This window comes from Aphis gossypii, chromosome 1 (genome assembly GCF_020184175.1).
Source record: "Aphis gossypii isolate Hap1 chromosome 1, ASM2018417v2, whole genome shotgun sequence".
NCBI classification, from domain to species: domain Eukaryota; kingdom Metazoa; phylum Arthropoda; class Insecta; order Hemiptera; family Aphididae; genus Aphis; species Aphis gossypii.
This window is the reverse complement of record NC_065530.1, coordinates 51,355,643-51,591,462: the sequence shown is the minus strand read 5'-3', so window position 1 is coordinate 51,591,462 and position 235,820 is coordinate 51,355,643. Positions and strand designations below refer to the sequence as shown.

At 27.5% G+C, this 235,820-nt stretch overlaps 13 protein-coding genes and 4 long non-coding RNA genes across 27 annotated transcripts; 7 read left to right on the top strand and 10 right to left on the bottom strand.

Moving 5' to 3' along the window:
- The first annotated feature begins 5,773 nt into the window (after window positions 1-5,773).
- On the top strand, window positions 5,774-9,852 carry LOC114131912 (uncharacterized). The gene is made up of 4 exons (XM_027997254.2): window positions 5,774-5,960; window positions 8,957-9,060; window positions 9,138-9,302; window positions 9,375-9,852. The coding sequence occupies exons 2-4, from the start codon at window positions 8,998-9,000 to the stop codon at window positions 9,483-9,485; spliced, it is 339 nt and encodes a 112-aa protein (XP_027853055.1). The 5' UTR covers window positions 5,774-5,960; window positions 8,957-8,997; the 3' UTR covers window positions 9,486-9,852.
- Window positions 9,853-10,969: 1,117 nt separating this feature from the next.
- On the bottom strand, window positions 10,970-14,751 carry LOC114131909 (small integral membrane protein 29-like). Of its 5 annotated transcripts, none has more exons than XR_007605488.1 (6): window positions 14,198-14,751; window positions 13,984-14,139; window positions 13,774-13,914; window positions 12,994-13,064; window positions 12,784-12,882; window positions 10,970-11,954 (listed from the first exon to the last, which is right to left on the bottom strand). XR_007605488.1 is itself a non-coding variant. In XM_027997250.2 (5 exons), exons 2-5 carry the CDS (start codon window positions 14,137-14,139, stop codon window positions 11,933-11,935), a joined length of 390 nt encoding a protein of 129 aa, XP_027853051.1. In that variant the 5' UTR covers window positions 14,198-14,748; the 3' UTR covers window positions 10,970-11,932. The 5 variants fall into 5 exon arrangements, 3 of the variants coding, with proteins under 3 accessions (XP_027853051.1, XP_027853052.1, XP_027853053.1); XR_007605489.1 differs by having other exon boundaries at window positions 12,994-13,061; window positions 14,198-14,749; XM_027997250.2 differs by lacking the exon at window positions 12,784-12,882 and having other exon boundaries at window positions 14,198-14,748.
- Window positions 14,752-24,772: 10,021 nt separating this feature from the next.
- Window positions 24,773-64,186, top strand: LOC114131765 (serine/threonine-protein kinase NIM1-like). Of its 2 annotated transcripts, none has more exons than XM_027997075.2 (8): window positions 24,773-25,209; window positions 56,278-56,353; window positions 56,501-56,653; window positions 57,571-57,682; window positions 57,913-58,069; window positions 58,169-58,274; window positions 59,716-59,955; window positions 62,679-64,186. In XM_027997075.2, exons 2-8 carry the CDS (start codon window positions 56,302-56,304, stop codon window positions 63,095-63,097), a joined length of 1,239 nt encoding a protein of 412 aa, XP_027852876.1. In that variant the 5' UTR covers window positions 24,773-25,209; window positions 56,278-56,301; the 3' UTR covers window positions 63,098-64,186. The 2 variants fall into 2 exon arrangements, with proteins under 2 accessions (XP_027852876.1, XP_027852870.1); XM_027997069.2 differs by lacking the exon at window positions 24,773-25,209 and adding an exon at window positions 50,980-51,423.
- LOC126549471 (uncharacterized) lies at window positions 51,363-51,764 on the bottom strand. The gene is made up of 3 exons (XR_007603583.1): window positions 51,668-51,764; window positions 51,509-51,581; window positions 51,363-51,452 (listed from the first exon to the last, which is right to left on the bottom strand). It is a non-coding gene; the product is annotated as an uncharacterized LOC126549471 (long non-coding RNA).
- LOC126549470 (uncharacterized) lies at window positions 59,949-73,555 on the bottom strand. The gene is made up of 4 exons (XR_007603582.1): window positions 72,875-73,555; window positions 70,067-70,357; window positions 65,273-65,372; window positions 59,949-60,225 (listed from the first exon to the last, which is right to left on the bottom strand). It is a non-coding gene; the product is annotated as an uncharacterized LOC126549470 (long non-coding RNA).
- Window positions 73,556-81,223: 7,668 nt separating this feature from the next.
- Window positions 81,224-83,413, bottom strand: LOC126549469 (uncharacterized). Its single transcript, XR_007603581.1, has 3 exons — window positions 83,279-83,413; window positions 81,679-81,853; window positions 81,224-81,392 (listed from the first exon to the last, which is right to left on the bottom strand). It is a non-coding gene; the product is annotated as an uncharacterized LOC126549469 (long non-coding RNA).
- Window positions 83,414-89,603: 6,190 nt separating this feature from the next.
- Window positions 89,604-116,833, top strand: LOC114131918 (uncharacterized). The gene is made up of 9 exons (XM_027997262.2): window positions 89,604-89,716; window positions 90,316-90,925; window positions 98,881-99,005; window positions 100,949-101,248; window positions 108,177-108,512; window positions 115,210-115,311; window positions 115,509-115,628; window positions 116,126-116,203; window positions 116,280-116,833. The coding sequence occupies exons 3-9, from the start codon at window positions 98,898-98,900 to the stop codon at window positions 116,472-116,474; spliced, it is 1,239 nt and encodes a 412-aa protein (XP_027853063.1). The 5' UTR covers window positions 89,604-89,716; window positions 90,316-90,925; window positions 98,881-98,897; the 3' UTR covers window positions 116,475-116,833.
- A 143-nt stretch (window positions 116,834-116,976) lies between these two features.
- On the bottom strand, window positions 116,977-149,522 carry LOC114131905 (FERM, ARHGEF and pleckstrin domain-containing protein 2). 2 transcript variants are annotated; one of them, XM_050198721.1, is made up of 23 exons: window positions 149,026-149,522; window positions 134,097-134,457; window positions 133,930-134,031; window positions 133,639-133,861; window positions 133,439-133,562; window positions 133,293-133,380; window positions 133,075-133,230; window positions 132,829-132,989; window positions 132,690-132,764; window positions 131,743-131,831; window positions 130,397-130,573; window positions 124,173-124,326; window positions 124,013-124,103; window positions 123,779-123,865; window positions 123,516-123,707; window positions 123,256-123,442; window positions 123,091-123,200; window positions 122,885-123,028; window positions 120,383-120,522; window positions 120,103-120,239; window positions 119,224-119,390; window positions 118,781-119,040; window positions 116,977-117,612 (listed from the first exon to the last, which is right to left on the bottom strand). In XM_050198721.1, exons 2-23 carry the CDS (start codon window positions 134,289-134,291, stop codon window positions 117,516-117,518), a joined length of 3,156 nt encoding a protein of 1,051 aa, XP_050054678.1. In that variant the 5' UTR covers window positions 134,292-134,457; window positions 149,026-149,522; the 3' UTR covers window positions 116,977-117,515. The 2 variants fall into 2 exon arrangements, 1 of the variants encoding a protein (XP_050054678.1); XR_007603579.1 differs by lacking the exons at window positions 116,977-117,612; window positions 118,781-119,040; window positions 119,224-119,390; ... (17 more) ...; window positions 134,097-134,457; window positions 149,026-149,522 and adding an exon at window positions 124,698-130,390 and having other exon boundaries at window positions 124,184-124,326.
- An 11,575-nt stretch (window positions 149,523-161,097) lies between these two features.
- Window positions 161,098-171,884, bottom strand: LOC114131804 (programmed cell death 6-interacting protein). Its single transcript, XM_027997111.2, has 16 exons — window positions 171,345-171,884; window positions 171,145-171,269; window positions 170,921-171,048; window positions 170,026-170,179; window positions 165,908-166,032; window positions 165,736-165,837; window positions 165,445-165,664; window positions 165,254-165,377; window positions 165,010-165,187; window positions 164,779-164,940; window positions 164,560-164,715; window positions 164,274-164,489; window positions 164,066-164,212; window positions 163,396-163,534; window positions 163,145-163,312; window positions 161,098-162,367 (listed from the first exon to the last, which is right to left on the bottom strand). Exons 1-16 carry the CDS (start codon window positions 171,554-171,556, stop codon window positions 162,273-162,275), a joined length of 2,451 nt encoding a protein of 816 aa, XP_027852912.2. The 5' UTR covers window positions 171,557-171,884; the 3' UTR covers window positions 161,098-162,272.
- Window positions 171,885-173,536: 1,652 nt separating this feature from the next.
- Window positions 173,537-175,382, top strand: LOC114131921 (poly(A) RNA polymerase, mitochondrial). The gene has a single exon (XM_027997265.2). The coding sequence runs from the start codon at window positions 173,660-173,662 to the stop codon at window positions 175,307-175,309; it is 1,650 nt and encodes a 549-aa protein (XP_027853066.2). The 5' UTR covers window positions 173,537-173,659; the 3' UTR covers window positions 175,310-175,382.
- Window positions 175,383-176,560: 1,178 nt separating this feature from the next.
- On the bottom strand, window positions 176,561-187,138 carry LOC114131865 (F-box only protein 28-like). 3 transcript variants are annotated; one of them, XM_027997194.2, is made up of 8 exons: window positions 186,860-187,133; window positions 184,695-184,969; window positions 184,382-184,630; window positions 184,128-184,320; window positions 183,873-184,041; window positions 180,643-180,699; window positions 179,219-179,375; window positions 176,561-178,177 (listed from the first exon to the last, which is right to left on the bottom strand). In XM_027997194.2, the coding sequence occupies exons 2-8, from the start codon at window positions 184,896-184,898 to the stop codon at window positions 177,803-177,805; spliced, it is 1,404 nt and encodes a 467-aa protein (XP_027852995.1). In that variant the 5' UTR covers window positions 184,899-184,969; window positions 186,860-187,133; the 3' UTR covers window positions 176,561-177,802. The 3 variants fall into 3 exon arrangements, with proteins under 3 accessions (XP_027852995.1, XP_027852999.1, XP_027853003.1); XM_027997198.2 differs by lacking the exon at window positions 186,860-187,133 and adding an exon at window positions 186,214-186,840; XM_027997202.2 differs by lacking the exon at window positions 180,643-180,699 and having other exon boundaries at window positions 186,860-187,138.
- Window positions 187,139-187,316: 178 nt separating this feature from the next.
- On the top strand, window positions 187,317-197,301 carry LOC126549472 (uncharacterized). The gene is made up of 3 exons (XR_007603584.1): window positions 187,317-187,922; window positions 190,700-190,875; window positions 196,974-197,301. It is a non-coding gene; the product is annotated as an uncharacterized LOC126549472 (long non-coding RNA).
- A 6,637-nt stretch (window positions 197,302-203,938) lies between these two features.
- Window positions 203,939-206,645, bottom strand: LOC126549468 (small nuclear ribonucleoprotein-associated protein B-like). 2 transcript variants are annotated; one of them, XR_007603580.1, is made up of 7 exons: window positions 206,455-206,645; window positions 205,781-205,874; window positions 205,426-205,710; window positions 204,899-205,024; window positions 204,706-204,795; window positions 204,390-204,642; window positions 203,939-204,156 (listed from the first exon to the last, which is right to left on the bottom strand). XR_007603580.1 is itself a non-coding variant. In XM_050198724.1 (6 exons), the coding sequence occupies exons 1-6, from the start codon at window positions 206,455-206,457 to the stop codon at window positions 204,614-204,616; spliced, it is 627 nt and encodes a 208-aa protein (XP_050054681.1). In that variant the 5' UTR covers window positions 206,458-206,645; the 3' UTR covers window positions 204,174-204,613. The 2 variants fall into 2 exon arrangements, 1 of the variants encoding a protein (XP_050054681.1); XM_050198724.1 differs by lacking the exon at window positions 203,939-204,156 and having other exon boundaries at window positions 204,174-204,642.
- Window positions 206,646-209,068: 2,423 nt separating this feature from the next.
- Window positions 209,069-210,083, top strand: LOC114121086 (signal peptidase complex subunit 2). The gene has a single exon (XM_027983250.2). The coding sequence runs from the start codon at window positions 209,321-209,323 to the stop codon at window positions 209,900-209,902; it is 582 nt and encodes a 193-aa protein (XP_027839051.1). The 5' UTR covers window positions 209,069-209,320; the 3' UTR covers window positions 209,903-210,083.
- Window positions 210,084-212,564: 2,481 nt separating this feature from the next.
- Window positions 212,565-218,536, bottom strand: LOC114126335 (ribulose-phosphate 3-epimerase). 2 transcript variants are annotated; one of them, XM_050198722.1, is made up of 4 exons: window positions 217,954-218,536; window positions 216,201-216,440; window positions 215,786-216,115; window positions 212,565-212,755 (listed from the first exon to the last, which is right to left on the bottom strand). In XM_050198722.1, exons 1-4 carry the CDS (start codon window positions 218,044-218,046, stop codon window positions 212,645-212,647), a joined length of 774 nt encoding a protein of 257 aa, XP_050054679.1. In that variant the 5' UTR covers window positions 218,047-218,536; the 3' UTR covers window positions 212,565-212,644. The 2 variants fall into 2 exon arrangements, with proteins under 2 accessions (XP_050054679.1, XP_050054680.1); XM_050198723.1 differs by having other exon boundaries at window positions 218,065-218,531.
- Window positions 218,537-218,826: 290 nt separating this feature from the next.
- On the top strand, window positions 218,827-224,704 carry LOC114121087 (ornithine decarboxylase antizyme 1). Its single transcript, XM_027983251.2, is given in 4 exon segments — window positions 218,827-219,212; window positions 219,214-219,447; window positions 224,066-224,249; window positions 224,252-224,704. Coding segments are annotated over 4 exon segments (621 nt in total). The 5' UTR covers window positions 218,827-219,032; the 3' UTR covers window positions 224,275-224,704.
- Window positions 224,705-232,192: 7,488 nt separating this feature from the next.
- On the bottom strand, window positions 232,193-235,291 carry LOC114125255 (coiled-coil domain-containing protein 12). The gene is made up of 4 exons (XM_050197440.1): window positions 235,141-235,291; window positions 234,903-235,067; window positions 234,704-234,842; window positions 232,193-232,493 (listed from the first exon to the last, which is right to left on the bottom strand). The coding sequence occupies exons 2-4, from the start codon at window positions 235,052-235,054 to the stop codon at window positions 232,287-232,289; spliced, it is 498 nt and encodes a 165-aa protein (XP_050053397.1). The 5' UTR covers window positions 235,055-235,067; window positions 235,141-235,291; the 3' UTR covers window positions 232,193-232,286.
- Window positions 235,292-235,820: the final 529 nt, after the last annotated feature.

Sequence of the window (235,820 nt, the reverse complement as noted above, 5' to 3'; positions counted from 1 at the left end):
TGATATTAGTAAATACCTATTAAAGTAATTTATTTTACACTTCTGATACGCAGTAGGTTGATATAATTTTTTCCGAAAATATTGTATGTGTTATATTATTATAGTTTATAAGTACTTAATTATTAAAATAGTATATAATATAATATTATATTATATTCTTATGCAACTCACAATCTAACATTTCTATCTGTAAATACCATTAAGCAATAAAATAATTTCATAGAATAAATAGATGATATCTTAAAATAAATTTAAAATATTATTGTGTGTAGTAAAATTCATAATAATATAATATACGCTGTTAAAGTTTTAAGTTCTTACGAATAATGTTTTTAAATTGTAACAAAATTATTAACATCGTTATTTATCGTTTAAATTAGCAAGTAATTTCGTCTAAATTTGAATTTAAATGTCCATATAAAAAATTGCCTTCATTTATATTTTTAGTTTGTACATTGATTAGTTAATATTTAATATACTATTAAATATTATATTTTTTTACAGATATAAGAACAGGTTATGTAGAATATCGTATAAAATTTAAAAGAAATAAAGCTCAAAATATTTGAAAAATTATATTGTACTTAAAAATGACAATATAAAAACTTACTAGTTACTGGTGCTAAATACAATAGCTTCTGTAGTTATTCGTTTTTAAATTATAACAAAATAAAGACATTAATTATATCATTTAGTAAAAACATGATTTAACGTAAATTTCTTGTTTTTCCTTAACTTTTTATTGGTTTTTCTCGATTATATAAAATAAATATTGAGTTTTCTCCTTATTGTACAAACTAGATTCAATTGGAAAAAACTAATTAGAATCTCGTACGAGACTCGAGTAGTCGAGTGTGTCTCGTGTTAGTTACAGACTTCAGGCGCACAGTGCACTCTGCACATTGCATATTATTCTGTGGACTGTGTGATTGAGTGTAAAATTAAGTGTGCAATTCCTGTATACTGCATACCAATATTGAAAATATTATATTTTTATGGTTCAATAATTCAATGAAGTACACTAATGTCGTTCGATAAATGATGACAATGCTTAAAACAATCAAAACTCTATATTGTTTCGATTGAAATCGGACAATGACTATTATTTACATTTTATCATCACACAAATTTGAATGTAGGTTACCAATGTGGCAGTGTTATAATTTATTATTACTAAATCGATTTATTTTGTTGAATGTTTTAACTCTTGGACATTTTTCTAAAAATGCAAAGTATATTTTATATTTAATTTGTCATTTTGTATTTGTACACACATATGTTAATAAAGTTTATACATTCGTGATTTAAAAAAAATTGTATTCTATTTAAATGCTTAATTGGCAATTAATTCATGCAAATGCACACAAATACACAATAATGCTTCTAATATTTCTATCGGAAAATTAATTAACACAGTTCTTATTCAATGTTTGATAATATTTTACATTAAAAAAAAAAAAAGAATTTTAAAATGCTTTTATGAAAGTATATCTATATACCTACAGATTATACAGTAGACAAAAAACAAGTCCAATATATAATAACTAATAGTATATTATAGAAGCTTGGTATAGTTTATTCGTTTTTGTATATTTATATAGTTTAACGGTTTCCATTGTTAAAATTGTTTTTTCGTTGGTATATATAAGTATATAACGTTTTTCGACTCCCCTCGATCATATAATTGCAACAACTCTAACCCTCCAATAATATATTTACTGTTTAGTATAATATAGACTATGGGCTAGCTTCAGCTTAACGAGTACACTAGGGTGCATTAACAATAAACAACACAAAGATAATATTAGGTAGGTACATAATCTTTATTGTCTTCTTTTTATTGCTAGTTTTATGATATGAACTTATGGCGATTATTTTACGGAAAAGAAACCTAAAAAAAAATAATAAATATCATTAAAATGTAAAATATTTATATGTATTTAAAAATATGTTATTTATGTATAACTTTTTAATTTAATTATTCAAATTCTATTTATTTATTTAGATGCCGTATTTTTGTACGTGGAAGACGCATATAAGTGTTTTTGTTTGAAGAGGTAAAGTTAGGTTTAGTCAAAATATTCAACTATTAAAATATCGAAACCAAAATAATTTTTCCTGCTCTAACAATTTTAAGTCTGTATTGATTTATAATAATTAATAATAATAACATACCTAGTATAGTCAAAGCTGATTAAGTTCAGGTATCACAATTCACATTATATAATATTATAATATTATGTAGGTACAATGTGTTATGTGGGCAATAGTATCTAACTATTGTCATTTTTTACCTGATGTAGTATATAATTAAAACTAAAATCGTAGAATATTTAAAAAATTGTAAAGTTTATGATATCACATAAATGACAATCTTATAGAAAATCCTTAAGTCCTGAATAAATATTTTGGTAATCTATAATATATATTATAGGTGAGGTAATGTTCATAAAAATTGTAAATACGCGAATTTGAGAGAAATAATACTACGTAAATGTAACTACAATCTGCATACTGCAACATAACCAGTAGCGTATTTAGGGGGGCCTGAGGGGGCTTGGGCCCCGGGCGGTAAATTTTGGAGAACATTTTGATATAATATGGTACCTACTACCTAGGTTATTTGGGTGATAAATAAAAGTTATGGCACTCAGATAACCAGCTAGGGCGCAAAATTCCTAAATATGTCTCTGAGCATAACCATATAATAATGCGTCAAAAATTGTCGAACATCACTTTGTACATAACTATATCTCAACCTTTGTAAAGTATAAATAAATAATAATTAATAAATTAATACATGGTATATATTAATATATTATGTTCTAAGTAACACATTATTTGTATTTTATTTAATATAACAATATTTTAAATTATCTAAGTACTAAGCAGTTATATATATTACACATTTATTATACGACGACCATAGTGCTTCAAAACAGGAGGTTGAGACTGTCGGCACTATAAAAGGGCAGCTGCATCAAAAAGGTAATACTTTAAGGGTGTATAAATAAATATGTAACCGATGTTCCAGTGTTAGATGCTATAGTATATGTTCTATAAATATACCTATTTAGAATCTAAATATAATAATCAAAAATATTACGGAATCAGGAATATATAAATAAATATTTAAGCAACATCTATATATTTTTGACAAAATGGTAATAAAATATAACCGTATATATAATAGGTACCTACTTGATATTATAATTTATAGCATTTCCTTTATTCTATAGTCTATACTCTATAGACAATAGACATACTATAATTTTCAAAATTGAATTTTTATTTTAATAATTACCAATAATATATTTTGTACGAAAAATCGCAATTAAATCATTTTTCAATATCATATTTTGAAATGTGCAGCAAAACAGAAAAGTGAGAGAACCATCATAGAGAGAAAGATTTTAGTTTTAATCCGGGTGGAGTTGGGCAATATACAGCTCGTCGCATGCGTACAATAAAATTAATATAACAACGAATAATTAATAGCAGTAAGCAATGGTAATAAAATATACCTATATACCTAGCACAAAATTCAACATTTTAAACAATATTCCATTCTATTATAGTGATAATATTAATTAATTTAATTTCAATATAAATTAGAATAAAAAACACTTAAGAAATTCCAAACTAAAATCAAATTGAATATTACACCACTCATGACTCATGTCTCATACAGTCATACCTAAGTCTAAGTGCATACAAAATGTTGGTAGTCGTTCTATTTTAAAAAATAATTATAATTTTAATGAATTGCAGTCTGGAGTAATTGATTTTGATTAATATATTTTACTATATAAGAGTAATGAAGCATAATAATAAATAATAATGTAACAGAGCATAATATTATAAAGTTGAAAATCAAATCCTAAAGATGTTGATGTCTAGAAATCATAAAAGTAAATTTATAATAATATTTATAATTCGATAGAGTTAAATAAACTTAATAAACATCGTTAACTATCATCAGATGTATGGTTGTCGGAAAATCGGGCGGGAGACAAGTGTTAGCAAATTATAAAATTGTTTTATGAAATCTCAGAATTTCGTCTTTGACAAAATTAATGATATGACGTACGGTATTATGTTTGTGTAGTAACCAGTAGGTATGTTAACTATTAGTTTCGAATATTATAAAAAAAAACAATTTTTTGCCTTATTTTAAACACCCACAAGTCCGTCTCAGCGCACCCCAATTTTAGGGAGCTTTCTACCAGTTCCCCGAAGATCCCCTGTAGCGTTTACAAGGGGGCACTATTGACAAATGTGAAAAAGACTGTTGTGTAAAGACGCGGAATGTCACGTCTTTAAAATAATATACGTCTATACGACATACACCCAATACGTAAAAATATAAAATGTATCGATGGCGTTTATATTGAAAACGCGTGAACGAAGTATTGTAAACAACAACATTTGACAGATTTCTAAACACGCGAATAGAACTGCAACGAGGCGTGGAATATTGTGAAAAAAAAATAATAAAAATAAAAAATTAGATAATAACAAAAATAATAATAATAATAATAATAGAATAATATTATATTATTATTTAGCGTATTGCGTATGGCCCACTGTGTACCGGAGTAACAGACGAACGCCGAAACGCACCACATGTCAACATAACGCGGCGTAATGCAGTCGTTGGTTTGAGGAGGGAGTAATAGTCGTCTGGACGCGCGCATACAAATTCAATTCGTGAATATAATAAATAATAAATTGTCCTTGGTCCGGTCGGACACCCGGCGGCGGCGGCATCGCGGTCGTCCGTGACTGTGGTATATATACACTCAATGCTATAATAGAGTAGACGGCCGCCGGGCGATAGTGGAAGCTAACGAACGACGGACCCGCCTGTAAACTTACCCTCCGAGGCGGGAAAATGTGCAAAATGGCGGGGCTCGTTCGATTTCAAAGCATATAATAATAATACATATAATATACAAGGTGATTCCACCAAGCATGAGATTTAAGCAGTGACGTAACCAAGAGGGATCGGAAGGCGCGGGCGCACCCGGGCCCGTCCGTTAAGAGCACCCGAAGTAATCTCGTACGATGTTTTTCTTCTGATAATTTAGATGAAATAAAATATTGTAATTATAATTATTAAAACGTGTAATGTATATTTTTCTAAAATTTATAAAATTATTTCAGTAAGATAAATACACTTTTATAATTGTGGCTGAATGAGGGGGGCTGTTGAAAATTTCGCTCCCGCGCCTAAATATTGAAGTTACGCCACTGGACGTTTGGATATAAGATGATTTGAAAGTTTCAGTAATGAATAATATTCATTGACATCTTGTAAATTGTGTGTAATAGTTTTATAAATACTATAGTGGAAATTCGATATTGTATAAAACTATAAAATAATATTATTTTTTTTTTTTTTTTGAGGGTCTATCAATTTTATCCGTTAGGTAATTCGAGTACACATTTTAACAGCTCAAAAATTGCTCGTTCCAATTATAAAAATAAGTTAATAATACCACGGGACACTAAAAAATTCTAAAATTCAGTATTTCAATAAATCGATTAATAAAGGAAAAAATCGAGGTGACCACGCTTCGTAAATCACCCTGTATGCCTAAATGTAAATATTGTAAATAGTATAATATTATTATTATGCTCGAGCGGAGAACGACCGTTGGTGTGCGCGCCCAACAGTGTCATCCCGGAGCGGTTTGCTGTTCGCGTGGCGGCCGTGGCGACACTGCGCGCCGCCGCCGACAACGACGGTGGCGGCGGGATAACACTATTAACTGCCATTCACAAACCGCCGCCTTGTGTACTGTATAGCGTACGCTTGTAAACGCTATTTCTCTGGTCCGTCTCAAGTCGTCCGTTCCGCATCTCCTCGCCGGTGGTGTATTTGCTGTATACGACATAATAATATTATTAATATTAAATTTTCAACTCGGCCAAGCCACCCCCGCTGCCATCTCCAGGTACCGTATGGAATAACGATCATTAACAATAAAAAAAAAAATAAATATTTGATTCGTATGTTTGATGGGGTTTTTTTTTTTTTTTTACAAAATTGTCGCGGCGCGCTTTTCTGTCTGTTAATTTTTCGTCGGCCCGTCTGCGGGTGTTTCGTAGGTCGTAATGCGTTTAATAGACTTTAGTTGTAGAATTTTTTGCACGATGGCGTACTGTCAAAAATTATTCTGTATCGAAACTTCAAACTGCGTCGATTTTGCTGTTTTTAATTTTACAGCGGCTGAGATATACGTCACACAACGCCGCGCGCCACCGGTAATTGCGCGCGCACTTTAATTTTACGTCTATTTATTTAATTTGGACGGCGTCCGAACTGATACCGTTTTCGCGGTTTGCCTGTCGCGCTGATAAAATAATATAATGTCGTCGTTATGACCGGCGGCTGTTTTTATTTATCGTTATTGTTGTTATTATTATTATTTTTATTATCATCATTATTATTCCTCGGCGTGTAGCTGTGTTTTCTTTGTTTTTTGTTACCGGACGCATAACAATCAAAATGGCCGTGCTATGTGTTCTTAAACTTTGTTTCCTCCGTCATTACTATTAATGACTTCTTCGTACTCAGGGTTGTTCAATGGGATCTATCGTTTATTGATGCACTGTTTATTTTGACGGTTAACTACGTTTTTGTCGAGACCCAATCGGACAGCGTCGGCGGTACTTAAAATTTAACGGCCGCCGTCCCTGACAAGCTACCACTAGATTTCTGGAGGGAACCTGCGCCCCGTATACGTTTATTAGTGAATGTTCGTGTGCGTATTGATTTTTTGGGGGGCGGGATGTTAAAATTTGTTTAAACTTACCTGCTTCGTCCTTCGCTTTAGGAGATTATTGTTTTATTCTTTTTGACATTAGACTGATTTTTGACGATAGGTCCGTTATCGCTTTTAGATTTTTTTTTCGGCACGATTTTTGAGTTGATATTAATTTTGTTCAATTGTATTGCTTTGTATGTATATCTTGTTTTAATTTATAATTTTAATGTTTATAATATACATGCATAGAGCATATAAGTTAAAAATATATCAATATAATATGTAAACCTATGTGTAACTGTACACATATTAGGATTACCTATGAAATGTAATTTAAAAATTGGATGATTATTATTTTATCGGGTTTTACAGAGTAAAAATAAATATGACGATAACAAAATAACAATGTCATTATTACGGTTTATTCGAGGGTTTATTCTAAAAACATTTATGTAACAATTTTTACTTTTATCGTGCTAAGACTATTTCCGTTTTAAAAAAAATAAATTTTCAAGGAGGAAAAGTTATTATAACCCTCGTAAATCGTAAATCGTGCGGATGAATGACCGACCGTGTGTGATACAACAAATAACAATACTTACGTTTTTCACATGTCTGACGATGTTGGGGTGAGAGGAAAATCTCGATTGTGTGGATTTGAGTAAATCGTACTATATAACTTGCTCCTCCCTTGCCCCAGCTGGGGGACATTGGAATAGTTGTTTAAGGGTCGAAAAATTTTGCGTCACCGCCACGACCCTACTGCTCCATCCGTCGCCATATCCCTCTCCCTACGTCTCGTAATTGTTTTTATAACGTTTAATATTATTTTAAATTATATCCCAAGTCATCCAATCACAATTTCAGTGTGAGTATCGATCGAGGCTCAACGCGCGTAATTGTTAGGTACAATCTATAGTAAGTTAAAAACTTGTAACAAAAGTACGTATTATTATAACAATATAATAAATAAAATATAATTATACAAATCATATCCTGGTCTGATTTTTCATGTTTTTGTATTATACATATTACCGGAACAATGTCTTCCGATTGAAATTTGTGATATTATTTTACTTATTTCTGACATAATGGGATACAACTGATACAGTGTGTTACATTGGAGTCCTATTCTATCTTCTAAAAAAATTAAATTACAACAAATTTGATACGATGATCGTATTTTTTTTTAATTTAATAAAGTTTAATTGATCGACGCGGTTCGTTTGTACAATAATTTATTCATCGATGTTGAAAAATTAGCATTAGGAAATAATTTTTGTTGTGTAGTTATTTAATTCATTTTTTAGTGCAATAATTGTAATGTGATATATCATTGAACTACATTTTTAATAACCTGCTTAAAAATTATTAGTTTAGTTTTATTGTGGTCATAAAACAATGTCTGTAGATTTTTTGTAAGTATGTTATGTACATAATTTAATTGGCGGCTTTATTGATTTATTCCTCGTCGTTTCTAGGTCCTTACCAACGGACGAGTATATAATTTAAATAGTAATTAAAGTTGTTGCTCCACAGTAGATGTAGCGTACCCCAGTTTAGCTTCAATGTTTACGATTGTAGCAGGTAGGTAGGGGAAATTTTCGAAAGATTTTAGCTCTGAAAAATCGGGAATTGTTATCTTTACATTTTAAGATTTATTATGGTCCCCTGAGCTCCTACATAAATAACACTTGAAAAATAGTTGTACACAATTGTTATATCCTGTTTCCTTTTTTTTTTTTTTTTTTTAATATACAAATTTTTTATTTACGTACATTGGTATTTTACCTTAATATGATTTTTCTTATTTTAACATAAAATTTAAAATATAAGAAATAAACAAAGTTTTGATTTACTTATTAATTATTTTATACCATATCATACTTATTTTACACCAATAAACAGTATAAACCACAGATCTTAACTTTAAGTTTAATAATGGTCAATTTTATTCACTTTAATAGAGGTTTTGTTGCACACCAATTGACCATATAATGTATTGTGAAGCAACATGTCATGTGGGTTTGATGTCATTTATTTTTAGTTTTGTAATGTTATATAATACACAACACTTTCAATAAAAACTATTAATATTTGTTGGATATTTCTGCAATAACAGATAATTTTAGAATTATATTTTGAAATTGTTTTCTTCAATATTTATCTTTATTTTTTTTCAGATTATTTACTATATTAATTGTACATTGAAAAAATAAGCATAATGTCTGACGATGGAGTTGTTGCAGAAAAGAGGAATCGTGGAAGAGCCCCAAAATCAAATGATGTAAGTTTTATTAAGACTTAGATGATTTATACTTGCCCTTTAAAGTTGTTAACTAAGCATGATGTATTGAATTCAAGGTAAACGACAAAGACACTAAAGACAAAGAAACTAAAAAACGCGGCAGACCAGCAGGTAAACTACCAGCAAAAGCTGATAAAAAGGTTGAAAAAGAAGGTGAAAATGGTGAACCAGTAGCTAAAAGAGGCCGAGGAAGGCCAAAGAAGAGTCAAAAGAAGGTCAAAGTAAGATCAAAACAAATTTTGTAGTTAAAAATATGTACAAATAATTTAACAATAAATTTATTTATATTACAGGCTGTGTCGTCAGGAAGAGGACGAGGCAGACCACCATCAAAAAAGGTAGAGAAAGAAGAATCTGCTGAGGATAATGACGAGGAGGAAGAAGAAGTAGAGGATGAAGATTAAATTAAAATTAGTTGTATCTCATACTATATACTTCGCCATTAATTTTACATTTATTTAATAAGGATCAAGAATAATTTTAACTTAATTTATTGATTTCGGAAAATTTTATATAAGCTTAGAATAGGTTTATAATTATTATGTTCTATTTCATGTAAAGAATGAAAAGAATCAACAATTTGTAAACATTGTTTTTTTTCAAACTGAAACATTTCAAGGAAAAAAAAAATCGTAAACCATTTATCAACCATACTACATAATTGTTAATCCAATTTTTTTCATTTGTCATAATATATATGATTTATTTCAATGTTTTGTATAAAATAGTAGCTTACCCTACTATTATTAAAAGTAATTTTGATGACTTTTATACATATATTTTTTTTTATCATTTTCCGATTGTCCTATCTCTGCCATTAAATTTGTTAAACTAATTTAAACAGTTTTAATATTTATTAACACATACGTTTAGTTATTCTTTTATTAAATTAAAAGCTGATGTATGTATTTTAGATACACATAAAAAAAAACAAAACGAAAAATTAACCTTATATGTTAACTAGATAAATTTTATTGATTTGTACTTATTAATGTCTTATTATATTTGAAAATGACTATTGTACCTGAAAATATTGTACGGATATAAAAACAATTTTCAAAATTATAATTGATTAAATTACCTAATTAAAATTTATGTGAATTAGTAATAAATGAAAAAACATTTGCTAAAAAAAAAAAATGTCCTACTTTTTCTTAAGTATATTGTATATTTGTATACTTACAAAATTATCAGGTCAGAGAACAAATTTTACTACCTGTATAATTTGGGTGTTAAAGAGTGAATTTAGTTTATTTTTTGTGTTATATCATGAAAATTACATCAACTTTTGAAGTTTTAAATCTTGAACTGCTTGGAATACTCAACTTCTTAAACAACTGAAATGTTATTAAGTAAACAAGGCATAAAACGAGAATAATATGTAATTGAATAAACCTACAATTGAAATAATGTAATAAATTATAAATGTAGGGAAACCATGTTTATGTCAACTTACAAAAAATAGAAAATATTTAACAATATTCATTGAGTAGCAAAAACATTTTACAAAGGTTAAATAATGCCTGTCATTCTGTCACAATCACTTCTACCATTTATAATAATTGATAAAAAAAATCTTATACTGTAGTCAGTTGGACATTTGGACTCACTACATTGTAGATTTGTATTTTGTATTTGTTAACTTTTTGTTATGTATGGAACACAAGGAAATGTCTCATACATTTTTGTTGTTGTAGGCCTATATGGGTATAATGATAATAATAATGTATAATTTAATAATATATGTACAAATATTTAATAATACCCATAACTATGGCAAAATATGATCAGTGTTATTAAACATAATCATGTTCATCAACTTTGAAAGGTACTATTAGGGAAAAATACAATAATTGAATCTTAAAAAAATATTGTAAGTAAACAGGCATAAGCAAATAACGGTGAATTTTAATCAACACAAATACACAATACATATTTTTATAAAAACATTTAGCAGATTCCACTCCCTACGATAAATGACTAAAAACTAATTCAGTCTGTCTTATATTTATTTAACTAACAACAATTTTTAATCAGACGTGAATTGTTCATTTTTGAATTATTAAATCTTTGACTTATAATGTTAAGAGTATACATTTTCATAATAATAATAATAAAAAAAACAATATTACAGCAATTGACTTGTTAACAAACACTCTGTTGACAACATTAGGGATATGATGAAAATTAATTGGTAAAACATGTGTATTTTATCTGCAATACAATTTTAAAGTCAGATTATTACTATCAGAAGATTGACCACAGTTTTTGAATCAACAATGCAAGTATACATTTAGTAGGCATAACACTTAAATATTATCAAAACTATAATATTATAAAACATAATATGCAAATAAAAAAAATAAATAAATAGTGAGAGCACGATGAGCAGGTGCTATCAAAAGCTATATAACAATAAATATTCTTAAATATGTAAATATATTGAGCATCAAGCTTGTGGTTGGTGAATATGTACGAGTATACTTAATACTTATATACAGTTAAGTAGATTTTAAAAATAACTAATAACATCAACAACAATACCACATTAAAGGTTACAATTTCTATAGACACAAATAATTTCACACATTATCTGGTTATAGTTTGAACAGATTGTCCCAATTTTAATGGAATAAGGTTGTTTTTTAGTGACATGGTGATTGTCATTAGATTGGAAAATAGGATTGTGATGGATGGAAATGTGCAAAATTATACTTGTTCCATGACCAGACAATATACAATTTACAAATAACTAATATTTAAATTGTATGACACAGATGGTAGAAGCAACAGATACGTTTTCATTACAAGAATGATCCTTTTTTACTTCTCATTTCTGTAGCCATGATGTTCAGTTCGACCGATCCATAGCTCTGAAAATTTTATCACAAAATTAATATACAATATGAAATAGCATTAATAATAATATTTTTACAATCAAGTTGAATTAGAGACGATACTGGATGCCAAACTAAATTCATTTCAAAACTACAAGCAAACAACTGTTTCACTGGACTACAATAAATTCCAAAACTTTTAACTACATCAAAATTATTACATAAAAGCTATTGTTAGATACATTTTAAACAGAATTGTCTGAATAAATCTTATTGTACCTATGCTATAATATTTTATTAACAAAATAGATAGTAAAGAGTTAGGTTTGGTAATCTGGCCAATCAAATATGAAAAAAATTAATACATATTTTTTTAATTTATAGTTAACCATAATATAAATTGAACATAACTGAGTACATAAAATAAAATTATATTAAAGCAATCTAAAGGACGTCATACTTGCATGTGTTGTCTCTACTTTACCAAGAAAAACATAGCAAATTTGCATGCAGCAGAATACATTTTATGTTGTTAGCTTAAATATTAGTCAATTTACCTATTATTTAACTTAAAGATAATATTATTATCTAGGGCACCACATAGGCTTTTATTGATATTTTAATTTTAAAGTTAGTTACGAACATTTTAAAGTTTTAATAAATTATTTAACTAACACCATAAAATTAATTCCACTGAAGACAACTTTGTTAAATTATAATATGTTTTAAGTAGGTAAGACAGAGATAACACACAAGGGTATGACATCCTCTTAATGTTTTTTTTTGTAATCAAATAAAACAACTTTTATGAAATAACAAATACATAAAGACAAGAACATTGTAGCAAATTAACTATACTACTTACTATATAGTCAGACTATTACACTCGTACTTCTAGAAGAAGAATGTATTGTACTTTAATAATATCATCTAGTCTATAGGTGATTCTACTGAGAATAGATGACTAAAATAATTATAAATAAAATCAAAATCAATTATTTTGTTATTCAACACAGTACAACATCAAGCAATATTGTTATTATTTTATTCTTTTGGAAAAAAAGTTTAAAAAAACCTTTGAATCGGACTAAATCTCTCATGCCAGCTGTGGAAACTGCCCTCGTGTCTAAATGTTTGACCATGCTGCTAAAAGATATCCAATAAAGCATTATACATAACAGTATAATGATTATACGTGTATAATATTAATAAGTAGATAGGTAATATAATATATAGTAATTTGTTATCAAGAAACCTCTGAACAATGAATGACTTGTGTTTAATACAAAAGGAATTAATTTACAAATACATTTTACAAAATATCAAAACATAGTAGTTTAGTTTAAAAACTGGAAGTGAATAAGTTCTATTATATTTCTGCTACAAAACACAGAGAATAGAAAATGTACATAATTCTAAACGCTACAGATTATAATTAATAGTAAATTATCAGTATTATTTGTAAAAATGTAGCATTACAAATTATATAGCAGCAACAACTAATAAGGAGTAAATAATATTATATACACACAACTCTTAATACAGGAAAGAAGTATGTTATTTTGTATTTAAAGAAAGTTAATAAAATGTTTAACATTAAATTCAAAAAAAACTATAATCAGTGATGATTATCAACAATTTAAATATATTATTTAATAAGTTGAAATTGTATGAATTGTTCAAATAATTAAAGTATGTCTAAAGACCAGAAAACATAGTTGTTGCAGTTTATTCAATACTGTTCATAAAAAAATACTTAGGAATATGTTTGTAATAATATTTATGATGGAAAAATACACTTAGTTGTATGTAATTCTATTAAAAATGAATAATATTAATATTTAAAACCACTTACACGAATGGTTTGAGTTCCACCTTCATTTTGTAACAGATCTGAATCCCAGTCTTCTTCTTCGTTAGCATCAAACGAGTAGAAAGGTATTAATGAATGCCGTAGCCTGTCAAGTCTTCTCTTTCTTCTAATTACAATTATTATCTATAAACATCATGGAAATGAAATAAATATGACAGGAGAGGAGAATATTATAGACTGTAGTGCACTTACACCAATTAGCATTAAACAAGCAACAATAACAATGACCGCAACAGTAAATGGACTGAACTGGACAGGTGGATGTGGAGCTGCCACAGACTTGACTGGCGCTAGTGCAGTGGAAGCTGCATTGGTTGTGAGATTAGTGACGGAAACGTTTATCACCATCTATAAAAAAAATTTGTTAATCATAATCATTAAACATAGTATAAAATACACATGTTACCGTAAACTATTGATGATGACAGAGGCTTTTTACACAGATAATCTGTGGGGAAAGATTTCATGCGTTGTCATCTCACTACAGACACAGCGAGATGAATGGACAAAGACAATGAATTCAATCTTCTCAGTTTGGTTTTCAAATCAAACGACCAAATAAAACCAGACGTTAACCCCGTAACGTCAACATCATCGTGATTGTGTCGAACAGTGAACCGTGTTTGTTAAGGACAACTTTACTTACTACTAACTAGTAACTAGTAACTACATGGCAGTACAAAATCTTAAATTATACAAGTAATAAGATAAAAACACACACACACGCACGCGCAAAAGCAACTAAGTCGTAATAAATAAGAATACACATAAAATATGTATTATTTTAATGCGGAGATTAATTTCAGTCCAAAATCCGTACGACTGCGAGTCGAGTGAGTCGACTGCGTGTCTGTGTCCCGCGGCCACGGGTTATGAATTTATGATAATAATTAACAACAAAAAAATAAATAATATTATTTTCCTTATGAATAAAATCCTTATCAGTTATCAGTTTTCACGTTCAACGACTTCCTAAACAAGGTGTATAATATACACCTTGGTCTTGGTTCTTTGGTCGGGAGAAAAAAGTGGCTTATTTTTCGACGGCAATTTTTTAGTTTAAATAATATCCACCGGGAAGCACCACAAGCTTTTAAGGCCGGTTGTTATTCAATAATACTATAGAGACACGGACTAAGTTAGTCCGTGACTAGAGAGCCTAGATAATAATATATACACAAATATATATGTATTATATAGGCTCTCTAAATAATACCAATAATACCATTATAGCCATTATAAAATTATGCATAATATCGTAATGAATAAATAAATAAATATTGTATTTGAGATGAAAAATACTCGTGTGTGCCTATGGATAATTATTGGTATTTTAATGAAATATTTTAACGTAAAGTTTTCATATTGCAAATCACATTGGCTTATGAAATATTTTTATTCCGTTGCCTAGAAGTTGACAATTGAAAATTATAGAATTATTGCATTTAACAGTATACAAATCATTACAAAGTCAATAATTTCTTTATTTTGTAAGAAACTCAAAAATATTTACAAATACTTACTTTATTATATTTACTTCTAATTCAATACTTACTAACCTTATATTGATACCTACTTCTTCATAAATATTTAAATATAGGTAGGTATCTAAGGTATCTAAAATACTAATGTACTATTGTACTTTCTAATGTACCTAGGTATAATATAAAAAATAATATACACATACAACTATACAAGTAAGTAGTTATTATATAACTAATATTAAATAAGTACTTAGACTGTAACTTTGACTGTTTTGATAAATTTTTTTTTGTTTTTTTGTTTAGTTAAATTTGCTTCATTGCACAATAAGTCACAGTTATAATTATATCCCATTCTGTAGTTGATGAAAACATGAACCTAAACTTAAATGTATTATAGAAATATTATAATAAAGAAAAATGAGTATAATATTAATAATATTATACATTTTTCCAAAAATTTAAAATTGAATTAACATATTGTACATAATAGGTATCTATTTATAAATTATAATTAATAAATTTCATTTTAAGTATATGTATAAAGTATTAATATCAGTATCTTGAAAATTACTTAAAATGATTGTATGTACAAATAATTTGATACTTGTGCGTTATCGCGACTACCTTGATGTCGAACGCATGGCGTGCAATGCACGTGTATAGGTAATAAATAATAATACAAAACTATCCAAAGCTAATGTTAATGTATTTGTTGATAATGTTAGTTAAATTATGGGCATCGTTTTTGTTAACCCTATGACCTACCTTAGGTGGTGTTGCATAGCAAATCGAGGGATATTTTGTAAAATAATAAATATTTTATATATATTCTGTGTACTTAGTAATTTTCGATAATAATTTATTTTAAATTTAAAAGTAATCATACATTAACCTAAACCGTCGGTGACTTTCAGCAACTCGCACTTTATCACCAAACCTTCTGAGCTATTGTCGCCGGACATCGTACAGATCGGTGGAATACATTTGGCCCCGCCAGGACCTTTACCGAAGGTATATAATAACTAATTGTTATCTGTATGGATATTAATCTTTTAGGTCTTAAATAAGAGTACACTGCAGGATTAATATGGTTTATTAATATGAGTAGTATAACATACACGCAATGAAGCAACATAACACATTTTAGGTGTTTCTTAATATCGATGTAATAATATTATGTATATTATATTTTTTGTACATTTCAATCATAAGGTTAAATTAACACGGCGTCTTGGATATGCAATTTAGCTACAACTTGACTGTACATTTTCAAGAATCTTAGTTGGCTTTTTTTAAATTAGTTAAAATAAATACAAATATGATCTAACACTTAACAGTGTTGTAGTTGGGTAAATTTGTTTTTGGTGGTTGGATTCTAAACGATTGACTATAGATACTTATTTACTCTAAGTATTATTATTCTTTTTATTTGCATTGATGATAAAAATTAGTGATACACAACAAAAACCCTTCATAAACTACGTGTAAAATAATCAAACAATTTCGGTTGTCCTATTGGCATAAATATTATATGAGAACTGTACTAGATTAAAATATTAATTGAGAGGTTTTTTTTCATTATTTTAATTGGTATATGGTTACGTTATTGTTTTCTAATATTTTTGTAAAAATGTAATTTTCTTTTCTCCTCTCTTCCCACACCGCAAACAATTTTTTGGGTACGAAACTGGTATGACTGAATAGTGAATAGTGTATACTGTCATAATAAAGTTAAGCACACATTAAATGTATTAAAATTCAGTGCATTGTTAATATTCCATGATAAGACACTCTCTGGTCTCTATTTAGTAATAACTAATAAGTAATAATCAATAAATAAGCAATAAACACTTTAAACTGTGTACCTATGTAAATACTGGATATCGATATAAAACAAAACAGTCGATTGGGGATAAACTTCTAGTTAAATATCTACGTGTTAACACATAATTAATATCGTTGAAAATTATGCTATACAAAAGATATTTTTCTTATAGACATGTATATTGTATATGTATTGTGTGTTTAAAGGGTTTTAGTGATATTAATTTACTAACAATTACTTATGTACTATGAAATATATATTTTGTGCTATAATAATGCTAAAAACAATTATTTATTGTTAAAAGTTATTACGAACGCAGTTATTAAAACAATAGGACTATAGGAGCGCAAAATATATACCGACATAAATGTGTTAATAATATGATAACAAAAGAAAAATAATAATAATAAACGTGGAATGTTCATTTTGATTTTAAATTTTATTTACCTAGCAATATTTTGAAACCGAATTTAAAATAGATATTGTTTTAGATAAAGGAGTGCATATTTTTATCGTACACACAAATATTGATTTTTCACAAAACTTATAAATTCGCACCCTTGGGAGATACATTTTTGTTAAATTTAGTGGAACACTTATTACTTAATGACCTAACCTTAGTATGTAATGTTTGCATTTAAAATGCAAATCCGAAAACATTCATACTGTATGACATTTTAGCCTACTATAACAGTATAGTGTATAGTCATATAAATAAAGAAAAAGAAATTTGAAATACAGAATACCTAATAATAATTAATAGCACTAAATAATATCATAATATCTTATTATTATAACACAAGAAGAATGATTAATAATGGTGTGTGTGTTACACGTCGGTGTGGCACAAGTTAAGCTTGAAAAGTTGCCTATTTAATACTCCCGAAACAAACATCGCATGCATTATTATTTATTAGGTATTTAGTTAATTTTAGTATTGATCGTTTTATGTAGGTACACCGAACACATACTTAGTAATACACGTATTTTATAAATTTATTTTTGATTAAATTAAAATATTGAAATAAAATAATAACATTTTATAATTACTATGACTAAATAAGTTTGAAGACATTTCGTTGAATTTTTGTCAACAATTTTACGATTTATGGCACGCTTGTGTAATTGTATAGTAATCAAAATAAAACTAGATTCAAAGTTAAATATATTTAATGATCAAATTAACACAATTCTGTGTTTAATAATAAAATTGTTTTGGATTGGGACCAACCGACTGAATCTTATATTGTCAATTGTTTCTTTATATTATTTAATCGGATGACACTATTCACTGCCAGAATATTGTATATACCTATTATATATAATATATATATATGTTAATTTCTTAGAACTATTATTAATACTTCCATAAAAAATAATTGTTTATAAAAATAATAATGCCATAATAACAAAAAAGCACTGAAGTTATATAACTCTTTAAAAACTTGAAATTCAAGTGTTAATTTCAATAGAGTTAACATTTTATATATATATATTTTTTTTATATTTAGTATATTTTTTATTATATTATACATACAATTGAATAAAAAATTATATACCAACATTATTAACAGTATAATATTGAATACTGTGCTAAAACAATCAATAAATGTCTATGCTTTGACATGATACTCGACGATGGAATAATTTAAGATTGAAGAAACACAATACACGTATAAATTATAGTCTATGTGCAATTGTGCTAATAAGAATTTTTAATTATGTACAAACGTTTTTTTAATTTCACAAAATTGATAACAAATGTTGCAACAGTAATTATTTCTTATTCAGAAATTGAAATTTTTAATTAAATATAATGTTAAACCTCAATTTGATTAATGTCTTAATGATCCTGTTTTTGATGTAGGTATAGGTATTAGAAAAAATAATGAAAATAATAAAATTACCTCTTGATCTAACCCCACCAGGAACTATTACAGTACACAACACATTACTTAAACCTTATGGTATGACTTATGTAGTTATGTTAACTAAAATTTAACATACATAATTACCACACCAATGTACTATTGTGTTGAATTTTTTGTCAAATGTTTTTATTTGGAGCATCATAAATAATAATAGTGCCAAAAACGTAAAAAACGACATAGTTTCAATTTTTTAGTGAGTAACTGAGAATCAAGTATCAAATCTCATGATACAATTTATATTTTATTATAAGTTTCAAGATACAAAAATAAAGTTATTACTGTGAGGGTTTTATATACTACATACAACCCACTAATTTCCACTCCTAGTAAAACTTCATAACGGTGTTATTCTGAAATACGCAATATTGAAAGGGTATAGAAATGATGTTTATAGGTATATCTATATTTCGTTATTACAACTTGTGGGTTTATATTTTTGAATCGTATAATAATATACAATATTTTTTTATTTTTTGTTCATTTATTATTTATAGCCCCTAAATTCAACTCTTCAATAGAAAAAAAAACGATTGAAACAAATTATTGAGCGGGAACGTAGGCAATCTATAACTCTAAATATAATTTATTGTCATCTAGTTTAAAATGCACACCTAACTAAAGTAACTATTCTTATGTGTTATATGTACCTACACTTTTTTAAATTTTCTTTTCCTTATTAGCGTTCTTGTTTTACTAGTTTGTCAGGACTCAAGAGCCTATGTCTAAATTTATTATTATATACTATTAAGTATTAATATTCTACATTTTATGCTCACGTCCTTGAGTATATGCGAAAGTTCCAGAAACGAACATTAAAAGTCTGATGTATTTGATTATTCTTTCTGATAAATCTGTTGTTTTGTTTTATCCTCGGTTAATTATACTAAAGTTTTATGTCAATTGCTGGCGAATAGCCCATCATAAATAATATTCATGTTGGACGTGTATTATTGTTGCTTACATTGATTTTAGTGTCCCGAGAACGTTTTTCTTATAATTTGTATTATGTTTAAAAAAAACTTGTTTTAAATACACATGACCTTGACTATTTCCCACATTTTTTTATTTATTTGAAATCATGTTTCAAACTTGAATTATTTGTATTCGAGCGGTAGACGGTTTTGCGGTAGTACATACGACATGGCGATGGATAATAGCATAATATCTAGTCAAAGCCAATAACTAATAAACTAATGAGTAATATTATATATTTAGTTTTTACCTATATTCGATACAACGAATTCAGTATTTCACATTAGCTTATTTGGACGTCATAGAACTCGATCGAGCCCTTTCTTTTAATGTAACGATTGAGCAATAGGTACATCATAATAAATATATCGGAATTAGATTTTATTTAATTAATTATTACTTAAAAATTACTTTTGAATTCAACATACAAGGTCTTGACGTCAAAGATTCGTTTTACTTAAAATTTGATTGTGGTAATATCAAGGTTGTTTTTAAAATGTTTTTATTGTGGTCAACAAATAATCGAGTTAAATAACTATTACATAAATATACATTTTAATTTCCTGATCAATTTAACATTTCGATCATCGAAAAAATAATGTTAAATAATGTAATATTACAATCTGGATTTTGAAACTACTCAACTAATTATTCAGTTTAAATAAATGTTGGATTTTCTATTTTATTTATATACCTACTTTTAATATACGTGTTATAATTTCTTAGATATTACATCTAATTTAAAAGTGTAAGTAAAATTTACTATTTATAATCCAATTATATAAACATCCATAAATCCATTGAAAATAACAAATAACATCAACCACTTATCTCATAATTTATTCATTGTATGATTTACGATACAAATTACTTGTATCAGTAGTGAAGTTGCATATTAGCCAGGGATTTTGTTAGACTGACAAGACCTTGCAAACCTTTTTCGAATCAAAAACTCTTGGTCCACCTCATTGTTTCTCTTACTGAATTTTATGAATAGACAATTGTTCACTGCGGGTCCATTTATGAGTGAATGGCACATGAATACCTACTCACAATGGCCACCATCAGCTATTTCCGGTTACAGAATAAATTTAATAACATTTTCAACTTTTTATACATATTAAAATATGTTACGAAATGTTTTTGTTATTATATAAATATTAATATTTTTAAATATATATATATTAACCCATAAATGTTAGGCTATGTAATATAATATAGTTAAATATACCTAATACAGTTTTCTATTAATTATTTAAAAAAATTATTTATTATTTGATTTTATTACTCTATAATTACAAATACGTTCTTGATAACGGAAATCTCAATTATTTTTTCGTATTTTTCTCAGCATGACTATCTAGTTGGTGCAATGATCATTCATGACATACATGCGTGTTACGTATTTACGTATCGCGTATCGCTTCTCATTCTGGTGTCACAGACATGTGTAGGACATGCAAATACTACAATACAAATAAGGAATCAAAATTTTACATCAGAAAATGTCATTACATATAATATTTATATATTTGGTAAACTTTGAACAGTTTAAAAATAGTGTTAACAAATGTTCTACATATTTGGGGAAAGAAATAAGACTATAACGATACGATAGAACATTATAGAACAGGCGTGTCCAACCCACAAAAGTATTCTAACCGGCCCGTAACCATTATACAATTTGTACAGGTATAAAATAAAAATAAAAATTATAATTTAAAAAAACGTTATTCTAATAAGCTTTTAGAATTACAAAACATCGTATAATTTCTAATTTTAATTATTAAAATTAAATACAGAAAAATGTATATTTTATCAAAATGAACATACCTGAAAAGAACCAAGAAGTATATGCACAGCCCGTAGTATAAATATAAATTTTAAATGTGAACTGCAAGTTGAAAAAAGTTGGGCACGTCTGCGATAGAATCTGCAACAATAGTTATTTTAACTGTAGGTGATTTGTTATGAGTAAAAAATAATACGTAAATAGTTCTGGCTAGTCAGAACGTTGACGAGTGGTATGAATGTATATTTTATGCGATTTATTTCAATATGTTTTCGATTTTTTATACGTATAATATAGTAAATACCCAGAATTAATTTTTAGCAAACTAAATTATCGGAAATTCGGAAATATTATATAATTACAATGATTAAGTAGGTAACTATCCATATTTTAACATTACTTTTTGTACACCCGTATTACCCAAACACGATAAACGATCGCTGAATATGAAAACTTTATAATATATAGTTTCTTTGTATACAGTTAGGTATTAGTTTTTAGTTTTATAATTTTATTTTTATTTGATTGATTCACGGATAGTAAAAGTTTTGACACTCAAAAAATCAAAAGATAACATTTTAGTTTTAGTTTTTTGCTTTTTGTCATCCTGCATCCGTACCGTTCTTATTTTTACGTGCGTCGTATATGGTACACTGACCTTTGAGTGTAAATACATTACATTGTTGTAAGTCACATTATAGGATTGATATGGCACATGTTACAGACAAACATTTAGAGATTGACATCGTATTTATGAGCACAATCCGACGAGATTAATATGGAAAATTATATTATATTATACTAATGTGTCAACTGCTATACTGTTCATATTATGCCATACAAAACCGTATCTCGTGTAGGTATATGCTATTCATGTTGTGTGAGACAAAATGAATCGTGTATTTTTGAATCATCTCCGTACACTATTTATATATAGGTAGAGATGAGGGTTTTACAATTTAAATGAATAATTTTCAAATCCTTTATCTTCATTTGTTATGTACCCAATATATCCTTAGGCATAATTCTGGTCTTTATATTATATACTATACTTGTATATAACAGGAATGGTCAATTTTTATGGACTTTTGATTTGATTAACCTCTGAGTTTTTTAGGTTGTTAAGATTGACCAAAATAAAGGTCGTGATAATCAAAAATATATAAATATATTTATATACATTATTTTTGTTTAGAATATCTCAAGTTGAGATCGGCTGGTCTTTTGAACTGTGTATACTGTATAATATAAATATATAATGGTATGGTTATTATAGAGAATAGAGATGAGTGATACTTTTATTCGATTTCTGAATAATAAGTCCAATAAGTATATCGATAATGAGTGAGAGTACATATATAATTGCGGTTTATACATTTTCACTAGGACTTGTAGTGAATTAAGTTTATATTATGTAATTAAAATATATTAAATTATATACAATTTTAATATAATTTTAAAACGTATAGGTATAAGAGTATTGCAGTTAATGAATATATTTTAAGAGTATATTATCGTCTGATGAAGTATGATATAAATTGAAATCATAACTGTCAGTATTAAGTATTAACTATATCTATACGATTATTTTTATACAGGTAGGTACTAGATCCGACTTCACCCGGGTTAATTAATTTATCTTTACATCGTTTCCCGTTTAATTTTGGTTTAAATGCAAACACAAAACACTGGAGACGGATTCAACGAATACTTAAAAGCTGCAGACCTAAATCTAATACCGTGGAGATTGGTATTCGTCTTTATTTGTTTACATAAAAATATGTCCAAAAATCCATAAAGGAAAGCATAAAAGTAATCATTATAATTTGTATTGATTTTAACTTTTAAGATTTATTTAAACTTTTATCACAGTTGCATCCAACCATTACAAAAAATCTCACTATACACTATAGCCACCCACTCTATTCCACTTATAGCCATTCAAGGTGGAGCCATGAATAATCCCGCCCGACGGTTAAAAAGACGTGGTGCAGGGATTTACTAAATCCCTAACTATAATGCCGCTTGAGGGTTCTGTCTCTGGTTAGCCTCCCTCCTTATTAATATATTATTATCATGTAAATATTTTCCATCATATTTATCTTATTTACCTATTGTACATTTTCTATTCTAATAATAATAAAAAAAAAAGATATGTTTAAAAAATATTTATTTGTAAATTTTTTATACAAATAAATTATACAACTTATAATAACAGTAATATAATCGTATAGATTATAACCAATGGCAACCATTTAAATAAGCAAACAAATATAGGATTTTCATAAGGCCAAACTAAATTCATATGAAGTCCACCCAATAGTAACTTATATTGAAAAAATAAACTAGAATTACCTTCCGATTTCCGAGTCTCGGGGAATCTATTGACACAACTTTTTTTTTTTTGAAAACAGTCCAATAGTTTTTTAGTCTTTAGAGGACAAAGAAAGAGAAAATAGAAACATCAGTTTATATATTGTTATATATAGATTTCTAATGTATGCAGCGCGTTTTTTTTTTTTTGATAATAATGATATTCGCGATGGAAAAGTTTCAGGACCGTGGGTTTTCCGTGTAGAAAAGTTAGATGAAACCCGGTCGACGACACTATTACCTTAAAGACCGATGACGGGTATTTTAATATTATACTGCGAGGTATGGCGAGCAGACGATAATGTCATTTCGATGACACGATAACTGCTGAGGCAGAAAGAGGAAAAACGAACCTATATAAAGTACGAATCGCAGATAGCTATAGGTATGGCTGTACGAGTACATAATTAAATGTATAGGTACGCGACCGATCGCGACAAAACTTCCGCCAATGAACCGTTTTTTTTTCTCTCTCTCTCTCTTCCCCGCCAGAACTATATAGCCGCTGCCGTCGCCACCGCCACCGCCACCGCCGCCGCCGACGTTTCCTGCGTGTATCGGCGGCGCGCTCGGCGGTAGTGACGACGGCGGCGTGTGGAGGTTTTTCGTTTTTTAAACGTTTGACCGCCGTCGGTCCGAGAACACGGCCGTCAACGCGTCGCCCGTCCTCGCGTTCTATATATACATAAACACTTTTTTTCGCCGGATTTCACCGCCGATTATACGCGTATAGTAAGCTACTATTATTATTTACGACGATAAAATATGTTCTGCGAGCGCGAGCAACGGCAATAATCGTTTCGATCACGTGTTGTTTTTTTTCTTACAAGTTTACGATTGGTTTTTTTCCGTCGCTCAAATCCGACACATAACGTCATGTCAGCACGCTGAATTATTGTATAGATTTTTAATGTAATATTATAATAGTCTCTGCATTACGCGCGTAAATGTGAGTTTCATAGCGCAAGAGAAAATTTGTGTCGATCAGCCTAACTTGCAGCTGAACAACGAACCGCGACCGCAAGACGCGCTTCAAATTTCGTAAGTCATACTGCAGTTGATTATTAATTATCTACTCGTGACTATATATAATCTGCATAAAATGTATAGCAATAAGTATTACCTACATACCTCGTAGACGAGCGAACACAGGCAGGGTGGTACTACCACTGAGAATTTATTGAAAAACCACGATTTTGGTACTATTATTATTTATTATGATTGTTAAAATTATTATTTTATCATGATTGGGAAAGGGGTATCTAGTGTTTTATGGAGGGAATTTAGGATTAATGTTTAGTATTAATGCTTTTTATGTTTAGTGAAGCTCAAACTTAAGGGGGATGGAAGGAAGGATTTTCAAAATTATATTCTTGTCTTACACAATAAATAAAAAATAAAAATATCACTTATCATTTTGTTATTTTTAAAGAAATTCGGTAATTTAGGAATGGAGCTTGCTTAGGTAATGGTTCCAATTTTTCAAATTCATTTTCTACCAACTATAATAATGATGATCTTTGGTTTTAGTTAAAGTAAATGATACAAGTACACATTTACTGTAATATTATAGTATACTTCGATGCATTTGAATGTAACCTGAAGTTAATTACACGCATAACTTCATAATGCATTATTATATTAATATTGTGTTCAGCCGTATAATGATAATCATCATACCTTGGTATTATATAATATAATATATATTTTCAATGATACTACGTGTGTAATGTGTATGATAATAATATATATTCACAATATTGTCGTTTCTTTATGTTATACATTATATCAACGTAATATTAATATCACGATGTACCTATAATATACAACTATATATATCGATAAAGTGTGTGTGTGTGTGTTACAATTCACCAGCAATGTGCTAGACGTCTGATTTTTTTCGTTTCGTCAAAACCGATAATTATACATTATACGAGAGCCTATATATAATACCTATTTAAAATCATTGCTATTGATTGCGAGGGTGGGAAGAGAATGATTTTCTTCTATAGAGTATACCAAAGTACGCGGTTACTCTTACGCGGCTGAGGGATGTTTATTTTTTCTCAATGTTTATTTATGTATCACGTATAATTATACAATACAGATAATAGTTTTATTTTGGCCTAAAATATATATCCAACACCCAAGTAACAACTACGATTAACTTATTATAATTATTTATACCTATTCAATAACAAAATATTACGAAATACTATAATAATATTGACAATTTTAAATCTATATAAGGTCAGAGTGTAATACTATTATCATATTACCTACTGGCATTGCAGTCATCTTCATGGTTACATCTTTCATCGCATTATGGATTGAATCTCGTAGTTGTAAAATGTAAATAATAATAAAGATTATTATTGATTTAAATGTCAAAATGCTTCTGATGTGTTTACTTAAATATACGTACGCTGTCATATAGTAATGTTTGTGTACTTATTTATTTACCTGTATATTTATAATACAATTCAATCGTTGTAAGTTAATAATATTATCAAATACAGTTCTAGTTTATTTAAACATTGAAAACTACAATTCAACTTTCAATAATAAAACACCAAGCGTCAATTTTTAACATTTAATTTAAACTCGAGAATTGTTTTGTCTTTATTTACTTTATACTGTATCGACTTAAATAAAATTATAAGACAAACTATTTTTTTTTTTTTTGAATAATTGTATAATATTATGTAAATGTATAGTTATACATTTAAGCTATTACTGTTATTATTCTATTGATTAGTATTCATTAATCAACTTAACAGATGATATTATACATATTTTATTTAAGAATTAGCTGTTTTTCGTTTATACAGGGTGTACAAGGTTGTTCCATCAAAACTTTAAGAATGATAGAAATGGGATCGAATTCGTATTTGCTAATGTGTGGATTATGGTATCTTTATCGTTAATTGTTTATAACTATTTTAATAATAACTACAACTCAATAATAATTGTGAGAAAATTAATTTTTGATTAATATAAAAATGTAAGGACTTATTACTAAAGAAATAAAAATAATAATAATCATACATTATTAAATTTATATAATCAAATCGTGAATAAATTCTATAACGATACGTACTTAAATACTATATGAGTATACCCTTGAAAATCTGAAAAGTGCAAAATGCATTTTCTATTCCATTCATTACCTTGAGATCATTTTCACAATTTATATAGAACAACCACTCTGTATAAGTAATATTATTAAATTCTATTATGACGTTTTTACTTACGGCTGTATTGTAAAATAAAACTTTATTAGTTACAAAGCCAATTTTTGAGTTTTAGAATTTTAACAGGTAATATATTATTGTAGTAGAAAGTATTACAAATCAGATACCTATCACGCAGATTGTATTTATATTGTATATACCATATATATTGCTATTACGATAATTCACTTTGACAACAGACAAATCATTTCACTTCGATACGCTATTATAAAGACAGTAAGTATTCTGCGAATTGGGCAGGAGATAGTATCTGTTATATTAATAAATATATAATGCATAAACGAAAATGCGGTATAGGTATATTATAAAATATAAATTCGATATATCGATTTAAAAAAAAATCATTTAAATTAATTATTTATACAATATGGCGGCAACGAATTTCTTTATATACGCAGATAAAAATTAATATTCGTCAATAAAAACTAAAATACGGTTGTGGGACATTTTAGTATTTCTTGACGATTAATAGTGAAAGGTATTTTGAACGACTATAATAAAGTTATGGTCGATATATTTTACACAAATTGCGTTTACCTATAATATAAGTTTGTGGGTTATCGTAGGTAAATCGTTGATAAATATACTACATAATATTACCATTAAGTGACTTTTTTTTGCATTTTTTCGTCGATAATACATGTTTGGACTGTATAGATACACAAACAGAAATTTAAATGTGTTATGAGTTAATGACAATCGCGTACAATTCAGTCGTGGTATTTTATGCGGAAAAATAGATTTGGCAGGTTGACAAAACGAAACCGAAATTATAACTATAATGGCCTGCGAGTATATTTTGTCACGAGGGATTTGTACGCACAATCTAAGACGTTTTAAAATGTTTCATTTCAAACCATAATCGTGATAATTAATACGTCGATATTTATTATAATCCCTCAAGAACACATAATCGATCCTTCGACATCATAATAATTCTCGACATATTATACGCAATGTCTACACGACCATATCGACACGTCAGGTCACATTTCAAATTAGTAATGTGACATTACCAACAACACGTATACGAGTACAGTATACACGATGATTATATTTTTATACGACTTACAGTAAATATATTGTAATTTTACTTATACATAGGTTATTGTTGTTATTGCTGTAAATAGTAATTATATAAATAATTCACTGTACATGGTTGAATAATAATGTGCGATGTAGAAATATTAATCTTTAAAACATTATAAATAACGTTAAATACAATTTTGAAATACTTAATAAATGATTTTAATAATGAATTTTTTTATTCCAAGCTGCAGTATTATGTGCGTTTTGAGGAAAATAGTTATTAAAGCATTTGTTGTTCATTATATTAAAAATAATTATATCGGTATAGATAAATATACATAATACCATGAATATACATATTATAATAAGCATGGGCAGCTGGCCACTTTTAAAAGTCATTATAATTATTTGGTTTGACCTAAACATGCTTCGAATTCATATGAAATATTAATAGGTAGATGTTTTCTTGGTATACCCTTTTTCTTTCAAACATGAATGTGGTTATTACGTTAGATGTAGATAAAAACTTTTAAAATATAAATTTTAGAAATACATATTTGATTTACAAAGAAAGGACAATTGGCCATTAATTGTTATTACTATTTATAATATATATATATATATTTTATATGATTCTATTCTCTCATTTCTTCTAAAAAATAAAATATATGAACCTAGATTCTTATCCCCTAGGGCTTAGATCTATTGCTGTTAAATATTGAAATATTGATACATCATTGCTATCCCTAGTCCTGAGTACCAATATACTATACAGTGTTATTTGTTTTTAGTGTAAATAGCGGTATACAATACAAGCAATATAATTTTTTAAAGTACTGATATACAAAAAATAAAATTTAATATATAACCCAACTAGAATAAGAAAAAAATGTGTTGTAAGCTTTTTAAGTATTTGTTTTTAAAACAATATCATGAATTGACTAAAAATGATTGTATATACCTTGTATTGTTGTCATAAATTAATATCTATTATTGATTACTCTAGGCAAAATTAGTATAAACGTATGTTTTAAACATTTATTTTATTAGAATACACGGTTCATTAATTCAGGCATTATAGCCATAATACAAATACAAATACTGAAATACCGGTATTTGTAATTAAATATTTTTTTCAAGAATTAAGTTCAACTTAGACCACCAATTTCTGATTTTCAGAAATACTATAATATTTATTATACATTCATATCTTAATAGGTATAATAATACATTTAAAATATATAAAACTATGAAGGTTAAATTCAGCCAATTCAGGTATGAATTCGAAGAAGGGACTGGACAGTCGATTTTGTTCCAAATTAGTTATAATGTACGAATTAATCAAAAACAATTTTAAATATCAAGATGTTAATTACACCTACACAGTTTAGCATTTGACATTTAAAAAAATATGTATTAAATGTCAGAAAAGCTAAGTAGTTCAGGTGTTAAATTTTTAAAAACATTGATCACTTAGCTATTTTTAATTTTGTATTTTAAACAGTATTAGTTGTAGTCTGTAATTTATAAGTTATAACTTATTATAATTTAAAAAAGCATCTAAAATATTTATAAAAAGATGGTAATATTACAGGGTAATGAATTTGTACTTTTCGTACTAATTTAAACGGTATTTTCTAATAAAATTAACTATTAGTTCAATATTGTTATAGTGTCTATAGGCTATAGATATATACAAATATTCAATTAAATATATTACCGATGAAGTGATAAAATATAAAAATATAGATAAATCAGATTTATATTTTGTAAACAATAAATATGACGTAAGTAATATGTATATCGTATATACTATACATATATATTAAACACTACACAGACACACCACAGTACACAGTGTTATATAAGAGCTTATTATAGGTACATCCAATAATTTTTTAATATTTGTTTTTTTGTAAAAAAAAAAAAAAAATGACTTTCAATCTGTACTTGATTTAAAATCTTTAGAGATAAGTAATTGCGCGTTGTATGAAAATCCCGTAAAAAAAAAAATATTAATAAAAGTATACACCTATAAACACCAGTGCTATAAAAATAAACCGAGTGTATTTTATGTAACGACTATTTGTTACTGTATAAAATTCAATAGTGTATAGAATATAGATAGGTAAAGGTACTCGTATATATTAACACGTAATAGAAAACAAAACGAGACATTGCATAGCTCAAAAATATATGTATGTTATTGTAGGTACCTACCGAGTATCAATTTTTTTTTTATACAAACATAATACGTCATATGTATTTTATTATATAAAATATAAATCAGGCGATAACTCACGCTTTTAATTTAAATAATAAATCGAAATATTTATTTCTTTCTGTTGATATTTATTTTCGTAGACTATTACATAATATTGATGATTTGTAAAATTTAAATCGTACAATACACGTGAGGTGTATTACATTATACTATATTACTAATGATCATTGCAGTACATTAGATTTTGCGGTATTTATAGTTTTTTTTTTTTTTAATATTCCAATACGCCTGCAAGTGGCAATTTTGAGACATATCATTTAATTTCACCTTTTCTTAATTATAACTTTATAAGCAAAATATATATTTATTAGTTAATTACTTATGTTGATTGAAACCAGATTGTAAACAAATAAGAACCACTAACATAATCCTTAAATACAGTTTTTAAGTTGTAAGACGATATGGTTGTTTCAACGTACACACAGTACACATATATTCAGACGTTAGACTTTTATGTCAACTCTTTTTATTACTCTATTCAAAATGTATTACAATCTGCATCTGTTAAAAATCAACAATAAGGAACATTGATGAGAAAAACTTTATGTCAAACCTAAATCAAAATTCAAATATTTTATTTGATATGCAAAATGTGTAGGTATATACATTTTGGTATGTTCCACACAAAGAGTTTTATATATAAACACAAAATCACAATCACGAACCATTTTGTTATACTTCACGCGGTGTTGACAGCCTAAGTGTGTATACGTTAGACAAGTTCGTTGTTTTAATAATTTCGGATAATAATTAAAAAAAAAATCTGTTTCTGGTCATTAAATACATGTTAACAAACCCCGATATGTGTTAAATTTAAATGAATATCGTAATATAATTTACATCATGAATAATATTAAGTATTAACTGTATAATATAATATAATATATATGTACCCAAAGAAATATAAAATATTCCTTCTAATTATTTAATAGAGTATTAACGTATAATAATTAATTATGTCACGCAATGTATTTATAAAAGTGGGTTGGTAAATGCATTTTTTGCATATCGTTTTTTTTAATCATGAAAAACGTAAACCTTTTTTTTACAACGTGGTTCAGTGAGACAAAAATTAATTTTTTTGTGGTTTCGAAAAGTTTCATTTATTTAATTCCACGTGCGAGCGAATTTTATAAAAGACTTTATACATGTAATCATTATTTTTAAATCTTCTTATTAAGCTATTTAAACTCAATGCATGATGTTTAACATATCATTAGAACGGTTTTTTTTTTGTTTTTTAAACGTTTGTCAAGAGAGAATTATATGAGTGTATATAAAAAATATTGTCGGATTATCGTCACACGTGGTATAATATAAGTCTTAGAATATCCGCATTATCCGTATTAGTGTGTGTTTATTTTAAATTCCAAAGCGACCTGTGTTTATCGATTATTCCATTATTTTACTTAGAATTCATTGAGGGATTGAATTTATATTAATCAACACCTGAGGCTGTAAGGTTATTGAATATATATATATATATATAATATATACGTCAGTTACTATTTAATCAAAAATGAACACACGTTTTATTGGAAAAAATGATTGCCAATGTACGTTATTTGAGCATTGAAGTTTTACATTCATACGAGAAGGATTTTTCGTTATTTAGGTATTCTATTAACGCGATATTAACTGTGTTTTGTTACTTAATACTATTGCATATTTTAATGTGTATAGACATTAATAATAATAAACGGAACATAGACACTATTGTAAGAATATGATAATATTCTGTATATTCCGTATTAGTGTATCATTTGGAGGAAATAAAAAATTGGAAATTGAAAACTATACGAATAAAATATAAAACAGGATATTATATTATAATGCATGTGCGAGTAAGTCAACTGTATTTGTAGCCTGTGTAGGAGTTGAAAGGGATGTCACTTTTAATTTTTAATAATAGTGTTGTTTTTGCATGGAGACTTTATAAAATACTAAAAACTAGTGTTTGTTTTAAATTACCCATTTAAAGTTTCAAAAGAACGTAAATAAAGATTAAACACAATTTTAGTTGATATTTTACATACATATTACATATACATAAATTAAAATATGTAAGTTGGGTTAGTTCCTTAATGGTTATTATCTACACATATTTAGAACGTGTTAAAATATAATATATATTATTGTATATTTGTGTATTTCAAAATAAAAAAATATATTATAAATTTAAAAAAAAAAAATTTTTATTTGATAAATTATAATTAAAAGTACCTACCTATGAATTTAACGGTTATTTTAGAATTCATACGAGTTAATGAATAATTATACTGTTTTCCTGACTCTGCAGAGAAAGAGAAATCTGAAACAAACTATCAAACATTTGGTTGGTTGTTTTAATTTTTTTAGAGTTATTTTGATAAAAAATAATGTAATTATTATTGTATAGTAACGAGGAAATGAGCACCAACACTAAAATATGTATATACCTATTCTTTAAAATATTCTTATATACATTTTGTCATCTATAAATATTATTCTCCAGAAAACAGTAGTAATACTAGGTTATATTTTATTATAATACGCGATTGTTGTAAAACGTTTCGATGACCGTACGCGCATTATGGCTGCATTATTTTATACGCATATTGTCTTCTAAGTTCTGGGTCACGGACACTGCACGCACACACTATATTATTATAGAATATAAAAAAAATGCATACATAATATTGTATTGATATTATTATTATTATTATTATTAAATGAACTAAGGGTGGATTTTTTTTTATTTTGAAAACCAAAAAATGCCTATGAGTTCTGTACGGACATGTCGTGTCTCACAGTCAACAATCGTAAAACACATTTTAACGCGTGGTCGTCGTCGGAAATAGTATCGCAACGAGCTACACATAGGCATTATTATTATTATTTATAGGTACCTTAGAGGTACGCACGTTATGTCATTATTCGAAAGACACGATATTATAGTATAATACTGTGGTAGCTACATATACCTACAGCCAACACCGTGCGTTATATCAGCGTATTATTGTACGGATACGGAATAGCTATACGATACATAAATTATAAATATATATTCGTCATAATAAGTATTAAAGTATGAACTTATCATTCGCGTGTCGTACAAAACACGTTCCGTTTCTGGAACAATATTATATGGCCCATAATAATATGTACAAATGTCAAATAAAAATAGTACAATATAATACGTATAAATGATTTATTTTTGATCTTATTATAACAACTTAACAACAAATGCCATTAGTTAGATTTAAAACTACTAATAGGTACTTCGTTTCTAGTTGTACATTTACTTAAAGTATTTATAAACTATATAATAGATTAGATTTTGTTGTTTAACTAGATTAATATATAATGTTTATATTACGTTAATAAGAGTTTTACCTTGAGTGTAGAGCAGCGTGATTTACACGTATAGCGGATTCTTCTTTACTATAAAAGAAATCCGTGTGTGAGTCTTGTGTGCCCGTTTTTTCAACCGTGAATCGTTTAATAATTGATTTTTCTTTAGGTACGTTTAACAGCTGGGTTTTCCTATTTAAATTCTCAACTCTTCATTTAGTTATTAGTTTGGGATTCTGGTTATTCCAGAACACTTGCCATTATGTGTTATGTACATTTCACAAAGTTTTTCAAGTCATCAAATATTCAAATGTGATTATATCTAAAAAGTAATAAGAGCGTCTTTTAGTAGGATATAGCGAGTTTAGTATGATTGTCTGCAGTTTTACTTTACTTAATGCAAGAGTGACAGTGATATTTATTTATTTTTTTAATTTTGGCTTGTCTAGCTTATTTTGTATCAATATTGTGGTATATATTATTGTTTTTGAATGCAATTAGTATTTGTTAGTATACAAATTATAATCTTGTATTCATACTTAAATTTCTCCGAAATCCGAATCGAAGATTCTATTCAATACGATTTTTAGATAGGTACTTTAGTTTTAATTTAATTTAAAACTTAATTTTACTCTAACTAAAGCACTTATCAGTACGTTAAATTACGAAATAATTTGCAGATTTCATACTTTAACGGTAATTTAATAATATACAATATCTGACAATCAAAGTTTCTCGATATTCGAGAGTCCTCTGGCATATCTACCAGGTTGAAAATTATAACGAGTTTATATAGTTTAGTAGTCGATTTTGGTATAGTTGATAATATATTTTGCTCGAGTGCAATATTTTCGATCGGTTATCTCTGATCTCACCGTATTAATTATGGTACTCGAGTCCGGATACATTTTTTTTTTATTACTTAATAATAATAATAATAACAATAAAATACGAGCTTTTAAGCCCGTCTTCGTAGTTCCCCCTTAACAAGAGGTTCAGTACGGGTATATTATATACAAAACTACTTAATACATATTATACATAGAGGTTAATGTCTTCCGTACGACGATAACAGTCCCCTTGGCATGCACCCCGCGCGTGAAACCCAAAGTAACGTCAGACGACGGTATATAACACCCTCACACACACACACACACACATACACACATACAAACAAATATTGATCCCTGCAGCGGCGTACCTATATTTACATACCAACCACCATCGGACAGTACGTTTTGTCTAGTGCGGTAGATATAGCCAGATAGGTAGATAGGATCACACATATATACGGTTAAGTGTTACTACAACCTATAGGTATACTTGCCAGTTACCGCCACACGGTGCGGGGTAATTTCCTCCGTCCGAAGACCTTCACGGATAGCACAACAATTTTCGCGTGTTTTACGCGTTAAAACTATATAGGTAATAATAAGTAATAACAATAATTATAAACACAAAATTGCACCGCTGTATGTGTGTGTACACCTAGTGTAGTATAGAGAAATACGTGCGAATAATATAATGATACTTATAAGTGTGTACCTACGTTGTACACACGCAGTCCGGTTCAAAGGCTCGAGAATGCGGTCGTCCGGACGTACTTCGACGGCGCGACGGTCCGAAAACGTACCCTGCTATAGTGGTTTCCGCAGTGCGCGTTATGCATTAATAATTACCTATATTATAATATTATGTATTTAATTTTTTCAAACAATCGTCGATTTTCAGTGTATGTGTAGTATGTACCTACGTTGTGCATAGGTGTGCAAGTCAAGATTTAAATTAACGGGTAACGGGAGGCTAGACATTTTTTTAATCGAAACAGTTGTGGATAACACCCCCCTCCCCCTTATGACAAAAGGAGATAAAAATACAATATAACAATATTTTTTTATATGAAATAAATACATAATATATGCTTATTGTACTATAAATTAATAATTATTTAACATTAAATCGATTTTTCCGATATAAAATGCAAAAATCACTTAAATCCATACATACATATATATGTATAATATAATGAATCAACGCGAATCACGTTTACTGTATTATTGGCCTACCATTTGTTTTCAATTTTTGTTGGGCGGAAAACGAGTATTCAAACATAGGTAATTCAATTACGAGTAAGATTATTAATTTAATGTTATTAATTATTATGATCACGTTTGTGTACAATTTATTGTTAAAAAAACATGCACAACCGTAGGGTATGGTTGAAATAAACCAAATATATTGGTGGATTAATGGGGCTTAGTCCACTAGGACTAACTCCCACTCCAATAACATTACCCTATTTACGCGTATGATGGGTACCTATATATTATATACGAACGGACGATTGTTCGACTTTTTTTTTAACCATAATGTCTCCGGATTTTGTGTTGTTACACGCGCTGATAGGTTAATTTTATGGCGATATGACATGCATAATGATATTATCATTCAGAACGAGTTGACCCAACTAAATTATCTCTGACTTAAAATCCACAATGACGTCACGGCGTTCCTATACATACCATCCGTTGCGCGTAGTAAATCCACAACGGTTACTAAGGTTACCGCAGTGTGCTCATATACCATCGTCGTATGTATAAGTATAACGATAAAAAAAATACAGACTTGTACCTACCTATAGATACCTTATATAAGTCCTACGAAGAATACTTTGGTAAAATAATAATCTAGATAGGTACCTACCTAAATGTTATAAGACAACATAATTTTTTTTTTGTTTTTGTTTAATATATCCACAGTAATCAGCGTGAATGCTCATCCACTCTCTTTAATGCTTTAATATTGAATTTATAAAAATTCAAATTTTTAGAATTTAAAGTGGTTTTATAGTCTAAATATCATTTTTAAAATACTTAAATTAATTGTTTACTAATATTTTTATAAATATTGCATTTTTTCATACTTAGATTTATGACATTTGTATAATATGTAAAACGTATCTTCTGTTATACAAATTATTTAAACAAAATAACAAACAGAAAATAAAATATTTTCAAACCAACCATGACTCTAACCTAACCTCAACGTTTTAATTTGAACAATAACGTGTTATAGAAAACTTAACGATAGACTTAACAAAATTAATTTTGCAAAACTGTTTAGAAATTAGAAGACGTCAAAATAAAAGTTTTAATTACAAACATGTTTTTTGTGTCTATTTCAATTCATGAATTACACGTACAACAATCGTTATTGTATTTCACATCATCGATGCATTAATTTCATTAAGCAATACTAGCACAAATAGTATAGGGTCGAAATGGCTAAAAATACAAAAACAACATTTCTAATTTCTAATTTCTAATAACTAAAAGTAAAATGGAAGTTATTAGAATTAATACGTATTATGTAATAACTAATAAATATAAAATATATAAAATTAAAAGTGTAAAATAAATAAGTTGTTAATAATTAATATGGTGTAAAAGTTAACAATTAATAAAAAATATTTTTTTACCTTCTTCGCTTATATAAAATTTATTCGGTTTAAAGGCTCACTTTGTGTTTGTTCTAAAATGTGTCATATAAATGAAGTCCACTGTATTATTATTCAGTCAATTTAACCTTCAAAAATGTATAATTACAGCTTATAAATATTATTAAAATGGCGTGTGTTTGTGCGGACGAAAATAAATATCTATATATAAGAACACAGTTATATATAAATATATTATAGTATACAAGCTAGTAAAATATCAATGAGCAATGAATCAAAGATCGTTTTTTATTACTAATGTAACACCATCGCTGTTGGAATTTCAATAATATAATGTTATCTACGGTACCTATTTATTGTGACGTATATTATAATAATATGGCAATAGGCATATATCGTTATGTCAGTTATAGTTTTTGTATAATATGTTAATAATGGCAACAGAAATGAACAGTACTTTGGTTACTTAAAGTAACATGGATTTAACAAACGCAACAAATGACAATAAATCGCTTGATATATATATATATATTAGTTATTGCGTTCGAGATTCGTGAGGGGCAATATATATGTAGTATTATATTTAATTGTGCGACAGTAGTTGCAGTAACACGCGCGTACAAGCAGCATAATATAATACGCTCAATTGACCAATTATGGGCTAAACACTTAAATGTCTATTAAAGTATTAACACAAAACAAAGTTCATGTCCGGTAGTCGTGGTACTACTATTATTTATGTTTAACGTTTGCTGAATAATTTTTATTAATTCGTCGGCGTTTAAAACCTAAATCGATGCCGATATGAATACATTTTTTTCTGTAACTTCCGTAGTTCCAGTAACTATATATTATTATAACTATATGCACGATAATAATGTTTATATAGTATATTAATTAATTGAATATTATCTTAACACAAATAAAGTAGTCTACATTTTAAAAAAATTGTACGTCTTAAATTATGCTGACGCTACGTGTACCTAGCACTTTTTAAGTTTACATAAACAGGACGTCAACATGAATTTATTTTGCAAGTAAGAAAAAGTTATTTATATGTATACGTTTTTCATTATTCAATATACAGCTAAAACCATTTTAATTTGCTGTACACCGTGTTCAAAATAGTAAGGTTATTACAATGTTTTCACAAATCTATTATTGTATTTTGTTGCAATAAAATATGCTTATAATTTTTTGGTAGATTAGTGTAATAAAATAATAACTCATAACTTCATAAGTAGGTCTCGAAAAGCACACTTTCTGTTTTGAAAAATCAAAAAGGAAAAATATTTATTTTTAAAAAAGTAAAAAAAAAGCATGAATTAATTATGAAAATGAATAAAAAAATTTGTAAAAGAATTTAAATTAAAAAAGAATTAACTACCTTGTATTCACCTAGATTTTCAGTAGTGAAACTGACTCTATTGTCCTACAAAATATTTTCATACATAAAAAACGAACTCTCTACATCCATTGAAGTGATAGGTGAATACTTAAGTTTCAAATTACAACACTAAATCTTAAATTTTGAAATGGTCGATATCGATGTTATACGAATGCTGACCCTATAGGTACTAAGGGCTATATGTACTATGTAGATCGATAATCTATATTATGTTTAATATCTTTATTCTTTAATAATCAAGCCGACAACGAAAACCATAATAATGCAATATAATAATAGTAATAACCATTTGGTCCGCATTCTGGGTTTTTACATTTCTTATTAATTAATTTATTTTTATTACAATAACATAATAAACACATAAAAAATCTAAAATAAATTGGTTTATTTGGAAACAAGATGACGTGAGGCGAATTTATATATATAAAAATTAGATTTCTATCTCATATAAAAAAAAGAAACATATTATGCTTTAAAACCCAAGCCCTACTCATAAGTAAAACTGCTGTTGCCTATTATCTAATACATGTCTTGATCGATAAAAGCATTTAGAGTTGTTTTTCCCAATAATGTACACAAAAATTAATTTATCTTTTTTAAATCATTAATAATATTGTATAATGATATTTTTGAAATTGAAATAATTTATGAACGCAAATTACCAATAAATCATTCAGGTCTTTCTAAAATCCGAAAATTTTGTTTGTTAATGGTCTAGGTGTGTGTACGAGTATTATTGTGCATACATCGTGTGATTTTCAGATTAGCTTAATAATTAATACTATGCACATTGTCTAATGATTAATTATTATAAGCAGTTATAATTAATTAATATATGTCTCGAAGATACTTTGAATGCAAAACCATTTACAATATACATTGTTGTGAGTTGTTGTTTTTTATATTGAATAAAAAATTTAATTTAATTTAGCATCATTCATGACTGTGGTGGTGGGTGCAAGTTTGCCAAGTTTATTTTTTATCGTGTAGTACTAGCCAGCTCGTCTAAATAGTTATATAAGTAGTATATATTTTATGACTAATAAGTATATGTATTTATATATATTTATATGCAAAGCCAGTAGTCTGATGGCGTATAACAGGAGTCTATTACTACCTATTTAATTCGTTTTAAATTATTTTTATTATTATTATGCAATTTCGAGATGGTCACGGTGGCCGCCACTGCCAATTTATATTTCATTGGTCCAATTTGTTACAAGTCCCCGTGTCCCTGTCATACACACATCGCTATGTGTAACACTGCACCCACGTCCCACGCACACTTATAATTGTTATATATTATATTAAACCCATAGTTGGGTTGTTGGGTGTATTTAAGTATTTGGTAATAAAATATAAATCATACATAATATCCAATAAGTAAAATTTACGATTAATTGACTTTTTTACTCACCTATGTTTTATTGGATAATATATTGTCAACAAATTGCTCATATTATAATAAGCGATGATTAGATCACTTGTAGGCCCAAACAGAGAAGAATAATTTATCAATTGGAATAGATTGATTGGCAATAAATGTATAACGTCGCGAAAGAGATGTTTTGAAAAATCAATCTTCATCACACGACACACTTTACTACGTCGAATTTCGCCAACGTTGATGTTTTAATCAATTGGGACCAATAAAAATAGATATATTAGTAATTTTTCCACACCTGTAATTTATAAATACATAAACATATTATCAATTATTCCTTGTTGTTAAAAATGGACAGTTGATTTTCATATCCCATTTCACGTAAGATAGTGTGTACGAGTATATTCGAGTACATATTATAATATTACTTGCAATATATTATGTGATTATATTGTAAAGTACATAAATTAATATATTTTAAACAGGATTAAAAAGAGATATAGTCGGGATGACCATTGATACCTATTTAAAATGAAGTAAGGTATTAATTTGAACAATAGGTAACAAATAAGTTTGCTATACTTAAATCATGAAAAGTTATAGCCTAAAAAGTGCACACGTTCGAGTTTGTACTTATATTTACAACAATTGTATATTATATTTATAAAATATTAGTAATACTACTTACGAGTTATGTATACAATATAATATTTTGATATAAGTTTATTGTGTATAGCAGTTAAAATACTATATACCTAAAAGTATTTAATAATAAGACACTGCGGTATGGTATTGTATACAGATATACTCATGATGGATATGTATAATTCACAAAAATAAAACCATTAATTTTTAATCGTGGTACGCAAAAATGTATGTATAAGTACTGTTTGAACAGTAAAGTTGGAACTTGAACATCGTTTCTATTATTATTTAATAGGTATTTATCCCTTAAATATTATAGTATTGTAAATTGTAGGTTTTCCGGTCGGGTACCAAAGACATTTCCCGAGAAATTTTGATATCATACGTAATATTACGTGACACGCAGTTGTTTCGGAATAAAATATTAATCATGTATAATGTATATATGATCCCATGTAAGTTCTTATACAAGACCAAGCAGGTAAAAAAAAGAGTGGTGAAGTGGGTAACACTCTGTTATACAGTAGGTATCGAGTAGACTTCGGATTAGAGTAGGTCACTTTAATGGGTGTGTTAAATTCGAATGCAATGATAGATATTATTGTATACGAAAAGCGATTCTGAACGGAGATGATTTGTCAGCCTAGGGCTAGAATATATATTTTCCATTGGGTGGTGAAAATGGTGATTAGTGTTTTGATGACCTAAATACCCCAAAATTAAATCTTGTAGTTAGTACAGAAAATGCTAATTTTAACAACTTGTGTAGTTACAAGATGTTTTATGGACACGTTTAATGGAAATGTATTTATGTACCTACTATCTTCAAATAATTTTCTTCTATATTATACAATATATAGTTAGGTATTCAAAATATACCACGTTTATAATATTCTTAACTCGTATAGGGATAAGAACCCTGCATTAAAGCGTCTATACACCTATAACAATGCGGTAATAAACACATTAAATTAATCGTAAATATTATGAATTAAATTCAAGTCTACCTGAAATACGTTATCGCTTGTGGTTTTCACTATACAATCTAAGTGATTATAAAATTGTAATTTTATGGATGTATAAATAAAAATACTTTATGAAGTATTACAAGTTCCTACATCTATTTACCTACAATTCTTAAACACATATAATTTTTTACTTTTGAAATCAAGGTCAAAGATTCAATGTGCTTGAATTTTCTTGACTTTTAAAGAAATTGTATGTATTATATTATTATTTATTATTTTATGTGTATAAGGTTATGTCGCGACGAATTGTGTCCAATGGATTAGACATCGAGTTTATGCAATAACAGTTTGCGGCCTGCGGAAAATTTTTGAGCCAATATAATACATTAGACTTGGCATAAACATCGTATATTTATCGATGTCGCCCATCGGCTCTCGTCGGATTATCTCATAGCGTTGTTCAAAATAATGTTAACTATTACTATTGTAAGAAAAAAATTATGCGATTCGTTTCCAAACGTTATTAGAATATATTAAAATATTATATATACATATTGTTATAACTTATTACTTACAACTGCAACGCAATCCATTGTATGATAAGTTTTGTATTGATATTAACTTTTGAATCTGCATGTGTACGGATAGGTTAAGTTTTTCAACCCTCAATTAAACATTAATTGTTTAACTGAATATTTATTGAAATAGGGTTAATTCGCTCGAATCTAGGACAAAATATTAATGAAAAAATATCCAGTACTAAAATATATCTAAATCCAATTTATTAACCAAGGTAAAAACATACAATTGATAAAAGTGCTAAATTAAAAAATATAGATACCTATTAAATAATCTGTTAAAAATAATAACAATAATTTGATCATGAGTCTGACTTAAAAGTGTTATGAAATTTTATGAAAAATTATTCTTTAGGTATATATTTTTATTTACTATAACATACTTTAAATTATTATTATTTATAATTTATTATTGGCACCTAAATTCACATGTCAATCATTAATAAATAAAATATTTTTAAGTGCATTTTAACTTGCATAATTTATTAATGTTTTCATAATAAGCTATTTATAATTTATAAAAAAAAATGTTTAAATCAATCTTTTTTTAACAGTCTATTTACAGTTTGGATTTTTCATTTAGTCCATTAGGTTTTTTTTTATCCTTAGATTTTTATTCGATTTTGAACTTTTATATTTTGACTTTTATTTTTTTATAAATTTTATATTTTTACCAATAGCGATTCATTTATAAGGAAGGGGCTAATGTTCTACGTATACAAAGCACATAGCTTCGTAATCATAGTTGTTTCAAATGTATCACGCACAATTTATTTATAAGTAAGATATTAACTTTTTTCTTATAATGTAACAATGACTAGCTATATTTTATAAAGTAATAAAACTTATTGCTACATACAGATTTCAAAATGGAAATATTAAATACGATTTAAAATTGTATGAAATAACTTTTGACTACTATTATAGTAGGTATTATGAGCGACCTATATGTTACGATGACCGATGGCGTTATAATATTATAATAATATTATACCTCGTGATTATCCACTGTTATCAGTGGGTAATATACGTCTTTACCAGTGCCATTGAGTTAGGTAAACATTATATATTATGATTATGATAATATGTAATGTCGTATTTCATATTTTATAGTTGTTTTTAACACCAACAACAGAAAAAGAAACACGGTTTCAAACATAATAAAATTGTTTGACACAAAAAAATATAACCTGCATGCACACACATTACCATGGTATTAATATTATTATAATTCTTTGGGATGCGATGTAGGTGGCCAACATTTCGACACTATGTGACTAACTCCTGAAGTTAAACAAAAATATAAAAAAAATAAATTTTTGTGTTTACTTTATATAACATGATCTGATAATCATAATGTAAATGATTAATGCGCGTGATGTCGAGTACAGATAATGTGATCATAATTAAGGATAATATAGCCAATAGGACATTTGAAATTTCAAGTTTGTTCTACCTCTCATTTTTTATCGATGATATAATCTAATAAAACGCAATTTTCCTCAAAATATCTCCTAACATTTTTGATTTATTTATTTTTGAATACATATCTAACAATAAAACTACCTATTATGAAAACTTTTATTAAAAGATAAACATTTTGTTTTTACTGACTTAGCCTAGAGCATAGATACTGGGGAATATTATTCGAGACTAAAATACACGTGTGGTGTCCCGAGGCGTGCTATAAAAATATATTCTCTCAAATTTTTTTCTCATATTCGTGGAATTATATTTTGTGCTATAGTTGTGTGGTTTTACGGTGCAGTATAATTACTTTACGCCATCTATATATATTATTATGGCATATTAGGCTCAGCGATGAGTAAGTATATACACACTCACAAAAGACACACATAAATCTCGACAGCGCGCGCGGTAACTTAATTAAGCGAGCTCGTCGTCATAGGTAGAAGGACCGAATGCGGAATAGGATTATAAATAATATAATATATTATTATAGGTATTAAACCTAACTACCTACGCGAATAAACGTAGGCACTAATGTCACGTACCGATGGTGGAAGTGGGATAGGGATTTGTTGTGCGTGTATTAGGATCCTTTTACGTGAATTTCTCATTTTCCATTTTCTGCACATCTATAATACGTACCTATACTACACGCACTAACACTACTAACTAGTAATGCTCTATACGTCACTATATATATACATACTACGATACCTGGATATTTTATATAATATACAATATAGCATATATTAATAAGAGGTAAGTCGTCCTCAAATTTCAACTGCGCTTGCAGCTGCTGCATAATATTTATTATTTACGTTTTAGTGTTAATAAACCCGAAAAATAATTGAAAGCTCAATAAACGCATCTAACTCTAAATCAGAATTATATGATAAAATAATGTACTTACCTTAAGTTTAGTATTTAATAATTAATACTTTATATTGACTATATTATAGCTAGTGTCGTATAATATGATTCTTTTTTTCCCTTTTTTTTTTTTTTACTTTTTGCTTCTCCATTAAGATTTTTCTCAGTGAGGCCGATATTTTTCTGTAAAGAAGTTAAATTAAAAAATAAAACATTTCGGAGACATACATTTAATATTTAAAATCGGACTACAGAGATAAATCCTCTTTATACCCTTTCAGATATCCATCCATGGTTTTTATTTTCTGTTAAATTTAACCTAGGTATCCATCTATAGAACATAATATTATATAACATACAATTGATTTAGTTAACAACACATACTTAATATAGTTTGTATAATATAACTTATAAGGTACTTACTACTTAGTCAGAAAAAAAACAGGATAACGAAAATTACCACAGAAACGTTGCAATTACAAGAACTGAATAAAACGTTAACAAATATTTTTGACAAGTAACACGTATTATACATGGGATGTATATGATATTTTTTTTCAGGCCATAGTTAAGTTTTATAAGTTTTATACATACATATTTAAATATTCAATATTAACTATATCTATTTATTTGTCTGAGTTTAGGAATTCATAATATGTATATATATATTTTTAATTTAATATATTGTGACCGTAAACTGCAAAGTCACTACTCATTGAACTATATGGAAACCAATTAAAGGCTCTATAATCTGTACGATATACTCGTAATTCGTGAAACCATTACGGCTAAAATGGAGGAGACCGAAATTACTTTTGGCAAACTTTGGATGCCTAAAGAATATATATTAAATATACTTTTATATTATATTACATAGTCTTTAAGGGAGTACAAAAATATAAATTTAAAGTTCTTGCGTAAATTATCCAAATATATTATTCAAATAATAATTTAATTTAAAGATCGTTTTATATGTTTCGTTTTAAACTTAAAATAAAAATGAGGAAAAATTCTTGATTCTGGTTATGGAACCAAATTTCAGTTATTTTTTTTATTTTTGTGTTTAACGATTTTGATAATATGATGTTAAAAAGCCAAAAGGGTCATAAAATGTTTATTATAGACTTTTAGTTGTATGTATGTATGAAGTTAAATAGCATAATTTGTAATAATAATAATATCTAATCTCAAAATCAAACTTTAAATTAATTAATTTCTGTTTTCTGCTTTCTCCTTTTTTTTTATACGATGTAAAAAATAACCTTTAACATGTAATTTAATTTTTTTTTATCTCTGTCCTTATCTCTCTTAATGTACTATCTGCTATTAATTTTGACTCGTAAGTCGTGATTATAAATACAATTTAAAATTATTTATAAATCCTAGTAGTCTATGTTTCCATGGGTAACTATATAAAAAAAAAGTATTAATAATATCAATGATTATTTCACTTTGCAAAATTACAAATGCTCTATCTTTTGTTTCAAAATCAAGAACCAAAAACTTTAAAAACCTTTCAAAACTCCCAAAATCTTGGTATTAAAACAATTGAAGGACAAAGCAGCTGCGATTTTCTACAGATGTTTCTTTACTAGATAGAGAAACTACGAAAACCCACTAATAAGAAGCTTACATATACCTTAACTTTCTGAAAATCTTTGACCCAGACTTAAAAGAAAATGGTGTAGCGTGAAGTTTTAACGTTAATCTTCAAACGATAATCCCGCAAGCTCAGTGATACTAATGTGTGGCTATTTAATTAACACAACCATAATAATGTTTTTTATTCCTAATCTATCCTTATTGAACTTATTTAGTATAAATTGTATTTATCTCTTATAAATACTGGATAAACATTATATTATGTATAATAATTAGTAATTAATATTCAATAAACAGTATTCTAAAAGCAACGAAAATTTCAAACATGTACATTACGGTATTTAAAATGGTATACTATTTACACTATTTTCGATAATATTTCAATAACATTGTAATCATTTAAATTAGACATCATAATTAATACATAACTCAATTGACAATTAAATTAAAAACATTAAAATAAAATGATTTTTAACGAACTTAAATACTTATTAAAAAACTAAGTAATAAGCGTAGTATATTGTATTATCACCGTGAAGTGAAGTTGCACGTGTATAATGAGTCATTAATAACTCAAGAGTTGAGTTTCGTCTGAGGCGATTAGGTAGTAATTAATACCTAGGTACTAATCAAATAATAGTTTTTAAGTTAATTCTTATAATTAGTTGGCTTAAATATTTTATGTGTAAGAAAAATAATCATTAAGGGTAACATTTTGGGTATCGATTGACATCAATGACGTCCATCTGGAATATAAAGAAGACATTCCCACGTAATAATTATCTTATTAATTTGGTGTTAGGACCTAAATATATCAATTGTGACTTCAAATATAGGCGATAAACTATGAATATGACGTTTGAAATGGATATGAACAAACAGTAGAAATATATTTTATTACATAATAATATTATTTTCAAACAGTGTTTAGCTGTATACCGTATCCAGTATGCACATAAGTGCGTATTACGCATAATTAAATTTTATTAGATTTTAATTAATCACCCATTACGGCCGTCTGATGGATATTAATTTATTTTATTTTATTCAATCATCCGAACTAGATACTGTAGACATGCTATTATGTATACTCACTCCTATGTGTTCTATACCGATAAATAACACGCATTTGTATCATGTATGTTTATAGTTAAAAGACGCTCAATGAACATGGTAATTTCGTTGATCAATTTGATCACCAAATGCGCTAAATATAATAAAATAATATATATTTATACACGGCCTGTATGTTAAATATGCATTAAGTGTACATAACATAAACGGTATAGTTATATTTGATGATGTTTAACGATAACCAAACACGAAATAATATATTTTTATTTTTATTTGAATATTAAATACAAAACAATAATAAATATAATAATATATTTTTAATTCTTCAAAAAAAAAAGAAGTCATTATGGAGCAATTGGTATCCATAACAACTAAATAGTTCATAGAGGTTTATAATTAAGTTTTTTAAATTATTATTATGTCGGAGTATAATATTATTAATATTATAATATAGATAACGTATAAACTAAGAGGAATATATATATTTTTTTTTTTGAAAAACTAATAATAACTAAAGTTTTCGTGTATAATAGGTTGGTCATTCATCTCGGTTTCTTTTGCTTGTTCATTTTCTTATATTATTATTATTTTATTTATATATTACATGTGTGACACTTTGGATTACTACCAAAATACCCACGCTTTGTTACACAACTGTAGCAAAATGTACATTAATGTGAATACAACTCAAATAAAACAAACATAGTTATAAACTATAATTGATACTTAACTTTTACGTGACAAAATGTTTGAAAAAGTCAGCTCTTGAAGGAACGTTTATCATTAAGTTATTCAAATAAGTATTTATATTATTATTTACTTGTTTATTTTTTTGTTCACCATAATGTACAGAATAATTAATTTTCATTTTTTGTTTTTAGAATAAATCAAATATGTTTATATCTTATGGCAATTCCACTATCTTAAAAAAATTCTAAATTTGCAATGATATTCAATACGGACACTTTTTTCGTAACTTCTTAACTATTATCTTATTACGGGGCCTATGCAATACTAACTAAAATATAACCATACTAACATTACTATTTTTGACTATAATACATCGAGACTATTTCAACATATAAAAAACACTTGAGGATTAATAATTTAAATAGTGCGGTTCGATAAAACTTAATACTATTTTTTTTAAATAAACAAATATGGTATAGTTGGTAAAATATATTTGGGAGTTTTAAATTGTTCTTATTATATTATTATTATTTGATTATGTAACGTTATATTAACAGTGAAATAATAATTATAATATTTCTTGACATTGTTTACCTTAAAGTTATTTATTTCTTCACGGTATAATTATGGGTACATCGTGCATGCGTGTAAATATAGTATTTTAAATTATCTAAAAAATTTTAAATTATAGAGTCGATATTAAAAATATAAATAAAATATAAGTAAACAAAAATAAAAAGTTGAATATTATAAGGCAGTAAATTATAGTTTTATGTTGTAAAACGATTCTGTTTGTTATCGACGGTAAACAACGGTACCTAGTATTAAGGTTTTGCATTTCGGCCTTTGCACGGATACTCATTAAAACAGTATTAACGAAATTCGTAATCACTGCGCTGTGTCACAACAATTTCCAAAAGATACGAAAAACTAAGCGAACCGCGTTACGAGTGATTGTAATCGAATTGTTTTCATACCATCCGGTTATGCAAATGTCGAGGTTGATGGAAATCGACGCTCGGAAAAACATAATATTGTTCACCGTGCCACCACCTCCCTCCGGTCACGGTCATATTTGTATATAGATTACTAGTATTTTATTTATCTATAAATTATATAATACACATAGTAATAATTAAATTGCATGTATACGTAAAAAGTATACTGTATTAGGCGACGACGACGACTATATTCGATAGAATTAAATTCAACCTATATATATATATTATATATATCATACAACGGCTATAAATTAGTCCACCGAAAAATCTAAAATCTTAAATTGTATAGGATAGCTCCCAATAGTCATCGGAAAGGTTATGTAGGCTAGGAATTCCTATGGGAGATGAAATACCTCCATTTATTTTAGTACAAATAATAAATATCCATCTCTTATCTTATTTTGATTCAAATTATCTAATTCCTCTTACATTTTACTTGTTTTCATAAAATGTCATAATATAATAAACAAGTCAGAAAAGTCCAACCTACGAGTGTGCTAAATTCACGATTTTTAAAAGTATTTTGAATAATAAACTATAATTCCACATATTATACTTTATATGATTTAGTAACAATATGTTACGAATAATATTTATTTTCATTTCCCTTGTTAATCAAATCAACAAACATAATAATACCTAATATATACTGGTAACTAAGGACGGATATAACAAAGATATAACTATATAAGCTATCTAAACTTCTGTTTAGAAATTTAAAATATGCAATATTATATTTTATATATTTTCAAAGTTTTATAGGTCTACTATTATAAGTCACAGCAAAATGTTTGTTTTCTAAAATTCAAGTCTACAATAATAGGAGTGAGTAAATGGCGTTCCAAAAAAAGGTCACAGTTATATACAAATAGAAAGGAAATATTGATTTTTCGAAAATATCTCAAACCGTAAATTACATAATATGAATAAGAAATATTTAGGCCACAATTTATGTATGTATAAAATATACCTGTGCTGCAATTTAAAACAAAAAATTTAAATGAGATGCAATTTACGGCGACACACAGCAATACAATAAGACAAATAGACAAACATTAACAGGATTCGAGCCAAATCTGCCAGTGTCAAAGATCGTACTGGATGCATTCCACAAAAAAATGACGTCGACAAGAAGGTTAAAGAGCGGTTTTCCTGTGTTCATAATGTGAAACGTTATGTTTCAAAAGTGTTTTTTAATCAGATTCATTTTTTTTCGTATCACTACGCTGTAGTGTCGTGGTGTGACGTGTGTTCCTACCTACAATTTATACGTAGGTACCTATTACATATGGTAATCCGCGTAGATGCATGAAAGTACGAGCTGAGTGGTTCACTAATTTATTTGTTTTTTAGCAAAACCGATATCAGGCGTATATTTTATCATTATCTCGATGATTATGTAAAATATTTATATATAAAAATCATATTATTATTATCAGCGAAACCGTACGTTGTCGAGTAAAAATAGCAAAACGAACTGACACTAATTATTATCCACACGTGTACCATAGGTATTATGTACTTAGCACGAATACCCCTCGTATCATATTATCTTCCTTGCCGTGCGGGTCATATACGTGGGTTATATTATTACTACTATATTATTGGGGCGGCGATAAGACGCAGGACCCAAAGTGTATAGATATTATGCACACACACACACACATGCACAGACACAAACACACAAACACGAGCACACATTTACGCGTCGTGCACGGCGTTTTTAATCTCACGTACGGTCCGATCGAGAGGCCAAACGGTAGACGTTTATTCGCTGCTCTCCGACGCGGGAGTGCGAAGTTCACGCGCTCTCGGCTATATTCGTTATAAAGTCTACGTTACGCGTGTTATTCTACTGTACGCGAGCTGCCGGGCGCATCTACACGAGAACGTCTTGTTATCGTATAGTCGTTGCTCGTCCAATATTATAGTGTACACAATATACCTATATACGCATGGTAATATTATAAACATATTATACATTGTATATTAAAATTATGGTGAGCACTTTTGTTTTCTGCCCCGTTCCCGCGTCATAACGATCAACGAAACGTTACGATTGATTCCGTACCGCTGCATCGTCGACGGCGCCGTCAACATCGCGCATTAAAATCCAACCGATCGTCCGAATATTCCGAATAGTATAATCGCGATCGTGTTCCGGCGGCGACGCAGAAGATGCCGAAACTTTGCTGGAGAAAACCCGTCGTGAGTACCTCTATACGTACTTCCTACACCTATATGTGAGGTCCTATATATTATATGCGTTAAACCTGTGGCCCGCCATGCGTACGTGTTGTAAGCATATATCTTATTATATGTCCAGTGGACATCGTGTTCTGTCCGTGTACGTCAATAACAATATACTAACAGTAAAGACATATACGTTCGGTGTAGGCGTCTAAATTAATTTGAATAAACGTCTGCACGTAAATGTGTATTGTGTACGTACCGTAGTATAGTTGTAAACATCGGTTTTACGGTTCAAATGTTTATAATTACCGTCCATCATGGAAATATCTGACTGAATTATTTATGTAGCTTTACACTAGCTTTTCCGAATTTTCATGTAAAAAATGAATATTTATTCCAAACAGCTTATACACAGTTCTGATTATAATGTTTTAATCGCCAGAGTTCAAGTTAAAAAAAAAAAAAAAATCATAAAATCATAAAATGCAATATTAATGTAATAATGTGTTGCTATAGCGTATCTGTGGCTTTTATCGATATCTGTTATTATAGAATACGCATAAAAAACGTTGGACGAAAACTATTGTAAAATTATCATGCACAAGAACTTTACCATAACCTGAGATAAAATAAGTTTTTTAGATAAATGTTTAGAACAAAACAGACATATAACATAAAACAACAACAGTACAACTAATGGTAAATATTTATTTCAATATGTATCCACATATATAGATTTTGAACGAAGTTTATCAATATAGATGTAAATTGTGCACATAATTGTCAAAAATTAATAATTCACGTTTCCATTAGTGTCAGACTATATACTGTTTTAGTTGTATATGTATTGTTATTGTATCATATAGTGTTACATATATTTTTGAAATGTTGAGGAAACATTAATGATCACACACAACCATACCGATATTATGTTACAGTATAGAAACTTAAAAGTTTACATCATTACATCCTTTTTCGTAGTATTATGTACTATGGTGATTGTGGCGTCTCATTTGATCATTTTAGAACGATAACTATATTTTTTTCAGTTAAGATTTTCCATCAATCGTCGAGTAGGTACTCGGAAAATTCGGAGTAACGTTTGTATGATAAAATAAAAATATTATAATATGATATGTATTTTAGTAATATAGTATATTACATTATTATATTGCTATGACAAAATAACATCCCATTGATTTTACTTGTAATGTAAACGATTGTAGTTTGTTAATTTATCAAAAGTAAGAATAAAATCATTATGCATATTGCATATACATAATATATATATTCCACGTGATTAAAACATATACAGCTGCTGAGCTTGCTATAATAATGACGTATGTAAAAATTATTATAATGTACTATATATATGTATACAATATATACGACTGCTGTAATCATTATGTTCATGAAAAATTTCCCTCGATTTGCTGAGTGCTTTTCGCGAAAGTAACTTAACATAATATTCTTCTTTAATATTTCTGAACAGAGTAAACGTTTATTGTTTACATATAGTTTGTACAGTAGTTTATTGAATTGAAAAAAATATGATGTGTAATAGTATACCTCAATTGTGCTTCTAGGTAAAGTAAAGGTCCACCGAATCTACCATATGATATAACAATTCAATCTGCTACACGCGATTTTGATATAATTTTCGTTTTTAATTTTAATTAGACCTAAATACTTGTGGATACGTAAACGAGAATACATTATATTATCATTATTCATCGTTTGACCTTGAATTGAAATTTAGAATAAGTAACGAAACGGATCTGCCAGAGTGCTAATCACCGCGTAACGCAGTTGAATTTCACCTTTAAAACCTGTTTGTTGTGTTTTAAGAAAATCCGAACATCTTGCTGTAAGGAAATCATTGTTGACGCTCTTCCGCTGTTACGTGTGTTGGATTTTTTTTGGAAATATATTATATGTACTTATATGTGTATTTTTATCATTATTCGTTCCGACTTTCCGACCCTCCGAAAATACATGGTATAATGATTATTTGTAATAACCGTGTCCGAAGGAATGAGACCGAAACATATGTTAGCACATCGTGTACGCAAATTATGCCAGTTTGTAACTGGCGGTATCGACGTTATACGATAATATTTTCTAGAAAATAATATTCTTGAGGTTTCGCGATGTCCGAATAATATCGAAACTCGTGTTTGGGAGTGCTTGTAACTATTAACAGTATCCGATAACCATTTTATACTGTTCTTAATATTGACTATGTACGTTTACAAGTACACCTAGGTTCTCATGATTTGTACGATTAAAAATGTATGGAAGCAATTTAAAAATAATTATCACAACTGTATATTTTAGTATATTATGAATACTTTATTATACAAAGTACTAATTTACCGTCAATTTACTGAGCATACGTAAAATCCAACTTTAGAGCAATATAGGGTGTTATATTTATGTTGAAAACCTTTTACGAAAAATGTAAAGCGACAATAATGCACAATAACATATTGACACTATAATTCGTATTATGTAATATTGCGTTGAGATACTATGACAGTAGAACACATAATGTTTCACATATCTTCTGCACCAAGGAACCGCAGAAACTAATATACGTCACATGCGTTGTTTTGAGGACAATAAAATACATTATTTTATAGCGTCTCACTCCCACCTGTGGTGTGTGACAACACAGCGTATTTCATCAAAAAACTTACGACAATCAAAGGCTATCGTACACAACGAAAACATTTTAAACATATACTTATATATATATATTTCAATAACATAGTCTGTTTTACCAAGTATAATGCAACCAATTAAATACAGATATTCTAATGTAAAAATTCTAAAATTAAAAATAACCTAATGGTTTTTGTAATAGAATCCTGCTATTATATTACTTAAAAAATACACACACATATAAATAAAGTATATTGTTCAATATAATATTGAGTTCCCGATTCTCTGCAGTTCTCACCCCTCCTTGGAATTGGCCTCGAGGCTCCACTTCTGCAAGCTTTTATGTATGTGTATATAATACGGTGGGGAGTGTATCGACATTTTCTAATTATTAAAAGGTGGGAGCTACTTTATTTAAAAACGATATAGTTGGGTTTACTACCATAAAAGAAGTATAGATAATCACTCCACTGATATAATATATTATTGCCGTTCTCGTTTAGGTACATTATAATATTATATATAAATGATTTTATTATTATTTTTATTTCATTACTTTAAATTTGAAATATTCTAGTACAAGCTATATAATGTTTGAACAACAAACTATTATGTGATTATAAAGGTATTAGAGCGTGATTATTTTGACGAAAAACCTCCTGCCCGACTGTGGCAGATGTTTGAATATGGTTAAGTTTATTTGTTTATTCGGTTTAAAATATCGGCAGTAGTATACCATTAGAGTATGAAAAGAGACGATAATATTATAGTTTATAATTAATAATTATACTAAAAAACTTACGGTTGTATGGTTTTTTTTTTATATTTGTTTACACGCATATTTGCGACGATGCGTTCTGCGCATCTTCTTCAGGTGACGGAGATCCATCGGCGGTTTCGGAGTGATGTAATTTAATGTTACATCACTCATAAGTTATTCGTTTTTCATTTAATCGGGGGGTTTACTTCAGGCCTCTGAGCAAGCTGGCTAATTAGGTCTCTATTGCGGAATAATATTATAAGGTTATTATATCACTGCGGCAGCACAGTGTAATCGATAGATGTACGTTCACACCTGCCGCTTGTATTTCAATTTAAACATCGCGTATTTATAAGCAGACATGTTCATTTATTATGTCTGTGTAGATGTGTAATAATTATCTCGTTAATTAGTGCGAGACTAAGATTGAGCTGAGAGTGTTGAACATCATCATGCTCGTGGTTGTAGAATTTATTATCTAGGAAAAATGTCGTATCGACCACGATATGACCGGACAATCAATGTACAATGAATATATCGCATTGTTAGCTTATAACACAAAATTTATTTTATGTGCATCGTGCCAAGGGGATTTTATTAATCATTTTTTAAATTAAAATGTTATGAGTAGAAATTATTATACTTACAATACTGCATAATATAGATTTTGGCGAAAAGCGTGTATTATACCGCAGCTGAGATAGATCAAAATAAAATACATTCATCACTACGCTCATAACCTAAAACTAAAAATAAAGAATAAATGTACAGTAATAATAATAATAATAATAATAGTAATAATAATAATAACAATAATGATAAAATAGTCAAAGAAACTACTTAATAAAGTGTAAAACATTTATGTCAAATAGAATTTTTTCTCTATCTATTATATAATAGATATGTAAAAAAAAAATTAGTATTATCGATATATTATAATAATATAATCATTATATTGTTTAGTACGTCCGATATAATAATAATCGTCATAAAGATTATAATATACGTCGGACATAATTCGTGGCAGTTGCTTTTTCCTTTCCGCGTCGCGTGTTCGTCACTATGATACAATAGTACCTATGTACAAACATATAAACATGTTTAAGTATGCCTAAGTAAAACGGTGCGTGTAGTTATTATTATTACTACCTATGTATACATGGGTATGAAGTGCGTACAAATGATTTGATAAGTATTTAAGTATGAAATGCACGTCGTACGTATATATCAATGGGACTCTTCTGTATACATTGAGAGTGGCGTTTGTGTATAAATAAACACTGTTATACTGCACTATATATTATATAATAACATTATACTTCTCTACTATAGATGGCTATATATATAATAATAACAATAATAATAGGAGAAGGGCAGGACCACGCTCGAAGAGTGCAAATATGTGAACAATATATTATTATATTATGTGTTTCGGTTTGTTTCAGAGAACACGCGATGACGTTACAACGATGACCTTGTGCGAGTCTTCCGAGGAGAAGGCGTCTCCAACTAAGTTAACAGGTAAGTTTGCGCACGAATACTGTATGTATATTATACTTATATAAATTATGTAAAGCCCGCAGCTACCAATATAGAACTATATATACATACAGCACCTTAAGCTAAGCCATTTTGTTTACGTTTTCGATTTTCATTTAATGATTTTAGCTTACCGAAAGGCGATCGACAATTTAGACAACGACCGGAAATGGCAAACCGATACGGCCGTGGGAAAAAGGATCGGTCTGTACAAGCTGAGTGGAGAGCTGGGCAAAGGCAATTTTTCGCAAGTGAAAACTGGATACCACGAGTTGACCAAAGGTACATAGGTCCCGACCTTGACTGATTAAACGGATCAAATGAAACACTTTGACAATAATTATAAACGACACTAGCATCGATGATTTAAAAAACACATAAGTATTGATTCGTCATATTTGTATTACTATTTGCAGTCTACAAGTATAAGCATATAGTAAATACTTAGAGCTAATAATTTTGAGTAATCCGTAAATTACATTTTGCAACGTTTGAATGCATTTTTTTTTTCAGTTTTTAATAGATAACTTTTTCAAATTTCTTTTTCATATATACCGGAAAATTAAAATGTAATGTTTCTTTTAATTAATAGTATATGTTTACACTTTACTTTGTTATTAATGGAGTATTTATGATATGAAATAATTATATAGGGACGAGTGACGTAGTAGATATAATTTTACCGGGGAAAAAAAATAACCAATAATTAGTTAGATATCAGCTCAATAATTTTCTTCGTAGATAACGAATATAATTATATATTTAACATATTTACAAACATGTATAAGTCGTAAAAAAATTGTTTGGTATTTAATTTTTATATCATTATGCAATTGTCTAATTTAAATAATGCACAATAGTGTATACACAAATAAATCATAATAATAGGTACCTATAGAGTGAAAACAAAATGCAAAAATCAGTTATAATAACGAACTATAAATTATTATATAATAAACAAATAATCGAAATTTTTCTTACCTATAATAACTAACAATATTTTACGTAGTTATATGTTTCCTTACAAAAATGTTTACAAACTCGATTTTATACGACTTCTCGCTTTCCGTAGCAGATCGGGCTATATATAATATAAAAATAACAATAAAAAAAATTGATATATTTTATTTCATACGCCACCTATACCTTTATAAACGGTAAATGTATAATACGAATTTCGTTTTATTGTATACTTTCAGAACGAGTGGCAATCAAAATATTAGACAAGACAAAATTGACGGCGAAAGCGAAGAAAATGCTGTCCCGGGAGATCTCCGTCATGGAATCGATACATCATCAAAATGTTATTCGGTAAAACTGGCCATCTATGTACACTAACACAATATGTTTGCAAAACATTATGCATGTGTGATATTATTGTCATGATTGTGGTGCTATTCATTCTCATGAATTTGCTTTTTTCTATTTTCATTTTTCTTCGTTCGAAATGCATATAATAAATCAATAAACGATCTTAGGAAGTTCGTATCCCCCCTATCCCCACCGTCTGTACATATAATACCAAGTAAATCCCATTTCAGACTGTTCGAAGTAATCGAGACGTATACAAAATACTATTTGATAATGGAGCATGCGGCAGCCGGGGAACTGTTCAAAAGGTTAATATCCGAGGGCAGAATGCACGAGTCGGAAGCGAAAAATATTTTCTCTCAGATCGTGTTGGCCGTCAAACACCTGGTGAATAATTTTTTTTCGTCGGTTTTATCGACGTTGTCACAATAACTTATTAATTTGTATTTTTGTCGTCTATGTTCCCCGGTTACATGTTTACTGCAGCACGACCGCAACATCGTTCACAGAGACATCAAAGCGGAGAACGTGTTTTTGAGTTCCAGAGGCGTCGCCAAATTAGGAGACTTCGGCTTTAGCATCACAGTTTCAAGTACTCATAAATATATAAATACTTAAAAGTCATAATATTTGAACAAGTTAATAACATGTTCAGCGAAGCCTATTATCATTATTTTGATAAATAAATAAATTAAAATAAACATAATGTTATTATGTATAGTGTATACTTACTTACTTACTTACACAAGTATACATATAGTTGTTTGACAACTAGATAGATAATTTAATATGATAAAAGCGCATATACACAGAATGATAACAGGATCACTATTTGCTTATTTTTGATTTGTTAAACGCGACAAAAACTGGTAATAGAGTTTTTAAATTATAGTAATGATTTTTGTTCTGTCTTTATTTTCAACGAAAAATGTTTTATTCTCATTTTATCTTACGTCTGAAACACGATGTCGAGACAATAACATAAACATAAAAGTGAATTCGATAAAGCTCTGCGATGTCATACATAATACATTAATATTCTAAATTCCAAATGAAAAATATCGATTAAATTATATTTTATCAGTCGTATACAAACAAACACTATTTAATAGCATTATACTCGTAATTATTATAGTATTATACACATATTGTTATCATAGCTAATATTATCATGTGGTATATCGTATACACGAGCATTATTCGGTGTCGTTATAATGCATGTAATAGTAATAATTATTAATATTTACATGTATAATATTATATACCTATATATATATGTATATTGTATTTATAATTCTACCTACACACGGCTACTTATGTTGAACAGTGGCAAGACTTTAATTTCCTAAGCGAATTTACTTTATTATAATTGATTATTGCAATGATTGTAATACATTTTTTTAATCTCAACAAAGTTAATACAAACTATAAATTGAAATTTTAAATTAAAGTAATATCAAATATTCCAACATACATAATTGTTTTATGTTTATGCGTGTAATTGATTGTGGAAAAAAATAATTTAATTTAATTCGAAGATATTAATATACTTTACTATTCAGTCAAATGTATGTTAATATGTGTGGACGCAGCCATTTTTATGACAGCTAATAATTCATTTTAATTCTTAAGTGAATCGAAATTCATAATAACGAAAAAATTATTTAAATGTCCTTATTATTTCAACGATGATAGAAAATGTTTAAAATATTGAAATTCGTTCCGATAGTACAGAAATATAGTATTATTTTAACGGTATTACTTTAAACAATGGAAATATAATGTAATATTACTCTTAAACACGCGTTCCACACGTTTATGGCGAGATTTTTTTTTAGTTTCTAAGGTAATTTTTTAAAATATCGAATATCTATCTATTTAATATTAATAGGTATATTACTTATATTTTATGTATCAAGTATTCAGTTCGTTTACCGTCTCGTTAACGATACATAATATAACGATCACCATCTGATTTATAGTAATGACGTGCATAGCAAGTTGGTTTAATAATGTGTTTTCGTGCTTTACAGACAACGAAAAGTTGGAAACGTTCTGCGGGTCACCACCGTATGCCGCTCCCGAACTGTTCCTAGACGAGCGTTACGTCGGCCGTCCTGTCGATGTTTGGTCGCTGGGTGTGCTGTTGTTCTTCATGACCACCGCCACGATGCCTTTCCTAGGGGACAACATGGCTGGACTTAGACGGTCAATACTAGCGGGGCATGTGAACTCACCCGCGTGTATGTCCCAGCTGTTAAAGTCACTCATAGGTAATGGCTACAAACCGCGATCAATAGGATAACAGATGAGTAATAAAAATAATAATTGATAGTGTACAAATCGTCCTCGAATGAGGATGTCCATCCGTTCGGGTCAAACGTCTTGTAACGAATATTTTGTTGTGAGTAGTTGTAGTTGTTACGTAGATATTCTTGTTTTGGCAGTGAAGTAAAATGAAAATCTTATAATTTTCATCCACATAAACGCCATAAACGCATTCTCTCACGGAAATCCTGTACGATTATGAGTGTATGGTATCACTGGAAAAATTAAAAAAAAGTCTTATTGGCTTCTATTATATACGAAATCAAATGTCAGTTATCTGTTGGTCAGTGGAGGATATTTGCGAAATATCGGAACTATTGAATAATAGTTATATGATTATTTCCTGTGTATACGTAACTCAAAATATTTACACTTATACTTAAGCGTCCTAAGCTTAAAGCAATATTTAATATGTACATACTTATATAATATCATAAAATATTATGTTAATATAATATTAGGTGCGCGTGTGCGCGCACTGATTTACGCTGAACGGGCCTCACAGTTAAACCTTGTAGTTTGTTTATATTTATAATACAATAACAGCACTCATACCATCATACCTATTAATTTTGATTTAAAAACGAGTCGTGTATTAAGACGGTTCATCGCGCAAATGAATTTCCAATCATCAACACATCACAAACACTGAAACACGTGTAATAGAGTATACTTTGACCTGGACAATATTTAATGAGTAGATATACTAACGTATGTAAAATGAGAACAACACCATTAAAATCTGCAGATAATTTTAGTATTAAATTTATATAGGCCGATATCAACTATAAATATTATAATAGTACATATCTAATTGGTGTACGACGAAAAAAAACATAAAACACAAAAATACGTATTGTAATAATAGGTATAGGTCATAGGGTACAATATATTAGGTGGGCAAGGGCAATATGTATACAGGCGATATTACGATAATATTATACACAGCGATTCGCTTAAGACAATACTCGATGTTGTATGGTAGGGATACATCATTACTGAAAGTAATGAAGTGTAAACACGTTTATAATGTCGTTTAATCACTAATCACTCTGTATAATATGCATTTGAATACATACACTGCCCTCATATACACATTTGCAGAATTGTTTTTTTGAAAATCAATACTCGTAAGTCATGTGTAAACACGGAAGGACTGTAAGTGTAGCATTTAGGCTTAAAAATCCGATTATCTATTGTATATTAATTTATTATATATTATATTATATAATGTGTATAGAGCAGCGGTTCCTAACCTGTGCATCACGAGCGTCATACAAGAATAAAAAAAAAATTATTTACAACTTATTTGAGATAAAAAGACCAAAAATTGTTTTATATATAAAATTATTTTTCACTCTCTGTTTATCGTAAGCTATACATATTATTATCGATTGATAAATGACACACGCCTAGGACACCTAATACGTTATTAATAAGAATTATTGTTAATTTTTAATATTTACCATGTCCCTTATGGTATTCATAGAATAATAATTTAAACAATTACAAATAATAAAATCAAAACAAAAACCCTCCGTCTAACTCCGTGTAAAAATTAGCTAAGTAAAAAAAAGAAGAAAAAAATCAAAAAAAAAATCATTGTATAACCAAAACATTTTTCGCTTCATATGGAATTTATAAAACCAGTAATTTCAAAGCACTATAAAGATGTGATATCATAAATAAATGCTAAGTTAACTGAATTTAAGTATATTTAGTCTGTTTCGATAATTTATTTACTTGGCGAGGAAATTTTAGTATTAATATAGAGTATACAGTGTAAAATGTTATTATTGGTTGTAGAGTATTATTTTGATTAGTATAGAAATGTTCACTGTAATATTTTTAATTTATAATGTCTTATTGTCTAATTATTCATCCAGCGCCACGGTTCTTATATTGTATCGTATGAAGTAAAAAATTTCCTCGCCAAGTAAATAAATTATCGAAACAGACTAAATATACTTAAATTCAGTTAACTTAGCATTTATTTATGATATCACATCTTTATAGTGCTTTGAAATTACTGGTTTTATAAATTCCATATGAAGCGAAAAATGTTTTGGTTATACAATGATTTTTTTTTTGATTTTTTTCTTCTTTTTTTTACTTAGCTAATTTTTACACGGAGTTAGACGGAGGGTTTTTGTTTTGATATCACCAATTTTTATCATTTATACCTAAATAATAATAAATATAATATTAATTAATATTAATTATATTAATGTTTATTTAACATATCATATATTGGTGTTTATTTCCCGGTTGGCACGACAACGCGAGAAGCGGCCGCCGTGATTCCAGATTTCAATATAACTTTTCATTAAAAATGTTTCACGTTTCCTTTGATAACTTAATTTCTAACAGTACGATTTTTATGATTTTTACAAAAGGATCATCTGCATGATTTTCCTCATGTTTTGCAATTTACTAGGTATAAATTGATTCAGTAGATAATTAATTATCTCATCTGACAAAAAACACCGAAATTTACACGGTTTTAATGGGAAATTCCTGCTTCGAGATAATATACACTGTCGTGCCGCCGCTTTTATTTTTTTTACTTAGCTCGCGCCACGACCGTGGCGCTGGATAGTCTATTCTATAATCAATGCTATGTTATATCTATAATTTAATTTATGCTTACGTATTTCGTATTTTACAGATTCCATGCTCAACACATCGCCCGAACACCGATTCGACATCGATCAGGTGCTCAAGTCCGACTGGCTACGGGAGGCGTCCGCGTATCAGATACGGTTCAACAACAACTCGGTATACGGTCAGTGGTGCGCTTACCCGACGGCGGCCGGCGCTGAGCTTACCGACACTGAGACCAATGCCAGAAAAGCGCTCGAAGGACTTGGCATAACCGAAGCCATGCTTGACGAACACAGCTCCCGAGGGTCAAGGAGTAACGTGGTGGCGACGTATCGGATAGTGGTCAACAGGCTATTGCAGCAGCGCAGGCTCATGGGGCAGCAGCATCACATGCAACACCAGAACTCGACCATGCAGCATCCGCAGACCGCTTCCGGCCGGAAACCCACCAAGACCAAGTCCCGGTTGTGTGCCATAACGTGAGAACCGGCTCGGTGACTATTGCCGCCATCAGACCAACAAGCACACACCCACACACACTAGACACCCACATTAACACTCCTACAACTCAATTCCCAACCCCTGGCCGAAATATAATGCGGTCGTCGAACGTGTATATTATATATATATATATATATATATATATATACACACATTCGTACATATAATATCGATTAATTATTATATAATTATGCCACGTATTATAACGTACGATAACTGTTTACTATGTAGACGCTGCAAAGTTTAAGACATGCCTAAATATAGGTAAAATATCGAATAGCTTAGCGTGCGATTATTAAGTATATTTTATTATACATGGAATGTTATACCACCTATTATTTATTAATGTATACCCACAGTGTACGTCTGCTGATATTGCGTTCGTTATATAAATTTGTAATATTTTGTTAATGTATAATATATTATTATATACATACTAAGTGCCATCGATACACTATAAATTATTGCCTATATAACATTAGATTGATACGAATATACGTATATCATATATTATGTAATATGGCCATGTCAAAGTTGCGTTTTACTGTAGATGAGCGACGAATGGCGTGTTATTATAGACTAATAAGCGTATGCAACTATACAAGATCATACGTACATAGTTTTTAAGCAAATATTATATTATGTTATATGTACCTATATATATATATATTATTTAATATTATACAGACTGTTTTCAATGCATATATAGATATTAAACTTGTTATTATTCGACGGTGAAATAATATTACCAACGGGTGTTTCTTTTTTTTTTGGATATTGAATTTGAATCTATATAATATATATATATATATCATGTTATTAAGCAAGCTTAAGAATTGTTATATGACGTGTCTGGACATTTCGTGTTATTATATTATATAGTTTTAAGGTCTTATACGTGTACCTATTATATTATAGTTCTTTATAAAACTGACATTTTGTCTACAACACTATGATATCATTGTATTACGAATTTACTCGAGATCATTTTACTATGTCTATATTCAACTCGATAAAAGTTGAATAATACTATATACCTCGATTGAGAAAATATATTGACCTGATAAAACACTGGAATGCATTTTATTTTATTTTTTCAATTTTTCCTTTACCGTTGGAACAATACCCGTTAAATGTGTAAGGTAGTAGGTTGTAGGTATTAGGCACAATATCTGTGATCGTTCCGATGTCTTAGCCTTATACGTCATAATATACGATATACCATTATACCCCACATGTAATATTATAAATAATGCATAGAAACTCGCCGCAGAGTTTACGTTGATAGAAATAAAAATGTATCCGTTTTAAATTTTTCTGATACTATTATTACTACTGATAGAAAAATAAAATAGCTATTCAAATTGAATCTATCTAGAATTCTAGAAAGATTATTTAAACATTCACAAATCATAATAGCTGCTAATTGTTTTTAAGTATTCTATACATATAATTTGTTGTTTCTTATATAATGGTACACCTAAATATTAATATTAAATTTATTAAATAAAATTAAAACTTACTTAAATATTATATAAAATCAATAAAAATACATTTTGAATACTTGTTTTTTAATAATTTGTTATTTTATATTATCACGATTGTTAATTTACGTTGTGACGTTATTTGTACAAGTATGACGTCAAGCATTGCAAAAGTGTTAATGAAAATATTATATTGCAAAAGTAAAATTGCTTACCTTAAAATACGCATATAAAGTAGGCACCAATAATGAACAGTCAATAGTCTACTACCAATTCATAGGCATCATGATATTTTTAAATAGCATTGATAATTAAAACGGTTGTGTACAATCGATCGATCGTAAGTCATAGATTACCTATTACTCTATGTCGTAAGTGGACAGTGTAAAACTGTAAATATTTTCATCTTAACTTATACATCAGGAGCGGCCAAACAGTCGATCGTGGACAATTTCAAAGTCGATCATGTTGGTATTTATTTTTAGGATCATGCAGGGCTATGTTTCTTTATAATTATAGTTTTTTAATAATAAAAAATATTTTCTATAGAAGTCGATCCTCAAAGATGAAGTATATTTTAGTAGATCGTGACCAAAAAAAGTTTGGCCACCCCTATTATACATTAACTTAATCCTTATACATATTATGCAACAATAAGCAATAAAATCATTACCTTCTGGCTGCTATTACTGAAGATCAATTAGTAAATTTATGTGACCGAAATTGCATCAACTAAGCAGATGGACCCAGCTTATGTTCTTATTACTTGCATCCTATAACATTAAATCACAATTAAAATATTTGAATAAAAACTTTAATAGTTATATTATTGAATTAAATAAAGGTATTAAGCACTGTACGATTAGATAATTACACTATAAAAAATTAAAAATAATAATATTTGAAAAATAAGATGAAAGAAAACGATTAATGTTTTCACTTTTTACAGTAAATAAATGCATGTTATATAATATAGTTATTAATATTATTTAATATTATTAAAATAATAATATGTTTAAAGTAGGTATATACGAGAATAGATTTATAGATTTATTATAATTTTATATTTACGATAACGTCATAGTTATGACGAGTCTTAAAATTACTAAAACCTAAAATCTAAAAAAATATTTAACACAATTGTTTTGGATATTTAAACACGAAATAAGAATTTTAGTTATTTTATGATAGTTGAAAAAATTTTTTTTTTGGATTTGACATTTTTACGTATATTATTATATTTTAATATACGCAATAATATTTTAAAAATATGTAGATTAATTTTAAACTAATGCTTACTCATACTACCGTATTATATTATATTATACAATATACATTTCTATAGTAAAAATATTAAAATATCCTCGTACAGTCGTATTTAGTAATATAAAGGCTAACAGACCGTCTTCGCACAGAATCATTTTTCGTATGAAATTATTTATCATTGAATTCAAATCCACATTAATTTTAATGAACATTTTAATAAACATATTTATTAATTTACCTTTAACTTTAATAAAATAATAATAAAACCTGAAGAGAACAGCGTTAAATTATTTTTATTACATATTTATATTAGGTGAATTCAATATTTCTATTATTTATGACATCTTGAATTTGTTACAGACCATAGTAACCTACTCACAATATCGAGGTACACTTGACATCTTAGAAAGTACAGCAAAAAACTACATACCTACGTCCTATATGATTTTTTAGTATTAAAAAATAATGATTATAATATTGAATATTTATTTTACATAAATAAATCAATAGTTATTTTGGGGTTGATTAAAAGGAAATATAAATTTAAAACTGCTCTAGTACCGTTGATATTAAAATAAATTCTAGGACTTACCATGTCATTGATTTAATCAACTACTTATGTGAATTAAATTTATTTAGTTTCACATACATAGTATTATTATTTTTTAATAAAGAAAAGTAAGTTTCATTTATGTTTATGCGTATTATTTTTTACCGTTATAAATTCTTGTAAAAATGTATATTTTAATACGATCACACAAGATTTGAAGTATCTACTGATGATTCTTAGAAAATTCTAAATATAACGTAAATAATAATAGCAATAGTATATAGTTATGTTTCAGAGGAAATTATACAAAATGTGCCAAGACATTGTATATTTTAATAATTGAAATTCGACTATATTTTCGAGTGTGTATATTATTATTTTTTGTGAGTAGAACTTTTAAAAATATATATACGTATATATATGTGATTTCTCATGGTTTTCACTGTTTCACAGTTTCATTATAATATTATTATTATTATTATTATTATTGTTTACACTTTACAGTTTGTAGGTAATGGTTATTTCAGTTTTTATACGTTGTATGCTCAATGATAACAGTTTTAGGTTGTTGATGGAGAAAAAAAGCAAGATTATTCATAAAATATGAATTATAATCATTTGCGTTCAAATACTCTAGTTGTTTGCCTACATTCAATATAGTATAGTTTTATGCATAATCTAACCTAATCTTTTGGCATTGAAAAAAAAACAAATATAAAATAAATAAAGCTAGTAATCTGCTAAAAAATATTTGCCTAGTCAAAATGATAATGATATACACTTTTCTCAGTTTTCCAAAAGAACCAAGTAAGCATATTTTCTTTTAAAAACTATGTATTATATTACAATAAATTATAAAAGTACGGAAATATGGCATAGATAGGTATGGTATTATAAATACATCTATAGATCGTAGACCGATAACATTTTCCAGTTTCCACGTGATTATGAGTACATGGTTTTATTTTCCACGAAAACAGTTTTTAGTAATAACTTTTTTTTCGTCTTGATTGTCCGTTATTATCATGACAACTGAAAAGTGATCCTTCAAACCAGCCTCAAAGTAAACCATTTTCATATACATTCAGCTATATTCAGATACAATTTAGTTTATTATCTATTATGGGCTTATGTATTCAGTATTGTGTATCAACTATAAGCAGTCATTAATTATTACTCATTATTTTAAATTCATTTATTTTGTAAATACAATTTTTTTAAATATTAAATACCTCATTCAATACTCAAACTCTTATTTAATTAAGATAATATAGGTAATTAATTTAACATAATAGTTGTATTTTACCGGCAACAACTTTTAATTTATAGTAGAGATTTTAAATGTCTGGAAATTGCTGACGAAGTAACATTAATTATTATTCTTTCAATAAATTGGTAACAAATTAAAATAATCTAAAAACGTATATTATAAGTACTATAATGAATACATTGATTTAGGTTTAGTTTCTTATTAAAAATTATCTTAGTGCTCAGATAATCAGATGCTTATATTATATTAAATAAATCTATAAATAATATGATATATTGAACCGAAATACTTTTGTGTGTTATTGAGTAATAAATTATTTATATTTAGTAATTACGTTTTACCGATAAAATTTCCATAGAGGTGGTAATTTAATTAATTATTATGTGTTTCATCATTCACGACCCCCGTAAGCCCAAACCGGGTATAGATAATAAGAATTTATACACATTATATTACAAATCAGTCATTACTTCTGAAAAAAAGAGAATTTAGTTATATAAATGATTATAAAGCGTGGGCATTTATGACGTATATTAGCAGAGTCAACAGTTGCCAAGTCTTAACATAAGTAAACACAATAAAAATATTAATAATTTAACAGTAATTTTACACACATTTTTTTTTAGACCACTAGTTAAAATATATATTATTTATCAATTTGTTGTTATTGAAAGTATTTTAATAATACTTATTAATTATTATAAATATATCTTAAATATGCTACATAACATCGATCGTATACTTGTCAAATATGTATATACATAATATTATATATTATGTTATATTATTAAACTTATTACTTATTTAACTATACAATATGGTTATCATCAATCATGTATTATTAATTTTTCCTTATTTTTTTGATTGGGTACAAAAATTGAATTTCACATAGTCTCTAAAATAGTTCATGCACATTACACACGCATCGTAATGTTTATACCAAAATTGATTTTCGTACTCGCGATAATACCTATAGTGGCAGACTGCTAGCAAATCGGACTCACGGGATATTCAGTTTCTAATAAACGAGTATAACCTTCGGAGGGGGGGACCTATAATTTTCCCGAAAAACCCTATAGTCCCGATTTAAAATAATTACACCGATACGTCCATTATACAGAATATTTTGAGGTCAGAGGAGAAGAGAACCATTTGTACTATTATATAATATCGTACATATTACGTCACTATTTTAATTTTAAATGAAGTTGAAGAATTAGCACTGTCTTATAATTTTTGATCATTACCAATATGGATGTATAACATATAGATTTGAACTAAGCTTAAATTTATTTAATGCCGTTCGACCGATTGTGACTTCACTGCTCTAGACATATTGTCATTATTTAGGAGAGAAAAAATGCTTACTGCGTGTTACAGTGAGTGTAATCTTTTAGTATATTTTGAGAGAAAGGGGAAGCATATTTCCTTTTTAATTGCATTAACTAAATACCTTAAAAAAAATATACAATTTATGCATTTGAAAATAAAAAAAGGTAGTAAGTGAGTAACGTTCTGATGTGTATTAGGTATCAAGTGAATCACTGTTATTGCCGTTATTGGATGTGTTAAATTTGAATTCAATGGTATATTATTGTGTACAAAAAAAAATTCTGAGCAAAGAAAATTTGTTAGAGTATCGAGCTAATCACTAAATATAGTTTATAATAAGTGTTAAGTTCATCCGAAGGTATTTAAATTATAACAATATATTTAATTTAATTATTTATAGTTTACAAAATTAATTTCGTTTAACTTTGAGCTTAAAATATGTTATAAAAATAATTGTCTTAGCATATTTTTTAGATTTTAACGAATTTTGTTAAAATTCTTATTTAAAATACATACTTATCAAAAAAATCTATGGCTACCTAAACCACCCTCCATTTTGAAAATCGAAGCATTTTATTAATAACTTATTGTGTACTCACAAAAAAAAAACACATCATAATAAAATTAATAATTTCAGAATCTAAAATATCAACATATTATTATGTACTAGATACATATTATGTACAATACGTAAACAAAGAGAAGCTTCGTGTTAAATGCGATGCAACTGTTCCTATATATCTATATGTACGACGTACGTTTACCTAATTCATATAAATTAACGATGTACACTAAGGTACATTAACATTTTTGTCCCTCCTTATTGAAAAGTTTACATTGCGATCTATTTAAAAAATACATTTTAGCAATAAATAATCTATTTTTAAAATGTAATAAACTAATAAATACATACAAATGTTAAAATATAATAAATATTATGCTGTGTATTACCCCCGTAATACACATCTGATACTTTCAAATTGAACTATACAAAAGTATCAAACAATTTAATTAATATTAATTACAATTATATTCTTAAGGTAACTCACGGTTTTTTGTCGTTAAAAATATCACATTATTCGATAAAATATCGTAACGAGGTCAACAGCGAGTCTCCTTCCTAATTTCTGCATAATTATAGTAGTCAAATGCGTTGCGTCGGGCTGCTTTCGATGAATTTTTTTCCAATGAATCCCGCGATGTCATTCTAATTGATCATTGTACTCGGTTGTGTATAGTATGAATATACCTAATAGTGATTGCAATTATTTAAATATTCTGGACAGATAAAAAAAATACACCATTGTAGGATGTAACATATTCAAACAATACTGCAGAACCTGAAAGACAATTTTTGAAATCAATCGACTATTTGTCATACAAATAAAAAAAAGTTATTCTTGAAAAGTGATAAAATTCAATCATACAAAAAATATTTAATACGTTATCAACTGATATGGAGTCAGTATTAAGGTTAACGTCGCTTGCATTATAATTTTTGTTAAATCTGATAATTTATTAATTTATTTTTATATTAATTAAATATAATATTATCTGAAGTAAATAAGCTAATAAGTTATGAGTTTTATTATAAAAGGAATAGAAAACATTTATTACTAATATCGTTCAAAAACTAAAAATATATTGAGCTATGTTTGGTAACATTGACATGACGATGCGTCCATCATTTACGAACGATCTCTTCACCAAAAAAATGTTGTTTAGTCATCTTCTATAAGATTCGTAGCATTTAAGTATTGTGAGCACTTAGCGTGATATCATTATATTGTTTATTTTATGATTTCGACGATAGCTTTTTATAAATGCTAAACGATTTTATGATCCATCGTTGGTTGTAATTATTTATATAAATATATAATAAGTCATTATTAATGACTATACAGTATACATACATACACACAAAAACTAACTATAACTGCCTACATATTTATCTTACAGCTTCAGTTTATATTATAAAATAGTTTGACTGTTATTCTATTTCGAATTACAAGTACAATATGAAAGCATTGAAAGCCAATTGCTTAAAGCTGGTATTTATATTATAAAATGGAATACCTGAGAATATTCATATAAAGAATAAATGGAATATTTATTATTTCCTAACCGTTTATCAATTATGTAAAAAAATCTAAAGTTAATCCTACAAGTTATATTCATACTTTAACTAGATGTTTGTAAATTATATTTGTAGCAAACGGCGAATACGATAGGCAACTTAATTTACATTAATACATTAATAACAGCATTGTGAAATAAATTTTACTTAGGTATTCCATTTTGAAAAACAAAACATTTCCACTATATTATGTTTTTTGACTAAAAAATAATTCAACCACATATGTTGATCATTAAATCTTCGATCAAACGGTTGGTACAATTTTAAAAACAAAGTTGTTAGTGTTTTTTCCCGCCAGTACTTTATTTTTTTGGAGAAGAGTGAGCAAGACAATTTTTGTGAACGCGATAATCTATTATAGTTCATAATATATATTATATTACATTTAAACTAATAAAACGCGTGATATTAATAAAATTGATGTTGCTTGTAGAGGTCATTTCTCTTTTTACTTTTAGCATTATCTATTAAAAATATTCAAAAAGGCATTATCAGTAGTTATTTTATTCTCTTTGTGGGTGACAATCTAAAATTATTTTTAAAAATTAATTCTTTTAAAGATTGTTATTTATTACAAAAAGATATTAATTACTTGGTGATATCGGAAAATCATCATATATTGGATCTAATAATTGAATCTTAATTTTTTAAGTTATATCATCAATGTCTTTATACGAGAATCGATATTGATTTGATTATTCCTACTCAAACATGAAACAATTCTAATCCCTTGTTATGAACTAACGTAATTATAAGGTCTTAGAATTAAGTATTAAATTTAATCGCGAGTCGAATTCTTGTTCCCATTTGGATACGAAATGTTGTAAAGTACTAAAAATGTTGGGTTGATAAAAATAATTTTTAATGAGTTTTAAATAATTTTCCCTAAAAAGTCTTTATATTATATCTTCGTGAGATTTAGACCAATAATTAGGGTAATGCATACGGCAATTGAGGATCTATTATATTTTTAGTATTTGTATTTATTATATTATTATTATGAAAATTAAACGAATTTTTTTAATTGAATTTTCACGTAATTACGGTGTAGTCAACCCATATTGTAATTTTAAATTAAATTAAAAGCAGCAATGCGTGCCCCGGCGTTGCCCTACTCCCACAAAAATGGCCGACATATTATATCCGGCGTACATTGTACTCATCAGATTCTTATATCTGCAACATGATCGTACGATTAGAATATCGTGGTTCGCCATCTGAGGCGGCTCTGCATACAGTAGCCATGACTATAGGTATATCACAGTAACCACTGCAGCAGTGGTCAATAATCATCGAACACGCGCGTATTATTGTACTATATTTAGTAGCTATATATATAATAATATAACAAACCCACATTTTATTTTATTTTTTATCGAAAACCAACATTTGAGATCGGTTGGCGGATTGCATTGATCGTTATTATTTGCGCGCCCGTCGCACACAATATTATAATATTCTTGTACACTATATATTATTATATAGGGCACAGCCGCCACGGTTTCAATATAAGTACTTATATTATACACCTTCGGCCGGCGTATACACGCACATAATAACTCGTATTTTACAGGTAAGGCGCGAGTGTAATAATAATAATAGGCAAACGAATATAAGTATTTACGCGTAGGTATACGCGTACAGTATAAGCGGATCCGTTTAAGGAGAGAAATTCATTTTTTTTTTCATTCATTTATTTATTATTATTTTTTGTACGTACCATTCATTTCCAGACGCATTATTGTCCGGCGTGTGCTGACCCACACGCGAAACCTAATCGCACCACGGACCTAGATCGTCGGACGCATATAATAATGGATATTATACATATGGAACATGCAAGTCAAGCTACGTGTCTCGTCTCTGCGACTGGCGGCCTGCAACCGTACAAATATATAATCATTATCTTTTTCTATGTCCGCATCGTTTTCTTTAAAAAATTATTTGGATGTACTGCAGCGGCGGTATAGTCGGACAATCGACATGACTAAAATATCAGTTATAATTTAAGCGAAAGCGACGTCGAAAATGCGATAGATAAGACCGTTTATACAATAATATCGTATAATATTTAGGCATTGAACCCGGTGGAAAACGGCTAAGAAGTCGTCGATCTCACCGCGTAATAGTATAGCAGTGTAATATATCTATATATCGTATATGTACGGTGTATACAAGTATATTATAGGTAGTTATGATATCTTATTTGCTATCTGCTCGACCGTTAAAAAAGAACGATACCTGAATATCGTTCGCCATTTACGTTTCAATCGGCTGAGCAACGAATAAAGGAGATACGCCGTGAATAAGGAAGAGTCAAGAAAATAATAATAACAACAATATCTATACCTATGTATTACAGGAGTACTCACAAACGCATTTTACGAGTTACTACTGCGGATACGGTTAATGATGACACATAATTTCTATATTCTACGTTTACTGCAGAGATGTTTCAATATAAACTTACTAATTTCTGTATGATTTTTAAATACCTAATTAAATTATTTGATATTGATATACCTATGGGTACATTTACTGCAATTATATCAAAAATCTATATTAAACTATAATTTATTTTAAATTATACTATAGTCAATATCGAATTTTCAAACGAAATATTATCAAGACACATTTTTTACGAAAAGATTAAGAACACGTCAATTTATTATTTTATGTGAATTTAATGTTTATTTAATGTTTATGATGTTAAATTAATTACGAGTTATAACTGCACTGGTAATGCTTTCTTTCTTTCTTAATTTATATATTTTTTTATTTCAAGTCAATAGTAGCCATTTTGTAGTTTTTATAAAAAAGGATTGGGACAAGACATAATTTTTTTAATTTTATTTTATTCGTATACATGTTATGGGGTATTAATAATAATATTTCCATTCCTCAAAATATGATGCTTTATAAAAAAAAAAGTTTTTATAAATTAAAAAGAGAAATTCGTTTAAATTTCTTTTAAAATTAATTTATGGCTTAATAGCTTACATTTATAATAAAGGTATGAAGATTTGACTAAATAACACTTTTTATTAAACATTTAGTTAAATTTATATAAAACTGTTTATTATTTATAGCTATAAATAAGGAATAAAAACTGCAAATAATATAATATAGTATTTTTTTTTTTAATTTGAATTTAAAATGACAGTTAATCGATATAAGAATGATATCTGATGATTTAAAAATACGTAAATCATTTTGATTTCGTTCTACCTAATGGCACATCAACGACTGACTATCGAGAAAACGATTTGAAAGATACACCGGCTTATTATTATTTTATTAAAAAATGAAAAATGTAAAAAAAAAATTTAATAGAACGAGAGTACATGAAGTATCCCGTCGATCTATACAGAGGAATTTCAGTAACCGATCTCACGGTTTGTAAATAATGTTTTAGGGCAATATCCAATAATATTTATAAAAAAAAATAGCATTACAAAATCCATAAATATAGTTTGATTAAAAAATTATCCACTTATATATATTATATATTATATAGAGTATAGATTGAGAAAAAATAAACCTATAGCTACCGCGCAATACGATTAAGTATTGATAGTTTTTTAAAAATGTATACTGAGTATATATTCTTTTTTATTCTATGTACCTATTCGAAAATATTATTAACTCAATAGTGAAATTTAATACTAGTTTTCTTTGGTTTGTATTGAAGTATTTTTAGTAAACTCAAGACAAAATTTACTATTGTTTTAAAATTATCTATATGTATACATGTATAGTATTTAAAAAGTTTATTTTTATATTCATGAAAATTACTTACTTCATTATTTTGTTTTTGAATACTTTTTTGATTTTAGATGGACATTGTTAAATTGTTGATGTCTATTTTCAACAGAAGACATTTTTATTATAGAAATTATGTAAATTATGTATCACTATAATATTCTTGAAAAAAAATACTATAATAATAATAACTGTAATCATAACGATATTTAAGTAGCTATAAATTAAATTAGACAAGGTATAAAAATGTTAAACAAATATTTAATGATACCGTTTTCTTCAATCTACAAGAATTTTGATTTTATTTCATATATACTATACAGTAAATTGAAAAGTGAAAAATATTGGCAGGTAAAGGTTTGTAAGTAATTATACATAGATTTAATCCGTAAGTATCTTTCAAAGCAGTCCACTGCATACGTCTAATCCAAAAACGAAATCCAAGTACGAAAAAGAACCACCTATACCGTCTATGAAATTCGACATTCTCTGCTTCATAATAACATACATAAACATATACAGATTTAAATAGATTTTAAACTTAATGTATATTTAGTTAAAACAAATTTTTAAACTAGTTTTAATTCTATATTTAAGAAAAACGTAAGCACGTGTATAGTGAAATACTGTAGTTTATAAAATGATTAAATATAAAGCGATTTTTAGTTATAACTATATAATGACACATAATACACACACAAACACATCGCATCTAGTACAAATGTGTGCTTTTGAATGACATAATGATCGTTTATATTCGTATACCCATTATAAAGTGATAATAATTATATAATTGATTATTTGATATTTTGATTCACTACATATAAATAAGGGTCTTAATCGCGCAGTTTACCATCTCGTACAATGACTTGCAGTAGTAAGTACTTAGTGTCTGAAATATAGGTGTTATGAGTTGACTTTTCCTCCAAAAATCATTGTCTAAAACGTTTACAATTATTATTTAGTTGTCTATTAGTCGCCAAAATTAAATATCGTTCGTTATACTTTCATAGTATAACATTTTCCGATAATCTTGTTGACGTGAGCTACATCTAAAATTCTGAAAAATAATTTAATACATTCTACCGTTTATGTTTTTTACACATTAAGTTAAGAATAAAAAAAATTATACGTACCACCCGTGTCTGCTTTATATACTTATACATATTTTATAAATGTTACAACGAAATGATGTCGAAATGTCAAGAGCGCCAGCCGTAAATCGTTTTTCTACAAAATATCACCTACTTAATATTATTATTCTATGTTCTACAACAACGTAGTCGTATTCGAACCAGTGATAAGAAACTGGGCGAACGCCGAACATCATAATATAATAATAACTATGTCACGGTCAACCGAAGAAGTTATACATACAGATCTCTTATAACAGCTGTCCGCCAGAAATTGGATTTTATTATATTATATTATACGAATAAAAAAAAATCTCATTCATAATATGTATGTGTGACGTGTATATATATAATATATATATATAATATACATGCATATACATAATTTTCAAATGTCCCCCAAGAGAAAACCATAAGTACAACACGGTTATAATCTTAAACCTATTTAAGGAGTGCAGTAGGTGTATCACAATCGCATAGGTTTATCTTTATAAGTACAACTATTTTTTCTTATACTTACACATCCCGTACACAACGCTTACTCGCTAACGTTGTATGTAAAAAAAATTAACTATGAAATACCCATATTTTCAATTATATATAGATATACCTATACAACATTATTATTATAGTCCTATCCGTTTTCCGTATACGTTGCAATGGCACGCACTATTAATTAAATAAATCGAACGAATTGTGCACGAAGTAACGGTAATATTCTGCTGTTTGTTGTTTTTAATACAATTTTTTTTTTTTAATTACGTACAAGTTATCGATAAGAAAATGATGGTATAAAATATTCATAAAAAATAGTTTCTTCCCCTTTTCGTTTGGAGGTATAAATATAATAATAAATAATAATAAAAAAATCATAACAAATTTAGTAATATCCAAGACTGTTATAGTTGAATGTTATAGTTACGGAAAATTGTGCCCAAAATATTTCAATTAGATACATATTTTTTACTAACAAATTGTAATAAAAAACACACATTATACATGAAAAATATATCACGCAGTTTTAAACTGCAACAGTCACTTTAATAATTTATGAATTATGATAGATGTATCTAATAGTTAATACACAGTTGTAATATTTGAATTAAAAATTTCGTAAAATTATATTTTAATGGTGTATGTCATTACTCATTACAGTGCATAAAAAATAATATATGATTTGTAAGTGTGCGAATATATAATGTTCAGTACATTTAATTCAATTATACTGGTAATTCTTGAACACTTAAAAAAAAAAAATTGTCTAAATGAGAAAAAATCAGTAACTCTGTTTTGGTATTTTCAGTGTTAATACATTATTATTAATAATTAATACTTATTGTGATTGTACGTGGACTAAAATAATAATATAGTTCTTCAATTAAAATTCCGTTCTTATGCTAGTGCCTAGTTTCTCTGTTTTAAAATGAATTCTTATACATCAAGTTAGATTATTGAACTCATTTAAACAATTAGTAATTGATACACTAATATTATTATGTCTATCTATATATTTTAATTTGTTTATTTAATAAAAATTATTGATTTAAAAAATATTTGTAATATCAATGTGTATATTATGATACATAGTTTAAATATTATTAATTTTATTTAAATTAAGTACACACCAAATATATTAATATTATATATAACTCCGAGTAATAAAATATCATCATATACCAAAATTGTCGCTAAGTATTGTTGTATTTAAAAGTGTTGAATAGATAAATTGTGTGTACTTCTATTTAATAGAAAAATAATTGTATTCAAGCGTGTAAAAACAATTATCAAAAACTTTAAAATAAATAAATAATACTTAATAATTAATATCAATATTTAAATAGACATTTGTTTTCTGTAAACTAAGATCACAGAACAGATAGAGAAGAGTACCTACGTTCATATATTTACCGCTGCTCAACCGTGGAAACTTATTATTTTTCATCCGATTTATTGAACTCATTTTATCCATACATTTTTTATCTGTTAAACATTCTGTTTCAATGATCATATTTTTCATAAATAATTTTAACGAAGGCGTTCGCGTTTAGTTTATGAGTATTGGTTTCGTAAAGTGTTTGAATAATAATTGATTTTCATCGTTTTTACAATTCTGTCAACATGAGGTTATCCACCTTCTTTAGTTTTAACTAAGTATTCTATAAATAATAAAATAATTAATACCATCCAACATCTTCAAACTTTACCATATATATCTATATTTAAATTTAATTAATATTAGCTGTTTTAGATTCTGAACGGAATTATGAATGTATTGATTTTTCAATGATGTGTTTTTTTTGTCTATGTACAACATTAATTGTCGAAATAATGTTTCAATTTAAAATTTCGGGAGTGGTTTTCAATGGCAAAGTGAATATCTTTGGTGCATTATAGAGGTCAAAAATAAGAATTTTCCAACATTATTCAAAAAAATCTATTTTTTATCAGACAGTTGTAACTCAAAAACTAATCACTGTAAACACTTGAAATTTCCACCAAATGTTTATATAAGCGTTATATTCTATACGGAGTTAAATTTTCAAGATACTTTGACTTTTTTTTGAGATTTATAGACAACTGAAATTTTCGATTTTTCTGTTTTTTTTTTTAAGTATTGATAAAAATATTTTGAGTGCCCAAAAAAAACTTAAAAATGTAATAAAAGATTTCTTATAAGTCGTTAATCGTTATTGTAGGTAGTTAAAAAAAAAAAAATCAAAAACCGTTATTCACAATTTTTTTTTAGAAGCGTTTAAAGTTTAAATTTTTACGAAAGAATTTTGTTATTCAAAAAGTAGGTACAATTCGTGATACTTGAAAATTCAAACAAAATTCCTCATGTGTTAGTTTTATAGTTTCAAAAATTATAAAAATACACAGGTAGAATTTTTTTATTAGTTTTTGAAGTTCAAATATTGACAGAATTCGTCAAAATTATGAATATTTGTAAATTATTTTATAGTTAAAAATGTTGTATTAGTAACTAAAAGTTGAACATTTTATACAAGATTTTCCATAAGTTTGACTTACAATAATTATAAAAGAAGTTGGCTAATTAAAAAAATGTTATTTGTCACATGAAAAATAGCAATTTAATATCAAATAATTTAAAAATTTTGTTATAGTTAAAAACTACTAGTCAAAGAAACATGAAACATGCACCAGTTATTTAAATTGGCATTTTCTGTACAAGATTTAATTTTGGAGTATTCAGGTCATTAAAGCATAAACCACCTTTTTCACCACCCAATTTAAAATATATATCTTAGGCTGACAAATCATCTCCGTTTAGAAATCGTTTTTCGTATAAAATGATACTGTCTTATCATAGCATTCAAATTTAACACTCTTAAATATATTATAATAGTGATCCACACAACATCTTATGTAGAGTGGTACCCACTTGATCACGCTTTTTTAAATTACATCTGTATACTGTCTTATTTTTGTATTAATAACTGTACATCTTTGTCTTGATTTAATTTTCTTTTTAATTGCAAGGATGTAAGGATAAATCATCAATTTCGAAACATAAAAAATTACATATTATATCATTTTTTAAGGTTTATACTATTTAGTCTATGTGAAATGTTCATATCGTAAGTACAGTACGAAAATATCTTCCCAGAAGAATAGTACCTATATATCTTTTTAAATAATATGAAATTATTATTTTGCTTCAAGTAAACGACCTATAAGTAAAAAGGCATTTTAAGTATTTAGATTTATACATATTATTATTTTGGTAATGGTAGGTATGAATAATGAGAAGACCTATATACATTTAAACATTAAATCAATGGACAGTAGACCTTATTATCGCCCACTTCACTGCCTACTAATGAAAAAAAGTAGGTAATCATTTAAATTAGACAATGGTTATCGATTGACCTAAAAATGTATAATAAGTAAAATAAGAATATCAGCATATATATACATATTATACATTATACATGTATTACATAGACTAGATTTAAACTTTCAGTTAACTGTGGTTGTCCATTGACCATTATTAATATACTTGTCAATATTTTCATCGAGCCATTTATTTTGAACTCCACCACTTACTAATGTTCTATTTTTGTTATTGCTTTTCTTTTTATAAAGAGTTACTGTCAAAATCATAGATGCTAAATATTATTATGTATTATTAAACAAGTATAATATTATATACATTCGAGATCAAAAACTATAAAATTATTGTCATATAATAATAAATAAATATCAATCATTATGGATAGTAAAATTAAATACCTGCAGGTAGATATCATACATTATGTACGATACACGAATAATACTATACAGTATCTCTGATACCAATTATAATATTATCTAAATAACTACCTATATAATTTATAGTATAACTTAATGTTTGTTACAGATATATTTTTTAATTTAATTTAAATTAAACTTCATAATAATTTTGAGAAATTTATTTATGGTAATATTAATAGTAGGTAGTAGTAATATATATCATGTATAAAATATATATTAAGAAATTTTAATTCGAATATTTTTGGATACAATTTATGTTTATTTATTTGTTTAGCGGCTCGAACAAAAAAACAAAATATATTTTATAATTTACACTGTATAATAGCCTGTAAGTATTTGTATAGTCGCAGAAGCTATTTAGGTTATCATTTATTTATATTATTTTGGAAATAATATAACACGAAAATTTAGAATATAACAGCATAATTATTAGTACTTATTTTAAAATATATATTAGTTTCATTTATAAAAATATAAAAATCCAATTACGCAGTATAAAAAATATTTGCCTATTATTCATATATACTATATCAATTATTAAGGCCGTTACTGTATTACAATTTCACCTAATCTCTATTGGTCAATTGTAGAACAGTTATTATGTTTTACGTTTTTAAGAACCAACTTAAAAATATTATATCCTGTTCAAATAACGAATAACCTACCTACCTTATGATAATAATCGTTCTTACACAAATAATTATTCGGTCAACACTGTGTTCTATGTAAGAGAAGTGTTTAATCGGATAATAAACGATGATATAATAATTATATGGCAATTATTGCTACTGTAAAATCTCTTTTCGTTTTCCGGTGGGATTTAATCTTCTGAAATATAAAAATTTTAAATTAAAATACCAAAAAACGGTTTTTCAAATGCCTAATTTCTCACGCGCCTGGTTTTTTTTTTTGTTATTCTTTGTTGAAAATTCAGACAATGCAACATAGAAACGGTAGTCTTAGCGTAATTAAAAACTGAGAAAAAATCCTCTTCGGCGCTGTCGGATCTTGCCATGACAAAATACCGCTACCGCGAATTCGGTGGACTGTGAACAGCTTCGACCAAATCTGAAAAAAGACGATGACGCGCGTTGTGACAATATTACAATAATAATAATATTAATGAGCCGCTTACGAATTATTCATTATTATTATTATAAGATTGAATAAACTACACCGACGAAAGAACAGACAATAAAAAAAAAAAAAAAAAAACAATAAATAATAAAAATAATTATAATTTGTCTCTGGTGCGTAAACTCCGAAATGTTTGTTTGCTCGTGCGGACACGCTATCGTCATCTTTACATTAACATCAACGTAATGATATGCCTGTGTCATTACAACGTACTTACGTATATTATATTATTATGATTGCATACGATCGTGTATTGTTGTGCTACACAGCTGCAGTCTGGAGATCACGCGCGGTGTATGATACGACTCATTAAATTACCGTATACCCGAATATTTTGACCATGACAAAATAAATATTGTATTCATATTATACGCGACGGATGATGCGAATACCTAAAAAAATAAAATGATATACGTATATACATATATAATAATTATATTTTAAATACCCGTTTATGGTACCTATACGTGATATGTAAGTATATATATATAGTAGGTAGGTATATATAGGTGTATGTATATGGTTTCCGCTTTCTGACGATACATAATATTATAATATAGGTGGCCAGTTGTATCCGGAAGATATCGTACGATAGTAAATCAAGGCGGTACAGTGTTCGATTTGGGTCACTGAACAATAAAAATTTAAAAAAGGACGCATTTTTTTTTTGCTTTTTTTTTACATTGCCCGTATGTCTGTTGTGCGCGGACGGTCAGAGATCAACGAGGATGGAGATCGTCAACAGTCGTGATCAACCACGTGCCGTAGGCGAGACACACATGGTAATATGGTATACGTATTATATTGTTTTGAATATTATCTCGTAATTTATAATGCGTGCGATGAGGTGTTTAATTGTTATTGTTGATTCCGAGCTGTGTACCGACGACGCGACGATCGGATTACTATGAACCGATCGCGGTTTTAAAACCACAAAATAGCGAATACAAAAGTCACGAATAAGTATAATATATAAACAACCGAGAATACTTCTATCTGATTTCCATGACACGTTTAGAGTTCTGGCCGCCGGTGATGTTTGTATATATGAAATCTATACTTATATATGAGTGTGGTAAACTTGTTCAATGTATCAGAAAAAAATGATCATACATAACTGTCATAAAAATACCGAACATTGCAATAATAACTATTAATGAGAGAAAATACGAGCGAATAGCTAGTATATACTCGGGTCGGTGGCTATTATAAAAGCATAATAAATAGAATGACTATAAAATAGAAAAAAATATACGCACGCCGATCGAAATCTACATCATACTAATTACTAAATTACAATTAATAAGTATTATATGCATTATTTCATTGCCATTGTATGTGAATATGTGATCGTCATTTTTCATCTAACCAAAAACTAATATCTCTTTAAATACCTAAGTATTACATTATTATGTATTTATGTAATTGCGTGTGTAATAGAATAAAAGAAAGATTAATCTTTACGAACTGTTTGAACAGTTATACTGCGAGAAGCCCGAGAAGGGAATTATGAATCGTAAACGCGCTAAACCCAAAATATTCAACACAATTATAACGCGCATTGTTAAACACGAGGTAATATTTCCCAGCAGTAAACACATGTAATTTTCATAGTATCACATAATATCTGTGTGTACCTCTATGCACGCGTTGCATACTTAGCATAGTACTCGAGTAATACATCTAATATTATAAGTTTCCAAGGTTCCCGTTAAAATTAGGTATTTATTATTTAAAATGATTATATTATAAAATTAAAATTAAAAACATACATACACACATATATAAATATATATATATATTATATATGTACTTACACGCAATTTTCGTTTTTATATAGTGTATTATATAAATACATAAAAATACATTTACGATAATTTCTCACACTGTAATTCTGCAAGTCGTGTCGAGTCGATCGCATAGAAAATACAGGAAAATACATATAGTCACACTACAGCTAGGTAAGTAACCACAAGCTTCCGGTCGTATACATATATATACGAAATTAAAGTACACCAACGATTCCCGGCGGCTGCCACTATAAGACTGTTGTACGGGATAGACAACGCATATTATTATTATATAGTTACGTATCGCGCGTGCGTGATATAGGTATAGGCAGATAGTGGTATCATGACCCGTAATGTGCATTGTTGGATTCCTGACTACAGTAAAATAATAATGTGCATTGCGCGTATTAAGTGTAAACCTATAATGTGCGTAGGCACCCGATAGTAATGTTTATATAGTGCGTATAATATATATATACACAACAATATGTCAATATTATATTTTTAAACATTTTCTAGAAAATTATTATTTCATAAAAGGTCATGAAAAAAGCTAAGATTAAGTACCATATTATATGAGCCTGTAATTTCCCCAATCTACTTGTATACTAATTATATTGATATAACATTATGATGTCCATTTCAACTATTTAATACATCAGTTATATTTACACTGGCTACGCTTACTATATTCTATAGCTATCTTTTTATATTAATAATGAGTTGTAAATTTATAAGATCAAAATGTTTAACAGTATTAAGAAAAAAATCATTACAGTGTATTTCTATTAAATTTTGCTAATACTGAGTAATGCGAGAGTGAAATATTTTCAAACATTGATTTTAACTATTTACGAACACATTATTTTCATTTAAATTCATAAATAAATCGTTTTTAATACTTCCTATATTTATTTCAATGCAAACAATACTCGCTCGTTAGATGAAAGGACAAATTTCAAATGACTATACCAATTACATTTTTATCGGCATTCCGCTTCACTAAATAATATCTCTAAGATAATATATTGTCTAGTATGGATATAGATTTGTGAGTTTAGATCCATCAATATGAAGCGTATATTGAACCACGTTTATGTACAACTTCATAAAGGTACAAATATGAAAAGATAACATTAGATTTGTGTAGAGAATGTTGCGAAAAGAAAAATGAAAAATAGACAGACTCCGGGAACATGAGCTAATTGTAGAAAAAAAGGTATAAGGTATTAAGGTTTGCAGTGGAAGTAAAAATTACATATTAGTATAGTCGTATAGATACAACTATCCTAGAAGATACTAAAAACCTACTGGTTATCTATATATTAGTAAAAGTATGTAATAAAAACAGATACCAATACGTAGTAAAAAAAAAACTGTAAATCAGAATGCTATCTCGTGGGATTTGCGGCTATAGCGGTTCAATAATGGATGGAATCAATCGGCCGTAAAAAATAATCCTTTACAACTATAGATACGAATATTACGATTTATTTTTTTTATCAAATATCGACGTCTATCTGCCATGGTTCTAAGAACATTTTTTTTTCTAACGAATATTGCACAATTGTCTTCATAAAAAAGTATAAAACAAATATCACAGCTATACGCCTGTACCAATTCAATTATAGTGTTTATATTATTATAATATTAAACTAGCTATCCCCGTAAACTTGGTTGGCAGTACAAAATGCACCCGTGTTAAATTTGGCGCCAGTTTTCGTTTACGTATCAATATTGTTAATTTTGAAATTTTTTATAAGACGGTTGCGCATCGTTCAATTTATGAGTTATACATAATTTTTACATTGGCCGTTTAAAAGGTCGTACATCATTTGCGCATCAATAGTATTTTACAATAGAATTGTAAAAAGGCGTTTACCTAAAAGCGAAGATTGTTTTATTGTCTTAAATTTTGCACATCGCTAAATATATTTTCATAGTATGTATTTAGTTTTTAATATTGTGTAGGGTTATCTGTCTTAAAATACAGTAAAACTTCTATTTAACAAAGTCTCGTGGGGAACAAAAAAAGAAAATGGTATTATAAAAAAATTCATTAAATAGAATTAACGCATAATAAACAATGAAAGTCATGGTTCATAAAAATAATTCGTTAAATATAGAATTTTGATAAATGGATATTCGTTGTATGGAAGTTAAACTGTGCGTGTAACAAATATGTAGTATTGTGTAAGTAATCAGTTAGCAAAAACACGACGAAGTTAACAACTAAAATGTAAGGGTGAACAATCGATTTTATCGTATAAGTATATCAAGCTAAATAATAGATTACTGTATAGTAAAATGCATGAGATGCTGTCGAAACGTACGGCTATACAAGACGTACAATATGTGAATGGTCAGGTAATCAGTACATTATACTATTATACTGTAGTTTTGACTATTGAGTTTACATTTTTAAATGCGTCAATTAAAATTCGTTAATTCAAATCGTGGAAAAACTGAAAAGCTTTGTAATAACTGATAACATAAACATCTATTTATTTCATATGATTATACTCTTTTATAGAAGTCCCTTCTATATTCTCTCAAAATGTTGATGTGCATTTTATGTACGATAATTTGGTGCAAATAAACAGACGATCCACAAATTATAAATAGCCGTTGATGCTCAAATGATATACAGCCAAAATTGGTTACCTAATGCTAACATACTTTTCCTTTTTAACTGATAGCAGAAGAGGCTCTGTGTGAACAATACTACTCTTCTGCTGCCATCATTTATTGATGAATACAATTCTCCAAAAATATATATACAATATATTATATTATACAAAAAACATATAGAACGATTGTAGGTTGTGCTGTATCACATTACAAAAAAAACTAATAATAATAAATAATAAATAAAGAAGTTCGCCAGTCTATCCCTGGCCCCATGTCACACGTACCCACCAGCCTATGTTTTGTACCTTGTACGTCTAGCTCATTCAGGAAGAGATTAGTCAGTCAGAACCGTCCAAGAATTTGATAAAGTTTAGATCAAACACGACTAGTATGCGGATCATAGTAGCAACAGAAGCCCTGGTCATTCTAGTCGTCGCATCTAAACGTTCTGCCGTTTCAGATAACAGCTTGGTCACAGTGAAGACTTCACTCTTAGTCGTAACCGCGCCCAAGTTAGACCGTCCTTTGACCGTAGCACATGTTGGTTACCTGGACGCCTATTTACACCAGGTGAAGTTCACTGTTCTATCTCGCTGAGCTAACTGTATCCGCGTATGACAACCAGTCAACCCCCTTAACTAGCACCGCCCGTGGCATTATACTAGACTTGACCGTGGTCTTCAGTGGATTACACGCCGTAAATACATTGAAAAATGCTTTGATTTTAGCCTTACCGATAACTTTTCACCATATACTACTAATGTTTAAAGCAGAGGTTCCCAACCTTTTTTGACTCACGTCACCCTTAGTCATTTTCCAAAAATTCTGAGGCACCTTATAGACTACTTCGGTTTTATGTAGCAGTGCATAAGTATTAGTAATATTTTAATTATTTTTATAGAAAATTATAAAATTATATTATGTTATTAGTTTTTTGACAAGATAAGCTTAACTTACAGCATTAAAATAATTATTTACTAATAGCAATATAAATGTATACTATAATATCCTTAAAAATATAAGATAAGACCGTCTCCGTTCAGAATCGTTTTTCGTGTAGAATGGTTTATTATTGAATTCAAATTGAATACAGTGACCTACTCAATGAAGAGGAACACTTGACACTATATCCAGTTAAGCGACTTCCCCGAACTATGAAATAAACATACTAAAAACGTAACGATTTTTCAGCTAAAGAAAATAAATTTGTTAAAATAATTATTTTATAATAATAACAAAACATTAGACGAAACTGATTTATGTATATCCATGTATCGTGATTGTTTTTTGAAAAATCCCGGTTTTTAAGATTTGTAGTAAAAATTATGATTAATTAGGACCATTTTGACATACAATCGTTCTTAAAATACGTTCTTAAATAATTTAAGTACATTCATTTTTGTAGATTAATTTTAGACAATTGTAGAGACTGATTAGTGATTATATATATTAATATTTTTATTATTTTCAAATATTTATAGTCTAAATTGATATTTGGAGTACATGAAATAGTGGTAAGTGACTGAGAGGTCAAGGGGTATATGAATAAAAAAAGTTTGAGAACCGCAGATATAGAACATATTTCGTTAGCTAGACCGTACTTAGGAGCGCAGTCTTATGACATGTCCTAGCATTTATGGGGGAATGTTACGACAAAAATCAATAGAGTTATTACTTATTATAGACAACTTATCGCTACAGTATTTTATATTCCTGAACAAACGCTATTCGTGGCATCCATTGTACAAGTATCACTGCTCCACCACCCATGAATCATGATAACAGTCAATACGTCATTAAACTCTCCTACTACAGAGACCTTACAGAATCGAATAACACGGAAAACGTATTGTCAAATTCCAATTACAACTGAACTCTTTAAGTCGGCGGTACTGAAACCTACCAGGGAGAGATTTGAGAGAAAGTTTGGAAAACCTCTTTCATCAGAAAAATGTCAAATGACGTTAATCATACGCTCTCGACACATATCTGCTGCAGCTAGAACTGCAAAAACAACAAAGTTTACCGAAAACAAAGTTTAAAATGTTATAATAAATACGTCATTTTCAATTCAGAAAAAAAGATATTAATTATGTTAAATAAATTATAATATTGGTGAGAATCAAAGTTATAAAGAATATATACATTTTTATTTATATTAGTTATATACAGAATATCACAAATATAATGTGTGTTTTGTGTGATATATTATAATTAATATATAATTATGTTACCATTGAGTATCGACTATATTATAAACTATTCTTTACAAGAATTTACACACGTATTAAAGTATACATTCTGTCCAATTAAGTATTTTAGTGGCCTGTGTATTGTGCCCATATATTATTATTTTTTTTTTCTAGTGGTGCAACAGGATAGCTACCAGGATCCGACTTCCCCACCACCACTCTCTTTAACTATAATATCAACTAATGTATTAACTAAGTATTCCTATTTATTTACCAAGAAAATAGTGTATGAAAGTATTAACGGTTTTACGTTGATTTCGCATGAAGACCGTTTCGTAACGTATCACGCTTCAAACTAAGCAATAAGCATGGACTCCCCGCATCCATCCATTGAACAAAATGTCTAGTTGCGCCACTGGCCCATTTAATGCGTTATATTGTCATCGGGTGGTCGAATATACTAGAGTGATAGTTTAGCGATTTATGGTTAACAATAACGTTTAGAAGAAAGTTTAAGGTGTATAACACTTCATACATATTACTCATATTATTATTTATGTACAGCCCCCGACGTGCTGCGCGGAGAAAAAGAAAATCGGAATTTAGATCATCACGAGAGTGTATACAATAATTATTATTAAAAAAACGACGATATAAAAGTGCTAGTGCGTTTACCGCCGACGCCATGTGATGGCAATACTTACGCGTAGATAATACAACATTATTGGCGGCGTCTTATTATAAGCCGCAAGTACCGCGTCGTCGTCTTCGTCGCCGTCACTGGGTCAACGCGAGTATAATATACACGAGATCACGACACAGCGCGATTTTCTTACGTTCATTAAAAAAAAAAAATAATCGAGCCGACGGCGAAAAAATAATGGACACGAAAAAATAATTATATATATAAATAGGTATATAAGTGAAACAATAATGTATAAACGCAATCATACTCGTCGCGAGAGAGTATACTAAATAGTAAATGATATATACGATAAAACATTATATTATTTTATACCTGCAGTAGGAAAAGCACGAAATTTAGTTCACGCGGGAATACGATTCACAACTTACGTAAAATACGAGTGCACACAAAATTTCTGTCTACGGTAATGAGTAGAACAATCCACCTCGTGTCCTCGTCGAAGCAATAGACAACTGACAAGTATACTGTGGAGCGGTGTATTTACATACGATCTGCATCTGGTGTTTAAAAACACTGAAAACGGACATACGAGCAAGGTGAATATATATGTATTATATACATACACCTTGCATAATGATATTTAAAATCTATAATTGATAAAGATACCTATTGATTATTAATCAGTGTTACGCGTTTAGGGATTGTGTGACATGGGGAAATATTTCATTTCTATCATAAGTAAGACTGTAACTGATCCCTATTTAATAAGAAAAATATGTAATACCAATTATTATTAATTAACAAATATGATAGGTATTTTTGTAAAAATAATAATTTTATCGATATTAATAATAAGTAATGCATTTAAATATATTTTAAACAGAAACTATTGAACACGACATTTTATTGATAGTAAAAAGTAAAAACATTATGTTTAATAGTTTTAACTTTTAAGTTTCAATTCTTACGGAAATTATCAAAACATCGTAAATACAAGTACGTAAAAAATGTTTTTAAGCGTTTAAAGTTCTTGTTTCGACGGTAATACTTGCTATTAGATGATCAATAAGTTTTCTTACCAAAAAATAGCTACTTAAACACCATTAAATTTTATCTCGATCACTAGGTAGGGGGCTGCATGTTATACTTGCTTCCCAAAAAAAGGTATATTCTTCATTTCTTCAAGTAGTAAATTTTACCGATACCTAACTTGAGTTCTGTTTTGGGGACATAAGTCAGCTGTATAATTATTATTGATATTATCCACTAAAACCACTAAAATCGATAGTTCATAAGCTACTGTATAATAAACCTCACTATTTGTAGGATGAGGAAAATTCAGTTTGTAAATACAATTTATCTATTCCAATCGTTCCTCTAAAATTTGGAACCCGATGCGGCAATGCATTTACCCCATCCGTTCCCTTTATTATGTACGCGTACTTAAGAGTACTGTGATTGACAATAGATTCGTTAATTATTATCATACGTCATCTGGTTAGCGAATACCGCGGAAAAAATACTATAGTACTAATATATATGTACACTGTACACCTTACACCTATATTTCAAAAACAATTTTCTTGTAACTTCAGTTGTAAGAGGAACCCAACCTAAGGATGATGTAAATAAATCAAGTTTATGTGTGCGCAATAAACTCCACTACAGACGCATAATAAGTTCGACAAGAAAATTAGAAAAAAATGTAATCCATCATAATATATACCTACGTCCGGTTTATCATCGAAAACGCCATCGCGCCCAAAATTAAACACAAAACGCTCAACCCCGAAAACGAAATTGACGAATCCGTGTGATACTTGAGTCGTAGACACGACTGTTATTATAATTTTTCCGTACCCATGTACTATCGTGGCCCCTCTCCGACTACATAAACGTCTTCGTCGTCGTCGGCGGTGTCGGCGGCAGCAACGGCGGCGACCGATCTAGAGGATATATACCTACAGTTCATCCGTCCGTCCGTCCATTGAACACGCTACAGTGCTGTTGTATCGCTGGTCCGATAAATACGGCACAATATACATAGTTTTACGGCGACATTAACAGTGGAAATATAAGATAAATATTTACAGTCGGTATATTGCACGTTCGAGTTCAGCAGTCAGTTTTCCGCGGGATAGATTCGATCGTCTCCTTTTTTTTCTGGGAACAAGTCTGACTAGCAAAATCTTCAATTCTCTTCACGTAAGTGTTTATTTTGTACTATAATTATAATTATTAGCTTTATTTTTATACATAACGGACATATACCTATGTCACACAGTATGCTTGCGTAATAGTTTATCTGGTATTCTTCTGCGACTCTATGTATACAAATCAGCAGGTCGTTACCTACTTATAAAATTTATTTTCTGTTTTTTAACTCTTTTAATTAAGTTACTGTTAAATAAAACGTTATAGCAATACGTAAAAATGTATAGAATATTTTTGAAATCGGGAAAAATAAAAATTTCTTTTTAAGTGTTGTTAATATAATGTTCATACTACAATAATTGAACTATTTTTTAATTATTTTTTTCTTTTGTAGTTTAGTTTTTGTAAGTACGACCATTGAGTAGGTATATCGTGTATTATATAATAATATATTCAATAATACTACCTGATTAACTAATTTACTTTTTAAAACATGTGAAGGGTAATATATATTAAAATATTTAAGACATTAAAATACAAATCATAATCATGTATTGCTATAAAAACAAACCAAACATAATAATCAACACCAAATGTTTTCCCAAGTAAAATAAAATTAATAATCTTAAGATTTATTTCTAAGATACTCAAGTTATAATTGTAAATGGTTAAGTATATTATATATATATATGTAATCAATATAGATTTTTTTTTTAATTCAAAAATTATTTTCTCCTTTAAATTCTATTACGTTTTATACAAAGCAAATAATTAATGATGTCATTAAATAGAAAATGCGATCAATTTAACGATACCTACATGTAATTGACCGTTCTAATAACGTTTGATTAGGAGAAGTGAATACCTACTGGACAAACACTTTTGTTTGTATTTATATGGGCACGTAAAATAAACAAAATCTAACTAGGTCGCAGTTATATCAGTAGTCTCTATTAAAATCAAAGCTTTATCCTAAGTACATAGAAATCATTAGGAATTACTATTTATAGTATACGTCGTCACAACAAAATTTTTGTTTTTAATATTAAATTTGACCGAGTTTTACTTGTTTACTTCCGTTAAATTAAATACACACAATGTGTACGTTTTACCGATTCAGTGAGAACACCTAACCATTACGTGTAAACATAAGGTCGTCATGGACCGCTACAGCCACTAATTGATTGTATTAGTTGTAATTACAGCTCACAGCTATTGTCTTTTTTATTGTTTACAGTTCCGATAAAGTCTATTAATAACGAAATTTATACTCGTTCAAGATGACTAGCAATCGAAATAGATCACATTACTTATAAAAATATATACCTGCATAAATTAAGTACTGTATTCAAAATGTGCAGACAAGATGAATATTGACGAACATGTATGCCTACTTATTATTCGAATTAATATAATAATATCAGGAGTGGTTAGATATTCCAAGCGTAACAATCTCAATCAAATGATTCATACATGTCAAATTTCCATCACAACATAATATTATATTAACGTGTTTCTTTTGTCCGACAGACTGCATGATCTGTTCACATAACGGAAACAGATACGATTAAATTATTATAACGTGAGTTTAATGTGTGAAAACGTATTACCTACCTATACATACTTATATAGGTAGACATGAATACACGATTACTTAAAAAAATGTCACACATTTTATTTTCTCTATTATTAATGTTCTAAAATCATTATGTGGTGCTCCCATCCTATAATTTCTGCAGACACACTTCGAGTCATTAAAAACATAATAACATTTCTGTTTAGCGTTACGGTTATATTTATACACTAATAGACAATATAGCAAACATAGTTTCAAACTTGAAAATGTTGATATCCTCTATCTGGGCCATATAAATTTATATCAAAAAATCTTTAAACATGACTTATAATATGGTCAATTTTTAACAGTTTAACATCTACTTACCTGCAATATTTGATAGTTGATTATTATTTTATTATTTTACTATAAAGCATTTTGTTTTCACCATAATATCAATATAATAATATAACTTTCTATTTAAAAATGATATTTTTAATACCTATACTTATGTCATAAGCTCTATACCTATATGTTATACGATACTAGGTATATAGTTTATTTATTTGTTGGTGTGTTCTCATTGTTCTCAATTTGTATTTTAAAATAATTGATTCGATAAATATTGTATATTTTATTCGAAGTTATTATTTAAAGCAAGTAGTGCGGTTTCGTTTTTAAAGAATATTACATTATTAACACTGTACTGAACGACATTATATTTAGATATAATTATAAAATGTACTACATCTTATAGTATAATATAAACTTTTTATTTGTATAAGTTGAACGAATGGCTAGTACTTTACATGATAAACAAAATATGTATATTAGAATTATATTGTACAGGATAATAAATTCTCATATGCTCACATTAACAATGAGGCTGTCCATAATACTTCATACATATTATATAGGTACGATATAAATAAATGCATAGTATAATAATGCTACTCAACTGAATTATTCTGGGTGGTCTACAAACGATTTAGAAATATATGTCAAGAATAACTTAAACAGCACAACTTATTCGATAAGTGGCATGCATCTTACTTATGCACTCTCGAAATAATCACTTGTTATACATTTCAATCCTATTGAAAACAGAAAAAAACGAGTAACTTATCAACAAAAATCTTTTATGAATAGTACCGATGCTGATTTAATCAATGTATATAAACCAAAATAATTTTAATAATATATATACCTATACCTGTCAATCTGTCATATAGTCATACGTATTATATATTTATATTACTACACATGTTGAAAAACTGATTCAATATTCAAATTGCTTACATATAGAATAAATACTAAAGAAATGTAAAATGTAGATTGGTTATAGCCAGAGCTAGGATTTGTATGTGCAACAGCATGTTTTTTTTTTTGTTACGTTCAAATGGAGCTTTAGTGAGTAATGACATCGGTTTATATTATTCTGAAGAAAATGGTACTATTTTTAGTTTTTCCGTATTATTGCATATTTAGTATGATGTTATTTATTATAATATTTAATCTGATAATAATTAACTAATCAAAGTATATAATTTGGTTTTTTGGTCAAACATAAATTTTATTTTTATAAATACAATTCCATGAGCCATGATACAATAGGTACACTACGTTCGCCGATAATTTATATTCGAAAATTGAAAAAAATATGTGGTCGTAGCATATATAACATACGTATTTCTATTATTGAACGTGAATTATAAATTGTATTATTAAAATAATAATTAATGCATGCAAAATATAAATAAATAATTTTTAATTTTTAATCTCAATTAAATTATATTAAGACAATCAGCTAATCACTGGTGTATTTCAATATAAATAAATATTCTTTTTTGTAACTATATTTTTGTGTGATCTTTTAAAAATTAAAATGTATATTTTTGCATATTTTGGTAAATAAAATGCATATTTTATAATTTTTTATTGCATATAAATTCTAGCCCTTTTTTAAACATTTAACATTTTTTAAAACAATTCGTAAATTATAATAGAACATTATTATATGAAGTTGAGTATTTTCGGTTTTTCGACTAAAATAACAAACTCATTAATGTGTTGATTATGGAAGGCACTTTTATAATTATATATTGGTAAGACAGATTTTTTTTTTAAATTGTTGTACAGATGGTGTAAAATTATTATAAAGTGTTATAGTACGAATACCATATAATACATAAATCATTCAACCGAATGAAAACGTAAAATGTTTATTATTATTTATTATTGTTATTTGTTGTTATAATTACATCAGATTCGCATTGCCTCTTTTTGAATACATATTAGAAAAAAAAACAACGTAAAAAATAAAAAGTGTCACCCAAATGTTATTATTATTTTTAATATTAGATAAAAGTATACAACACTGTTGAAAAACGAAATTCCTATATAATTATATATATTATATATATTAACATTTAACACACACAAATAAATATATTATTCGTACAACAAATAAAATGTATAGATAAGTAGTAAATACTTGGAAATAGGTATCTAGATTGACAGATATATGTTACGCGTTGATATAATCACAATATGAATACAAAAAATACTATCGTTGATTTCTGTACAGTGTACATAGTTATAGTTACCTAAGTGTATACATCTTTGATAATACACCGTATACATCATTTTACAATACATTTTTCATTCCGAATTAAACCATATTATTAAAACAAATACAAACATTTTTAGCAATAAATATAGAGTAGGTACTTCTGATTCATAGCAACTACCGTATCAGGTATTTGTCTTGTACCTACATATTATACATATATAGCTGCTATATCAAAACTTTTTCATGGGGTCGAATACTAAAATCCTACAAACTCATCTCCCCCACCCCACCAAAATTGAACTTAACCTACTCGCGCTTTTGGAGTCGAGGTATATGAACTATATGGACATAAATATAATAATTATTATAATCTAAAATGTATATACGCACTATAGTTACTAACACAGTATAACACCATATTATAATTTATACTCTCCTATAATCTGTAACTTAAACCAATAACAATATATATTGTGTTCTATATAATAAGTACATAATATTATATAGATACCTATAATTTAAAAACTATTCGGACGCATATCCGTAGGTACACGCGAAACCGTAATAATAACGGCACGTATTTCCATCGCAAAACAAACGAAACTGACGCATGTCCATTATAAAGTTAACTCCTCTGTTCGGGGTTTGCGGTACCGCGAGACGCGTTGCGGTGTATTATGATAATAATATATAATAATAATATAATTATGCCAACCGCAGCAGAACGTAATGAAATAGCGGTCATCGGCGATAGAGAATAAGTCATAGCCGACGATTCCACACGGTTCTGCACATACTATAACGATTAACATTACACACATTACACACCTGAATAAATAATTATACGATACGTTATCATCATTTTGCGCACCTAATCTTTTGGAAAACGTTACGCGCGATTGGTTTTTACTTTACTTAAGATTTATAATTAGACGACACCTGCAGTAGTGACGAATAAAATGTTTGCTACAGACAAAGTAACATTTTTATTTTATACTTATTTTCATATTAACAGTATACTGTAAGCTATAGACATTATTGTTATTGTACATTTGCCATTTTGATATCTCACCATCATGACCATCTATCTTCCAAGTTTGTTTTTTCTAAGATTGGGAAAACTGTTTATTAAGACCTCAATACTACGTAACATTGTCGGTATTATTCGAACGACTAATGAGTATTTTGAAATCGTCACATATTATCTACGTAAAACATCGATAAAGAAAAATAAAGAGAGTATAGGGATTACGATGTCATCATTGAATTTCATATTATATATTACACATTATAGTACTATATTGGACTTACTTAAAAACGATAGAACCGGAAAAATGGAACGTATTTAGTAGGTAATCGTATATACATGTATATCTTCTTTTTTTTTTTGAAAATTTAATATTTCGTTGACGTGTGACGACAGACCACCGTGTATAATACCTAATATTAACAACAACGGTATCGACCTATATATACATATACATATATATTATCATCCTAACATTGTAATACAAAGTATAAAATCACGTTTTAACCTAACGTTTTAAAATTAAATATCATAATATGAAATATAATGTATAAAAATAAAAAAAATATTAAAATATTATTTTAATTATTAAGTGATACCTACGGCTAAATAAAATTGTTCATAGTCGCAGCAGGACTGCTCGTGTAGTTGTGCAAAATCGAGATTTTCTTGGGGAGACGACTGTTACTGATCAATAGCTATATATTATTCTAGCAATGTTATTATAGACGCCTATGTAACGTGTGTACGGTGATCGTTTGTGTTAATAATAATATAACGACGGTAATTATTTATAACTATTATTCGACGACGGAATCGCACGTGCGACGCCTCCGGATAAATATTTGGTAGAAAAATGATCAGCCACGCGACCTGCCCGACCAAGTGCATGGCCGACCGTGCGCCGTACACACGCGCGCGCCATTTGCCCGGGTGATCGGCGGCGACCCTGACCTATGCGTGACGGACGGTCGTGTCCCTCCGGTCACGAGCGTTGTGTCACTCGCGGCTCAAACGAATACCAGGGTCCCATTCGCGGCAGTGTTTGTTTCGCGAAAATTGTGCAAAACACATACGGCGGCGTGTGCAAACAAAATAATGTATAGGTACAATGAAAATTTCATTTTCATTTCACATTTAACGTATTTTAACAAACATCAATTAATACCACCGTGATAAGACGCATAATGTCCCCGAAAACGTCACATCTCCGAGATGCAATTATTGTCACGGAAAATAAAAAAGAAACGGTTAAAACACAAACAAACCCTTGTATATAGTAATACCTAACTATTACGCTTCCGTTTCGTATTAAAAACGAACAATCAACTCGAAAAATTAAGAATAAGTACAAAATTTAAAACATTATCTGTAAAGTATTAACATAATTAGTAGGTAGTACGACTAAGGCTGGCATTTTCCTTTAAAAGCTCAAAATTATTACTTAATATACGCGTAGGTTTTAAATTTACATAATATAATAAAAATAAAACCTCTTTTAGTTCTCACCAACATATATATTTGCGAACAGAAATTTTTATATGATCATTAAACCTATATATGTCTCATGTCTGAAAAAGAAATAATAAATTAAATGCTACCGACATAACCGACATATATAGGAGCAGTACAAGGTGGTCACCGCTGTGGTAAATTTTTGGCAAAAATGTTCTCTATACCGTAACACCGCAACGAGTAATTCACGCGACCACGTTGTAAATTATTGTACCATATTATTATATTATTAACTTATTGCCACGTCTTGATATACAATGCTGATCGTCACAGTGCATTGTGATCTGAATTCATGGTTATATCACTTATATCTTATACATAACGGGAAACAGTGGAAAATGACAAACAAACGTATAAAACGTTGTTGAAATAATATTATAGTAATATACCTAATATAAGATTTAATATTTCGCGATTTCCGTGCCTACTTATAATAAATACCGTTATTATGTAAATCGAACTCTTTTTTGCAAATGATCGCGGATTATTTTAATTATTGTAGTAATATACTAAAGCGCAGGAGAAAAACGTATGCTTCTTTTCTAATAGAAAATAATTAGTTACTTATAACTTAATAAGTATCTGATCATTTCGTTTTTCATCATCACTTCATAGCTTCATTTATATAGTAGGTTTATTGAATATAGGTACTTATACTGTTTATACAACCGCATATAAGACATTACAATTTACAACTACATATCATAAATTTGACAATACTCAAAAATTTTCATAAGAATTTTCAAATTACGTGTACCCAGGGGGAGTTTAAAGGGGGTCGGGGGAAGTCGCTACACCACCCTCTCTCCTCGCTAGTTTACTCACTCTTAATTATTTAATCATCAAACGATTAAGACATCTTCCACCGTTTGTCCACTGTAACACTGTTCGTTTGCAGTACATATATTCTAGTGCAGTATAGATTATAAATTACACATATAGATTAAATAGGTATCTTTTCTCTCACGACGACAGCTCATTGTTTAATATTATTTAATAAACACATGCAAATATTTTAATTACTAAATTAACACGAGCAAATGTAATTGTGTGCACAAGAGATAATCCGCTAGTATATATAAAAAAATATTACGGTATTAAAATTAAATCAAAATAAATATCGTATAGTGTTTACAGTTATGAAGCGGCGAGATAGGTATCTGTACGCTTTACACAATTATAAATGGTTTGCAGAACAGTATCAGAAATTAATTATTTTTAAACTCGTTGCAGTGATCTTACATTCATACATGATGATGAGTTCAAACAATAGTGCGCTTACAACGAATTATAAGATAATACACGAGAATAACCATTGTTTTTTATTTGTTTTCCAGAGTACCTATATACTATTATGAACGTGTTCCGGATTGTTGCGCTTATTAGCGCGCTATGCATAAACGGGAACTTAGGGTTCACATCCGGCGATGATAAGTTCATAAAAAAATACGCCATGATGAAGGTACGACACACACACATTTATGAAATATTATAATTATATTACATGTGTTTTGCAAATTACGTAAGATTAAAACAGTAGTGGATTTATAAAGAGATGGTTACTTCCAGAGTCCAGACATAAACGAGCAATTATTTTTATTATATGGTTCGACGAATAATAACAATATATTTTTTTTATTTCAAGTATTTCATACGTGTGACATACTGACGTTACTATCGGCTGTACTGTCTAAACAATAGTATAAATTTATTATTTACTGTAAATATTGTACGGTTGTCTGTTTAACTTGTGAAGTTAAATAGTTGAAATAATTTACGAATACTATTAAGTCTAATATAACGTTTAAAAATATAAAATACGTTAAAATTGCATAGCTCTTACAACCACTTATTCCAGTGTTGCTAGTTATAATAAACTATAATTTATAAAAAGTTAAATTAACATTCAATACCATTCTAAAGTTAATTATTATTTATTATTGAAACCCATAACGTATCAATATTTATTTTATATTTTGCATGTTGTATACTAATAAAGGCATGTAGCTAATAAAGGCGTGTAATATCATAATGATAATAAACATCAATATAAGTATAAAATAAAATATTTCCCGACTCGTAAATTATTTTTATTATTATAGTTCTAAAAGTGAGGTAAAATAAATTAAATATTATTTATGCTGTTTTTGTTTTTTAATAACATAAACGATAAATATGCCAGAATAAATAATAAAAATACTTTACCGGGTAATTGTATTACGTTTAATAAATATCATTATTTTTAAATCGTTCAATCGTTATTATAACCGGTCTATTGGCTATGCAGCTATTAGCTATAGGTATCTATGGGTAATATTAAAATGTCTAACAGTAAATAATACTATAATATAGCAATAAATATTTTCTGCGAAAATTATACCATTTACACCTTCTGTGTATTATTGTAATTAATAATATATACTTTAATGAAATTAAAATTTCAATTGATAAGAAAAATAAAATCAAATAATTGCAGTAATTTTATTTTAAAAATAATATCCAAATTGAGTTTTTAAATTGCAGTGCAATAATAATATTTGTTTCAATAATAAAATGTACTGATTTTTTTGTGATTGTTTGTTTTGAAATTTGTACTAACAAAACGCCTCTAATTTGTTACTAAAATACTAAAAGTGAAAAATAATTATTCACGCTCTGAAGTCCATCATCATATAGGTTAGGTACCTCATAACTTCACAAGCCTATCAATGCCATAATATAGATACCTATTAATAACTACGAATATATTTATAATTAATAATGTTTTCATTACTGAGTAGATAATATAATTTGAACAACCAATCAAACCCTGAACCAAATAATATAACTATTAATGAAGGTTCTTTCCTTTTTTTCTAAAACAAAAAGCAATTTAAACCAATTTAAATCATTGAAAATCCATCGAGAGATTAAATAATTAAAATTTCATTGAGATGATACCCAGAACACTATGCGTTAAGTTAAGTACCTATTATTATCTATGTGTACATTTTACACATACATAATTATACGAGTATAAATTCGGTAAGGCGAGCGGAAAATGAGCTGCTAAATGGCCAATCTTGTGATGTAGGTAGAATGTTTTTATGTTTCAATACCATATGGCATATACAGAAGTAGGTACTATAACCACGCTAATAAATCTATATAGAATCAATTAGAAGACATTTGAGTGGTGATTTTTTCTTCCAAATTTGAGTTGCAAAATATATATAAATATTAACTTCAGAGTAGAACTTCTGTTTTCTGTATAACTAAGTATAATACTTTAAAAACAAACTTAAGATTTAATTATCGTCCACCTATGAAACATAAAGAAAACGTGACAATTTATTATAATAATATACCTTCTAATAATCATACCGATTTATTCAAGTGTATTACTGAATTATATTATATCATCAGGTGTATGAAAACTGTTTTGGACCGGAGGTGGTAAAAGAAGTTCGGAAGGAAATGAAAATCGCTACAGCTAAGTGCAACGGCAACATGCCCATGAGTGTACCGACACCCAACATAGGCTCTCTGAAACTGGCTGCAACGCCGTCAAGCATACACGAATTCAGCAGCACACACCACCAGCAACACCAGCACCATCAAGCCAAGCCACAAGAGGAGCAAACGCCTTACAGTAAGACGCAAGCTAGTGGTATTGATATAACGAAACTTCAGCAAGCCATTCTCGCCGGATACAACAAGCATCTGGTGAGTAATAATATTTTTCTTAAAATAAATAAAATGATCGATATACCCGAGCATACCTACTAATCTAAATCGCTTTCGTGTAATCGTGTGTGATACAAATTTGAAGTTGATTGGTTAAAAAGTATAATATTAATATAAATTGTACATTATTAAGAATTATTTTCTACCTCACCTAAATCATTATAAAAAAAAGGTATAATGATGAATCATATCTTATAGATAAATTATTATGTTATTTAAGCTTAAAAAAAATAATGCGAAAGTTGAGAACCAACATTCACACAACTCTTTGAGTTACAGTGTGACATAGTGTTTGGCCATAGTCACTGATTATAGTGCTGCGGTTAAGCACCGTCCGGTTTTGCAGCTAGCTCTCGGATGGGTGATCAGCCGGGTTCTTCGCGATGAAGCCATGTCCTACATTCAACAAAACATGGTACACAAACCTATACCGTAACAAATAACTTACAGCTATAATAACCATAGTTACCAATAAAGTTAGAGGTTTTAAAAAAAAATACAATAAAAGTCATTAAATAAAGGGAGCGCTAGATAATCGTACGTCTTTGACGGTCATAGCAGGCTCGTCGTCGACTTCCTCGTGGTTATCGGTTCACCCGTTGTGTCACGTCGACCCGGACTGAACTAGTCCACCGTCTGGTATTCGAAATTCGTCATGATAGCGTAACGGTGTAGTCACACAAAACGGCCTTTGTAAGGACCCTTCTCAATTATTTTGTAAGCTAAATATGGGACCGACATTTTCACCGTCAGTGTTAAAATTATTCATCAAATTGTCCACGTCTGAAGACCTCGTGCACGTTTCTAGCTTCTCAAATATTTTTGATTCAATAACTACTCTTAGTCGGGCCTTATATGTTTGGGTTTTCAACAGTCAATGGTTTATTGAAACAAATAAAAACACGTTCGTACCGATGTGGTACACCTATGTATAGAGTCATACCAACTGCAAAGTTTCAGTTTGATAAAGTTAAGACGAATAGATATTACTTTATCCTGAAACATTATAGGTATATTGTTTCACGATTAAACACATAGTAGTTATGTTATAGTTTCGCCTACCATTGAGATTTGTCATTGAATTCTGCTTGTTCGTTACGGACCACAAAAATTATATAATAGTTCGGTTGACGAGATCGGAAGTAACAACAATGGTTTATATTCTAATTTAACCATCGATGCAAGTGGCACAATAATTTTCATAGCAATCATCACACAAATAATGTGTAATTATTGCATTGCTTTATTTTATAAGTAATATCTATAATATCTTATTATTTTAGATTACATTTTTAATATAATTCAATTTACTTATATTTATAAATACATTACACTCAAATGAATAATAAAGTTTCATATTTTATTCAATAATATTCATTCAGTCTATTAATTAAAAACTAATCTACGAAAGTAAACATTATCGGGTAATAATAATAAATTTTGAAAAATTTTAAGAGCCACCACAGTATAATTTATAATCATGTCAAATATAAAATTATATATTTTAAAATTGTAATTAGATTATCAATATAACAATATGTAATATTAAAATATATTTTTTAGGTAAAAGTTATTAAAAAAAATAAAATTGAATTTTACAACTTTAAAATAGAAGAAGGTTTAATTTCAATATGAATACATAATGTTGGGCCACTTGGAAATTGGGTTACAATTAACTTTTTTTTAAAGGTATACGGTAATTGGGCCACTATTGTTTTACATTTATAACAATAATTAGACCCAGTGATTATGCCACTATATTTTCAACGAATTTTATTATTGTGTACGGTAATTAAGACACCATTAAATTTTAAATTTTAATAAAATAATATTTAATATAATACGTCATTTACCTATAAACTTTATAATTTTTTTAATGCTTTATTGGGAGTTCAATCAAAAATGTATATTAAAATTAGAAGTGTAAAAGTATAAAAGTCGAGAAATGAACTTTAATTAAAAAAATATATGTTCTTAATAAAATCAAAAAATACGATGAGGGACAAAAAAAAATTTAAATTTGTGAAACCTGTATGGCATTATTTAAAAAAATTATTAGTTAATAAACGTTTTATACTCGTATATTTTTGTATTATACAGGTATTATACGTGATTTCCGGATACACTTTATAAATATAGATTTAATTTTTTGGACCAATTTCCGGGTAGTAAAAGGTAAACAAATATTTTATACGAACCAGACAGATAAAACACGGCCCAATTACCAACCGCTCAAATATTTTTATAGTTAAATACTTTAAAAAAGGATCTATTTTATAACATTAATAAATAAATTAATAATTATTAATTACTTTATACTATCAAATTTTACTATTTTTTAAAAATGTATTTTACTTCCTAATAAATTATTTAGCAATTAATATATTATGTTTAATGAAACATGAGTTACGTTGAGAAGTTTATATCGGAAGTGAAATCAAAAATAAAAACAACGTATAAAATTCAAATTTAATGATACATAGCATTCGCGTAATTATATACCTAGGTATGTACATTTATAATATATAATTATTTTGTACTACAAATGTGATTCATATTTTTATTATCTTTGAGTTGGGACATTAAGAAGGAGTCAGTGGACATAATGTGTTATGACAAATTAACAGGAAGTCGTTACGCATGATAAAAAACGTATAGAAATAATTGCAAAATAATAATCATTACAGAGGTAAAAAAAAAACTCATTATTCAAAAGTTCGAGAATATATTATAATGTATCACCTAAATATTATATATTATACTATACAATAATTTTTCTGTGATCTAATGATAATTTCCTTAATTGTTTTTTTTTGTATAATTTGCATAAAAATTGAAATTGCTAACTTAATGATAAAACTATTATTTATGGCATCTTTTAGACTATTATTGATATTTATTTAGTTTTATAATTAATATAATATATATATATGTAGAAAGTTATGAATATTTTAGAATTAGATTATTTTATGCATAATTATAAAATTATAACTCACTTTAAAATTAAAATATTAATAAAAACCCATGAGGTACCTTAGATATTATTCTTGCTTTAAAGTTCTATAATAGGTCAATTCACTCTAACATTAAAGCTAATAAAATAAAATTGATTCTGTCGAATACAAATTTGCTATATCATGAGTCATGACATTATGACTAAATAGTCTAAGTATAATAAGTATATAGTATCTAAAATTGCAAGACGAACCTCTGCAATTGAAGCTTTTACCCAAATATAAAAAAAATGCAAAGAAAATGTAAGACAAAAATTAATTTTGGTTGTCATTTTAACACCTCATAAGTTTATAAAATTTTAAGAAATATTATAGTCTCTGTAAGTTCCATATTAAGGCATATATTATACACGCATTAGATAATTTTTTTAACAAAGATAACGTTTTTGTTAGGCGATGTTTGTGTTTCTTAAGTGATATTATAACATTTGAACCACTTAGCCCTAGTACAGTATTCAGAAAAATATATTATATATTATATATATGTATTTTATTTTTTTACACAGTTACCTTTGTATGTAATTTCAACCGTAAATATTATACAATTTGTAAATTTTTTAGATCCATGAAGTGAAATGCTAGAGAATTGTTTTAGATGCTATAGTAGTTCTTATATTTAAATATTTGAAAATAATAAATGTTAGTATAATATTATATTTGATATTTTATTATTTTAATATATTATACATTTGTCATATATTATGCAGAGTATAATAATTTAAAAATAATGTTCTTTCTTAAAGTATACAATTAAAAACTCGGGTAGATACTGTCTATAAGGATTATTTTAAATGGAGTTGCGTGTTTCTTTTATTTTTTTACCTTATTTAAATAATTATTAATATTCAGTTTTAGTATTTTTATCAATTATGAAAAAGAATAGTAATCAACTTTTGCATTCGATTGTCACATCAATTCATCCATAATATTTATCCATAACTGAGTAGGCATTGTATAAAAATTCTTTAAACAAAAATTGGAAATATATTATATAAATTAACAGCTATTAAATAACCCAATAAAGACAATTCAAAACCTAAGCTTGTAAACTATATTATGCATGTAGCGCGTGCAGGCGCGTACACAAAAAAATATTTTGGGGGGGTTTTGGTTTTAAATTTTTATTCTTATATAATCTAACCTAAGGTTATAAATAATAAAACTTATTTCCTGAAATTTCGGGGGGGGTTTGAACCCCTAAACCCCCCCCTTGTGTACGCGCCTGAGCGCGTGTAATTACAATAGATTACAATATTAAATATTTCCATACCATACCGTGTTATTATTAGACCAATACTGACTCTCAATCAATATACTTACTAGTTAAATATTGTATTAAATACTTGTAATTTATTTTAATGATGTTCATTGTATACTGTCTCGCATAACAATAATAAATTATGATTTATTATACTTGAAATAAATTCAATTTAATATTAATAAACACTCAACATAAGAAAATACTCACATTTTTTTTAATAACTTGCATAAATTTTCACAAAATACAACGTATACCTCTTATAAAGTATACATTTAATATTACAAATGTTATGTTAAATATCATGGAATTGATATATATTAAGTAAATATTAATTATTAACTATTGCATCTATCCAAGAAAATTGTAGGTATTTAATAAATAAACTGTCATAAATACATAATAATAAATAATACCATTGAGTTATATAAAAATCGAGTAGGGGTAAAAATTAACCTAAGCTAACCCATTTGATCATAATTCATAATGGCTTTTAAAATAATAATACATTATTAAATAAAAATTGTTTAAAGTTGGTTTAAAACTTTAAGCTGTTTAAAGTGATGTGCCTACTTCTGGTAACATTATCTGTAATTTGTATATTATATTGTTTTGCACCGTACTTAACTTTTTATACGTAAAAATAAGTTTTCAAACATTTTAGTAAATTGCTTATAAGTTATAAGGAATGTTAAGAAAATTTAATTATGTTTATTAAGGTTATTTATTGTAAACATCTGAAGTAACTATAGCATGCTGTTTCTGTTAGTCTAGTCAAGAAATGTCGGTTTACCTGAAATCTGAAAGTGTATGTAATGTAAAATATGCTATTCGAATAATATAACTGGAAAATTATAATTAGCAAGTAAAATATAAAACTACAACCAAAAATATCCGAAGTTAGTAGGAATAGTAACATTATTCGTGCACATGTAATTTTATATACTTGTACGTAAACGTAGCGTCTTGCCACCGTGTCGCTGGTGTCGTTGTCTGCATCGCACATTCCCGCGCATGAGCATGTCCGGACGCATCCCTTCCACGAGGAAAAATAATAATTTCCGTATACAGTATGTGTCACCTCAGCGACACCGCTAGATTTGTACCAGGGTCCCATGATGTGTCAAGCCGGGCTCGTTTCCTTTTCGCATCGATCTGCAAGACGATTACCTGTGCAAACCTCGGTTGTATTTTAAATGACTCTTATTCGGCAGTCAAACTTGGCAAGGCGCAGCGGTAGAATTTAATTTTTTTGACTCGTCCGCGATCATCTTCACCGACACTGCTTTCATTTAATCAGTTATCAGTAATAGATTAATCATAAAAATACCTACAGCCCGCAGTTGTATTCCTATTCACCTAATAATCACCTTCCTAAAGCGATTACATTATTACAAACTATCATGATCATTGATTTATTTAAATATAGCTAAAACTTATAAATATATTATTATACAAACGAATGTAAATTCTCATGCTAATAGATTTGGAAATTATTAAACCAATTGGCACCAAATTTGGCTTACATATTTCTTGAGACTTGGAAAGAATTAATAGTTTCGCTTTTCAATCCCTATATACCTTTAAATGACTCAATGCTCACGCATAAATTTTATTTTGACTTACGAAAGTCGAGTATTTTTCATTGATATAAAGGGTTAAAGAAACAAAAGAGATTTTTATAATCTATTTAGTATTTACATATACATAAGTCATGAGTCATGAATGTATTTTTACAACAATTTTTAATTGTTCTTAGATATAAGATAGGTATTTTGGAAAAGTTTAGGGAGGAGTTAGATATGTTAAAAATTATATCAAGTGCTCCATCCAATCCGTCACAAGCGACAGACAAGTCACCCGCCTAGGTCAAATTAGTTCACAAAGTGAAAAAAGAAGTATACTGACTCCGATTTGCCCGTGAACGGAAATACACCTATTATGTAATATATAGCGTAGTGTTTTATATTTATTCAGTTTTTCACTGGTAAAGTGAGAGAATACAGTAAGTAGGTTATAAATACTATTAAAATCCGTAACATTATAGAGGTTCAAAAATAAAATAGACAGCTTACTAATTATTCTAAGGCTCAGAAGATATGTTGATTTTTTTGCAATTATCAGCATTCAAAATATTGCAATGAACGTTTATCGAAAATAATCGTGTGAATTGTTACTCGTATATACCGTTGAATATCAATCGAAAACTTATGAATTTTAACTAAACACAGTTTTGAACGCAAATTGTACTTACCTCCTATTAAATTGTTTGCATGTATTCGGTTAATTTACAGGTATATACTTAGTATATGGTTTATCTATATTCTATATCTATAATACTTAAAAATAATAAATAGGTATATTATATTGAAAGTGAGTTAGTAGTTACACACGCGTGCGTCATATTGTTAAAAGAAATAAAACAAAACGGTTTTAGAACTATAATTATCAGTTATCACACATATTATACGAGTATAAGTATTATAGAACTTTTCTACTGCGTCTATGGTTTTCTAAAACTGTAGGTATACCTATGTACCAAGTTTTATATACCAGCTATATATTATTATACTATATACTTAAATTATATAAATAATTTGTTACCAATATATATGTCTCGCTCGATGTGTTTTAGCAACAACAGTCTTCTCATCAGACGTACTCGCAATCGGCATCTGCGGCATCAGCTCCACATCTACAACCACAACCGCAACAGCAACCGCAACAACAGCAGTACATCAAACCGTGGACGTCGGGATCGACATCGGCGTTTATGGACCAACAACCGTCGTACATGACTAACGCTCTATTCTATCCACCTAACACGGCATCAAACCCTGTCAACGACATGTATCTGCCAAGAATATCCACTGTTCCGCAACAGCCCTATCCTGGACCGTATCCCATGATGGCCGCCGGTCAAATGTACCAACCGTACTATCAACCATTCTTCCCCACACACCGGACTTCGGTAAGTTTAGCGGTGATAATGATAATATAAGGTCGGCAAAAATTACGTGTTATATACAGTGATTATTTTACACCGCGTATAGAACATTATAATATAGTAGTTACATATAATAGGTGCATAAGAAAATTATAAATATACTAGGAGTTTTTAAATTTTGAGAACAATTATTGGTATTAAAATTAGTAAAAAATACTAAAATATGTTAGAAAGTTTGAAATAGATTCTTAAACATTTGAAATGAATTATTTAAAAAAAATCTCTGTGAAGTATTTTACTAGATATTTCCCATAGTTTGCGATAAAATAATCATTGTGTATATATAAACGCGTGCAGCCAATAAATGGACGATGGGGGTGTGGGAACATTTTTACACCACTTGCAGGCTGTAAATTAATAAAACCTATATTAACTATAGGCTTACCCCCAACTAATCATATCTCAATTAAACGATTATTATAGTTAAATATCGGTTATCGATAAAGTTTATATTTAATCGAATTCGTGATTCCGTACTGCAGGTATTAAAAAATTTAAATTTAGAAGAAAATATGCAAATTTATATTTGGCTATTATACCTAAATAGTGTTTAAAATTTTAACTGAAAATCGCATCCTCAAGTCAAACCTATACGAGGTCTATATATAACATTCGTGTTTTATCATTAATCAATTTGAGTCAATAACATACCTATAGTAGCGTGTTTGACAAAATAAATTTTTTTACTTTTTACATGGTTGAAATGTAGGACTATCGGACTATTATATTAAAAATATACCATAAATGTATTACCTATATTATTATATATCAAGTACTTATACATACTTTTTTCGCATTTGCTTTCTTTGCATATGTGATATATTTCAGTAAGCAATCTATGCAAATTATAGTGCATACGATTTTTCTTCAATGAATTCTCTTATGCATGCATTGGATGCAAATTTTAATCGTGAAACCTGTAGGAAACCCATAAAGTAAACTGCTAATGTTATTTTTATCAGTACTATAGAGATTAAAGGTTATTCAAATAATGTATAATAATGTATTATACTTATACCTACAAACATTAAACTTGCATCCCACTCGTATGGTGTATCATTTAAGTCATCCAAATCCACAAGATACTTGGATAATTCGCTCCAGTTTTAACATACAGATATTTATTAAATTAGTTACAGTTCAGTAACTTGCCATTACCGCATTCTACTAAGCAGTTCATCTTATACTGAAGTCTTTACTTCAATACTGTATACTCATAATATACGTATAAGTTGTAGCCTAATAGTCTATATATTACCATTTTGGAGTGACATTTCCAGAGCATAGACATTTTAAGAAACTGAAAGTGTGTAAGCAATTGTATATCATTATACACTACCTATACGATTATACGACTTCGATAGATATGTAATATAAATATTTAAGATTTCAAAATTAAATTGAACATTGAAGATTGACCTAAAAATGGTTATAATATTTATTTAAGAAATATTATTTACAATAAACAAATCAATAACTTTATTATGTTAATTATCAATGGGTAATAATTCGTATATTTCATAATGAATCATTTTTACACAAAATGATAATAATACCTATATCACCAACAAGTTTTTAAGATTAAATTTTCATAAGTTTAAAAATATTTTATAAATATATCATACTTGACCATACATATTTTAAATTATTATTATTCTATTCTTGAGCTGAATAATAGAATTATGTACACGGAGACAATATTCATGTATTTTTCTAATTTGTTTACATTGAAATTTATTCGATTATTTTTTTTTTGATTACCTTTGTAAGTGAATATTTACCAAACTAAATAATTCAAGGGTATAATATAAAATATAAAGTATAAATTGTATAAAAACAACATTATAAAATATTATAGCCTATATTATGTGTGTAATGTATATGCGTGTGTTCAAAACATTTTCCCTATTTTGTTTATTTTTTAAATCTAATTTTTGAAAACAGTTATTATAGGTACCTAAGTGCAAAATGACCACATTAATTTATCTTTATATATTGACCTATTTTATTTTTTAACATACGATTTTGTTAAAAATTCACAATTCACTTAAAACATATTATAAAATAATAAACGGATCTCATAGAAAAATGATATACAAATTGACCATCGTGTTGCCCATTTACCGATCATGCGTGCAGTGATTCAATAACAACCCCGTTATCTGAAAGGATATAATGTAGATATCAAACTAATAAATATAAGGATAAGCTGAACTAATCATATGATCACTAAGACAGCTATAGTATAGAATACAATCATTTTTATACGCTTCGTTTGGAGACAACTCATATTTAGGTTGGGCGAATGACCCTTTACAGCATATAGATACGACAAATGTATGAGAAAACTAAAACTCTTAACAGATATACTTGTTCTAATACATGAACAAAACTATACATTTATATACATTATAATAACAATTTTTTTTTAAAAGCCAAACGGAGGGGGTTTGAAAACCCAAAACCTCCCCCTGGCTACGCCACCGAGTACCTGTATAGTATATAATATACATACGGGGTACCTATGTGCAAAAGTATTGGAATTATATTATATATTTTAACGTTGAACAAATAATAATATGATAATAATTATGTACTTAGCATACAATTCACTTGGATATCTCGCTCTTTTAGTTCATGAATCTTTGGCTAAGGAGTGTTTCTTTATCACCATCCAATTCAGATCTAACATTGTTTCATATGATTTGTTTGATTTTTCCTCAACTTAAGACTGTACTAAAAAGAAAAAAAACAAATTACACGTATAAATTAAATAAAATAGAAAACGACAGATTAACATAAATAAATTAAGAATTGCTTCGAAAAATTACATTATGTTGAAACTTGAAACTATCGCCTACATAATTTTAGGAGATTAATATTTCGACTAATGACAACATTAATTGTATTAAAAAATAAATAAAGCCCCATCTATTTTTAACACACCTAATGTTACTAAACTACCCGGGAAACTATATATTTTGTATATTTGGTATCTGGCAGGTTCATAGATATGCCAAAAAATTATGAAAGCAATAATATCAGTTATCATTATAACAAAAATTCAAGTACTTTTAGTTCCGTTTGGTTAGGATTCATTAAAATACATTTTATAATAAATTGATCCTATGAAATTTGCATATGAAGATTTTATATTATATATTATATGCAAATTTCATAGGATCAATTTATTATAAAATGTATTTTAATGATTTCTTTAAGAAAATGTCGCACATAATTTATTTATAATGTTCGTAAATATTATATAAATTCATATACCTATAGGTACATTATATTATTATTGTTACACGACAAATGTTTGTGTGTGTGTGTATATATGATCATAAATCTTACCAAAAGCATGTGTTAATTTTAAATCATCAACGACATCCAGCAGGAAATAATAATCGAATACACAAATTTTAATTTTAATTCGAACGACTATAATTTATGAGCTATAATTGTTCTAAAGTAATAGAGGGGTGGAGTGGTATAAGGGTCACAAGTACCCCGCAAAATGATATGTCTTCTACTCCACTCAACAAAACTTTAAGTAGTTGTTAATCATTACCTACTCGTTAAAATTGAGATGTAAATGTATCAAAATTCTCTAAAAAATATATATATTACTTTAGAATATGAAATTAAAAATGTTAGTTTTTATTCAAAAAGGTGAAAACTTAAAAATATATATATTTATATTATTTAACTATATATTTTTTTTATTTTTTTATTTCAACCGTAAATTATAATATAAAAGAAGTATTCACAAAATGTTAATAGTTTTTGAAATAATGAGTGTTGTTCGATAAAAGAATCAACCTATATAGGTACCTATTATATTATAAATGTTATATGCGAATATGCGATGTGATCATTTTGCGTTAGGCGTGAGCCGGACTCATTACGAGTGATATGGAATTCACACATGAGCACGCCAACACAAATTCTATACCGTTATTAAACAAACGTAAGAGTATAAGATAATACAGGAACTGTTATTTATGTATTAAATAGATTTATGCCATGTACACGTTTAAATAATATAATATAATATAGTACATATAGTATAAACTACAACGTATGCGTGTTCATATATATATATTTGCGTATAGTGGCATGTTTACTCTTACGACTCCGTATATAATATAGTTCGATAATATAAATGATATATTTATATTTATACATGACTATATCTGCACAATATTATACCCTTATAAAATGTATAGTTTTACGCGCTGTTAGTAGTCGGTACATTTTCCAGTAGTTATTTAAAATTTACCAGCATTAAATACTAGTAAGCCTCGCCACCACTTTAAGTGCTGATAGCCAGTACCTATTTATTATTTAAGAAATATTGATGAAAAAAAATAATCAATAGGAATATCTATAAACACCACTGAGAATGCAAGTGTTTTAAAAAGGTGATATATAACATAGTGACTGCAGTATACTACAGTATAACCATACTATATAACCTATTAGGAATACCTAATATGTATCTGAATAATTATTATTTCCATTGGTTTACATTAAATCTACGTTTATCTAAAAATGTAATTAAAAAACTATACTATATAATATACATTATACGTGTATAGTGGGAAATTATTTACACCCCCCTCCCTCTCATTAAAATAATTCTTGTGAATGCCCTTGACCGAAAAGTAAGTAATATAATATGGATATAGGTATGTAATTTATGTACGCTATATATAGATAGCTCAGTGCCTCTGTGAATACCGTCGTCTTTCTTAACACCGTCGTCCAGTGTCCGCTTATATTAAACGTATGCATAATGAAACGATAATAGTATAATATTATAATACACACACATTTACTGGATTGCGGTTGAATAATTGCCGGATGCCGGTTAAACAATAAAAAAAAATTACTACTGGAAACGTGACTGGAAACATCGCGCGCGTTTCGATGTACCTAGGTACCTATCTACCTATACGTTGTCGCACGACGACAAAAAAACAAACCAAGTATCTCATATTACACACAATCGCACACGACACTCGCAGTATAAGATGCAAAACATGGCCAGTCCACCGTACACAATAAATAATAATATACAAAACGGACACTATAGACATCGTTTTACAGACAGTCATACGGTAAATTATTATCGTTATTGTTATTATTACGAAATGGTCACGGGCCAAACATACGTACTAAAGATATTTAGATATATATCAGACACGACGTAGTAGGTTAATAAGTTTATGGTGGTGTATCGTACGCACGATACATATCATATTATTATTATTACTATCATCATATTATACATAACATAATAATAATAGTATACCGGTACCCATAAGTTAGGAATGTCCTGTACCGTATAGCGGACGTATTTCTAATGCGACTATGCCGGGTGGACACTCAACTATATAAAGAGCTATATAAGAACTTGTTTTAGTAAAAAACGGTCGGGCATAACAGATAGATTTCAGTTTCGATGCAGGTCGAGTAGCCGCCAGTAAATATTCATTTTACCTGCTGGGTGCTATATCTATCTATAAAACTCTTTTCATTGTTCTAAAAATTAATTTTTTAACTTCTGAACTAGGCCAAGAGGTTTAAAATATCCATTATCCATGCATACATACTATATAATATCATCTTATTCGTCATATAATTATAATAATTATACAAGTTAAAAAAAACCTATCATCATATTGTATACCTACTCTTTACTACTTATATGGTAAATGTTCTTAATAAATGTCTACGCACGGACATCATAAAAACGAAATAGACCTTCCTTGGAGGCTTTAGATAACTGCGTCTGAGAGAAAATGAGTTTATCTTAAGAATAAAATATAGTAGCAAAAATGTGAACATAAAGTGAATAAAGTTTGACAGTGAACAAATTACTGTTATACCTTATTGTACGCACGTGTAAGAGACAATCGGCCATATCAGCCCTGTAGAATATTTACTGTTTTGTTAATAATGGGCACAGGTAAAACGTACGACAGAGACAGACGCCGGTAAGACGGTTATCGTAGAAGTCTCCGCACAGATATACAAAAAATGATAAACGCAATCGACTTTTATACATTAAATTAATGACGGGGTGGGACCAAAATAATCTAACGACCAGCAATGGTCTTGCCATCGCGTTTTGCCGGACCTGTAAGAAAATCACAATCGCATTGCTTTTACAATAATGACACCATAGCTGACTTTAAAAATGCTTAGGATTCCATTGATAAGGTTAATTTAAAAAATGGTAACAACTTATACGATGTGTTCGTGCCTATGTGAAAACGACTACCTATTGATAGTTATAGATCTAAATACGTAGAAATAGGAACCTATAATAAGTAAGTTTCTCGAGAAGCCAATGAATTAGATGCACATTGAATTTATGTAGTAGTTAAACCGGCTACTAAATATCCGCCTATAGTATGTATTTTGACGTAAGTATAAGTGAAGTCTTATCAATTACCTAATACTCTATAATGGATATGGTATTTCTGCGGTATAGGATAACCTCTGCTATTAATTATAATTTATAGTTTAGGTATACTATCAATGTCTATATGTCGAGTAACGAGTACACAATGCACAATGTCTTAAAACTGTTTTACCTGACTATACTTCTTAGACTTTTAATAAAATTAACTAGATAATTTTACGTTTGCAGAGAGTCGGAGGTTTTGACGTCCGCAACCAGATGGACACGATGGCTGCCAAAATGACCGGAAAGATTCGAAACGTTACATGTGTTATGCAGGAACTTGGTTATGTAAGTATATCTATTAATGTATTGCTGTGGATATTTTTTTTGTTAGTTATTCTTATATGGTGAACAAGGAAATGTCTACCATTGAGAAATACAAAGAATATATTTTAGTTGTTATTTAATTCTTAAAATTAAATACAATTCAATTTCTTGTATTTACAAAGATAATACTTGGCTTAAACATGACGTTTTGTATATAGCTCAACCAAAACATGGAACCAGACTATGAAAATATGAACGACAGGGTGATGAGGTTACCGATCGCCGAAGAACTTAAACAAGACATGGTCGATGGTATAACATATTGCAAAAAGTTTTCGGTAATATACTATTCATAAAATAACTACATTTATAAACATTATGTTGTAAACTAATACGAAACCTTACATTTCGGAGTTATTCTGTAAAATTAATTTTAACACGTTTTTGAATTATTTTCCTATTTAAAGGTATACTTGGTTTTTCTAATAATTTCTTTTCATATACGAGTATAATAATGTAGATATTCAATCATTTAGTCATATTAGATAATATAAACGATAATATTGAAACTTACTGTAAAAAAATGTTACTATGGAAGTCACTCAATGTGTTCTGAACAGTTTTTCAACTATGTGTACATTTATAATTAATTGCATGTACCTAATAGGTATAATAGGTTATACATACCTATTAATTAAAAACAATATATTTGGTGTTATAGAAGTTTTTAATATTTAATATTTGTTTTACTTGAATTAAATATGCATTATCTTCTAATGTGTATCTTTGTGGTGGTTAAGTAGCTAATGTTTCAGTCGTATTTATATGTCATCAGATGTGCGTACCGGACGAGAGGAAAGACAAGTTCGCTAAAGAATTAGTACGGCCAATGTTCTTTTTCAAATGCTATAAAGTACGTTAATGATCAAATACAAATAATAATTACAATATTATGATACTGAATAATACTATTATATTCGATAATATAGCATAAAAAATTGGAGTCGTGTATAATGAAGGACATCAGAGATCGTTACACGGCAGAAGAATTCGGCGAAGACAACATGGTGACGTCCGAACGATCTATGAGAAGTTCACAGTACTTGGAGGATGATACTATCGAACAAACAGTGTTCGATTACATTTATGGTGACAAGTCAATAGACTTGGACGTTTTACTGTAAGCCGATTCGCAAGTGTTTATCAGCAACGAAATGCTCAAACGCGTCGTCTGTCACACGAAAAAACCCCTATCACCTGCGTCCTATAGAAAGTAAAATTATATACGTTTAGTATAATTTTTTTTTGTCATTTTAATTCGCTAAGATTAAGAAATAGCCCGTAAGAGCTTAATTTATTATTGTGTACGTTGGTCCTGGTTTTAAAACGCCACTGAAGATAAGTGAAATAAAACCAGCAGTGGCGTTTGGATACCAGAACAAACTCTCAATCAGAAAATTTATGTATTTATTTTAATTTTTAAGACCTATTATAATTTATTTATTATAAATATATAAACAATATATATAATTACCTATTTGTATATTTTAATTTTAATTTATTTATCTGTAGACATTAGGATTACAATATCAAATATTTGATACCAGTATTGTTGACATTTAAAAGGAAGTCACTGGACGGATATAATAAACATTATACGCCAATCAATAAATTATAATTTGTAAATAATAATAGTAATAAAAATAATTTTATTCAACAAGTATAAAAGAACAATTTTTTCACATAATAATAATGATTATTATTATTACATTATTGTTATATTTAATTAATTATTAATTTTTTTAACTCGTATAATTTAAACAATATTTTGGTGTTCAATTATCTCCGTATAACATATTATATTGATAGTACAATAATAAATAAATAGCGCAGAATAAAAATGATTGTCATACAAAATGATTAAATTTGTGAAAATATGATTATAATCATGCGCAATTGAACAAGTCGAAAATAAAATAAAAGTATAGTAAAAATAATAGTAATAATTATAATAATGGGGGGAATGAGGGAGGATGGATTAGTTATGCGACGAAAGTTGAAAAGTTGAGTAAAATCCTGGTTTAATTTTATGACAACAACTATTATATATATAAATATATGAATAACTTAAGATTCCTTAACATTACGCGTCGTGTTAGATATTTCTCTAAATAAAAATAGTAATAATAAACACGTTTTGATTGTAAGATTATTTTCATTATTGACTATATATTATCCGAGTAATTATTATCACTATCTTTGCGACTGAACAATCTCATGCGACCAGAATGTTGTGTAGCACTACTGATCACGCCCATCCACCTGAAACAGACAAAAAAAAAGTTATTATTTAGATATTTTAATCGACAATAATTCAATATTCATAAACAAATAATATTACGACGAAGAAAATTGTTTACTACACTATGCCTATGTGATTTTAAACGTCGGAAGGTCACCTACATAAAAATAAATATTATTGTCAATTTTTCAATCAATAATAACGACTTAGAAAATATAGGTAGTAATCGCACGTGCAATTACATTTAGGAATCGTAACACAATTACGGCGAAAACCGCAATGTTTTACCTAAATAACGGAAATCATATAACACCAAGCAGTCATATCGGTTTTCAATCAAATGACCACGAATCATCGAAAAAATGTTCAGTTAAATGAACCATATTATAGGCTATACGCATAAGTGACTGCCGTCAATCACTCAACCTACGAAGAAACCAACGCCGGTATTATCGGTACCCAACACTAACATTTGCATCCAATTGGACTAATTTACATAACTAGTATTATAATTATTAAGCTAACGTTAAAACATTTAAACAAATAAAATTCATTCCAGCTGCGCGTAAAACGGATGATAAAAAAAAACCATAATAAACAATAATATTATATTGTATTACATCAATGGAGACATAAACAGTGGACAAAAATCGAAAATTGAATAGATCTTCCTACGATATAGATAATATTATATACCTAAATGGCTGTATGTATATAATAAAAAATAATAATCGTATTGTGGGCACCCATTGTATATGATCCTATACTACCAATAATACTATAGTTCTTCTATATTTTATACTTATATTATTGCAACTATAATAAGATCGTAACATAGAATTAAATATTAATCATCCATACTACATAAATATTTCACAAACAATGTCTTAATAAGTAATGTAATATATATAAAACAAATATTAGTTAAATTAATAATTTGAAAAATATAATTTTATTTTGTACTTTGGATATTATTGTTCACTCATTCATTAGAATAATGTTAACTCTAGCAGTCTAGCAGCTAGCTGTACATTATATAATACAGTACAATATTATTTTATGCAAATAAATGTTTTTAATCAATATTTAATTCAATAATATATCGACAACGAAGATGGAAAAAAACCACATACCCAATAATAACAATAATAATAATAATAATAAGTAATAATTTCAAGTGTCACTCACCTGCCAAACGTATATTCGCTTTCGGCTCTAAAGAAGTAGACATGATTCTTGAACTGCAACTTAAAAACAAAGTCTTTTTCGATAGAATCGTCTTCATTGGGTTTTGAAACGCTGTAACCGAGCAGAGGCAAACTAGCCAATGGCAAGTCATCTTGAAACGACTTATAAAAGAACAGACAGAAATTGGTGAACACAACCCAAAGCTTTTGCCAGCCGTTGCTGTTTTTGAACTTGCGCAATAGAAAACCGCTTAATTGGTTCTGAAAAATAAGCACAATGATAATCAACCAAGTTTAAAGTATTTTAGGGTTGTTTGTGAATTTTCATTTAGAAAAAGGACGTATTTTATACTAAAAACGGTCATAAATCAAAGTTTATGTTAAATTAGTAACAATTTGAAAAAAAATATATTAAGAACAATAATATTATTAGTCGGAACTAACCTCGGTGGCTCGGAGATGGTCAGCCATGCCGATGCTTGTGTTCCGATGCCAGCAAACGTGAACGGTCGTGTTGTTCCTTTGCGCGGCGCCCGGCGCTTTACCACCATTAATTTCAGACAGAACGCCGTTGCAGTCACCGTTGTTGCTCATCATGTCGTCTGAAGAACCTAAGGACAATGATAGAATTAGAAATTATAATACGTTAATAATGTAATGGGTAGCGAATACAAAACATAACAGAAGGAGCTAATGGGATTTACAATGGTTATTTTATTTTAAAATACTCCTTTTTTTGTTGAGAAATAAATAGTTATTTAATAGGGCATTAATATTTATCATAAGTAAAAATTCAACACCGGTGACAATTTAAAATAATTTTCAAAATTTTTGACATTAACTTAATAAGGTAATAGTTAGTATCAAGTACAAGCAAACTGTTTTTACATAAAATTCCTGTTTTTCTTAGGTTAGGTATTTTAATTTAATTTAATTTAATTTTCTCAATCATTAAGAAAAGTACCGATCTATAAGAATTTTTTTTACTTATACCCCTTCACTCTACTTTACAGGTACTAACTGGAATCACTTTATTATTAGAATAGATATTGAAGTTGAAAATTAAAGCATTTTTTCAAATATAAAGGTGCCTCGAGGCACATAATAAAAGAAAAAAAATATTATTGTAAAATCAACACATTTTTTACTCCACTCAGACTTTGAAAGATATTTAAGTTTATAATTGGAGCATTTGTACAGCTCAAATATACTTTGATGTTAAAATTAATTTGTATTTAAAATACGCAAAGATTTACAAAAAAAAACACAATATTTTAATTGGCATAATTTATAATAATATAATGAGAAACATAAATATCTTACTGCATGATTTCAAACTCAAATAAATATTTGGTGGTTCGATATTTGTCCGTTCTCCTTTGTACGCTTGAACACTTTCTTCGATATCTTCCACCCATTTATCTTTTTCCTCCTGACTGTTCGCCGCAATTGTGATTACCCTGGAAAAAAAATATTTAATTAATATGAAACCAACTGTTTGATGACCACAATCAAGCCAAATTCACACAGATATAACGTGTATCATATTTCATTAAAAACAAAACGTAGTCGGCGACTTATTTTCGCAACAATTTCCTCGTACCTGTTATTTGAATAGATTGAAAAAGAATATTGTGTCGGGTTGTCAGTTCGTTCTTCAACAAAGAGGTCGTTGAGGGGTATCTGGCCATGGACGCGAAACATGTGGCCAACCCTTGCCGTGTATAGCAACATATCAGACATCTATATTGGCATGCACAAAAGCGCAACACTAATGTTAAGCTGAACACATATTTCTTTAAAGCTATAAGTTAAATAAAAGCTTGATTGAGACTGTGCGGCAGCATCAATTTATATAATGGGAGTAGTTTTTGTGACACATTACATTTTAAAAAAATATGGCTATTCTCTTTTTACCTTTAGAAATCAAACTTTAATTATACAAATGGAAAATTAAATAATATTTTTTCCTGAACTTAAAAACATAATGTGACAAGTAGATTTTATTTTACAAATTGAAAAAAAATAGTATACTTTACAATACTTATCAATTCATTAATTTGTTCTCATTTTATAAAACAAATTAATACATAATTTTGAAAATGAGAAAAATAAATTTTGAATAATACGAGTTCTTAGTAAAATGTTTAATACAAGTAATTAAAAAGAAAAAAAAAATTTTAACGAATACAAAAAAACATGAATTAATGTTATTGCATTATTGAAAATATCTATCTAATCAATAAAATAATTTAAACTTATACTAATGAAAATTTTGATCACATTAATTTTCACCAATTACGACCAAAAAATTTAAGGGCATAAATCATATCAAAAATATTTTACAATTACAATAAGTTATAATAAAAACTATCCAAGCCCTAAGATTTTATTTAAAATTTATTGCTAAAAAAATGAATTAGTGTTCTTGTATGGTAAATAAATTTAGGTTAATTGCAGCCACACACAAGATCCATTACTCTTTAAATCCTATCTATAATAGATATACTTAAAAATTATTTTAAATGTAATTCTACATTTTTATTTTTTCTTGCTATCAAATTTAAATTATAAAGATTTTGACAACAGTAATATTTCTATAGAAAAACTTCCATTTAACAAGGTTAAATGATTGACATACTTATTTATATTGACAAATTTACACATATACTGCTTAATAATATCAATTCTTACATTTAAGTCTTCTAACTTTTCCGTTTAGCTGTTATTCATAGTAAATATTTTTAATTTTTTTCAAAATTATCTTTAAGTAGTATACTGATTGTATTTAATAAAACATAAATAAAATACTGTCTATTTAAATAACAATATTGAATAACTCATGTATGTTGTGTTAGCTAAAGAAATTAATTTGAATGCATGCAAAAATCTCAATAAATAGGAATACACATTACATTTAAATTTTAATGTCAATTTTAATTTTGTATTACTCAACATCTTAAAATTCTATCATTCACTCTTACCATAAATTATTAAGCACTGCTTCAAACATATTTCAAAACAATATTTATAATAAAATTTGATGTTTTTAAATTTTGTGAGGTTAACTTAAAGTTTAATATAAACAAATATTTTGAAATAACCAAAAGTTGTTATTACAAAATAATAATAATGAAATTCAAGTTTTAAGTAAAAAAAAAAAAACAAAACAAATAAACTGGAAATTTCTAAGAATAATCTAATAAAAAAAAATCAAATACCTAATTAATCAAAGCAATTAAGACAGCATTGTACCCACGTGTCTTATCTCCATTTTACTAACACTATACTAAAATATAAATTCAACAGTTTCAATTTTATGTGTTGAGCTTAAATATTAAAGTGAAATGACCTATTAATCGGTTTTTTACAGTACTAAAATATGAATATTTAAAAATCCCCATAGTTCACATAAAAAATTAAGTATCGTAAAAAAAACTATGGGAGAACACAGATAATGTTCTTAACATTAAGTTTAATAATAAGTCATTTCACTCTTATATTTGAGCTAAACACACAAATTTGAAATTGCTGAACGTATATTTCGACATAGAATGCGTTAAAACAGAGACAATACGAATAGATATGACATTCTCTTAAGAACTCAACATACTTTAAATAATAAGAATAAATAATTCATAATTATGATTTTCAGCATTTTCAAGCGTATACAATATACATTACAACTTCCAATCCAGCACACATAATAAAGTAATATTAAAACTGTTTATTCTTAGAATATTCTATAATTACTAATACTTTAATAATGATAGTTAACACCCAATAAAACTTGTTTATAGTTTTTTTTAATGTTTACAACACATTAAGTTTTATTAATAAAATTGCATATAATTTATAACTTCAGATTTTCATTCTAGACTTTTTTATAGAAACATGAGGTTTTGAAATTACAATTTAAACAAAGGAATTTAATTTCAAATTATATAAATATTATATTGTTGAAACAACATTACAATATATTTTGATTTTGTTTTAAGATTGCCGGCCTTCCATAATTTGAATATTATGTATGGATAGCGTGCCGCACAGAGAGGGCTGCTAAAAATAAACAAATAAGATGTTATTAAAACATGCTTCAACTTGCCAGAAAAAACATGCGCTGTTGGTAACCTTTTCTCTGCGAAAATTTGGTAAGGCACCCTTGCCGTACAAACTCTCGGCCAGCAACATGAAGAGTGTCAATGCCAACCATATCTCTCTCCAACTCGCAAAGCTGCACAAAGTTCTCCTAAGACAATAAAAATAAAACAAATTATAAAAAGTCAAAAATATAATAAAATAGTTAATTACCGATCTGCGAAGTGCACTTGGTAATCTCTTTGTTACTTTCAACAGTTTTACTCTTGCTTCCAAACAGTTATTATAATCAATATGTGAAGTACCATAATGTCTTATTAACTCTAAAAAATATAGACATTAGTCAATTAAGAAAAAAATGTTATTGAAATTACATACTTTCTAATAAATGAGAATAATGGAGTAATCTTTGAAGTGGTTTTAATACAAATGAAGACAATGGCAAATAGCACACCTTTTCTACTTCAAAATCTTTATAAAATGCTTCAAATTTTTTGTTAGTACGATATGCATGATCAATTTTTTCTAAGACATTTAAATGTTCATCTAAATAATTATCATACAACTAAAAATAAAAAAATTAATACATTAATTTTATTGTAATAAGCAAAACTACGTTTATAAATTATCATACATACTTCCAAATTATTAAAATGGCGTAATAGAATATCAGCTATACAAGGAGGGTCCCAATTATTTAATCTCATTTCTACATCTTTCAAAAATACAGAATGAGCATCATAAATTGGATCAATTAAATTTAAAAGCATGTTTACAGATTCTATCTGCCCCATTTCATCATCTTCTTTGCTCATTACATCACGCAACCACTAAAAATTAAATATGAATAATCATTTATTAAAGTATTTTATTTAATACCATAAATATTAATTTTGCTTACAAAGTTAATGACTTCTAAGTCTTTTCTGTAGGTCCGCTCTGTCATCAATAATTCTTTAGTAATAAAATATGCTCTATCAGTTGGCCTCTAAATTTAAAATACATTTGAATTTTTTAAAGGAAGATAAAACAAAATAAGTAAATCATACAATGCAATTATACTTTATGTTTAATATTTATACTGTATTAATGTGCAGAGTATATAAAATAATTAATAATGTATAATAACACTTACTTTTCGTTTTGTATCAGTAGTTTCGACATTTTTCGATAAAGTTTTGTCCTTAACTGTATTTATTGAGCTAACATTGTTATAATGATCATTGCTAAAAAAAGAAAAAGTATTATAATTTAATTGTTTAGTAAAAAAAAAAGAAGTTGATAAATTATGTTACCTAATATTTCCTAATGATCCATTAGTAACATTGTTTTTCGGGGTGGATGATGTCATTGCCACTACACCATTTTCTTTAACAGACATGGAAGACAAACACAATGCTGATCCATTGATTTTCTTAAATGGTGAATCTACTTCTTCAGGAATGTCACCTTAAATTGAAAAATTTTGTTAATATAAGTAATTTATACAAAATATACCATGCAATGTATAATTAACAAGTGAAGAACAAAAAATATATATAATGCTTTTATAACCATGTATATGTGCAATTTAATAAAATTAAAACAGGGATAGGTTTGTGACAGCAAATAAAAACATGTGATAATGATAATTGAACCAAATTACAAATATATACTTAAATGTATATTTATTTGTGTGTTGCAAAATAATAATATAATATATGAAAAATAAAAAACAAAATAATAAATGAGAAGCAACTTTATGATATATAAATAAATGTTGATACATAAATAGGGTTTAACGTAAAATGTACAACTATTTATATGTATTTAAAACTCACTTAACTCCATTGGGTAAAACCGGATATGCATAACATGAATGATTTAAAGTGACATTCATTAAAAAAAAGTGTATAATATGGGAATTATTAAAAATTATTAAATCATATTTTGTTTTTTAATTTATTGACTTTTTATTAATTATAATATTTTTTATAGTCATTTATGTACATAGTAAAATAGTACCTAGGTATAATAAGTATAATAAATTATTTATAAAAAATTTACAAAAAAAATATATCTAAATACCTAATTGATAAATTTAAAAAAAAATAACAAGGTATAAATTATTGAAATGCAGTTTCACATTTATGTAAAATGAAAATGTTTTTGAAATCTAGCAATATATAGATGTAAAATTGTGTATAAAAAAGAAATAAGGAATAGAAAATAAAACGAAACAATCACAACAAAATATAGAATCTTTTAACAATTATTAGTCAGTTTTAATTAAACAAAATGAAATAACTACAAATAATATAGAGAATGACGTATAACAGCAAATGTATAGTCAACAGAATAAAAGAGAATAATGAATACTGAGTTTTGAAGACTAATATTTTAAAGCAATTTCTTTTTTTTTTTTTTAATGTAATTATTATGTTAAATATTGTATACTAAAGGAAGACCATTTGTTATTTGATTTAATGTTAAAGAATTAGCTTAAAATTTGCAATTTAAAAATTAAAAGAATGAATTGTAATTATTTTGACCAAAATTGAAACCCCTAAAGTAAACATTTTGAATTCATTTATTTCTCTTTTAAAATTTGGTATAGTCACATTAAATTAATCTCGCAAGGATATTAACTTTCCTAAATATTATATACATTGAAAACAAATTCTAATAAGTAATTTATCATAATAATACTCAATATCAGTCTATTATAATATTATAATAATTATTTATAAATATTTGTATTTTTAATGTGTCAATAATTATTTTTATGGTCAAATATATGGTTAACAAAATAATGATGTATGATCACTGATAAGATGACACATTCAGTTTTCACTTTTTCAGAATTAAATTGTACATTATATTCAATCAAGATGAAACATTTATATGAATATAAGAGGTCAACTTAATGATTAAATAAATAACTTAAATTATTATTTCAAATATAACATATTTGAGCACCAAATAAAAATTAAATTTCTGATAGAATATTAAATAGATTCTTTAAAGTGTGTTTTAAGTACTTTAAACTAATATTTATTACCAGAATACAGTTTAATCACATTTGAAACCCATTAAAATTAAATATAATTATTAATTACACACATTATTTGTTTTTTTTCAACCCAACCAAATACAGTTTATTATTGTTTACAACTTTCAAAATGTTTTCATTAATATATTATATACCTAATTGTTTTAAGATATAATATTATGCTGCTCACTTAGAATTAATAATAACAATTTAACAGAATAAAATTATTATTTAAATATTATAAAATAAAACAAAACAAAAACCCTAAGACAACATTTTTATAAGATTATTATCACAACCACAAAAGAATATATATACATATGTATATATGTATGTATGTATGTATGTATCTATAAAAACATAAATATTAAAGAAAAATTACTAATATACCATGTGAAATACTAAGACAATGATCTAATAAAGTCTTCATTGTCGTTAACTTTTTTAAACACAATAATATTTGTTATGCTACACCCTATATGCCATTATTAATCATTAAAACATTGGTTCAAATTAGCTTTGTTGTAATATAATGGAAGTTTGGATATTTATAACGTTGACCTGTAATGGAAATGTTAATCTATACTTTTGTAATTTGTATCACTTTAGGTTTTCTCTTTAAAGTATGTGTATAACGTCTTCTTTTGGAAGCCCTAGGTATTGTATTTGGCACGTTAGGTGGCTCTTGTGCCTCGAGTGAAGATGATGAAGCGTCACTAGGAGGACTGCGAGTCAATGAGAAGTATGAATGGCAACGAGCTCTAGTAGCTAATGTTTTTGGTTTAGGTCCTGGTGCATCCAGTGATGCTGGACCATGTGCCATACGATTCTTTCTAATTTTCATACTAGTCTTGGGTAATTCAAACATATGTGGTGGTGGTCGGTAGAATTTTGATTCATCAGATTCAGTAAATGGTGAGTCATATTCATCAGAATCTTTATTCAAGAATTCTGGAGGTGGACAAACACTATCATAGTGGTGAAGTATTGTAGCATTACTTGAAAATTCTGATGTAGATACGCCAGCTGAAGTATCGTCACCAAATGATAGTCTAGGTTTGTTAGTAGATGGTACTCGACGCGGTTCTTCTGTTTCTTCTATAAATTCTTCATTATGAATTGTTTTAGCATCTTCATCATCATCAAAATGTTTTTGTTCTACAGGTGTAAGATCTTCACTCTTAGGTGAAGGCCATTGTTCAACTGGTGGAGGAATATCAAACGCATATTCTTCTGGTAAAGGTGGCAAATCTGGTAAGCTATCCATTGCATCAGAACATAAACTTGGCTGACAGTCACTAGACAGTATTGAATCATCTAATGATGCTGATTGAGTAGAATATTTTGTTGATAACTCATCGTCAATTTCAGATTTTTCTGATGTGCTTTGTTCACTAATTCTAGACAATGTACGTGACATTCCATATATACCATACCCTATGAGATACATACCAGAATAAGTAACATCCGGAGTTGGTGGTAAGGGACTAGACGTAACATCTTCTTCATCAGCAATATTTCCACTCAAATCATCCATATGAGGTGGATCATCAAGACTTGAACTACCAGAACTTTCTAATGAAAGCTTATGATGTCGTTTAGGTTCTAACTTGGGTGGTATTTCAATGCAGCCTAATTTATTAATCAATTCAGCATGATCAATTTCTTCAATAAATACATCTGAATTAGGATCAAGCTCTTTTTCATTTTGATCATTTCTATCTACTATGAAATTCTCTGCTTCAATTACTGTATCCTCAACAATTTCTGAAACACTATGACCTGTTTTTTGAGCTGTACGTTTTGTTTCATCTGAACTTTGTGAGTCAAGTTCTTTAAATGGTATTTCCTCACTACTTCCAGAATCATCGACAGACACCCAATCATCATCAGTTGAACATTTATTATTAGATTTACTATTTTGGATTAATAAACTAGTATTAGGGGCACAAGTGTTATCAGATACAATAAATGTCTCATCTTCAAAATCCTTATGTTCATAATCTATAGCTGATGCTACATTTAATTCTTCTGAATCCCAAACTTCAATTTCAAAATTTTTTAATTTTTTTAATGAGTCCAAACGTTCTTGTCTAGTACTCGAACGTCTTCTTTCTGGTGTTATATTCGGAGATAATGAAATACTATTAGGTTCTTCAGATTCTTTAGATTCTTTAACAACAGTATTAATTAAATATGTAAGGCATTCTACAACAGTCTCGTCAACTTGAATATTCCACCATTTAATTGGTTTTTCTTCCAACTCTACCTCATCTTCATTATCAACTGTATCATCTTTACTAGAAAATGATGTAACTAAAGGAAGTTGATGCAGGGAAACAACTGGTGAATCCAAAGATATTGCCCGCCTTTGTGACTGGTTTTGACCAGATACGTTTGGAAATGCTGAACCTTCAGATAAACCTAACCTAGCAAAAAGTATAGGAGATTTTTCTCGATTCTGAGATATTTTATCAGGCAATATTTTTCCCAATAATTCGGAAGGTAACTTATCTTTTTTCATAGTAGTTAATCCTCCAGAATCAGCTATTTTTGTCGCTAAAGATTGAAATTTATTGATTTTAACAGCCTTAGATTCAGAATCTCTTGATTGTGGCACTTTTGTTTGTTGTGAAACCATCATACTGGATAACGCATTTTTTAATTTTAATTTTATTTCATTAGAACTGTTATCACCATCAGGAACAACTTGCTCTTCATCTTTTCTTACACAGCTACTTTCAACTGTCCATGTTTCACTATGTATAGCTACTTTTGAATCAGAATTCTTTACAGAATTAGACACTATATCAGGAAGAGTATTGTATTCCATTAATTTATTGTTTTTTATTCCATTATTGTCATCATCACTTATCACAACATTTGGAACCACATGAATAGAATTAGAATTTAAAGCAGAAGCAATTTTGACTTTCACAGCAGAAGACTTAAACAATTTATCTTTTTTTGGGCTATTAGAAATACGTCTTTCCGGAGATATTCCAGGCGAATTTGAAGCAATGGATGTAGAAGCAGATCCTAAACTCTTATTATCTTTACCACCCAAGGAGTCCCTTCTAATTTTTTTACCTTTCCCCCCTCTATATTCCACAATTATTATTTCGTCAGGTTTAGGCTCTACTTCATCAGGGTCAATTTTTATAACTTCCACTTCTTTCTTTAATCCATTGTCTGCACTACGAGGTTGGTAGCAAATTTTCTTCCCTTTATTCACAGGTACACTGTCAGCACTATGACAAGACTTCAGTTTATTGTTTTTTTCGCTAGAAGATGGTCTAATTTCGGACTCATTAAATGAAGTTGATTTGTATGCCATTTGAATAAGCTCTGAACTTTTAGACGTTGTAACTACATCATCATGATATTTATTTAATAAAAGTGCATCTAGATCAACAGGACTGTCATCTTCAACACTTACGTTACCAGTGGATTGTGTTGATAATGATAAGCCAGAGTCTTGAGAATAATGATCTGAACCACATTTAATTGTTGACCATTTAACTGTACTCTCTTCATTAGGTGAACCCTCAATTGTGTGTCGTTTATGTAATATATAGGGTATATCTAAATCTAGTTTAACAATACTTGGTTCAAAATTATCAAGAGGTGTCAGGTCTATAGATTTTTGATGAAGTAGTCTATGAGATTTATGTTTAGGAGCACTCATATATGAGTCACTTTTTGTTCGTTCCACAGGAACATGACCAGTTTCACCTTTATTTTCAAATGCATTAAATCGAATTGTATTATTAGTAAAAATTTGTTCTTTACTTCGGGAAGCTAATTCTTTTTTACAAATTTCGTTAAACTTATTAAACTCTATATCTCTATATTTAGGCTCTAAATAACCAAATCGTTTTTCAATTTCCAAAGTATTTTCTTTGTTATCATTTTCAACATAAAATATTTCATCTTCGTCATCACTAATAGTACTATTAAATACTTCCTTTTCCAATAATTCATATGAATCTTGACTAATGTCATCTTGATACATATCATCTGTATCTGGCAATATCCTAACATTACCAGTAATTTCAAGTTTACGATCACTACCACTTTCAGTTGATAAACTAGAAGTAGTGCCCGGATAACTACTTGAGAAAATTTTTGTAATTGGATGATCTACTGAACTGTTTCTATCAAATGAGGAATTTACTTCTTCATTTTCAACTGGAGGAGTTTCTCCAGAACAAGACCTAGATGAATTAAACTCTTTGCAGCTAGAGCTACGTTGCCAACTATAAATGGAAGGGGTAAATTTGTCAATAAGTATTAAATCAGTCTGACTAGATTGACATTTAATATCTCTATAAAAAGTTTCAGAATATTTAGAGGACGCGTATGATTTATCAGTGTCATAATCATCTTCATAATAATTTGACCTGATAACATTAGTACGTGTACAAGGTCTAGTGCAAATGACGTTTGGGTACATAATAATGTTGTTTACGGCGGAATGTTTCTGACCTGGATCGTTGACGCTGTACGAGTGCTGGGACGAAGTGATGGAAGTTATGTCTGAAGTTGTCGTCATCACTGTCGTCGGATGTACAACTTGAGCAGTCGACACCTCTCCAGGCACCACCTGGCGATGGACTGCGTTCGGACTCAGAGAACCCGCTAGGCTCGTGGCTTCCGAATTTGCTAAAAAACAAAAGTTACATATAGAATTAAGAGCTTAGAAAAAATTAAGAGTGGGTTATAAAATGTTTTAATAGTATATATTTATACAATGTAAATATTTTTTATTTATATTTTTGGTTAACAAATATTTATTTAGAAAAATAAAATAAAACCAAGGCACATGCTATACCTAAAATGTTTATGGAAATCATGCTTAGATCTAGCAGACAATAGTCAAGAAAAATATTCAAACAATATATATGCATATATATGAATGTATAATATTGTATAAATACAGTAGTCTCGCTAATCTGGACAATTTATATTTCGTACTTTAACTCATGTATAATGTATATATTCGAGAATACCCATGATAAAAATATTATGGTTTCGATTAATAACAATAATAATGTGTAATATAAAATTGTAAATTAATATATTTTTAATTTGTATGAATAGATAAGGTGTTTTTTGAAAAATATTTATTAGAAGGAAAAAAAAACATCATTTTGTTTAATCCGGATAGAGTCCAATACCATCTAGTCTGGATTAGCGAGACTCTACTGTACCATCATTAAATTTAAATTATACAAAGCAATGAAAATTATAAATTAAAATAAAAACTTAGAAGAAAATACTAAAGTAATTAAAGCAATACAACATTATACAAAACATTGCAGTGTCAAATAACATGTGGATGTAATTTTATGTTAATCTTCCAAAATATTAAAACAGATTATTTGACCAATCCAAATATACGAACTTAAAGATTAACTTATATATAAATTGCAATTCTTTTAACAAAACTAAACCTACTATTAATAGCCTCCTTCATATTAAATAAAATATATGTTTAAAATGTAATGAAGAAAATACAAATAAATATATAGTGTAATATACTATTTGCATATTATAGAATTTTTAATAGACATAATCTCTATTTTCTAAACTTTTAAACATTTAAACAAAATAAAATAAAATGTTTATTTATATAAAAAAAAAACATATCAACTTTAAAATACTTGAGATTATACTTTATTAATTGTTTTATAAATAAGATATATTTAATGAAAAACTAAAATTAGCTATACAAATTACAAAATTATAATTATGAAGTGGCTCCAATAACATATGAATTATAAACTTAAGTTAAAATAAATTATGATAAAAATTAAATCGCAAAAACATACCGAGGGGCAATAAAGGATGTGCTGAAATACTGGAACCAACATTGGATATAGTAGAATGCGACAATCCGGTATGCCGAAATGATTGAGACCTGTTGGCAGAAACAGGGCAAACGGTGTAAAGAGAAACACTATTTTATTCCAATGAAAGTAACCCATTAAATTATTTTAACACACCATCAGAAACTTACTATTTAATGTTATTTTTATTTTTCAAAAATAAAATATTAATATATAATAAAAACATGCATTTGGAAAAATTTTAAATTCATGGCAGTAGCATTTTTTGTACATAACTTGTTTTAGGTTAATGAATTATTAAATAGTAAAAAAAAAAAAATTGAATGCTACTGTAATTAAAAATTTAATAATATTAAAGAACTATGGAATTATAATCGTCTGAGTTTGTATTGATTTTAAAATAACATGTTGCCACCAAGAAAAAAACCTAATGTAATGTACAAATTTCTAACATTTGATGTATTCTTTATTGTGTTATAATTAAGAATTGAAAAGAAAATACAATTTTATACATGAATTTGTGATTAAAATATAATTATTTATAGATGTGAATATTTACTTTTTACTAAACTAAAAATTATATTATACATATATAACATGACTAATAAGCTCAAATTAAAATATCAAGTCCCATATTGTGTTTTAAATTAACAACTACAAAATATCTTCAGTTGATATTTTAGTTTCTGATGTGTTTTAAATTTGGAGCCACTTTCATTGACAAATATGTGAGAAAAATAAACAAAAAGTCATTCTCTTCTATAATTGTTGCATGCTAAGAATCACAACAACCAAGCTAACCTTATGGTTGTGTATATTTACTACTAAAAATAAAAAATAATTAATACTTATTGTTCATAAGAATAATTTTATTTAAGTTGATTTTTATCATTTGTCATTTATGAGTTATGACTTATAGATAGACTTACCTTTGGAATGTTTGACGTTTAACAAAGTTTTCCCTAACAAATTCCACCATTTGTTTTTGAGTTTTACCGCTATATCTATAATTTAAAATATGGTTTTTAAATATATACATAAGACATAAAGTAGTGTTTAATCTCCAACCTGAATGATGATCCTCGACTTAGAACTTTGGTCCGCTGACGTGGTAAACGTTTTACAGTAAAACATCTAAAAAAACCATGATTTTCTACACATTTCTTCCAAAAACTTTTACAATCATTACGAGTTTCAAATATAAATTCCACGATATCTTTAAAGTAACCCTATCAACATAAAAAATGCATTATTATTAAAGTATTACTATATTGACAATTTTATTTATTAATAATTCATGTAAAAATAACTTACATATCCCTCAGGATGTAGTTTGATGAGGAATTTTTTACGTTTAAAGCTCAATTTTCTGATTTTGGCCCAAGAAAATGTATTGATTTTCGTAAAATTTTGAAAAACCAACACACCCAAATGTGCAACCGAAAGATTTAAAGGAACACCTTCAGGGTCCTACATAAAAAAGTTTTTATGTGTTAGAATATTTTATGAAAATACAAAAATATACAGTTTACCTTTGCTGAATGCATTTTGATCCCATATAATTCACACCGGCGTGCAGTCTCTAATAAATTTAAATCAGCTTCTGCAGGTGATTGTCCTCTATAAAATATGTTTAAAAATATTATTTAATCCACAATTATATTTAAAAAAGACTTACATGTGTCTTTTATGACTCTCCATTATTCTTATTTCCATTTCTCTATCTTGGTGAGGGACAAATTTATGTGAAGATAAATAGGTGTGATCTGGATAATCATCCGCAGAATAATCACCACATTCAGCTAAAATATTTTATTTAAAATTACTTACAAATAATTAAAAAAAAAAAAAAAAATAGTATACTACAACAAATTTTACCTTGTACAATATAAGAGGCCATTAAAGCAGCAGTATTATCATTACATTGCATGTGCCCATGTGATAAATCTCGTTTAACTTGTAAACAAAACAGATACCTGGTGTATTCCTCTTCCAATTGAGCAGGATCAGGTGTGTAGAACTTAACACAAAACCTCATTAATGGTTCTACAAGAGACAGTCCTATTTGTTTGTTTAAGGGCTTTTCTAGATCTAACCAATGCTATAAAATACAATAAAATATATTACACAAAGATCACCACGAAAATAATTTATTGTAGTATAACTTACCTTAGTAGAACCTTCTTGATATTCAAGGCCAAAATAATCAGCTTCCAACAAGTTTAGTTGTTTACATACTTGTTCGAATAACACAGACCCATCAGCTTTTGTCTGTAAAACAACATTATATAATTATCACATTTTCCTTAAAAAATAAACCAAGTTTAATGTCAAACCTGCACTTGAAAGAGTGTAACTGAATCGTCCAACATTTGTACACGGACGTTGAGCATTTTCCCTCCCCTTCTGGGTGTTGTTGGAGGCGTTTTAGAACCAGCCACACCAGGAGTGGATTGTGAATGGGGTATTTTGTTCAGAGAACTTCCCAGAGAGCTTGGAGTAAGTGATTGGTCTTTTTCCACTGGCGACATTTTCTATACTTATTTTAAAACTAATTTAAAAGTAACAAAAACCGAAAAATTCACGAAACATAAAAAATAAAAATGATTCAAATCATGTTTTCCTATCAACGACATTAATTGATTCTGTGTGATTGATAGAATCTGTTCTACCGCGATAACACCAATGATATTCCATCTGAAATCAAAAACATTAGATTAAAATCTTAAATTAAATTGTAAAATAAAATGAAGTTTAGTATTTTAAGTAATGCCAAACGGATGTACAATCCAATACTTCGTTAGGAGGGTAGCAATCATAGTTTTTACAGATCTATTTTTAATCTTTTAAAATAAACGAGGGGATAGTAGTGACAAATGACTCGTGTAGTAATTCTATTTATTTTAGCCGACACAAATAAGAACGAATGCGGATACACGGGTGTATGACGAAGTGTTGTGACCTTAAACGATTAGACGCCACCTAATTCAGTTGAACGTATTAAATAGAAAAGGTCTCTTGCATACAAAGCCGTACTTCACCGTTCAATGGACTGCATAGCGATGCTAAATTGTTTAAATTAATGTGTCTTCAATTTAATTTCATAAATAAACATAAATTTATATAATACGAGTACATATATATGTATGTAAAATTGTAAAAGAAAAATCGTTTTACAAAAATTATCTTCGAACGACTACCAAAAGACGATTATATGACAAATAATTTAAATATATTTTATGATAATAAAAAAAATAATGAAATAAGTTGATAAAATTAAAAATTCACAGAACTTTTTATTTTGATCTCTTTAATATAAAAACTAGATCCAATTTTCTACCAAACACCACTCCCATTTTTGAAAATCTTAACATTTCATTGAATACACACAAAATAAAACACACATTGTAAAATCAATACATTCATCGCTCCGCTCAAAATCTAAAATGTACATGACGAACTTGTACAAGGCCTTTTAATAGCAACCTCACGTTTTATTGATGGCAGGTTAATATTTAAGACAACTGCAGTAAATCTAAGAAAATCTCAAGAAAACAGACATTATTCTTATTTTATCTAATCATATTTTATTACTTTAACTACTAAATATTTGAATAGTACTTTTTTTTAAATTTACAAATAATTTTTATAAAACTAAAAATGCATAAAAAATAATTTTATCCATGGTTGATTGTTTTACAACAACGGGATTTAAAATGTTACTTATAATGCATAACATATCATATTCATAAATAATCCGACACTTAGATTTGTTTAAATATTTACACATGGAATAGGTAGTACCTAAATATATCACATATTATGTAGGTTAGATTAGTAAAGAAATGAGTGAACAATTTAACATACAATTAAATACCCAGAGTTTTTAAGTCACTAATTTCGTTAGGTTACTGCTTATTCACGTGGACAATGGACAATGTCCATTGGACATAAATAAATTCAAACATAGGTATTCATGTAATAAAAAAGATGTACTTAATTAAAAATTTGGATTTTAAATTATAATATAAGTGTGTATTTATTTTATTTGCCATTTATAAATTTAAGACATAAAAATAAACGCAACTGCGCATGCCTATATCCCAGACTATAATTTTAAGTTGTAAGTTCCGATTATAAAAAAAGTAAATTTACTTTTTACACATAATACTGATAGAGGATGGTTATCTAATGTTCATGTATATATCATATACAATATATATGATACATCATCTTGTCTATGTAATTCCCCTTATAACAGTAATTAAAAATTACGTAAAATACTAAAAATAAAATTTCGTATTCTTTAATATAAAACTACTTAATCTGCCTTTAGATAAAATGAATAAAGAAAAACAAATAATAGAGTTTTCAAACTTTGAGCAAATACCAACATAGCATAGAACGACGAAAATTGGTTCGTGGTAAACTGGTAAGTATAAATGGGAAGTTTTAAATAATATTTTTGAATAAGTATTCATAATTAATAAATAAAAATAATGTGAATAATGAATAATTAATAAATTGTTATTATACCACTGTTATAAAGAACCTTGCATTATTTTGCATATTGCATATTTTCGATGTTTATAAAAAAAAAAAATTCTATAAATAGCACAATAAAAACCAAAATATTTTAAAGGCATGCATATCAAATTTACTAATATAAATATCTGTTGACATTTTCAAAAACTGGTTTTGCATAAAAATTCCCACTTTTCCCAATTATAAAGAAAAGAACCTTTACTACAGTTAACTCAAGTATCGACTACATTCACTATTCTACCAAGAAATATAATAAAAATTAAATATCATTTTTACTGTTCCAAAAGGCCATAACACAAAATAAAATAAAAAACACCATTAAAATACATTTACCTATGTAAATGACAATTTAATTTTTTTTTTTAAATAAAACTAATAATAACCATATTTCCAATAAAAAATTAAATTGTAAAAAGGCAGAAAGTTCAAATTATAAACAAACTTGACAAACATACAAAAAAAAATCAAATGCATTGAGTTTCGTTAAAACACAATATTTATTATTTTAAATAAATGTTTACTAGTACACCAATATTATTTAACAAATAACTATCACAATGTAATTAATTAGATAAAAAATTATTACATTAATTTTAATTAATAACAGTATTGTCTTAATTCTTAATACTTTTAAGCTCGATTTTAAGTTAAACATAGAAAGTTAATTGTTTTAAAAATATTAAATAAATATTGTTATTTATTTCCTAACATTTATTTCGTTACGATATTTTTCATAGAAAAAATCAAGGGAACAATGATTCGAGGAAACAGCATTACGGAATTCTTCTAAAGGAATGGTACAGAGGTTAGTGTCCTCAATGCTGCGCTGATGTTCATTTTAAATCAAGTTTAATTTCTGCTTAAAACCCCTTTGTAAACACATAAACTATAAAATCGATTTCATCGAATCTTCGTTATAAAAATTAAAATGGCTGATGTAAGCGCTGACAAACGAAAGGACTAAATTTCAGCGTTGATGGGGCTGATTAATACATTATTAATTGTTGTAAATTATTGTCAGAAAATAGGAGAGACGTTTTTATCATAATTCATTACTATCCGTTAATATGTTTAAAAACTAATTTAGGCCACAAATTAAAAACGAACAAGTCATGAGGATGTACAAATTCTTTAATAACATTTAAGAGGAAATTGCACAATCTAAAAACTAATTTGATCGATTATTTACCATAATGGCATAATTTAAAACACAACCGTAGAATAGCAGATGAAGAACGTTATCAAATTTGCATATTATTAAGTCGTTAAAAAACTAACATATGGTTTGATAAGAATAACAAGCATTTTGATGGAAGTAGAAGAATGTATATTTCCTCGTATATTTCTTACAAATATTTCACATATTGTCGAGAGTAACACGTAGGTACATTTCAAAATATTTTTACGTTTTATATTTTTCAAAAAATCAAAATTGACAAATTCGAGTCATCATCACACACGTGCTGCGAATCACGACCCATAAATACATCACAACTATATACAATATGGTTAGGTGTATTCATCATCTTGCGGAAATCTTTCAAATTAAATAAATTAAATTTTCATACACGCGTGAATGCATGATGTATAAAAATAATATCGGTAACGAAAAAAACTAAAAACTAAATAATATTACATATAGGCAGCTGGCAGATAAAAACTCATGAATCAGAGAAAACCGACGAGGCGGCAAGACAACTATAGATTGGAAAAGAGATGAAATATGCTATACATATACACCACAGTACCACACCGCTAATACAGTCGGTACTGCTAGCGTACACGGCTTTTTCATGATGACCGTAACTAGTTATTAGCCTTTATTAGGATGAAATCCGGCACACTAATATGAATACAAAACAGACACGATAGACAAGTCTATTCCAGATTTGGGTGTGGAATTCCAGCCGTTTGCGCGCGTAATGCGTGTGTTCTCGAATCACTTTTTTCTTCACTCTCACACGGTCTCTCTCATTTGTCACACGATGCCGCCTGATAATACATATACACTGTACTTATATATTACTATACGGACTGCGATAACCACGCACTTTACAAAACCACACGGGTCTACACCATACAAATGAATATTGACTGTAAAAGGAAACGTCCGGTAGAGTAATGTTGCAGTAATGTACATGTGTGCATGTGTGTACGTGTACCGTGTACGTGAGTGAGTGTAGTTTACTAGCGTGTAAGCACATAGTCATCTAAACATCGTTGGTCACGACAACGTTTTAGTTTTCGTCTCCAGTATTACAGTCGAATACCGTATATAAGTTTAGTCACCGTTGACGACGACGTCAACGCACATGCCCAGTTAATCTATCCCCACCAACGACTACGACGCCGCCGCAATGGGAGAATGTAGTGAGGGATATATGACCATTACACATTTACACTCCGACACTCGACAGTCCTACTCCATTATTCACCCAACATCATACAGGGCGATCAAAATTTCGTTAAAACAGCCGCAAAATCAAAAACAATACATTTAGTAAATATGAATACTTCAACCCTCCGATTGAAATAACACAGTGCGTACCTAATAAGTACTAGTGAAAACGCAAACATAAACGGTAGTAAAAAAGCGAAATTGATTTACAAGAAAAACTAATTTGAAAAATACATGGCTATATAATTTGGTTTGCTTGTTATATACAGACTAAATAGAAATGTCTTAAAATCAGCTCTACAAGAGTTTTCTGCAGTGTAAATGTGTAAGGTGTAGCCAACGTAATGCTCAATGGAGAATACAACTAGCAATTATTATTTATTATACAGACCACACGCGTGAATTGAATCAATAAACACAACGAATTTCATGAATCTATTAACAACACAATTTAAAATATTTATGATACTCCACAATAAAAGATTACACATTTCTATTCTAAGAAAAATATTATAAAGGATGCCTTTGAAGTTTGAAAACGTGACATTCATAACACTCTGTATGTTTTCAAATACCGATTCCGTGTACTGTTGTTTGGGTCCCGTTGGATGGAGTAGGACATGGCGTTTGTAAAGCCGTATGCCATAATAATAATAATAGCAGTCGGTGTGTGCATTCACACAGATCGGCCGACGTACATCCGGCCGCAGGAAATGTGGTATGTTTTTATATTATGTAGAATAATATTATATTATATTATTTCATTTACCTAGAACGACATTTGAAGAATGACAAGGCAACTAACGAGTACAAGAACAATATTATTTTTGAATGATAAAAATTATTTATTTGAGTGCTTCTAAATGTCTGATTTTATAAAAACCCTTACGTATATAAAATATAATATAATATTATTCTCCTCAAAATCAAAAATCTCTTTAAACAATATTTAATGTATTTCATGATTTTTTTTGCATATAGTTAAGTTATAACAAAGAAAAAGTATTTTTTATTTATAGGTGCGTTCAAGGGAATTTTTTATTTTATCCTTAGTCACTGAATATGTTATTTATCAATTGATTCATAACTTCAGAAGCAAAAGTTAGAAATGAATTATTGTACATCATTTTTTTTAAATTTATGTAAACTCACTAATCTTGGAACATCACAACGTCACGATAATGTTAATTAACATGATAAATAACCGTTCAGTAATTAGTAAAACGTCTGTTATGCGAAAAAGACCGAAACGTAGACAAATATAGAAATATTATTATTTATACACAGATAAAAAATAAAATTTTAAATATTACAATTGAGGCTCATTTTAAGAATTATTAATCAATCCTTATTTTATGTTTTGCATTTTTAATTATCAACCTATCTTACAAACACAGTGCATCTAAACTAGCAAAATACAGAATTGTATATATACATTTTAAAATACGAACTTAATATTGATCATTCAAAAGGAAGATAAGAATTAATCGTCTATTTTAATATAAAGAAATTCCCCTCATAATTTTGTCAAAAACTATATAGTTGTCGATCATCATGATATTCCTATTTATACATATTAACTAATATCTTAACTTGAATATTATTTATAAATAATGTATTCACAAACACAACTAGGTCTAAGTGGTGCTTGAGAATACACATACTCCTCAGTGTCTAATGTCTATACTCTTATAGATAATCAAAAACGAAACATTTATTTGAATATTTGTATCATCGTATTAGTATCGCCCACCGATCACTTACACAATTTAATGAGTAATGAATAAAATTATTCACGTTATTAACAGATAAATTAACTATTTTGTACTAGTTATTCAGTTTTTAAAAAACATTCATTAAAAAATAAGTATATACGATATACCTAATATAAAAATAAATCTAATTAGTAATTACTAATTGTTAATCAAAAATAGGTACTAAAAATCAAAATCCACATAAATCATAAAGTATACAATAATATTTATACCTATGTATTTTTGTTAGTGGGCAATAATTTTACAATATATTATATTAATAATACTAGGTTCGCTGATCTTTAACATTCAACAAAAATAATCTGTTATTAACTAGGTACATGAAAACGTTTTGATTACACTAACCAACCCACACAACTGTGTCGCCTAGTCGGAATACATTAAATATATTTTGTATCTTAACCACTAAAATAATTGATAGAAATATCACCCACGACATAGGTAAGAATAATACGAAAAAAATATCAGAAAATCTATGTAAAGTAAAAAAAAATTCTAATACTTATATTTAGAAATAAATTATTAAAACAAACTCAATGCATTCGTCAAAATGATACTTAACAAGAACAATAAGCTGTACTATTATTTTGAATATTATATATATAATTATAATATGATACAATATAGGTAATATACATAATCGTAATGTTTAAAATAATACTTAGATTATACATGCATTTTATAAAATATATACTAAACTCTTTATTAAAATGAAACTTAATATAGACATAAAATATACATATACCCACCCATTTTATCATAAATAGATGTGATGTCCATAAACAAAACAGTTATGGGTTAGGCGCCGCCATCAAAACAGACTAAATTAAAAAAGAACATGACGTGTGGATTTCAGAGGTCTCTTTTAAATGTATATTTGATATTTATAAACAAATATTAATTTAAACTTTTTTTGTCTATTTTAAATTTTCGTTTTCAAATAGGATTTTTATAAAGCCACTAATAGTGGCTATTCTATGACTAATCATTTATAATATTATATCTATTTTTTATTTATAATAAAATAATAATAATGATTAATAAATATGATAGGTAATAAATTATTAAAGAAACAATACCCTTTTCACAAGTGAGTCATAAATGTGATATTCGAAAGTAATGACAAAAAAAAAATTACTAAAAACGTGTAAATGTCATTAACAACAACGTCAAATTGTTGTTATGGTTGTATTTCTTGTTTAAAGAATTTACTAAGAAATTCTTAAAACTTATATATATATATATAAATATTAAATTAACTTATACAATATATATTATATAGACGAATGATCGTCTAGACTCAATCTCAATTGATGGAACTACCTTCATATTTTGATACATTTTTATGGCCAAAAAATGTCCACAGAAAAAAATACATCATTTTAAAGCCAATAGGAATAACACATAGTCCTGAAATCACTTAAAAGTTTGGTTAAATAAGAAATTATAAAGTTCTTACAAAAATGCAAAATATTATGATTTAAATATGTTCGTCATATACCTAACACAATGTAAATGAGCCTATAAATACCCACACGAAGTGTGATAGACTATAGTTGATAATTGATAAGGTAAAAAAACTATTCATAACATAAAGCATATTATAACACTGTACGCCTATCTTTAAATGTAGGTATATAGTATTTAAACACTATCTGTCCAAACCATAAAAAATTCGGGCTCATAATACACAAGTACTGCATGATAAGCCATAGAAGACGTCATAATATTTATTAATAATATTTTTTATAATGTTTATTTAGTTAATTACCTATTTAGGTTTTGATTAGTATTGTATTATATATAATCTTATATAACCCTAGAGCAATATATTTATATAATATATATATATATATATATATATATATATATATATATATTATCAATAGGGAGCTATCAAAACAGCATAATAATATACTTCATGAATAATGCTATATAAATATGCGGAAAATGCGCCGCACTGGAGAAAAAGTTCTATTTACACTTATGTTAATCCAATCCTGCCCTTCCAATTCATAAACGTCCTTTGAATTTATCTCCAATCTCTCCATACAGTGATGTATTTAGGGGGGTATGGGGTGCTTGGGCCCCGGGCGGTAAATTTTGGAGACCTTTTTTGTATAATACGGTTATATATAATAACCTAACCTAGGTAATTTGGGCAATAAAAAAAAGTAATGGCACTCAGATAACTTGGGGCGCAAAATTCCTAAATTTAATACGTTTCTGCCTCCATAGTATTATAGACGTTGTTCTTTGTACACAAATTAAAAGCAAGTGAACTCGTTGAATAATATTATCAAGTAGATTATCAAGTATTCCGAATATTGAACTGACTAATTTATATGCAACATTGTTATTACTTATTATTAATACAACAATAAACATATAAATTGATTATTTAGGTTAATTAAATAAATCATAACATTTACCTAAAACTAAATGTCTTAATCAATTTTGACTTAATTTAAAAATTGACGCCCGAAATAAATTGTATTAAATTTTGTACCTAATTGGTTACTAAATTATACATTTATTTCATTTACCTAATAAAAAACATTTTTTGTTATTTTTTATAATAAGTACATCCAATGTTATAGTACAAGACAGAATACCGGGCAGAATACAAAATCAAAATTAATTAAGAAGCAAAATTGGAATTTGCTTGCATTAGTGCAATTTTACAACTATATCAAAACTTGTAGTCAAATAAATCATCAATCTAGTAAATTTCAGTATTTGCAGTAATTTTAAACAAAACTCTTTAATAAAAAAATATGTGCCAAGCAAATTCGCTATAAAGAAATTTTACTCTAATTAATTATTGAATAATGAAATCAGTATATTATACAATAAACCATCAATACTCAATAGTCCATGAGTAACTACAACAAATAATGTATTAGCAATAAACCAAATATAACAGTTTTCCGATTAATTTATTAATAGATAATTCTATTACAACTATTATATAAGTATCAACTTTTACTTTTTTACATTTTTAAAAATATCAAATACATGTATATTATTCGTCTATAATATAATTTAAGTTTACAATTTACACAGGTACGTGTAAATGTCGAGGTAAATGTCTAACATCAAATTTAATTATTTTAATACTTTAATCCTAGAAGAATTTCGAAGAGAATTTTTACGTGACACTTTAATTAATAAGCACTTATTCAATGTAGGCCAATGAGCTATTGTATGAAATGTATAAATAAAAAACGTGCCTATTTAAAAAATTGTATTTCTTAATTTTATGTTGCGGAATTTTTTAACACATATCTCGCAAGCCACTCGAATTCAAAACATCCCGATATGCATGCACATGAAGATAGTTATAAATCGATCCGTCTGCTGCCCTCTGGTAAAACTTAAAAAATGGGTCATTCAGAACGGGTTTATAAAATAAGTATATTATTAAGAACTAAGAAGACAAATAGTATCTTATCGCTATACATATCAGTATCTAATTCTTTAACAAAACATTAAAGTTTATACAATTTAACATTCGTGGATTTTATTTAAATGTACAGTAGCAATATTTTGACAAAAGCATACATAAGTAAATAAATCTATATAGATTAGTAAATTTGTTTATTATTTTCAATAAACCAAAGAAAACGATTATGGCCAACTTTTTGAAGATTGTAATATATTTATTGCATAATTTTGAAGTTTGCCGAGATATTTTTCACCAATATAAATTTCAATACAAACATTTTAAATTCCTATTCCAAATAAAAATATTTTTCGAAGTGCTTTAATATTGCATAAAAATAAAACTTTTAACGAATAGTTAATTAGCTATAAACTTAGCTTAAAGTTTTGATGAGCAGAATAAAGTAACAAAATGAAGTAACCACGCAAAATGATGGTCCACTACTCAACTTATTTAAACTTTTAACACCAATAACTAATTCACTATACTTGTCCGGATTTTAATTTTTATACATCAAGAAATCTTACGAAAACTAGTTTGATTTTTCTTATAACAATTTACAAATTAATAATAATAGTATTGAATAAACGACAATAGATACTTAAATAATATATAAAAGATCATAATATTATAGGTACAACAATCTTGATAATTTTTGGGTGAAATGATTAAGTCTCGGATTAAATATAATAAAGGTTGTAATTTAACGTTTGGTTAAAATATTTTTATAGGATGAAATTTTAACAAACAAAATTGTTACAGATATGTGGATCACGAGTGATAAATAAAACGTTTTGTTTATATTAACCCCCCTCCCCTCCCCGAGTATAAAATACATAAAAGAAAAATATTATTACGTAAGTTTAGATTTATTAAATGATAATCGTGTTAACATCCGTTAATATCTTATACAATTATCACAGGTTGAAACAAACTTAGAAATGCTATCAAAAAACGTGAAGTCACCAACAATTTATAAGCAATTATCGCACGCAACTACTGTCTTAGGAGTTAGGACACACGTGTTATTTTTCGTCTTATGAAGCATATTATATAATAATTTGCTTATTATCAAATTTAATGGTAAAAATATAATTGTTATCTAAGGTACTAAAAGAGTATGGAATATCGTAGAATAAACCTTTATCGATATTCAAATTTAAAAAGGGGTTTTTTACCTATGTAAAATATTAATGTTTTAAAATGTCTTTAACTCGCTTTAAAATTAGAATGTGCATTAAAGCGTACAAAGTACCCTATATATTAATATATTATTAATATTCTTACATTTAAATTTAAATATTATAATAAATTAATTCACCGTTATATTAAAATGAATTAAAAAAGAAAAATTACGCTTATGGGATAGACAGAAAATGTGAGCATACATCGTTCTCTTAAAAAGTGACGAAACTAAATTAGGCGAAAATCCATAGTTAACAATGACTTTGTATGATTTGAAGGTGAAGAATAGTAAGTAATAGAAAAATACCAGAAAATATTATGTCTTCTCTACTTCTTCTATTTAGCATATTGCAATAAATAACAATATACAATACACATAAAAAATGACGATTTCTCAAAACTATTCAGTACCTGCTTATTTACACAGGATAAGAAATATTTGGATTAAAAAAATTTGATAAGTCACTTGTGAACTCATTTGCACCTTAGTGAACAGGTTATTTTAAAAATAATTCAATACTATATTTTTATATTTTTCTGAGTATATATGATTATGTACTTTCATATTATGTATACAGTAGCTATACTACATTATAACAATTTTTTAATGAGACATGTTTATTTCTAAATAACATAAGTAGGTACATACAAAAATTAAAATTGGCCAATTAGCATAAATTAGGTACCTATTTAAAATTAAATTAAAGAAACAATTATAGAAAAAGTACAATATCCGCATTCTACTTAGAAAAATAGGATAATCACCTCAATATTCAGAATGTTTTATCATAACTTTATAAGTATAAAGGCTTATAAATAGGCAAAATCTTAACCAGAATAACAAATGTGTACTCCAATATAATAATCAAAATAGATGGATAATAAATACACCAATAGAATTTTATAGGAATTTACTAGTCTTTTATCGCCATACCACAGGCTATATAATTTATACTGCCCCATTATGCAAAGAAAAAAAATATAGGTATACCTATACATTGTTTTTGATCTCAAATATTCTAATACTTTCTGAAACTATACAAATATACAATTTTAAGTATAGATGTAAAATTCCTCTAAAATAAAATATTAAATTCTGATTTTCTGATACTAAGAGGAAATTACACCCTGTGTGTTATTTCTATCTTACAAACGCATAATATAGCAAATTTGCATTCAGTAAAATTCATTTTGTATAGGTAGTTAACTTTAACATTAGAGCAAATTGACCTATTGTCAAACTTATAATTAAAAAAAATTTTAATTTCTCATTGATTTTTAAGATATTTGGATTTTAAACGATTAATGAGTTATAAGTATGTATAATACCTACTAAAATATAAAAATGTTCACTACTTGTTTAAAAATTAAAATATCATGAAAAACCAAAAATGAATTTTGTATGTTTTTAAGAAGGAGACAATCTTATATAAAAATGTAACATGTGCGATGTGCAGGTCCTTTTAAGTACAAAACATTAGATTTCATATAAATCAAAACAATCATGGGGAAAGACGAACATTTTACCTGTAAATCTGAATAAACAAAAACTTGATGATGTAAAAATACGAACAAAGCAAACTCGAAGCTAACATAAAAATATAGGTACTAATGATTTTTATTAATGAAAAGTATTATTCTTAATGCTTATGAACTAAATGTTAAAAATATATTTCAAATAAAATTAATTAATTCTAATTAATAGAAAGTAGATTGTTAGTCTTGAAACATATTGTTAATACTTAATGGATAATAATATTAATAGAAATAAGGTACAGATTAAAAGAATTTTATAATTTGCATAATATCAAACCATTTAAGAGTTAAGAAAAACTACAATAATTACTAATTACCAATAGTAATTATTTACAACTAAGTTTTGAATTATATGTAGATAGTTTTCACGGCAATATAATTTGTATATTGTATATTATGACTCCGAATATGATTATGACCAAATAATAATAGACACTAATTTAACACGCATACAATAAATCAATAATAAATAATAATAAATCAATAGGCGTAGGTACATACTAATAAATTACCCATTTCTAGCTTAAATATAATTGATAATTGTTAATACAATTTTATTTTTTCACATTTTGCTTTGATCAATTTGATTTGGTTCTTAACAGTAAATTATATAAATAAAAAAATAATTGATTGAGTTTAAAAATTAATTTTAACACTTTTTTTTTTGGTTTGTTGGAAAACATCAATACCAAAGGAACAAGTTTGAGTGTCATCATTTTATTAATGATACATACAATAGTTCATAACATTTAAGTTTATATCATGCATTTATGACGACCTTTCAACTGTTTTTTTAACCATTTGATGTTAAACATTTAAATTAAAAATACATTAATATTAACAAGTTTACAAATTAAACTAAGGACAATGTATATTAATTTATTATACAAGGAATCAACTATCAAGCATTTATTGATTATATTAATGGATTTTCAATTTATGTTGTCAACATAACCTATGTTACAAATAAAGAGCTAGTTTCTCATATTTAAATCATATTAAAAGATAATATAGTGAATTACATGGTATTTTATGGTGTATATATATATATAATATAAATAATTATGATTTAAATATCTATAAATTAATGTTGGACTTTAAAAATAAAAAATAATATTTAGGTAGGTATTAGTAAATAAGTTCCAGACAATCAGTTTTTTAACTATCCATAAAATGTGTAAATTACCTACTTTAAACATGGGGGTAGGTCACACTCATTACTAACACAATGTAGGTACTGTATAATTATTTTATTTTTTATTTTTTTTATTAATGCATTAAATGGAATATTGATGTCATAGTTGACAAATTAATGATCAATGTTAAAAACTTCAATAATAAACCAACGAGTGGCATTATGTTAAATAATAGTCATGAATAATTATTTAAATATTAAAAACAACAATTAATAATAATATGGTAAATTTGAAACTATCGCGGACACAATACGAGTATTAATGAAGATAAATATTTGATCATTCATTAGCTTTATGAATAATATACAATCTTGAAAACAAGACAATAAATAAGTAATAAGAATGCCAGAGCAGGATTCTATAAAATGCAGTTATAGGTACTACTCATATATTTTAAACAAGGTAATACTAGTTTTATATTAAGGTTCTATACTAGGCAGGTAGATCTCACCAAACCATTATCTATAGCAAATTACAACAAATTACAATTACCGTAAAATATATATATGTGTGTGTATTTGTAATTGCCTAGTGAATAAAAACGGGAAAAGAAATATTCAGATACCTAGGTATATAATAATTATACACGAGTACATTAAAAAAAAAAAAAAAAAAACAGAAATACCTAAACAACACCAAAGCATTTTAATCATTAAATTAATAAGCAATAGGCCTAACTGATAGTGACCAAATCGGACCATTTGGTTTTATCAAATAATATGAAACGAGTAGACTTTGTGCTTTCAATAATGCACATTCAAACATTTAATGAGATTAAAATGGTGCAATAAAACACGCGAAAGTACTCAGACACGGTAAACAACAAACGAAGCGGTCATATTTTCGTACACATTGAACACGTATTTTAGGGAAATCTGGGGTGGGCGACGACGATGGTACAAGTGTCATTGTACACAATACTCAGTACTACAGAGGGGGTTGGCTGGAACGTAGAGAATGTGGTGCAATATAGTGCTGTGCCCCAAATCCCAAGACGACACCACCGCCCGAGAGATCCCGTACAAGCGAAATCGTCGGTGGGCCGAGCGCGCGTTCACACACACAAACTCGCTATACGCGCCCCAGTTGCGCGACTCTCGATTGTCGGCCGACACGAAGCAGCAGCTGCGCGCACCGACAGGAAATACCTAATAAATTATTACCGGCATAGAACTCGGGACTTACCTTAGACGAAGACGAAACTCGAAGAGACCGCCACACCAGTCATCGGCTAGGAAGACGTCCCGGTTCACCAATCGTAATTGGAACAGACTAATCTGCACGTACAACACATCGCGCGCGTCGCCGCGGTCGGTCGGGCCGAGTGGAGAAAACGCACCGCGCGCGCACACACACTCTCACACTGGCACACACGCGCGCGCACAAACGAGTAACAACTACTGACGACGCGATCACACGCGCGCACACACGTCTACAACGGATATTATAACTACTGAGTTACTGTACACGGGCCCCGCAAATCGGGCGACGGGTTAATCAGCGGAAAGAAAAAGCGGCACACGCACGCCCACCGCGCCAGATGCGACTAACGACAGCGGACCGGACCACTCGAAGACGAGACTCGCGAGAGGGCCGAGTTCGGACTGGAACGTAAAAGCGAAAACGACGAGTCCCCTGGCGTGTGGCGCGCGACTCTGTCGAGACTCGAGTGGAGAGATCGGCGTTCGGACGTGTGTACGGGCGGCGACGGCGGCAGTACGTAGTACGGTTTCCCGCCCGCCCGCCCAGTGCTGCCACCCGACGGCCGTGCCGCGAACTAGGCGTGCCAAAGACCGATGATAATCGCGTGCGCGTTATGATTGTTATGAACCGCATCGTATACACACTCTACCGAACTGTACCGCACCGCAAGGCGCAAGACGACGACTCCGCGAAAGGAGGTACGTCCAGACGGTCACGCTACTTACACTAAATGAATAATTGTGACGTTATACATCGTGGTCATTATAAGCGACCAAACGAGTGATTATGTTTTAGGTTTGTTCATTATAAACGATGAAACGTGTCTTCAATAATATCTTTTTCGTTTATTTTAAACGTGGTATAACGCGTTGAGATTAAGTAATCATTTTTTACCGGAAAATTTATCGAAACCGTATACTGAATAGTAAAGTACTATAATTTTAATAACAGGAAACAATGCTCTGATGGTTTTTCACATCGATATATTTTAATAAATTTCAATACATCGACCATCGAAATTCAAAATATATTGCCCGTCTCTGCAGGGACGATCTCCACGGATCGTCGGCGTCGATAGTGACGTCACCGTAACGCGTTGCGACTAAAACCGCCACTGCGGGGGATCAGCTACGGTTAAAAGACCGTAGATATTTACGATTTAAACCACCACCGTCAATACCAGCCAAAAACTGTGGAATTTACTTATTTAGTATGTATACATACAAGTATATTCGGTGTAATATCTACCTACGACCTACCTGCTACCACGATTAAAGATATATATCTTCACGCAACTATTATTATACATACAACCTACATCGAAATTCCCTGAAAAGAGGGTGGTAAAGGACGAGAAGGAGCATACGCATAAGAATTCGTTTATCGTTGTGGTATTTCGGATAAGATGTCGATTTTACATTTGTACCTATCTGCGCGAAGACCTCGATTATACAAACGACATTTTGGCGTCAAACGCGCGTAAACAATAATTCGTTTTTCGCGCTGACCGTAATGCTGTCACGTAATATTTTACTCCAAGTTCATGCACCTTACCCAATTAAACTATCTGCTATAATATTGTTTATTATCATAAAGGATATAAATACCAAGACTAAAGAGTGATTAGTTTAACGATTTTGAAAATATTTTTTTAATATAATTTTAAGCTATTAAAAAGCAATATTGTTATTATTTAAAACAATATATTATACAGTATTAATTCCTTATTTTAAGGCAGTGTATATTTTGGAGTCCTTGGATGTATATAATCGAATTTTTGAGCATTAGCTTATGAGATAAGTGTAATATATATATATATAATATAGGTATTAGGTACACTATAATTCGTTTATAATTTATATATGAAATAGTATACCTACCTATAATTTTGTTAAGCGGATTGCAGTATAACAAGAATACTATATGCACAATTATAATTAGTGCCCTATAGGTATAATCCACTTTTTTAAGCTTTAAAAACGTATAAGTATAATAACAAGTTATTAATTTATTTATTAATATTATACTTTTCCAATATTTGATTTTTATAAATCAAAATCTCTTCAAACCCATATAGACTTATGGTACATAGCTCTTCAAAAACATCTAACACAAATAAAACCCAAACGTTCCAAAACTTAGCTCTTCGACGAATCTCTAATGCACTATGCACCATCATATTTGTCTGAATGTCTCTAACGTAACCTTATATAACAATTTTTATATTAAAATTCTTTTACTCGCGCTTTCACAAGTGACTTATTATATCTCATCAGAATCCTCAATCCTCGTATCAGAAATCTTTCTACACTAACACTCCCAGGAGCAAGATAAAAAAAAGTGGTATCGTGACCTTCTGCAATCACCAATTTAAATATAACCAAAATATATAAATACAATTTCTACCCTCACAACAGACACAACATATTTTTTGTAAAAAAAGAACTTAAAAAATAAAAACTTTGTATATAAAGTATAATTATATTCAAGCTAATTTTCGTCGATGGGTGTCTTCTTATCCAACATTTCATGTTCGTGTTCTATTATTACTCTTACCAGTTACCACATAAACTTATTATTGTGCATTAACTGTATAGATTGATTATTTTTAATAAAAACAAAAAATAAATAAATAAATTGAAGTACGTCAAATAATATTCTGTTTTGAAATTTAAAATTAAAACTTTCAAGTAGGTACTTACTTATTATAAAAGAATTATTTTTAAAAATCGTAAGTAATTTCTCGAACTCATATTAACTATTAAAAACTATACAAAATGGAGAAAATTAGTATATTAATATATTAATATCTGTTATTTATAATATAGTAAAAAATGTGACTAAATTGATTTAATTTAAATTTTTTAGGCTGTTCACTTATAATTCTGTAAGCGCAATTGCATATTTACGGGGGGATTGGGGATTTATCAGGAGTACCGACCCCCCCAGATTAAAAAAAAGCCGATTCATATTCCTGCAGTAGTTAAATATAATATAATAGTATAATGCAAAATACAAAATAATCAAAGCAAATCGTAAAATATATTAATTTATTTTCTTATCTATTTACGAAATAGTGAAACATTATAATATACCTGTTTTTTTAAAAAAAAAAAGCTTCCGGTTAAATGTTCTGTCCCCCCCCCCCAAAAAGTACTGTCCGAGGCAATTGTCCTCCTTCCCAATCTACCGGAGAAATTTATAAGAAAAATTAAGTATAAATAAACAGGCATTTGTTAAGATTTAAATAGATATAATAACTAATAAGTACCTATTATATAAATAGATAAATAATTTTTAATTCCTAATTTTTAATACCTATTGATAATTATTAATAACCAATTAAGCAAAAAAATATTCATTAGGTATTGAAAACTAAAAAATAAAAATGATATTTTTACATCTTCTTGTGGCTGTCACGGCCATTGCACCCCCTGTAATTAACTGTTACTGTGCTTATATATACATTTTACAAGGTTTCTGACGACTATACAGGAAAATAATTAAATCGAGAACCGGAAAGTGTGATGAAAAAACTACCTGTTTCTTTAAACTAACCAACGGAAATATGGTTCCTCACTCATGGTTAAGAGTGTTTACCATAATATTAATACAATATATGGATAACCTAAGTTGACTAAGTTTACCGTAGTACGGAAAAGTAGAAACCAGTGGTTTATAACTTCACATTGAATTTTTTATTTTTACTGACGAAAGTGGTTTAGAGTTCATCTGAAAAGTTGACACTAAAACCTGTATTGTATAGGATTCGAATTATTAATTATTTAGACGTTCTGATACAGAACACAAATAATATTCTGTATAGTAATTTATCATCTACTATCTAGTTGTTTACTGATGGGTCTTAACTATATCACTAAATAGATATCAAATAACTCACTGATTGAATTTTCAATCATTTAATTTACCTTAATGATAAAAAAAATAAAATAAAAAAAACGTATAAAAACAAAAAAAAATTAGTATACGCAGGTACCTATAAATTTCAGTTTGACCGATAAATCTTCTATAAAATGCTGTATTCTTTAAACCTAATTAAGCTAAATGAAATGCAATAACAATCAAACTAAGAAGATGAAACACTTAATGTTTTTGTTCACAGCGGGGCAAGTATGATTATATTTGTTAGAAACTTTCATAGTTAATTATACTAATTTATACGATATGGCACTTTGTATTGGTATAAATTATCAAAAAGAATGTATCAAAATGACCTTATAGTTTATAAAGCTCAGTGACGCCAAATATGTACTAAAAATTAGGGGTGTGTGTAAATACGGCCCTGGTTACCTACAAATTTAATCTAACTGACAAGTGGCAATAAAACAAATTCTTAAACCAATATGACCCAACATTGGAAATACAAAAATTAAACTACCCATCTCTTAAAATACCAAACAGAGGCCAAAACTCTTCAATTAAAAAAATAAAAATAGATTAGAATTCAGTTAAATAGTATAAATAGACAAATAGTAATAATATGCACTTGAATATTGAAATAAACAATATGATCATATGGATGTTAAATAAGTTATTATTATTTGTATTGGCACAACTATTATAATATGTAGAGATAATTGATGAAGTATAATCATACCCACCATAATACTACATTAATGTACATACTAGAATTCTTTAATGATAATCATTATCTGCTTAATTGAGTATCCAAATTTAAACTATTTTAAATAAACAAAATGACTATTGAGAAAAATCTAAATTAATCGATTTATTATGATATTATATGATCATACAATAATAGTGAGTATTATAATTGTAGGTATGTTGAAATATATTCAACAGTTTTGCAGGCAATTATCACAAAAATATTTATTTATTTTTATTTTTATTTTTTTGTGTGTGATAAGATTATCAATATATAAATTCATATTATATAATACCATAAATCATAATATAATATTTATTTGCATCCTCAAAAACATATAATACAAAGCTATTAAGTATACTTGACTTAGTTAGTAAAGTACCTATAGTATCTGCCTACTGCGCTAAAACAGAAAAACATTATTCTCCACAACGGTTTTATAAGTTTCTCTTGAGCACATATCTATTTAGGGACATATACGATATACTATACTTATGGTATGACCCAATTAAATTATTGAACAGTCCGTTTTATTTTATAGGTTCTAAATAAAAAGAAAAATTATAGATACTTAAATGTAATCGGAAGGTAGCTAGTGGGAGGTATACGTTACTTATTATTATTAAAAATTTTATAGTTTTTTAAAGTGCGCGTCAACTCAAAGTATAGACACACTACTATTGCATTAAACAAAATAAAATACATGTTATTATAATTTAATTTTTTTTTCGATAAAATAAAAATTGAGTCCAGCTGTGATTTATAGTAAATTAGATAATTTATTAATAAACTTTTTTTAAAGATAAACCGTCTCATCAGGAGGGAATCGCGTTAGCATTACTTCCCCAAATATATACCTATTAATATACCTAGATAATTATAGATTGAAGTCGTGACATATCCTGCAATATATCCAGCCATCCATCTGCTTTTCTTAGGAAATCTGTACACACTGTTGTCTTATAATTATTGGATGTGTGCCTGAATAAACACCTTGTCTAGTTACCTACGTCAGAACACGTTCCATTATAATTTTATTCAGATTAATGCGTCCTTCATTGCAATTATTTGAATTAACAAACTGCAAATACATTGTACTTATGTAAGTACCTACCTACTCCGCAAAATATCATCTTATCGAGCGGAACGAAACAATTTTGCAAGGCATAATAATTAATAATATAATAAATATACTAATATACTATATGTATATTTAAATTGTGCATAGACAATTATAGTAGACAAAACTATAACACAACATTTAATGAATGTTCTAAAGAGACAAATTAAATTAAGCTAGGTAGGTACTTAGAAATATGAATTCAAATACAATTAATAAACATCATACTTATTTCCAGACAGACATAATAATGTATATGTAATGGTGGTTAGGACATGAAGTATATGCAGGTATATTATGTACATACTAACGTAACTATTTAAAACGAATAAATTTACTAATTATAAATATAATAGTATATTAGTGTAGATAGATAGAAGTCAGTATCTACAACCTATAATATAATAATACATAATCTATACCTATACCAAGGTACCTTACTAGTTCAGTCGTACCACATGAAAAAATAGACAAAAATTTAGGAAAAAAATAATTTATGAAATAGTAGTATCGGTGAGCAAACCAAATGTATCTATTCGTCTTTTAAATATATAATTTAGGTAGTTAAATTTGCTAAATCATATTGTTTTAAACTAAAAAACTGAAATTCAATGCTGTCTATAGATTTATAGCCTTATGTCAATACCCATCGTTTAATCATTGCTTTGAATTTGCGTTTTATACTTATCGAAGTCTGAATATTAGTATGCTATGTCCTTGGCACTCATAAATTCATAATTATTTTTCTGTCTTTCATTTAAGACAAATAACGGTTAAAAAAAAATACTATTCTACCATTTAAATTGGCTACTTATATGTTGTTACAGTCCAATAATTTAAAAATTATGCAATATATATTTTAACAAATTTGATGGGACCTCGAATCAAAATTTTACATTAAGATGTATACAATTATGCAATACTACAAAATTAAAATATCCACCATAAAACTGCAGGGTGTTTATGTTGTATTGTTGTGTTTACATAAATTGATGTGTAATAAAATAATAATTGTTTCCTCGCATCAGTCGAATTTTAAACGTTCGTTTCCTATGTTTAAAATAATACTGTTGCCTATTTATTTGGTTGGCGGTCTGCCCAGTAAATGTTTGAAAAAATATTCCATTTATATACTCCACACAAATCTTAACTCGTAACTATTCTGCTATTGGAGAACTTGTAACAGTTGCCGTAATGCCGTCTGCTAGAGAAGTAATTTTTGACAATTTCTGAAGATTTACTAACCACACAGCAGTGTAAAAATAATCTTTCACCCCAATTCTTGGCACATTATATACTATCTTAAATCTTAATGCGTTAATTAATAAATTAGTTTATATATTTTGTTTAAAATCTCTGAATTATAATTATCAACCATGATGATGATTACCAAATGTCGTAAAGTCACGTGTAGAATTATATAACGCACAGAGGATATTATATTATACCGTTATACTTACTTCCCACACAAACCCACACGTTAAATTATTCTTACACATAAAATATTTAATATTATGTGAATACTATATTTTTTTTAGAAACTATTTTGATGAACGTAGTTTTGGAATTTTTCAAACCTTGATGTCGTAGACAAATACCTTATGCAGGTACTGCATATATTAACTATGGGCATAGCTAAATTAATAAATAACATTTAAGTGTTCAATTTAATCAACTAAAATTATTTTTTTTTTATTTAAAAACTTTAATATTATAATTTGTATACATTATATATATATAAGTGATAAAACTTAATCTATATAAGTTCTACACTTCTTTAAGCTGCTACGACTCATCTACAATTATATAATGTATTTATTTCCACTCAGTAGTGTTTTTACTGTGAAAACTTAAAAAACTATAGAGTATAGATAAACTATGAATGACGAAGATACGTATACGCTGTAGATTAGCTATTATTATTTGATGTATATATATAATACAACAAATTGCATGTATAATGTGCATAATGTATTGTACTTTTCAGACAGATAGGTTTCCAATATTTTTTTATTATTTTGAATACCTACTTTGATTAAAAGTAAAAGATTTATTAACATGTTTAAGATCATTATAATAAATAAACATTTTTTAAAGATCCATTTTAAAAAACTATACCACTATATTATATACTTGATCATCATGACATATTGAAATTGCAATCATGATGCATATAATTATAATAGTTACCTATATAGAGGTACGTATATAGTTAAAATATTACTTTCACAGTTACACTAAAAGTGTATAAGAAATATTCTTCACAAAGTAATATTTTATATGATTCTCTCACACATAAACACATAAAGTTATAATATTCTATCTTGTATTCGGCGCATGGTCACATATATATATATTATTTAATTCTTATATTATGAAATTATGTATATGTATCTATAAGAATTCATGACACGTAAACATAAGTAAATACGAATATACCTAATATACCTAGGTACATTCGGTACACACCATTTCCTGTACAAAAAAAAAAAATCATAAACAATAAATTACATGTATCATCATTATTTTATTCGTAAATAATTTGTGGTAATTGAAAAGTATTACTTCGAAAATAAATGAAAATAAAATTATAAAAATTCAGTTCTAAAAAAAAAAAAATTATTAGTTATAAACTTATAAACTTATAAATAGTAGATTATTATATCATCTTACCTCATTTATTATTAGTTATTAATATAGTATTTGTATTTATTTTAAATAAATTCATAGAATTATGTTAGACGTTAGACAAAACACTGTGTTTTAATATTTAAATAAAAAATGTTTAATTTATTTTTTAAACTAGAATTACTCATGTCTCAATATTGAAATATTAATAAATTATAAATATAATTTATTTTAAATATAGAAGAAATAGATCATAGCGATATTAACTATTAATATATAGGTAGTCATTTTGCTAAATAATAATGATAATAAAAAATACATTTGCTCAACAATAATTATTGTACTTAAATTATTGAAGTACCAGGATAGGAAAAGATGGAACCCTTTGACGGTAGAGGCGAAGACTATTGGAGAGTCATAAAGCCAAGAAGAACAACAACAATTCAAGTACATAAATAAATAATATTAAAAAAAAAAATCGAAAATTCAATTTAAAGATTTTGACAGATGAATAAGATATTACAAATTGTATAAATTTGTATACACCGAAATCAGGCACGTATACTGCAGGGGGGTGTTTTGGGTGTTTAAAGATTAATTTTGATTTTTGTATGGTTATTTACCTATTCAATTTTTTAGTTAATTAACATATACTTTAATAGACAGATATAATATTACATTATGTTTGTGAAAAATCGGCTGAAGGAAAATAAAAATTTAGTACTAGCAAATTAAAATAATTAAAAATTTCGTAAAATATATTTATTAAAAAAAGTACTACTTTTCAATAACTGATTTTCAAAAATCCCCTCATAACTTTTTTCAGCGTGCGTTGCTGACCGAGATGCTTGAGATAATTAACAATACTTTATAATTGCCATTAAAGAGAAGACGAGTTTCTAATGTCACTAACCCGTGCCCATGCGTATACACTACAGTTGTAGTGCATATGTATTTAATAGTTATTGTTATATTTTGACTATTTTAAGGTACTATAGATATTGTATTTATACCTACCCAGAAAAATACTACAACGATAATGTAATTAAAATATAATAAATATAGTTTAAAATATAACAATAATATGTAATATTTATTATAGGTAATTTGTATCAGTGGAGTATTTATGGGGTAAATTGAGGAGATATATCTCCCCCTTTTTAACTTATATTGAGGTATATGGTTTTAGTTGTATTTTTCCCGTTTATCATTTTATCAAAAATTAATAAAATGCTGCAGACATTTGGCATTAACAATTTTAACTCCCCTCTCTAAGAAATTCTAAATACGTCACTCTTGTGTGTAATGTTACTTTGCTAGTCAAGAGGAATGTTGTAGGTACGGTAATTTTTTATTGAACTGGGTATAGTAATGTAACGAAACAATAATATAATATAGGTATATTATATTATACTTATTGAGCTATAAACAATGTAAACGATTTCTGAAAAATAATGAGTTTATAACAAGTAAATAACAGTAAAAAATATAAAATACTAGTATTATATATCTAATAATATATCAAAAAAATTCATAATTCATTTAAAATGTTATTATTTGTAAATTAAGTTTTATCAGTAATAAAGATTATTATAATATTATTATACTACCAAAAACCACGGGCGCCTGAAAAATGTTCAACGGTGGGTGGAGCAATGTACATTGTATACACAAATAGTAAATACAAATACGATCTAACATAATATTTAACGGTTTTAACATCCTATGACGTTTACTAACATTAGTAAAATCGGATGGAAGGAAGGAGAGGCTTGGCTACAAGGGGCTTGTATGATACATACCTCTAATAATGTATTTAACAAAAACTCTAATTTTTACACAGCGCGACCAGTAATTGTATATTATATATAATAATTAGTAATTATTATTATACAAATTGAGAAAACCGGGAAAGTCGCACTGTTGAATGTCTGCAGTAGTAGGTCTAGTCATTGAGTAGGTCACAGTTGTGTAGTGTAATGAATGTGTTAAATTTGAATTCAATGATAAATCACAATTCAATAAATTGAATTCAACAAATTCACAATGAGATTGTAATAACTTTCATGTATGTAATTGTTTTCACAAGTAGGTACCTAGTTGATTTTAAGATGGTTTTTTTTTAGTTTCAATATTTGCAAACAATATTATTATACGCCATATTCATACTATATTTGTTTTTTTATGATATTGTAACCGTAATATGTATCTGTAATTAATTATATAGCAGCATTTAAATAAACAGATTATTCGATTTTCGTGTGCCAAAAGCATAAAACTAAATTCACGCGTGAGCAATCTTATATGTGTTAAAAAAAAATAAGCAAAAACACTCCACGGATTTCGAGGAATTTATAGACATGACTTTGATTGAAAACGGTTAAATCGTTCAGAAGTTACGCAATAATATAAATTTACATTGGACGAACAGAATAATTAGGTACCTACATAATATTATACATAATATATTAAAGTGTACTGTTTAAAAAATACTCGTGACCCGTATATTATTTAGCACGCAGGTATCGTGTTGTAGGAAGTCAACGCCGAAAACTTACCTATAACAGTATAGGTAGGTATATAGATAATACACTGTTAAAAAAAAAAAAACAGAAAATAATACTCTGTAGCGCTGTAATTTGATTACCCATACATAAATTAGGCATCACACACGCATATTATAATAGAAGCGCATTACCTACCTACAACCTACATAATATACATTTACTAACACAGTAATATTCAATAGCTACAGGTGTCTCAGTGTCTGACAGGGTTATACCTTATACGAGTAGATTACTGATTAATGTACATATTATATACGTATATTATTAATACTTACCCATATGGCCATTAGGTTGTGCTGTTATACTTTTTATTGTACTTTACTCGTCTATCTGCGTGATTGCCCGTATACGAGTTTACGGGGTCTTTCATCTCTACTTCAGCAGAGCGCAATGTAGATATAGTCATGATGGGTGCTAGATACTTTACAGTCATCACACACAAGTACATATAATAATTAAAACAGAATGCGCATTAAACACGCAACGGTGCACAGTACAAGCCAGTGTATCAAAGACGCGCATGCCGTCATCCGATACGCGCAATGAAGTAAAAATCGGGACATTACAATAAAATAATAAGCCGACCACTCGAACGCGTATATCTACTTACATAAAATATATATAATATACGTGTGTGAGTGCACGTGTGTGTTTATCGGCCATAATGTGATTTGCTGTACATTTATGACCAACAGTCAATACCTTTATAAATATACCGTAAATACGATATGACGGGGGCGCCAAAAAGATTAGAATCGCGTGCTTATATAGATATATACATATCGTGCGCTTATATAGCTGCAGTGAAAAACCGCAGCGACGTTCCAGTTTTCTATGGGCTCATATCCGTTTTACAGCCATTACCATGATTTAAAAATACAACCTTAGACCGTGTTCATTACTCGCTTTAGTCGTAATACATAATATCATTATTCAATATTTTAACTTATAAATTGTAATTATTTATGGCGATTTATAAAAAAGCCGGTATCAAACCGCGTAGGCGTAGGCCCCACGCCTACACTTTATTATAACCACTTCAGTGCTTAGTCAATTGTACTGTTCCTGCAATATAGTAACTATTAACTACATTAGAATACAAAATATGAAAATATGGATAATAATTTATATTGATAATGTATTTTTTACATGCATATGTTTATATTAGATTTTGATAATGTGTTTTGCATCTTATTCAGATAAATTTACCTACCTACTAGGGTTGCCATACAAAATTTTGAACAATGTTTCACCAGCAAGAAAAAAATAAGGGTGATAATAAATGATAGAATCTCCTTAAATCAAATTTTCCAAAATAATTAATAATACAATATACATTTTTAATATTAAAGTGATTACTGTCATTTAATTTTTCGAAATCTTAAAAATCGATATTTAATAATATTTTTTACTCTTTTTTTTAACTTTGATTTAACAATCTAAAAACATTTTAATAACTAACTGTTAATTATAATCATAATGAATATTAATAATTTATTAATACAAATTAAATTAATTTTTTTTTTTGTTTAATTGAATAGACATGAGTTGTAGGTATAGAGAACATGACAAAAAATAGAATATACATAAACCTAATAATAATATTACATTTGATTTGATAATTAATGATTAATAATTTATTCTAAAGTTTAGTGAAAATTAAAAATATAATAAAATAAAATTTATTAGAAACTTTTCAAAAATTTTTAGTAGCTTCCAGTCTTAAATTCATTGTTGTATCTTTTGTGTATCAACTTATACAAACCAATCTAGTTATTAAATTGTTAACCTGAAAGGTCAGACTTATACTTGATAACATTTATTATACGTAGTTCTACACCTATAACATTCTTGAAGTGAATACAATGTAAGAACTATATCATCATAATTCAATTTTATTGTACTTTATGCAAATTAAAAGTTTTTAAATGTAATCAATAAATTATTAAAGAAACAATGATAACATTTCTTAATTAACATTAAAAAATAATAAACATTATAATTTAATTGTGAAACAGATAAACAAAAGTATTAAATAAATAATAAATGAATAAAATAATATACTAAATCTAAAAATGATGTTAAAGCAATATGATGGAGCCAATATAATATACTAGCAATAATTTTATTGATACATGAAAATATTTAAATTTAAACAGAATTAATAATAGCTTTGTTCTGTTTTATATAAATGCTATTCATAATTAGTTAACCTGGATAACTATATCCAATCACAATAATGCATAAGTTGTGTTTTCATACCAATATACCAAATTTACATTTATTTTTACCACGGTGGTTGTTGCTGATTTTGTGGTGGGTATTGTGGAGGATATTGAGGAGGATATTGTGGTTGGCCTTGAGCTGCATAATTTTGATAGTCTGGAACCAAATACATTATTGTAAGCATAACTGGTAAACATAATATTTTTGTGGTTTTCCGCACAACAAACACAAACTATTTTCAATAAACAATCTCGAAAAGATACATTAATTTTACTGTTTTATTTTTTATTATATAGCAGATTAAATTAAAGCATTTATGAGACAGAAATAACAAATACATTTTTATAAATATTATGTAATATATATATTTAAATTTACTCTATATTTCAATTTTATACGAGAATAACCTCAGGAGGTAGGGTTCTATGCAGAACAGCTGCAATGGGTGTGATTACCACACTTTTCAAAATGTTATTTTATTAATCCAACAACTATATATATATTTATTTTACTAAGTTTAACATAATACATACATTTTTAGGAACAGATGACTGTCGTAAACAAAAGATGACGACAAAAAATAATTTATCGAGGGGTGTGGTCTGGCCTAACCAGTTAAAAATCTATCACTGCTGAGGTTACTCTAATAGTCTTATATAAAATTGAGTATAGACATAATTTGATCCATATTAAATATTTTTTAATAATTTAATTTATCGAAGATTCAAACATATAGTATTTAAATATACATAGAAGGCTATGTAAACATGCATTTTATTGAACAGAAAATTTAACAAAAATTAAAATCTAGTTTGAAACACAATACATAAAAATAATAAAACTAGTTTAGATCCAAGGGGCAAAACCCATAAAAAATAATATCTTTTATTCTTTTTCACTCCTAGGTTACAATATAACTATAATATATAATACCTTGTGGCTGATAATGATGAAGTGTTGCATAAGGATTGTATGTAGTTGGCATAGGTGGTGCACACATGTAAGGTTGGTAAGATGGTCCAGTTCTTGGAAGTGTGTATGGTAAGGGCATACCTTGTGGTTGGACAGGATAAGGGAGCTGAGCACCAATTGGTAATTCATCTATATGACAAAAATGTAATGAAAATAAGTATTAACATAACTTATATAGATACAAATTTAAATAAAAATAAAAGTATATATACGAGTTTTAGCAGATGTAGCTGGAATGGAAATGGGTTTTTCTCGACTCAAATCTGAAGTTAACGTTTTAAGTAACTCTTCTTTTTCTGCTTTTCGAGCAAAACAAAAATCGGAAATTTTATTTTGGGCTGCAATTAGAATCTATAGCAACAAAAATAATAATAAATATCAATTTAAATATAAAATAAAAATGAGTACTAATTTTAAATTCAACAGAAGACAAATTGTATATGTATATTCTAAACTACAGTAGAATCGTCTCAGTAATCTGACAGATATCAGACCATGCTACTATTGGATTAATGGGAGGTTTACATAAAAACACATTTTTACTTATTAAATTTTATTTTACATTTTTGCTCATATTAAAAAATGAATAACCTTATTGTATTTTATTAAAACATATAAATACATACATACTGTATTTAATTAATCTTTTGATGGAACAAAGTTTAAAACAATTATCATTTTGTTTTTGTTTTTTGTTTTTTTTTTTTTTATTATTACAAAAATAAAATGATAGATTTTATGATTATTTACCAGATAAATACAGGATAATATAACAGTAATTGAATATACTGGATTATTGAACGGTTGGATTACGGAAATTCTACTGTATTTTATTATAATACATTTTTTAATATTTATAAATAAAATATTTCATATAATTACTTCAGTTAGGTCATTATAAAACTTGGTTCCTTCAACTAAATTATTTTGTAAATCATTAAATACATCATAGCCAGATGCTAAATCCTTAAAGAGGGCTTCTCTTTGGCCACCACTGCTCTTTTCTCTACAAAATTCTGTATTCACCACCTAGAATTAAAGATGATTTATTAATTATAAAAAAAAAAAAAATACTTTTTAAAGAATATACTTGTATATTAGATAGAAGTTTCTCTTGTCTAGCTAGACTATCATTAACTTGAGCTTTTAAATGTCCATAAGATTGATCCAAACTCTCAGTCGACAAATTAGCTTCATGAATAGATCCTTCCTCAGACAAAGCATTCAAAAATTTTGATTTCATATCAGTTGTGGCACATTTTAATTCCGTTTCAATAACATCTCTTTCATTTTTCAATGCTTCCACCTATAATAAGTTTTAAATAAAAATAATTCATGGAAATGAAATAATTTATACTTTTTATTCTTATATTTACCTCTTCCATTAAGTGTTTTAATTTATCAGCAGCTGTGGAGTTGGCAAAATTAACGCCAGAACTTGATCCAACAGGCAATACGTTTTTCATAGCTTCTTGACCTTCAGATAATAAATAAATAGCTCGCTTGTGTGTTTCAAACTTTTCATGTATCATCTAATAGAATAAGAGTGTAATCATAAACCTTGAAATATTGATAAAAGTTCAATATAATTTTACCTTATCAGCAGCTTTAGCATTCTTAATGATTTCGCGATATTTGGTTATGTTAACTCTAAAAACTTGAGTAAGAACATTAGACTTTGTACGGTTCCATTTTTCTTTGAATTGGGTTTGGAGTTGTTCATCAGATGCTTGTTCTTCGTTTAACATCCGTTCAGACTAAAACATTGATTTTATAATAAAATTATACATTTATAAGAATTACTAAAATATGAATAGATGAATAACCTCATTGATTATTTCTTCATTTCGTTTCAATAGCTCTGGTAATTCTCTGATCATGTTTTCTAACCTATGGACCCCACCGTTCATTCGTACATTGTTTGATTTTTCTATTAGTGATTGTGGTATTCCTACACCTTTAACATCCTCTAGTGCTGCTGGCAAATTTAATGAAGCTAAACATCTATGAACAAATGCACCATAAATTATAATTTTTCTAATGTAAGTAAATAATAATTATATGACATACCCATTCAATATTTGTGTAGATTCTCTCAACTTTCCAATTTCTGAATTAACAAGTTCTGTTTTACGAACATCATATGCGCTAAGTGCTTGTTGAACTGATATTGGTACTAAATCTTCGAATAAATCTTTAAAAAAAACACAAGTGGAGTAAAACTAATTATAAGTACAAGAAATTTAAATAAAAATATATACCTTTGAATTTAGATGAAAACTTTGATGGCACAGAAGTTGGTTTGGCAATTGCAACTTTAGATATTAGTTCTAAGTGTTTGACATCTGGAATTCGTTCATGATAAATAAAGTCATTGTCCTTTTTTGCTTCATTTAACTCTTGGGTAGCTTTATTCAGAAGCTCATTGTAAAGTGAACGAGCACATCGATCTTGACCAACTTTAAGAAACGAAATAGCGACCTGAATAAATTCATAATAATCAAAATTTATAACCATATTTTACTCATCTCAAATAAATTTTTTATACATACATTAAGTCTAGCTATTTGTTCACCAACAGTTTTATTATTCTTACACACCATTGCTTGATAATACTGAGCCAAACCATGAAAAATCGCCTGTTTTCCATAAACCTATCAAAATCAAATTTAAGAAAATGTTATAATATTTGTGAAATCAAATAATATTTTATAAAATATTTACATTTGATGTCCATTCTTTATCCAAAGACATCATAACTGTTTCTCTTTCCATCATTTTTGCTGTTTCTGCATAATATTCTTCACATTGTGCACATAGCTTAGCAATTGTCTGATCTTTCATTTTATCTAAAATAAATAAAGAATAAATACAATTTCAGTAATAGTTTATCAATAATTCTAAATAAATATATTATTTATATCCGTTTACAAAAAACAACAAATTATAGGGGTTGACACCATAAAAATGTATTTTTTTTTTTGGCTTATTCCGGGCCTTATAGGTCCATTGCCGCTTCTACTACACCTCTCCATACTTCTCTGTTCTTCGCCAGTCGTTCTCCATCTCGTATTCCCATGAGCTTAAGGTCATTTCTGACTCGGTCAGACCATCGTTGTCTTGGTCTCCCTCTCGGGTGTTTCTTGTCTGGTTTCCATAATGTGATGTTATGCATTATTTGGCGTTCCGCTCTCCAAACATATCCAGCCCAGCTTATCCGTTTGCTTTTAAAAATTCCTACTATGTTTGTTTCACTGAATATTATCCTCAACTCTGCATTAGTTATTCGTTCATATGTGTTCTCCTCGTTTCTTTTGGGCCCATAGATTCTACGCAATATTTTTCTTTCAAATAGTAGCAGTCTTTTTTCGTCCGAATTTGTTGATGCTCACACTTCACAGGCATACAGGACTATAGGTCTAATAAGCACTTTATATAATCTTAGTTTTGTATTTCTGGAGAGTAATTTTGACTTAAATAATGGTATAAGCGCAAAATAGCACTTATTTCCTGCCGTAATTCTCCTATTAACTTCTTCGTGGCTATTTGCTAGTTGGTTGATGTCTACTTCTAGGTACTTAAAGTTTGATAACTTTTCGAAGCTAAAGTCTCCAGCTACTAACGAATCTTGTATATGTTCTCTTCGTGATATTATTAAATATTTCATTTTTGGTCATTAATTTGTAGTCCAATATCTTTCCCTTTCCTTAACCTTAAAAATGTATACTCTTCAAAAATATTAAATTATCTCAAAATTAATTCCTACTTTAAGAATTTCAATATTTTTTTTTTTTATATGAAGTCTTATGTATATGGAAGTATATGGACAGTACTCAAAATGGAAAATTTTACGATCCGGAACATTTATAAAATTAATATGCAGGTTATAATATTAATAGTCAATAGATAGAGTTCATTACAATTTGTGACAGAATACATTATCGATAGTAAATTGGTTATTTTTACATTTTATTGCCTTTCATTGCGATCATGGCTTTAATTGTAGTATAGCCTGTGGGAATTTTTCGATCATTAAATCGTTCACGTTTTTTTTGCGAATAATTGCGATAATACAAAGAAACGATACGCGTGATGTCAGATAAAGCCTCTTTGAGTTCTGTAAAAATTGAACTTCTCTCTATATTAAATATATTAAATTAATATTATATTTTTTCGAAAGGAAATTTTATAATTTTAATCCTATAAATTGTTATACTGTGAATTTTTACAAAACTGATTTCTCAAATTTTAATTTTAACCAACCTGAATGGACGCAAAGTTTATATTACGAACCGGAACGCTGTTCCGGTGCATTCCGATCCATTTTAAGCACTGTATATGGAAGAAACTTATCCATACGTAAGACAGCAGTAGAATAATATTTTGCTCACAAATTCTTCAAAACATAAGAAACTAATACTTAATATATAATCCTACAAAATCACATAAAGTACATATTGCAGAAAAATAAAAAATTAACAAAAGGAATGGGCTAATTGAATCTGCATAGAAAATTGAACCACATGTATTGAGAATTTTAACATTTGTATTCTGTTAACCGGAAATTCACAAGTTCATTGAACAAAATAGGCCAACTTACTTACCCACAGTTAAAAATACTTCAGCAAACAAATTACACCTAATCTGATTTAACCTAACCAAAATTCAACAACCTGTGTTAGCTGACTACCACCAAACAAAAATTATGAATGATATAGGCTTAAATCTATAAAGAATTATTTGAAAGGGTAAAGTAATGGTAAAGGTAATGTAAAGGTAATGAAAAATCCTAATTGATAGACATAGGAAAATGATTGAGACAATATAGTGTGAATAATGTCAACAAAACACCTTGTATCAGAATACAGCTACAAATGAATTTAAGAAAAGTCAAAATCAACACATTAAACTAGTGGTTCCCAAACTGTGTTCTGCAATGGCTACCAAGGGCTCCATTCGTAACACCACAACATTTTTTTAAAAATTGTATGTTATTAAAAATGAATATATATTTTATGAAGACTTGAATACCATAATTCATCAATATGTATATAGTAGTATAGTGCGTAAAATCCCGATACAAATATTGTATACAATTATCTAATTTTATAATTTTAGACATTACATATTTCTTCGGGGATCCACGAGAAACTTCCTCTTAAAAAAAAGGCTCCGAGGTTGAAAAAGTTTAGGAACCGCTGTGTTAAACGATGCAAAACCAACCTAAGAAGTGGGTATACTTGGAACTTATCAGCCCTATGTGAATATGATGAAGAAAAAATAATGACTTATGGTTAGAGAACCATACCAGAACGCACACTATAGACATAGCCCAGTATTGATAAAATTTTACATAAAAATTTGGTTAATGAGAAATTGAGAACTCAAACCACCAATGCAACAAAGAAGATACCAAAGCTTTAAATCATAAACTATTTTATTTTTTTTTTTTTGTTAAACAAGTGTTGTAATGTGATAATAAAAATAATGTAAAATTATGCTATAAAATTATAACTCATTATTTTTGCAATTAATTTTTCTTATCTAAGAAAAAATTGGAATATTTCAAATCTCAAAACTAAAATATTGTGTAGTTGTAAGAAATATTACAAAGATTAAATAATTCTAGCTACATTTTATCAAAGATTTTATTTTTTTATAGATCTTGAACAAATATTTCTAACTATTCAGCCACTTAAAAGCATTAAAATATTATTATTATCTTTAAGTAGAATAAACATTCAAATAATCCTTGGTCTATAAGACTTCTATGAAAATTATTATTACATTTTTTAAAACACAGTAAAACCTCTAAATAGTGGATGTGAATAGTATTTGTGACATTCCTGTATACAGTTTTTTTTTTTATTCAAACTATTAGTAATTATAAATATTAAACACTATGTCAGGTAAGCAAATTAAATTAAGTGGTGCAGATGACCAAACAGTAGCAAAAGAAAAAAAGAAAAATAACGAGAAATTAGGTACTTCAAAAAATTTCATAAGTCAATTCTTTTTTCACTACTAGAATTGTAGGAAATAAGAGTATTTACTTTAACACAAATTTAATTTTTTTAAATCAGATATTAACTTATCTAAATTCTAAATATTATTTACAATTTACATTGGTAATAGTTGAAATTGAACCCTGCAGTAGTACACGAAAAAAATTCTCTAACATGTATACAGGCTGATATTTCTAAAATTGAAGTACCGTTGAGTACTTAATATAGAAAACGATATATTACAACAAATTGATTAGTTGGGTATAGAAGGCACTCTAGTCGGACATAATACATAAATTTGCAGTTTCGAAATCAAGAAAGAAATTAATATATGTTAAATAAATATGTATTTCAATTTACTCTTAATAGTTTTTAATTAAATTCTCAATTAATTATAAGAATATTTAATAAATAATTTTTATCAAAAAAAGTTCCAAGTATAAATTCATACTATTTTTTATGCAGAAAAAGACAAGTGGAGAATGAAGTGTAACAATCAATTAAGAGAAGAAACTAGGGTACAATGGATTACAAGTTTTATAAAAAGCCAAATAATTAAATGATATGGACATGCAATATGAAAAGAAAATACAGAAAGGATAAAGGTTCCAGTAATCCAAATGAAAAGAGACCAAGAGGCAGTCCTAAAATGCTCTGGAAAGACAAGATGAACATGGATCAATTGAGCAATGAGCATACCAAATTGGGAAGATTACATCTAAAATAGAGAAGCATGAAGAGATCTTGTATCAGCCGCAAAGGTTCTTGATAAACCATAGAACGAAAAAAAAATTATAAAATATCATTATATATAAAAACCAACACAGATAGCCTTACCTATATTAGCTTTGACAATAAATACTTCTTGAGCTTGAGCCAACATGAGAGATGATAACATTGCCAACGTATCTGGATTTAAATCTGGAGTTGGATCTTGTTGAATCACATTCATAACTGTTGTTTTTAATGTATTGAATATGCCAGCACTTTGCTAAGAACAAATATTTTAATGTTATAAATTTGAAAACAATTATAATAATTTTAACAGAAAAAAAATTCGTCAGCACTCAGTTTGAAAAATAATCAATATTTTTATTAAAATTTTAATGCTGAGACCATTTTGTTTTTTTTATATACCTTTCAAAACCTTTTTATATTCTGTCCAGCAAAAGAACACATTGTGACTACATCAAAATTAGTTCTTCTACATATCCCTACTTGACACAGAGCCATTGAGATCAGTTTCATTATATGGGTATTATAAGATGTGAACAGAAATTTCATGTGCTCACTCTAGACAAAATAAATATGTAATCTGTCTGGCCAGAAAATGTATGTTAGTGGCAACCCAAATTCAAAGTCTAGTCTGCATATCCTCTAAAACCACATTACTCCTATTCACCAATAAATGTTTAATCATTACCATCTACTGTTGTGGTATTAAAATTTATACAGAGTATTTTGCATATGACTATGTGAGATTAAATTGTATTCTTTTGCCAAACAGAATAAAATAATCAAGCTATCGTGTGTTATAAAATGTTTACAGAAAATATAAATGAAAAAAAAATGTACACTACAAATAGCTATTAATAATATTAAATTATATAGTTAAATAAAACCTTGACATTTAAAAGCTGAAACTTGAACTATTATAATAAGATAGTCAAACTATTCTAACAATAATACATTTAAAATTGATTACAAAATATAAAGTGAATATTTTATTTACTTGGAGAAATTTAGCAGCCATTTTTAAGCCATCGTCAGTCTCTAAATTTTGAGCAGCTGCTATTGCACTTTGTTGAGCTGCTATATTAAATAGTACACATATTCTCTCATAAGCAAATGAACAGAGAGCTAAAAATTATAAAATAATCGTTAAAATAGCAAATGCTTTACATTAATACAAAATAATTTATTGAGGTATTATATAATATTATAATTTGAACATACTTATACTGACTTTTCCATTAGCAAAAAATGATGTCATTTTATTGAATGCATCTTTCCACTTAAAAGGAATCTGTACTTCAGATGGAGGCACTTTAGATTCTAATGAAGTAATCTGATCATAATAACTACAAAATATATATAAATATATATTTATATAAATAATTATTAATTATTAGTAAAACCAAATTATGCTAGTTTACGTGTATATAAGTTCGAGAGAATTGTCATATTTATCCAACACTTTCCAAAGCGCTTGATTGCGGAGTTTGCTGAGTTCGTTGATAGCTTCTGTGTAGTCTTCAGGATTGTCTGCAGAGTTATAATGCGACGATATCAGATTTCGCAAAGGTTTCACGATGTTCACTTCAGACGCACGTTTCGTGGGCACAGCCAGCAACGTCGTGGTCGCCATACTGAGTATGGTGATGAAAAATTTCACAAATTTAATAAAACAAATTCGATGCGAAACAAAGGTACGACGTACACTTGGTTGGTGATCGATGGACTAATAAAGTAATAAATTATCTTCTCTATCTAACATAAAGTCTGAGTTAGATACCCAAGAGTTGTTAACAATGTTAGCACAGTAGTCGATAATAACAGTGGACGTCAGACGTGTGATGAGTGATGACTAATTATGACTAAGAATTAAGATAAAGAGTTCAAGAAGCGTGAGTATATCATTATAACTGTTTGGGCTGCGAAAAGTGAACGAAACTTCCGTAAGGGCATTGGGTGATAATAAAACAATATGTATAATAATATAATGATGATCTAAGGTTGTAACTGACTTTATTGTCACTCCTCCACTTATCAGTTTACAGTGTTGCCGAATAAAAAACATAATATAGAGATGTTTAGTATGAAAATTCAAAATTTAATATTTCGCACCAATGCTTAAAAAATGTGTACAATGAACATAATATTATTAGCTATTAATATTATTACGAGGTAAATATAAAAGTAATCCTCAAAATAATAAACTAAAGAAATTTGTGTGACATATTATATTTTTAAAAATTTTAAAAAAAAAATGTACTTGAATAATATGCTATGAATTAAAATAACACAGTTAAACACAAATAGATATCAAACTTATATCTATATGACTATATACAATATACACTTAATTGAGTCCATGGTTTTTATAACTAATGGCCTTTAAAAGTATCTAATTGTTATTTTTACTAGGGCAATTTACAAAATATTTACACAATTAAGTTTTTATTGTATGAGGGTTGTTTATCATTTACCTAATTTAAAATATATTTCATCTGCATTACTCAATAACTATTAACTAAATAAATAAATGCATAAATCTTAATAGAAAATTTTTGTAACCAAAATCTTACTCTAATTGCTCGGTTTTATTTTATTTTACTCCACTTTTCATTAATATTATTATAATTTATAGTTCTACTTAAATTTTACTGTAATAAGGTCTCCACACACTGCAGTGGTAGCGGTAAAATTCTTTTGTATCGGTGGTGGCGATAAAATTGTGTCTGAACTGCCACCGCTACCGGTGCATTGTGTGGGCACTGAGCACCTTTACAGTGTACATTCCAATTGTGTAAAGAGAAAATTCGGGGTATTTGAATTGAAATATTCGTATGATCTGATCCAAGTGGCATAAACTATTCATTTCAAAATAGACGATATGTATAAAACTACCTATATAGAAAAGTATGAGACATAATGTTATAGCCATAATGTGTCGGTAATCGTAGAAATAATAAGAAGTAATAAAATATAAAAAACAATTTTATTATTTTGTATTTTCGGACTTTTTGTCCGACAGTAAAAATGTACTCGGACTTTTTGTCCGGCAATCAAAAAATGAATCCGGACTTTTTGTCCAACTTTTTTCATACTGGACTTTTTGTCCCCGGACTTTTTGACTGTTTACCGTTATAGCCATATTAAGAAAGTAGATGTCTGTGAATTACGAACTAAAATATTATAGTTATTGTTAGGGCTGGGATTTTGATATAAGGGGATCTTTTTTTCAGGTGTTTTGAAACGTTGCTCTGTGGGTAAGTATAAAATGTGTTATGGCCGTTTTGGGTGATACTGATTATTTTAAAATAATCTTTTATTTGCATTTTTTGACAATTTAAGTGCGTTTCCCTAGTTTTTAGAACATTTTTCACAATTTTGTTCATAAAATCATGGTTGAAATATACATTTTGTGTATTTCAACCATGCATAAAGTGAACGAAAATGTTTACGATTAACAAAAGACTTTCTGCAAACTGAATTTATGTAATAAATTATATAGCACGACAAGTTGTTCTTATGTCTAATCTTCATTATCATCATGGTTCATACCGATCATCATTTTTCTACCACGTGGTTGATATTAGTTATCAATTATTATGCTTATCAGAATGCTGGAATTGCAAAAACTAACTCAAGTGTTAATTTTTATGTTTTTAAATATAATTTTTTTCTAAATATTTAAATATGTTAAAATGATATAAATTATTATTAGATTAATATTAAAAATTTTAAAATGAATAAAACTTGTTCATTGAGACGTTTATGTAACTTACATGAGTATTTAATAAAGCAACACCGTGTCTTACGTTATAAATCAAATACTTGCAATGACTTAAATTCATTTGTATTGTACGATAAATTTATATGTGAACGTCGGTCTCAGTCAAAATGCAGTGTTTTAGTGCAGGTTTCATCGGAAAATTCAATTTCTGATCTATATTCATATTGCTCTAAATTTGGATCAATAAAAAATATATTTCATTATCAACTGGCTGGTTCAAATCATTTTGTGCTTACTGAATTTGAAGACCAATCAGCAGTGAATACATTGCTTGATCAAAGTACACATGTTAAAGATTCAAATGTAATTGCTGTTAGATCACCATTTCTTTGGTTTCGTTCAAGTGCAAGTAAAAAAAGTTCAAAATTATTAAGCACCGATGATAAATTAAACATTTCATTTCAAACAAATCAAACAATGATAGAGCCAAATATAAAAAATATTGGACTGGAAAAACTTGATTCATTGTCTGATCAGATGTTATTATTATTGAAGTGTACACAGCTAAATGATATTGGTACAAGACTGAGGTTTTTAACAGCAATGCAAATTGAAAATTCACTTAAAGGTATTTTTCCTTTGTCAAAAGTATTACCTTTTGGATCATCAGTAAATAGTTTTGGTAAGATCGGTTCAGATATTGACTTAGTTTTAATGGACAGCGAAATCAAAGAAAATAAAACTAGTCGATTGATTTATCATGGAAAATGTGTGTCAAATAGTCGGACACAAATACAACGAAATATTGAAATACTTGGTGATTTGTTACAGTTATTTTTACCTGGTTGTTCAAGAGTCAAACGTATTTCTCAAGCAAGAGTACCAATTGTCAAATATTCTCAAGATTTTGTTGGTGTTGAATGTGATCTAGCAGTTTCTAATGAAACAGCTGTTAATATGTCTGAACTTTTGTACATTTTTGGTAATTTTGACTACAGAGTTAGACCTTTAGTTTTTACCGTAAAAATGTGGGCCAGAGAAATCAATTTAACAAATGATACTCCTGGGAGATGGATAACTAATTTTTCATTAACACTATTAGTGTTATTTTACTTGCAACAAGAAAAAATCATTCCCGACATTCAGACGTTAGTAAAGCAAGCCAGTAATAGTGATGTTCGAATCACAAATGAAGGTATCAACTGCACGTTTCTTAGAGATGTATCAAAACTTCATAAAGATGTTGAAAATAAAAAAACCCTGGACCAACTTTTACTTGGTTTTTTTGAATATTTTGCAACATTTGACTTTAATACAAATGCAATATCACTAAATTTTGGAAAAACAATCAACAAGCCTGAATATAGCGCCCTATACATTGTCAATCCATTAGAAGTACATTTTAATGTTAGTAAAAATATTAGTTCAGAAGAAATGGAGAGGTTCAGGATAGAATTAAGAAATGCTGCATGGATAATGGAATCTTCTTTACTGAATACAAACTCATTTAATTTATTAGATCTATTCAAGGGTTTTGACGTTAACAAAAAGAATCAAATAGTTTTTGAAATCCAACATCAAATTAAAAATTCAAACAGGTTAGTTACTGTCAAAGATTTATTTGATGATTCTCAAACCCAAGAAGACAAAAGACTGACTTAACAGTTAAAATCCAGTGAAAGAAAAATTGTATTTTGTAAATAAAATAAGAATTATATTATAAATTAAAATGTGATGTGACGTTTTTCTTACATTTATATTTATGTGTATTAAACCAAATACTATGTCCTAACATATGACACATAATAGTCTGTTTTATTTATAATAAAATTAATTCCTATAAATCTATTTTTATAATTTAGATATCAATGCGGAAATGCAATTTTACTTTAAAATATTATTCTTTTTTGTAAAAACTCATCCGTTAATTACAATTGCATAATTTTAATTTTTACATTCACTTTAAATTTAGATTCTATAAATAGCAACTCATTACTCATAAGAGTATTTTAATAATCTAAGACCTAAAACTTGTTTAGAAAAAAAATCAATCAAAATAAAATCTGCTAAAATGATACAAAGAAATCTACAAAACAGTTAAATGATTCTTAAGTTTTCAATACACCTTGTTATGCTTTCTTTAGTATTTGCTCATTAGTCATTTAATAGCTGTTCCACATACAATTCTATAATTATAACAATTACTTCCTCAGTCCTCATTAATAGCATTGATTATAAATACTATAAGTATTTACTACATCATTACAGTAGTAATAAATCATAAATTAATTGTTGACATTAAAAATTAAATATGTAAAAAAATTAACATTAAGTTGCTCTACTATATGGTATATTTCAAGGGTATTTAATGTCGAGTAAGTCAGTGAATAAATATGGTAAAATTAATTAATTTAATATTTATATATTTCACAAATAAAACAAAATACTGTTAAAAAATATACTTGATACCCTTCATATAAATAATTTAGCTTAAGTTTGAAGAAGCTAAATTGAGGAAAATAGATTTTCAATTTTCAATTAATCTTCCAATACATGCATAATTAATACAAAAAATGTTTTATAGTATTCAGCTTCCTTATCTTTTTCAAAGATATTTAATTAAAAAATATATATATATTTGTATTATAGTAGGTTGAATTATATTTTACCAAAAGTATTATATATATTTTATCATATACTTCAGAAAATAACACACCTCTGTTATTATTAACATATTAAATTGACCTAAATAATGAAAAAAGTTTTAGAACTTATAAAACAACAATTTCACTCTATAGTAATGATAACCATAAGCTTAGCAATGTAGGATAATGTGGACAATTGTATATAAGGAAACTGCATATTTTGATTCTAGAAATATAATAAAAGCTCATCTAAATAAAATACAACAAATCAAAGTTTCATTTAATTTATTTTAATTTTATCTTTCAATTCAGGATACACCAATATAGTAAACAATATATTTTTAAAGACCAGTTTAAAAATATAATATTTACTATTAAGTATTAATTATGAATACAAGTGTAAAGACCAATATTTGCATTACCTTAATAAAACAGAATATAAATTAATTTAACATTTTTAAGTATAATACCAATGTAGTCAATAGTTATTATTTCATAACATCATGATTTATTGGAAAATAATTACTGAGACCGTGAAACAGATGTTATAGGTATTTTTTCAATAATAATAATTAATAATAATAATAATAATAATAAAAACGGACAGTCTTGAACTTATTGGTACAAATGTTATAAATTACCATTATTATCTAGATGGCAATTTATACAATACATTTTATTGCCAAATTTATTAAATAATGCATGACCATTTGTTTTAAACGTTGTATAATACAAACGAATCAATATAATATAGTTATCTGATTTGGTCGCATACAAATAAAATGAGTTACAAATATAATATATACATAAAAATTTTGTCTAAAATTGATAAAAATTAATTGAACATATTATTCATTAGAATTAAGTTACATTTCATGAATAATCACTAAAAAGATAAAAATTTGTAAGATACCTTAGTAGTATCTATAGAACACTAGACATAATATTGAGAACTAGAACATAAATACTAAAAATAAATTCCTAATCATCAAAAAGTTATTTCTTGATATTTAAATTAAAATGCACACTATTAAGCAAAAAATATAAACTTAAATTGTTTTGTTATTGTTAAATTAAATAAAAATGTGATAATTGAAAATGTTACTCGAAACTTCCCCAATCACGCACACAATGTAGAACTAAATATTATTTATTGATTGGAAGACATCAAGATAAAAATTCAAAAACAACCCAATCAATAATATATATATACACATATAAATGCATATATATATATATTATCTTAATGTATATATATTTATATATGTAAATATATATGTATATATATTTAACAGGATATCATAGAATATATTATTATACATTAAACTATATTATACTTATATATGGAAAAGATAATTAAACTTAAATTGTGATTGATAAGATTTTGAACTAAATATTAATTTGTATCTAAAATTTATGCTTCAAATTCAATTTAAGTCTATATGAATGTGAGAGGTAGATTCGTTTCGATAAAAAATTATTATTATTTTCATTATAATTTAATTATTGTCTAGTTAACATTATTAATGCTGCGTACTTTTTTAGCTACAGCCCTAACACGCTTAGCAGCTTTAGGAATAGCCAATTCTAATTTACGTTTTACACCAGTACTAGTGGATGGTTCCTGATCGTCAGAACTCTTTACTTCCTCAGATACTACTGGTTCACTCTGTTCCATAGAATCCTTGTTAGTGTTTTCTGGAGTTTGGTCACCTTGACTATGTAGTCTAGTTCGTACAGTATTGGTAGTAGAATTTAAAGCAGGTGGTCCCATAGCTAAAGATAGATCACTTGCAGTAGTACTACAGGATGAACAAACTGAAAGTGTAGATGATGAAGAAGCCGATTGTAAATATTGAATTTCTGTCTTGCATTTATTAAGTTCCTATAAAAATAATTATTATAAAGTATTGAATAATTATTAATTTATTTTATATTTTTGTTATAAAATAACAAAGTGTACAATTCAATTATATAAAACATATTATGAGAAATGTAACGTTATGAGGAAGAATCATGGAATGTGATAACTGATGAATGATCTTAGAGCTCTGATCAAACTAGTTAGAATATCAAAAATGTATGTTCAATAGTTTTAAACTTACAATTAAATTCAACTTGAAAATGTCAGTAAAATGTACATAGATTATAAGTTTAAGCAACAAAACAATTGTCCCCGATTCTATTTTGCTTTACATAATAATTGATAATAGTAGGACTGCAGTAAACATTAATTGTGTTCACAGCTATGATTAAAACAGTAACTTAACAGCCTTTATAACAAATTAATTTTTTTGATAATCATTGAGAGATGCAAATACAACGAAATCTAAATAGGAAAAAGAAACATAAAATTGTTGTTTTTCCATGAATATTAAATTAGTTTATGGAATAAAGTATAGTAGATTAGTAGGTATTCATATTATATTAAATCACACTTTAATATGATAAAAAAAAAAATCAACAATACCAAAGTATTGAATTTACAATTAAAGATGTATGGTTGCCAAAACTTCAGATTCTGATACACTATACAAATAAATGTTAAAAAAAATAACTTTAAAAAAGCTATTTACAACTGAAAATTTTAGAACTATTATTTGTATGTGATTGTGAATATTATACATAACTATTTTTCTCTTTTATTATGTGCTGATGTGCTGTAATAATTAATATTCATTTCCCCTGGTAAGCACTAGTTCAGAAATTCCCAACTGTTTAGAAATGTTAACGATTATAATTATGATAGCTATTCATTATAGTAGTCATTTAATTAAAATTAACTGAGTAGCTATATCTTCAATTTTTATTGAACCTTAGAGTCTTACGGCTTTAAAAGAATAAGAGAAGAAATATCTTAATAACTTAGTAGAAGCAGGATGGACTCATGTATGTTCAAAAAATAAAAATTTGATTTAATACTAACTTGTAACAATGTACTGAATTTTCGATTTGTTTCTTCATTTTTCTTATCATATTCGTCCATCCTATTCGAATATTCTACCAATGTTTTATGTTGTTCGGCCATTTGTGATTTGCATTGTTTTAACTCACGTTGCACATTGCCTACTTGAGTGGATGTTCTATAAAATATTTTAAAAGAACAATATAATATTTAGAGAAGCATTAACTTTTACAATTTTCTAATTTTTACACTACAACATGTCACCTAAATTCGGTTAATTTTATTTATTTTATTATTTATAATAATCTAAGGTCGAATAAGTACTGGCAAATAACAATTATCAACTTATTAAATTAAAATATTTATGATCTTTGTCATCCATGTATAATAAATAATATAGTCAATTTATTATAAGTCCGACAATTTCGTAAAAAATTTAAAAAAAAATTTGCTAAACAGTTATAGGATTCACATAACTGTATTTTCCAAATAATTCCATATATTGATGGTTTTGTTAACTGGCATAATGAAGTATTTTTAGATTCTGAACAGAGTAAATCTATGCTATTGATTTAAAAATATTATTTTTTTTATCACTACATTTTGGAGAAATAAAACTGAGAATGGTTTCTGGTAGCAAATCAGATGTTATCAATAAATTAAAAGATAAAAAATATAAATTTTCAATACTTCAATTAATATAAATATTAAGAGTTAACCAAAAACTGTAATACAATATTATCTCATTAAAAGCAGCAATTTAAAAACATTGAATAAATACACTATACAGTACACCCACAGAACATCAAATGTTATTATAGTATTTAAGATTTAGATAAACATACACACCATTTATTTTTAGACATTTTAAATTCAAATTTTGATGAAATTTAATATTTAAACAATTTTGATATTAATAATGATTTTAAAAGAGAAACTTAATCACATCATTGAATCATTCCAATAGAATGTTGGTACTGACTTAAATTAGTTCAATACTTAAACCTACCATATTACTATGATAGAAAAATAAATTTAAAAATAGAATAAAATAACCAAAAAAATAGGCGACTAATCATATCATAAAATTTTAAAATTAAAAATAATTAGTCAATGTATAGTTTTGTTTATTAAATTATTTTTCTTCATATTTTTGATTTTTTTAGTTGTTTATTGAAGAATTTTTTATAATAAGTTTAGATATACAAATTGGAATTTAATATGAATAATATAGTATTATTAGGAGTATAGTAGCATAGATATCCATTTATAGTTTAGTGCATTAACTTACAAATTACAATTCCTACTGATAACATATTTTGTAATTAATTAAATTTATTAGAACCATAACAAATATAATATATTATTTTAAAATTAGAACAGTATATCAACAGTAGTATAATAGTTAACAGATAAATTGTTTTGGCAATAATAATTTTACTTACTTGCGCAATTGTTTCCGTAAATCTAAGAAATCTCGTTCCAAATGACAACTTTGAGACCTAATAAAAAATAAATAGTAAAAGGATCAGCTAATGTAAGGATTTAAATATTTTAATGGTAAGGACTCTAAACTACCCATAATTTATCTATCAACATCGTTTGTATGAGACAAACTTATATAGATAGTATTTACAATAGCTTATGTTCAAATAAAGTGAAGAAATTCATCTATGTAGTGATGGTTTATTTATTTATATGATAAGTTACAGATAATTCAAACCACTGTTTGTAATGATTTATTATTTTTATTTTTCATTAATTGTCTTTTATAAATCAGTGAGTCAAATAAATAAAAACACTACAACAGATATAGTTATTTCCTTTATTGTATAAACACTTGGTAGACCTGCTGTAAATATTGCATTTGTAAATTTGTCCTGCGGAAAACCGTTGTTCTATAGAATCATTATTATTGTACAAAACCCATTGTTGTAATGACATAGGACTACTTTGAATTACAACATTTTTTTTTCTCAAAATTTAATATTTGCTATCTATTCTGTTACAATATGAACAATAAGCTTAAGTGATAATAGATAATATAGTAATAGAAGAGGTTTCCTAGTGGAGGTCTTTTATTGTGAATATAAATTTATGATAGCGATGCTAATAAATAAATAGTAATACATAGATATTAGGAAGTGGCAATTAAAAGTGACAATAATAGTCATTGATAAACATTTTTTTATTTTTTAGATAATAAGTAAGTCAAGACACCAATGTTTAATCCTTTTTTGGGGTAATTACTAAGTAATATTGAAATATAACTAAGATTTAATCTTAATTAAATATCATTTTTTTTCCTATATCTAGCTCCTTTATAGCAATTAAAGTGATTGTGAACAAAGACTATCAGCATACATTTTTAAATATATTATTAAATATTGTAACTAGGAATTGGATTTATATGCAAAAAAATTTCTCAAAATACACTTCTAAAAATGATATAATATGCTACAAAATATGCATTTAATTGCATTTACAACTAAATCGATAATATTGTATTTAAAATGACGTGAAAAATAAATATTGATTCTTTTGGTTCTAACATTTATACTGTGCTAGAAATTATTTTAAAATTTGATCTGATATAAATTAAATTAGCTTTTAAGTTAAGATCTTTTATCAAATCTTAGTATTTTTTAATTGACGAATTATTTCTTTAATAATTGTATTATATAAACTCCTATAGAGTGTATAAATATACTAACAAAAATACCTATTTTGATTTTCAAATAGTAGGTATGTTATTGGCTGTTAATGCTGACCACATTGGATTACTTCTTCCATTAATATCCAATTTTTTTTTTTTTTTTTGAAATAATTTCAAAGTCAGACACATTGTACTTTAATTCAAAAATGTTTTGTACTTATATTTCAGTCATATTAAATACCTATAATTCTTAAATATCTACAATTCATTCACAAAATGTATAAAAATTAAAAAAAATTGAAGTTCTTTTATAAAATATTTTATCAAGAAATTAACAGTTTTGTTTTGAAAAATTACTAATTTTTAATGCATATTAAAGTACTACAAATATACTTTATAGTGCTATAACTTCCAAACTCTAGTAATAACTAATAAGAAATTAAGAAATTAGTTCAACCACAACTAGTGTCTGTAAAAAATATTTGCATGTTATATTATGATAAAATAATTATCAAATATAAGAGAAGACATTTCTAATAACCTTAGATAACACAAAAAGATCCTTAACAGTTTAAAAATTACATTTAGTCTGGAAAATGTTGATATAAATATTTTGTGAAAAATCTTTTTTAAATTACAATAAAAACAATTTGTTTTTAAAACATTTATTTGTTTTCTCAATTATTTTGAAAAATTATTGGAATTATAAATCCTCAAAAGTACCAATATTCAGATCTCGGTTGCAACCAGAAACCACTCTTAATTAAATAATCAAACCATTTTTAATTCTTCAAAAAATGTTTTCACAATAAAAAAAAATATAGTAGTTGTTCCAATCTAAATTTATCATAATTTATTTTAATATAGGCCAGAGCCATTTATATGTTGGGGACTGACACAAATTTGAAATCTCAGTAGTCCTAAATCATAGACCTTATACTAATAGACGGTATGTGGTAGTAGTTCCAGCGTCCACACGTGAAAGCGCTGATCAAGGTAGTACAATGTACACCGCACATGCGCAGAAGAACTACAGGATTGTACAATCATCATAACCGTGCGCCTTATCAATACATACACCACGTACTATTACAGCTAGGAAAGACCACACCACCACATCCGCATCCAACCCGGATGTACTGTCTATTAGTATAAGGTCTATATCCTAAATTACTTAATACAATTCTGTGTGGAAGAAGTTATGAACATAAATAGATTTAAAAAGAAGGCACACTAATGAACTGCACTTTTTAATTAAAACCACTACCTAATGGTTATGATTTCAGATGCAATAATTTACTTGCATTATTTTAATACAATTTTTTATTTTAAAATTCTAGTTAAATGGTATAACTACACAAAATATTTAAACTTTCAAATTCTGATAATTTAATTTAAAACTAAAATAGCAATAAAAGCCTATATAATACCCTGAATAATGTTATTATCTTTAATTTTTAGTATTTTTATAATAGGTAAAATAACTTTAATATTAAAGCTAACAGCATATATTTATTATAGGGTAAATTAGTGAACCGGAAAAAATACATGCGGGTAGTACAAGGTCCACTTAAAAATGAAAAATATACTGAAAAAACAAAACTGTTTAGCATAAAATTAGACCAGGAGTAATGGTGAATAATATACGACATACACTAGGTCGCTATCAGTCGATTGTAAATAATAGATAACTTAAGAAATAGTAGTCAATAACGCTATCATTTATTGTTCCATAAATTTATTATTACTTTTTTAAAATATAAAACTAAATTGATTTTGTAAAGCTTGAATAAGCTAATATTGCAAAAAGATTATTTTTTTCAGCGTTTTGGATTAGTTAAAATGAAAAAAAAACCATAAATTGTAAAGCTAATATAATGTATTTCAGCTGAGGTTCCAATAGAAACTGTAATACTTTTAACTTTATATTTCAATACAACATTCTATAAATTTTAACTTTTAGAAACCAAACAGTTTGTTATAGATTTATAATTGTAATAATGAAGTATTTTGACTTACGTTTTTATTCCTTGTTTAATTTTACAAACACTTTTTCGTAACATGGAACCACATTGAGGACTTTCAGATGAAGATCTTTTACCTTCTAAACTGGAAACTGAACCTTCACGTATCATTAAACTACGTTTTCTCAAACACATACTAGTAATAGTTCTAGTATTAGGCGGACCTGAAATGTTTTGATTATTATTAATCAAATCAAAGATATTAACTATATAATATTTTGCTATTTTAAATAAACAGTTTTATAAATACCTAATGGTGATGGAAATTCATGATAATCATTAGCAAAAAGTCGAATTTCTGGAAGAGTTGGTTCAATTTTTTCCCTAAAATATTCCATGGCCATTGTGGACAAGTCAAATAGTTCATCTGTCACTTTATACGGCCTAGCTAACTTAGAAGTAACTTTTATATAATGTAATATTTTGTACACTTCATCTAAAATCTAAAATAAAAATACACATATTAAACAAATTAATTAAATATTATTTAGAATTATTAATTACCTCTCCAGCAAAAAAACATATATGTTTTCTTTCAATATGTTTACCAAATGCCATACGCAATAATAATAATCTCATGTGAAGTGTTTCAACAATATCAGATTCACATGCAAGTGGATGTTGTCGCCTAGCAGATTCTCGTCTAGGCATTTTTGTTTTAATAATTTGAAAACGATTTAACATTTGGTTTTGCAAACGTTGAAAAGTAGAATTTAACATAGTACTACATACAACATTAAAATGCCGAGAAACCTGCAAAAAATTAAAATTTAATAAAAATCTGAAACATTTAATAAAACAGATTTATTTCACTTACCGATCTTAATTGAGATATGTGTTTGAAATTGGTATATGATAAGATTTTCTCAAGAATTTCATATGGAAGGTCTAGCAAATTAATATGGCTGGAACTACTTTGGCCCAAATTAACTACGCTAAAATTTTTCTCAGGTTTTGTTATAACAACCACTTTGGTTGAAGAACCAGAACTACTACTACTTTGTTGTCTAGTAGATACCATTTTAGATAATGTTGATGTTTCTCCTTAGTAGAAAATATCTGATAAATTTGGTTGTAAATGAACAATCAAACCTAAAACATATAAATAAAAAAAAAATAAAGATTTGATTAATTATCAGAAAGCTGAACTTGATCAGATTATCAATTCAATGTTTTTCTAATTATTAAATACTTTTATAAAATCATTAACATAAACTATAAAAAATTTTACCAAGTTACAAGACATACTCAGACGAGTCATAATTAGAGTTAAATAGTTAAATTTTTATAGACCTGTAGAAATAATTTCAGCACTCAAAAAATATGATCAAGTTAATATGTGAAAATAATTAATTTAGACTCACATAAAAACAAAAAATTACAAATTAATATTTTTAAAATACTAATTATTTATTATAAAATGTATGCGATTGAATAGGTCCAAATTTTTTAAATAATTGTTTTCAAAGTTTTTTATCTCAGTTAAATAGCACATATTAATTGTATAACTAAAAATACAAATATAATATATTGCACTTGCAGATATAGATTTTACATTAACAGAATGAATCATACCAAAAAAAAAAAAAATACTCCATAATAATGTAATAAAGTTTTAATACTTTAGAGTTGTTTACAGAGTTAAATACATTTGTTTCTTAAACCATAAGAAATTATACTAGCTAAAAAAGCAAGCACAATTCTAAATTTTTAAATCTTTAATCTAGCAGTAATAATATAAATCCTAATTAATTAACACAATTAGTCTTATAAATTGCAAAACATTAAATATTGACTTAGGTATAAAAATTGTCAAAACTAGTTTATACAAAATTAAATGTAAAAAAAGTACACCGAAATGATAAAAAAAACTAAATGCTAAATTATTCTAAATAGGTAATAATAAAATCGTAATTGGATTTATAACAAAAATTAACAACTAGTTCACTTCAGATTAAAATTTTTGGGAATAAAATAAAAAAGTATTTTATCAAAATATAAATGAGTTGATTATTAATAAAACTTAAATAATTTTTTTTTTGGTAAATTATATATTAAAAATAACTAAAATGCTGGTTATAAGTGTTATACTAAAAAAAAAAAAAAAAAAATGAAATAATATAGATGGGTAAAACGTAACAGAAGAGATAAATCTCAATATTACATAATATTGATTTGCAATTAAGTAAGAAATGAATTATGAAGTGGGTTAAAAGTTTCACTACCAATAATATATTATTTAATAAATCAAATCATATATAATTATATTAAGCCAACACTACAAATTAATAACAAAATAAAACTTCTAATAAATCATAAAAGTTTCCTGAACAAACCCAGATTTCTGAGAGATATCTCAACAAAAGCTAATACATATAGGTATAGGCACCGATACTTGCGCGAAATGTAAAAATCGCTTCGTCATATATCTCAAGTAAAACAAAAATGTAAATAACTAGTTGACGCGACAGACCAAAAACAACAAAACAATCGAAAAAAGTTCCGTGCGACTTGACAAAGGACTAAAAAGATACACACAAAGCGCGGAAGACGATTCTGCGAGGACGAGACAATGGACCTTTAAGGACAAAGGCTCGCGTTATCAGGTTTTCGGCGGGGGAGCACAGACAGGGTGAAGTACACGACAGGGAGGGGTGGTAGCGACGCGAGGGAGGGAAAAAAGCCTATCGTCCGGTAGAGCCGGAACACTGTTTCGCCTGCGTGCGTATACGAAAATCTCGCGCCCAAAACACAACAACAGCCGGACCGCGGAGAGAACGACGAAAGCCGAGAAAAAGCTCCGGCGGTCCCGAAAGTACAGAGGCCCGTGGACCTTGTGTGCGGCGCGCATAGGCAGATACGACGGATGTCCCGTGTCGCCTATAAGTCAATAGTTTGTGCATCGCGCTTACGCGTCCCGCCGGTAACCCGCTACCGGATGAACTTCGGCGGGCCGCCTGGCCACGGAATGCGTTACGTTACCTGGGAGTCCTGCGGCGCCGCCAGAATAATAATACGATAGCGGACGGCAAATCGGAACGGTAATAGTATTCTAACAAGAACGACGGGAACACAGCAGTGGTCCGCAACGAACGTTTGAAATTCTCCCGAACGCCAAAACACAAGCCTCGGTAACGACCACCAACATAGACGGCGGGGCGGTGGAGGCGCAAGGCTGTTGATTGGCACGCAAAAGCAGTCAGTACCAGCACCGGACCGCGTTATAGTCGCTGTTCAAATGCGAAATGGAACCGAAATGCGATCGCGCCAACACTGTGTCGTGATCGGTGTCCGTACTGGATGGCCGGACGGGGAACGCGAGACGTGTCCCGCGAGCCGTTCGGTGGGCGGGCGGGCCGTTGGTGGGGTACCGACGACAAACCCCCGACAAGAGCCGCTAACCGAGCGATCGCTGCGGCCGCGCAGTGTTGCCAATTTCACGGCGGGTACGTTAATAAAAATTGAAAAGACTGCTAAAGTTGTAGTCTAGTCGTTCACTTCTTTTACATTAAAATAAATGATCGTAGTCCTTCTGCGTGCCTATAGATCTATATTAAACACGGGTTTTCTATAGCTTTGTCTTATAATGGTCTTTAATGCACCTTCTAAACACGATCGCCGACGGACCATAGACTTACAATGCGCATAGGTTTCCATGTATATTCTAGACACGACCGCCAGAGCCACAGCTACCGGCATTACACGTGCCGTGGTCATTTTAAATAATAATATCTACATATTATAAACAATAATAATAATAATAATAGTAATATGGTCTTCTACTTTTTGTGGTTCATAGCGGCACAGCAGAAAACAGCTACCACACCTACCAGTTACCACCACCACGAATATAGGTACGGTACCACGCGCGTCCCCGCCACCACCGTTACCGCTGCCAAGGGGTTATTGGCATTAGAATTTTTTTCTCTCTTCTCATTAAATTCCCTAACCGGAAGCTAAGTTACAATAATAATATAGTATAAACAATATATTGTGTGTCCCTCGACATCGGCTTCGACGGTAGCGGCAATACAGATCGAAGTAGGTAGGTACCTATTACTTTTTTTCCCGCCGTTTTTAAGCGTAGGTAACTACATCTTAAATTCTTTAATTTATCTAAATGTATATAATCACGTCATATCCACTTCATCTGTAATATTCTGAATATTCATAAGACGCATAATGATTGCATAGTAAATACGTATTTGTTATTTTGTTAATAATATTATAGTCATTATTATTAATATAGTACTTATTATTAACCTTAAGTGAACATAATATCACTGTTATATACTTAGACTTTTAATTATTTCCATATCATTATTATGTAGCTAGATACCTAGTATTGAATCTGATTGGAGGTATCTGTAATAGGTATAATAGTCATTTTATTTTATAAAACTACTCAATATATTGTGTTCAAGGTATGAGGTTGAAGTATCTCCGTAGTATGACCGTAGTGGTCATATTATGTCCATATCCATATTATAATTTACTGAACAATATCTACACGAGTCTAGGGTCTAGATGTATCGCGTATGGAATTATAATGGTATATCTATAATATTGAACATAATATTTATTATGTTTAAGTTTTAATTCCATACTTCCATAACACAATAACATATTATGTTTATGTATACGAACACTGGAACGCTTAATGTAAGCAAGTATAGGTAATATTATGCATCTAGTCTAATCGGTAGGTGCCTATAATAAATCGTTGATCACTAATGAATGTACCAAATTACTAATTACCTACCTATTATAATAATAAAGACCTATTTAGGAAATCTAAATATTATGATTAATAATATATTAGAATAACTATTATATTTCTTTTAGTTTATCTATAATATAATATGTTTATAGAGTTTTAGAATATAGATGTATTTTGTGATCATTAATTATGTATTCATATAAGCTTTTAACTGTAATAAAACCTATAATTAGTTAATCTTATCAAACAAAATTCAAAAATCTATTTTATTTTTTGGTAGATATACCATTAAAAAATATTATATGTAATGTAAAATGTTTAAACTGTTATCCATTAAAATGGTAAAATACATTTATACTTATAAAAGCATGTATACATATATGTATCTATTTTAGAATAACAGGTATAGGTCAAATTTTAGTATAATTAGTAAGGTATTAGGTAATTAACATATTGAATTTTATTTTATGTTGATAATATATTTAATGATATTTTAATTATTTATAAATAATATTTATCAAACGTAATACATCATAATTATTATTATCATAAGACATAACACTCATAAAGTCATAACAAATATTATACTTTGTACAGTATAGTGTATTTTTATTTTTTGTTTATTTTATTGAGGGATAGGGTTCTACCGTGCCCGGATACCCCCAGCCTTGAATTAATATAAATAATTCCATGTGTTAGTATTTTACTCATACCTTATGACTATCTAAATATTTATATCTAAACTGAAAAATTGAAATTAATTTTATTAAATCCGACATGTTTTAAGGTATATTTTGGACAACCCCCGAAAAATCATCCAAAATATGCCATTGTCCACTGACTATAGTTTATAGGTATACTGTTTAAAGTTTATGCAATATATTCATAATAAAAAAATTATTCTTTTAAATTAAATTATACAACTTTAAAAAAAATGATATTGATTAGGTATAGATACCTTTGAAAATAGTACCTATTTGTTATCTCAACTATCAGATAAATTCAGTCATTCGGATAATATAATTGGTAGCTATTTGCCAAAATACGATATAATATAATATAATAAAAATATATGTGAAAATGATATTAAGTTTTCTTCATTGAATATTTCATATTTTTTTATCTATAAAGAAAATGCGTTATTGTTACAACTTTACTATAAGCAGATTTATGGTTTTCTTTCACCTAATATTGTTTGAATAAAGTACACATTCATATACCTAATACCTACGTTGTACGTGCTCGCTGTATATTCTTCCTATAGGTAAAATAACAATAATACTGCCATCTATATTATAGACTATAACTCTAGTATCTAAACTATTGTCTAGTTAGTTCTTGTTATTTATCATACGTGATTAACTAACACATTATTTCACATTGTAAACTAATTAAAACGATGAAATAATAACACAATTAAGGTTAACAGAGGTTTAAATGATCTAATTTATTACCATGTTAGTGTTTTAGCCGTTTTAGATGTAAAATAAAATTTGGTAAATTTTATCCGTATTGTTATTGGTTAGAGATAAAAGAAACCAAAAATTTGTGCACCTATTTAATACTGAAATTTCAGTTTTTGGATATCACAGTAACATAATTTTGATTTGACAACAATTGCATTATCTTTTCCATGACAAACCTATTGGTAGAGAAGCTAGAAACAATGCTCAATACCGCCTAAAACATAGCATGGCCATCCCGCAAATTTGATTTTAACCCATGTGACTTTTAATTATGGGGTTTTATGAAAGAAAAAATGTATGCCAAAGAAGTGAATAATAGAGATGAACTTTTAATGCGAATCAATAATGTAGTTGATATTATTTACCAAACTTCAAATTTGTTGGAAAAGCTTGGAGTAAATTACATCGTTGCATGAAAAAGTGCATCGAAGTTAACAGGGGTCACTTTAAACAATTTTTGTAGATAACAATAATATTGTAAGTAAACAAAGTAAAAATAAAGTAATTTGAATGATTTTACAATGTAAAATAATGAGTTAATTAATCATACATGTTAAATAACAACAAATAACTATCAACACCGTTAATCTTACAGTTTTCTCATACAACTCGATGTAACACACCACTTTTTTTTAGTCGATGATTCGAGCGTCAAAAACACGCGATAAGCTCAAACGATTTGACGTCTATTCGTATAAGAATTTTGCAAAAACTACAACTAAAAATGTCTATATTCTATAATGAAGACAGAAAATTGTCATTACCTAACCGTATACTAATGACCTAATTCATTTTAGAAACACTCTGTATAGGTAAGTACTCAAAACTCATAAGCTTATTTATAGGAAGGAAAGTCAAGGAAACGCTTTAATATTAAAATTAATAATAATAATCACAACAATGGCAAAGCCAGAATTTTTTTTTTTTTTTTGAATGCGTGATAGTTCATTATAAAGTATAGCCTTAACCTGCATCCATATAAGCGTGCACATGAGATGTGCAGCTGTACAATCTGCAAACATGTGTACTTATTTTAAATTTTTGATTAAAAAATTATTTATTTAAAACTGATAATCAGTCAATAATTTTTTACCATATATTATGTATACATGTATAGTACACAGAATATACTCCGTTTGCCGAGAAAACACTTAAATACAACTCCCTTGCACACATAGGCGTAAATCGCTGCAAGGGTGCTAAGGGTGCGTAGCACCCTGAATTTTAATGCTATCACTTCGAATTCCGTAATTAGGTACCTATAACTTATAGTGGTACCTGTTATAATTAATAGAGCGCGCCAAACCAGTGCCGTAAAAACCGAATGTGCAGAGTGTGCACCGCACACGAGATACAGGCCTCATACTATATTGCAGGGCCTCAAAAAGACTATAATGAGATTATAATACGGCCACACGGCACACAGGTCCTCTAGATTTTGGTTTGCACACAGGCTTCGAGTAGTTTAGTTACGGCACTGGCGATAACGTGCGTTTTTGTCGCACTATATATTTTGGCGTGCTCTATATTATATGGAATGCTTTTTTGACGCTCGTCAAAACCGCTCTATAGTGTAGCTTGGCCCTAATATATTATAGCAATAATATCCCTTACTAAAATAATTCTACACACCTCGTGCAAAATTCTTGCTCTCGCCTTTATGCTTGCATCCTTCACAAATTTGGTACCTTATGTTTATGACTTGTAAGGTAAATACTAAATATATATTATATTACATTTTATATCATTTTAGAATTTTGCAACCTTTATAGGTACAAATTACAATACCTTAATACATGCGGTTACATCTTACATTTTATATTAATAGAACACTAAAAGCATTTTTAAATTTTCCTACAGTTTTGGGGAGGACAATCTTAGCATCCTGGACCACACATACAGGAACTCTTTAAGTAAGGAAGTATCAATAATACGTTTTAATTAATTAATGTTATCATTAAAATGTATATAGAATACATATAATACACGCAACCACGTAGACAGTTATAATTGTTGATATTATAGCTGGTAGGTATATGTATAGGTATAGGTACTTATTACTTATACTTCTATAGCTATATACATGATGCAATGATGCCTTGCGTGATTGCATCATACCTGCGAAATCGCATAAATGTTTTGCTAAAATGAAAATGAAACAGTAAACATTTTGCGGCTATATTGAGTAAAATCGTAAAGGTGATTACTGATAAATAATTTTCCATTTTTTACAAGGAGTTTTTACAGTTAATATAATATATAGGTTTTTATACAGTCTTATTTACTTAATTTAAGCATTTTATGTCATAAAAAGTTGACTTAAAATACGTAAAACATAATTTATAATTTATATAATAAAAATATATATTGCAATAATCAAAATGTACAGTTTAAAAAGTAATAAAAGTAACTCAAAATCTAAAAAGTATATATAGTTGTCTTTAACTGCAGCCTGCAGGACTGTATAATTTTTATCTTTGCAGCTCATTTAACTTGGAAGTATATATTTGAGTTACTTTAAGTTTAAGCTAAGTGAAGATGAGATTCTTTTCTCCTGAACTGTATTTTTAATTTCAATTATTGATATAAAGTGCTATTAAAATTGTTGATTGCAGTAAAGATATAGTTAAATCATAATAAATAAACATGCATGATACATTAGTATACATTACTATACAATATAATATAATACAATAATATTTTTAGTATTGCCATTTGCATCATGATTATATTGTTTAATGAAGTTGATATATGAAAATGCTACTAAATACGAGTCCAAAAATATTTTTTAAATCATAAAAAAATATTATTACCTATGTAGGTATTAATAATACTTTCTAAAATGAATTATAATTTGTTATCTAATTTTCGTGAAAACAAAAATAAATAAGTATCCGAATACTTCAATCAAATCAAATTATAGTCTATACTTCTATAGGTACCTATAATTTACTTATCTATATATGTTATTACTTATTTGTTTTATATTTGTATAACCAAATAATAAACAACATCCAAAATACATAAGTGGATAAATATTAATATTGTTAAAAAATAAATAATTTAACAAGTAAGCTAACAAGAATATGAACCAGATGAAAATGTTTTTGTTTATTAAAGAATTTTAATAATAGATACATTATATTTAGTATACAATATACACATTAACCTAGTTACTACAGATAAAGGACCAGTATTAGCAATAAAATAAAACTTTATATTTTCATTATCTATCAATTATAATTATTAGTTATATTGTGTTTTTATATTTCTATTATAGTGTGTATGTACTATATAGTATATAAAAAACTTATAACTGGATAAAAATATTTAAAAATTTAATAAAAGGTTGCTTTTAAGTTTGTCATTTATCAACTAAAAAGTATCGAAAATTTACAATTTGGTTTGTAGTTAGAAATAAAAAATAATTTTATCTAAGATTTAAAAATTAATACAATGTTCCTCTTTCTCATATGTAATTCATACTGGTACCAAAAATCTAAAATATATACATTCACAATTATTTTTTATAGGTATTCGTATTTTAAATAAATATTTTGACGAAATTATTCATATATTTTATTATTATTATTAATTATTTTGTTGTAATTCAAGAACATTATTCGCGGGGACTTAAAACTATTAGGCATATATTATGAATTCTATTAGACCTAATCAATGCTATTTTTTAAAATATGTAAATTAGATAATATTAAAATAATACCTATTTATTCAAATAAATTTATTCACACTTTTTACAATTAGGTGGTATTGATTCAAAAATTAATAGCAATTACAAAATATAATACGACTCACTCGACACCTTATGTACAGCAAAGAGACACCCACTGGCCACTTGTTCACTTAGTTTCATTTACTTATTACTTTTATTATAATATATAGGTAGCCACATGCCCACATAATCAATAAAAAACACATTAATTTTTAATTATAGGTATCTAACGTATTAAATAGATACCAATAATTTAATTTAATTTAAATCCACTTCTTGCTAGAACTATTTTTTATAAATATATGTATATAATATAGTATACAATATTACTAGGTAAAGAAGAAAGTATTTATTAAATTTACTAATACTTAAGTAGTTAAGTCGTCAAATATATATTATATGATATACCTATCTATGTTATTTAAAATATAGACTTTAACAAGTAGGTATATCATATATTATGACATGATATGGTATATATCATGTAAAAGTGTATACAGTAGGTATATCAGTGTCTGTCTATACAGTTATATTATAGGTAAATATTGATAGACACATTATAAATAAAAATATCTATGATAAAGGTATAGTTATTTAAATAAATAAAACTGAGTTATTGAAGTATAATCCTATTAAAGCAGAGTTATATTTTCAATGATTGACTTCAACTAAATTCCATGTATCAGTTATATAAACATTAAATTATTAATAATTCGACATATTATTTATTTTTATTTTTTAGATTTTTTTAGTTATGTTAAGTAAGTAATATGTACGAGATATCACGACAAACTATTAAACAATAATATTATCACATTATTAAAAAGACAAATTTGAGCTATTTTTTAATATACTTAATAGTTAATATTATATATTTATATATAAAAAGTATTTTTATTTGCGTTCTGGTAGTCGATGAATCTGTCAACTAACTTACTTAGTTCGATATATATTTAAAACAAAAATTATCATGATTAAAAAGAACAAAATGTTTAAATACCTATCAATGTCACTAATATAAATTATAATATATATGTCTACCCTCATCTTATACTCTCTCCCACTGCAATGTCTATTCTACATACCTATAGTATATTCGCAACCATATTGTAAATAGAAATATACCATAAGGCACAAGGGTTAAAAACTACTGGACGAGAAAAAAGTATCATGTATACTTGAATAAAAAGTAAATAATATATTATGTAATAATTTAATGACAAATTATTTTTTTGAGCATTGTAATTTGTAGTCAATACGATTTCTCGCAGTAAACCGTCGAATGTTGACATCACTATCATAGCGTACACAAAAGTATACTGTGTTTATGTAGTGTAAACTGTAAAGTAAACAAATACAACATCGTTCAATCACGCACATATATAATAATTATTAAAATAATAATATAGTTATTGTTGGTTCAAAGTGGATTTTTTTTCGTATTCCGAAGAGGAATGTCAAAAACTGAAATAGTGCTCGGTGTATTTTTATGTACGGCGCGTACATATAATATTTTCCTGGTGAGTGGTAACAGAAGTTGAATAGTAGTATTATATAGCAGTGCATACGTCATGGGCTGTGTATATACTTATGAAATGTTACGAGTTTGATAGACGAACGTAGAATGTACAAATATACATTCGGAGACACGGTGCACAGGTGTCTCCCATGTGGGGTAGTACCATAGATTAAACATACATAATTCAAAATGTACCTACTCCTTTAAAGCGTTGTAGTACTGTGAACTACTGCAATACTGAATTATATTGTATATATTTTATAAAATAATCGTAATAATATGCTATTAAAATAATTTTAGACATGTTTGTTTATCGGTATACGAGAAAGCAATAGCTTAAACTTTCAACAATCAAATCAAAAATGAAAAAAATTATGTGAAAAAAAAAACGGAAAAAATGCAAAAAATTAGACGAATTTGAGCGGCCGTGCTATTATTACGGCCGCCGTCAAATTTACTGGCGGATCGCCGCAGCGGGTTCAAATCTGCCTACCCTATATTGATTATCCTATAAACCTATCGACTATACAGTTTGAGTTGGACACTGATGTCGAATCTCGATCTCTTAAACCGTTTCCGAACCGCAAAGTATACGGCATTAATCGCATCGATTTGCCTGTTAAATCCTTACGATTCTCGCGTAATACAATTAATATTCTAATATTATCAAGTCTCTGTCCGTAACGATCGTTATTGTATTTATTATGACAACAAATCAATATACGCGCGTGCTATTCGAATGTATCTTTTGAGGTTCAAAAATTAAAAACAAACGCCCGTAATAATATAATAATGCTTGTATCGCGGAAACCGAAACGCGTTATAATAAATTTATAGTCGTGTACTTAAAATGTTACCGTATTCGTGTACGAACACGTACCTATTTTAAATACGGTCAATCAAAATATCGAGTCTGTTTAGCTTCGTATTGTATTGTTACATTACATATTATATACCTATAATAATATATATTTTACACGTATACCGCGTTGAGCTTTTAAAAGAGTGTTATTATAGACTAACAAACTACTACATTATATGTTATAATAGCAGCGAATACTTTATAGTAGTTTGTATAAATCATTATTATCATTATAGCCATCACTTTCTAGAACGTTTAATACACTCACTATCGAGCTAAACCGATATAATAATCATATATAATACATTGTACGCGAGACTCGTGGTCCGGAGTTTAAATATCAAGCGCTCGGCGAACGGGTACGGTCGAGAAGCGTAAAAACGTCGGGAAAACTTTAGAACAAACGTAGGTATCGAAACGACGCGGCGGCGGCGGCAGACGACACGTTTTCGAAAAGACCACTGCGGAAGGGAATTTTTTGATTGGCAGTCTCTTATAGCAGGCTATGGACACTGTGTGATATTAGCTAAATTGGGTAACTTTGGCCTTGAACACGGTCTCCAGGAAGAAGTGGCATACGTTATCACTTAAATAAATCATATCAATATTATCACAGAACAATAAATTTTTATAATTTATAATATTATTCTTTTAACAATAAATCACGGTTGTAGATAGAATGGTTACGCAACGGCCTATAGTAATCAGCCAAAAATACTGAACATAAATGTTCTTATTAAATATATAATAATAATAATATAATATATTATAATATATAACTATTCTTATGTTATAGATTGAAGAAGATAATATCGAAATCGATAATACAAAGGCAAAAAATATGTATACGAAAATAGTGAACGCCATCTTAATTTTAATAGTATTATTTTTATCGTTATCAGTATTACTGTTTATTTATTTGGATAATCGTAAATCGCAATGGATTCTGGTAAGTCACAACTTCCGTGTCAGGGGGTGTACGGACATTGTATGGCTGTGCGCATTTTTGGTTCTCTGGTGTCTGATGGTGGGTAGCTAAATATATGTTATATTTCTATATACCAAAGTTTGGAAAGTTCATGATTTTCTTAAACTGAGTTATGTTAAGTTGTTATGCATTTATAAGAAAAATTTAGAAGTTCAAAGTTGATTTCATTTTTGGTTAACTTTTTATTAAGTAATATACATTTTTTTGTTGATAAAATCACTATTTTACTTATTTTTTTACCAACTTAAAAATATTTTGTTTTTCATTATCATTTTCATGTGAAAATGGAATTGATTAAAAACAAAATAAATTAACCTAAGTGAAAATTGAATTAATTAATTTCATGTTAATTTAAAAATTGTTAACTATTTGTTTGCAACAAATAAATATCAAATTGAATTAAGATAGTTGTTAAATTAACAGAAATTAAAAATTAAATTAATTTGATCTCCTCATCTCCACCTCCAATCATCTTTTATTATAATCGATCCTATCTTGCCTAAAATACAATAGGCCTTCTAAATAAATAGTATATATTATATATAATCATACCTATACCTATATAATATAATGATATATAATGAGTTTTATAATTTAAAGTTGTGTCACTGAATATCCTCTTTTCTTAACCAAATATATATACTAATTCCTGCATAATTTGTACATTCATGTAGCAAGTGATTTACCACTATTTTTTAAGCATATGAAGTGATTTACTGAAAAGTATGATGTACGAAGACAAACTGCATAATATAGGGACTAGTGAGGCACTGAGACGTTAATCTGTGTAATATTTATTAGTATACATGCATCGTACTGTTGATTAGATATTTAGATTTATATAACATTATAAACTTAAGATTAATAATACTTTATATAGCTTATAGTTACAAGTTAACATTACCAACCACATCGCGCAGCAATGATGAATGAATACGTGGTTGCCAAATCCGCTGTATTTATACAATCCATACCTATATTCATATAGCCGTAATGCCGTATACACTATATAGATACGAGGTACCTTAAAGTTGTGTATCATATAATATTAAGTATATTTTAAAGATCATATAGATATGTATAGCTTCTGTTTTTGTCATTTTTAATTAAGCATCAGTTAAAATGACAATATAGGTACACATTAATACCTAATTGGTATGGTAGGATATTATTGATAATTTTAATTTTTAATTTGTATAACTGTATTGATAATTTACTATACATATATAAATATATTACCTATACATTTACCATATTATACACAATTCATTTTGCAACATTAGTTGAAGATTGATAATAAAAATGTTTAATTTTTTTTACTCTTGTCTTCCACCCTTTTGTATTTTTTCCTATGCCTATATGTGCTTGTGTTTATGTACCAATATTATTTATGGTTATGGACCATACATATTATTTTTTATATTATGTAGGTATTATACTTCAAAAAGCAAAAAATACTTGTTTATATAACTGTATAAGTATTACCTATATCTACCATTTTTATTTACCACTCGATATAAAAGATTCTTGAAAATTATTCTGATTTTTATGTATTATATTTCTATTAAATAAAATAATATATTCATTTTCAGAGGATTCGAGAATTTTGTATCAACAAAGAAATGCACGGTCAACGCGCTTTAACTCGCTTCGAGAGTAACAAGGTCATCGTTAAAAAAAATATATAATATAATATTTCACATCATTCAATAAATGTAGTTATATATTATACTCAGATCTAGATATTCTAAGATTATAAAATAATAATTTTATTTATAAAATATAGAATTTATGCTTCTGGAAATGTATTGATATTTGGTACCATTATAATAGGTATGGATACATGACCTATAGTTTGATTTTAACATTACTTGCTGGCTAATTCCAAAATTTTAATCAAGATATATTTTTCTTTAACTATTATTTCCATTATTTTATCGAATATAATTTAAAAAATAATATTTAATATATTATAAAAATCTATGATATTAATTTATAATCATATAATAAAATAATAACCGTACCTACATTTATAATAGGTATATAAAAAACAACAATTGTTCTTTATAAAAAGGAAATAATACATAATGTTATTCGAATTAACGTAAATACATATTATATAAGTATATATTATACACTCTGCCAATTATATTTAAAATGAAATAATTTCTTCATTTTTATATAATTACGTAAGTACCTAACTATTAAAAAAAAAAAAACCATTTTTGAAAGGTACCTTGTTTGATATTATTAATGCTAATATAATGCTAATTAATAATTTAATTATTCATTTAAATAACTACCCAGCTAGTATAAATATGTAACTAAATAATGTTTTAAAGTTTTGCCACTAGACACCTATACAGCATTTTAGCTTATCCATTAAAATTATACCTCGTCTGAAAAAACGGTACTATATTTTAAGCAACCGTGTTTCATCGAGATGTGTCGAAATCAAAATAAATATATGCACAGCACAGCACGGCGTTAAATACAGAAACCGGTACCAGTAACCAGTGTATTTAGTATTTACTACTATACCTACCTAACCGATGGTCCACAAGTATACAAATCAACAACAATCTTTTGGTGACGGAAAAAACAATTTACAGACATACAGCATCGTTTGAAATAGATATTCTGCTACGAATCGAGATGTCAATCGACAATCACATAATATTATATTATATTATGCCTCATGCATATTTATTGTATAATATGCTTACGGCTTTACGAGAATAACGGCCAACGCATAATTTTAAATTTCCAGTGCTATACATGGTACATATTAATATATATATATAATATTATATACTATGTGTACATATAGCTGGATCAGATCCAGAGGGAAGGGACAAAAGGCCAAGGCCCCCAGAGTTCACATCATACATATAATATAATCATACATTTTTTTAAAGAAATATATTTAATCTTATGATTTAATTAAATAGATTTTAGATGTATTTATAATATATTACAATTATTATTTAATTATTTAATTAAATAAATTCAAAAAATAATAAAATCTATAATAAGTTAATACAACGGAAAACAGAAGCCGAATGGACTACGATCGTAGGTATATAACCCGGACGGATTTCTAAATAGTGTGAATGCTAGCACCCGGGTTACACGGACGTGCTGAAAAATGATATAGGTAACTCGGCCCGGAGCAGTGAGAATAGACCTGCTTAAGGGGATTGGTGACGGTGATTGCCTGTCTTTGTCTAACACACGCATAATTGAAATATGAAAATTTTTTAATTACTCGTTTGTAATATAATAATTTTAAGATTTTGGCAGATAATATCAAAAATGTGGACTGACCGTTCTCAAGTAGACTTGACAACGAATTCAAATCTGTTTTCAGAATTCTTATCGCTTTACTGTATCAATCGGTACGTTGGACAAAAAAAACGTCTGAATTCTTATGTTGCACGTGTGTTAGACAAAGACAGGAAATCACCGTCACCAATCCCCTTAATCGACAGACTCAGCGCCGGATAGGTAAGGTATTGGCCCACCGAGTTTTAGGATTTTAATAACCGGTCCTAAAAATGTTAGCTACCCGTTTTTCAATAATATTAAGTCATTAATTCATATTTATATACATTTTTGTGCTGTTAAGAGTAGCAGAGTGTAGGGTAGGTATTCAAATATTTTCGACCATATATTACTAAGTCAGCCCAAATTTTAAGCGGCCCACCGACTTCAACTCGGTAACTTGCTGGGCCTATCCGCGCCTGTCGACAGTAAATAATCTAATATATTATAAGGCGTAAAATAGTAATTCATAATATAAATAGATGATATTTTAAAAGAAATCAAAAATATGATTGCGTATAGTAAAATTTAGAATAATATCGTATATGTAACATAATGTTATAACACAAATAAATGTCTTATAAAAAAAAATTATTGACTGTTTATATTTTTTAGATTTTTATGGTGTCTATATGAACTCAGAACTATACTTATAAGGAATCTTATAATACATTTTCAAAACTTAAGGTACCTATTTTTTTTTATAAATTTTTAATTACAAAACAAATTGTACCTACTTATTTTCAATATTTTTATAAAGATTTGAACTAAAACAAATTTAAATTCTTCATGCCTATAAATAATTAATATAGTTTCTTATCCAAAATCAAATAATTTTTTTGGAATAATAAGTGGATACTGCAATGGCTAATGAGTGTAATATATGAAAATAAAAATTTGGGTAAATAGTAAGTGTTTAAAAATTTAGACGAGTTGAGTGGAGTGAAGTAGTTCGGAAGTATCTTGAAATGGCTGAAACCAGAAATACCCTAATTTAAATACTCTTTCTATAAAAATAATCCAACAAATAACTGAAGCGTGAAAGTGAAACTACATGTCCTTTTTATATTTATCAGAAAAGTTTATTTTATTATAGGTTATAGGTACCTATAGATTTGCAATATATTATAATGCTCAAACAATATTAGAGCTTAAATATCGGAAATGTATAATTGGTACTATAATAGTACTTACTAATCTCGGTTTGCGACTTAGCGAAAATCGCTAGAGTTTAAATATAAAGAATTAAATTTTTTTTCAATGAGATTGAATTCTATATTTTTTTTTATGCTTGTGTATGTTATTACTTATTAGTGTCTCATTCATTTCTGATCTGTTTACACTGCTTTCGTTTATTTTACTTCTGGACAGGCCCGTAGCCAGACCAAATTTTCAAGTGGGGCAAAGTAAACTTTTTTTTGGGTGACATTCTATATAAAAACAATGTCTTTCTAATATTTTTAGGGGGCAACTACCCCCCGCCGTGGCTACGGGCCTGTTTCTGGGATTCGATCATAAGTCACAAGCCCGGATTAAGATAATTTTGGGCCCGGGGCCAAACAATTTTAGGGGCCCATAACCATAATCAAAATTTTGGCCACCCACAAATAAAAATAATACTGACAAAAAAAAATTATGTTTATAAATTTAATTTTTTTTAAATACAAAAATAAAAAGTATATATTATAAATAATTTTTCCTTGATTTTTGGGCAGCAAACTCTTTGATTATATCATCGGTATTAATTACATCTACTCTATGTAGCTTATAGGAAACGTTAATGTATTATAAAAATAATGATATAAGTTTATATTTTATCATTGCAAATCTTTGTATTTTTTCTTATATAATATAATATATTATATACCAGTGTACATGTTTCTTTTGATTTACGAAATATACTATTATTACTATATCTAAATATTTCTGATTTAATAAAAAAAAAGTACTATTCGCCAGGGGCCCACTATTGTTTAATATCTGTTGTGGGCCCGGGGCCATGGCCCCCCCTGGCCCCCCCCCCCTTAATCCGGGCTTATTAAGTCATAAAGTCACGACCGAAGACATTTGAATTTAAAGCCATAAGTACCAGGGCATAACGCATATTATTCGACTTCTCCTGTTCAGGCTCTCCATTTATTTAAAACGTTTGAAACTATTATAAGTACTTACGTGATACTTTCTTTCCCAGCTATTAATTCTCAGCACAAAAAGTTTTTTTACAGTTAATTCAAGTTCCGTCCCGACCGTAACAACAACTGACCTTCAATTAATCTGGTGTTCTAGTCTCCATGACTCCACACTTAAATTAAATCAAGTATTTTTTACTTATCCTACATGATAATATTTTATTATGTTAGTACCTAAATTTTGTTATTGTGGTTAGTATGATTTATGCTCCAGTGGCGACCACAGCATGAAAAAACAATTGAACTTGTGTAAATTCATACGCGTGAATTATTAATAAACAGAAAACTGTTTTTCAATATTTCAATTTTACATGATTTCGCGGCGATTGTAAGAAACCGTGGCTTTATGGCTGTAATATTAGGTTGGTAAAAATCTACTTAATAGATACTTTTAAAAGAATGGCCATTTAAATTTAAGTACTATTATTTATTACACTATTACCTATAAGTTATAACAAAAATAATTCATAAAAATCAATTAACTCAGTTACTAAATAGATTTTTTATATGTTACATTCGAATGAAATTATGTGTTTTATATGGATAGTTAATGAAAAGAAGTACCATTGTCCATTACACTATACAGGCATAAAGCTGTCATCGATCCATTTGAAAATTGAATTACAATTTTCTATAAACTTTATTTTTAAAAATTAATCTATCTACTGACCAATACACTTATTTTACATATTATATACTTTTTAAAGTATAGGCAACATATTGAGTACAGTTCAGTTGATAATTGATATTGATTAATCAAGATCTACGAGTACCACTTATCTTTATTTAGTAAATGTTTATTACATAATTATTGTTTTGTAAATAAAAACAATAAGTTCCATAACTATTTTTCTATTTACTATATTAGTTAATAATATAGAATATTAATATCATTGCTTGAATGAAATAATTACCTATTTAAATTGTATTTAGGTAGTATTCTATATTTATTTAATTATAGATATATATTTTGTTATTATACTAAAATAAAATAATTAATAATAATTGCAATGATTTTTCCATTTTTGATAATAGGAAAAAATAAATGTACCATTTATATCCATAATATTAAAATAAGTTGTCATGCTCTAAAATAGTTTCTACAATGATTTAGATTGAATTTGTATTATTTTTACAAGATAAGGGTCGATAATTTAAGTTTAAAATTAAAATATCAATATGTACTTTTAAACCATAATAATCATTTATAGCATATCAGTAATTTATTTAAGAATTGATAGTTAAATTTGCTACACGCTATATGAAAAAAAAATATAAACATTTATTTATTAAAAAAATTTGGAATATAAATAATGTATATTAAAACAATTACCTGGCAAAGTTGTTTTGCCATAAAAATTATTTCTAATTAATATTTTTGTAGTCAAATAAAAATTACTAAGTTATTGTAATTGTGTGGGGATGTAGTATACTGGACATGACTGAAAGAGTAATGGAGCACTGTGAACGATAACGGTCTATAAAAATAACAAAATAAAAAAATATTCATTTTTCTTTTATTATATTAATTAATAAATTTGATATCACATCACTGTTTGCGCCAAAGCCACTCTTACGGATAGTGCGGTTGGCAGCAACGACTTGCAGGATGTTGGGGACGGGAAGGTTACCCGATATATTTACATAATATATATATATATATATATATTTATAAATATAATAAAATAGATTGATTATTTTATGGATTTACCTGTTCAATTTCATTCTCATATTATTATATAATATATAGTAATACATAGAATCATGTGATGATATCATTAGTAGTTATTACATTAAAAGAATTTACAATACTAAATAAAATATGTGGTTGAACATCACTTGTTTATGAAATTGGTAATACAACTGTCAAATATTATATGATTATTTATTTAGTTATAATAACAAATCATCAGTAGATAATATTAGTATTACACACTAATATCCTCTTGGGCCAGCTGGAGGACCTAAATAAAAATTATTGTAAATTAATAAAATATTAATTAATTTTAATATATAGCACTATTTACCTCTCATCATAGGTGGAGGACCACGAATGTTGTTGGCTGGCATTGGTGGTGGTCCACCTCGACCCATACCAGGCATTGGTGGCATACCAGCTAAGACATGATTAAAATATTATTCAATACATTATAAATATAATCTGTAGTAAATAATGTATTATGTTTAAAAATAATATATACAATTAACCTAATCACTTACCCATTATGCCTGGTGGAGGAGCCATCATTGGTGGACCTCTTATTGGTGGTTGAGCTGGAGCACCTCTAGTGGGTGCCATTGCAGCTGGTGAAGGACCTCCAACACCTCTCACTGGTCCTTGTAAACCTATTGATGATAATAAAATAATTAACATTTATTTTAAAATAAAAATCATATACATATAATATATTATAACAATTGAATTTCTAAAATAGTTAAATTAATAATTGAGAAGAAGAAAAATCAAATTTAAAAAAATATTTATTTAATATATTAAATTATTAATCATCTATAACCTACCTATAAAGTGATAATAATATTATTGTACAAAATAAATTTAGTTATTACAATTAGATACTCAGGTTCTAATTAAAAATACTATTTAATGTTTATAAAAATAATTACAAGTTAATATATATATATTTTTTTAGTTAAATAAAAACCAACCTACAGCTCTTAAAAAAGTATATAAAATTCTATTTTCAATTAACTTAAAGAATAAAAAATGTATAATTCTAAAATATTACCAGGTGTAGCTGCTGATGGTATAACTGAGGGCATCCCTCGTCCAGCAGCACGGCTAGATCCTGGACCACCCCCACCTGGCAGTGGTACTCTAGGAAGACCTTCTTCAGGTGGAGGAGGTCCTTCAATAGTTATAGATACTATATTTTGTCCACGTAATAAGACAAAACCAAGAACACGCTTTTCTTCTCTTGGTTCCGCGGGTATAGTGGGTACTTTGGCTTTACTTTTCAATCTACGAAATTCTTCACAGTCAGCCAAAATCAAATTCATATGCTTATCAAAGGCTATGAAACACAAAACAGTTGATTAAAATATCAAATGTCAACATTTAAGTATATAAGTCGAATAAAATACCTTTAAATGTGCCGATAAACATTCTAGAATCTTGTAATATGACGCGCACTCTATAGTTGATGTGCTGCATCATCTTGTTATTCTTTGTAACAGGCTATAAACAATAAAAATATTATTTCATGATAAAAGACACAGTTTACCCATCAATAATACATACAATTAAAATATTATCAAATAAAACAAGTAACAATTGAATATATTTGTGAATAACTAGTTAAAAAAAAAATACATTTGTCTAATAAAATTACTAAATCGATGAACTATGTTAAGCCAATAAAGACAATAAGTTAAATATACTTGTAAGACAGACGGGTCACAATGAATTGAACATTGATATCTAAAAAACTTTCTAATAACTCGAATTTTTTTTTACTCTTAGAAGTGTTTATAAAATTGAATTTTTAAGTTAAATTTAATTTAATCCTCTTAAAATTAGAGTTATCGAGACAACAATATTCAATAAGGTTAATTGATGTGTTTTTTTTTACGGGAATTGATAAAATAAGTTGTAGTAGATACAAAATGTGAAAATATTACACTGTTATTTAAATATTTTATGAAATTCTGTAGAAGGAAAATATAACCCAACGTTTAAGATTTTTCACACACAAATCGCATTACAAAATACAAAATAAAACGTCAAAAACATTATATTATTGTAAAATAATACTCACCATTTTTGCTGCTAATGCGTAACACTACCACTGAATTAAATACTAAAATACTAAATAGTTTAAATATTAAACAGTATTTACTAAAACATATTATTTAGTTCAGTGTACAGTGTATTGTGTACACTACAAAGTACAAGATTGAAGATATAGAAAATTCAAAATTATGTGATTAGACAGCGCTGGCGCTCGCCGCTCGGCGGCCGGCGTTCACTGCTCAGTGCTCACAAATTGAAGTTACTGAACTGAGTTACGGAAACGGATCGACATTCGACAGCACTCAGTGCTGTCAAATGGTAGGTACGATCGCCCACCAAACCTAAAGATAGCATTGGAAAAGTACGATCTTTTTAAATAAATTGTAAATTCATTTTTTTTTTTTAATTTTGAATTATATATTTAATTCATATCATTACTGCTCTTTTTTCAACTATCTTACAAATATAAGTGAGGCTCTATTTACTTATAAGTTATAATATATCATTTCTTTTTTTCACGACCCACCACACGTCAAATTCGATGCCAAACACGGTTTAAGATAGTCTAATAGTCTATCTTAAACCGTGATGCCAAACAAGCTCGATACACTGACCATATTTCTTCGTCATAAATAATACTCCGATAAAAATGACTAATTTTCAAATTTATTATATAATATTTAAAAAACAAAACCTTGAACTAGTATTGAATAACTAAATGGTAAGGTGATATTTTGTTCCATGGATATTTTGTTCCGCGGGATAACTTGTTCTTTTTTGAGACATTTTGTTCCGTTTTGTGAATAATTTGATCCTTACAAAAAAATTAATAACGGAACAAAAATATGTCCTATATTACAGTGGAGGCAGGGGCGTCATTTCAACTTTTTTATTGTTGGTGCCAAAATTTTTGCAGGCCATTCAAATCATTACCAGGCTACATGGAAATTTTTTTTTTGGAGGATAAGGGGTGGGGGGGGGGTTAAGTGGGGACAAAAACTTTATGTAATACACTTAGGTATTTTGGCGCTTATATTTATTGTTGGCAGGCCAAAGAAGGCGTTTATAAAAAATGTTGGTGCAAATGTACACCCTGCACCCTTCCCCCCCAAATGACGCCCCTGAGTGGAGGTCAGATATATGCGCAGGAATGTTTAATGAGTTATACTTATATCTAAACAATAAGGAATATATTTTTAAGGCTAAATCCCCTTAGTTGCACCATTGACTAAGTACTTGGTAGTTTTACAAGATTAGGAGAGTATTATTAAAACAAATTATAAATCTTTTAAACTTTTTTTTAACCAAACATATGTTGTTTATTGGCATACAAAGTCGTTATTGTGTAATATGACAGTGAGCTATTAGTAAACAACAAAGCTACGTTTTTACTAACAATATATTTTTTTTAATTGGACCAAAGTATGGAAGCGGACGCAAAAGTTGAAAGTTTCAAAAAAACCGTAGAAATAGTGTAATACATAGTCTTAAATTTAATACATTTATTATAAAAATGTTTTTAAATAGTACGTTAAATTAATCATAAATAAATAGAACAAAAGTCAATAATATTGGAATTATAAATATCTACATTACTGGTATATGAATATATAGGTACAAACATACGCCCAACTAGAGACATTTTTCTACAAAAATTGTATCAGCAGCACAAAACCTAATAATTAATATTTTAAACTAAAATATGATTAAAAAACTGGGGGCCTAGCCCCCTCTCCAAGTCTGGAGACAATTTAATACAATTATGTTTGATTCTAAAACAACTGCCATGCTTATAATTTTCAATTCTGAAGATTTCTTAATAAAATTAAAACTGTTTAAAAAAGATAACGACTATCCATTTAAAGAATTAGCAGATTTTATTCTTACTATTTTTTCATTACCTCAATTCAATGTTTCATGTGAACAAATATTTTCCAAGGTAAACCTTATTAAAACGAAACAAAGAAATTGTTTGAGTACATCATCGTTAAATGGTCTCGTAAGTGGTAGTAGGCAAGTAGACATTTAAAATTTAAATATCCAGGTGTAAAAATACCGTTTCTTTATACTTTTATAAATTGAAAAAACGGAAATAAATTTATTTTAAATTATTCATAACTTTAATTTTAATTTTTATGAAAGTGTACTAATAACAGTTTGGAAGATTATAGAAAACAGTTAGATTTTATTTTGAGTAATTAACAAGTGAATATAAACAATGATCATAATCATGTCTATACATTTTTTTTAAATTTCTATATCGTGGAGATAAAATAAATGTATATTTATGGTTATTTTTTCCGAAAACATAGTGCTTTTTATTATTATAATATGTGAATATTTCATACATATTTTATGAAAAGGACTTGTATATTTGAATAACTTTTTTCTATTTATTTGAAATCTTTGTAAACTGAGTACTTGCCCACCATTGGGTCTGTGCTTAGAACCACGAACCTTAGAACTTTTAAAGTAGTAAAGTACTATTTATAAATTTTCTGTGTTAGTGGCAACCATAGATGTATAAATTATATATTTATATGTTTATAGTGGCAACACCGTTATTTTATTTATATTTATTGAATAATGATAGTGTTATCAACTTTTTAAATATTTGGTGATTCATCAATCTACTCAGTACTCAGCAGTCGGCGTTCAGCTGTGCTAAGCGTTTAGGTATTAGTGAATATTAGTTATTACTTATAAAGCGCTAAACTACCAGCTGGCTTTTCTATTTTCTAACTGTTTAGCAACTTTTGAAGTGTTGGAAAACAGTTCATGTTATTTCCTACCCACTCAACATTCTTATTTCTTATTCAGAGTACGTCAAATATTCAAGAGCCATCAAATTATATTTTAAGTTAACTATAAGTTAATTAATTAAAGATAAAATGGGTAAGGAAGAATCAAACACAGAAGATAAACAAATCAAGATCAATAAATGGGATTACCTCGCTTTAAAAAATACTCTCGATGATGCGGTGAAAGAAGTATTAATTACCAAGTATAATCATGTCGAGGACTTTTCTTTAATTGACTATCGTTTGTTGATATGCACATTTGCTGTACTGGTTGCTGGATTTGCACTTGGTTGGGATTTCTTCAATCCATTCCCAAAATCGCGTTTTGTTCTTACGGTATGTGTTGCTTTATATTTCATTACAATGGGTGCAATCACATTATATACAACATACATGGAAAAAGGTATATTTGCCGTGACTTTAGAACGAGATGAAAGCGGTTTTAATCCAGATGTTGTATGGGAAGCCAGCAGTTACATTAAAAAACATACTGGTATGTATTATTTGACTATGGTACGCAAAGATGCCGTTGGTTCAGATATCAGAGAACGTGAAATATCTAAATCAGTTGCAAATTATTTTGATGAAGAAGGAACACTATGTCAAGATGTGGTGGAGAATGAGGTAACCAAAATGAGAGAAGCTGTTTTGAAATTGAAGAAAATTGAATAATTTATATTATTAGAATAATGGAAGATTATTATGATTGTAAAATTCAGGAATATTATTTTAATTACCTAGTTCATTATTTATTAATTTAATTTGATTAAAACAGACTTGATGGGTTTTACATTGTATATATTCATGTATGTTAATTTATAAATTATACAAATATATAATAATAATAATTGCACTTATGATTTTTTCAATGAAATATTTATATGGATAGATTAATGATTGGATTATATGATGAATATAATTGTGAACAACTCTGTGGCGGTCAATTGATTTTGTCATGAAGAGGAATGAGGGCATGTGGTGATTTTTAATAAACACTATTTTCTTATGACAAACTGTATTTAAAAACATAATATTTACAATATTTTTATTGTATTATTAAATATATTTTTTTGTTTTTTTGCCAATTTGTCTAGTACTTTGTTTGAGGTTGTATAGATGATCTCATGATGTACAGCCATATTGGCCTAGCCATTGAGATGACTAGAATAATATAATTACACAGTTTATATAATATTTAATATGAAAACATGTAAGCATTAAATTGATCCTTCAAACATATTTGTAGTTTAAATATAACAATGAATAAAACCTAAAAGTTAGTTTCAAATATAATGTTTTATGTTTGAAGTGTTAATTTAATACTTATTCCAAACAAGCAAATATTTTTTTCCAGCTTAAAGTATGCATAAAAACTACAGCATATTTCTTAAATATTATGTTTTCAAAAGTTTTATGCATGAAAACATCCTTTCTAGTGTTTCTATTGATACCGGAAGTGTACAAAATATTTGTTATAAAGTATACACATGAAATAATTCATGATTACATAATTTTATAGCATCAAGTCCTGTTTTTGAAGATTTTCCTATGCATGCAAGTTTTGATTTCCATTAATTTAATTCGGCTTTTACAATTTAAATGTCAGTAGAAAAGTAAAAATGTTCTAGCTTATCAAAATTATCTTGATTCATAAACATTGAAAGACTTGAAAAGTTATTATAAATAAAATTAAACTAAATTTACAACAAATATTTTGGAAATAACATAAAATTAAATTATGTTTTATTTGATATGTTCTATTTTAATTAATATTATACATTGAAACGTAAAACACACCTCAAAAACCATTTCTACAAATTGATTTATAAAAAACCAATATATAGGAGACAAATAATTAATAAATACCTGTAATCTGTATTATTTTATAATTATAAATAATATTAACAGCCTGATCTTTAGATTTACGTCTAGATAATAATAAACTGAACAGTGTGTCAGTGTATAAGAATATACTGAAAATAGTCATAAGTACAAATTATTATTTAAAAATTTACCAGTTGATTATTTATGGTTTAAAAAAAAAAAAAAAATCAGTGACCACCATTAGAAGAACCTAGGTTCACAATCTATTATGCCAATATTTAAAGTCAAAGTAAATAACATAGGTAAATTGAAAATATGTCTTATTACTTATGTGAGTCTATGTTACAAAAACTGTTTTTTTCTTTCTTGAATCTATTAAATTTATAATAGAGTACATTAATTCAATAATTTATTGTTGAATTGTGTTACATAGTGCATATTTTTTCTTGCAAATTTAAGATTCAATAATCAATTGATGGCATGTTAAGGTGTTAATAATTAATATAATCAATTGTATTAACAATAAGGTCTAATTTATAGTTTATCTATTTTAACTAAATTTAGCTATCGCACTTAACAAGTCAAAATTATGTATTATTATCTTATGTTTCTAGGTATAGATAGGTAGCTCAAGCTAGGAATCTTACAGAAAAAAAATTTAAAAATTCAAGAATATCTTTTTTATATTATCCAATATTGTTTTATAATTTGAACATTAAACAAATTAATAAAAATCATTAATAGTTATTATATTTATTAAGGTACTGAATTTTTCTATAAATGTAATAATTAGAGATAGAATTATGTTGATGACCAAAAAAATGCTCTTGAAAAATTACCAAACAAATCTACTTAAATAAGTAACTTAAGTATTTAAATAAGCTCCTCAAATTGTAAAAACTACAAAAAAAAATGACCTGAAATATAAAAAAATGCAAAATAAAATTAGTATACTATGTATCGAGAAAACATGAAACAAATTTTTAACTCAGTAGCATAAGGAAAAAAATGCAAGTTATCAACATCCTAACTCTAGTAATAATTTTGTGTGATGAATACTTTTTAATCATTTATCAATTATTATCGAATCAATTTATGGTTCTGGTTATATTTTGTCCTACTGTTTTGTATTTAAAACTTCAAAGTAAATTCAATTTTCTAAGCATTACATATACAATTATTTTTGTTTATTAAAACAATTAAAATTAATTTAATATATTGTATAAATCAATATTTACTATCCCTTATTTTATATGCATAAATAAAACAAATGATTTATATTACATATACATTGATAAAAGTTAATTTCAGTGGTTAAAATGGGAGGAGATATGGGGAATGGTATCCTACCACTTATTATAATCTACATTTTTCATTCTTCTATCTGACCACTCGTAGGTATGTGTATAATATAGGCATGACATAACAATAGTATAAAAGGTTAGGCATCTCTCCACTTATTTTGATCACTTTGACTGCTGGTTAATTTAATTAATAAATGAACACAAGCTATTTTAAATAAAAAGTTTAATAAATGTTACAAAATTATTAATAACAATAAACTTCATTAAAAAAATAAAATTGTTAATTTTATTTTTTATTTAAATGTTTATTAACAGCATCTTTAAGTTGTTTAATAACTTTAGGTGGATTTTTAGCTAAAATCACTGCGGTTCCAGATACAATCATGTTTGCTCCTGCCTGTAAAAAAATAAATAATACTTCTTTATTAATTGGTATAAAATTAAATGGTATTTATATCAAAGATTTGATTAATTAATAAAATTAGGTAATGATTATTGATAATTAGTAGTATAGCTGTAAACATTTATTTTCTTAAGTATATGCTAAATTATTAACTATAAAATCAGTGGTCTTACTACAAAGCCAGTGCACTGTTTTAGGCCATAGACTTATTCATAATTTAATAATCGTTAATAACATTAATATCTTAATAAAATATTTTTAATTTCATTTTAAAACAAATATTGTATGCATAAATAAATATTTTCATTGTTTTTTTACAGACACAAAAAGAAATTTTTTTTATAAATTTATAATGCTAATTAAAAACTGTTAAACATTAATATAAATTATTTTATTATTATTCATAAGTTATAATATGTTTTAACTTATTACTGTTATTTGCAATTTTAGTTCCTATTTTCCATGTAATCTCCATATTTTGTTTTAATCCTACATTACACGCATTAAAAATATTCACGAGACTCAACACACAAAGTCTTTTTGACAGTGTATTGAAATATCTCAATTAAAAATCAATAAATTGAAATAATCATTATTTTATTGCTCTAAAATAAATAAAATTTGTCAAATGCTTTTATTGATACTTAATTTAAACAAATTAAACTTTCATATAAATGTTATTACATAGGTATAAGGTTATATCATAGTATACCATGCATGCAGCCTTTTAGATAGTTTTTCAATAGATAATAAACTTTAAACACTTCTAATTTCTATAGTATAGACATCAAATTGTATACAATTGGGAGTTATATTCAATTTTAGCTTATAACCTTATTAGAAGGTACCTAGGTTGGGTCAGATTAATATTTCATATTTTTGAAACAATGAACAAAATTATAAAAGTCTGGTCTTTTTGACCGTATAGTGTGTGTTCTAGGATTACAATTATTTTACTGCACAAATTGATGTTATGCATTAATTAATATCATTGAAGGACTGTGAAATAAAACAATTAATTGAAGTTAAAAATATTAAGGTGATATTTAAATCTAATCAATTGAGGGCTTATGATGGAAATATTTTCCACAAAATTGTACACCGTAAATTGAGAAATGAGAATTCTCTCAATATTTTAAAAATAACAAGATTAATTAAATACACCTATATCTTACTTTAATTTGTATTGGTTTTAAAGGGATCTATTATTCTATTACAGTATTACTTATATGTATATAATATAAAATAGGTAGGTATGTTATTTAAAAATAATTTGTTCCATTAACCTCAATAATTTGAAATAAAATTTTACTTGTCGTTTAATTAACATAGTAAAATCTATTAAAAAAATTTAACAGATAATACAAATACAACTTGTATTGGAATTTGAGAAATAGATATATTTTAGACAGCATATAAATGTTCTGTGACACTGTGAAGTTTGCGGGTTGTCATTAATTGATTCATTATTAATAATAGGTACTAGGTTATTAAGATTATTTTATTTAACAATATTTGTTAAAATTATTTTTAAACCAATTCAATTTTACAGAAATTTATTGTACTAAATTTTAGGATAAAATATATAAATTATAATTACTCTAAGATAAAGACAAACCTATAACATATTACCTATTCTATAAGGAATATTGATAATCAGTGTTTGGAACTTAAAGCATTTGCATATCCATCATACATGTAGTACAAAATAGCAGAGTGGTATAAAAATATGTTTTATCTCTTGAACTCAAATATAACTTTCTATTTTGCTTGTTTTTGCATATTTTTCAATATAGAAACATATTATTCAACGATTTTTAACAGTTATAGATAATGTTTAACATGTATTAATTACAATGTTGAACGACTAATTAAAAACATGTTTGAGCATAATAATACTGTTCATATAGCTGTCCATCATAAAAATGTTGCAATTAACATGATTTATAAATACATAACAAAAGCAATTTGAAACAATAAAAAACAACAAAGTTATCAGAGTTTATTGAGAGTATTAAAGTATACTTCCATAACAGCATAACATCTGTTGACATGAAACATTCATTTTCAGCATATACGTCTATTCTAGCCAACAATAGGAGTTTACCTGTTTGAAAATATCTAAAAGTTCAATGCAATCAAAAAGATAGACATTTTATTAACAACAAATTTTTAATAAATTTGATTTATAAATTATTATAATAATTTATATTAAATATTAATATTAAAACATCCAATAATAATAACAATTTTTTTCATATCTAATAAATCCTTTTTTAAATTATTTTTTATTCATTTTTAAGTTTATTGGGTCAACCTAACCTACCCTAACCTATTGGGTCTCATATAAGAACATATATTTATGTTTTTTATTGCTATAAATATTGAACCCTTTCGATAATAATACATATTTTTAATTATGATTATTTTTGTATGAAATCATAAGATTGTATAGTTATATATTATAATTTTTAAATTTACCCATCTCTTTGTGTAATATTATAAATTTGGAAATGAGAAAGTGAATATACATTGTAGTTATCATCCACTATATCACTATTAGCACTGGATATATTTACTAAATGTTTAATATAATTATAGCTTTATAATATATATTTAATTAATATAGAATAATGAGTAACAGATTTTAAGTAACAAAAGTTAAGTGTTTTTAATCAAACAATTTGTTTGAAAAATTATTTATGTATAATGGTATGTACCAATGTATTATTATTATCATACACATTATTATTTTTATATTACATAAGTATTTAATTACATATTTATTATTTTATAAAATTATTATTACATGTATTATATACTTATATTATATAAAAATATTTAAAATAGTCTGTCATTTTTATTTTAACTTGTTTACTCTGCCAATATTTTGCTAAAATCAAGAGCATATAGAACAGTATGCAATTTGTATAACTTCTGATCCCTAGTTAATACTAAAATAGGATTTAATATTTATAAAATATTTAGATAAAAATGTATTCAATTAAATAATATACTTTTTACCTTAGCACAAACATCAATGTTATTTGGACCAATTCCTCCATCAACTTCAATGTCCATTGTGGGATATTTTTCTCTTAACAGTTCTATTTTTGGCATCATGTCAGTCATAAATTTCTGACCACCAAATCCAGGTTCAACTGTCATCACCAAAATCATATCAGCCATATCTATATATTCTTCAACAGAAGTAACAGGAGTGCCAGGTTTTATTGCTAAACCTACTTTCATACCAGCTTCTTTGACTTTACGGCATACTAAAGAAACATCATCACATGGCTCAATATGAAACGTGTACTGATCTACATTAGCATCAGCCATAGCAGAAATCCACTAATATAAACATTTTAAAAAAATATGAATATTAGGCATTATGCATAAAAATTTATACATAGATTCTATATGTTATAAATTATACTTGAATTGGATTTTGAACCATCATATGTGTTTCCATCACAGTGTTAGGCAATTTATTTCTTAGACATTTAACGACTGGATGTCCAAAAGTCAAATTAGGTACAAAAGTTCCATCCATAACATCCAAGTGTAAATAATCCGCTCCACTATCTATCAACTTTTGAGATTCATTATATAACTGTGATAAATCAGCGTTCAAAATAGACGGACCTATTTTACAAGATAATGTCTTGGCCATTTTCTAAAAAAAAAAAAAAATAACAATAAATTATCTAATATTTTTATTGAAATACCCAGCAGAATCTGTGATTAATCTAGTCTAATTAAGGCTCTAGGTCAGGGATGGTAAATCCATGGCATGCGAAGATTTTTACTATAATAGATTATAAATAATAGGTAAACATATTTAAAAATATTTTTTTACAAAATTAAATATAATATTCAATATTATAACAGTATAATATTTTTCATGGCACGCTCTAAAAAGAAAAAAGGTAATTTTTGGCATGTGGTGTTCAAAAGGTTTGCCATCCCTGCTCTAGGCTGTCCGATTTAAGGAAAATAAACCTATGAAATGAGTAAGGTATGCCCTAAGATACATACTTAAACGTTGTTCAGTTAAAAAAACCTGTATTATTCATGCAGATGCTTCAAATGTTTGTAATATGTAGGAAATAAAGTACTATTGTAAATGCCACTTTTATGTTTATTAAAGTTAGTGCTTCAAACTGCATAGTTTACAAAATTTAGTTGATAAATTTTGAGGTATATTTATGATAGCATAATAAGTATTATGAAACAGTTGTGTGCATTAGTGAGATTTTACTGTAAAAAATATTTTAAGATCTAGGACAAAATTCATTTTTTCATTAGAGTACTAATGTAGTAACGTACAAAATCTCCATGATTATTCATTTTAAACTTTAAAAGTTGTAATTTCTACAACTTTAAAATATTATACATAATATTTAATATGTTATTCTATATTCCTTTTCTTGATATATACAAAAATTCTGTACTTAATTACTAATTATAAATAATACATAAAATTGTGTTTATATTTCTATACAAATTTTAATTAGCATGTGTTTCTTAATATCTAATGTCAAATCAAAGATAAAATATAATAGAATAAGACAAAGGTTTTCATACTTCTTCCGCATCTTAGGTATATGGAACTTAGTTGAAAAACTAACTATTTATGTATTAACCTGTATTTAATAGTTTATTGATTTATTAATTATAATAGAATTTATTCAGTCAAATAAAGGCTAAGAGAACATTTTAAATAAACATTAATAAGTTATATATCCAGGGTATATGATGAGTATTAAGATCTGAATATAAAAATTACATTTAGTGTGTATTTTATTGAGTGTGAATTAATTGGAAAACATTTTACCTTATTCTTTAAAAGTACAAAGAAATTTTTTCAATCAAGATATTTTTCTGGGAAGATCTTGTCTATTTCTCGCGATCTTAATGTTATTTGATATTATTTTATATGTATTTAAATCAAATGTCTAGAATAATTCAAACTAAGACTATTATAAGTTCATTAGTTTAGTAAAACCAAGGTATTGCTATTGATTTTCATAAAATCAATTGTTTGACCACCAATAAAGTTTGTTGCACAAAAAATGTATGAATAAAAAGTAGTAAAAATAATTTAAAATAGAAGGTCGATGTACCATATCTCATAATCGGCATATACACAATTTAAGACGGTTTAAAAAACCGTTAAAACAACTTACTGAGCAGAGTGTGGAAGGTTGGCCTTTTGTGGGCACTTTACAATATGATTGTAAAAAAGGATTTTGGGAAGGAATAATTCTAATAAACTCCATGTCAAAGTCAAATCTTACTGTAGTTGTAGCACAGTTCCACAGAATAAATGAACTAGTACTGTGAATGTTTGCTGCACAGAAAACAAATTACAGACTGTGTTGCGAGCACCGGGGAGAGTACGCTTTACACAGGAACGTCGTCAAGCAGGAGTCGGCGAGTTCGTTTCCAGCGATAAGCACCTTTTATAACTGGTATAGTGTCATGATCTTTGAACGTTCGTCGAACTTTGTAAATGCAAACCTAAAGGTGAAAGGAAATGAGACCCCATCGATCTCGCGTTGAACGTTGAACACGTGTAGAAACGATCGTTCGGTTGATATTGGATAAGGGGCAAAGAGTAAGAACAATATTTAAATAAATTATTATTTATGAAGCCAACAGACTATGAACGACGAACGTTATCGAACAAAACATTCGAAAGTCAAAACAGTGGCAATCGGCAATCGCGCGTCATGAGCAGCTCAGCCACGTTAATACGTTATCAGCTTATCGCGAGATAAGATGACCTTTTTGATCTTAATAACATTTTTGATGTGAACACGGTACCGTCGCCGCGAACGCCGACCCACCATATTGGTCGTCCAAGTTCGTCGTCCGTCGGCGATTGCGATTGGCCACCAGGACGTTAGGTTAAAGTGTGGTAAATGGAGACCGTCATGGAAGAAACACTAGGACCGGTGACGTGACATTATGGATGGCGGAGTAAAGACAGAACGCTGTGACGTCATGGGTAGGCGGAGCCTGACGTACCAGCCACCTCTCGCTTGTTGACCGTTTCGCAAGAACAAGAAATTGAAGAAATCCCCATCCATTGTGTTTTGGTCTCATACCGTGTATTACACTGTTCATCTATTCCATCATTGTCATCTGGGCGCACAAGAACTCTCTGGTGCTAATCACACACTCGGAAAACCGACTTACAATTTTCGACGACTATTTTGTTTGCAATTATTCGCTGTGGAGGTTTTAAAGGTGCCGCACGATCATGGAGAAGATATCAAGTAGTAAAAACGGTAGTAGTAGTAGTAGTAGTAAGAGGAACAACAGCCTGTTGTCGATAATGAGCGACTGGCAGACAGCATGCTACGGCATCGACAACTCTACGTTGGACGCTGAGCCCTCGCAATACTCCATCTCTCTTTGCCCTGGGCCTCAGTGGTGGTCCTGATGTCCCCCATGCCGCAATTGTAGCCAAACGCAACAGAGAGGGCAGCAGCGGCATGGGCAAGCTTATTCAATCGGAGCTCTCTGTACTGGAATCACAACCAGTGCATGAATTCGAACTTTTGGAGGACGTCAAGAATCATTACGCGGTACGGATTACGTTTGGGATGCAGATCACAGCTGACGTGGACATACAATGGGATACAATATTGTCCGGTCGTAAGCTCTACATTCAGGTGAGTTTTAAGTACTAACTACTCATAACACATTGTTGTCGCCCTAGATTGTTACTTGGCAGGCGACCTCAATGGTTTTGAAACCAATAACAGACATAAAGCCATGTTCCTTATGGTGATTTGATTCCCGTAAGGTACATAGGTAGTAGTTGATTACATTATGCGGATTTCATTTTATGTATTGTTAAACGTTAGATACACGTCCAAGGTCATGATAACAAATTATCTGTTCTTTTTTTTGTAAAAAATATAACAATATTTTCTGTTATTTAATAGTATTTAGGTACCTACTATATTGTAATTAACTAGCAACAATATATTTTGTACATCAAAACATTTTTTTCTTTTTAATAATGGGTGCGTACATAGTACTTCATATAACTTTCATTTCCAATATTTTCTAATTAAGATTTTCATCAGGTTATGTATAACAAAATAAAAACATAATTAATGTAACTTTATATTTTTATTTTGTTGTACCTATGGTAATTGCATAATAAATTTGCATATACAATATGAATGTTATTCACCAAAATGGGTATCTACTCGTATTACAGATATCAAGAGTTTGAAACATAGATTAAGCTTGGTTTTTGAGCTTCTATCTAGATAACAGTTATAGTTTATATTTTAATCCCATTAATTTGGTAGTATATTATTAAAACATTTTTTATCTACAGTAAAATGGTTCCAGTGATTATTAATTAAGATAATTTATAAAAATATTAAACACATATTTTTTTAACATTATAAACAAGTGATTTTGATATATATTTTTTAAATATTATAATATTATTTTAAAGCAATTTATCAACATATAATCTGTTAACAAATTCCAATTGATTAATTAAAGTATTAAACTATATAATTTATTTTACCATTGTAATATATCCGAGAATATATCTTAATATATTAAAATATATTATGAGATTAGTTGGTACATTTTATTTTTATTTTAGCTATTATTATTATTATATTTTAACTTTTGTCCTTGTTGCTGAATATATTTTATACTATCTGCCAGCATTTAATTGGACAAATATTATTATATTTATTAATTATTATTTATCTTTTAACCATAAAAGTGTATTTTTATTCGAACTGTTTAATTAACCTACTTGTTAAGTTAAAAAGTTAAGTATGCAGATAATTAAAAAGGAATGAATAATTTACAAAATCATAAAACAAATACATATTTAATCTTGAATGAAATATCAAAACTCTCAATTAACATCAAACTAAACTTATACAGAAATCTACTAAAACCAATTTGGAATGCGGTGTCCAAATCTGGATCTCTGCAAAAAAACCGAAGTATTCCTCCTAACTTTTATTTGAAAAATACTAGGTCTAATAACAAAAACCCCTTTCTACATTTCAAAGTAAACCCTACACACTAACTAACAATTTCAACAGTACTAGAAACCTTCTCTAAGGGCTCGTTTTGCAATCATAGTTTAAACCTCGGTTACACTACTTACTGATTTTACCGGCCAAATTCGTTGGTTTAACCTTAGTTTAACGATTGTAGTACGGGCACTTAGTCCTACAAACATTACCATAACTCACTGACTAAATATCCCAACATTCTAGCAAAAAATCTTAAAATTCCACTCCCAGTAAATTCACCTAAAAATAGAAAATAATAACGTGATTCCTTTGACTAATTTCAAATATAATATTTACAAATAGGAATGTCGCTAGTGGGTAACTTTTCCACCCACATATTTATAGCTTAAACCCTTAAACTCACTCGTGTTTATCATATCAATTGTATAGATTGTATGAAAACATAATAACTAAAAAAAATTATTTAATGTTGGTACCTAGGTACTTAATTCTTTATTAAGTATATTGTCCAAAACAAATTGTGGATTGACTGTAAATATAACTATTGGACTTAAGTTAAGGGCAAATGATATTAAACATAGATAAAACAATTATTAATAGTTTTAATTTTTTTATTCTTTGACCTAATAGTTATTTAGTTACTTAGTTGCACATGTTTATTTAAACTATTTATAATCATATTTTATGTTATTTCAGTCATATTCTTTTAACTAAACAGTACAATTTACTATGTATTATTTACTTATTTACGCTTATTTACAATATTAAATTCATCAAATATTTCTTCAGCAATGATTGATGTAATTTCTTGCTCAATTAAATACAGTAAAACCTCATTAGTCCAGACTTCACTTAATCCGGACAACCGTTTATAATGCATAAATTACGCTAGTGTTTGCTAGAAGGTGTGCCTTATGCCATATGATTGTCTATTTAATAATTATAATACAATTATGTACTATTTTTAGACTTAATATTATTAAATATATGAATTAGACTAAAATTTTCTTAAATTTATAATTTATGATTCTTGATTATTATGTTTAATCCAGACTTTCATTAATTCAGACAATCTAGAGCTCCAATTAATCCGGATTAATGAGGTTTTACTGTATAATATATAAGGCGTCTAATCATTTTTAATTCGCTTACCTACTGCACACCTTAATAACTAGTATTTGAAACTAATTTCAGTGTTGTATAATTATTTTTATGCATTTGAAAAATTTTAATATGCATCTTATTTCTAGAAATAAACTACCAATGCTATAAATTAAGTTGGAGGTCTGAAATGATTATTCTATCAAAAACATTCTTAATAATTTTTTTTGTTTTAGAAAGTGAGAATGATGAAAGCAGGTGAGGGCCTAAGTAATTGAGCAATTTGACCCTCTTCCCCTCCTGTATTAGGCCATGTTTATGCACAATTTTAATATTCTATAATTTTTTTATATAGTTTTAATATTATTAAAAGCTAGACATCTTTCCAGTATTAATAATCCACATAAAAACAAATTTCTCATAAATGAAATACTGATATACTATTTAACATTTAAAAATATTTGCAATCTGACCCACCTGGTGATGTTTATGCTTCAAAAAATAAAAATAAATTATTTATAAATATATGTATATAAATACATACCCACACAATAGGTAAATTAAATAGTGATCAGAAGGTGTAGGAATTACATGTTTTTTAAATACTCTCGACTAATAACAAACCAAGATAAAAACTCAAGCTATATAATTATCAGTTAAAAAATTTTAAATGTAAATTGTGCATGATGTTTCATTAATTTTAATATGCATATTAAGCATATATTTAATATTTTCAAAAATAAATTCATTTATTTTCTTAAATTATGTAGTTTGAATAATATTGAATATAAAACTCAATATTATTTTGTATAGGTATTTATTGCTATTATAACAGTTGAATAATCATTTGACTACAATGGTGCAATAATCAACCTATATTCCTCTAATATGCCTAAAATATTATCTTATTGTCAATAAATTTATCAACTTACCTTATCTTAAATTTATGTATTGCTTATTTGTTAGTAAAGTTGTTGTACGCAATTGATATTTCACAATATATTTTTCAAATTAAAAGAACTTTTTGTTTTTGAATTTTTTCGTACATATTTTACATTATTTTTTTTTGACCATATTTTACCTGTTTTAGCTCCTATAATTTTCAAGCCCTAATACATATTAAATATATGACAAAATTGCACAATATTTTCCAAGTATGTAAATTTATGAATGAGTAAAATTTCTTACTTAAAATTAACAGAGCTACTCAAATTAAGAATGGTTAGTTTCACATATATTGAATGAATTTATACATTGGTTTGATTTCCTCTCATTGGTCACATGATTAAATATTTTCTCCGGAATTTTCTCGTATCAGTTTATTGCCTTATGAATCCATGTACCTTATTAGTAATATAATATAATCCAAAAATAGTTATGTATTAACAATTATTATTTAAACTAATTATCAGCATTCATCCAATGTGATCTGTACTTAAATAATAAGAAAGATTCTATGTTCATAATAAGTAACAATATAACTTTAAAATACCTATATTAATTTAAAAATCTCATAGTAAATGTGTTTTAGTGATTTAAAACAAAAAAACAATTGAGAGAAATTTCCCCCTCACATTAAGTATAAAAAATAGATGCAACCAACAATGAATGAAGAGGATGTCAGCCCACTGTTCGTCTTCCCCTTATAGTCTGCATGCAACTTACACCTAGGGTACCTATGTCCACATTTATTGTCTATGTCTTACAAGTGTGTAATAGCAAATCTACATTCAGAATTTCATGTTTAGCTTCATTAGCTTTAATATTGAAGTGAATTGACCTATTATGAAACTTAATGATTAGAACTATCTATGTTAGCATGTAGGTTTTTTACAATAATTCAATTTTTATTGAGCGTTACATGTATAAAGTATAATATTACTCGTAACACGTTTAAAAAATATAATCATGATAAAAAAAAACCCTTCATATTAATGAAATGAATTATAAACTACTGAGCATAGAGTTGTTATGTTATACACGTGTAGACGGAAACAACAATATGCTGGTGTAACGTCCTCTTAAATAATAATATAATAGTGATACATTATCATCTTATATTTGCAATTAAATGAATAAGTGGGGATGATACTATCTAGTTAACATTAAAGCATACAATTTAAATCAAGTTTTATTGCTAGAATTACTAAATTTATTTATGTTTTAGGTGGCAGATGCACAAAGACCAGTTGGATCAAAAGAAGGTTTTTTGGCCATGCTAGAATATGCGGAAGAATATTTAAATGTATCTCATATCATTGTCTGCTTTGCTAAGAATCATCCTGAACGTAATGTACTGGTCAGAGGTTTCATGTTTTTGGGATTCTCGTTACAACCTCCAGGGCTCAACAAGATTGTACCACATGCTGCTATTGATAACTATAACCATTACATGGTGTACGATGTCGAATCATAATTTCATTAAGTTTCTATTATTCTTGAAAGTATAAAAATATAAAAACAATTTCAAAATTATAAGTATATAAACTAGGATATAGTTGAATTCGATTGTCAATGCTGCCACTAGCCCTCTTTGTTGCTCCTTAACATTATTATTATTAAATGTGTAAATTGATGCTTATTTAATCATACAATAATTAAGTAGTTTAATTACTCTATGTTTTAAAATCATATTTTGCTTTTGTTTATTACTTACATAGTTGAATAATTTTTTTTTTGTTTTAACAATCATGTAAATGAAATTACAATTTTTTTTTCTAATATGTCTCAATTTTTATTTTTAGATTAAGAATAATTTATAGTTATAAAAAAAAACATAATTATTATATATTTAAATGGGTATCAATATCTGTTTTCATTTATTTGCCTCATATGAAAATCTATTGGTAATCTTTTAATAAATTAAAAGCTCTAATGGAAATTGTATTTTTTTATAATACAGAAGAGTGAAAAAATTGTACACTTTTAAGTGTTCTACAATTGTTTAAAAGTTAACAAACTTTTGTAAAGAGCAGTTTATTCCTTAAAAAAAATCCTATAGGCTTTAGTCTCCTACAGTTTAATATTGCAACAGAAATATTGATAAACAAAGTGAATACAACTACTTACTTTGTTAATTAAACATAATTTATTATGTATATTTAATCAATACCACCAATATGTTATGCTATTAAACAATCAGTAATAACTAATAAGTATATCACTGATAAAAATAAAAGTTATGTAAGTACTGAAATAATTTTCCCATAAGATCAGGAAATTTTTTTCTATTAAATTATAATGTATCTAAAAAGATATTGATCTATAATAGAAATAATTAAAAATACAATATGTCCTATCTAAGGTTAAATTGGCTATGAAACAATTTTTGATAAGAATTAAAACTGATCATTGCTGATTCATGAAAATAAAAATGGAAGTTACAAGTTTTTATATAAATGGATAGACCAATAGTCTCAAACAAATGGCCTAAAAACCATTCTAGTTCAAAACGCAATAAATATTTCTTCAAAAATTTTGATTTAGACAAGACTACTAAAATGAATAAAAAAAAATTGTTTTGTCCGCGGACCTTTTATGTAAATAGATATAGCCTGTTGGTAATTTGAATTTGAGATCACTAGAATTCAAGAGCTTGCTCACGGGAGGGGGTATGAGGATGTCATATCCCCCCATGAACTTTTCTTTTATATATTTATACATTTTGTGTGTATGACAATGACAATTAAAACAAAATACAGTTCATCCCTCCATTGGAAAAAGCTGAGCACGCCCTGGTTGAATAGATGATAGTAAATTATAGATATATATGCATAATATGTATATTTTATGTATACAAAAGTAATAAGTACATACAATGTATATATAAATTATATAATATAATATTATGATATTAATAAATAAATCAATTTAAAATGTGAACACTTGTGATTAAAAAATTCTATCATAAATATAATATGCTCATAAGTCATAATAGCTCTTAAAGAGTTGGTAGGTAGATATTGTTTTAAAATGTGTTTTAAATTTCCAAATATATTGTGTATTATACTACTACCTTTAGATTTTAATTTTTTACTTAAAAATAATATTGAAGTGTTTTACTTAGAATTATTGATTAGCCTATAAGTTGTTACATACAATATATTAAATAATAAGAATATTTATTAATCTACACCTTAGAGTTTACTATTTGTTGACGCAGTAATCAATATTTGCATTTAGTTCAAACAGTTTTTAATAGTTTGCATAAATAAAAGTTAATAGGTAGGTATTATTATTATCGGATTACATTATAGTGATTATTCTATATCTTCGATCAGCCACTTGTTTAGAATTTTTCATTTAATATATAATTATTATTCAAAAAGAATCATTTATTATTTAAAATATTCCTAAGTAAGGTACTTATATAATTCGTTGATATTATTACTATTATAAAATAGTATAAGATTAAGAAGTAATGTTGTCGTCCAAATCGCCTTTAAAAAATAATACCTGCTCAATAATGATAATAAATTATTATTTCATTATATCGCATCATTATATTAAAAGGAAACGATGATTATATTTTTATGTTGGTCTCGATCGCTTTATCTGTATAGTAGGTAATTAACATAATGACGTGTTATTATATTATCAAAACGGTGTTTTTAATACTTAGTAACAACTAACAATTATTTAAGACCACTTGTAAAATAGATATGACTAAAATAGTGGTATACCTACGGAAAATTTGATATCTAATCCCGATAAGTTTGAAAAATATTTACTCGAGTAGTTTAATTAATATTTAATATTGCGTTAATATTATATAGTTTATATTTTAATATTAGTTTTATCTAATCAGCGATAGGTAGGTACTTAAATTTATTTTTCATTGTGGATTTTACATATTTAAATCTATTTGGCCATTATTAGTCCTTATAATATGTTTACTGAGTCTATCAAAAATTATGTCTGTAAGATAAAAATATAACTGTATAAGCGTAACTATGGATATTATTATAGTTGGTACCTACATAAATAAATAAATAATAATAACATTAACAACTAGTAACTACCTACCAAAAAATATATTTTCATTATTTTCTGTGAATACTATGAATTGTGCAACAATGTTTACCTACGTGATTTGGAATTTGGATAGGCGTTGCCGCGTTGGTTATCTTCTTTTTAGTTATTAATCATTATAATTAAAATTGAAATTTACCGATAATGTCAGTAATCTTAATAGGTAGCCGTTTAATAATTCAACTTTCGTTATTTATTAAAGACGAAATAGTATATTATTATATTATAATTTGTGCTCATAACAAAATGTTTACTCTTTTTTCATTGTTCTGTTAATAATAGTAATCCACAGATCAATACAGTGCCCCGGTAACTCACCTTGACTGAATATTTCTATATTCTATGTAGCCATGTAGGTAGGTATATAATATTATAATATATATTTTGGTATAAATTCTCAAATTAACAACAGTTAGTTCTTACTTTTATAATTAATTACATTTATTTAATTTATTTGTGTTGGTATGTAACCTATAGGTTACATTACCTGTAGATACCTTAGTGGCAGCGTGGCGCATTACGAAATAGGAAGAAATAATTGAAATTCGGAAGGCGTCAGTTTCTAAATTTTTTCATAAGGATGAATGGATGATTGTCAGAGGGAGAGGGGTAATGGCCTAGTTGGCCAACGGATAATAATAATGATATAATAACAACAATATATTGGCAATTAAAAATGAAAAAAATAGTAAATGTATTTATTAGATTAAGGGTATGTAAGGGTTCCTATTAGAGTATTAGACTATAAAGTTACTAAAAACTTTCAAGTTTACCACGTCCGTCACTGACTTTAGTATTTATTGATGAAGTTTTTAAACTCCCATTAGGCCTTAATTAATATTCTTATAAATATAAATATTTATAAATAAATATTTCGTATGATGGTACTCAATCATAGTTCATACTTATTTTAAGTAAAAATTTAGAGATTTAGTAACTACACCTTATAGCAGGAGTGCGAAAACTTTTTTTGGTTACGATCTACTAAAAATATACTTCACCTTTGAGGATCGACTTCCATAATTTTTTTTTTTTTTATTGATTAACTATAACTAATAACTATTAAGAAACATATAGAGCACGTGGCCCTTAAAATAAATTCTAATATGATCGACGTTGAAATCATCCGAGATCGACTGTTTGTCCGCCTCTGCCTTATAGGAATCTAGGACGTTCCCCTCCATGCCTTTTTACCCCCGATACAATGGAAGTTTCCCCCGAACGGGGCAATTTCCCTCGGACAAAAAATAAATAAATATTAGATAATAATAATATACAATTGCAAATAAATAAATATATAAATAATTAAATGTAATTGTATAAATGTAAAAAAATGTACTGTTTACAAAAATTAAATAATCAAAAATATCATAACACTGTTGATATTAAAATACAAAATTAAATAATGAAAATCAAAAATATCACGGAATATAATAAAACTATTGATAAAAAATAATATAATTATTGATCCATAATTTAAAATTTTTATTGAAACACTTGCATGGGTAGTTGAGTGGCTCAGGCTCATCTGTATATGAGCTTCAATAAAAAGCAAAAATAATTTGGATGATTAATTCGCACTAGTGTTGCAAATTTATTATCCCACCCTTCCAAAATATTGTTTGTTTTATTTACAAATTGTGAAAAATGCTCTAAAACTAAGAAAATACATTACCTATAATTATAAAAAAATGCAAAAAAATTCTTTAAATTATCAATATCATATATTAAAAATAAGATGATCATGTATTTTTGGTAAAACCAAAGTACCTGTTTTCAAACCTATTATTATGTAAATATATATATATATATCGATTGGGGGGGGAATGTCCAATACTGCTAAAATTCCTGGGGGAAGCACAGAGGGGAAACGTCCATATACTACCTTATAGGTATATTAAATCTCTAAATTAAATTTTAATCGCCTAATAAATATATTTTTTTCAATATTAATTAAATGCCAAGATTACAACTTAATCCCAACTCTTTTTAAGATAAGATAAAAAAAATAAAATATATTGGACATAATAATTAATCTTAATGTATAAAAGTAAATCACACGACTATGGCAGTAGGTAAGTAGGTAACAATAGTATAGTACTATAGTAGGTATTACAATACAATAAAACTTGGAAATGAGTACCTATTTTTGCTAGTAAATAATCCAAATCAAATACCTAAATTGGCTAAATTATTTATTTATTTTGTTTAGGTACCTATGGTTGGTAGACTATTATAGACTATAGTATTACTATTCATAAGAGCCATATATTAAGTTTGCAAAATGCTTAATTAAACATAGGTAACTCAATATTCTCGTGTGACCAAGACACGTGTACATAGGCTACATAACTTTGTCCAAGTTGACCAATTTCTAGGTACTGAATAGGTAGTTAACCTGACTAAATTCGAGTTCTAGGTACCAAATGAAAACTAAGGACAGTGCTAATAGTGCCATTATTGAATACAACTGACAACTACTTACAGTTTTTATTTACCTATGTAAAAATTAAAATTCGTTATGAGTTATGAGTAAAAAAAATCAACAATGAAAAATGAAAGATTATTCTTTGGTATAGGTACATATATCTGTACTTGGCATTGACATCGCTTAAGAAGCCAAACACTAAACTCCACAAGAGATCATTCAAGTAAAAATCTATGATAGTCAATACCTCCAGTGCTTAGTAGGTAATAAACAAAGCAACATCCACGATGCTAAAGCCAACAAAAAGTAAATCCCCCAAACATAATCATTTAAAATAATACCAAATTAAAGACCACTTAACAAACATAGTCAGAGTATGTAGTGATATCTACATTGTGGCTAAGTTTATTTTTGCCTTATTAAAAAAAATGCAACACTTAAAAATGAAAGATTTTACTAATGCGAAGTGGACCAGGAATTGAATAACCAAAAAAGACCAATTTAAAAACTATTCAAGTATAAAGCAATAAAAAAAAGGGGGTCAAGTAGGTAGCGCTCTGCTGTACAGTAGGTATCAAGTAGACCATGGACATACTCGTAGATTACTATAATGGGAGTGTTCAATTTGAATCCAATGATAGGTATCATTATATATGAAAAACGATTCTGAACGGAGATGATTTGTCAGCCTAGGGGCTAGGAAAAATATTTTCAATTTAGTGGTTTATGTTTTGATGACCTGAATTTTTAATTTTCTGCTTAAATTTCTAATTTTGAAATATGCTTTGTTATATTATTGTTTAGATTCATTTAGTATCAATAACATTTTTCTCATATTAGTCATTGTAGTTGTGCCAGAGTTCTGTACATTTATATTAGGTAATTTGTCCTACATTTTTATAGCCATGTCACAGTATAATACACTAAATTATAAGCCTACTAGCATCCACAACAATTATTCATCTACTAATTTAAGTCAATATCTATTTTATTCAGCTTTATATTGCCTGCTGTTTTTCATACAGAAAACCTACTTAATTATAATTATAATATTAAATATTTCTGCTACAGTCATCATTACTATCAAGTATCATTTAGAATTTGATCATATTTCTCAGTTTTTATTTATTTGTCGACCAAATTAAATCAATTATATATTATCTGCATACTATAAAATAATAACAAATAAGCACATTTCATATTACCTATACACTTATTGTTTATTAAAAAAAAAAATTAAATCTTTATATCATCTGAATTCTGAGTTAGAGATTAATAGATTATAGTCTGTTGAAAGGAAAAGGAATCGCGGAAAAAATGACCACGGAAAAAAAACCCACGGAAAAAAAACCCCCCAAAAAAAACCTACGGAAAAAAAACCCAAACTAAAAAACATACGCCGGAAAAAAAGCCCACGGAAAAAAAGCCCAAAAAAATATGTTATACATAATATATTTACAGTAGTAAAATATAATACTTTATTATATTATACATACATACATATGTACATACTTTTTAGCAATTCAATTAAATTTTATAATGTTTTAACTTAGCTTTTTATTAATTATCATTATTATACAGTTAAGTTAATTTTAATTTTTTTATGTATAGATATAGCCTACAAGTTATTATTATAATTAACCTTATAATTCAACAATTTAATATTGTATAAAAGTAGTATTAGTAGTACTAATAGTATTAACTATTGATTGTTATCGTTTTGACACTATTTTATTATTGTCTCAAATGATAAACAAATGTAATCAATGATTATTAATTAACCCTTAATCAATGTTGATTTTGCTTAAATGAGTTTAACTTTTTTTTTATAGACTACTATCGAAAATTATTTTTTTAAATTATTATATTATTTAATTATTATGACTATGCGATCTCTCGTATTATAATTATTAGTTATTATTATGTTACCACAAACGAAAATATTTTGTATTTTTAATATTTTGTTCCTATGTTCTATTAAATAATTATATGATAAAATTATTTTAAAAATATTATTATTTATTATTAAAAATATATTATATGATTGTAAATCCATTGTATAATTAACAATCAACTACAGTTTATAAAATATTTCATAATATAAGATTACAATGATAGCACTTTTTTTCCATGGGCTTTTTTTCCGGTGTGTGTTTTTTAATTTGGGTTTTTTTTCCGTGGGTTTTATTTTTTGGGCTTTTTTTCCGTGGGTTTTTTTTCCGTGGTCATTTTTTCCGCCTCCCAAGGAAAAGATAAGAAAAATAATTAAAGGTAATTCAAAGATATTTTAAAGTTAAATACTCAACAGTCATAATAATATACTATAAAAGCCAATAAAAATATTAAATCATATATAAAAATAGATTATATTAAAAACTATGTTCAATGACCAAGGGTAACATATCTAAACAGACTAAAGCTATATTATACATATAGGGGTTAATTTAACAATTATATTATTATATTATATTATCTACCTTTGAAATAAAAACTAGATCCAATTTTATATCAGAAATCTCCCTAGAAATTGATGATTAGAGTATTCATTTTAATAGTGTCTCAAACATACATTAAACAAACAACCTTTAGAATCTATATATTCATAGTTAATTATTTTATTTAGAACTTAAAATAAATATGACCATTGATATTTTTAATACCTAACTGATTATGAATATTGTCTATGAAAAAAGTATTATCCAAGTTACACATGGCTATTCAAATATATTATATAAATAATAAAATATATAGTTAAACTTATCATTGATTACATTTGTATTTAATCCGTACACATATTTAAACTTTTTTTTTCAGGACAAGGAGTAATAAACAAAATTCAATTTAAAAACTGTTTCATTATAATATTTACACAAGTAAATTATACTAATAATTATATACAGTATTACTTCACTCAAAACAAAAAAAAAAATTACTCTTCGTCATTATCAATTTGAGCATTTGCTCTGGCACCTTCGTTTACAGCTGTTGCTAAATCTATGTTTTGTTCTCCTTTTAATCGATCACGTATTAGTTCTGCAATTGCTCTTTGTGTTCGCCTTTCAAGTTTTGCCATTCTTTTTTCTATGTCTCTTTTCAAATCCCAATCTGGCTTTCTTGGTGCCAATGTGTTTAAATCCTAAAATAATATTATAATGTGTATAAAAAAAATCTAATTAAATGATAAATATGAATATACTAAAAAATGGTTATGACCAAAGGAAACTGGTAGATCAATAGCTATTCCTTAAGTTAGTTTATTTGATAAATAATTTATTATTATTCGTTTTGGTAGATTATACTAATTCTTGATAAAAATCATTACATATAATCAAAGCTGTGTAGGCAAAATAAGCAATTGCTTACAGTTCATGAACAATTTGGTTAGATATTATATACATGAAAAGTTGTTATCACATTTGAAAATAAAATGTATTCATTTTCACAGTGAGTAAAATATTATGTCCTTTAAAATGTATTGTGCCATGCTATTACTTCAATTATTAAATAATAATTATTTTATAATTTTGAACTGAACGCTTATAAAAATAAATTATAGAGTATTATATTTTATTATTGTAATAACTAATAACCATTTAAGCATATATCAAAATGATAAATAAAACACATTCAAAATGTAGTTCACACTATTTATTGATAAATTAAAATGTAATACATTTTAAACATAAGAATTAATAGAAAAATATTTAAAAAGTTTGATATATTAAGCCTTGCTTTACTAATATTTTTCAGTATTTATAATGTAATAGCAATAATATTATAAATAATTGTAAAAAAATGTTTTTTTTCTGGAAATGATAAAGTTTACAGTTTACTATTAAAGAAATATTCCTAATTAAGCCATTATGTTAAGGTAGCATATATAAATATTTTGGATAAATATGTTTATTAAAAATAATAAAATGGATATTCAATCAAGCTAAATAAAATACAAATATAAATATGAGACAATGTTAAATTTGTATCGTTTTGCCAGAAGTGAACAGAGGAATTGGAAAACAAGAGGGGCTTATTATTGCATTATGAGAGTTGTCTACTTGTTCATAATTTAGTTTTAATGTTATTTTTGGTACTTTCTGGTAATGCGAGACCATGGCTGTTATCGCAATTACCACCCGAGACTTTCTCCGTTATTACGACAAACGTGGTTGTTTTGTAAAACATCACAATTCTGTAATCTAAAATTATCAAAGTTTGTACACTTTCTTATTAATACAGATTACCTTATTTTTAATTATATAAAGAGGACATCGCACTCGGATGTATGATGTTCTCTTAAAAATGTAATCATATTTAATACTTTGATATATTTTTTTAATTTGTAGGTTTTATGGGGATGGCTGTATTCAAATTATATATATACAAAAAGAAATAAAGAAAAGATTTAAATACTCAGTAATTATTTGGAATATATTTTACACAATACACGCCAAGGTTCTACAACTACACTAGGGGTGGTCACTGTAAACAATAAAATAATAATAATAATAGGTACAAAAAATAATCGTGGTAAAAAATGGTAAACCAACAAATAAAATAATACCTAAATAATGATGGCCACACATACAAATTATATAAATAAAAAAAAAAAAGAAATAATATTAGTGTTGTTATTGCCGAACACAAACAAAAATGGTAAAATTATATAATATATAAAATGTTAAATATAAGAAAAAATTTTAATAATGGAGGAAATTGGATTTTCATTGTTTTTAAAATTTTGTAAATTTACTTTTTTTAATGTTTTGTCTCCACACGAATTCAGCTAAATATGATTTTAAATGATGACTAATTTTCATTAGTTTAAACTACTGCAAAACAGTCAACTTTCCGTCACCCGAGAAACATCAGATTACAAAAAATAATAATATAGGTAATGATAAATATATATACCTAATAATATAATAGATATAACAATTGTGAATAGTGACACTACAACGCAGAGCATTGATATTGTTTAGCTAATTGTGGTACTCACAAATATAGCCGTAGTTTCATAGAACAGGAAAGTACCATTTTCACAGTCTTAGATAACAGGATTGTGATGTCAAAAAACTAGGTAGCGTCGTCTAACAGGAAAGTACCTTATTTTTAATTATTCATTTTTGCTCAGATATTAACTAAGGATCTAGTTAGGTTTTAGGTTGCACCATCAACTGTCATAATTTGATATTATAATTTGTTTATTTCTGGTATGATATTGTCTAAATATGAGTAAAAATATTTTAAATAATTATTATAATTTATACATATATTTATATCTAATTAGATTTATTTTACGGAATATAATGGTTTAACTAAATAACATATTTAATTACATTAATTTACCAATTCCTGAACAGTAAAAACAGTTTCTCCAGCTTTTAATTGATCCTCAACTTCAGCGACAATATCACCTGGCTGAGGGGTAGGTATAAGTTCAGCTTTAAGTCCTTCATCTTCTGGAATATAACTTTTAAACCTTGGCCTAAAACAAATCTCTTCTAAATATACATATCACATTTTATTTAATTGTTATATTATATACTTTGGTAATGGTTTCTCCACATTGTTTTCATTGTTTTTAGATTCATTTTTATTTTCTAAAGATTTTTTCAAATTTGCCAATCGTTCCTTTCGTTTTCGAGCTTCCTCTTCTAATGATCCAACTTTGATAGATTGATTTTCTGAATTTTCCATAATTTATAAAAAACTTAAAGTAAAATGTTTTATTTATTAAATTGAACAATTAAGTAAATACTAAATTGTTTTAAAAAGGAATTTACAGGTACTCAGAAAATATGGATAATAGTAATAGACTTCAGTAATTTGTAAATAAACGTTATTATTAATTTGTAATTAGAATTTTACATTAATCATTTCAGTATTTCACCAATAAAAATAAGTTACTATTTAAGTAATGACTAATGAACTGTTTGTCGTTTGAAATTTTAATAATACAATGTTTGGATACTTGATAGTGTTATCATCACATTTATATAATCAGTATGGCCACTTTATACATCATGAGGCGTATAATATTATGCAGTTTAGTATCCAATATCCATAAAAATGCCACAACAAAAAGAAGAGGAAAAGAAGAGTAGAAGTGTAGCGATATAAACAACTAAAAAAATTTAACCATTAATGAATCATTAGTAATGATATATTTTTGAATTTTTCAAAAATAAAAAGGTAGACAAGTTACTCGTTTGTAGGTGTTTACCCCATCTATGATCTACTGTACATTAGCAATTTGGTGTCGAATGTTAATTAGGATTTAGAACACTATTATGGCCTATGGGCACGATTAAAGATATTAATATCTTTAATAATATCTTTAATCGTGCCTATGGGTGTGTTGAATTTGAGTACAACGATCTATCGTTGTCTACAAAAAACGATTCTGAGAGGTTATATCATAAAGTGTATTTAAGTATTTCACAATTTGTTTTTTATTAATATA

Coding starts and splice junctions, on each gene's coding strand:
- LOC114131912 (XM_027997254.2), top strand. CDS start 8,998: ATGTCTGACGATGGAGTTGTTGCAGAAAAGAGGAATCGTGGAAGAGCC. Junction 9,061..9,137: donor GAGCCCCAAAATCAAATGAT/GTAAGTTTTATT, acceptor ATTGAATTCAAG/GTAAACGACAAAGACACTAA. Junction 9,303..9,374: donor AGAGTCAAAAGAAGGTCAAA/GTAAGATCAAAA, acceptor TTTATATTACAG/GCTGTGTCGTCAGGAAGAGG.
- LOC114131909 (XM_027997250.2), bottom strand. CDS start 14,139: ATGGTGATAAACGTTTCCGTCACTAATCTCACAACCAATGCAGCTTCC. Junction 13,915..13,983: donor CTTGTTTAATGCTAATTGGT/GTAAGTGCACTA, acceptor TGATGTTTATAG/ATAATAATTGTAATTAGAAG. Junction 13,065..13,773: donor GTGGAACTCAAACCATTCGT/GTAAGTGGTTTT, acceptor GATATCTTTTAG/CAGCATGGTCAAACATTTAG.
- LOC114131765 (XM_027997069.2), top strand. CDS start 51,394: ATGCCGAAACTTTGCTGGAGAAAACCCGTC. Junction 51,424..56,277: donor TTTGCTGGAGAAAACCCGTC/GTGAGTACCTCT, acceptor GGTTTGTTTCAG/AGAACACGCGATGACGTTAC. Junction 57,683..57,912: donor CATCATCAAAATGTTATTCG/GTAAAACTGGCC, acceptor ATCCCATTTCAG/ACTGTTCGAAGTAATCGAGA.
- LOC114131918 (XM_027997262.2), top strand. CDS start 98,898: ATGAACGTGTTCCGGATTGTTGCGCTTATTAGCGCGCTATGCATAAAC. Junction 108,513..115,209: donor TCCCCACACACCGGACTTCG/GTAAGTTTAGCG, acceptor TTACGTTTGCAG/AGAGTCGGAGGTTTTGACGT. Junction 116,204..116,279: donor TCTTTTTCAAATGCTATAAA/GTACGTTAATGA, acceptor TCGATAATATAG/CATAAAAAATTGGAGTCGTG.
- LOC114131905 (XM_050198721.1), bottom strand. CDS start 134,291: ATGTCGCCAGTGGAAAAAGACCAATCACTTACTCCAAGCTCTCTGGGA. Junction 133,563..133,638: donor GGCCTCTTATATTGTACAAG/GTAAAATTTGTT, acceptor AAAATATTTTAG/CTGAATGTGGTGATTATTCT. Junction 133,381..133,438: donor GAGAGTCATAAAAGACACAT/GTAAGTCTTTTT, acceptor CATATTTTATAG/AGGACAATCACCTGCAGAAG.
- LOC114131804 (XM_027997111.2), bottom strand. CDS start 171,556: ATGGCGACCACGACGTTGCTGGCTGTGCCCACGAAACGTGCGTCTGAA. Junction 171,270..171,344: donor TCTCTCGAACTTATATACAC/GTAAACTAGCAT, acceptor TATATTTTGTAG/TTATTATGATCAGATTACTT. Junction 163,313..163,395: donor AGCTACATCTGCTAAAACTC/GTATATATACTT, acceptor TTTGTCATATAG/ATGAATTACCAATTGGTGCT.
- LOC114131921 (XM_027997265.2), top strand. CDS start 173,660: ATGAATAAAACTTGTTCATTGAGACGTTTATGTAACTTACATGAGTAT.
- LOC114131865 (XM_027997194.2), bottom strand. CDS start 184,898: ATGGTATCTACTAGACAACAAAGTAGTAGTAGTTCTGGTTCTTCAACC. Junction 184,321..184,381: donor TATGTTTTTTTGCTGGAGAG/GTAATTAATAAT, acceptor TTTTTATTTTAG/ATTTTAGATGAAGTGTACAA. Junction 178,178..179,218: donor AATTCAGTACATTGTTACAA/GTTAGTATTAAA, acceptor TTATTTTTATAG/GAACTTAATAAATGCAAGAC.
- LOC126549468 (XM_050198724.1), bottom strand. Junction 204,796..204,898: donor TCCTCCACCAGGCATAATGG/GTAAGTGATTAG, acceptor ATCATGTCTTAG/CTGGTATGCCACCAATGCCT. Junction 204,643..204,705: donor TCCTCCACCTATGATGAGAG/GTAAATAGTGCT, acceptor ATTTTTATTTAG/GTCCTCCAGCTGGCCCAAGA.
- LOC114121086 (XM_027983250.2), top strand. CDS start 209,321: ATGGGTAAGGAAGAATCAAACACAGAAGATAAACAAATCAAGATCAAT.
- LOC114126335 (XM_050198722.1), bottom strand. CDS start 218,046: ATGGAGTTTATTAGAATTATTCCTTCCCAAAATCCTTTTTTACAATCA. Junction 216,116..216,200: donor TGGTTCAAAATCCAATTCAA/GTATAATTTATA, acceptor TGTTTATATTAG/TGGATTTCTGCTATGGCTGA. Junction 212,756..215,785: donor ACATTGATGTTTGTGCTAAG/GTAAAAAGTATA, acceptor ATTTTTTTACAG/GCAGGAGCAAACATGATTGT.
- LOC114125255 (XM_050197440.1), bottom strand. CDS start 235,054: ATGGAAAATTCAGAAAATCAATCTATCAAAGTTGGATCATTAGAAGAG. Junction 234,843..234,902: donor GTGGAGAAACCATTACCAAA/GTATATAATATA, acceptor GATTTGTTTTAG/GCCAAGGTTTAAAAGTTATA. Junction 232,494..234,703: donor TTTTTACTGTTCAGGAATTG/GTAAATTAATGT, acceptor ATATTATTTTAG/GATTTAAACACATTGGCACC.